General features: G+C 29.5%; 1 protein-coding gene across 5 annotated transcripts; it reads left to right on the top strand.

Annotated features, from left to right (window-relative positions):
• Positions 1–1,136: 1,136 nt before the first annotated feature.
• On the top strand, positions 1,137–233,904 carry LOC107454703 (cAMP-dependent protein kinase catalytic subunit 1). 5 transcript variants are annotated; one of them, XM_087167980.1, is made up of 12 exons: positions 1,146–1,298; positions 169,664–169,740; positions 174,211–174,494; positions 193,004–193,065; positions 201,764–201,892; positions 203,694–203,792; positions 209,519–209,601; positions 211,769–211,895; positions 213,217–213,312; positions 217,749–217,871; positions 220,020–220,184; positions 229,088–233,904. In XM_087167980.1, the coding sequence occupies exons 3-12, from the start codon at positions 174,398–174,400 to the stop codon at positions 229,211–229,213; spliced, it is 1,107 nt and encodes a 368-aa protein (XP_087024106.1). In that variant the 5' UTR covers positions 1,146–1,298; positions 169,664–169,740; positions 174,211–174,397; the 3' UTR covers positions 229,214–233,904. The 5 variants fall into 5 exon arrangements, with proteins under 5 accessions (XP_087024104.1, XP_087024103.1, XP_087024106.1 ...); XM_087167981.1 differs by lacking the exon at positions 169,664–169,740 and adding an exon at positions 169,196–169,252 and having other exon boundaries at positions 1,151–1,298; XM_087167979.1 differs by lacking the exon at positions 169,664–169,740 and adding an exon at positions 137,215–137,288 and having other exon boundaries at positions 1,151–1,298.
• Positions 233,905–239,987: the final 6,083 nt, after the last annotated feature.

Below are 239,987 nucleotides of genomic sequence, written 5' to 3'. Positions count from 1 at the left end.
AGTAAACGCATATCTTATTATAAATCATTTTAATGTTTCCACTACAATTTTTTCGGATAAAATGGTATTGCTTTATTTCTGAGAAGGTATACTCTCCTCGCCCATATGTAGTTTTGTTGTAAATAATTTTTGTGTTTGAATTTACATAAGTTTTCATGAAAAAACATTTATATAAATTTTCATTCACATTCAAATAAAGAACTTTTCTTAATGATACATTTTCCCCAAGTTTCTTGTTCTTACTTTTATTCTTTTTATTCTTCTTTCAAATAAAACATAGGAGATAGGTTTTACCTTAAAATATGGTAGCTAGTGTATTTTTATTAGGAAAAGTAAAACTAAAGTTGACTGAAACAGTCTCAATAGAAGACAACTGTTAGAGAAGAGAATCATTAAAATTTTTTGAAAATGACTAAACAATCGAACAGTTTTGAAATTTCAGTTTGATTTCTTTTTCCCTTATGCTAAAAATAAAAATAAAGCATTAAAGAAGTACATTTCAAAAAATAAGGATTTAAAAATGAATATTTTACTTTTATTAAAATAAATCATCATTTATCATTATAACATTAAATAAACTCAAATAAAATAAATAAAAGGAAATTAAAAAGATAAAAACTAAATTTAAATTTAAAAAATTTAACACCAAATAATAAGTATTATTAAAATAGTATGTTTCAAAAGCTCATTAAAACTACAGTCGTGACCATTCTCTGTTGGATTTTTTTTTCATACGATCGAAATTTTTGATTCGTTATTTTAATGAACTCATTCCATTTTCAGTTTTATAGTTAGACTTTTCTCTCCTTACTTTAGTTTTTCTAAAAACAGCAGCTAGCGGAAAACCACCGACATAAACAAAATATTCCAACTCATTACTTTTTTTTTCTTCTTTATCTCCCGAAATCCGCATCTTTCCGGTTGTAATTTTACTTTATTTTTCTCTCCCCAAGAATAAAATACCACATTTTAACTTAGAAGCACCAAGCATGCCAAAACAAAATCATGGAAACAAAGCTTCGCAACTCTAGAATAAATATAACGGCATCTTTCCAAGCAAGGAACAAGAGAAAGGAAAAAAGCATTTAAAATCTGATTAACCAAGAGGAGGCTTTTGGCGAGTTTCCTGGCGGAATTTTGGCGATTCTATCTGTGATGTCGGGAGATGGTGTCGGGAACACCTTTCCCAGTGCAACAATTGTCAGAATAAGGTACTCCTTGACAGTGTTGTGAGGAAAGTTGGCTTTTCTGTGCAGCGCCAGGATTACCTGAGATTCTACGGCTACAAATTTATCCAGGTAGGAAACTATGCATTTTTTAATGCACGTAGAAAACAAAATACTCATCATTAAACTATTTTCTGTTTTTACATAAACATAACTATTTATCTTATATTTTCAGTCCAATTATAAGCAACGATGGCAGATTCTTAAGATAAAAATGGTTTTAAATTTAAGCAATTTTTTTTTCTTAAAACATTTTAAAGAATGGATATCTGGATTAAATTAAACTTCCTTTAAATAAATAAACTACAGAATATTTACAATTATATTTAGTTTCAAATTTGGTTTAGCTTGTTAATTTGCAAAAATGAGAAAAAACTTTAGATTTTGCTTAGAGTGATTTCAATTTGCTTTGTTAATTACTTATAATTATTTACACGGATTCAATTGAATTATTCTTCAAAAAATAGCTTAACAAAAAAAAAAATTAATTTCTAACTATAAGTGGTGCGATTTTATAGGAATTATTTCTAATTTCTAACTATAAGTGGTGGGATTTTATAGGAATTATTTCTAATTTCTAACTATAAGTGGTGCGATTTTATAGGAATTATTTCTAATTTCTAACTATAAGTGGTGGGATTTTATAGGAATTATTTCTAATTTCTAACTATAAGTGGTGGGAAAAATTGGGAGAGTGCTTCTCCCCTATGCACTTTTCCTTATCTAATTACATAGAAAAGCAAATTTTTATTTGCATAGAAATCTACAGGTTAAAATACGAAGTTTTACCTACACAACCGTCAGTGGGTTAAACTAAATGTTCCAAGTATTTATCCCCAAAGCAATTTCCTTTATTGCAGTTAAGATTAATCATTAATGACAAAAATATACTTCTATCAAAATAAGGTTTGATAATTAATTTGTAATTTGTTGTAATTTGATAATTATTTTATTACCAAAATAATTTTTTAGATTAGAGGTTCCAGCAATGGAAAAATAATATTATTTTACTATTATAATATTTCTTCAATACATTTATCACTATTCTATAATGACATTGCTAAGAGCTCGCATTTTTAACTCGAGCATTTTTAACTAGTTTCGACTAGTTAACTAGTTAACGACTTTTTAACTAGTTGCATTTTTAACTAGTTTCGAAGCTAAATCCATCAAAGTTTTTTTATATGCTTCTTTTCTCATTTTAATCTGTGAAGAAATCGGCTTATGTCATAGAAAAGAATGCAGATTCATATAGAAGTGGAAAGTTAAAAGGCAATGATAATAAGAGTATTTTTCTCAAAAGATATTTTTATTTTTGCAAAATTACTTACACGAACTTAAGTTGTTTATTTATAATAATTTTATATTTCTCATTGCGTTGTAGGATAACGGAACTTTGGAATTAATCGCAAATTAAATAAATGAAAATCATGAAATAGTTTTGGAAATAAACGATATATTTAAAATTTTTTTTTTGTGCAGTGATCAACCTTAAATGGGATCTAAGGGTCACTATATATCACTGTTTACTAAACATATCGAATAAAGTAGCTGACTAGAGTCGCGGTGGCTCAGGGAATAGAGCGTTCGCCTCCCAATGATGTGATCTGGGTTCGAACCTTAGCAGTGGCTGGTTGATACGAATTTTGCTGTCGGCTCGAACAGACCACAGTACTGGCATAAAACATCTTCAGTGGTAGACGGATCATGGGTTATACTCTCTTTGATTCTCCATGTAACGCAAATGTGGGTTAGTTCCATCAAAAATGTCCTCCATAAAGGCAAAATTCTCCTGATACTTGATCTAGGAGTTCCCTTGTCTTTTGAATTGGATTCAAAATCCTAATGCTAGGTAATTGGTAGTCGTAAACTCAAAAGATTGGATGAGCTGTTCAGCTTCTATAATAAAATTTAAAAAAAAAAGTAGTTGGCTAATTTCAACGGGAGTGATTCAGGCGTTCTTATGTAGAGCATTAACAATGAAGGCTTAGATACAACAGCACTTTGCCTCTCAAAGAGGTATCCCAGGTTTGTAGTCAGGCGATGACTGGTCAATTTGTATATTGCGAAATGCTCGCACTGACTACAGCGTTAACGTTAAATAACACCGATTATGGGTTAGAATCTCCCTACCATTGGCTAACCCTGAGAGATTTCCGTAATTTTTCTCCCAATGTGCCACAAATCCGGATTAGTTTCACTTAAAAGTCTTTCTCGAGTGCAAATTTGTCTCAATGTTTAGTTATTAGTTACCTTGTCTCTGGCATTGGACTGAAAATCGCAAAAGAACGGATCCGATAAGGATCCGTTCTTTTCAACGCTGATGATTGAAAAAGAAAATAGTCTGCAAAACCGAGATAACTTAGGGGATGTAGTAATAGCTTCCCAATTGGGCGTATCAGGTTTGAATCTCAGTGATTACTGAACTATTCGTATACTGCCCCGGGCTCATTAAATCAAAGTGCTGACATGCTACATCAGGGTGCGTAGCCAAATCTTTCAATTAAAACAAGAACCTTTTAAGTACTTAAAAACTCAAAAAATATTTATAAGCACTGTATATATTAGCAAAATTCAAAATAATTTTCAAAGACTTTATAGAATCATGACAAAATAATTAGTTTCTGATAAGGAACGCTTTTCTTGTTTATATTGTAGTGATCGAGACATTGTAAAATGATCGAGAGATTTTTCGGTTCGATATCAGAAGGTGGAAAATGAACCCTGAAATTAAGAATATCTTGCAAAATGCAACAGAGTTGAACACGAGAGTGCAATAATCTCACCGAACCCAGTTCAGTATTATATACAGTGTTCAGCACATGCGAACTCGCAAGTATTTTATCAAACATTTTAAATAATTGGCGTTTTTATGCGCTATGAACCAACGGTAAGCCGAAATAGATTGTGGTTGAATAAAGTGTGAATAACGTTGAATATAATAATGTAAAAACCACGCGTTTGCATAATACGTGGCGAAAATCGACATGGTTAACGAAAAAAAATCTCATTTTCGAAAAGTGAAAATTAAGCACTTTTTAAAAACGCCCCATGAAAAAAGCGCATTTAAGGGTTTTTAAAAACGAAACTCGAAAATAAGCACTTTTAATCACTTTTTAAAAACGCTAGGCACCATGTACATTTAACAATTGTAGATAGTGGGTTTAAGCTTTTTTTTAAACGGGCTTGTTAGGTTAAGTGAAATTTCAAGGTTTTCTCTTTCATGTACCGAGAATGTCAGCTTAATAAACAAATCTTGCACAAAGCATGGTTGCCAGTTGTTCGAGGAATTCCCTTGTATTTCGGATTGAGTTCAAAATCGCATAGTTACGGATCTGATGGTTAATTCTACCCTTTTAATTACTGACCTGATAATATTTTTTCCAGATTGATATACTGTACTTTTTTTTCATATAAATGATAATTTGAGTCCTACAATATGGAGTTTCTTGTAAATACAGAACACCTTCTACAATAAAGTACACGCCAGATTGCTATTAAAATAAAATGCTTTTCAAAGCTTTAGATTCAAACACCACATATTTTACTTCAATGTTTCTTATACCGAATACTATCACACCAATTATCAGAGACATAGCTTGTGCAAGCAATTACATATATAGGTGCTTGAAGAAGTAATACAGCATGTGATTCAGCATTGAGATGAGTTTTCTATCTTTCAATCTTACCTATTATCATAATTTTAATACTTCTGCCTACAATGCTAAGATACGCCGAATTCATACTTACAGTAGTTTGTGTGATTTAATAGCTGACAAGCAGTTTTTAAATTATTACTAAAATTCACTACTTAAACTTATTGACAATATTGCGAATGCCTCTTGAAAATAGTTATACTTATAATAAGGTATATAAAATGAGGGGGGGGGAATTTGGTTAATATAATGTTTAAAACTAGTTAATGTGTCAGGATAGGAAGAGGGGTTGAAGAATTAGAATATCTAAACACAGTTGTGCTGTGCGTCCAGCTTGGTTACTATTGAAACTTGCAGTACGATTTGTTTGTTGAAATGAAAAGTTCGATTATAATATTTATTTCTGCAAAACTTGTTTCACTTTGTTTCAACTTTTCATTGTCTACATGAGATCAGAATTTTCATTCAGAAATTTGTAAACATGTTAAAATATATCACTCTCTTGATAGTTTAGTTCTTTGTTGCCAACCCAAAAAAGAAAATGTTTTTTTTTAAACAATCTATGCACTGTCGTTCACATAACAAAAAAATTATGGTAGTATTTTTTCAAATTTAGAAAATTCCAAAAACTTTTAAGCTGAAGTGCTAAAAATATAATGTTTGTTAATAAATTTTTAAATCTGTTTTCCCACAAAAGATGACACGAGACGCGGTTTAGTCTCAATGCGATTTATAGCTTTTAACCTTGTGTTCTTTTTAATTAGAACTGTGAATGAAAAACAAGCCTAAAACCTATAACAAGCCTATATAAAACTGACATTTCAAAAAATTTCAGAATAAGTGAGTTACGAAATTATATTGGTTTTATAATCATTCTGTAATGATAACCAATGAGTTATAAATTTAATCCAGCGAAGTGATGTTTCAAATTCTAAGAAAACTTTGACAAAAACTATATAGTTCCTATATATATCTGTCAAAAATTAAGTTGGTAAAATTCGACACATTTGGAATTTTACAACTGATTCAATTTTTTAAACTATTCAAAAGTTAATCTGCAGTTTATATTATCAATAAATCATTTTTCCTAACATTTTTTATTTATGAAAGACACTAAATACAAAGCAAAACATAGTTGAATTATAATAATGCCCTTTAATAAAGTAAAAAAAATATCTAATTCTTACAACCAATATTGTATACAATATGAAATTATATTGGAAGCAACATTAACAGCTTTAAAGAAAATAATGACTTGCAGATTTTTTAATATGTTTAACTCCATAAAAATCATTCGATTTTGTTAAATTTTACAAATTTAGAGAACCGTAAGTAAAAAGAGGAAATTCAATTAGGAATTTCACAACGCTTAGCTTCTTTTTAAGACTTTCATCGAAGAAAAGAAACTAAGAACCAATATTAAAATATATTTAGTTTAAAGATTTTTCAATCATCACCAATTTTAGAATTACCCTAATGTGCATAAAAAAGTTAGTATTGTGAGAAAACAGGCTTTAATTTATCTAAAAATGAAAATATTTTTTATATTAGTTTATAAAATGTTTTATTATAAGTTTATATGCTTTATGGAAATAAATTAAATAAAAAACTGAAAGCACAGCTTCATTTATCATCAGGACATCCTTAAGTGTGTCAAGGTTGGGCTTATCCTGTAAAGATTTAATTCTATGATCTGTCAGAAATGATTGATTTCATTTTATTATAATTTTATTCTTTTTAATTTATTCTTTCATAATTTTTTGAGAAAAATTTGATAATAAAATGTGGGCATTAAAAAAATTTCGAAAATACCAGCTGAATCTTTTCATACATATTTTTATTGTTATCATAACTTGATGATATAAATAACTTATTATAATTCTTTAGTTAATTTGTTAGTAAGCACGACTATAATTTCTAACATTAATTTTATTCGCACTGAAAAAACGCATTGTGATAATTATAAGAATATGGTAAAATTTACCATGTTCCTAATTCTACGAGAACACCAAAAAGCACGATAATTTTTACCGAAGTGCATTGGTGATGACTTCAGTAAAATTAGCAATAAAATATAGTTTTATTACCATGCTGTTTGGTAGTAAATGTGGTAAAATTTGATCATTTTATCATGAAACCTTACAGCATGACGGGAGAGCAATTTATTCAGTTAAATTTGCTTTTTAGTTTCTCATTTTTACAAAATGTGTGGCAATAAGAACTATAATCTATAGAACCTGAATTTCCAGCAAATCTTTATCATACCAAATTGAAATTATTAAATGAATGGAAATGAATGAAATGATGGAAACATTACTAATACATGGGTTAAATACCGTATATGTTGGTTTTGTTATCAGGATTATGTTTTGTTTACCAGACTTGTCATTACCATAAAAGTGAGGTAATTGTACCAGAATTTTTTCTCCGTGCCTTTAATAAAAGTAATACAAGTACAAAATGATTTAAATATTACAATAAAGAATCAATGATTGGAAATTAGTGTAGTTACTAGCTTTTAAAATTTTTAAATTTTGTTTAGCTTATATTTTTAGGATCTGTCTTTCAATTGAGATTTTGTTATTATTTCTTTTTTTGCAGCATTACTGATATTAGGGTTATAAAACGGTTCCTTTTATACCATAAAGAAAGGAATTTTGTTTGTTTGTTTTAATTTTAAAATTGACTTATTATCTAAACTACTTTCATTCGTCTTCAGACTTAAGGACTGTTTCAGATGATTTATAATTTATTTTTTAGCACTATTTCGGCTAAAAAAGTACTTTGAATCAAAATTCGAATATCACGTATTAAGACACAATTCCAATTGTTTGCAGATCAGAATCGGAAAACGCTATTTATAGTAAAACTAGTTCACCATTTCTTTTTAAACAATGCCGTGTTATAATATTTATAATATTACTTTATTTTTGAACATATATAGTTTTACATAACCAATTTAACTTTTAACCTTATTTCTCTTTTGCAATTAATTTTTAAATTAAATACAAAACATCTTCTTTTGTAGTTGTTAAACGTTCCTTGTAATAAAATATTAAAATAACGTTTCTAAACGTTAATGGAATAAAAACAAGAGTGTCATGAAAAGGTTTCTATCATAAAGAATAGATAACTTTTCGCTTATATTCGAATATCTTATATATGGGTCATTCTCACAAAAACAGTCATTTTCATGTCCCCAGTATATTTTATGTTTGTTTTACAGCTTACGAAAAAAAAATTTCTGGGAAAGTGTCCTTCGGAATGCAAGCTAACAAAAGAATAAAAATAAAATTATCAATTTTTATTTTTTATTTATTTTAGGTAATTAAAATATACCAATATGTCATTCCCTCACTTGTCCTCACTGCTGATTTAAAAAAAGAAAAAAATTGTTTCTGAAATAAAATTTTTTTTTTTACAAATTCGTGTTTTTTATTTCAGAATACTGAAATATAGAATTCAGAAAATCAATTTTATATTTAATTTCTGATAAAAATATTAACGCAGCACGATTTTAAACTTTGTCCCCAGTGTTTCGCGTCATTCCCTCACAATAATGTTCTTATCACCTGCAATCTTCTTAGAATAAAAATATTTTAATAAAAACTTCAGAAGTTAACAACTGGCATCATAGAACAAAATTGCAGTATGTTTCCATCTTCAACTTAAAGAAGCTTTGCTGTGGAATAAATTTGAATGAATCAAACCAGGTAAAATTTTTTACATTTGTCATTCCCTCATGTCACTTTTTAGAGTAAAATAAAATACAACTTCTTCGAGAAAGTGGATAATTATATGTTGCTTTCTTGTATGAATATAATTGTATGTGATTGACTTCAGAAATTAATTAGGCCTAACTGTTATTTTTAAATTTTATTGAATTCGTCATTCCCTCACTATTGTATAAAGTGAGGGAATGACGCTGAAGTGAGGGAATGATTCAAGATGAGTATATTATAAAATTTTTTTTTGTTCAATCGTGCCAGCCAATTTTATTTCCCAAACCTGTAAAAACTATTAAATATATAAGACTAAATTATAATAAATATTAGATATACTTAGTATGTTATCATTTTCAAACTTTAGGTAGATGTAACTTAGATAAAAACATGTATTAAAATAAAATATCATTCCCTCACTTTTTAAATAGTGAAAATAATTAATTTACTTAATAATTAATTTGAAAAATAAATTAAAAAATTAATAAATTAATTTATTAAATTAATTTATTTATGAAATTAATTAATTAATTATTAATTATTATAAATTAATTAATTATAAATTAATTATTTAAAAAATTAATTAATTTAAATATTAAGTATAATTTATAGGATATATACTTTCTTTATAATGCCATTGCATATTTCTATTAATATAAAAAGTTTCAGAGCTTTTTATTCACTTTACTTTTTTGGGATTTTATGAACTGAAAAATGACAGTTTTCGTGAGAATGACCCATATATGTTACGTTTAAAGTAATAAATCCAGTTGTTAATAATACTAACCGGTCAATATTAATAATAAGCGCTTCTTTTGGTCAAAGTGAGAAATATCGCAAATTATTCACTTTAACAGTTTATTTCTAATAATAACCAATGAAGTTTGGTCAATGTGATTAAACGGCTTACATAGCATTGGGACACGGGTGTGCCTCTTTGTTTATGCATTACGGTTAAAGTTATAAATCCGGTTATTATTAATACTAACCGGTTAAAATTAATAATAACCGCTTCTTTTGGTTAAAGTAAGAAATACAAGGGGAAGATTTCCGTATCGTTATCTGTGGCGGAATAATCACTTAGTTTTGGCAACTTCCGGGCAGTTGCCGCTGAGAAAATAAAAAATATTTTATAAAAACATCGCAAAAAGGGACCAACTCCACAGGTATATTTCCTAGCGACCCCCGGGCAACATAACCGACTACTCACATTGACTGTAACATATACAGTATTTATATAAGATATATATATATATATATATATATATATATATATATATATATATATATATATATATATATATATATATATATATATATATATATATATATATATATATATATATATTATATATATATATATGTATATATATATATATATATATATATATATATATATATATATATATATATATATATATATATATATATATATATATATATATATATATATATATATATATATATATATATATATATATATATATATATATATATATATATATATATATATATATATATATATATAAAAGACTATTTTTCTTATCTTTTGTTATTATGTTATCATTGAATATTCAATGTGCAAGAAAAGGAAAAATTTAAAAATGGAATACGAATGTTTACTACGAATGTTAACGAACTACGAATGTTATACGAACCAGGAATGTATTTTATCCTATTGTTTGACTTTATCACACTGAGAGCCTGCTTTATGTAATTTGAGGAACCCACCTGAAATCAGATCAATGTGTGCTAACTAGTTTGACAAAAAAAGGTGGTTGACCATATTAATAAAATCAAATACGAAAAAGTGGTATGAAACCGGGCAGCTGAGATTCTAAGGACTGTTGAAGCTAAACTGTTTGATCTTGAAACTGTCAGATTTAATCAAAATATTCATTGTTTTGTATTGAAAAAAATATCATTCTTGAAAAGTCATAGATGTACTACCTTGTTTATAGATAACTTTTTAAAGTCAAATCTTACTCTACTGGTGGGGTAAAATCGTGTAAACTTATCAACTCAATGGAAAATTTAAAAATTATTAGAATTTCAAGGCAAAAGTAGCTGTTTTTTTTAATTTTATTTGATAATTTAAGAAAAATATGCATGTAATTTGCATGTGATGTAGTTATCATCTTTCTCCTCTGCACTGCATAGACTCACATCAAGGGGGTGTACCCGGATTTACCGTTATCGATTACTTAGATGTTATCGAAACGATACACTGCAAACATGTGAAATACAAATATTGAATCCACTCTCAGATGTGCAATAATAGTTTGCATTTACACATTGTTTTGAGTTTTCACTGAGCAATTTTAAATCATGAAATAGTGAAAATTCTAATCGAAGTAACTGGTTCAATACCCGGTCTTACCTCACTTTACCTTTCATAAAACCATTAAGTACTATATGATAAATAAAAGACTTCCCAACAACTAAGTAGCATAGAATAAGTAAAAATAAAAACTTGCTAATAATGATTACTTGCAAGATTTTATTTTTAAAAAACAGTATTCGCTTATTTTTTGCTAAGATTTCGTATATTAGTTTGCATTTGTATATTAGTATGCAGTTTGTATATCAGTTTCAATTAGAATTTTGTATTTATATATTTTTTTTTTGCAAATAAATACTAGACTGGTAATACAGTCTATCAACTGTCATCTTCACAATATTTCAAAACAATGGTTCAATATATAAAAATTTTATTCCAATATTTCGCTTAAAAATCTTATATTTATACAAAACGCTGGATAAATAAGGTACATTCTATATTGCAAAATTCATATCATAATTAGAAAAACGCAAATGATGAAAATATTACGTGACAAATTTTAACATTCCTCTTTTTTTTTTTTTTTTTTAAGGATAAGTCTACACACATTCAAACATCCACATTTTTTTTAACAATTTGTCTTAATAAGAATATTTTATTTTATAAATTTTTTCATAATGTGAACAGCCGATCAAATTTTGAGTTTACGAGTTGAGTTTACGGGTCGTCGGACTACCGAAGCGGGGGTGCCATCCCTTCCGCAGAGGATCAAAATTGTGATGGCATGCCTTCGGATCATCCTCCGGGATGTTTCCCAGACTGTCGCCAATAGCCCATTGTGCAGCTCTAGTGCGACGTAAAGTAACAACAACGAGTTGAGTTTGAGTGAGAAATGTTTAACTCCATAGCCTTGTAATTTTAAACCCAAGCAAGAAGACACGGGAAGTCCTGGGTAAAGTATTCAGAGCTTTCGGAGAGATATAATTTACCTTCGTGAAGGACTTTTTGATTTAAGTAACCCACATTTGCACTGCAGTCGGTGTGAGCCGGATGTGAAATTCGTATCGATCAGCCATTACTGGAGTTCGAACCCGCGACACCACATTGGGCGAGCGAGTGCTCTCAAAACTTCTTTTGAACTAAAATTTCGCAAGTTCAAAATTTGTAAATAACAATTACATTAAATTAATGATTAATTTATGCATTAATTATAATAAAAATATTTTAGATAATATTATTTTTAGTGGGTGCAAATTCATAATTTAATTTAATTTTTATAATAGTAAGAATATTAAATAAAATGCGTTTTTAATAGTTTAGTATTTAATTTATAAAACAGAATAAAAAAACGCTGAATGTAATTTTTAAAATTAATGTTTTAAAGCTTTAAATTTGCAATTAATTTTTATATGAGTAAAAAATATTAAATTTATTATATTTAATTATTTTAATTTGAAAAATAAAATTTGAAAATGCCTAATTTTACATTAGAAAAGTTTATGTTTGTGAAGCTATGGTTCGGTGAAGTTTCGTGAACGCGAAGTTATAGACAACTTGGCCGTGAATTTTTTTTTTACCCGAAATGTCAAAACTTTGCGGAGAACTAAATTACACAAGAGTTAAGAGAATCATTGATGAGAAATCAAAATCAATTAATTCAATCGCGTTTTCTGCGCTTTGTAAATATCGCAGCAGATATTTCTTCTGAGATGCTTTAAGTTTAATAAAAGAATTTAAGTAACATTTAAACAAATTATTTAACTTTAACAATTTTAATCAACAAACATTACTTCCTTGCAATCTAGAAAGAGATTTTTTTTGCAGTCAGGGAAAAAGTTTCTTTTATCCCATTTGTGTCTAAATCGCAATTTCTAATAATACTTTTCAAATTAATATTAAATGTCGTAAACTTAATGGACGAATAAGTCAATGGAATCCTGTTGAAAACTTTGTCGAAAAATTGCTGAAACAATGAGCAACAATGTACAATTAAAAAAATAAATAATAAGTAAACTATTAACGTCTGAAATTATTAGCGATTTCAAAGGGAATGAAGTATTCTTACAAAGATAATCACTAAAATACCTACTAAATTTGGAGAAAAAAATTTATTAACTGATGTTTAGACAATTTAACATAGTTCTGCTGCTCATTGCGTAAAAAGTTCTCTCGAGTTTTATTTGATTTAAAAAAACGCCATCATTATTAATTAAAAGCTTAATGTTAGTAACTTAAAAGCTTAAAATTTGAAAGCAAGAATAGTTAAAAATAAGTCAGGTTAAATTTGTGTCGGAAAAAATATTTAATTTGTTGTTATAATGCATTTTTCAAGTCTTTCCTAGAAAAGAGAGCAACTGTCACTAATGGGTTGAACACTTACAATTCCGTTGAATTATTCAAATAACAATTCTGATTAAATTTACGAATTATGAAAGAAAATAAATTACTAAAAACTGGCATTATACACTACTGGAATTTTCATTTTAAAATAATCGTAAAATAATCGGCAGTAGTCTGTCCATCCAAAGAACCGTAAAACTTACGGTAAAGAATATTTTTTACCTTTGCGGTTTTAAAACTGTTTATAACCGGCATGGTTAAAAACCATGCATACAAAATTATATTCTTTAATAATTTACAACTAGCATGAAAATACTGGATTTTTTTTTGTGTTAAGCAGCTTTATGGCGCTGCCATCTGTGCATGAATGAGAGTATGGTACTCTAATAGTCTAGGGTCACAAATTATTGAGTGCAGGACACAGAATACTCTTCATGTGTTAAAAGGAATGGAGGAAATATTGTGGTGTCAACGCTGGGACTTGAATCCCCAGTTTGTCTGTCATGAGATTGACAGATTAGCCCACTCGGCTATGATTTGTACCCAGCTGCTAGGAACTAAGCTGTTTCATTAGGTAGGTCTAGTTGGGGCAAGAAAATTCTAGTGCTTTAACCGTATTAGTAAAAGCAGTTAATAATTTGTTTTTTGCACACTTAACAGTTTGAATACCATCTTATTTATGGTTATTTGACTGTTTTATTTGAATATGGTAAAATATCAATTAAGTAAATTGTTAGTTAACCATTTTTGAAGCATTTCTAACCGTGTATAGGTAATAGCAATCAAAATTAAGCAATATGATTACTCGCTCGAAACCAATGATGAAAAGAATTATTTTTGTATTGTTAAAACCAAATATTTCTATTTAATGTAATTTTTCTCTGTCCGACATGTGCAGAAAATTTGTGCATTGTACCATGCAATTAATACAGTATACATTTGACAAAAATTAAAATAAATATAAAAATGTAATCGAACGTAACTTGTCGTACAGTGCAGAAATCCTAGTTTGAATGAACGACAGTAGTATTTGAATTAAATTTATGGAAGAAATTTATTCAAAAACGCAAGAAACAATTGATTAGATTTTGATTCAAAATATAAATAATTTGTGCCGAAAATTTGTGCAACCTTTATAAAATGTTGAGTGATAGTCTTTGCTCTGAGAAAAAAAGTATAGTCAAAATTACCAGAATATGGTAAAGTAGGTAAAGTTTACAGTGTTTCGCTGTCTTTATTGGAACACCAAAAAACACGATAATTTTCATCGAAGCGCTTTGGTAAGATTAACAATAAAATATGATTTATAATGTGTGATAAATTTTAAGAAAGTGATAAATTTTGGTAATTTTATCACGATACCGTAGAACGTGGCATAAAAACTATTTATTTGGTTAAATTTACACCGCTGTTTTTTTTTATTATTAAATCTGTGGTAAAACGAACTATAATATTGAAAACCAGAGTTTCCGGTAAGCCTCAACCATATCAACGGAAAAATTACCAAATGAATGGTTTAAATGTCGTATATTTTTATTTTTATTACCAATAATATGTTTCTTTTTACTAGAAATATCATTATCATACATTACAGTAATTTTTCTAGAATTTCTTTTTTCGTAAGAAATGTCTAAGCTTCAGATTTGTCGCTACTTTTATAAATTGATTAAACGCACATTTTTCTTAGATTTATAAACCTAAGAAAGAGGAGAGATACAATTTAACGAATAGCATTTTATTTTTCCATTATTATAGCAACCGTTAATCTTTTTATTAACTAAAGCATCATTTCTTGTAATAGCATAACTTAATACTTAGGGGATAGAGCGTTCGCCTCCCAATGAGATGAATCGGGTTCGAATCCCAGCCATGGCTGGTTGATACGAATTCCACATTCGGCTCGAACCGACCACAGTGCAGACGAAAAATATCCACAGTGATAGACTGGTTATGGGCTAGAGTCTCCTTGCCGTTAGGCTAACCGCCGGAGGTTTTCTTGGTTTTCCTCTCCATGTAACGCATAAGCGGGATAGTTGCATCAAAAAGTTTTCCACCAAGGCGAATTTCTCCCAATACTTGATCCAAGAGTTCCCTTGTCTTTTGTATTGGGTTCAAAATTACAAGGCTACTGCGTTGAAAATTGGTAGTTTAAAATCAAATTTGGGTTGGCTGTTCAGCGACTATTATTAAATAAAATGATTTGTGATATAGAGATTGAATGTTTGAGCGATTGAATGAATGGAGAAAGGGAGAAAATGGAGTAAAAAAAATAATGTTCGAATCTTCAATTAGCTGGTCATTAAAAGAGGGAAATAATTTGTAAATAAGGCGAATGATAACAAAAAATAAAAATTATTGTTAATAAATTTATGGTTTATGGCTGGGCAGTCAAAAATATCATATATTTTCTTGAAAGTTTTCCTGTTTTAATTTTAGTTTTATCTATTTACTTATTTTTTAATAATGATCCAAAATTAATTAAAAAATATAGTATTATACTTCGAATTTTTCACACCTTATACACAGTAAAGAAATTCTTGATCAAATTATGGTAAAAAGAATCGGCACTCAGAGTCCCGGTACTTTTTACCGTAAAATCCTTTTTTACCGAAATGTATTACGGAACCAAAAAATATGACATACCGAAATTTTTACAGAAATAAGTAACTAAAAATCACTGTACCACTCTCATTTAATAAATATTGCTGAAAAAATCACGATCTCGTATAATATTTTTCGGTAAAAGCGAATTTTGCGGCAAAATGGATTTTGCGGATGAGGCATCCAAAATGCCGGTACTTTATATAGTAATTTGATCTGGAATTTTTTAAAGTGTAGGCTTAATACTGTTGAATTATTCATTGTATTTTTTTCATGTTCAAAATGCTATTTATTTTGCTTCGTGAGTTAATATATTTCCATAAAAAAATGATCCATAATGTTGCGACTAGAAATGCATTAAAAAGACTTGGTGAGAAGTTTACGTTTATAAATTAGTTTCTTGTTGAAAATTATTAGCTTATTCAATTTCGAAAGTTTCAGCTTTAATGAATGGGACATCTATTGATAGATTCATAGCACTAACAACTTTCTATAAATAAAATAAAATGAAATAAATTTTTCTTGATTTAAACTAAAATACCCCAGATTAACAAATACTAATATTTATTCCTGTTTGCAACCAAAATTAGTTTACATAAATTTCCCTGCTAATACTTAGTTTTCAGCAAAGTTTATAGTGTTTTTAGTCTATCCACTGTTTCCATTAAATAAAAATAAATATGTTGCCTTAAATTTAAGATCAATTTAATCAATAGTTAATTTTGCCATCCATCTATTTTATTAAAAACTTTAATAAAACTTAGTGTTAATTTGATGACGAAATAATTTATACAATGGACAGGGTATGTTTGTCATTGCAAAATTTAGATTAATAAGAGGAACGACTGGACGGACGATAAATGATAATTATGATGTGACATGCAATTCGTTAAAGGATTGGCAGTTTATAATAGTGAAATTGTCAAGTGGATGCAGATTTTAAATGCGACTCAATTTGACCATTGCAAGTCACATTTTAAACCGAGAACTTTTCTGGTTTTGTGAATTTCTTGATTTGATAAATTCTTATTGTATTTTACTACTTGAGACAGAATAAATTTTATGAAATGTAACGAAATTCAAGATGCCTTTAAGTAGTTTTTCTGAGAAGATAATTTGCTGTCACTATAACGGTTGAAATATTGTAAAAAGTAATGTTGAATGTGCAAATAAACCGCAATGGAGGTTAAATGTTTTATTAAATTTTGATGTAGGATGGTTTTGATGTAATAATCATTTAATTTGAATACTTTAATGTAAATTTTATATAATTTAAGTTGGGAATATGATTTTTAAGAATTAAAACATTTTCAAACTCTTTCTTTTTTTAAAAAAAAATCTTTCGATTTTCGACCAAGGGAAATATTTATTTAACGCATTTTTTCTTGTCAATTATTTGAACTTCTTGATTTTGAAAGGGTAGCAAAACTAACTTTATTGTAAAATCTAAATACTAAGAAGTTTTCTTCTATACTTAAAAGCATTAAAAATGTTATAACTCCAGAAAAGTACTTTAAACGTAAAGAACATTTTAGTTTTAATTTTTAACGTTGCTGAACAACGGTTTGATAATACGCTGGAAATGGAGAAAGTGATTAAAGATTTGTGTATGACAAGTTGAAATGTTTAGAGCTCGAATCACGTGGGAACAATAAAAAGTTTTTTGCTATGCAGAAACCGAAATTAAAATATCAAGGATATTTTATCTGTTGTTGTACAGCAAGGAAGTCGATGGATGGTGAGCAATATCATAGATTTTAAGAATGCTATTGCATTTGCAAGTGCTGATTACAAAAATAAGTGTATAACATGTTTTATTGCATCTAAGGCTATAAAACAAAATGTTATTTCCTTTACTTCTAATAACTAAAAGTTGTACATTTATAGACTAAGACTCACAGTAATATCACAGTAATTTGTGCAAATGTTACGACAGACGATAAAGAGGAAGAAAATAAGGACGATTATTACAAGAATTTAGATTTAACTTGGACCATTTTAACCTCTAGGTTAAAGGGGTTTTATTGGCAAAATTAGAAACTGAAACCATATAGTTCATATATTAAGAGATAATGAGCTATGCCACCGGTATTTTGTATATGAGTACAGTAAATATTTCTGTTTGAAATTACGTACTGTTTACCGTAAAATTCATTTTTCCTGAAAAATTTTACGGAACAAAAAAATCTGATATACCGTAATTTTTCCAGTAATAATGACCATAAAATCACTGACTTTCTCTAATTAAATAAATAAAAATTACGGTAAAATATTTTACAATTAAAATGGATTTTACGGATGATGCACCCGAAATGCTGGTACTTAATACCGTAATTTGATCCGGAATTTTTACAGTGAGGTCATACTTACTGATATGGACTCTGACAATATGAACAGAGTATAGTATATGAAAAAACTAGCTAATCCTAAAAAAATGATAAACATTTGAGAACTTGAATGAGAGGTTTGAGATCAAAGAAGATAAAATGAGAAGTGATGATGTTGACCTTTAAAAATACGGTGAGAAACAACATGAATGGGTGGTTTGAGATGGAGTGCAAAAAATATTAACTGGAAGAAATATACCCATGGATAAATTCTCCCATCTGAAGACTAGACTTAGGAAGAGTACAGAATGAAAAATAAAGAGGCAAATAAATGCCTTATCGCAAATAAAATTACGTTGAAATGTAACATATTAAAATTTATTGAAAAACAATATTGAAAAGACGGAACTACAGATATTTTAAAGAATAAGACGTTAAGAAATGGTTTTAAATGAGAAGCTAATTTTTGTAGACCAAATGAAAATGACTTAATTAAAGGAGAGGAAGGCATTTTGAAAAGATAGAAAGAGTATTTTTATGAATATTTTGAATAAGTAGAAGATGTGGGACAATTTGAGGCAGTGGAAAATGATACTTAAGAACAAGTAGAATGCTCTAGAAAAGAAAATTTTTTAGAAGTCATTAAAAAAAAGCAGGTCTCTTTGCTAGCAGAATTGTATATTTACATCAATGAAATGTTACTTGCAATTGTCAATGTGCATCAGGGGATATGATGCAGAAGAGTTACCGAAGGATCAATTTACTGCTCTTGTCTGTCCAATTTATAAAAAAGGATTCAATATTACTCATTTGTAATCATTATAGATATTTCCTTCTTGGATATTGTAGATGAGGTTTTCCTAAATTGTTCATCAGAAACTGTATGATGCCATGGTGGTTCGAACGGTTTAAAAATCCTTTAATTGTCGATTAGATTTTTGCCCTTAATTTGCATCCTAGACTTGAGATGTTATTTAAACTAGCCCTGATAAACTTTGTTACAAAGATTAAAATATAAATGGTAATTAAAGTTTTAACTGAAAGTCTGAAGACAGAAAGACCCACTGTCAAGCTATTTAACATTTGCTTAGAATAGTTGATGAGGAAAATGAAGATAAACCCAACATTTAATAAAACCCTATGGCTTTTGGTTTCTGGAGATGACCCATTTCAAAAAAAGTGGTTTGGCTTCCGGTGATGGCATAATCCTGCTGTTGCGGAATCAGGCTACGCCTAGTCAGTACTTTTCAGATCTGTCACACTCCTGAAATAAGATATGTTTATCCGTTAGTATTTCAAAAACTAAATAAAGATAAATTCTAGAAAAAAGTATAATTTAAAAAAATGTGAAGAATATTAAAGGTAGGGGAGGGATCTATGAGAACAATTATTTACACTGTAAAAAATTCCTGATCAAATTTTGGTATAAAGAACCAACACTTTGGGTGCAACATCCGTAAAAACCATTTTTACCGTAAAAGATTATACCACAAATTTTACAGCAATATTCAATCTAGTGACTTTACGGTTATTATTACTGTAAGTTGAAATTTGAATTATTACTTCAAACCCGAACAAAATTAACTTTTGGAAAAAGCTACTCATACGCATTAAAACTATGAGCATTCTATGATCAGATGTATATGAAGAGCACTCTTTCCATTTAGATCTATGTTAAAATTGAGAAAATGGTCTGTCGAATGACTGGTGCTACCATCTAAACGTGGGGTTCTGAGCTGAGACGTACTTTCACCTTTGCGAAGCTCTCTTGTCAAACGAAAATGTCTTTTACTGTAAAACACAACTTGTAAATGTTATAGCAAAGTTTTTTTTCCTAACAATTTGGTAGCTTTACAGTATTCTGCTTAGTATAGACGAATATTAAAACTTTTAAAATATTAAAATTAGTACTTTAAGATTTATAATTAAATTATATCAGTTTGTTTTAATGAAAGGAGAATTAATGAAAACAAAATTACTATTTACAATTTCTAAAACATATATTAGCATTGAAAAGAGGTAAGCAGTCGAAATAAAATTGGCAAAATAATAATTTTCAAATTAATATTTTTCTTCTGAACTATCTATTAAATGCAACTGCAAAACAAATATGTTTGGTCATTTTGAGTCTTTTTACATTTTGTTCAGTTTCTTGCATTTCTTCTAGTTTCTTCCGGTTTTTTCTACTATTCTGGGGGAAATAGGTTTCTTCCGGACAAAATGCTAACATAGATTATAGCAAATTGCAATCCAACTACTAAAACTCATAAGTTAATGACATGGAACTATAAGAAATCATTTAAAGCTTCTTTTGGCGTCTTCTGGGTGTAAAAGTTTAATTATCATTATGCATTGTTTTTGAATTATTTTAAAATATAATGAAACCACATATCCGTCACTCTTATTTAAAATTGTCTTTATTTCATTGCGTATTGTTTTAACTACAATGAACTTAATCGAAGCATTTTCACATTTTGTCCTAAAGATGTGAAACTGTGAAAAATACTTTTTGCCGTAAAATCCACTTTTACCGGAACATGTCATGGGACAAAAAAAAAAGAAGATAATACCGTAATTTTTGCAGTATAAATTACTGTGAAATCATTGAATTTCTATAATTAAATAAATATCAGAATAAAAATTACGGTATCTTATTTTACAGTAAAAATGGATTTTACGGTAAAATGAATTTTATGGATGATGCACCCAAATTACTGGTGCTTTAGTATTTATTTTATAATTTGAGAGTGACTTAAATTATAACATTCTGAAGTGCATTAAAATTTAAAAAAAAACGTGTTATTTTTACAAATGAGAACAATTTGGGACAAACAAAAAGAAACTGTCATATGAAGTTAAATTTATTTCTAGTTGAGAACTTACGATGAAAAACAATAGAAATAAGATTATTAGATATTTGAATCAGTCCAGATACTTTATCTCGCTACATTTTCTTAATTTGAATATTTTCCAATTTATTTCTTTAATTTATTCTATCTAGTAATTTATCCCTTGAGAATGGTTCCATTTTATTGTCTGTGATTAAGACGCAAATGATAAATCGTATGAAACTTTAAAATGCATTTAATTTCGTGTTAAAGATGGAATTTTCCTTTTTATTTGTAGCTGATCCTTATGATTTGTTTCATATAAATAATCTTAATTTGCTGATTTAAAACTTTATTTTTAAAATTCTTTTTCGATAAAAAGACAGTATAATTTTTCTTGCAAATACATGTAGCAAGTTAAAAACATAACAAATAAAGTATCGTTTTTTCTTAAAAAACATTCATTGCCTGATGTTAAAGGAAAAAAGTCTTTAAAAAATTTAATGATATCGTTCTTCTTGCAGCGATTAAAATGCAATATTCTTTTCAAGTATGCTAACAAAAAAAACTATTTTATATTACAGATGCTTTTTTACGATAAATGCAAATGATACAAAATAGGATATAAACCTGATGCCCGTCAGCTGATATTATAATTTATTGCTGTCTTGCTTTAAAAAAAAGTTCGAATTTCGCAATTTTTATATTTATTTGCTAGTAGTCGGAATAAGCGAAAATATGATATTATTGTGTTTTAAAATGATTTAACTGTTTTCTTTCTATTATCCTTTATTTTACTTTTCTTTCTTCCTTTCTTTATTTTTATTTATTTTAGCTTCATTATAATTATTTTTTATTTTACTAATTTCAATTAATTACAGAAATATTAAAGAAAATGAATTGAAAAAATTGTTATTTAAATCACGGATTTTAATCATTTGATTTAAATCAATGAAACCATTCAGTTAAAATTTTTTTTAATAAACTATTGTTATTAGTTGCTGTTGTCCAGTCGTTTTTTGAGCAATTTTTAATGAAATGTTTTGGATACATCAGGCAAAAAAACTTTGTCTTAATCAACCAATCGAAAACATTTCCGAATTCTAATAACTAAATTCTAAGAATACCTTTGTTTATTCATGCCTTTTAAATTTCACTTTGGTTCTTTCTGCATATAAAAAGTATTACCTTTATAGCTGAATTTTTAAAATTTGTAAGGCATTTTATACGGTTGATTTTTCATTAATGACTGATTTTTTAACCAAGAAATATTTTAAAAAGTCTGAAAAAATTATATGAGATTTCATATGTTTAAGATTGTTGTTATAAGTTTATTTTTATCAATTCTCAATATTAAAAAATTGCTTTAATTAAGTTAGCTAAAAATTTTAATCATGTATTTTTATCTTTACTCAAGTATTTTTTCTGGTTTCATTTAAGCAGTTATTTATAACATGTGAAATAAATGTTTTTATTTAGAAGGAAAAAAACTAGTTTAATTCATCCAAATTATCTTTAAACTAATGCACTGCAATTAATACCCTTTCATTAAGAAACTGCAAACTGTTAGGAAAGGAGCTTTTTTCTCTCCTTACTCTTTGAGAAAGAAAAAAAACTTCTCTCGATTCGTAATCCTAGCAGTGATTATTTATACATCAACGAAGAAAGAATATATCCTAGAATCTGTCCTGGATGAACTCAAGATCTGACCTCAGGGGAAATAGGTATTTCTTAAAAGGTTCATTTCGGAGGAAAAGAACAACCTGCCAACCTCTTATCGATCTTATATGCCCGCTCATACGTTCATTTTATTTTTTATTTTCCCTTTCCCCCCCCCTTCCATCTACTTGTTGCTGCAAATATCTTTGGAGGTGAAATATTATGAGCTACCAGTTGGCCATTATGCTTTTCCCGAAGAAGGATAATATTTCCTTTCCTTCGGGTGGCATCAGTTGGGAAAATATTTACGAAATTGTTTACTTTCAGTCATTACTCACAGTGGCATATAAGAAATAATAGATCAAAGTAAAATGTTGTAAAATGAGGAAAAAATTCAAAATGAAACAAATAGCCTCTAAGAGTGTGGTTTGAGATGGATATGCGTGGAAAAAATTAGTGAGCGAGTTCCAAAATCGTGGATCATTTCTGGCAAGTAAATGATGTGAGGAATAAAAGCTATTGGTTTTATGTTGTTGTTAATTTACGTCGCACTAGAGCTGCACAATGGGCTATTGGCGACGGTCTGGGAAACATCCCGGAGGATGATCCGAAGACATGCTATCACAATTTTGATCCTCTGCGGAGGGGATGGCACCCCGCTTCAGTGGCCCGACGACCTGCGCGCGAAGTCGAGCACTTTACGGTAGCACAGTTTAACGAGGACCAAAAACGCACACCCTCGGTCCCTACGCAGACTGATCCAAGTGGTCACCCACCCGCACACTGACCGTAGCTAGTGATGCTTGACTTCAGTGATCTGCTGGGAACCGTGTCTTAACGACCAGTTCACTGCGGGACTACTATTGGTTTTATCCCTCCTGAACATTATTGTAAAAGTGTAAGCATCAACAATGATAATTGTGAATCAACTTTTTAATCAATAGCAAGTAAAACATGAACACCACCACCCACACACAATGCCGCACCCATGCCCCTAATTTCAAAAATATATACAATTTACTAATAGATTATTAAGTATTGCTTTGCTCAAAATTCTTCTTTTTTCCTGTTTTTAGTTTTATGTCATGTAATTGCGTCAATAAATTAGATAGATGATAGTACGCATATTTTTGAATATGTTGTGTTATTGAAATACTGAGAAATGAAACCATAGTTGTCCATTATTAAATATATAAAACTAAGGCGAATATTAATGAATAAAATAAAATGAATGCTGAATTACTTACATTTAAGTCCTTTTCCTTTTAATTAATTTTCATATAGAGATAGTTTGATATAGAGTTTAGACAACATAGAGATCACAAATAAGCTGTAAAAATTCCAGATCAAATTAAGGTAAAATGTACCTAGACTCGGAGTGCCGCCACTTTTAATCATGAAATCCATTTTTACCAGAACATGTTACGGAGAAAATATATTTACATATATTTTACAGTAATAATTACAGCAAAATCACTGAGTTCTTAATAAAATAAATATTACAGTAAAATAATTGCTGTATAATATTTTACGATAAAAATGGTTTTTATGGTAAAATGGTTTTTACAGATGATGCACCCATTAGTACTGGTACCTTTTTTTGCACCGTAATTTGATCCGAAATTGTTTGCAGTGTATGTGGAAATTTAATTTTTAATAATTAACTGCTTTTTACATAGTAATATATATTTAGCATTATAAATGCCGATATAAAACAGTTATTCTAATATTTGTTTTATAGAGTTAAATTCGGTATACTAGTTTCTATAAAGTCAAATTCAGTTGGTTGCATAAATTATGACTAATTTTTATCTTCAAATTTTTTAATAATGACATATGATAATTTTTCCTCTGACCTTTAACCAATAAAATCTTATGATCCATTAAAGTAAAAAAAATAACAAGCTGACATAAATCATAGTATTTCAAATTATTAAAATGCAGTAACATGTTATATCATTATTGTTACATTGTGATTGAAACGGGTACTTTCGAATATAATTGTGATGTACTTGGGGTGTAAGGAATACACTGTTATAAATACTTGAGCTAGTTGCAGCATAACATCCTTCAAATAGCTAAAGTCTTAATATGATGCCACTTAAAACCCTATTATCCTCAAAATTAATCCTCCTTGAACTTAATCTCATGATACAATGGTTCATTTTAAACGAAAACTTATCTTAATTTAATACCTCATTATGATTGCATCAAATTTATACGATATTATGGTTCTATCTTAGACGAATTTTTCTGACAGCGTACAGAATAAAGATTTTATTAGAAAAAAGAGAACTTGACATTTAAAGCAACCTTCTCTAAAGGTCATATTTTCCCCGCAAAAGGGTACTTATTTCTGGAAATGACATGCTGCAATAAAAGCTTCAAAATTGTTTCAAATTGAAGGATAATTTGAAACTTTGTCCAAATGGAAATAAGGTTTTAAATATCACTGATATCGAATCATGTGCTTTATTGAGTGTCAAAAATTCTTCGCAAAGCAGAAATGTCGCTGAGGGTCAGACACTATCAGTTTACTCATTAAAGTTAACAGTTCGAATAGAAATCATACAAATTAAACTGAAAAGCTGTCCTTTATAAAGTTAACGTCATGAAGCGACTAATATAAGCTATTTTAACTTGAAGTGTAACCAATGAGTTGGAATTTTTACCACCTTTTTTTTAAATTTCATTTTTGTGTCTGTCGTTTTGTACACTTTAAAAATTGTAGCATAATACCTACCCGAATTTGGTGCTGAATTCCTCTAAAAATTGTGTGTTATTTCAAGTTAATACTGAATCGAGCCAATACATACATCGAACAATGTACTTAAATATAAACTCCAAAAACTGAGAACGCTTGCACAAAAATCAGGTGCATTTACTACATTCATGAATCATTTTCGTCAATTTTGCAGTACGTTAAAGCCAGATAATCGATATTTCTTGTTAACAATCGAGAAAAGAAGGTGAACGTTTGCTTTTGCCTCTCACGAGTAAATATTATGAAAAGGCATGTATGCCTTCAGTTTCATAATAAAGATAATTATGTTCTTATTAAAAAAATTACATGGTTTTGTCTTATTGTATTAAATATTTTTATTATATTTAATTTCCATCAGCTTCGGTTTCGTTAAGACAAGTTCGAATTTAAAATTATATTCTCTCGGCGTTGTGTGTACGTTTGATAAACAATCTAATTTCATTTTAAAAAAATAGTGTAAATATGTGTTCTATTAATGATTCTTACTCTATTTTTTTCGTAAAAATAACTTTACTGACTCTTATGTGTATCACAGCTTACTGTAATTATAAATTTCAGTGTTAGTGAACGGTTTCAGCTTCTTTTTATCAATTAGTGTAAAAGAACATTCTTGGTGCAGTGAAACATCCAGATCCAACACTGTAAAAACTGTGGAGTAATATTTCTCCAGATAATATTTTGAATAACCACCAAAAATTGTGCAAACCACTTTAATTGTGTAGACCACTCTAAAAAAAAAAATCCAACTTGAGTGTAACCCAATTTGAGCTTTGATATACCTTTTAAATGTTGTGTTTTAAATCTAAACACTTAAAATTGAATGATCTCACATCCAATATTGTCACTCCTTTACACCCTACGAGAAATATTTTCTCTTCCGAAAACACCAAGGTTGACACTTGATGAGCTTTAAAAATCAAGAAACGCCAAGTAGAGTGGCGCGAGTAGTTTATTTACAATCTGGAACAAACTGGAAAGAGTTTATTGTAATTTTCAACGCTGACATTCAACAATAGAAATAATAATTCATTGCTTCATATGTATGCAGGGCTAAAGAGAATAGAAGGGCTAGTTCACTCCGCTCTTAGAGCTGAAGCTACGATTTCCCTCCTCATGACGTCACTGTGTCCACAGATCTCGGAGATCGCAAGCAAAGATATTATGATAACTTTGCATCTTTCTCTTTGTAAAAATAAGTTAGACTTTTTCTGGTTATTAGCCTTCAAACTTTACGTAATTAACACATTATTTCCGTTCATAAACATAGTTCAAAAAAACTTTCTTGGTTATTATATTAAAAAAATACCATTTTAAACTTATAAAAATGTTTTGCTAGTTGGTGAAAATGACACGATAAATACTTTATTTTAAAAAGTTCAGTTTTAACTTTAACTATTAAGAAAAATGAAGGCATATATCGACACTTTTTTTATCTACATATTCTTTCATAAAAATAAGTTAAGTTAAATTTAGAATCCCTGATTTTAAAATATGTCGTTAATAGCAATTTGTTCATACTTAATCATTAGGAAACATCAACCTTAAACGCTAATTACTGAAACAAAATAATAATTTAGGTTCATAATGACATTAGAATTTTTACAATTGTTTATAGACATTTAAATTTACGATGATATAATTTATAGATATTTAAATTGAAGAGAATATAATTTTTAAAAAAAATCATAAATATTTAAAATAACTACATTAAAAAATATGTTATGAAATTAGGAGAATTTCAACTATATACTATATATTTTACTTATACTTTTTACTTACATTTTAATTTTCTTTGACGTTATCTATTTTTTAATTCTTTTCGCCTGCCTTTCTTTATGAAGTAACGAGGCGGTTTATATTTAGATAATGAATTTTTATAAAAGTTCTTTACGACAGAATAAACGTATTGCTGTTTTATATTAACTGTGTCATTTCGGAATCCATTCTTTCCATAGTTGTTCATTTACTTTAGGGAACATGCGAAAAATTATACTTTTTCCTTTTGTTTTTATATCAGAATTTTTGCAAGTTGCAATCGCGCAAACTGGCATTTCGATAATAGTTTTAAATTCTTGTAAATTCACTGCAGAAACTGAGGAAAGTCATTACAGAAAATAACAAATGTCTTAGAATATCTCGCAAAAAGAAATGATCCAATATTAGTTAGAGCTAGTAAGATCAAACGCTCAGTTCTTGAAGTAAAAGTGCGAGCTTTGCGCCAAAGTGTCGTCACTAGAGTGACGTCGGAGGATCGGCGCGGCGAGAGATACTTCAAAGGAGTGAACCAGCCCTTCTATTCTCTTTAGCCCTGATATGTATGTATGTTCTTAGTTGTGTAATAAGGATTGTTATATTTAAATTTTTTAATCCCTGAGAGCTACTTTAGTTTACTGATTTTATATTGTATAGTTTTTGTTAAGCCTAGTTAGAATTCGTCTTAAGATTCTCGATACTACACGTTTGTCCGATTTGCAAATTAATTTCTTTTTCAGGAATTAGTGAAGGCATGCATTCTAAATTAATGATTTGTACATGATATTGTAGTATAAAAATAACTTGACTGAATATTATGTTTTGCATCCTATCTTCTAGTAATTACAAATTCTAATGTTATTGCATAAAAAAATGGTGGTTGCTACCTTACAACAAGCTGTGTAAAGGTAGGGAAACACTAGATTAAAGAGTCCTATGTGATGTTTCCTGGGGGTTTCGCGTTCGGCTGACCACCTAACCGGATCATCTGCTTCAGCACCCCAGAGCCCAAGGTCAAGAAAACTGAGATGGGTACAGTAGGCCTTGGCCCTCTATGGGCTGTCACGCCACTGAGTTTAGTTTAGTTTAGTTTATATGATGTTTCCCTACACCATTTTAATGTAAAATAGTTGCCACTATTTTTGGCGTTGAGTTACACTGAAGTTTTTAAAGTGAAAAATATTTTTTCAATAAAAATTTTGATTGCCTTCTGACTAGCTAAAATATTTAAATTTTATGCAAAGCTCTATACTCTATAAAATTATAAGTTTCCTCGTTCATGACAAATACATGCAGAATTTATTCCCAATTAAAACTTGTATAAACTTTTAAAACTTTTTTTTCCACAATTAATCTTACATGAAAAAAAATAGAAAAAAGTAATAAAAAATATCAAGCTTTAGTACTTACGTAGATTAAAAAAGATGGAATCTCCTTCTTTTTGTCCTATGTGAAACTAAGGCGTAAGAAAAATAAGTTATATCACAATAAAATTTCTATAACCACCTGAAATTCCTCCCTTTTTTCGAAAGTGATGGACTGTATGCTCTTTGTTTAAGGTATGACAAAAATGAAAAAAAATTATCTATTTATTCTCCTAACAGTTTTAAAACTTTTTTATTGTGCAGTATCTACTGAAAGATTGAGATTGTAAAAAAAAGGTTGAAAGACTGAGAATTCAGAGAAGGAAATTGGGTAATTTCGTTATCAAAACACCAGAAGGCTTGTTTGTAATTTGCACCATTCATAGCAATTAAAGAAACTTTCTAAGTTATTGATCTAGAAAACTTAACAAAGAAAATATGAGTTGAGAAAAGACCTACTGTACTTTAAACAAAGGGAATAGTTTATTCTAGGTAATTAATTTAAGTGTTCAATGTTATTTAGTGTTTTAAAACTCTCCAAAGACGAGCCATTCTCGACTACAAAGTTTAGAGCTACTAAGAAATTTCACTTAACTTATGTACGGAAAATAAAATATATAGTTTTAAGCTTTGTTTCAAATGGCATGCCGTTGAAACAAACGCTTGATATGCCGTTGAGGAAGTAAACTGTATTTTTCTTAGAAAATTGTGTTTCCTAAAAAGTTTTTGTTTTATTTTAATAGGTAGTGTTGTTTTTCTAAAGTAACTGAAATTCAAATTGCATTTACATACAGCTGTTGAAGCTTTGCGTGTTGTGTAAAACGCAGTTTTCAGTTCTAAACGAATAAGAAACTCTTCTGATTTGATCGCTATAACGACAATATAATAATATAAAGACATTTTTGGTACAGGGGATCAAAGATTTTTCCTTTAAAAATTGTTTTGTTAGTTTTAAGATAAAAAAAATGCACCATGCATTTTTTACTGCATTTATTTGTTCTTATAATGTTGAAGCCCTGAAAAAAAGGGTCCAGAATATAATATATTACAAAAAGTTCTAAAATGTTAGAGAGATTTTATGCAATGAAAAAGTTACACTGTAAATATTCGGGTGTACTATTTCTTCGAATTAGATGACGAACAACCGAAAGAAATTTGTGAAGGAATACATTTTTCCAGTTAAAACCAATTCGAGCATTCATTTACATTTAAAAGTTGTTGAATCTAAAATATTTTTAATAGGAAATATTTCAACCAAGTCACACGCAATCACAACATTCGTTAAATATTTTTGTTCTCCAAAACTCCAATGTTGGCAACCTTTCTACATCGTCTGTAATTGTTTATAACGAGTCGATGAATGTTTGTGGTTCTCTTCAATGCTGCTTTTTCTCAACAGAAACTAAAATTCGTCGTTAAAATATATATGTATTTATATGTATGTTCATAAATGTATAATAAAGATATTTATATTTTAATTTTTAAGGCTTTGTAAATTGCATGAAATAATTTTAAAATTTATAATTTCACACAGTTTCTGATAGGTTAAGCCTGGTTCGAATTCTTTATATTTCCGCTGTGCTACGCGTATTCCCAAAACTAATTTTATTTTAATTAGTGTCTGTATGCAACCTAAATTAATGATTCTTACTTTATTGTCTCATTAAAATAATTTTACTGTCTTTCATGTGTATCTTATCTTACTATAATTATATATATTGTTTGTCAATACCAAATATGGTGGAAGCTATTTTACAAGTTGTATAAATGAACATTCATGGTGTTTCGCTACGCCAGGTAAAGTAGTTGCCTTCATTTTTAGTTATAAAATACACTGACATCTTTACAATGAAACTGGACTCTGGAGAGACTCTTGCGAACTACATAGACTCTTGCGAACTGCATACAGTAACATCGTCATTTAAAAGAAATATATTCAAGGACATTGAAAAAAAATGTAGGATTTTTGCAATCATAATGAAAACTAATTTTTAAACGTACTTAAATGTTTCATAGATTGAAATGCAGTGAAAAATTCCAAACTTCCTCCACTCATTAAAATTACGGCAAAACAATATGGCCTCCACAGATAAGACTTAGAGAAAAATTTCTGTTGAGTGATTACTTTTACGTATCGAAACGCATTAAAATAAATACTAAACTTCATACATTTTTTAAAATATTTTTGCGTTTCTATCATAACATCTTCGTTTGTCTAAATGATAATTTCAGATGTCTAAATAGGTATGAGTCCATATTAATACCATCATATTCACTATAAAAAATTCCGAATCAAGTTACAGTAAAAAGTACCGACACTCAGGATGCCTGTACTTTTGACATCAAAATCCATTTTTACTGGGACATGTTACAGAAAAAAATCTAATATACCGTAATTTTTACAGTAATAATTACCCTAAATTCACTGAATCACTCTAAATAAATAAGTATTACTGTAAAAATTTCGGTATATTTTTACAGTAATAATTACCGTGAATTCACTGAATCGCTCTAATTAAATAAGTATTACTGTAAAAATTTCGGTATAATATTTTACGGTGAAATAGATTTTACGGATGATGCATCCAAAGTGCAATTACACCGTAATTTGATTCGGAATGTTTTACAGTGTAAGTATACTTCCGTATAGGCCTAAATTTCAACAAAACCAAAAATGACACCTATCCGAGTCTCTTGATTCTTAAACACCTGGTTCATAATTATTAACACGAAGTGCAGAAAGACATCTGCTACTATTATCGTTTAAAACATTTACGATAAAAAATAGCCATTGTAAATTTCTACACGCTTCCTTCTAACTAATTGTCGTAGTTATCAAAAAAATTAGAGGTATCTTTGCGCAGGATATAAAATTGCGTAGAAACAATGTAAATAATTAATTGTGGTTTTCTGTATTATATTCTTATGTCATCAGAATTTCATCATTATTTATAAAAACATGTCACGACATGATGAGCTTTTTAACAAAACAGTTTTCTTTTCTTCCGAGCTTGTTTATTTCAGCTGATTGAGCCGTTTTTCTTTTATTTTAAACGTTAGTAACATGCTACTATTGCTGCCAATGTACTGTACATATACTGTCAATTATTGCAACAGAAAATAATTGACAACTATTTTATGTTAGAATAATTGACAGCTTACAATTTTCAAGACATGTATTAAAATTTCTTCAAAAGTGGTTCAGAATTTTTTCTTTTATTGCAAAGGCACCATTAGTTAAAGGCAATGACAGTTCTTTTTTTCAACAAAAGTTGGTCGAAACGGTTTTTTCTTGATAAAACATTTTGATATGTTATTGACTCGTATAAATCTTTCATTTTTATTTTTACATTCAAAATTAGATAATAACTTTAGATAAAATTGGGTAACAAACATTTTGTCGCATATCTATCTTATTACATAAAACGCTAATACGTACGTATGTATGTATCAATAAAACCGATGATATTTCTTTTCTCGCGCTGGCAACAGTTTTCATTTTTAATTGATTGGATTCGGCGCGCAAGAGCACGTAGTGAGCAACCAGATAACAATAACCAGAGTGAGCATTATCAGGTCGTTCAATTCAGATTCAGGCACTAAAAACATGACAATATTTAATTTAAACTCAATTAGGAATTAATTAATTAATTGAAGTGAGAATGCTTTAAAAGGCCGCTGTTGAATTGATATTTTTCTACTGGGAGCTACGTCTAAAAAACGTTTAAGTGTTTGTATTGAATGCATTGAATTTTTTTATATTTCGCGTTTATTTATGCATTGAATTTTCACGCTTTAAAATGCAGAATATTAGTGAAGCAATATTTAATAATTTATTTTGCTTATATGTTTCTTATTCAGCTAATGTTTTGATTTTTTCACCATGTACAATCTAAATAGCTAATATACTTTTTTAAAAGCCAATAAGAACATTGGTAGAATTCATCTACATAAGTACAATACTATGTCTTTGATGATAAAATACTATGTCTTTGATGATAATATATTATGTCTTTGTGCTAGAACATTGTGTTCATTGGCGAGCGAGCGCAGCGAGCCATGGTTCATGGCGTGAACCACATAGGATAGCGTAGCAATTCTCGGGGGTTGGCGAGCGTTAGCGAGCAGGGGGCGGAGCCTCCTAGTTTATATAAATACTTGATCTTTCTTAGTTCAGATGTGGGGATTTGAATTCTGAAATTAGTTTTGCTCCTAAAGCTACAGTTTTTTTTCTTTCTAAAATCACAATTTAAGTCGATTTACTGCTAAAAGGCACAACTTTGTAAACGTTATTATAAAACGGGATTGCGTAAATGTTGCAACATACTTCTAATGAACAACAACATACTAAAAATGCACATCATCACAATTAGAATTGTTTTGAAACCCATGACCGTAAATGTGGCGCTTCCCTATTAGGAACTGTTCATGAACTGAACTCTTCACAAGAAGAAACATTTCAGAATAGAGAAGCGACCCTAGCGACTTATTATGATATTGCCGGACTCGAGTTCCTATGCAATTTTAATCCTGGTGATATGCAATAACTCCCTAGGAAGTTCGTCGCAACATTTATGAGACAGCTTTTTTTTTTCTTTTTTTTTTATAAAATACCGTTTTTAAACTTGTACGTTTTTGCAAAAGAATAGACTAAAAATATCATTTCAGAAAACTGTTGCCTGGTGAGAGAAATTGATTGCTGATTTTTAGTCAGCGATTCGAAACTACCTATAATCTCTTAAAATATCTCATGCAACTAAAAAATCCTAGCTCAATTATTAATTTATGCTTATAATTAATATATTTTTACACACTCACAAAAAGAAAGCATTGTGATTGCCTTTCTATGCCCATAAAGTTTGCGAAATGTAAAGCTTTAATTTTGAATTTTAAAAAATTTTCTTACGTTAATTTGAAAATTGAATTTCTTAAGCAATTATTTTAAAAGAATTTCTAATTTCATTTTCTATTATGGAAAAGTACGTTTTTAAAAGGTTAAAATATTTTTATTCTCTGATACATTGCCACTGTTTTTCCACTACAATCCGATAAGAAAAATAACGAAAAACACCTGTTCTTCTAAAAATAATATCAGAATAATTTAAGAACTTGTAACGTAAGTTACAATTCTTCCGTAAAATGAGAATTCTATCTTAGATCTCAATAAGATGTAATGGAATGCGTTTGGAACACCTGCTTTTATCGTCGCCTTTTTTTACTCTGTCTTTCAACTCTTAATTAAGAATTCTGCCCAAGAATGTTTGGGATGAAGAACACTTACTATAAAACTAAACACACTTTATTTACTTAAATGCCACAAAAATTTCTTCTATCTATTTTTAAAACATTTCTGCCTTTTTCGTTTCGTTTTATTTTAGGTCTTCTTTCAAATTTTTGCCATTTTTAAGAAACATGTTAACGTTTTCTTACATATTTTTAATTTCAACTATTAAGTGTCAGTTTCGCTTGCAAATTAGTCTATAGATTTGCAAAAATTCATCCTCCAAAAAGAAAATGAGCCTTTTTTTAGATTTTAAATGAACATAAAATAAAAATTGCGTTAGTTGTAGTACCAAATAAAACCTTAATTTATTCAAAAGCGTCTCTAATTAGCATTTTATTTTTAGACTACATAGTTCTTAAATTACAAGCTGCTGTTTAAAAATAAAACTTGAGTATTAAAGCACTAAAGAGGAGTTTTGTTTTTAATATGTATTTTATTAACATTAAAATATTCCCTTGAGAATTTTTAGTAATTCCAGTCTAATTTATAATAAAAAAATGTATACATTTTATAATTGGTGTATTATTCAAAAATTATGTCTTTCTTTTTACACATGAAGTTAATATAGATAAAAAAAGAAGTATTCTGGAATAACTTTTAATTTATCGGTTGCATTTTCACGATAAAATAAAATGCCAATGCTTTAAGAGATGCATTTTAAGTATGTTTATTAGTTATTGTTAAATGTTAAATAAATTATGGAATTTCATAAGAAACATATTTTTGAATATTATATTTCTAACTAGGATTCCTGATTTTCAAGGTACGGCGGTGGTACTGTCATAGCCAGAAACAAATTAATGAAATTACCCTACACCAAAAAAATTTTGGGAAATTTACCGTACTATAACGAAATTTCAAGTAAAAGAAGCAACATAATTCTGGTAATAAAAACAAAAATATATGGCATTTAAACCATTTATTCCGTTCATATGGTAACAGTTTATCGAAATACTATCTAGTTTTTAAAATGATAGTTCTTATTTTCACACATTTGTTGAAAAATACAAAACTGAAAAGTAAATTTAATCGAATAAATAGTTTTTATGACATGTTCTAAGGTATCATGAAAAAATTACTAAATTTTACCACATTTACCTAATTTTAACCATATTATAAAATCACATTTTATTGCTAATTTCATCAAAATCATTACCAAAGTGCTTATGGAAAAATTGTCGAGTTTTTTGGTGATCCCAAGGACACGGCAAGTTTTACCACATTCTGGTAAGTTTGATCATTTTTCTTGGTGTATTTTGTGATCTTAATTGCTTTGCTACAAGATTAACTGTCAAGAAACTCTATTTTCTTATATACGTTTTGTGAATTTCTTTTTATTTTCTGGAGCTAATTATGCAAGAAAAAAAAATTTCATGCTCTTACGAGTGATTTTATTTCATTTCATGCAATTTACGGTAGAAAAAGCTTTGTAAATCTCACATTTATATGAGCACATAGGGAATTGTTTTCGCATGTTCACTGTTAAATGTTGTCCTCAGATGTTACAAGGCGCTTTCGAAAAGTAAAGATACAATGCTGCATTCTCACTTCACTTGAAAAATTTAAATTGATCAAGTGTGCATCACAAATTACTTACTGTACATGCCTTTTTTCCGATATAGTTGCTGCCATTGTCAAAGCATTTTTTAAATCTGAGTACAGACTTTTTTATTTCATAGAAATTTGCCGCTGGTTGTTCTAACCACATTTCAACTTCAGCTATGATTTTATCAACGCTGTGAAAGTTTTGCCTTGCAAGTTGTTTTTTTCAGGAAAAGAAATAAGTGAAAGTGGCTGGGTGTAAGGCCCGGGCTGTATGGAGGGTGATCTACAATTTTCCATTTGATTTGAAGCGCTTTGTAAGGACGAGTATTGCCATGCAACAAGCAAACTGTGCTTGTCATCTGTGCTTTATTTAAATTGTTTGTCCTTGTATACCATTTTCATTACTTTTTGTAAATGTAACCTTTACATGAAGAAAACGCACTTTACATCCAATGGGATTCTGAATTGACGCAGGCATCATAAGGTCGTACAGCTCAAACAAGACTCATCATAAAAATAACGAATAACTTCAAGGGAAAAGTCCAAAGTTACAGTCCGTGTTGCCAACGGCCTCACAGAAACCTTTTATTTGCCGCTATCAGTGAACATCCATATAGCAGAAGTTCCTAAATTTGCGACACAATTACGAGAGTCAAATTCTCTCAAGGCAAGGTATAATTGTACATATTGAATAATTGCATATTTGTTCATGATATAAATGTACAAAAATTATTATGCAAGGTATCACGTAAAGACCACCTTTATATGCATTTTTAGAATTTTTATCAAAAATAAAAAATAAAACTAAAAACTATACACATTGTTCTCAATTTAATAACCTTGGAACTAACTAGTATTATGAACTTATTAATTTAAGTATTATGAAAATATTATGAACCAAAAACAAAACAAAAAACGCTATCGAAGTCTGACAATTCACAGTACACGAAGGCGAATGTAATAAACAACAAAACCGGTTTAATTGAGAAAGGGAACATGGAGAAGTAAGATGATTATTAGAAACATCATCAAGTTCCAACCTTTAATTAAAACTGTTTTGATGTTGATAACAATCACTCTTCTCTTCTTTAACTTTCAAAATTCTAAAAGAGTTTTTATAAGTTTATTAATTTGCAATCCCTAATGTGCATAATTTTTTTTGATTTTATATTTGATTAGAATTCTAAAAATATATACTAAGCGTGGTCTTTACGGAACACGTTGTATGCTTCTTACACTATTGAACTACGTGACACTATGGAACTAACTGCTTACACCACGTATAACACATTGGAACTAGAACTATGGAATTAGGTAGTAAGGATGGTAATAGTTAATTTTTAATTAATCTCGTGCATAAAATCCCTTCAAGTACTTGATTTGTAGTCTGCAAAAGATTCCAGCATGAAGTGCCGTCACTTTGCGTGCATAGTTCGTAAATAGATTTTTACCAGTTAATGGATGATTTTGGGTTTAATTGGATGGCCAGATTGCTGCCGGTTATTTTACCGTAATTTTAGAATGACGAAGGCAATGTGCTAAACAAAATTCATAGTTGCTATATAAAATTCATAGTTGCATAGTTGCTATATGATTAAACCTAATTGTCATTATGAATTTCATTAATACGGTTTAATATAATTCTAAATTTTTCTTCTCGAGAGAATTGAGTCCACTAAATGCAGTTATACTGTATCTCGTACAATAAAATGTTTTAAAAATTTAGCTAATGATGAATATTACAAGTAAAAATACGTTTCACTTATATGCATTTAAAAAAATTGTTCATAATCATTATTTAAAAATAATCTATTTTAAGACTCCCTTTATTTTCTCCTAATAAGGTTTGAATTTAATTCTATCAAAGTATGAAATAAGATATTCACTGGAGTTATTATATTTCTCTGTACAGATTATTCAAATAAACATTACACAATTATTTTACTTCTCCCAATTAGATTTGTATTACGAAACTAAGCCCTTTACACCAATTTATTCAAACGCTAGTGATCATGTAATCATTACGACAATGTAACTTTAATACCTTCAAAATCAAAAATGGAAAGTTATATTTAGTTTTCTTTTAGAATATGCTTCATGCATTATATTCGAGATAGATAAATGTCAAATAAAAATGTATATTTTCATCTTTTTGTTTCTTACAATTTAATGATACTCTTTTCAAGTAAGGGTTTGATATTTTAAAGTTTTCTGGGGATCATTATTTTCCTTTTACGCTTTCAACGCCATCAACTAAGTATAGTTTTAGTTTTTTCAGGTTTTAGCAATAATTATTTTTAAGCTTCATCTTCAAATTTTGAGCGTGTTGGAAAATAGTATTATAATTCGACAGGTCTTTATTTTCGCATTATGCTCGAAAGTATTTCTTAAATGTAAGAAATAATTACTGACTTAATACAGTTCTTTAAATTATAAATGAAGAAAAAAAATACCTTTCGAATTAAAACTTCGTTTTTTTATTTCTTAAATTGATTAATGCCATTGGTTTGTTTAAATATATTATTTCTGTTAAAATAAATTTTCTTTATCTTTTAACAAAATATATGCATGCTGTCCCAAGATTATTGGGACAAGCTTTAAGGGGATATAGAGGACATCATGGGGAAGTATTATGATATAAACAAAGTACATAAAACAAAGAGGCACAAGACTGAGATCATTTGAAATATTTATTGGTTAAAGATTTTAGTGGTAGAAAATTTAACAAAAGATTTTCAAAGTTTTCATCGTTGTTAGCGATGCATGTGTTACATCGTCAGGCACTGGGCTGCCGGACTCGTTCAAATACACCTGGATTTTGTTGGATTTTTACAGCACAGACGATCATTGCAATCCACAAATGTTACGTATACAGCACTTGTTAGCACACCCCAAAGAAAGAAATACGTACTGCTTAAATCAGGAGAACATGATGGTCACGGAACCTGTCTAAAACTCCCAATCCATCTTGTAAGCAACACCACTTAGCGGCGAACGAAGACGTTTCTGATTATAAGTAGCTCTACAAATTTGAATCCTCGTGCTATCCCCTACTTCCCCTTAAAGTTTGTCCCAATAATCCTAGGACACCCTCTCTTGAATACTAAAATTGTTATGAACTACTAAAAATCAAAATATTAATAAGATATTAAAAGCTAAAAAATACTCCTAATTGTTTTGTACAAAATCAATTAAAGTTAATTGGAATTTAATAGCAAAAATAAACACTAAATTTTATTTAATAGGAAAATTGTTTACGTTATATTTCCTTGTTTGGCTCATTGTTACTAAATGATTCCGAACAACAAAAAAATTGGTGTTTAATATTAAAAACTGTCTTGATTTTTTTAATAACTTTAATTTAATAAAGGCCTTTTTATGTTTAATTAAAAGGTGCGAGAGTTCCCGTGGGCAAAGTACAAACCAATTTTTTTTCGCAAACTTGCAATCGATGTCACAGCAAAAATTAGAATCCGATGGATTGAATTAATATACTGAGAAAGGAAGGAAAATTCATCATTTAGAAAAAAAAAATTTCATGCTTATTTCCTTAATTGGAATCTAAATTTATAAAACTAATCAACTAGATTTTATTTGGGTATAGAAAAGAAAACTGGTTTTGAATTTGATTCTCTTTAAACCATATTGAGTTTATATTTTGAAACAGTAAGGCAAGTCATAAATGTGATATTTTCTATTACAAAATTTAATTAGCTGAAATCTTTTGAACGTAAGAAAAATTATATTCTATAAGTATGTTTTATTTTAGTGTATTATTACAATATTTTTAGAGCAGTTTCTATGCGCAAATTCGTGTTCAATGCTTACTGAGAAAAAAAAATTACTGTGTTCCTGGCTTTAAGGGTACATCAAAAATCCGGGTAATTTGTTTCAAAACGCTTTGATAATGATTTTGGCAAAATTAACAATCAAATATTATTTTATATTAAATTTAAAAAGATGTTATTTTATTACGAAGACATAAAAATTATTTATTCGATTCAATTTATTTTTCAATTTTGTATTTTTTATTATCTGTGCTTATAAGAACTATTATTTTAGAAGATAGATTTTTTTTTCCATGAAAATCATTATCGTATGAACGGAAAGATTACAAAATGATTGATTTAAATAGCGAATCTTTTACTTTTTATAACCAAAATTATGATTTTTTTACTAGACATGTGATTACTACACAGCGCGGAAATTTTACTGGATTTTTTTTCTTGGTGTTCTTTTTCTTGAATATTTTCTACTTAACTATAACCAAAATCATTCTTTACTTCAAATAACTTTTAAGAAAGTTTATAACTAGTTAAAAATATTTATAAAAAGTGTTATAATTTCCCCTCACCATTTTACCATGCTGAAAAAAATGATAGTTATAGCATTATCAAATTGTAAACAGATGGCTTCTTTCTTAAATGTCTTCTATTCGTGTGGCATTAAATGTTGTAAGAAATTATGCGTCTTATATGCTATTGTTTGTTCTCTTCATCCGCATGGACTATTCTTGTATGTTAAATTTAAACTGTGATTTACTTTTTTTGTGTTAAGAATCTGAATGCTTTTTCTTAATTTGTTTTGTTTAAAATATTAAATGTTTGTTTGTTATTCAAATATGTTATGTTATGGTAGTCTCAAGCAGGAGGAACATTGTAAAAAAATACCGTAAAATCCATTTTTACGGAATGTTCCGATATACCATAATTTTATCAGTAATAATTACCGTAAAGTTACTGAATCTGTCAAACTAAATAAACATTACTGTAAAAATCACGGAATAGTATTTTATGGATGATGTACCCAGAGTGTCGGTATTTTATGCGAGATTTGATCCGGAAATTTTTTATATAGTATGTTCAGACAGACAACCGGATGTTTTACGTTGGGACAGTTTGCAGTTTGTGCTGTAATTGACTCATACAATATAATAAGTTGTTTTTATTGTAAAAAATCATCACAGAGGAAACGTTTGTGTATTTAAATACTTTAGATTATAAATCTAAGAATAGTTATAGAAGTTAAAGCATTAAAATCGAAAAATGTTCTAAGGCAAAACATTGTCCATTGCATCATTGTTACGATAATACTCTTAATTTCTTCCAGTTGAGCACGAAAATACTTGTTTCAAGAACGATCCCTTTAGGTGAACCCTTGAATCAGGGCAATTTTCTTTTTATACTATTGAGACTGAATTTTAGACAATATACTGTTAAAACACGAACTAGAACTGAATAAAACACAACTCTATTTTTTTAAAAAAACTGCCAATACCAGCGTTAAAAAACTTAACAACTTTTGATTATTTTAAGCATAACAGTGCTAACAAAAAAGAACATCATATCAATGAATAAAAACAGAAAAACATCAGTGGTGTAACTAGATCACCCATCGTCGCTTATAGTCGTTTTCAAATAAATGATCTAGTTCATCGCTTTTAACATATACGAAGCTACAACATATGGATGAAATCCTCTTTGCGTATTCCATACGAAAATAATCTCTATAACCGAGAATTAAAAGAGTTATTTACTATTATTTTAGAAAAATAGCACGATATATTAAAATAAAGTAAAAAGTTTTCAAAAACCAGTTTTTGAAAAACTTTTTTTGCCAATGCGAATTTTTGATATTGCTTACTCCCTCACTGATGAATCGAACGGCAATGTTTTTTTGAAGCGAATCGTACCTAAGATAAAATCGCTAATCAACTCTACTTTATGCTTTTTGTATGCAAGTCAAGTAAAGAGTTTCGTAGCTTTTAATTAGAGTAGCTCTTAATTAACGGGTTTTAAACATTAATGCATTGAACACTTAAATCAATTAAGCAGAATAAATTGTTTAGATTATTTAAAATTGCACAGCATGTTTTTTTTTATTTACATTTTGTTTTTGGTAAATGAACTTTAATTTAGAGAACTATTTTAGAGAACCAATAATTTAGAGAACTGCAAAGTTGCTAAGTCTTAAGAAAATCAAGGAAGTTTATATTCCCACGAATTGCGCAGATAGCAAGCAAATTTTCTGTTTACCAAGATAATTTTTTATTGGTACGATAGTATAAATTATAGCTAAATGTATGTCAAGTTGGAATAAAGATTATTTAATATAATTTTTTATTACATTGAATGTAAGGTACTAAAGCTGTTTTTTTTCTTGGCGAAAGATATTTGAAAACATCCTTATGGACACATTGAACCGAATTCGTTTTTTTTCATACATTGTAAAAAAATTCCAAATCAAATTATGGTAAAAAGTATCGGCACTCAGGGTGCCAGTTCCTTTTTACCGTAAAATCGATTTTTACCCCAATTTTTTTTCACGGAATAAAAAATCGGACGTAGCATAATATTTACAGTAATATTTACTGTAAAATCACTAAATCACTGTAACTAAATAAATAATATTGCAAAATTTAAGGTAAAAATAGATTTTACTGTAAGGTAAAAATAGATTTCTAAGGATGGATAAAAACAATAAATTTCATAGTCAAATGTATGATTTTTGTATTGTATGAGAGGTTACTCATGGTAATAAAATGTTGGATCCAATGCTCTATTTTGCATTTCCGAATGTTGTTGCAACATACTTTTCATTGCATTCATAAAATAATTAAGTTTTTAAGTGAAATATAAATTTATATCTGAAGTTAACTGTTAATAGTTTCAAAAGTTTTACTCGAAGTATTAAAGATAAATTATGCCAAAAGGAAAATTTTGTACTTCAAAAATTACTTAAGTTCTTAGACTTAGACAGTCAGAATATAATTCCAGGGTAAAATCTTTTACAAAAATGTTTCTTTTTTAGTAATAAATTGGGATTGATAAAATAAAAGTAATTCAAGACGTATTCATTAAGTTTTACTGAATTTAATTTGAATTCCTCTTCTTTTCCCATAAAAGTTGTTGCTCATTAGAAAGAAAAGATCTTAAAGGCGATATTGTTAATACTGTAAGAAAAAATAAATATCTAAGCAGTCTTCATAAACTGTTTCTAATATTTAAAAAAATTAAAATACATTTTGTATTTTTCATTTGAAACTCATGTTTTTCGCTTTAATGAGATGCAGAAATTGTCACCACAATCACTTTTCATTTATTCGGCAAAAAAAAAAAAAGAAAATGCATCGAATAAAAATCAAAAACAGTTCTTAATGAATTTTTCTTTTAATGAGAAAGATTTAGTATCCTTTTTCGGGAAACTTTTATACATAAAAAAAAAAAAAATATAGAAATTTACTCAGATTAAAAAGAACTCCGATCTTAGCAGTAATTAGAGGAAATTATTATCATACACATTTAAATAACTTAAATTTTGCTAATAATATTTTTTATTTCAAAGCTAGCATTCTTTAAAATCAATATGCAGTTATCAATCAATGTAGTCATTTATTTACTATTAATGATGCAATTTAAAGTTTAAGTAAAAGAATAGTAAGTTTCTTTTTCACTCATTCAATATTTGCATTTTCCCGAAAGTTTAAACTTGGAGTTGTTTGCTAATAAATAAATAAAATATAAAATGCTGTTAAAATTTAAACATTCAAGCTGAACCAATTAAATATTTTTAAATTAACATCTATTGGGAGTTTCATCATAATTTTCCGTAATATAAGAATTTCCTAATATAAATTATTTCTCATACATCATACTGAAATCAATCAAGCTGTATTTAAGGATCTCCATTAGTATCTGCTGACTATTTTTGATCAATCTCATCTCTATCAAAAACAGTCTGTAATGGAAAATCATTGATAACCTTAATATAAATTTTTCGTGGTACTCAAATCGAGCATTTATATAGAAGATGAAATTAAAATTAAACTATGGAACGGAGAGACTTCTCTGAATTTCTTTAAATGACTCCCAATCAGAAGAAACTTTTAGAGAATATGTAATTTAAGTACTCAATAACTTTTAAGGGTGACTTTTAAAACAGAGATTACGTTTATAAATTACAGCTATTTTAAAACACAAATTATATAAAACTAACGTATGAATTAAACAAAATAAATACACTAGAATTATTGCTAAATTAGAGTTATTTTTTTGTTTTGTTTTATGATAAGTGAAATGATAAGTTAACGGATTTCAGACATTTTGCGTCCCTAATTTTTAATCTGCAATCAGTCACTCACTCCAAGTTTTTAACTAACATTTTTAGTTTTTTTTTTTCGAAATGTGCAAGTTTAAAAAAGTTATATAAAAAGGGGGATTCTTAAATGTTGGAACAAAATTCTAGGGGAGTTAGGGGACATCATCAGGATTAAAACTGCAATGCAGTCAATACTCAGAAATGCGCCATTCGTGGTACTTCTCTATTGTGAACTGTTTCTTCAAATACTTCTTATGATGAGGGAAGTCTTTGCTTCCTTCATTAGCCGTATAGGGTTGTATAGTGGTTTACATGAATGTTCATTTAGGCCAATATTGAATGAATAAAACAATAACAGTTGAGTTTCCAGGAAATAATGTGCAAATCATTGAATGTAAATTTAGATTTTATTAAGTATAATTTGAATCAGATAGTGGCCACATCTTGAAAATAAGAAATCCCTTAAAGGGATGAAATAATAATACTCTCTATTGAGAGATCATAAAGCCAGAACAACATTTCTGACGGTTATAAAATAAAGACTGGGAGGCCCAAAGGGCTCCCAGCCTCCACAAATTTGAAATTAAAAGTGAAAATATTTATTCTCAACGGACAGAGAAAGTATGGGTAGGAGATCCAAAATTTTGGCGATTTATCATAATATATCATAGCCAAAAACAAAGCCAACTAGCCTATCAACATGGGTTTAAAAGAACAGCTTGGCGATCACGAGTCGCCAACAAATTTATGTGAATTATTATAACCATGCAACCGAAACATTTAGCCGTTGGATTATTAGAATAAAAAGTTATAAATAGATTTTTGTTTTCGATTAGAGGCGACAGTGAATTTATATGTCTGCATAATAATGAAATAAAAAGAAAGTATCCGTTACATTGATCTGGAAGAGAAGAAATAAATATTTTATGTTCGCTTAAAAAGATTAAGTTTTTGATTTATTTTAAAAGTAATTCTTCCATTAATAAAAATAAGTTTAAGTAATGAAGGATATTTTAAAAGATATAAAATAAATATGTGTATGCCAATTCTGGCATCACACTTCTGAACAGGTCTTAATAGGGAAAGCGCCCCTAGCCGCGAATGATGACGTTTCTGTTCATAGATTCGTATGCACTTTTAATCCTGATGATGTGTTTTATCTTCACTAGAAGTTTTTCGCAACATTTACGCGATCCTCCTGTTATTATAACCCTTTAAACTTGTACATTTCGAAAAAATTAGACTGGAAATGTCATTTAAAAAAATCTGTATCTCTAGGATCAGAACTAATTTCAGATGATTTGAAATCCCCACATCCGAATCAGGCTAGATCAAATATTTGTAAAAATGCAACAAAACATTTGTTCTCTGGAGCTATTGAACAAAACAGTATTTCCCATTAAATTCACTATTTAAGGATTAATTAGACTAAGGAATGTAGAGAAAAAATAAATAATTATAAAATATTTGGATGTACCTCTTTATGCTGTAAATTTATGTACTTTCCTTTTTTCTATAACTTAACAACGTGTTTGTTATTCAAGCCACAAATAATAGCTTTATTAGTGGAATGAATAAGATATCCTCCACAAAAGAATCTAAAAAAACGTCGTTCTATTGCTCTGAAGCTGACGTTTTAGATTTTGTTCTATTCTGAGTAACAAAATCTCTTTTAAAAGCAACTGCAGTTATTGGCAATGTTAGAAGAACAGCAATTAATTTCTTAAATATAGAATACAATAAAAAATATATCGTCACTTTCCCTACTCTCATTTATTATTTTTTTTCCTGGTATTATCTTTATCCAACAGCAGGAAAAAACTATCATTAAAAAAATTGACAAAGGTATTGCCATTCGCGGGAAAGTTTTTAAGGAATGAAACTCAAATCCGACGCTTCTATATGCGTGTAGGGAAACTCTGCTCTCAATTAATCATCAAAATTAATCTCAGAATTCCCACTCAATTGATCAAAAATAATTCGTTTTTCAATAATTAATATTTTGCCCTAAATTATAATCATAATAATAAATCATACCACCGAACAGATTAAGGTAATTTCTATTGAATAAATTAAATGGTCTGTAAAAATTTGTGAAAGATAGAATTCAAGCGAATAAAAAATAAAGGGTTATCAGAAAAAAATATAGAAATGAATAAGTAAATATTTGACATAATGTATTTTATCTAGCAATATACACAATTCCAAAGCTGATAAACTAGATTTTTTTAAATACCAGTGCTATTTTTTGTCAAATCTAAGTTGGTTCGATATAATAAGTAAGTCATATAAGTTGGTGCGATATTGAGCTAATAGTGGAGCATTCTCAAAAATATAAATTTTAAAATTTAGCAAAACAAAATGTATGTTTGTGTACACTTTGACGAATTCCGAATCTAATTACGGTAAAAAGTACCGGCACTCAGGGTACCAGTAATATTGACCGTAAAATTCCTTTTCACTGAAAAGTTTTACGAAACAGAAAATCCGATGAACCCTAATTTTTACTGTAATATTTAGTGTAAAATCAATAAATCCCTGTAATTTAATAAATAATATTATGAAAATTACGGTATAAAAGTTTACGTTTAAAAGGAATTTTACGATAAAATGGTTTTTACGGATGCTGCACACAGAGGATCAGTAATTTTTATAGTAAATTAATCCGAAATATATTACAGTAAATAATCAAAATAAGATTTTATCCAATATTTCAAAATTATCATTGACGCTTACATTTGACATATAACTGGAACAAATCTTCTTTTACAATGGTAATAGTAAGTAATTTATGTTAAAAAAACATCTCTAAATGAAAACTGTACATGTGACCATAAGAAAACATGCTTAAACTATTTAAAAATAATGATTTTCAAATAAGTTTGCCACAAAAATAGCTTTCTGCTTTTTAATTTTCTGGAATGTTTACAAATTTTTTTTTTTAACTCAAAAAGAGTGTTAGGGAAAACGATACGGCACATTTTGCAATTTACGATAAAGTATTTCAATTTAGACTAAAAACATCATTACATAGCAGGAAGTCCGTGTTAAAGCTATTGAACTTCTGCTATGTTGTTTATTAATGACACTTTTTTGTGCCAGGCCGGAGAGAGCAGTATGTACTACGTAATTTAGCGGTCTTTTTTTTTTTCTGGAGAAAATTAGTATACAATGGAACCAAGGGCGCCGGCAGGGGGGTGCAAAGAGGCGCACTTGCACCCCTTGGCTTTTTTTTTAAACAATTAAAGAGATACAGAAAAACAATTTCGCTATAAAAGATTTTTATTAACAATATTTTTATTCGAAAACAAATAATTAAGTAATTATTGATATATAACAATTAAAAAATTGTTCAACCAAACAAGAATTTTAATCTTAACTGTCCAAAAAGGATTTTTTTCTGGGCAGATATCTAAGCTATATTTTTAAATTTCATTTAATGAAATATAAATGACATTATATTTTCTATTAGCTATTTAGTTTAACAAAGGTGTATAACACAAACTGACTTCTCACAACTGTAAGACTTCATCAGCACAATAAATACCAATGCTAAGGGTGCGCAAACACTTTAGTATACGAAACTACTGATTGTATTTATTTGTGTTTCAAAGTCAGTAGCCATCAATACAGTTTCTCGTGGCAAAATTTGCAAGTACAAGAAATTCGCACTTTTCTTTAAATATCTTGTAACAATGAAGATATGTATCGTGAAAAAAATTAATAAATGAAAGTATATGTAATAACAAAACAAAATGTAATAACAAAACATGTTTAATCTTTTTTTGTATGGGGGGTTAGTTTGTTAGAGCGTTGCATCCCCTTTTATATTATTCAGCTGGCGCCCTTGAATGGAACTTATATATTCGCACCAATCATAACCATATACCCTGCTTTTAAAAAAGGACACACTGTGATTGGTGCAATTGTTAAAAAAAAACCTATTTGATGATATGGTATTTTAGATATCGGTGACATATTCTATAAAAAATTATACGCTAATGAATAAAATGACATTACTATCTATGCTTAGAAAAGTACTATACATATATACATATTACGTATATGATATAAGTATTATGTATACATATATCCAATAATACATGAAACATAATGCATAATATATGATATAATCTCTATTTTTGCTGACATAATCGTGTGAGCTGATATATAGATTAAGCGAACATAAAAACCATGTACAACTAAATTTCGCAAGTATTATTTTGAGCATGATTAACAATAATGAGATTCTATTAAATGCTCTAAAAGAACAATTTTCCTTAGTTTATTCTAAACGTTGCATTTTGTAATATAAAAGGTAATGCTTTTTTTATATTTTATACTAATGGTAGTAAAACATTTTTTGATAAAAGTTAATATTCTTTTTATATCTAATATCAGATATAAAAATTAATTAATTTTATAACTCAAGTTCTTCAAATTAAAAAAAAGTGCTTGCAGTAGTCAATTTTAAATTGAATGTCCCAACAAAATTAAGTTGTTTTGAAATTAGTTTACTGAAATTAGTAATCGTAAATACTGCTTGAAGTATTTTTCTTATAAGATTTATTAATTTTATATTAAGAAATTTAATGAAGTTAAATCACAACACCTTTAAGCATAGGAATTTCCTTTGTCGAAAATACCACTCATAGCCAGTCTTCATTTAATTTACCTTTTCTGAATTGTAATCAGGAATTATATTTCAATTCTCCCCATTCCTTTATGAGAAGAGCGTAGGCGTTAATGGAGGATATTTACACCATTTATTATTCTTGGATCTTCTGCTTCCATTTAGCTTTTCGTCTTTCTTTTAATATACGTCAACATTAATCATAGCGAATTATTTTTTACCAAGAATATTAATTTTCCAATTAGTGCAATTTTTCAAAAAGGGTGGGTCTTTCTATTTATTCCAGTATTAGCTCGAAGATTTGCTCAAAGGAGCTATTTAAGGTTTATTTATAATAAGTAATTTTTCGACGATTTAAACTATTCGAATTTTTTTATTTGAAATTAATTAGTTTTAAAAGTTGTATTTGATGTAATTCTTAGAAATATAACATCATGAAATCAAGTGTTCGGTTTTAAAACTTTATTTCCAAAATTTTAATTGCATACTTAATGATTTAATTAGGATGAAATTAAAAGAATCATATAGACTTTTATTAGAAAACTAAAGGTTGAATTTAACCCAGCAATTGTTTCCCATGTTTAAATTAGGTTAAGGGAAAAATTTGACAGTAATCATTTAGTATCTTTAGAAATGGCTGCCAGTGCATTTCTTCACTAAAAATATTTTTAAGTAATTGGATTGTACGTATTTTCCTGTTAAGAAATTAAATACTCATGTAATTTAAGACATATCATATGATTTAAGATATGCTTTAAGATATGCTTTAAGAAATTATTACAAAGTTTAACAGAAAATATTGATGATATATGTTAATATTTTGAAAGGGTATGCGATTTGTTGCAAAACGTAGTACGAAAAATTTAGAAATTTGCACCGTGATTAAGTTTCTAATTTTGATATTAGTCAGTCGTAAATATTCCTTGAAATATAAGATATCATGGGGCACGTTTAATATGTTTTTATTACATGAATATTTCTTTGTTGCAAATTTATATATATCACTTTTAATATAACTAGCTAAAGCAACAATTTCCATTGTATGACCATGAAATTTCAATGAAAAGAAGAATTAAAATTTGCAGTAGGCAAGCAGCTTTCTAAAAATATTAATTGATGCTTGTTAAATTTTGTACTATAATAAACGTCGATTGGTTACACTTACATTTAAATGTGCACTGCGCAAAAAAATAATAATCAGTACACCCTCAATAACTTTTGATCTATTGATCGGATTTTCATGTTCTAGAACTCCATATTAATGGTTCATGGGGAGGACTTCAAATATTCTAATTTGAGAAGAATATTCCTTAAGTTACGAAATCAGATAAAAAAGTGTACTTTCTCTGAAACATATTATTTCTTGACGGATTCGGCTTTTTAACTCTCAAAATATAGGGAATGGACTAGTATTGTAGGAAAAATGGTCCCAATTCTTTGGTCAGAAAAGCGATCAAAAGTTTGGACCCCTTAATGCGAATTTTATTTTATGCGTATTTCGACATATATCGAGAAAGTTTTAAGCGAATTAAAAAAATTTTACACATAATAAAAAAAATTAATTTATCTAAAGATAATTTGAGGCGAAAAACAACTAATAGTTAATAATTACTATTTTGTATTATATTATTTAACAATGGTCGGAAAAAATTTGAATTGTAAGATATATACTTTTTGACATCATTTTAAAGAATGTAATTTTACATGACAAAATATAAGATTTGATAGGTAGAATAGTTCTTTAAAAAAATCTAAATTTAAATCTACAATTTTTTTGCACTTGTCTGCTTAAAACTTTCATAACTTTTAAACTATTAGTGAACTGAAATCTACTTATAAATTACTTAAAAAATTAATTGAAATCTATACCTCATTTGCCTGGATAGCAACGTTAAAGGCATAAATACGTAAACAATATTATCAGATATATATCATTTGCTAAATAGTAACGTATGTTTTTGGCCCCGTTTGTTCCCTCCTCGTGAGAAAATTCTAAAAAACCATATTTCTTAAAAAAAATAATTTTAAACTTTCTATAAGTATTTCTGTATTCAGTTACAAAAAATACGGGTCTCAGAATTCAGGGTGATACTAAAGTTGAATCAGTAACCATAGCCGGATTTTTTTTTTGCTATACTGAAGGCTTCTTTTATTCCAGAAAACTTCATTCCAATTTAGTTTTTGGGAAAACAGATAATGGTCTTAAAAGTTGAGCAAAATTTACCATTTTTTTGCTACTTTAAGGTCAATTTTAAGGTCACATAAAATGTACTCCACACACAATGGTGATTTTTTTGGGTTCTACTCATTCGTATGTATTCGCAGAACAGTGGTGTTTCACTTTTGGCATAATTAGATTTTGAAGATTAAAGTCTTAGTAGTTCACTTAGTAGTTTCAAGTCAGTAGAATCACATGTAAATGGAAGTGCATTTTCCAAAATTCCAAATGATTTTCAGTTTTAGCTCCCAAAACGACTCGAAAAATTTTTTCCAAAAAATAAAAAATAATGTCCAATAGTTTTTCATAGAGAACATACCCTGAAAACTTCAACAAAATCAACTATTTTGAGTATCCAACCCCATGACTTTCAAAAACCTGGCTCTTAATTGACATATTTAAGATTGATCTCCTGAACCTATAAGGTTGAGTTCGCGAAAATCACTTCATTAGGTCAAAAGCTGATCAGGAACTTTCAGCTGCTAACTTTACAGTGCTTGTATTAATACATCAACAGCTTACTTAAAAAATGAATATGCATTAACTAATAACTTTCATGATCAGCTCTTTTCATCAGAGTAAAGTAAAATAAAAATAACGAAGTAATGATGCTAAATACAATTTACAAAAAATGCAAAAATAATGTTTGATTACTTGGATCTTAAAATAATTTAAACTGCCTTAGATTTTTAAATTATTTTAGATCTATCTAACAAATTGATTTACTCTTATTTGCTAATGATAGGCTCCTGCATTTGAATTTGATATAATTTTACCTGTAGTCGATAGCTCGAACTTTTTCTAATGGTATGAAAAACTTTTTTTAAAATTGTTTATTTGTATAAAATTTATTATTAATATATAATATAGAAAGTCAGTCGAAGCTCTTCTCTCAATATTGCAGCTCGTCCTTACAATAATTTTAACTTCTACGAACCCCACTATACACATTCCATTAGGAAGAAAAAGCATTTATATTTTACTTCCCATGCATCAATCAATAATGCATTCATAATATAGTGTAGATACCTTTTTCTTTATTTGTGATAAAATCACTATTAGTAAGTTATTTCATTCAGGAAAAAGTTAGTTACGCAATTAAATCTGCCTAGTGACAGAATAAATGAATGGCGGTCATGAACCTTCTTTCAGAAAATGGTATTCTTTTCGCATTGAAAAAGTAATGACTTTGACAATATCGCTCCTTTTATAGCTTTCAATCTCCCACGTGACTTGATGAATAAACCAAGCAGCCATTGATTTCGAGTTAACTGATTATCTGCCAAAAATATTAAATGAAAGTTCGCCTGCGTTGTCTAAAAGAAATAACTTTGCAATTGATGCTTTTCATTTTTTTTAATCCAGTGTTTACTTTAAAACAGTTATTTATAGAATAAATAAAAAGTCTTGAAAAAAACTATATTGTCATTAATTAAAAGACACACAAAAACAGAATTTATGGAACGCCGTGTCTGAGTATTGACTTATACTTTCGTAATGATAAAAGCACTCTGATTATTATTTAACTTGATTTTTGTCCTCGAGCAGATAATGTGTAATATTATTTGAGTAAATTAAACAAAAAATTTTTAATATCATCATTCGTAGTTTTCAAATGTCTAATTACGTAGATTAATTTATTTTTCTTTTCCTTCTTTTTTCAACTTTTTCCTGTTTTTCCCAACCTACTGAATTAATTTTTTTTCCTCTAGAAGGCTCATTTTTACTAGGTTAAAATTTGTGAATTTTATATAAAAATAATAACTTAATTAATGAACTTGAAAACATTATTGAAAACTTGTAATTAGAAATTTAAAAACAAAAAATTTGATGTCATTTACTAGATCAATTAAACATCTACAAATATAAAATCTGTAGTAAAATCTATATAACGAAATCAGAATGATTCTATGTATATGTAGGTATGCGTATGTACCTTGTACAAATCCACAATTCTAAACCAAACCGCACCAAATATGACACGACGCAGACATGATGGACCTAACTTTCGATTTTAAAACTCTCTACGACAGCCAGTTAGCACAATACGTCACAAAGAAATAGTTTTTCATACGATTTGACATTTATTTTATTTGAGCAGTGGGGGCTCAGAGGATAAAGCGCTCACCTTCCTTTGAGGTAAACCGGGTTCGAATCCCAGCAATGGCCGATCGATACAAATTCCGCACCCGACTTGCATAGACCGCAGTGCTGACTTAAAATATCTACAGTGGTAGACGGATCATACGTTAGAGTCCCCTTGCCGTCAGTCTAACCGTGAGAGGCTTTTGTAGTTTTCCTCTGCATGTCTCGCAAATGCGGGTTAGTTTCATTAAAAGCCCTCCACTAAGACAAATTTCTCCCAATACTTGATCCAGGAGTTCTGTTATCTTCTGGATAGAGTTCAAAATTACAAGGAAGGAGTTGAACATTAGCCGTCGTAAACCCAAAATTGGTTCAGCTGTTCAGCTATGGTTATAAAAAATTGTATTATGTGAGTTATTTGCCAATTTGCAGCTCTGATTAATCAAAAATATGTCTTATGGCACGTTTTTAAGAAATATTTATCTTTGGTTTCCTATGTTTGGTTATCCCAAGTAAAATCAGCGTAAATTTCATGATGCATGGTGATGATATCAACGAATTCGCTATTTAATAGGTATATGAAACCACGTATATGTTATATTAATTACGCGTTAATTAAAGCATGTTCCGGTAAACTTAAATATTGGAAACTCAACAAGAAGTAATAAAAAAATTTTTAATTATCTATTAGGTCATGGGAAAATTTTGATTATCACATTTTAAATGATGCTATATGCTAAGTTAATATTTCTTTTATTTGTCTTCCTGGGGGACTTTTTGATGCAACTAACTCTCATTCGCGCTACATGGAGAGGAAAACCACGAAAACTTTCACAGTTAGACTGACGACAAGGGGACTTAAGCCCATGATCCGAAGTCATAGATGTGGAGTTGTAACAGCTGCCCCAACGATATTGTCCTCTTCGAGGCTGACTTACAACCGCTCAGTTTTCGAAGAAAATCAATGCTTGTCAAATATTATAACAAACTACTCAGTTTTGGTACTGGTAACCGAACGTCAGCTTTCCTTCACAGTTGGAGAAATAACCAAAGGCTCAAGAGAAACAGCCCTTTCAGTCTAGTGATCGGTGATAATTTGACTTCTGAAAATGTTGAGCCGCACTATCTGAACTCTTGTGTTGATCCAAGCGAGGGACTCCAGAGAGTGTATTTCCACCCATTTCTTTCTGTACATGTCAGCAAATCTTCTGACGCACCTGAGTATCTGAGACAAATTGCTCTTGAATTGATCAACAGCATTCCGAGCGAGGCAACTCTTATTTATACAGATGGCAGTAGGAATGCCGATTCTTGTTCTGGCAGTGGTGTCTTCGTCAGATCCAATCACAGCTCTTACCATATCAAGCTGAGAAATCTTGATCACTGCTGTGTCTTTCGCAGCGAGCTGATCGCTATAGATGCAGGATTGGGCGCTGTGCTTACTTTTCCTGGATCAAATGACATCTGGATCTTGAGCGATAGTAGTAGTGCAATCCAGCACCTTTCGGATTGGCATGGGGTGGGTGACAGTGATGGAGTTTCAATTTTAAACAAGCTGAAGACCCTTTCTTTCTCCCATAATATACACTTGCAATGGATCCCATCTCATGTCGATGTTGAGGGTAATGAGATTGCAGACTCCTTGGCTAAGAGCAGAACTGATCTGCCCCTGCATTCTTCGGCATCTCTGACTTTCTCGGAGCTCCACTCCCGTTTTAACAGGCTTCGTGATCCCGTGGCCCCTCCTGTTCATCATTGGTATCAGTGCAACCACCCAGGTGGCAGCTTGACACTTCAGTGCAGCAGGCGGGATCAGACGGTTATATCAAGATTTCGAAGCGGTCACCTAAGAACTATGTTGTTCAGTAATGGTTCAAGAGTTTTCCCTGTTTGCACTAAGTGTAACGACCAACAAGCTACTCCTGAACATATACTTCAATGCCTAAATATCTCTACAGTGGACCTCTTTTCAGATCCACTTTTTGTTACAGACTTGCTCAGAGTCTCTGGAGTCATGGACTTGGTTTAGCTCCGCTAACCGTGTGGGCCAGCAACAACAACAACATGCCCATGATCCGTCTACTACTGAGGATATATTGCGTCAGCACTATGGTTGGTGCAAGCCGGGTGTGGAATTCGTATCGACCAGGCCACGTCGGGATTTGAACCCGGTTTACTTCATCGAGAGCAAACGCTCTATCCTCTGCTATATATCTCTATCTCTATCTATCTATCTATCTATCTATCTATCTATCTATCTATCTATCTATCTATCTATATATATATATATATATATATATATATATATATATATATATATATATATATATATATATATATATATATATATATATATATATATATATATATATATATATATATATATATATATATATATATATATATATATATAAACCTATATCTAATAAATTCAACATAAATAATTTACGAAAACACGTTTTTTGAAAATAGCATTATGCATTTTATCGATTTCCAGTTCAATATTTTTTTTTTTAGAATGCCAAATTATTGATTTAAAAAATGATTAAGAAATGACAAAAATGAACGAAATAACATTGATTTAAGAAATAACAAAAATGAAAAATAATGTTTTTAAAAAATTCCTTTTCAAAGAAAATTTTTAAGCTGGAGAAGATTTAATGAAGAAGGTTTAATTAATTGTATAAGCCATCCATTATATGCCGTCCATGATATGGCATCCATTTGAAGGAAATACCTTTTCTTTAACATTTTTCCAACGAAGTCTTACAATAAAACATTTTCCTACATTTTCATTTTTATTTTAAAATCTCTAAGGAACTACGAAGTGTTCACTGAAAAGTGTGAAATTCGAATAAAGATTAAAGTGTAAGCTTTATTTTTGTTTCACAATTAGTTTTAGCTATTGATTGAAATCTATTGAGAAAGACATAAAATGTTGGTTATGTTCGAGAGCAATTTGGGAAATTAAAGAGTTATTGCTCGATTTAGATGTTTATTTATGAATAAAAAGTCATTCTTCTCACATACAGTTATTCATGCTTTTTAAATATTTGATAGCCGACCGGCTTGTGTAGAGGGCAGGGAACTGTCCTTGCACCAGAAAGGTCCTGGATTCGAATCCCGGGCAAGGCATGGATGTTTCTTTCTCTCTCTCTCTCTGTGTTTAATGTCCTTTCTCCTTTGTGTGTGAATGTGACCCGCCCTATAAACGGGTTATGGTTGTGTGAATGGCGTGGCAGAAGTCGAATTCCTGGTCATAGATGGCGCCACTGAAAAACAGGAACAATCGCTCCCCCACTGCCTAAACAGGCATACGACAAAAAAATAATATTTGATATTTCAACTATTGTAATTAGGTATTACGTAGAAAACATATGTTATTTTAAACAAATTGCAATTTTATTGAAATCAGGTGATTCCAAAAATTTTTTTATTTTAATATACCTGTACACATTACGTGACCTGAGAGCAGCATGCAATTTGTGATATCTTTTCCTGCGATGCTTCATGTGAAGACCATTCCTTATAAAGGAACCAGGCAATGTTTAATATTTGACATTTCTGATTTTTTTGAAACTTTCAGGATATGTTCTTTATGTAAAGCTATTAAATCTATATTATTTGTGTGAAAATTTTTTTTTGAGTTTTTTGAAGGTCAAAACTGCAGATCCTTTAAATGTTTAAGAAAAACATATCAATCAAAAAATGGTAATACTTTTTGTGAATCGAGTGAATCAAATCCTGACTGTTATTACATATTATACTACGTTCACACTGACTATTGAGACATAATTACTTTCAGTAGGCTGTTGCATCGAAGGTCAAAGGTCGTACAAAACCTTCGATAAAGGGCTATTTTATTATAATTTGACTGTCAAATCTGGAAGTATCAACAGTGAACAGCAAGGTTATGTATTTCTGTGCCTACATGTCAATCAGTAGTACCTAAAAAATAAACATATATGTGGTATATGTTTAGTGCAATATTAAAATTGACCTTAAGTGCAAGAAACTGAAATTTTTAATGGAAACACTCATTTCAACTGCGTTCGCTAAAACCAGACTAGTATGAAATTTGTAGGTAAAGAAGCCTTAAATATAGAGAAGCAAAATTAATCCACAGATTTATGGTTACTAAATAATTTTTCTTAGAATATGGCCCTAAAGTTTGAAACTTGTACCTGAGTAATGAAACGCGGAAAGAGTTAAGGGAATGTTATAAATTGCTTTAAAAATATGATTAGAAATTATTGAGGAGGAGGGGAAAAGGGGAGCAACTTACACTTAGCTCTGTAAGTGTAAGTTGTGTGTAAGTGTTGTGTGTGTTAAGTGTAAGTGTTGTGTTAAGTGTAAGCGTCACTCTAGACGAGTGACGCATTGTTTCGATCTATTCCTTCACGTTGAATAAAATAAAACATCACGTATATCGGTACATCTAAAAAAAAACAGAAGTTATAAGAGCTTTTATGGATAAATTGTACAGTAACTACGAACTGACGAACTAAGTTTTAAATCCTACGGATTTCTTAGGATTTTCTACTGAGATAAAACCAAGTCAAATGAAATCAAAATGAATTCATTATTAACAGTTTTGAAATATTTTATACCTTATTTTGAACATATCTGCTTTGACATAACAAATTCATTTACTTGTCTTGTACCAGAGCTAATTGTAAGACAGAAAATAAAAATCGGTTAATTTATGTAGCTATGTTTATCATATGTACCTTTTATCTTCTTTTGTGTAATGGGGGCAACTAGTTTTACAACTTCACTTGGTTCCTTTTTCATTATTCTCTTGTTTACATCTAACTAATGCCGAGCACTGGTCTAGCGGTTACTGTACGAGACTACGGGCCAGTGGTTATGGGTTCGAATCCCACCGTAGGCATGAATGTAACTTTCTCTCTCTGTTCTATGTCCTTTCTTCTGTGTGATTGAGTGAATGTAACCCAAACGGGTTTGTGGTCACATGACGTGTGTGACGCTACTCTACCGCCATGGCTTCCTCCAATAAGAGAGTAGCAACTGTGGCACTTCTGAGGCCGGTGGGAAATAGACTCAAGTGACCACCATTAAAAAATTCTAACTTACTGGTGTTGGTCATGATATGTCCGTTGAAGGGCTTTGAAAATGGTCATGATGTGTTGCTTTTGAAAAGATATTCAAAATTGTAGCTTCTTGCTATTTTTAGGTCACTTTTAAGATCACACTAAATGTATACAACACATATGCTTATTTTAAAGGTACTTTTCACTGAATAGAAACACATAACATCACAGAAATATTTACCTTTGGGGTTCATTGTTGGCACCAGTAGATTTTGCTGGCCAAATTTTAAGACAATGGTCCTTTTTCGAGGATGTTTGAATGACCTTTGACCTTCGATGCAAAGTTCGACTAAAAGTGTTTGTCTTAATTGCTAGTGGTAACTTAGTAGAACATAAAATAATAGTCAATGTCGTGATTAATTCGTTTTATAAAAAGTATTACTATTTGTAAATCGATGTGTTCTTCTTTATATTAGAGAGAATCTTTAGTTTTGACACTCTAAAATACGAGATTTTTTTTTAAACAGAAATAAAAAAAACGCGTGTCTAAGAAAGTTCCATCATCCTGAAAATTTCAAAAAAATCAAAAATGGCAAGTATTCAAGCCTACCATGTCTTTTTTTAATAAACTGGCCTCTTAAACATATGTCCCCTCATGATGAGCCGAATTAGACGAATTTTCTTTTTCTTCACTTTTTTTTCATAATTGCTATGAGAAAATCAAAACAATTCATGTCAGGGATTTTAAAAGGAAAAAGAAAAGAATAAAGAGAAAAAACAAGATAATAAAGAAGAAAAAAAAGAAGAAAAAAGGAAGAAAAAAAAGAAAATTCGTTTTACGTGTCTGTAACTTTAAAGTTCAAGACTAAGTTTCATACAAAATAATCAAATTCTTAAATGTACGATATGAAATCGAAATAAATTTTGATATTAAATTTCTAACGCTTTACTCATTAACGCATATTTAATTAATTTAATTTCTCAATTCGACATGAATTGAGTTTTACTCATTTCAGTATAATTAATTATTAATCAATTATTATTAATTTGAATTAAAATGCGCAATTTAATAAAAAAAAACTGTTTTTTATTAATATTGGTTTATTCTACACGTAACTAAAAATCTAATTACATAATTTAAAAAATTTAAAAATGTTGTTAATGACCAAAAAATTTCTTTTTGTCTAACCTTTAATGTAGCAGAAATTTAGTCTTGCGCAGTATTTAATTAATAATTCTGTTTATATCTTATTAATAAATATTAAAAATTTTCTTATATTTAATTAATATCTCTACTCCTTTTAAATTAAAATTAGTAGTAGAATAAGAATTACCTCTACGGGTTATGTAATTCCTCCAAAATCTTTCTTCATTATTATGGAATGGGATTTAAAAGCAAAAATTAAATTAAATGAGAACGTGCTCTGATTGTTAAGTAGTGGAATTACATATTGAATTAAAAACACATAATGTTAGCTTTAATAGTATTCTGGAATACTATTAAGTCTAAGTAAGTTTTGTTAAAAGATTTCTGAGCATTAACTATATCTAACAAAGTGTTTTTTTTAATGAATTACTCTTGAATAATACGTTTTTTCTTTACTTTGTCATTCTAGATAATATTTTTTTAGAAAATTCATTTGGATTTCACGCTTTAAGAGTTTGAAGTTTTTTAATGAAATAGAGAACAGCTTATAGATCTTTAAAAAAAACTGTTTCCCTTTTCAACCCCTTAAGTATTCATTTCCATTTTTTTCCCTTGAAAATGAAAGTGAACTCTATTTTCAAAGTTTTTCAGGCGTGGATTTATTTTCTTTCTTACTCTATATTTTTTCCTGTTTTTCTTTTTTTTTCTTTCTCATCTTGATTGTTGCCAACTTTAACATTCTTTCAGCTGACTCGACAAAAGTTTCAATTTTTCGGTATTTTTTTTAAAGAAGGAAAGAAAAAAAATACATTGAATCTTTTTTTAGTTTTAAACTCGTTTTTCGTTCCATTACACCTGCGGCATCAAAATAAAGGTTATATATTAATTTAAAATTTATGACTAAATCAGAAAGTTTCATAGGCCTACATGTTTCATCTAGAACCATCAAAATTTTTTGATTAAGACAGTTTATGATTATTTTTTAAAGCCTATAACAGTTCGTTAAAAAATATGATATGATTTAACTGATATATATGATATGATGAAAATATGATATGATATATATGATATGATGAAAATATGATATGATATATATGATATGATGAAAATATGATATGATATATATGATATAATGAAAATATGATATGATATATATGATATGATGAAAATATGATATGATTTAACTGATATGATTTAATGTATAATCATTTATTTATTTATTTCTGAAATTGTGCATCACCATAACAATTAGTAAAATAATAATTTTTTATATAAAGTAAACTCAGTGGCGCGACAGCTCTTAGAGGGCCAAGGCCTACTGTGCTCATTTCAGTTTTCTTAACCTTAGGCTCTGGGGTGCAGGAGCAGATGTTCCGGTCAGGTGGTCAGCCGAACGCGGAACCCCCAGTGTTTAGTTCCCAAGCATGCTTGGTACTCATTTATCAACCCATTGAAGGGATGAAAGGCTCAGTCAACCTTGTCCCGCCCGAGGACTTTATATAGTGAATATAATTTTAATAAGAAAAAAGGAAACTAAATCAATGATTTCAAGAGTTAACTTTCTAGTGTATTAGTAGTCAATAAATTGTAAATAAAACGTTTAAAAATTGCTAGAACCTTATTTCTTGTATTAAAGGAAGCAACAAACACAATTTTAACGTCAGATAAACTTTATTTGTGCACAAAAATGCGACTAGAGCATCGGTCCAAAGGGACCGGGGTTCAATCCTCGAATCAGTTAAGATCTACCGAGTACATGCGATATCCGTTCTCATAAAATCTGTAGAACCAAAAGTCCTGTGGTCAGTCGTTGAGCAGTATCATAAGTACAGAGGTCAGAAGAAATTCTCCCTCCCCTTCAGATCCGTGACAAAATTTTGGAACTGGTCTTTCAAATGAGTTATGCTGCCATTCATCCGGGGGCTCTGAGCTTAGCCTCACTTTCGCGCTTTGGACAAACGAAAGACGCTTCTTCTCTATATAAAAAAAAATCGTAAGAGCCACTGATGTTTTTGGGTGTTCAACTTACCATTGCCTTTTGTTTTGCTGCACAAAAACTATAAGAATTAGAAACTTGCAATCTCAAAAAAATGCAGGGAGTCCCAAAACGACCGCATAAACTCTACACTGCTTGATTCCTCGTTGGGAGTACATAAAAACTGCCCGAAGAAGTGGTCCTGTACGATCCATAGTTTACGAGAAAAATACGAAAAACAAAGTCTGACGTCACTGCCGATGCAAGGAAAAAAAAACACTTTATTGGACATATCCACGGCTTGCTCAAGCCTGCCTTGACATGCGCGGCGGACTTTTTTTGCACCGGCAGTGACGTCAGACTTTGTATTTTGTATTTTTCTCGTGAACTATGGATCGTACAGGAACGCTTCTTTGGGCAGTTCTTATGTACTTCCAACGAGGAATCAAGCAGTGTAGAGTTATGCTGCCGTTTTGGGACACCCTGTATAAAAAAATTTACAAGAAGAACAATGGAATAAAAAATTAACATTCAATAATTAGTTCGAGAAATATTAGCTGTTAAACTTGTTGGACTTCACAAAATTCTTTGTGAAATTTCAATTTGTTCGGAATTAATTGTATTATCTAGTGGTTTTTCTCGTACTTTTTTTGCTCTACTTTACACTTTGTTTTGCTGTAAAAAATCTAGAAAATTTAAAAACTTGAAATTCATAAATTATGTAAAACAAATACAGGGTGCAAACATTAAGATTCAGCAACTAGTTTGAGAACTATTAACTGCTAAATTTGTCAGAAAAAATAACATGTTTGGCTTACAGCCTAGTAAAAGGCAATAACGGAATTAGAAGAATATATTTAGAAGAATATAATTGGAAGTGCTGAAAGAACAATTTTTATTAGTGAACTTCACGAAAATTTTGTTTCGAAATTCTAATTTTGTTAAAATAATAAAAAGTGAGGTCAACAGTTCCATACTTAAATTGTTATAAATTTTGTCATTGAGAAAAATTTTCTCATTTATTTCCTCTCATTGAGTCCCACAATCTCTGTTACCTAGATTAATGTTTTTTTTTCAAATACTTATGATTATTTTTTAAATCTAAGAAATCGTCCATTTCGTTTCGATTAACACAATATTCTTACATCAAGCTACAATAATTGCGTATTTCGAAAATAAAATGTTCTATTTTTAGTCGAAAATATTGGTGTTTAAGAATATATAACAATGTTGAATGAGAAGCGAGTCGAATTTAAAAAATGTTGCACGTGAAAAATTGCAAAATATTTTTATTTATAAGTTAAAAAAACGTTTTTAATTATTTTAAACTAATAATATTTTACATGCAAAATAGTTCATATTTTAAACGGTGAAACTTTTTTCAATTTAAAAAGTTAGATAGGGTTAGCAGAAAAGCAATGTAGTTTAAGTAAACAAACACATTAAAACAACTTGCATTCTTACCTGCTCTTAGATTTTAAAAAACATTTCTTTTCAAAGTTTTTATGATTCTTTTACATTTTAAAAGTAAGGAGTATTTATTATGATTTTTTCTGTTTGGTAGATTTCTCTCAGATCTATTAAAATATAAATATATTTTCGTTTTTACTTGGTAGAAAAGACTGCTTAAAATCACCTATAGCAGTACATTTTGTAAGTTAGCAGTAAATAATTAGAAAAAGCATATTTGAGATTTATTTAAAAGAGCGCCTTCCGAATCAAGATGTTATCAAAAATTAATTTAAACTTAATTTTACATTGCAATAGTTGAAGTGATGTATTAATGTTAATTGAAACATTACTAACTGTTCAACAACAGTTTAAATATTCCAAAGACTCGAATTAAACATTTTTGTTTGCAAGTAATGCAGTGTAAATTAAATATATTTTCTTATGCTCAATGCTTTCTTTGATACTTAATATTTCTTTTTATTACAGGTAAGAAGTTTGTGTCTTGCTATTATCCTTCAAAAACAATTGTTGAATGTGGTATATATATTTGTTTTACTTGTTTTAAATTCTGTACAAATGTGTATTTAATCTGCACATTACTTTAATGTATTTATTGTGATGATTGATTCCCTTTTGAGGAACCATAAAACACTTATTTCCAAAGTATCAGAGTTAAAATTGCTTAGTATTAGTGCAGTTTTAATTATCACTAAATATATCAATTTAATAACTAAAATAGACTTTGGAGCATGGCTATCTGACTTTTAATTTAAAGTTTGAAATATTTACAAGTCCTTTTATTTTCAATTCATTAAAATATTAATACACTATCTCTGAAACTACCGGAAAAAATATTTTCTCAAACTAAGGAAAACCTTTAGTAGAATTCTTATCAAAAGTGCACCAATTACCATAATGCCAGTAGAATATATTACCAAAATTAATTAAGCGTCATTTCCGTATGGTGATTTAATACGGTTCCTCTAAATGAATTTTTTATTAACCTTTTTGTACGTAAATTTTGTTTCTTAGTACATAGGTTTTTAATACATATTACCAACATTAAATAAGCATCATTGTCATCAATAATAGTATGACGATTTTTTACCGTTCTTTTAGACAAATAAATATTATTACTCCATTACTTTTGCTCTTTAGTACATAGTTTATTTCTTTTATTTAAATATGCATATATTATTTAAATAATTAAACATCATTAGCACCAATAATAGTATGGCGATTTTTACGTTTCTCCTAAATGAATCAGTATCACTTTCTCATTAATTTTGCCAATAAATACATAAATATTTGGTTAATTTCAATAACTGTTCATTTCAAAAAATTATTTCTTAGAAAAACTCTCTAAAAAATTAAAAATAAATAAAGAATCACGAGGTAAACTAAATGTAAAAGTAGAAATTTGTTGGCAAAGTCTACGCGTGCTACCACGTTGTTGTTGCTTGTTGAAAACTGATATACCGAATGAAAAACAATTAACTACTAAAGTAAATGCAATAAACACTTTTTTTAAATCAAATATAGCTATAAGTAAGCAAACATCACTGTTGTTCTCTTTAAAATATGTTAAAAGTGGATTAATCTATATTTAAATTTAAAGCAATGGCTAACCTTTAACCGAAAAGAAAATTCCATTTCGTTTTTCCCTCATCCGGCTCGAACGGTTTGTCGTAGAATGTTGAAATGTAGACATTGACCTTTCTCATGCTTCGAACTATCTATATGCCAAATTTCACCGATTTCGGTTGGATGTATTTTGAGTCTGTTACGTACTGCCATATATTCATTTTTATATATATAATAGATAAATAATTAATTTAAACTTTATTATATCGCTTCTGAGGTTATATTACAACTCAGTTTATTTATCTGAATTACATACACGTATTATACTATAAAAAAAAATATCCTAATTATTGTTAGGACGCTATAATAACTATCCTAACAAACGCCATTACGTTATCAAAGAAATAACTATTTTACTTACCATTCTTCAAGGAATTGATCATGTTTTTAGCCAAAAGATCAACTTTTAGTCATGCTGAAAAGTTTGGGATGTTTTTTAGAATAAAAATTTTTTAAAATACTTTTTTTTTCCTGGAGCTATTTGACAACGTTTACGCTCAATTTTTGTTTTCGGCTTCGTAAAATTATATACTTTAAATAAAATGATGTAAAGAACTGTATATCTTACGATTTAAAACACTCGTTTAACCAAACAATTGGGATTATATTACCCAGATTACGGCTACCTCCTTTTTTTGGGGGGGGGGGTCAGTATAATTACATATAAATGTTTATTTAGAGAAAGTAAGTTTTAGAGTGTGATTTCGTTACTTAGAATATCATCCGCAGTAATTAATTAGCCTATCAGAGTTCACCTTCTCGAACCATTAAGATTGAGTTCTTGAACAGGAAGATCCGATTACTAGATCAAAAGTTATTCAGGGTGGTCCGTTTCTTTGTTTTTTTGCACACTGTACCAACGCTGGTTTGACTATTTAATACAATTTATAATTCTGAGAAAGAATTAAATACATGAACAGTCACAAATTATCAGGCTTATGTTTGTAATAACTTGCAAGAATAAGCATATGTATTATAAATTTGCAATTAAGTGCATTTTTCATGACTTTAAATTTAAATTTTTGTACAAAAATAATCAAATCTACATCGTTTGATTTGGGGAAAATCCTAACGTGTTTCTCTGTCAAAGAAATACAAGTGATGAGGTCTTAATTAAATTAATTTGTCCTTCACATGACCCAAACAAAAGAAGTCAAGACATGATTTGTCCAGTCCACCAAAGCTGTCTCTCACCTGAAGTTGGCATTTTGTACCCTGAAAAGTTATGTAAATCTGATTCGTCTTTTTATATCCTGCATCTCTTTCAAATTCGTGGTGGTGATATTTCATCCTGTATATATAGCGTCATACATAATATTTAGTAGTTTCAAAAGTGAATTTTTTGTAAAAAAAGCGTCATAACATTAGAATCTTAAAAAAAAGTTTTGCGGTTGCCTTATATTAATATTCTTTTTGTTAGAAATTTTTATTTCAATGATAAAAATTTGGATATAGGGATTTGGATCCACAGTAGAACCGCCATTTGCATACTAATAAGAGAACATCTTTTCCATGTTTTATAGGTAAAAAAGAAAACAAAAGGTTTAAGTTCAAAAAGTTCTAAAAGTTTATCGAAGTTTAAAAGAGGAGAAAAGTTTATCAATTTCAAACGAATACTGGTAACCGAGTAGACCAGTGATTCTCAACCTTTTTTTAGTGGCGGCTTTTTAGCCTTTAGTCAACCTTTTTTTAGTAGTTTTTTGGTCACATTTTTAACGATTTCGAAATTTGACAGCACACAATGAAAAAAATTTGTTTAAAAGTTCTTTACTTACTTATAATACACTGTGTTAAATAATTTGCAATAATAATTTTGAATGTGAAATAAAATAATATGTACTATAAAAGCACGTTTATTAAGGGATTGATTATTTCGTTCGACTAATTTTTTATTAGTTAGTAACAGTTATTTATTTTTTTGGTAGTTATTAATTGTTAGCTTGTTTTCTATAATTATTAACTGTTGTTTTTTTCACATTATTTTTCTGTAATTTCTCATTAACTAGTTCTTTTGCTAATTATTAGTTGTTAGCTTATTTTTTAGTTAGTTATCCTTTGTTAATTTGCTTTTGAAACTATAAATTCCATAGCTTACTTTAATGATTAGCTTTTATTTCCAATTGAAATTAATATTTTATTGCTATATGAAAGTTATATGATATTTGAAAGTAATTCCAATATTTGGCGGCACATTTTAAGAATTTGGCGGCACACAAAAGTGCCACGGCCCAGTGGTTGTGAATCACTGGAGTAGACATTTAAGTGAACAATAGTTAAAGATCTCCGTGTAAAAACAATAAAATGGTGAACTAAATAATTTTTTTGAAGGTTAGATTTTTTAAAAAAATGCTGGTAATCGAGTAGTTAGATGAAAGCTACTAAAAATTAGATATGTTTACGAAAACAATGTAAACGGCAACTATTTATTTGCATGAAGCTTGATTTTAGTGCGGATATCAGCAACCGGGAAAGTAGTTGATAACTATCCATCTTAAATTACTTATAGACTCTTCAATCTTATTCTGATTTTGTTTCCAGAAACATTGTTCACATTTTCTCATTGGAAAATACTCAAGTTATCTATCACAACATTGCTCTCAGTAAGCAACAGACTTACACTGCAAATAGCGATTGTACTTTCTGATAGAGGTTCAAAAAATAAGAAAGGAAAATATAAATCTTAAAGAGTTTTTTTTTCTTTCTTTCACCCATTCCAGCTGAGTAGATTCAACTATGTAACTAAAAATATCGCAAAGCAAGGGTTGTGAGCAAGCCACAAAAGAAAAATGCGCTCAGCATTAATTGACTGCTGCAGTAACTTGCATTTAAAAAACAAAAGTCTTAGCAATGTGACTGTTCCACAAGTCGCTTCGTCTATTTTTGTATCGTCGGTGGCTAAGATGAAAGAAGAATGAGACAAACTACTTGTTTGTCTCTTTGCTTTCTGCACGTACCATGAACTTCGCGAAACCGAAAAGAAAATCTCTTGGCACCTCTAAATCTTGACTCTGAAATACAACAAGAGCCAAATGGTCCAGCCACCCCTTTGTCTCCAAGGATACTCTGACAGGTTATCTGTCTTATGAATAATGTTGCCTTCCTTATAAAAGAATTCTGTAATTGTTTTTCAACAAAAAGAATATACTTTCTGTAATTGTTTTTCAACAGAAACATATACTCTGAAGTGATCATTAAAAAAGCAAAGAAATAATTGTTTATTTTGATGCAGTGAGCTAAAAATAAGAATTTGATCAAAAATACCCCAAAAATATTTTAGTTAATTAAAAACTTCGTGCATAAAAATTACTTTGAATATAGATTTAATGTTATTCGCGAGTAAAATATATCCTGTTTCATTTCGTAAGCACTTTCTCTAAACGCTTATTTTCACAAGCGCTTTAATTCAAAAAACGTCATTTTTCATAAACGCTTTCTATCCATAAGCGTTTTTTTTTTTAACATAAATGCTTTTATTCCATAAACGGTTTTTTCTCGCTAATAAAAGTAAGGTCAAAGCAACAAGAATATGGAAAAATTTACCGTATTTTTTTGCTGTGAGAAAACACCAAAGAGATTGGTACTTTTCACAGAATCGCTTTGGTAATGATTTTGGAAAAATTAACCATCAAATTTAGTTTTTTAGTATGTGATAAAATTTGGTAATATGTGATAATTTTGGTAAATGTGGTGAATTTTGTTAATTTTATCACGGTACTTTAGAGCATAGCATAAAAATCATTTATTCCGTAAAATTTATTTTTCAGTATATCTATTTTTTACTAAGTATGTGTTTATAAGTACTATAATTTTGAAATTCAGAATTTCCGTCTGAAAGCGTTACCATATGAACACAAAATTATCAATTACAAAGTTTATACTCCGTTTATTTAGATTTTATTAAACATAATTATGTTTTTCTTTACAGAAATGTCATTACTATACAGTACGGTAATTTTAACAGAGGCTTTTTTTTCTTTTTTTTTTTGTTGATCGTTAGGACTCGGTTCCCAGTAGATCACCGAAGTCAAGCATCACTGGGTCATATAATCTGCGTTCATATAATTAAGTACCGTTGCATTATAATTAAGTACTTAATTATAATGCACAGAAAGTTTGTAGACTTTTTATGGATATAATATTTAATTTCAGCTTATATTTTGTTTAAAAAAATACCGAAATTAAATCGTATAGTAATTTTTAATCGCATTTCGAAACTTCAATGGTCAAATCGTAGTTTTTCAAAACTATTTGGTATATCAATATTCAATATTGCGAAATCAACTTACAAATTAGGTTGAAAATTCTCTCCGACCACTTTTGATGCTGTTTAAGAAATTCGTAAAATTTAAGAATGTAAACAAAATTTGAATGATATTCCAAGAAAAAAAGAAGCTTTACAATTGCATCTACTGAACACTTGGCCAAATTTTGAAACTAATTAAAATTAAAAATATTTATTACATTTCATTTTTAACTTTGCGACCACTAATAAATTCTGAAACTATGGAAGGTAAAACTTTAAAAAGTTGTAAATCTAAAAAATTGTTTATGCCAAATTTACAAGGAAAAATAATTTTAGTTAGTTTATGATGTATATTATTAGTAAAAGGTGACGCTGAACATTGCTAGCTCACAAATTTTTCTTATGCATTTGCTAACTGCATTTGTCATGGCATTAAATAGGAATTGCATCTTCACAAACCTCTTAATTTAACTCTAAATTTGTATTTAATCTCTTAATGCTTTTTTCTCAATTCCTTAAGAACCGTCCCCCCCCCCCCAAAAAAAAAACTCTTCTAATGAATCGTTGATAAATATTGTTGCTTCTAAAACAGACTCCAAATTTATAATACATTTTAAGTAATGAGATATAAATACATTCAACCACCAGTGGAGGTCAAGTTTGCCATAATTTATAAAAATTTGAAATCTTTCTCTGAAAGTTTTATCTTTTATTTAAAATATTAATTACTTAACATCCGCTTCATTAGCTTTGACTCGATTTCTGGTAAACAGCCAAATAATGAATTTCTCCTAATGATTAGTGGCGACCCCTCTCATTAATTAGACTTTAATCTGGGAGGTATTGTCTTAAAGCTTTTCCATAACTGATTTCTTTCCATTACTATTATTATTATTTTAATAAAATGTTGTTTGTTTAAATATTACTTATTAACGGTAATCGTTATTCTGAAAATAAATTCCAGCTACGTAATAAATATTAATTGATGAGATAATATTAGGAGGACCGGAAAGTAATGTCGCTTCGGCGCATTAAACATTCGTTAATCTTGAAAACCGAATCATTTTTTTTCGATACATTTCGATTCAATTTCGACCCGGCATTGAATGGTTGATGCTAGCGAGGGTGAATACATTATTGATTAAAAATAAAATCTTGATAACAAATATCAAATGCACCGAAACGACATTACTTTCTGGTCCCCCACATACTTGAATTTAAAATTATTTAGTTTGAAACTGTTATCCTAACTGTGTTTAGTAGACAATATATTTTAGCTTCTATAGTGTGGAAAATTCCGGATAAAATTATGGTATAAAGTGCCGGCACTTTGGGTGTGTCATCCATAAAATCCATTTTATCGTAAAATCCATTTTTACAGTAAAATATTATACCGTAATTTTCCCAGTAATATTTATATAATTAGAGTGATTCAGTGTTTGTACGGTAAATATTGCAGTACAGTAAATGTTACTGTAAACTTTACTGTATATCAGATTTTTGGTTTTGTAAGATATGTTCCGGAAAAAATGATTTTACTGTAAAAAGGCACCGGTGCCCTGAGTGCCGGTACTTTTTACCATAATTCGATTCGAAACCTTTTTACAGTGTAATAGGTTAAACGTTTTCTTTGCTCAGGAACAAAAATAATTGAAATAAAAAGATTTTAAGGTGATATTTTAATTTCATCTTTAAAAATCCTTTCAACCAAAATGTTTTATCGCTAAATAGAGATCTCATTGAAAATTTTTATTGAATAATAAAATCTTATTTTCTACACAGAGATAGATAAAACCACCAGTATATCATTGTTATCAAATTAATTATATTTAATTTTTCTTTGTATATTACTTGCAAAAATATTAAACTACGAAAAATCACACCTTGTATATATATATTATACTTTTTTTAGACAAGCAAGAAGAGTTAAAAATATACAATATGCTACATATTTTAGTTTCACTTATAAGATTTGTTTAGAGTAGTAAAATATTTCAGTCTTTTGTATGTTTACTGTCAGAGAATTTATTCGCGAGTACAGCAAAATGCTTTATGTTTACTGAATAATAACCTCAAACCTGCTTAATTGATTGCAATATTTGAAATCAGCCTGGACTGATATTCAGATGAAAATAGATATCTAAATGATAAAAATTAATGCCTGGTAAGAACTTCGTGCAAAGTTAATATGCCTCCGGTGGTTGACTGATTATGTTCTCTTATCCACTCTATTATCAGGGAATATTAAAATAATTGACATTGGGCAGTATGGAACTAACAAACGTAATGTTTGATACTGATGATAAATGGTAATAATTCAACGAAATGTGTTTCCAGTTTACATTGAAGGGACGATATTTAATGAATTTTAATGATATTTTAAATAATTTACAGAAATGTTAAGCAACTATATTGTGCTGAAGACAAACTTGTGAAGTTTTAAATTTAAAGTTGCGCAATTTTCTGTTTTTTTCTTTAAAATTTCAATTTAATTAAACTTAATTAAAAAATAGATTCTGAATAAAAAACCAGTATTTGTGTGAAATTATCTATCTAAAGACACGTACTTAAAGTACTGATAAACTAGTGATTTTTCTACCATTTTAAAATATGGAAGTCAAAATTAAAATAATTTGAATCTCAAGTAATTAAATCAGATGGTTTCGTTATTTTAAGATTTTCTTTTAATAATTCATCTGTTTGTGTGGTAACATGATATAAAATCGTACTATTTTTTATTATTACGTTTCGATTTCATTGTATTTAGAATAAAAATATGCATAAGTACAAAACTTTATTAGCTGCACATAAAAATATCTATAGCATATGTACTATTTATTATATCATATTTGTTTTGATTTCATTTAATTCATAGCAAAAAACACAAGCAGCAATACTTCCCTTGCTGAGATAGAATGGTAAATACTTGAAAAGGTATAAGACACACTTCGTAATGTTTTAACCTTAATATATAAGATTTATCTATAAGACCTATCAATAAGATTTGTCTGTAAGACCCATCTATAGGACCTATCTATAAAACCTATCAATTTCGTTCCTTTGATTCAGTGAAAATAAATATATGGTAAAAATACCTCACTTGCTTAATAGCATATCAGGTGCACAATTATTAGTACAAAACTGTATTTTTTATAGTAAAAACGTTAATAACTTCTGAATTCTTAGTTCTATAGAGTTGAAATCGGTTTCATTCGATTCAGTGTGAAAAAAAGAAGAAAAAAGGTTTAAAAAAAAAGCTGCATCGGAATCGGAAAAGGAAAGAAAACAGTATTTCGGAGCATTCCATTCATTCACTTATAGAGGAATGTTTGAGTATTCCGCTCCTTTTTATCCTCTTTAATTACCCATTGTAGCAACCATTAACGCAAAGTGCCTCAATATCTTACCATGAACTATAACATACCATGACTTAACAAGAATAAATTTTTTATTAGTTTTTTTTATCGCAATATGCACAATATTTTTGCTAAGCTACCTCACTATCTGTTATATAACACGACAAACGCGTTAGAATAATTAGGTTGAATGAGAATTTAATAATCCACCATTTTTTTTATTGTCTCTCTCTCTACATTATTGTGCTTTTAAATTAAAAGTTACATTTGTTGCTAAAAATTTAATATAACTAGCATAGCTTTAATCATTAATTTTTTTTTTTTCAATTTCTTAATTAAAGATTAGTAAAGGTAGCAGATAAATAACGTAATTTTTCTCCAAAGGGATATAGAAATCTAAAATCTTAGAAACATTTAAAAAAACTTATATTTGTCAGAATTTTGAAACAATTTTAATTAAAATGATAATGATAATAATAATACATTTATTTTAACTAAATGGGTAAAATGGGTAATCAAATGGGTAATCTTTTAACCAGATGAGAAAATTTTCGAAACTAGAATATAAATATTATAAAAATTTTCTTCATGGTTGTTTCATGATGATTTCTTCATGAATTTTGTTTAATATATTTATAGATATACTACTTTTAAAAGTGTAGACAGCTTTATTTCAGTAAAGAATAGAGGACGGAAAATTGTCTGTAACAAAAAACTGTTAACTAGTGTCCCTAAAAATACATGTTGAGATGTTTTAATATTGAAAATTTGAAAGAAAAAAAAAAACGCTGAATGACCGCTTTAATATGATTTTACCATTATTTAACAAAAAATTAATCTAAAAGTAATATATTTATCTTAAAAAGGTTCCATGATTTTTTTTAAACTTGTAAAATTTAATTATAATTTCTTACTGTTGAAGTTTGTTTTTTTAAATTCATTAAATTTAGTTTTCAATAACAATTGGAGACCTCGTGTAATAGGTTTAGTGAAATAAGTGAAAATATAAATTGTTACGATAAATTTTGCAATATAGTGTTATATAAAAATATCTGCTTTATGCTGTCCAAACTTAGAGATCTGTCTGTATTATAAGTTTTGAATATCAGAGCTCAAGCTCAGTGAAAATTACTTTACTTAGTTTTAGTTGTCATAAATTACGAATAGGAATAACTAATTTTTGCACAAAAGAATAAAACTTTTTTGTAGCTTAAAATAATACTAAATTTTTTGTTGCATCTCTACAAATACTTGATTTTTACATAATTCAGGAGGGGAGATTTTAATTTTGAATTTAGTTTTTCTACTAAATCTACAGAGTTTTTTAAAAATGGCATTTTAGTCTTATTTTTTTTTTGTCTAAATGTGCAAGTTTAAGAAAGATAAATTTAACAGGGCGTCGCTTAAATGCTGCAACACGCTTTTAAGGGAGTTATTTTTTATTTTACAACCATCGTTGAACAGCCGACTCAATTTTTGGGTTTACGACTACCAATGTTTAACTCCGTAGCTCTGTAATTTTGAACCCAATTTAGAAGGCAAGGGAACTCCTGAATCAAGTATTGGGAGAAATTTGTCTTTGTGGAGGACTTTTTGATGAAACTAACCCGAATTTGCCTTACGGGGAGAAAACCCACTTTAGGATTAAAACTGTGTAAGTCTCTAATATTACTTTTCAGAAGCACGCGAAAAAACAGTTCATAGCATGACGATATTTCCGGTCATTGTTTTCTACGCAGTTTTAATTATGATGATGTGTCCTAACTCCCCTAGAAGTTTGTTGCTACATTTATGCTGTTCCTTTCTATATATAACGTTTCTGAACAAAAAATAAGCTGAAAATGTCATTTAAAAAATTGTAGCTTGAAGGGAGAAACTGATTGCAGATTTTAAATCAGCGATTTGAAAGTATCTAAGAACTATTAAAAAAATCTCATGAAACAGAAGACATAAAAAAATGTTCCGCTGTGTATTTTTTTAACAAAATTCATAAAACATTCTATGCTATATTATAAAGAATTAATTCATAATCAACCTTATAAAAGCAATATGAATAGCTTTGTTGCAGTAGCTGATTCTAAATGATTTAGCCAACAGGCTAGAGTCCGTATACGTTTGAATCCGTATACGTTTAAAAAATTCAAAACATGATATGAATAGTTTCTGATATCTCGAAAGAAAGCAAAGTTGAGAATATGGTTCCAGTTTTTGAAGACTGATGCGCTTTTAATATTATTTATGAACATTCCCAGAATTTGAATTATTACTTTTTACATTATTTTACGAACACGGAGAATACAAAATCCGGTAAAATTAACCTACTGTATAGTAATGATAATTCTGGTAAGACAAATGTATAATTCTGGTTTATAAAACCAAAATATACTTTATTTGAATTATTTATTTGGTATTTTTTCCGTCCATATGGCAACTGTTAGACGAAAATTCTTATTTTAAAAATTGTTTTTTTTGCCTCACACTAAGTAAAAAATAAACACTGAAAAGTAAAATTTACCGAATAAATGGTTTTTATGCTATGCCCTAAAATATCATGATAAAGATCCCAAATTTTATCACATTTACAAACATTTTATCACCTACTATAAAATCACAATAGCAAAGCACTTGGGTAAAATTACCGAGCTTTTTGATGTCTCAATATAGCCAAAAACACGGTGAAATTTACCATATTCCTGTAGTTTCTAACATATTTTTTTTCTCAGAGAATTTTTAAGCCTTCAGGAAACATAAAATTTGATTTCGAAGAAGTTCGGTGTGTATCTCTCCTTAAGTTCCCGCATAAACAACGGCTGCAATTTTCTTAAAATTATTAAGATTTACAAAGTAGTAGTTTGAATTTTTCTTTCCTATGAAAATGCCCTTTTCCTGAATCTCATAATTCTACAAATTTAAAAAAATTCCATCATTAAATATTTATTAGTCTATTTCTTAAAAAAAGATTTTCAATTAAGTGGGAATTCAATAGTATTCTTTTCATTGATAATTTATTCATTCTAAGTCATAAAACTAACTTTATTGCAGCAATTTTTAATATATTTACTTTAACAGTTCTGATTCAATAAAAGAAAAGAAAACATCGTCTAGCACTTTCAACCAACGCATTAAAACCCCTCCCAGTCGTAATTTATTCATCTAAATAAAGAAACAAATAAACAGTAACGAACTCAAATATGAGAGAAATGAAGGAGTTGATCTGCAAATAAACACAAAATATTTTGATAGCGTAACTATTTTTCCGAAGTGAGAATTGGAAAAATGAGAAGTCAAGAGCTTTGATATATTTAGAGGAAACACGCATAGAAATTGGAGAGAGAAAAAAAAAAGCACTTTACAGTAAATGAAGTTGGCGCGATTCCATTAACTGGCGTCTATTGGAAAAATGTTTCTTTTCATTTGACTGTTCTTCGATTTAACAGCTTTTCAGAAAGACCAGGAACATTAATGACAAATGTTTCAGCGGTAATTTAAGCATTAAGATAGCTCCAAAATGTTTATATTTAGCCATGTTTTTTTTCTTATTCAGAAAAGACAACGTATTAGAAGTTAAAAATCTTCGAATGTAATGTGTGTTGTATTCGAATATACAGTGCGCAAAATAAAAATGGATCACCCTAAATAACTTTTGACCTAATGATCAGATTTTCATGTTTTAGGACTCAATGTTAAAGGTATAAGGGGGCGACCTCAAATTAAAATAATAGTTAATTAGTGCAGACGACATTTAACGTAAGAAATAAGACACGAAAACATATTTTCTCTGAATAAAAATACCTTTTTTTTTTAATAAATTCGGATTTCTGACTTCCAAAATATAGGGGGTAGCCGCAACCTGGGAAATATAGTCTTATTAGTTTGCTCAATTAAAACGGAAAGTTATTCCGATTTAATTGAGAAAACTATTAAACTTCAACTTTGTGTGTTTACTAACTGAATACTCATTCTTCGTAGGAGGTAAAAGAAAAGTTAATGATCAATAAATCAGTATTCATATATCGATACAATTAATTAAGCTAAAACAATTCGATTTCATTAATTTTTTTGTCACCCTTTTAATTGCATTTTTAAGGCGTGCAATTTCTTGCATCATTTTCAAGGATATAATTTCACAAGGCAAAATACAAAATTTGAACAAAATCGGTTGAATAGTTTCTGAGAAATTAAATTTTAAAGATTTCGGATATTTGAAATCCGATTTCTCAGGAACTAATCGACTGTTTTTGACCGAATTTTGTATTTTGTCATGTAAAACTATGTTCTTCAAAATAATGTAAAAAAACTGTATACCTTACAATTTAAAATTTTTTAGATCATAATTAAATAAAATGATAAATATTTAATAAAAGTTATTTTTTGCATGGAATTATCTTTGAATAAATAAATTTGATAATTGTATGCAAAAAAGAAAAAAATTGATCGGATTTGTATGAATTGCATACATATAAGCGTTCTACTTCATTTATATGGACTACTTTATCAAAGTAACGTTGTGCGCATGTTTTAAGTAGATGATTATTGTCGTATTCAGTGCAGCAAAACTGTGTGAAATTCATTAAATATTTCTATAATGAGCGTTTTATTATCATACCGTTTCTAGTCTAACTTTGATAGATATCATTTCAGTCTTCATTAAAACTATTTTAACGCATAACAATCATTCAATTATTTCAGATTCTTCCTCAACACTGTTGAATACACATATCAAATCATTAAATTGCTTTAGGCTGCTCTCCTATTTACGCGAGCTTCTTCACATCCGCTGATCCGATTCCTGTTATCAGTCAGTAGACTAGTACAGTAAAATTTAGATGCCGATTTATTTGACCTATTATTCCAATCTGCTTTGAAACTTCTCTACCCACAAAATTTCTTTTAAAAAGGGCTTTGGAAAACTCTTCTACAACTGATAAATGCTCGATAATTTGCATAGTATAATAATTCAATAATTTGTTAGTTTTAACCCCTTAACGATTGGTTAATTTTCAAGAAAACGGTCATGAAAGTGCCTATTTTTTGACTTTTGTATTTGTATTACGTATTTGATTATTGCTGACATCTAGTTTAAAATAAACTATCTACAATTACCTTAAGAATATCCTGGTACTGCCATCTGGTGTGTAAAATGAGAAATGAAATTTTTCCGGGAAAAAGAAATTAATTAGTTTTCTTCTTATTGGCGCGTTACTTCTGAACACTTATGCCCGTCAATATCACGGGAGCTAGAAATAGAGAGCGAAACCTCACCCCGTCATTTTCACGGGAGCGAGAAGGAAGATAAAAATGAGGAAATTTAAAGAAATATATAAATGTTTAGAAAAATGTCGTGTTTGTGAAAATATTAAACCATGTTATATTTCTGAGTATTTTATTTTTTGTTTGATATTTACTGTCCCCAGAGAGAAGTTGGCTTGCCTTTTTAAATATATCTCGAAACATAAAGACAAAAAACAAATAAAGAAGGAAGTAAGTATGTTTTCTTAAATTTGAGATATTTTTCAGACTGAAACCATTTTAAAAACAAAACTTTAAAAAAAATTGTTAACACTTTATTACAATCAATCGTTACCCATTGGTCAAATGCTTTTTTTTTCTGGTTTGACTCCGACAGTTTTTACAACCCATGATTTGAAATGTTTGACACAACATTTCAAATCATGGGTTGCAAAACCTGTCTCAATCGTAGGATGTCGCTTGTCGTTGGATGGGTTTCCAAAGCCTGGCTATATACACGTACGTCACAAAATACTTTTCCTTCTTCAGTATTCATATTTATATTAAAATCACCGTCAGGACAGTAATTATACGCTAATAATAAAAATAATATAAAAATACTTTAAACTATTATTATGTAAATACATTAAGCGTGACTGCTGGTGGAAAGAAAAAGAAGAAAAAAAGAATTCTAAAAAATTTATCAAACAGCAACGGTTGCCATAGAAATGCATGGAATGACGACGCCTACGCTCTGAACACAGTTAAAAAGTGTGATGACGTCCAAATAAAGTGCACACGCCATCAAACTCAAAACAAGACCCATTTTGTTAATGGGTAAAAAGGAGACCGTTTAGCCGAAAATATCATAACTTACTTCCTATAGGTTTAATATAAACGTTTATACACATTTTATATAAATTAAAATTTAGTAAGCTTTATTAAAATTTATCTTTATTCTCATTTTGTTATAGAAGTGTAAAACGTACGTTTATTTTACATTTTAATATTCATTTTAACTTTCCCACTATCTTGAAAGTCTATTTTGTGCTTTGTTGTGTACAATAATTAATTATTGAAATTATATCATTAATATTTCCTAATTACTTCTTGTGAATCGTGCTAGTTGGCTTGTAGTAAATAAAAATTCAAACACTAGATCTTATCTTTAAAAATGTTATCGATTGCTTTTTCAACAAAAGTAAGTAAATATCATTTTAATTTCATACATTCAAAAATAATAGCTTGAAACACCAAGTCTTTAACAATAAGACAATAATATCCCAAATAACTTTATTAAGGGTTAAAAAGTTTATGAAGTGTTGAGAATTTGACATTTGTCTGGTTTAGTGACATACATAAATTGAACAGTCACAACTATTTTCATAATTGGTTTTCCATGAAATTGATTTCTATGTCCTAACCTTCCTCGATTTTGACATTAACAAACCTTTTGAAGTTCTTCCTATTGAAAACTAGTCAGTGAATATCTCGTTTTCAGACAGATTGTTCGAAAAATATTACCGCCATGATTGTCACGCTTATATCTTTTTTGAGGGAATGGTTTTCTCTTACTATTTCTCTTGGGGATAAGTGAGACGCAAAGTATTCCATCGGAGCAAAAATAATGTCTTCTTCTTTCTGTCATGTCAATTGTTCTTCGTTGTTAGAACAAGGTGACGCTTACTGCTCTTTTTGCCCTTATAGTTTCTTACTGTACCCTTTTTCCGCGCCAACGATTGATTCAGGAAAGTATATATGTACTTTTGTAGTTATTTCGAAGATCTTTTGTTAACAGCTGCTGCAATGATTGTCTTCACTATCATATGCACCAAGAAAATGTATGGTATTTTGTTGCTTTAAAGAAGTGTTTTTTTATAAAATAATTTAAATACTTAAATTCTTTTTTACATATTTTGAAATATTGTTAATAAATTAGAGATAATTTTTCGATCCACTTAAAGAGATAGTTAACAATAAAAATAGCAATTAACAAAAAGAATATTGTTTATATAGGAATTCAACTAAATTTATTTATAGTATAACATTAAAGGTTTTTTAATTGAATTTTAACTCAATTTTTGTGTAAAGGATTGAGTTTTCAATTGTATCAGAATAAAACTTCATCCGAATAATTTTGCTCGGTTCTAGTTATTATCTAGCACACAGACTTGTTTTTCTTTTTCAATTCTCATTTAATTTCTGCTTACAATAAAAACTTGTTAAATGGTTTTCACTAAAAAAAAAAGTTTATAAAACAATGATAAAATAAGTTAATTCCCAATATTGCTGTACAGTTTTAAATTATTATTCTGTACATGGAGGAAAAAAGTCTGGTAAAATAGCAGCACTTATATAGAGATAACATTTCTGGTAAAAAAGGAAAAGAAAAAAGAAGAAGAAAAAACACAATTCTGGTAATAAAACCCAAATATACGGCACTTGAATCATTCATTTCGTAATTTCTCCGCTCGTATGATAACGGTTAACCGGAAATTATGGTTTTCGAAATTATAGTTTTTATCATCACACCTTTTGTAAAATCATAAAGCTGAAAAGCAATTTTAGCTGAATAAATGATATTGAAATCATGATCTAATGTATCATGATTAAATTACGTAAAGTTCTTCAGGACAGTCAGTCCTTTTACAATTTATTTTAATGCCAAAAAGAAAAGTAATAGACTATATTTCTATGGTTTATTTTAAAAAACGGTTTTTTTTAAAATTACGGGTAGGTAAGGGAGTTAGGTGACTGTTGATTGTTCATTGTCCTACTATATTTCTCAATTGGAGGGGAAATAGGCCTATATAATGCTTTCAAGAGTTTTAACGTTACTATACACGGAGTCATAAAGTTGGTGTCTATTGTATGCATCTGTTATGGGGTGGTGAAATTTATTTATTTATTTTCTTTTCATATGCGGGCATTTTTGTAAATACAAAGAATAGCTTAGAAACACTTTCAATTTCGAAAACAGACAGTAAATGTAGACAACAAGATTATAGTGTAAAAACCAGATTCGATCCCACTACATCCACGCTGCAGAGCGGCTAGCAGAACAGCGATATCGTACTAAGGCCCCTACCATTCATTCCAAGAAAAGCAGCATCACTGAAGCTTCTGCTGCAGAAGGGTATAGTCTTACGACCAAGCGTTTTGAAACGTTGAGGTAACGGGTTCAATATCGTTATGTTGTTAGTCGCATTTTTGTACTTTGTTACATGCCATTCTTAGTATAAAGTACACGAGTCTGGATATACATCAAATCCAATTTTTTTAACTTTATTTTTACACATCGAGGAATACAGTGAATTCAAACCCATTACGTCCAATTTATATATCGTACGATGGAAATGCGATACTGCTTGGCCAGGATGGTCCCAGTAAAACAAATGTTTAGAAATCAACAATACTATTCGAAGAATTTGTTTATTTATTGTTACACGTTCATATGTAGGGTCTTGTGCTCATTACAAAGTATGATTTATTAGCCCTTGTCAAGTTGAAGAATAGATAGCACATGATAAAGTGAGATGTTGCAAAGATGCAGCCATTGTAACGTGCAGATAGCGAGTTTGAGTCTCCCCGTATCCCTGGATATATGTTGTAATATCTGTCTCTGTTTTGTACTATCCTTATTTCTACTTGAATAGGACTTATAATTTAAACTTTGTAATGAGCACACTTGCTGACATGTGTATGTAGAACCATAAATAAATAAAAAATAAATAAAAAATAAAAGAAATACAAAAAATAAATAAATATAAATAAATTGAAACTTCCAGGTTTGTGGACGGATTCGAACCCTCTACCTCTAAGCTACCATTTAAAGATGCTGGTACAGCCCTGGTGCGTAACATTTAAGGAGATTGTTTACTGTTGAACACCAACATTAAGCACCGCTTGCAGCACTTTGAAGCCTGCAGAGGGTGCGTTGTATTGGTCTTCGTTAAACAGTTCTATCATAAAATGCTCAATTTTGAGTGTAGGTCATCGGAATACCAACGTAGGGAGCCATCTTCTCCGCAAAGGATCAAAATTGTGATAGCATGTCTTAGGATCATCTTCAGCGATGTTTCCCAGACAGTGGTCAAGAGCCCACTGTGCAGCTCTAGTGTGACGTAAATAAAATACTACTACTACAACAGCATAACTTTGAAGCTATTGATTTAGTTTAGCCTTAGTTAGGCATTTATATCTTAACAAATACACATTTTTTCGTAGTTTTAAAGGCTGATAAATGTTATCTTATAGCTTACATAAAAGCAAAAACAACTAGCTAACAAAAAACAAAGTTGACAAGTGTTCACTAAATAAAATAACGGTTATCAAACTAAACATTTTTGAGTCATCTCAAAGTATACTTGTACTTTACAACTACTGACTTTTTGGTTAAAATTGCCAATTTTTTTTTAAAATTTATAATAAAAGTAATATATCAAGTTATTATTTTTTTCACCTTTCAAATAATGCTAATTTTTGAGCAGAAATGATTTGAAATCTAATATCTGTAGTAAATAGAATCCAATTTAGGAACGAGATTTTCTGAAATAATCAAATAAATTAAAAGTAATGACTACTTTTCTTTTTAATTTCATATATTCTCGTTCTTTGAATAATAAAACGCTATTTTCCATTTATTTAGGAAAATTACTCGAGGCAAAAGAAAGTGAAACGGAAATAATAATAATTTATGATTTCTTCTAAATTATAGCTACTTTTGTTGTTTATCTCAGCTAGAAAGTATTTAAAAACTGGTAAAGATATGCAGACGCTTATAATTTATACTCCATTATGCAAATACATATATATGTATATATTAAATGGAGAAAAATTTAGCTCAAAATTTTCAAAATTATTCTGTTTAGGATGTTTTTATTTATATCAGTTTGTATAATGAGGTGCATTAATTCAAAGCAGTTTTTTCCAGCTCTATTTAAAAAAAGAGAAAAAAGTATTAATTGGGATACAATAAATAAATAAATATAAAAATAGCTACAGGATATAAATTTAAATTTGTAATTAGAGTTTAATGAAATTACCTATTCATACTTTGGCGTGGTTCTTATTTGAAAGAGCATGTCACTGTGATTTTATCAACAAAAAATATATTAATCGAATCGTTAATAAAGCTTTTATTTTATATTTTTAGTCGATTACAAGCATTTAGATCTAAATTTCAAAAAGTTAATAAAAGGATACACGTGAAGCGCATTTTGCAGATAAAATGAAGTTCTTTTTAAACAAGTTTGAAAACGGCAAACTCAATATAACCGAGTAAATTTTTATTCGTAAATTTTTATCCGACTTATTTTTTGTTGCTCTAAGAACTTTTCGATATTTTTAATCGCTGAATATTGAACAAAAAATTCCCAAATGTCAGTTGGATATCTGCTCTCCAATAATTTTGTATTACGTTTGGCATTAAAATAACCAAACACAATAAGTGTAATATAATAAACCCCACGTATAACGAAAAAAACTCAAGTCACATTCAAAGTTTTAACAATACATAAAAATCTAATAATGATGCCGCAGTTTTCCATTGTTATCGGTACATTTTTCACATGGAAGGATTCCAATTGCTTTTTTAGTATAACGTAATTCTATATTATTTTATTACGCTACATTTTAAGATAATTTGTTTTAATCGGTGACTAAACTTTTTAAACGCTTTACAATTATTACTTCGTGGGGAAAATTACATTGATGTGCTATTATAAATTATCATTAATCCCTTCCTTCTCGCTCCCGTGACGGGGTGAGGTTTCGCCCTCTATTTCTCGCTCCCGTGATATTACCGGGCTGAAGCGTTCAGTAGTAACGCGTCAATAAGAATAAAACTAATTCATTTCTTTTGCCCGGAAAACATTTTATTTCTCATTTTACACAACACACCAGATGGCAGTACCAGGATATTTTTAAAGTAATTGTAGATAGTTAGTTTAATTTAAGCTAGATGTCAGCACTAATCAAATACGTGTATTTGTGATACGTGGAAAAAAAATAGACACTTTTATGACCGTTTTCCTGAAAATTAACTGATCGCTAAGGGGTTAAAAAACTAAATGAGAATGATCAGCTTCATGCACAATGTGATGCATGCACAAATTGTATTAAATACATCACTCTGTTTAGTAAGAAAAAATATTAAATTACGGTTGTGAACTCTTCAACATTTTTGTACATATATTATACATTTTTCATACATCAACATATTTTTATACATTAACATATTTACAGCATTAATGTTATTTAAAGAAAATTATTACTTAGCAAAATGATTTATGTTCACTGATAGATCTTTATAGAATCATTATAGGAAATCGAGATCTTTCTTACTATTCACCAATCAAATTTGATTCAAAATAAATATTTAATTTAAACAAATGAATATTGAGCGTGAGAAGTGGCGTCACAAGCTTAAGCAAAGAATTATTTATAGTACATATATTTTAAACAAATAGTTTCAGCTTTCATAGAAAAAGTGTTTGTAAGAAGCAACAATTATTGAGAAGCAATCGTCGGCATCGGTGAGCAGCAGCAAGCAGGGAGATGGGACCCTATCTAACAAAAATTGAAGGAGTCACCGAGTTGTTTTGAAATTGAAAGAGTGGCTAATTGTGATTATTGAAAGAGTTGTTTTGCGAAAAGGTCATTAAAATTGTGCTAATGGATGCAGATGGAGCCATGATTGCTCAGGAGATAGAGCTTTCGCCTTCCAATGAGATGAACAGGGTTCGAATTCCAGCGATGACTGGCCGATACAAATTCCGCATCCGACTTGCACCGACCACAGTGTTGACGCAAAATATCCCCAGTAGTAGACGGACCATGGGCTTAAGTTTCCTTGACGTCAGTCTAACTGAGGGAGGTTTTCGAAGTTTTCTTCTCCATGTAACGCTAATGAGAGTTAATTGCATCAAAAAATCCTGCATGAAGGCAAATCAAAGAAAGATTAACTATGCATGTGGCTTAATTTAAAATGGGATATTCGGAATTATCACATATTTTCAATGACTTAATTCACCATTCATCCTAAAATACAAACAATCCCTACCGGAAGCCATGAGGCCCTTTTCAGACGTCACAGCTTTGACGTGACTATTTCTATTTTGACGTTCCGGGTTTGTTTGTATATACTTGGAATACTCAGTTGTCCTAAATTTAATTTTTGTGTCGTGTTTTTGTGAAGAAAAAAATGTGTTCTTTATAGTGTAAAATATCACACGAAGATATGCAAGAATTCATTTCACAAACTGAAACGGCTATGTCTAAATATGCATAGTGAGTCGTGGTGGTTCATAGGGATCGAGCCTTTGCCTTCAGTGAGGTGAACCGGGTACGAATCCCAGCGATGGCTGGTCGATACGAATTCCGCATACAGCTAGCACCGACCATAGTGATGACTTAAAATATCCTCAGTGATAAACGGATCATTGGTTAGAGTCCCCTAGCCGTCAGGCTAACCATGGGAGGTTTTCGGGGTTTTTCTCACCATGTGACGCAAGAGTGGGTTAGTCCTCCACGACTTTCATCAAAAGTTCTCCCAATACTTGATCCAGGAGCTCCCTGGTCTTCTGGATTGGGTTTAAAATTACAAGGCTAAGGAGTTAAACATTAGCTGTCTTAAACCCAAGATTGGGTCGGCTGTTAAACGACGGTTATGAAATAAAATAGAATGGATAGTGGATACAAATCAGGGAAAAATGCACTGTATCTTTATTTCTGTGAATTTAAATATGTATTTTTATGAATTTTTTCGACTATGAAAATTTTCAAAAAAACCAATGTATGTAAAACCAAAATGATATATTTTTATTTATTAACTTTTGAAAACTCACACTGATGTGAAGTTACTGATGTGAAGTTACAGAATTGAGTTCACTAATCATAATAAAAACAAATAATTTTAGTTTTAATTTATCGACACACTGCAGATGAAAAACTCATGTACAGTGGGCAAATATTTTTTTAAAAAAATTCATTAGAATTCATTTAAAATTTCATCAATTCATTCAAAAACATATTAAAACTATCTCCTTTTTAAAAAAAAGACATTGAAAGACATATTAAAAATATCCAATATTTTTTTTAAATAAAAAATAAACGACAGATTAAATAAGTTTCTAGCAAGTCTGTCAAAAATATTGTAAGACCTGTGTAAGGAAAAACATAATAAGCCTATAAATTACTTTTCATCTCGCAAGCTGTGACTTTTCATAAAAAAATGAATCATATTAAATATATCACAGCAATCAATTTAGAATTTCATCGAAAAATGGCAAACGAAACAAATTTTAACAAAATTAAATGATGGAATATCAAAAATATTTTACGATGTCGTAATAAAAGCACCAAGAGGAGTTTAAATTGGAATCTTTTTAGAGTATATTTGTGTAAAAATAATAAACATAAATTAAAAATAACTATTAATAATTCAAAATAAAATATAAAAATATGTTTATTAAAAGTTTATAAAAATAATAATACTTTTTTAAAAATAATAGACATGATTGAAATAACTATTATTCTACAAGAAGTTTTGTACTTTTAATCAAAATTCTTTTCTTTTCTTTTTCTTTCAGTACTAAGTGAATATAATCTTAGGAAGCTAATTATGTATTGAATAATATTTAGTTTAAATTAATTGTAAATCCAAAAATACTTTCAAAAAGTGTAATATTTCGATTTTAGTAATTGAATTTTTTTTCGGGTAGGTTCAATTAATTCCCCATATTTTTTTTAATGTTTTTTACTAAAAAAAAGTGTTTTAATTAGTCTTCAAATATGCAGTTCTCACTTAGTCTAACACTATATTGTTTTAACTGTGATTACAATGCAAGAACAAAACTGTAAAGTCATTTAAATTTTTATACGTTTTAATGTTAACTTCGCACTAAGAATTTTTAAATTTTAATGTCAAATATTTTGATAAAAGAAACCATTCCCGAACATAATTCCTGTCTCTCTGAAAGTAATTTAAACGATAAAAATTCAGACAATTTGAACTATTGGTTCACAGTATTATTCGAAAAAACGGCTCATTTGAATACAATGGATTGCATATTCTGTTTCGAATTTTGCAAAAGCTTATTTCAGTATGTTTGAATATTAGAGGAAAAAGAGATTTTGATCTCTTTGTGTGCAGTATAGCTGATGTTTAGTAATGTTATTTTTAGTAAGCCTAATTCCATGACAGAATTGTATGAATAAATTTTTTGTAGTCTGGATTCCATGTGTTGGCTTGTGTTCTTATCTATACGAACAATTTTGTCGAAATATTAGAGTTAAAAACTTTGGCATTTTTATAATCTTTTCTATAAAGCTTACCCAAAATAGTTCATTATTTTTAAAAATTAAAAAATACAATGTGTTGCTTTATTAATTTTTTCCTGTTTTCTGTAATTTTAAAAAAGATTTTTTTGATTATTAAAATATCAATATTTAGTTAAATTCTCTAAATAAACATAAACTCTAGCAGAAACATTCAATATTGATAGAAAAAGTATGGTCAAAGCTACCAGAATATGGTAAAATTTAGCGTGTTTTTGGCTCTATGGGAACACTATAGAGCACGATTTTTACCGAATCGCTTTGGCAGGAACTATTTGGTAAAATTAACAATTAAATATCGTTTTCGTTACCCAGCTAATAGGTAAGAAATGTGGTAAAATTTGGTAATTTTAATTCAAAGTAGATAGTTTTAACAGTACTAGTATAATTCAAGATAATTTGAACTGTTAAGTTTAATAATCTCGATTTTATTTAGTAAACACTTGTTGTCTTTGCTTCTCGTCAGTAAATTATTTTTTCCCTATATAAGTTATAAATGAACATCTACCAACTCTTAAAAGTAAAAAAAATGCGCATTTGTAAATGTATAAATGCCTAGGCAAGGCTAAATTAAACTGGTAACTCAATTGTTAAGCACCAGGCCTATCTCAACATCCTCAAATGGAAACTTAGAGGCAATAACTAAAGTGGGAAACAGCTCGGTGCTGTGTGATGTACCAGAAGAGTAATTTACAGGATGAGCGACTTACTCATATATAGCAGAGGTACTAACATCCAACGCATGCGCATAAAAAGAAAAGTGACAGCCAGGAGGTACGTCACTTGTTAACCGGTTGTTAAATGACTCTATATGTGTGGTTGCTTTCGCTGTCTCCCGTTAACCGGTTCTTTTTTTTCTATCTCAAAATATTTTATGTGATTTATTTAACATGAATGATAAAAACGTATTCTCAAAGAAATATCTTAATTAATAGTACAGTACTGCAAAAATGTGGAACAAACAATGAATAAAAAGAGAAAACTTTTCATCTTCTCCCCGACCAAAACTCTGTTGTTGTACCCTTTTTTCCTTTATACACAGGGTTTCCTTTATACACCAAGCCTTAGGGAACCGGTTTACATTACATCTATGGAAGATTTCCTTTTTCCCCTATGCATATTATTTGAGTAGGGGTATCGAGTTCAGATCCTACTGCAAATCTAGAGGCATATATCTTATATTTATTTATTGTTAGACATACATACGCACAATTGTATGCTCATTACAAATACTAACAAAAAAAGCAGTTAGAACTAGATAGAGAAAGACGTACAAACATATATCCTGGGACAAGTAAGATTCGAACATGCTACTTAAACGTTACGATAGATATATCTTTTTAATGTTCTTTTCTAACTTGTACTACATGTTCTTAATTGTCCCGCAGTGGACTGATTGTTAGACACGGCTCCCAGCAGATCACCGAAGTCAAGCATCACTGGCTGCGGTCAGTGTGCGGGAGGGTGATCACTTGGATCAGTCTGCTTAGGGACCAAGGGTGCGTGGTATTGGTCCGCGTTAAACTGTTCTACTGTAAAGTGCTCGATTTCGCGTGCAGGTCGTCGGACTACCAAAGTGGGGGTGCCATCCCTTCAGCAGAGGATCAAAATTGTGATGGCATGTCTTCGGATCATCCTCCGGGATGTTTCCCAGACCGTCGCCAATAGCCCATTGTGCAGCTCTAGTGCGACTACAACTACAACAACATGTTCTAAACTTGATAAGGACTTATAATAGATCGTACTTTCTTATATGCGCGCATGTATGTGTATCAATAAATAAATACCTACCATAATTTTTTTTCAATATTTTTAAAGCAGTCTCGCTTTTTTTCTAAGCTATATTTGAACAGGGGTTAACACGTTCCAATCAAATCAAAACCATGTGTAATAGTAAATTAATATATGTGGTTGCAGATACTTATACAGGGTCATGTGCTTAATGCAAAGAATAGCTTGTTTCTTGACAAGGCGCAAAGCAGATAATTCAAAAAATGAAAAAAACACCATAAAGAAATTTTATTTTATAACTGGTGTTGAAAGGCCGAGCCAATTCTGAGTTTACGACTATCGATGTCTGCTTCAACGATTCTGTAGATTTGTAATTTTAAACCCCACCCAGAAGACAGAGGAGCTTTTAAATCAAGCATTGGTACAAAGACTTTTTTAATGGAACTAACCCGCATTTGTGTTACATAGAGAAGAAAACCATTAAAACCTCTCACTGTTAGAACGATGGCAAGGGGATTCTAACCAATGACTGTCTACCATTGAGGACATTTTACGTCAGCACTGTGATCGGGAAACCGTAAACATAGCCGTTCTGGTAAACCGAACAGTAAAGTTACCAAATGAATGGTTTAAATACCGTATATTTTGGTTTAATGACAAAAATTATGGTTTCTTTTACGAGAAATATCTTTACCATATAAGTAAAGCCATTTTGCTAAAACATTTTTCTGCGTGAAATGTTAATATTTCAAAATCATGATTCTATTCATTTTTAACATAAATAATTAATTTAATGCTCATACGCTACTGTGTAGGAACTAAAGTATAGAATGTCAATATTCTATAAGTTTAAAATTCATTTTAATTTACCTTATGTTCTCTAAAATTAAATACGCAACTGTAAAATGGAATTTTTGATTATACTATTCTTATACATTCAGAACAATGTCAATTGGTATTTTTTTAAAAAGGATAAGCTCAGGGACCCCGAAACTAGGCCGAAAACTAATCCTCTTAGGCTATTAGAGGTTTGTAACACATTTTTAAATTTTATTTCTTTAGAAAAAAAAAACATGCATTATTTTTGAATTTTTTATGCAAGTATATTGCTTTTAAAATGTATAGCAGTGTACAAAAGTATTTTCAGAAAACATAATTTTTTAAACGAATATTCGTGAGATACACTGAGGAAAAAAATGTAGGTATAATTACCCCACAGCATGGCAATGACATTTTTGGTATATATATATATATATATATATATATATATATATATATATATATATATATATATATATATATATATATATATATATATATATATATATATATATATATATATATATATATATATATATATATATATATATATATATATATATATATATATTTTAATTTACTTTAAAACGCAATATAAAACCATATTTTATTGTTAATTTGACCAAAATCAGTACCAAAGCGTTTTTGGGTAAAATTTATCATTTCTTTGGCTTTTTCATACAGCCAGAAACCCAGAAAATATATTATTTTAGTTTTGACTATACTTTCTTTTTTCAGTGAAAAATCAAATTTTTTCACCATTTTTAAGAAAATAAAAAGTCTTAATTTTAAAATATTTTAAAAAGTCTTTAGCTTTTGTAAAGAATTTTGTGTTTGAAAGTATAACTGACCGTTCTAGACCTTAACTAAAAATAATTTACATGCACAGTTATTTTACTATGAATAATTTACTTGTGCCATTATTTAAGCTTTTTCTCATCTGCTATATAATACGTAGTAGTAATTAAGTATTGTTTAAAAGTTAAAGTTTAACATACCGTAATTAAATTTTTAAGAAAAAATAGTTTTTGTTCTTAAAAAATGATGCTAGCAAAAATGCTAGCAAAAGTACAAAATAATTTTATTTTTATAATTTATAATTAAAGTTATTATTTTGAATAATAAATTTACGAGTCGACGAGTTGCTACATCCGTTATCCTAACTATATATAAAATTTGCGGGCTTAGATTGATTAAAAAAATTACTTCGTGAGTGAATTGTATTGGTATAATTAAAAAAAAGAGCCTATAATATATTGGACATGGTGAAGTGTAATATGTGGTTACAATAAATCCATTTGATTTAAACATCCATAAATCTATATGCTAATTCAGAATTGTGCATTAATATGTAAATTATTTTAGATAACATACATTAAAATTAAAATATTTACAAATAACTTTAACTTTAGAATATGAAAAATATTATTTACTTAATATTTCAAACCAAAATACAAGTCACATTTTTCTAATCATAGCTTGATACATTATGAATTTAACTACAAATAAAGCAAAATGTTGAAGGTTGAATGTAAAAACAGTAAAATTCGCTGTCGCATTGTGATTCCATTTAGAACGGAAAGTTTTATATCGTCAACATAATATGAAAATGCGCAGAATTTAATTTAAAGGAACTTATGAATAAAGTATTTGTCAATAAGCCTTAATAAAATATTTTTTTCAATGGAATGGTTAGTATTCTCTTTCATTTATTAAAATCATTTTCTATTTAAATTCCTTGATTAAATTTCGTAAAAGAGAATTTAAAATAGAATTTGAGATGCATTAATTTTTTCAATCTATTCCTAATCTTCCCATTTCTGCATGGCAATCAATTTAATAAATCGTGATATAAATGAATTAAATCAGTATGAAATATAAAAGTCTTTAACAAATCGTTTTACATTATTTCTTAGCCTAAATTATCTTTTCTAATTTGTTATTCGATACGAAACCAGCTCACATATTTAATAATTTGCATCCTCTTTGAAGATAAATTGAAGAATGTATAATTATCCTTTCAAGTTTCCCCCATAAACAATCGTGAGAACTTGAAAAATCCAACCAATTTTGTGAATCAATTGAAATTAATAATATTTCCTTTCTTTCATATGACCTGAGAAATGATAGGGAATATTTGCGAAACTTTTCCATAACATAACAATAGTGAAGCGCATAAATTTTGTGTGAAGGTGATGTGATGTCCACCCACCATCATAATGGAATGATTTAATAAATACGACTCTGAAGCCTTGAACCTGTTATAATAAACGTAACCTACCTGAGAGATCTCTTTTATCCCACTTCTCGACAACGACGTCCATATATATATGTATGTATATATATATATATATATATATATATATATATATATATATATATATATATATATATATATATATATATATATATATATATATATATATCAAAATATTCAAAATGAAGATAAAACAAAGGAAAGTTACAGATTAATGAAAAAAAGGGGAAAAAAGAAATCAATAATAAAAATAACAAAAACTGGGGGGAGGAAATCCAAAAAAGAGTGTGTTGTGTTCTATTTTATTTGTTGTAATTTTTGTAAAAATTTTTCGAGTGATCCTCACACTATAATATTGATATATTTTGCTTTGGCTATATTGATACAATATTAGAAAGCACTCTTTTTTGCGGATATAATCGTGTGGGTTGATGAAAAGATTATATCTTTTATTTTATATATATATATATATGTATATATAATATAAGAAGAGAGTGAAATAATAACAAATAGCCAATCACAGAACACTTGCAGTTAGCATAGCAACGAAATCCACTCCATAGCAACGAAAAAAGCAGCCAATTAAAATTGAGAACGCAATATTGTGAAAAGGTAATAATTTTTAATAATGCTGCTTGTTAAAATCTTACAACAAAACTTACCATCTACAGCTGAGTGGATCCAGTTTTTCCTCATTCATTTCAATATTCCTTTGGCTGTCTTCAGCATAAAATTAACAAAAGTCGTAAGGGCATAGTTTTCCTTTAAATATTTTTGTATCCCTAATTTAAAGTTATTTTCCAGTACTGCTATTATTAGCGAAAATATTAAATTATGGTTGTGAGCTCATCAAATTTGTTTGAACAACATAATGTTATAAGAATATAAATGTTATTTCAAAAAATCACTATTGTTCACCAAGAGATCTAATTGTTTATAATACTAATAGATAGTAATTTTTGAACTTGGGAAGTAGAGGCACAAGCGTAAGCAAACAGAATTCCTTTTAGTATACATATATGTTAAGTGAACAATTTTAACTTATTTTTACTAATTTTAATATATATATATATATATATATATATATATATATATATATATATATATATATATATATATATATATATATATATATACAACATATATAATACGCTTACTTATTATTTAATTACAACTTTAAGACTCTTAAGTTTAAAAATGCTTGTATTAGAAGGATGAAACAACTTCACATCATTTCCGAAGCTGTCGAAACTATCGTCTTTGACACCACTTCTGACAACTCCATCTCCAGTTTATCTTATTTGACAAACCAAGCAATATTGAAATACTCAATGAACACTTTAAAACCTATTTAAAGGTATTTTGTAATTTCCCACTCCTTGCTGGATGGAGCTTTGAAGGTTTCCTGGAAAAGTTACTTTCGCCGGTGATTCGTCTATTGGGAATCGATAAGCAGCGACAAAATAAAATGGAACATTTAGCATGTGAGATTTAGAGTGAGAGAGACTACATCTTTCCCGTCGTTATGGCAACTTCAGAATAAGGCTTCTCTTGAAGTAGAGTAGGATTATCGCGGGATTTTACTACGACCTAAACATATAGGGTAAAGAATAAATTAGTAGAAGAATTTCAAAAATATGATTTTCTTCCTTTTTTTCAATTTCAGTTACAAAAAAGAGATTATTAAAGAGTTTATAAAACACAAAGAGGTTTTTTTGAACAGCAAATAATTTTCTACCTATTTAAAAACAGTTTTGTATCATCTAATATACATAATTCTCTTACGTGGCTCCCAAATTTCGGCTGTATTTCTTTTCCACCGGTGGCAACGTTTGCTTTATTTTGTTTACGTACTGTTTCTCTTACACGGTGAATCGACCAATGATTGCCGCTAAAAATGTCACGTGCCAAATCTAGCTGAGGTGGTTCAACATATAGCGCTTTTAAAATTGGAAACTGAAAAAAACAGAGAGCATCAGATGCGGCAATCTCATACTATTAAGCTAGGTAGATGTGAGCAGTCTTTGTCGATAGATCTCTATTTTAGTATTTTGTCAAAAGCGCTTTTTTTCACGAATTTATTTGACGATTTTCGATTTATATCACGAATTATACTATAGCACATTTCTAATAGGTTTAACGAATTACATGTCACTTATATGAATTCAAATTTATTTTAATGACTTAGTATTTACTAAAAGGATGTAATTTTTTTTTTAAAAAAAAGTTTTTATATGGATTTGAATGATTGTTTTGAATTCTTAGAATTTTGTGCATTTGCAATGCACCTAAGTTAGTAGCGAGCGAAGCAAACCATATAAGATTGCGTAGCAATTTTCGGGGGTTGGCGAGCGTTAGCGAGCAGGGGGCGCAGCCCACTAGTATAAAGAAATGTTTAAAAATTACACATAATAAACACTCATTTCCTTAAATACATTAATATCTTTAAGAGCTTTTTTATCCCCACCAACTTGGATTTTAGGTTAAATTTTAAATTTGTGTTTTTCTGATATTTTTTGTACTTAACAAACTTTAGATCATACAGTATTATTTGACAGCATATTTCGAAAAATGTAAAAGGGTCGCTTTATTAGATTATCAGAAATAGCGATTGATAATTTTTCTATGAATTTTCTCTCGAAACTTTAAAGCTACTAAGTGATGCGTTTTGTGGTTTTGAGTAAGTATTAACAAACTGCACGTTTCTTAGTTGTTAGATTTTTTAAAAATATAATTTTATTCCAGTTTAAATTGATGAAAACCGATCCGTATGAAGCTGAAACTTTGTTTTAACGTTAATTGCATAAAAGCGATACTTTTTAAAAAGCTAAATGCAGGCAATTGTGTACTATTTAACTGCCTATCAAAAACTGTTGATTGCAGAATTTTATTCCCACAATTTTGTCCCCAAAATATGTGAGGCACACATAGGTACACAAAGTACCATTAGGCAAAATTACAAGAAAAGGATGTAATCAAGCTGCTGTAGCCTTGGTAATACTTAACATTAATAAATCTTAGCATTACTTAAGAAAATGTGTTACTTTATGAAGTGTTACTATTTTACGCCCTCTTTAGAAAAGGGAGTAAATGAAATGATTGAGTGAATGAAAAGACGTGAGTGACATCACAGATCTATGTCTTGAGGGTGGAAAGTTCATGCGGCTGAGTTGTGTTTCGTCAAGCCGAATCTAGTCCCCAGAATGTGGCTTAGCTACTGTTTGGCATTTGCGAGAAGAGCTCCTAATCTTTCAGAAAACAACCTCACAGAAAGCTCTCAACTCGTGATTGTAAGACTGTAGTTAATATTGTGTCGCCATCTAGCGTTAGAAATAATAAGCTCATGCATCAGTCATCCAATGAATCGTTAATGGGTAGTTATTACTCCCCCCATTAAGTGGGATCATTTTTTTTTAGTGATCACCACTTTTTTTTAATTAAAAAGAAACAATACGTGACCTGAAGCGTGAATAATAAGTTTGAATTTGAATTTGCTGGCCTTCAATAAATTAGCAACGTGTAACATTGATTGGCTGGGACTGAAGGAATAGTTTAGTCTGAATGAATAGTTTACCTGGAAATTTGGACCTTAACGCCGATACAAATTTGGACCTTGACGCTTTTACCTGGAACGCCGAATTGGCGATTTTCAAAAAAGCTTAATACGTTATTTGTCTGTTTTAAAGCCCAGATAATTCTTCACGGCAAGATTATAAACATAGATTAAAAACATTGCATTGGTTCAAGTGTACTATGGTTTTTAACTATGGTTTTAACTACTTAAACTATGGTTTTTGATTTCCTTGGAGACAGAGCTTTGAAAAACAGCATTAACGTTTTACTAGCATCGTGAACAATGGTTAACTGGTCTACAAATAGACCAGTCAAGCATTATATTGGTTCTTTGGATATTTGTTATAGAAAAAAGATTTTGAGTTTTATTTAGTTGTTTCTTGTTTTAGCATTCCTTTGCCTTTTATGTGACTTTTACAATTTACATTTGTACGAGTTACTTTTATTTATATTTAAATATAATTTAATTTTAAGCTAGAAATGTTTATAAGAAACATAATAAATCCTTTTATGGCATCACCTAAAATTTCATTGAAACTCTTTTAAATATGTGACTATGTTCAAACATAATTTTTTTTAATATTTGCCTAGTTATTAATAGATTAATTTCTGGAGTAAAAATGTGCATCCGCATCTTCAACATCTTTTTTATCCAATGCATAATTTAATTTTCCTTTTGTGGCTTTAGAATTCTTTCAAAATATTTGCTGCCAAACACAATTTCTCCCTACAAATTGGATTACTGTAAAGTGTTAAAAGGCTGCATACATCGAAAAAAAATTCTCATTTTAGTCTTAATTCAAACAGTCTAGAATAATTATTTATAAAATTGAGGTTTTTAACGTTTTTTGAATTAAAAAAATTAAGAAACATCATGTTTAGTTTTGGGCTTTTTTCCTTTACCTGAAATTATTTTTTTGAAGCTTAGTTTTTTTGTTACTGCAATTAATTTCTGTACAATTACTTTCATTTTTTTAATATTAATTTACTCTCAATTTGATTACAGTTTTTATGAAATACTAAAAATGATAGAATTAAAAATAATTATGAGAGAAAATTGTTTTCATACTGTTCACAGACTGACGTTCTATTTCTATTTCTTAAGAATTTAAATTACCAGCTGACAAATAGTGAATTGTTGAAAAAAAATTTTTTAAATAGTTTCCAATCCAGGAATTTCAACTAACTTGAAATAACGCAAACTTAGGAATTCAATAAAAATATTCCATTTTACAATCAAAATTATGATTCTAAATATATTTTTCTTAAGTATAACATTTTCAAAAAGAAAATGTATCAACATATATCGTAAGATAAAATGGTTAAAGTCGTTATTCATGAGATCAAAACCTATAGCTTTTAACTAATTTCTGAAAAACATATAAATTTTTTATTCTCCGTTTAAGTAGTTATGAACTATGTTTAACGGACAAAAGAATATTAACAACAAAAATTATTGAAACAAATTGCTTATTCGCACAAAAGTTACATTTAACTACACGCTATAAAATTGCCCTTCTTTATACTATTTAATCCATTTTTCCTGCTCTGGTAAGGGATACAATTTTGCTGACTCACTAAGATTGCTTTCTGATTAATAGCATACCTTTATTTATTAAGCTAGGATTTTTTACCCCTGATCATTCCCCTCACCAACCCACAAAATTGATTCGCCTTCATCATTGTTTATTTCTTTTTAAATGTCAATAGTTTCCACCAAAACGCAATATATTTAAAATATTTCAGCTGCATGTAGGAATAATTTTTGTAAATCGTAACGAAATAGACGATTACCTAGATTTGAAACATAATCATCTGTACTTGAAAAAAAAACTTATCTAAGAAATACAGGTTGTAAGATTTAGTAAGAAGAAATACATGAGAAGTCATTTCACTTGTTGAACAGACTTACTAAAATCGGGGACTATTTTTATCACCATTTGTTAAGATTTTTTTTATATAAAAAATTTCACTATGACTGTTAAGATTTATGTCTGGAAACATGTCATTTCTCTCCTTGTCTCTCTTTCTTTGTGTCTCTCTCTCTGTGTTACTTTTGATTGACTTCTACTTAAGCGTGAGTTTATAAAATAGAAATAAAGATCTCTTGATGGAGAACAGCATTTCTACAACAAGGGATAAATAGTCAATATTTAAGTCAAAAGAGCTGAAAAAATCACTAGAAAGTACTTAATTTTGCACTAACTTTCGAACAAATGGGAATTTTTTTTTAACAAACAAACAAACAAAACTTTATTGGGAACAAAAACAAACACATAAATACAAAGAATTCAAGCCAAGAGGAAAATCCTGTCCAAGCGACAAGGAAAGGTAATACAATAATTTTAAAATAGAAAATTTAAAAAATAATACATGAAACCATATAAAAAAATAACAAAGGTAACATATAAAATTCATTTGGATTGGCACAAGACTGGTATAAAAAATCAAATGCTTCCATTAAAGTGAAAAATTGAGATCTAAACTATCAATGTTCATCACAAATTGAAATAAAGCACGCATAAAAAAAGAATATATTTGGATATTTTGCAACTGAAATGGTAATTTATTATATAATTTAGGTGCTAAGTAAAAAAACTGTTTTCGTGAAATTTCTTTTGCAAAGTGGGGAATCTCATATATTTCAGTTGGTCTCCTTTCAGACACATTAGTTTTTAATTTGCATATTAATTTATTGTTGTGTAAATAAAGTAAAATACGAAGAAATACGTTGTTTCAAACAAAGAAGAAGAAAAACATCTCTTGTTAAAATTATAATACAAAATGGTCCGAACAGCAGATCGCAAACTCTGTCGTTGCATTTCAACCGGCTGTAGATTGATCTACATGTTTTTTTACTAGAAGTTTTAACAGTTAATAGTTCTTGAAAAAACAATCGAATCATAATTTTTTTTATCTCATCGAATTCCTGATACATTTTTACACACCTTAGTAATTTCAAGTTTCTAAGTCTTATGGATTTTGAGCGCAAGCAAAATGTAACGTAAAGTAAAAAAGAAAAGTGAGAAATTGAAATAACTTTCGAACAAATTAAAATTTAGAAGAAAAAAATATTTGTTAACTTCATAAAAAAGTGTGACTCTAAAAGCATTCCAAATTTCAGCACTGTAGTTGCATTCTTTCGGTCTTTAGAACAAACGGTATGGTAATTTTTCCAAAAACTTTAACAGTTAATAATTTTTGAGCAAATTATCGAATATTATTTATTTTATTTCATCGCAATCCCTGTACCTTTTTCTACTCACATTCGTCATTTTAAGTTTCTGAGTTCTATAGTTTTTGTGCAATAGAACAAAGGAATATTGCTAAGTTGAATGCCCGAATTGGCGTCGATTAATACTTTTTAAAAAAAGCAAAAACTAGCTGTATTCTTCGACCAGCTTGTTTTCTCTCGCAAACTCAGCGCATTGAGGTTCCCTAACAACATGGTCTAGCATTTTAGTAAAAGAACATTTCAATAATAGTTTAACGAAAAACTTCAAGGGCAACTATACTGAGTACTTAGCTTTAATTTATAACATTCCCAAGTCAAATTTTTTTTTTTTTTATGGTTTTCCATTGATGGACCAACATAATTGTCATGGTAACCATCAATAATTCCACCATGAACCATTATATTTTCAATGGTAACCAACATAAGTATCCATCACCCCAAAGTAGGAATTCGGAGTGATTTATGATGGTCCAACATAAGAATAGCAACTTGTTTTGATGGTTTGTGCATGTTGAACCATTATAAATTTCTGTCATAGTTTCTTAGAAATCAAATGTTGGAACGATCGTGAACCAACATCATCCCAATGTAGGAATTTGGTCTGATTTTTGATGGATCAACACAACAAAACCAAATAGTTTGATGGTATATTTCTGAGAACCAACAAGAATTCCCATTAAACCATTATGGAAATGCATAGTTGGAACCATCATGGACTGTTGATCCACGAAAATCAAGCTTCTTTTGATGGTTAACCATCATAGTCTTAAAGTTGAATTTTCTATTATGGAATGATGGTAGTTTGTTGGCATATCACAAACCATAAACGCAAAATGGCAAATGTCGGATGATGGCGACCATCAAATGATGTTGAACCATCATGAATCTCACTGAAACTAATATAAATCATCAAAATGTTTTGATTGGACCTTAAAAAATTTTTACTTCGATTGAGCGACCCACTCCACAAGACTTGGAAAAAGTTTTTGACCATGAGCTGGATATTCAATTCTATTTCCAGAACACATGCGGCAAAATATTTATACAAGCTGTAGAAATAATGGATCCTACGGTAGAGGATACCAAGTACTTCTAAAATGCAATTTAAATGAAAAACTATCTAATTTATTGGTTTTTTGAGAAAAATCAGGACACAGGAATTTATAAACAATAGCACTCTTTGAGTAAGTGCTAAATTAAACTATTATGAAAGGATACAATTGTCAATTTTAATTTTGAATTCAATGTCAAAATAACTTCTGATGTTTATACAAATCTATTTGATACTTTTCAACTCGTATTTGCTTAATACTTCACAAATTTATGTAAATTTGTTTTCTAATTTTGTTTATATTGGTCAATTTTACACAAAATTTTCATTAAACGTATTTTTCATATTTTTTTTATTATTTTGTTCAAGTTAAGGCTAAAATAAGTGAAAAAATCTTATATTTAGCATTTTAATAACTTATGATTTTGAAATATAGCTCGAAACACCGTTGTTTTTTTGCGTTATAAGTAAAATCTTCCAAACAATTTTTTTTTCGAATGTGTCCTCATTTGTCGTTATTTGAGAGAAACAGTTATTCCTCATTAAAATTTCTTAAAGTTATTAAATCAATTATTAATATCTTTTTTAATATGAATGAAAAAAAAATTTCAAATTACGTTTTTCGGATTTTATATTTTAATACAAATATCCCTATAATCTAATAAAATTTCCAATAATCTAACAGATTTTTTGGCAACTATTAGATTGTTTTCTATAATTAAAAAATACTAAAATATATTTTCGCTTGCAATTAGAGCTTCAGAAAAAATACATGAAAGGGACACCGGTGTTCTATCTGATATTGGTGTCCTAAAGGGTTAAAGAATCAATAAAAGAATATAATTAAATTCATAATGTAATATCGTCCACTTGCGTAAATCACTTTGTGCATTTCATTAAGATATTTTTTTTAAGACTTTATAAGTCAACAGCTATTTTTACAAGGTTATTAGATTAATTTAAAATAGTGGTTGTAAATTAACGTTTTTGCAATTTCAAATTTTTAAAACTCCCTTTATTATTTAAAGTTCTGAGTAGAAAGACATCGCCATCCAGGACTTACTCAGTGTTTGAATAAGTAAAAAAAAGTAATCGCGATATTCCTCGTTTAATTGTTAAATTTGGGTTTTGGGGCATATTTTTTTCTGCGTCCATTTTCTTAAACATGCATTTTGAACTGTGTCCGTTTTCTTAAACACTCATTTTGAGATTTGTCCATTTTCGTAAACATGCATTTTGAGCTTTGTCCATTTTCTTAAACAAGCATTTCGAACTGTGTCCGTTTTCTTAAGCAGTCATTTTGAGATTTGTCCATTTTCGTAAACTTGCATTTTGAGCTTTGTCTATTTTCTTAAACACGTATTTTGCGCTTTGTCCAACTTCGTAAACATGCATTCAGAACTGTGTCCATTTTCGTCAACGAGCATTTCGAACTACACTATACATCATGGACATTTGATTTCTTATCTTACTTATTTGAACTCAAAAATATCTTACGACGAAAAAGAATATTGACAATAAATATACAGGGTTATTCATAATTCCCTCCGCCTGTAAACGCCATTTTTCTTTACTACAACTGACTCCAGTGGTCATGTTACTGCCATCTACCGGCAACTGCTTAAATTAAAACTTGAATACTTTCGGAATAATTTCATACGTTCTTTTTTGTCATATTCGTCTTCGTTTTTTTACTATAACGCTTTGAAACCCCGGAGGGAATTATGAATAACCCTGTATATATTTTTCATTCATAATTATATTCATATCATAATTATTCATATCATTCATTCATGATTATATCTTTATAATCAATATAAATATTGACAATAAATATACAATTATGAACGCAAACCTTTATATTTTATGGATACAAAATGAATGATAATTCCTAAACTTTTTAGCTGAGGAAAAACAATACTTAATATCGCTGTAAAAATTAATCTATGTTTTTATTTCCTGTATAATAAATATTGTTAGACAATAAAAGCTAATAAACACAAACGGAAATGTTTGTGAGAGTATTACAAATATTTCTGCTTGTATGTTACATCATTAAATACATAATGTAAGCTCTATTATAAATAGAAAGAACACAGAAAGGAAAAAAAATACTTCCTTTAAATAGAAACATTCATGTCAAGAATTTTGTATTTTGATCTGTTGCCACTACAACAAAACAAATGCCGTGAAGGTCTCGCCGCAAAACTCTAACTTAGAATAGACACGAAACTGGTTAAAAGAGTTTTTCTTTGTTTGTTTATTTTTTTACTTTCTCCGTTTAAAAATTCGTCGCGAATATCTTTCGAAAAGTGTAGCGAAAAATGAGGAGCCTAATATTTCTTAACACAATAGGATTTAAAATGTTAATGTTTCGAAAGTCGTGCTTTAAATTTATCGTTGTAAGGATAATTGAAATTTGTTCTTTTAAAAAAGAGATTATGTAGAAGGTTACTATCATAGAACCGGGCTGTCTCATTGGGTCACTTTCATTATTTTTCAGTTATTAGTAGCAGGCGCTACCTTTTGACAATATAGTATGCATAATGATATTCAAAAATCGCAATTTTAAACATTAGTTAATTAACCTTCAAACAAAGTTTATGCACAAGACTTTTCTTATAATTTTTTAATGTAAACTAACTATATCAGTAAGAAGCTAATGGTCTACTAATTGTTACTGATAATATTTAAAATAGTGTTGAATCAGCGTTTAATGGCGGTTATATATGTACTTCGTTAAAACCGAATTGTCGAATCTATTTCATAACAAGCACAGAATTATATCAATTCTATTAGTTAGCGAATTTTTCGAGTTTTCGAATGTAATCCCGTTGTATCTGATTTATTGGAAACTTATCAGTGGATCTATAATTAGATAAAAATCTAATTTATTGCTTACATATATTTTTTGAAGTCTGAGTTGGTTTCTGATCAGCAGTTTTGATTTACGAATCATGCTCGTATTATTTTTAAACATATTACTGATTTACATGCTTTGGATTATACTATTTTTCATATGATAATTTATTTTTAAAAAAAATGGCTACCGGCACATTCAATGAAACTCTCCGGCTCAATTAAATCGACTCATTTTTCTTCATTGGGCTTATGACAAAAAAAAGTAAATTATTTCTTCCGTATTTATTTCACAAACGGAAACGGCTATGTCTAAATATTCATAGTGAGCCGTGGTGGCTCAGGGGATAGAGCGCTCGCCTTCAATGAGGTGAACCGGGTATGAATCCCAGCCATTGTTGGTCGATACGAATTCTTGCACAGACCACAGTGATGACTTAAAATATACTCAGTGGTAGACGGATCATGGTTTAGAGTCCCCTTTCCGTCAGGGTAACCGTGGGAGGTTTTCGTGGTTTTGCACTCCATGTAACGAAAATGCTGGTTAGTTCCATCCATGAAGGCAAATTTCTCCCCAATACTTGATACAGGAGTTCCCTTGTCTTCTGAATTGGGTTCAAAGTTACAAGGGTACGCATTACATTAGCAGTCGTAAACCCAAAATTGGGTCTGCTGTTCAACGACGGTTATAAAATAAAAATAAAATATGCATAATATAGGAGGTAATAATTGCATTGACATGTACAGAAAAATGTACAGAAAAATAAAATTTTAACATTTGACGCCAGGATTGAATAACCCATTCCTTAATAGCAATATTACCTTATTAAATTATCATTTATTGGACCTAAGGAATTTCTTAGTAACATTGTATATGGAGAAAAAATCTAGTAAAAAATCGTACTGTATGGCAATGACATTTCTGTAAAAAAATAATTCTGGTTAATAAAACTAAAATATGCCACATTTTAACCATTCATTTTGATAACTTTTTATTCATATGTAACGGTTAACCGGAATTTTTAGTTTTCAAAATTATAGCTCTTATTACCACATGTTTAATAAAAATATTAAATTATAAAGAGAATTTAACCTAATAAATGTTTTTTTATGCCATGATCTAAAGCATCATGTTTAAAAAAAATTTCTTTAAATTTATCAAACTTCATTTATCATTATAAAATAATATTTTATAGTCACTTTTAACGAAATCATTTCGCAATCACTTCTCTGTTAGAATTATGGAGCTTTTAGGTGTTCCCACAGAGCCAGAAACAAGCTAAATTTAACCATATTCTGGTAGTTTTGATCATACTTATTTATAAGAAATCGCAACACAGCTTTAAATTTTGAACTTAGTTAAATTCTAATATTGCAAAAATTAACCGCAACCTTTATAAAGTGACAAGTTGAATCATATTATAAAACAAATTAACCTTTCATAAAATTTAGTTCGATTTGCACGATATTATTTAATGCACAGTTTTCATGTTTAACTTTGAAACCAATTTTTCTATGACGGTATATTCGGAAACACGTTTAAATCCTCCTATATCATTTAAAAATACTGAGTGAAAATTTATTTTTTCCAACCTTATTTGTAAAGTTTCACTTATAACTAACAGCACTTAAGTTTGTTTTTATTATTTTGATCGACGATTTTTAAACTGACGATTATTAAAATTGCGATAACGCATCGAGAAGTTTTAACTGTCGCTATTTTCAAATAATACTGAAAAATTACTTCGATAAACAACTTGACTACTATAAACATGATAGTTTTAACATGAAATTTAACAGTGACTAAAAAGTTTTTTTACTCCTTCTTCCTTTTTCCTTCCACTGAGAATCTAAGTTTCGACAATGCGTTTAAAAAATGAAGAATAAAAGTACTTATACTTAAAGCAAAGATATTTCTAAGAAAAAAATGCTGTTTTTTAAGAAAAGTAACAAAGATAAAAAACGTAATTATGACCCAGAAAAAAATTTAATGTACTTTAAGTAGATTAAGAGCCAAGTTGAAAAACTGAAGTAGAAAAGTTTTATTAAACAGAGTGATTGTATAACTAAGTATAACTTTTTATGACTCAAATTGTGAATGATTTTATTTTATATACCAGAAGTGTTTTTCTTAAATGAAAATAAATTGGTGTTAAGGATGATATGCTATTTGTCTTACTTGGGTTCATTTCGTCTAAAATTCCCCATAATCCATAGTAATTAAACCCAGAAAAGATAACCTACTGAACCCATAAATATAACCTAGTTCACTCAACATCTTTCTGTTGTTAGTGCTATTTCTTTTGACACTTGGACAAGTCAATCACGTCAGCCACTGGTCTTAAGTCAGGAAGGTGTGCCTTTCGTTTGACACGAGATAACCATAAGGGTTAAAGTAAGTCTTTGCTCAGAACCTCAAAGATAGATGGCCTCTTTCATCTTTCATTCAGACAGATATCTCTCATGCGTGAGGCCATTTCTTCAATGTAGACATAGATTTTAAGGGGAAGGACATTTTTTCTATATCTTTGTACCCATGCAACAGCTCAACGTCTGATCACAGGAGATTCAATTCCACAGATTTTACGAGCACGTATATAGCATGTATTCAGTAGATTTTAGCGGAATCGATGATTGAATCTTTCCGGACAGAAGTCCGATTTTCTAATCACTGAAATATCACGACACCACATCTTTCTAATAATGCGTATCTGGTACGAAACTAAAATAACATTCGTAAAAAACATTTGATAAGAAAAAAAATTTGAAATTCTAGCTGACTTGTATTTATGTACAATTTATTCCAGGAAAATCCTTTGATACGGAAACTAAAAAAAATATTTAATGCAATATTTTGTTATGTAGTTAGAGGTAGCAAATACTGCGAAGTTCTTCATAATAAAATAATATTGATTTCTTTTATTTAATTGATAAATCTTTTTGCATTCATTTCTTTAACTATTCCGAAAATCATTAAACTACACAGAGAAATAATTCTGGCGAAAGTACCGTACTGTATGGTAATGACATTTCTGGTATTAAAAAAAAAACACAATTCCTGTTAATAAAACCAAATTATGCGGTATTTAAGCCATTCATTTAATAAATTTTCAGTTCATATTTTAACGGTTTACCGCAAATTTTGGTTTTCAAAATTATAGTTTTTTTATTAGCACACATTCTATAAAATATACGAAACTGAAAAGTAAATCTAACTGAATAAATCGTTTTTATACCATGCTTTAAGGTATCATGAAAAACTTTTCCCAAGTTACTGCATTTACCAAATTTTATCAGATATTTCAAACCCATATTTTATTGCTAATTTTATTAAAATCCTTACTATTGTGCTTTGGTAAAAATTACTAAGCTTTATGATGTTACCATAGACCCAGAAACACGATAAATCTTACCATAATCTGGTAGATTTGATTATATTTTTTTTCTATGCTTTTGTTTAAGTTTTTTAAACTATTCACAAAATCAGGAAAACTATTTTTTAAAAAAGTAGCCAGGAACTGCAAGAAATCGGTTCCTGTAAAGGGAAAACCTCAAATATCTCGTCCTTTTATAAACTATTTTCAACTGCATTCATGAAATACTGACTAACATTTAAAACTGAAAGAACATTTCTAGATGCAACTTCAAATTACAAAAATTTATTTATTTATTTAGGAAAAGACTTAAGACACTTTATTCCGTAGGAGTTTAACCAGCGGGCTGTAAAAGAGCAAATAAATTCAGCCTAGTCCAATTATGGTTGTCTTATTTTATGCGAATTTAAAGTAAATAGAGTTTTAGAGTTGCCTAGTTGAATATTTTCTATCTCCAAGTTTTATTTGCAAAGTAAGCTCAGAACTAATGCTGAAGCTCTTTAAAAATGAGGCAATTTAAACGTATGTTTGTCTATGGCAATGACAAATGAAACTTGCAGGAGAAACTAATACGTGTGTTCCATGCGTAAATAGAAATTTGCTTCAAGTATTTTAAACACACCCCCTATTTAACCCTATTTAAAGACATTATAGTACTTAGTTTAGAGTTATATGCATATCGAAAATATAAAATTCAGCACAAATCATCCCGGAGGATTTTCTGTGATGTACAATAGGACAACTTGTATTTAAAATATTTAAAAATTCAATGTTTGGTTCTTTTTTCTTCTTTCATTCCTCTCTTTCAGTTTCGCTTTCGTCAAGAAACGGTTTTGTTATTTTCTGAAGTTGCAAATTTGAAATATGTGTTATTGGATATTGTAAAAAGTTAAGATCAAAAGTTACCAGTCTTTACTATCCACTGAAATCACGAGCCGGCCAGGTGGCCGAGTGGTTAACGTGCCTAACTGCGAAGCCAATGGCTGCGGGTTCGAATCCCGCTCTGGGCAAGGATGTTTCTCTCTCTCTCTCTCTCTCTCTCTGTTGTCTTCTGATGTGTGAATGTATGAATGTGGCCCACCCTATGAACGGGTATTTGTGGCAGTGTGGCGTGGGTAATGTTGCTCGCCTCCGTGACTTTGGTTCACGGGTGCCCACTGAGTAACGATAAATGAGCAACACTCCCAGCATCTTATAAGGCGAAGAACGAAAGTTCAGTGCCTGCAGTTATTTTTTTTTTAAAAAAAGAAGGAAAAATAAAACTTAAATCACGTCTCGCTTTTCTTTCCTAAGTTGGGAGTAAAAATGAGTTCCACATACATCAGTACAATAAAATCAGTTATCCGTTTCACCTGGAAGTAAGTAAAGGATTCATGCAATAATTTTTTGTGGGGTTTAAGAACAACAATTTTAAAAAATGGAGTGATGGGGTAATTGGGGGATCAACGCTGCGCACGAATCGCCTTTACTTATAAAACAAGCTGGCATCCTTTGTTCAGAAGCTGCGTGCGCTTTAAACCCCATCGAAGATAGAACCTAGTACTCTAATGAAAACAATTAAAAAAATTTTTTTCAAAGAGCAAGATACGTTACGTCTATACAGAAATAAGGAATCACATAATATATACGCTCTTCGAGGACACTTCTGTCACGCAATAGCCTGCGACATCGTAAGACAGTGGTATTGGGATCGCGTTTCGGTGGAGGTTTCTAATTTGCTCGCCGAAGCTTGAAACGTCGTAGCTTGTTTTTTTTTCTTTCAAATTTCCCAATTAATTTCTATTTTTTATGCACCCAATCCTTGTTTTTTTTTTAATTTATTTGTTTACCCATAGTTAGCATGGCCAGTCTTCATCGTCTTGACGATGCCACAAGGTAGCGGGTAGTTTGCAGACTCGAGACGGGCCAATTGCAAATTATCTATTTGTAGAGATCTCACCATTTCGAGAGTTGTAATGCCCACTTACTAGGAACAGTTCACAGGAAAAAGAACAGCGGTTCCCCACTAAAAATGTAAATGAATAAAATAAAGCGACGGCAAAATTTTATTATAGTATTTAATTTTCAAAGTTGAACTCGATAGAAACATCATTAATTGTTTCGAATTGATAGAATATTTGAATAGGTTTATTAGTTTTTAAGAGTACAGTACATTGTTTAAAGTTCCGAATCAAATTGCGGTAAAGTATTGACATTTTAGGTGCGTCATCCGTAAAATCCCTTCATATGGTAAAATATCCTACCATATTTTTTACAATAATATGTATCTAATTAAAGTGATTCAGTGATTTTACGGTAATAATTACTGTAAAAGTTACGGTATATCAGATTATTTTTTGTTTCCGGTAGTTATGCTGTAGTGTGGCCGGTATTGTTTCCAGTGGCTGAGTGGTAACCCTTCCTCTCAGCGGGGCTAGGTTGACTCTGTCTTTTATCCCTTCAGTGGGTCGGTAAAATGAGTACCAAGCATGCTTGGGAACTAAGCACTAAGGGGTTTAACGTTCGGCTGACGACCCAACCAAAACATCTGCTCCTGCACCCCGATGCTCATGGTCAAGAAAACTGGGATGGGCACAGTAGGCCTTGGCCATCATTGGGCTGTCGCGCCACTGATGGTAAAAGTATTTATTTTACGGTAAAAAGTATGGCATCCTGAGTGCTGGTACTTTTTTCCGTAATTTGGTCCCGAAATTTTACAGTGTGGCAAAACAAAATGAGAAACATCTTAATAACTTATGGCTCAGTGATCTGATCATCACGTATTAAAATTTCAATTTTTATGTTTCAAGGGGCTAACCTTAAATAAACCAATAAATTAGTACAGGCAATATTTTAAGTTACGAAATCAGACACAAAAGCGTACTTTTCCTTCAAAAAAACTTAAATTTGCTACAATGGATTTGCAATTATGTTCCTCAAAATATAGAGAGGTATGCTGTCCAGAAAATACAGTGACGATAGTTTAGTCGAGATAGCGATCGAAAATTTAATAGTCGGAGGAATAATGTCACTAATGATTTGTTGACTTTAAGGATGTATTAAACCACCGGACTCCTTGATCTATTTAAAGCAATAAGTGGGGCGGGGTAGCCTGGTTGGTAAGTCATAGGGCCCATGTTCAAGAGGTCGTGAGTTCAATCCCACCCGCCCGTGTAGTAAATGGTGACTGATGCACGCTAAATCTATTGGGTCACAAAGTCCTCCAAATCTCTATAACAGACAAATACGTCTGGAGGTACGGAATTGGAGATTGATCATTCGCTGGTGCAGGTCAAAATTATGATTTGTGAAGGAATGGGTCCGCTCTTTAAACCGGACTGTTACTTGCGTGAGGCTGAAGTCGTACTCTCGGCTATAAATGGCACCACTGAAAAACAAGAAACGCATCCTCTGTTTCAAATTTGCTTGGTTTCACCAAGCAGGCTTACTGAAAAATTTATCAAATTGCATTAGAAACAGCAACTACAACAACAAGAAGTACGCAAAATCTCTGAAAATAACACTAACCATCAAATCCTTGAATTTCTATTGAGTTTGAATTTGTTTAGCATTAACAAAAGTGTTGGTGAACTTTCCGAAAGCTATTCATCCCCGTGATTCTTTGCTTTAAAATAATGCATTTTCTCAGATCTTCCTAATTTATGAAAATAGCTTGAAGTCAGACAAAGACTCGTAATGCGATTTTAATTCCACGGCGAATACATACCGTGAATCTTCATTTAAAGATGGGAGAGAGAATAATGTAGGCACAACAAATGATAAGGCTTTATCGACTGGATGTTTTCGAATGAGCCACCTGAGGGTATGGTCGATATCAATATGAACATTTTTAAAAGAAAAATATTTTTCAAAAGTATGTGGTAGAATTACTTTCTATTGCATTTCTTTAAAAAGAAGGAAAAGAATGAAGAGAAATTACAACTGGAAGTATTTTTAATATATTTATTTTGGAATACTTAAACACTATTATTTTTAAAAATAGTTTTATAATTACTTGATTAAAAACTTCATTCTCTATAAAAATTTGCAAATCGGAAATAACAGTCGTCATGTTTGAAGCTCTCAAAAACAGGTACCCTTTTTCGAAGAAGCAGAAATGATTTGAAATTAAAAGCGTTAAGTTTCCAACTAAAAATGGAGAAATAAAGGTAAGAAACCATACTAGAAAAAACCACCGTAGCCGAGAGAGAAAAAAGATGAAAGACAGAACATGAAAAACCATAGTGGTAGAGAGGGGCGAATCAGGGTAAAATACATTTCTACATGCATGTGCAAGAGAAGTTGTTTCATTGTGGTAAATTTTTTTATATGAGTTGTCAGATTATATGAATGCAGTTAACCTTTACTTAAATCGTATGAACTACTAGATACGTTTTGTGCTTAATCTAATAACGTAAAGCCACCAGGAAGAGCAACAAATAATAATAAATAAGGAACATTGGTATTATTTTAACGTTATTATTTTTATTGATATTTGTCTTTCAGTTTTGTGCACGATTTTGTAGTGTTTTCACTACTGATTTATTGATTTGTTTTTCCCACCGTACAATGAACGGGTATTCTGCTAGTATTAAATAAAACATAACTAGAACATAAAGCGCTATTTTTTTTAAGATTAAAATAGAGATTTATCAAAATAGCATATTTTAAGCTATGGTTGGGCAAACTACGGCCCGCGTGCCTACTCTGGCCTGTCGGAAGGCTTTATCTGGAGAGCGGATAGAATTTTAACTTGCCGATCAGTGACGAATATAAGCAATATACATTTTACATCCATTATTTTGTCTACTTTGCTTAAAGCTATTTTTGGTCTTTCTCTTTTAGCAAAGTACTGATAACGTTTTTACTTTCTCTATTGGTGGAATTGAGGGAAATAGTTAGCACAGACAGCTTCAATTGGTAAAATGCTCATAGCAGAAGTTCTTTATAGAATAGCCGCAGATTAGCTCCAACAAGCGTTTGTCTTTCTGGAGGATCAGACGCATGAAATCTAACATAGGTGAACTGTGCTTCACATGTGGCAGACAGCGCATTTTAAGCTCCAACGAGTGGATTTTTCTGCCGGTGCGAGTTCTAACAGTATTTATTGAGTCTGGAAAGATTACACACTATTGTTGTTTCTAAACATGCCAAAGTTTGAGTTTTGCAAATCATTACCGAAAGCTAGTTTCCAAAATTTAATATCTCATGCCCGGAAAATCAATGCTATGTCTGCTTCATCTTATATATGTGAACAAGTGTTTTCAACTATGAACCTTAGAAAAAATCCTTTCAGAATTAGACTAACAGACTAGCATTTAGCCTCGTTTCTTAAAATAAGCACATCTCACTTTCAACCACAATAAAAGAAACTTTTGAAAATGAAATTGTAATTTCATTCATCTCATTAAATATTTAAATCAAAACTTGTACATCATTTTTTTAGAAGTCTTTACTCGGCCCGCCAAACTTTTTTTTCTTGATTTTTTGCCCTCGACCAAAAAAGTTTGCCCATCCCTGTTCTAAGCGATGCTTGAAATACACTGGAAACACTATAATGGTGAATATAAGTTCAAGTTGAGTTGAAAAATGGCACACATATACTGTTTTGTCATGATTGCATTTCACTCCTAGATTCCTTTAATTTGATGCTTTTGTAATAAACGAGTTATCAGAATAGCATATTCTGAGCAATGCTTGAAAAACATAAGAAAAACTATAATGCTGAATAAAAAATATCACACTGATTCTGTTTCATCATGATTGCATTTCACTTGCAGATTCTTTTAAAGTAATGCTTTTGTGATAAAGGAGTTATAAAAAAAAGCAGCGTAATTTTGAATTTTCATAAATTTTCTTTTGAACTTCAAAAGGATTTCAGCATTTCATCGACGTTTACAACCTTTCCCATAATGTTTTTTTTATTTCCTTATTTCCTGATAACCAAATCTTTCATAAGAAATTTCTATATAAATTTTTGTACATAAGTTTTTCCTATACAGAAGCATAACGTATGACTTTATTTTTTCCTGATTTGCTTTTTTTTATTCATTTATTTATTTAAGAAAAAAACATAGAAATTTTGTTCCATTTGAAAATGGAATTCATTTATTTATCAAAGAAAAAGTAGGACGCAGATTGGGAATTATTAAAAAATTAACTGTCGAAAGAAAAACGCAATTTAAGAAAATGCCATTTATAAAAAAAAGTGCACTTTATTAATGGGTTAAATTAATAACACTAAACACAAATTTTAAAAAATTTTAAAAAGTAAAACCTTTTTGTAAAATATTTAAATTTATTCTAAAACAAGATATTATTTTTTTTATTAGGGATTAAGTAAAAGTTTCATTGAGTAGACGTACTCTTCACATGCTGTAAATAGTGTAAATAGTCACCATAGAAACTATAAGTGCTTTCTTTGGTTTTGTGTGAATAGCTATATTTAAATTGATTTATATTTCTTTTTTGAATAGATTTTTTATGTAAGCGATGCAAATAGTTGATTGCACCTGAGTAATAACGCAGATAAACAAGCTATTGATATCTGGCATTATGTTTTCCCTTTCTAATTAAGTTTATAATTCTGATTTCAAATCTTAAAATCGTTTTGCTCTATCACGTTAGGATTTTACGGTACTGTCAAAAGTTAATTTTCATTGAACACCGTTTAGTTTGTATTGAACACCATTAGTAATACTGTTTCAAATTTTGGTAATTTAATTAAAATACTTTTTAAATTTCATTAATTTTAAAGGAATATCGTTTAAATTATTAATTTTAATTATATTTTGTACATCAACAACGCAGCTTTGCCACAGACACTAAGGAAATTTGAATTTTTTTACAATGAGTGAGACAGATGAGAACCACAGACAAACAACTTTTGAGAAAAAAAGCTATTGAAGAGAAAGCAAGGAAAATAAGTATTGGACGAAAGCATCGGAAAAAAGCATAATATATCATCATAATAAATATTTACTTGGTTTAAATTCGGGCTTAATTCGCTAAACGGCTCAATCAAGTTGTAGGTAAATTCATTTAAGTGTTAAATTATTAAAGTGTGTCACTCATACTGTCGGTACTTTTAACCTTAAGATCCATTTTTACCATAAAATTTGACGCAACAAAAAATCTGACTCTGGAATTTTTTACAATATTATCTTGATAAAGAATGCTAAATTAATGAAGAAAAGTTTTTGAAAATTTCTTGCCCCCTTCCCCCTCTATTGGGATATTAGAAAATTTTATTAACTTCTCACCGAAGTTACAAAAAGTAAACTTTTGCTTGTTCCTTCAAGGTAAAAAGGCATATACATGTATATATATGGGTGATTCTCACGAAACATGACAGTTCACTGTCCCTTGCTCCAAGATCTAATACTATAATACTAAAAGAACTTTTTTTAAAACAAAAAATTCATAAATAGCATTGCTGTTAGCATTTTAAAATGACTTTGCACTAGCATTGATTGTTTTGTAGACTTAAAAAATTTAATTGAATATCAAAATGTCATTTTCCTGTCATGTCCCAAACAATATTTCCAATAATAACTAGCTTCAAAACTTCCCATACATTTTTCAATATCTAATTTTTTTTATCTTATCCTAAGAAAGCATTTCTAGAATATATGCAGAGGGTATTGTTTACTGAAACTTCATTTAAAATAATTTTTTCTGTCAATAATTTGTTTGTCCCATGAAAATCTGTCATTTTACTGACTACTTTTATTTAGTGATTTATAACCAAAATAGATAGCGCCAGGAATCAATATCTTATGCTAATAGATTGATTAGATACGCTCCTATCTGAACATGTCTTGTTGCATGAATAAAGAACCAATTTTCTGGCTCAAAATCTATTTCAAAAAATTTTTCAAGGTGAGTAGGTTTTTATGCTGTCATTTTCCTGGCTTCTTGAAATCATTAATAACAAAAACTACATCGATTTATCTGAGTTATTTTAAGAAATACTGTTGTTTTCTGCAGAATATGAACGTCTTCGGCCAAAATATTAAATTAATGCAAAGTTATATGCTATAAAATGGCGAATTTGTCATTATCCTGGCTGTCATTTTCCTGGCTTATGAATGCCAGGACATTGATGTACTACCAGAAATTCTTTTTAACTGCTAATACTGTAAAGAGGGAAAGCAAATATTAACCTAATACAAAGTTTATGTATGATTGTAATATGCTTGGATGTAATCAAAGTTACTTATTTATTTAATGATTGATTATTATACACAATTTTATTCTGTACAAAACAACAAAATTTTTTTTGTTTCTTTCTACAGTGGATAAAAAGAATTAATTTAAGCAATTCATGGTCCATCTAACATAAAGGCTTAAGTTGAGTTACTTACTATTAACTTAAAAGGACTGTTTTTTAAACTTCTAAGGTAATATGTCATTTTCCTGGCATTCAAGATTTGGTGAATTTCTATATTATTTATTTTCTCTAGCAAAGTTCAATAAACTACACACACACACACACACACACACACACATATATATATATATATATATATATATATATATATATATATATATATATATATATATATATATATATATATATATATATATATATATATATATATATATATATATATATATATATATTTATTTATTTATTGCTTTTATTTCAATATTTCTTTGAAACTTAAAGAAACAAGGTTTCAATTTTCAGTTTATGATTTATTCTGTGAAGAATTTTTTTATTTGTTAATAATTTTACATACATAACAAATAGTTTATTTCGTGTCCTCTAACCGTGTATTAAACACAAGAAGAAATGTCTTTATTTTTAAACTTACTAGCGTAAAGTTTCACAGCCCGTAATGATGCCCTCTAGAAAAGTTCAATTTCTGTTCGATGAATAAATTTAACTTTCAAATATTTACCCCAATATGCATATTACACAAAAGACCTTTTCTTACCATCTGCCTCTTAATGATGTATCAACAAGGATTGGCCGTGTTTGTACAAATATTGACAATGTTTAAGACATCACATCTTAACTCTAAATAATCAAAGGAAAAAGTATAAAAATTATTTGAAGAATACCTAGAGTATTAAATTATAAAAATATGCAATAACAAACTAGAAAGTTTTGAAATAAAAATTCTAAAAGAAATTAGGTTTGTTTAATGATAGAAGTAATAACTAAAATACAATAAGTTTCAATGATGTTTTAAAGTTAAATACATATATATGGAATATATTATTTATCTAAAAAGTGCGATTATCGATGAAGGTTCCAGAGTCAACTGGAATGCTATAGAAACAATGGGAAACCGCTAGGTGGTAATTCCATTTGCACTTTAAATGTGTAACACATATATGGATTATATTATTTATCTAAATATTGCAAATATCGATAAATATTCAAGAGTCAAGTGGAACGAAACAGGATCAAGTGGAACAACAGTAAAAAAATCTGCAAAAGAAATATCGTAAAATTTACGGTTTTAAACTGGAATGCACCAGATATTAATATTTTACGTTATCACTTGGTCGGTGTGAGCCGGGAGCAGAATTTGTATCAACCAGCCACTACTGAGATTCGAACCTAGGTGATCTCATTGGAAGGTGAACGTTCTATTCCCTGAGCCACTTCGACTCTTTTATTTTACTATGAAAAATCTGAAACTGCCTTTACCTTAAAAATTTTCTATATTATAATCATACTTAAGTGTAAAACTCTTAAACCAATAATGGCCAACTTTTTAGCCATTCGTAACTTAATATGCCTAAAAATTATATCTAAAGAAAGATAATAACCAGGTCGAGTATCAAATCGACATTGGGTTTTATTTATGCGATGTGCGAAACCATAAAATAAATGCTGAAAAGTGAGAGCAAGCGCGGAAAATTTTCGTGACTAAATTTGAGAAAAGGTAAAGTTATCGTAGTTTAAGCAAATCTATATGGCAAAAATTACTAACGGCTTAAATTCGTTTATGAATAGGATGAAATACAGTAAAAAGCCGCTTTGTTGACAAAGCAGCTTTAAACTGTCAAATAGGAGGAGAAAGTCCTAAAAGAAATGGTTATTCTTTGCAGAGTAATATTTATCGAAACAGCGCTAATATCGATAAAGATTCTAGGTTGAAGTAAAACGCAAAAGAAATAGTAAGAAACTACTTAGTGGTAACTCCATATGCACTTTAAATAAGTAATGATTTTTTTTAATCCAATAAATGAGACTAATGAATAAAACAGCGAGTTATAAAGTAAAAGTACAAAACTGTGGGCCAGGCACGATTTTTATCTTCTCCAATTGCATTTAAACTGCGCAATGCTGCTCTCTTCATGAAAGCAGTGAGTGTTCGTTTTTTTTACCAAAGCTAGGGGAATTTCAATTCCAAAATTTTCTTACACATCCTATAACCATAAGTCATATTTTATTGATAATTTTAACGAAATAATTCCAAAAGTGGTTCGGTTAAATTTATGGATCTTTTTGGCGTCTCCATAGAGACAGAAAGACAGTCAATTTTATCATATTCTTGTAGTTTTGACCATATTTTTTTCCCTCAGTGTTGTAATCCTCCTTTAACTAAACGACTTATTCAAGCTTTAAAAAAAATTTAAATTTCTGTAGAAAACAATTCATACATGATAAACTAGAAAAACATGCATTATTCATTTAAATCTTCTTAATTAAATCGCTTTAAATATCATGCAAAACAAATACCTTACATCTTTTTTGTAGTATTTACATGTTTCTTATTAAACATTCAGTAAAGCTAAATTTAGTTTTTTTCAAAGGAGTTTTAAAAAATAAAGTATAAATAATATATGCTATTGTTTGCTTAACAAGTAAGTTGGCTGTCTTCTGAAGACAAAGTATTAATATATCTAATCTAAGAGAATTTCTATTTCCCCAATGAAACTTAGTTTTTATTATAGCAGGAATTGAGACAATTCTCAGTTGGCTTGCTATGCAACGCATTAGTATTTTTTATTTATTACAGCGCACTATTAAAAATGTTTTTTCAAGATTTTTAATCTTAGAATAAGGATAATCTCTGCTTTTGTGTTTGATTGCCATTTTAAAGTATACATTAATTTAAAATGATCTTTCATAAATGAAAAGAAAATTACTTGAACTTAGTTTATCGGAAGGTGCTATTAAAAATTTTTAGAAAAGTTCGACCGAAAACCATGATACGTAAGAAATACTCTTTATTGATAACAAATTCCAAGGAATTATTTTTCAATACTTATTAGTTATTTATTTTTAAAAGCTTTAGGTTTTGGCTCTTTCAATCACTAACAAAGTTTATTGCGTTAGAAAAGAGCTGGGTTTCAATTTTACTTTTAAATTTCTTATCTAGATCAAAAACAATTTCAAATCATGCAATTATTTCAACTTATGTTGATCATTAATATATTCGTAAAATAGTTTAAAATAAAATTAACTTTATTTATTTCATAAAGCATTGATTAACTGTGCTGCTCTCATTTAAAAAATTTAAAGAGGTAATCCTTGAATGACCTATTTAATTTTAGGTATGATAAACTGCTAAAAACACAGTACTCGTTGTTCTAATGTAGATTAAAAAGTTTTTACAATCTTAGTACAATGTAAAGATTTTTTTTCACTTTCTGTAACTTCAATATAATGCCAAAGTTTAGCAATGTGTGCATCCGATATTTCTGAAAGGTGTCATGTTTTGATCAACACGTGGCCTAATTCAATCAGAAATGAAAACCTAATGACGAACAGAAGTAGACTATTCAAGAAAGTTATATAATACAACAGTTCCCAAATGGTGTTCTGCGGAACACTGGGGTTCCGTGGAAGAGCCACAGGAGTTCTGAGAGTTTAATTTTTTAATCAGTAATGATTTTTGAAACAATAAATCATAACTTCTCTGATGGTTTGCCTATTTTTAAATAAAATACCAGTAAGAAAAGGAAATGGAGAAATTTATAAAAAAATTACAGAAGTATTACCCATTGAACTCTTCTATTCGAAGTAAAATAACCAAATTCAAGAGTAACGAATTGTGTTTCTCTGATAACTATTCTCAACATTATAAGAGTTCTTTTTAGAGAACTGTAATTTAGCTTATTTCATTCATTATCAGCTAATGCATACACCAAAAACAAATTCAGAACTAGCATAGATACCTTTCCAGGCCAGCGAATTCAACTGTTTAGCATAAAACCTATTATTTTAAGAGTTTTATAGATAAAACGATCATTCAAAAAATTTATTCTTCACATTAACAAGGATGCCAACTGCTCCGTTTTCTACAAAAGTTTTAACCAATTGGTAGCTAATGAAATAGTAAAACTGGAGGAATAAGTATAGTTGCGCTCACTCTTCAAAAGTGTCACCTCGAAATAACTCCAATAAAGTTGAATTTCATATGATACTTTGAATTTTTGATATATAGTGGTGGAAAAATTACTTAATGAAAAATACTAACCTTAAAAAAAAAAAAAAAAAAAAAAATTAGTTACCACTAGAAACTATTTTTCTCTAAATCGGAGCAGGCTGGCATGTCTACATTAAATAAGATTAAAATGATTAGTAGTCTTTTTTCCGGCTAATATTTAACGCTGCTGTACATTTGGGATTCCACCAAAAGATGCTCTATCATTTAAGGTTCCGTAGCCGCAAAAAAATGGGAACCATTGATATGGATGGTGTTTTTCAACACAAGGGTGCACTGCAAGCTCTTTACTGACTATACTTCCAGTTTATTGTTTCGATCTATTTTGACTCCATTTGCCTCACAATGTGGTCATTGTGTTTTGAGCCTCTATTGAATAGTTATTTCTTGTATACGCGAGTTTATTACCAAACTTATTATTTGTGTTTAAAAAGAACCGTTGTAAGAATCATCATTTGAAGACCTGTGGTTTCAAGACGTAAGAATCGCTATTCGAAAAAAAAAAGAATCTTTATAAAATACTTCCTTTCTTGTCAACAATAAACCAACTTCGAAATTTAAATCTAAATTATGTTTGCAACGTGAAACGGATCTGGCTGCTCGAACACTACGCTAACGCTAACGTATGATGGTGCACGGCTTGCAACAAGAAAAAACAGTTATAAACAAGTAAAAAAAAAAAGGTCAAATGGAGACTGCAACAAAAAAAAAAGCAAGATCTTTTTAAATCTAGTAACTATGCAGCATTTTTTAACAATACATCAATGAATAACTAAAACAATTTTTCACTTTTAACTCACCAGAATTACTTAATAACATTAATATATTATGAAATACAGCAGATTTGAGCTCAGAAATTATATAGTTTATTTCTTTTATTAAAAACAAATTTTTCTGTTTCTAAATATCGCCTTCCAAAATAAGCTGTAGTAAGAAGTTGAATACCTTCTAATCGGAAGTCGAGCAGGTCAAGAGCTCAAGATTGTTGTTGTTTACATTTATATGGAGAACACCGTCCATAAAAAGACGGTAGGAACGTGGACTGCAGAACCTAACCAGACTTCTAGTGAGAAATTAAGGAATGCTTACCTCCTTAACTCCTGAAAGCAAAAAGAAAAGGGATAGATACCCTGAATGACAAGGCGAAGATAGATTGGCGTAGACTTTAAGAAGTTTTGACTGTCAGGATTAAAACATGTCAGATACCGGATTAATGATAATGGCGTGTAGACATCGCGAAGTTAAAGAATATTCTCTAGCGAAGAGCTAGTAATTTAAGTAAAGTAAGTTAGTAGTTAAGAAAATCATGGCTGATGAGTCAAATGATCGTGGTATTTAATTATTTCCCCTTTGGATTATCGTGCTCTGTGGTTTATGTCAGCAAAAAACATTGTTCAAATTTTGCCATAAATTTATGATAGTTCAACTAACATAAATGTAAGATGTAATTTCATAATGGTGTTTTAAAAATCTTCTCAATTTTTCAAAACGTAATGTATTAAAAACTTTAGAACATGAATTATTTATTACATTATGTAATTATATAGATCAAACTATATTAGAATTTAGATAGAACTAGATAGAACTTTATTAGAATTTAGAATATTACTTAATTATTTAGATAGATAGATATGTATGTATGTATTTAATTCCACCATTCTTTAGGTATGTTTCATCGATTACTTGAATTTAAATTTACTCCACAATTCTGTAAGAATTCTCGTTGAATGAGTACGTGCTTCTTAAGGTGAAAACACGTACCTTCTATGTCAATAAATATTCAAATATTCTGCAAAATATCCTACAATTCAGGGCGCATTTGGGGAGAATTTTCTTAAGAGAATTCCTTCTCACACTTTCCTGGAAAGTAGCTATGAAATATTCAGTTTCTACCTAAAATCTGTTCAAAAGGCACATTTCTGCTACTATATTTGAAGATGTATTACCTTGAGACTAAAAGTAGTGTAAACTTCAATTCAAATTACGTCAGTATCATGGCGATCTACTGGGTGAATACTATTTGAATAAATAAATAATTTATGCTCATAAACTAATTTCAAACTCTCATCATTTCTGATTTCTTCTTATTCCTTTCCCGTAGTGGACTGATCGTAAGGTTCCTAGCAAAACACTTAAGTTAAACATCACTAGCTGCAGTCAGTAAGCGGGTGGGTGACCACTTGGATCAGTCTGCGTAGGGACCAAGAGTGTGCGGTATTGGTCTTCTTTATCGTATAGTTCCTCTTATTGGTCCTCTTTACCGTAAAGTTCTCGACTTCGCGCGCAGATAGTTGGGATACCTAAGTGTGGGTGCCATCCCCTTTGAAAAGGATTGAATTTAAATGTTTTTTTAAATAACGCCTTATATTAATTATAATTTTAAGTGATCAAGTTCAATTTGTTTTTGCCTTGCGCACATTCATTTCTCCGAGCAAATCCAAGGTTACGAACTTATCAGATCAGTTAACTTCAGTAAGAATATTCAATATAACTCCAGTATAATATTCAGTATTTTTTTCACACTAATCCTCGATTACCCTTTAATTTCATAATCTAACAACTGAGTTATAGAAATATATATTTAAACGTTTTTCAAAGTATTGCAAGTTCATGACATCGTTTTTATCTCTTCTCTTCTCCCATTATATGATTTGTTTTATTTTGAAATTTTGTATACTTTTTACTTGATTTATTTATACTAACGAATCTGATCTCCTTGTTTTGGAGAATATATATGGGCACTAAGTATGATTTCCAAAATATAATTTGTAAAAAAAAGTTTTTCAGTCAATACTTCGCCTGTCATACGAAAATATGTTATTTATCTAGCCACTAATTAATATTTGCGTCATTTGGTATTTATGTTATTTAATCATTTTTAGTTGAATCTAAACTAGGTAGGGATAGGTAGGGTTAGATAAAAAAAATAAACCATGTAAATCTAGTGGAAGTTCCTGATCGTAAATAAACCACTAGAGCTATAGTTATGTATGTTATGACTCCATAACTTGTACTTTTTTTTTCAGTTCTCTTCTATTAAAAATTCAAATAAGTACCTAAATTGAATAAAGTTATGTTCTAGTGCTCAAAATTATTTTACTAAATTTTAAATAAATAAATACAATTTATTAAATAATATAAATAAACTTTCATAATTAATAAATAAAATTTATTAAATAATATAAATAAAATTTTATAATTAATAAATAAAATTAATGTAAATAAAATGAATATAAATAAAATGAATATAAATAAAATGAATATAAATAAAATTTTATATTGTTTTACTTTAATTCCATGTATACTTACGAAAGTTAAGAAAAATTACGAAATGATGCTTGGCACTATTTCGATAAGTTTAATAAATTTCAAGTTTCTAAACAAACTGTATGAATTTTTTTCCGTTAAACCATTAAAAAACGAATTCTCGGTAAAGGATTGAAGGGGAAAAAATACTTAATTACGAAAAAAATAATTAAATATCTTAAGGAAAAAATATTAATGGAACTTTAATGCTAAAATTGAAATTAAGTTCCGAAATAACTTTTCCTTACATATACATAAATTTTATCTTTCTTTCTCACAATGCGTCTTCAAAACTATCACAAAAGATAAATTCCCTTCAGAATTTAGAAATTCTTTAGAAATATTCAAGAAATAATAATGTTCATTATATTATTTATTACTTTACTGTTGAGAAATAATTAATTTGCTTTTTCTTTTTTAATTTATGCAAGCAAAATATATTTATATAATTTAAGCATTAATTATTTTCCTACTATTTATTTATATATTATTTTTTTTTTGTTGATTAATTAAAAAAGTGTAACTTTGAAACCACGTGCATCTATAGAAATGAACGGAAATCTTTGCAATCCATGCTTAGTTTAATAGACGCTTTAATTTCTTTTTATGGTTAGTGCAAATTTAAAATTTTTGTCATTAAAGTTATGTGAAATTGTCCTTTATGTTAATGATTTGGAAAATGATAAGTTTGCCAGATTACAAAATATGAAAATAGAAGTATAAATAAAGGTTAGAAGCATTAATAGAGGAATGTTTTCCAGCGCATTCTTACTGCAGTACTGAAGTGCATATCAATTTTTAGTTATTTGCTACTAGAAAATTTAAAATTCATAATATATAAGGCTGATATTTAATTATACAATTTTAATGATTTTAGAAAATTAACATTCATTTAAAAAAAAAACCTGATTTTCCCGGTTTGCATAGATTTTCAACACCGGATATGCCTGAATTGGATTTACACATGATAAAATTATAAATTTAGTAAACAAGAAGTTTTTAGTAAAGTTATTATTAATAATAATGATATACAATTAACTCAATGATTTTATACAGAAATTAATTCCATTAGTTGGATATCCATTGTTTTCAGCACATTTTAAAATAGTTTATCTATTTGGTTTTTTGGGTAACTGAACATTACTACATAATTTTTCAATTCTATTCATTAGACTAAAAATGGTTTTTTAGTAAATGTCTTTTGAAACATTAGATTCCTAGTAATTAGTTTATTTATATTAAAATTAAAGTCATTTCTTCTATCGCATAAATCAACAATACAGATATATTCTTCTTTTTAATACCGAAATCCAAAAAATTGAAATTAATATTATCATCATAATTACGAAGTAAGATTAATTCCTCGGGAAAATTTCAAATATTATTTACAAAATTAAATATTATTTAACAAAATTGTATAATCTTGAAACTACCAATAATTAAATCATCAATAAATCTAAACGCAAATTTGACATTAAGAGTATAATTGTTTTCATAATAGTGTAAAAATAAGTTTGCTAAAATAATGAAAAATTAGATCCTTGTGGTATTCCATCAATTTGAATAAAAATATGTTTTCTAATGTAAAGATAATTAGTTAAAAAAACTAATATTAATTAGAATTTCCTAATAATCAAAATTGCAATTAAGGATATTTTTAAAATCATAGTAATAACTCAAAAGAACATCTTTTAGTTTGGAAAAGGGAACGCTATTGAAGAGATCCTGGAAATCAAAAGTCGCAGTAGAATTAATTTCATTTTGTTATATAAATTCTAAAATTGGTTGATTATTAGTGATAATCCAAGAAAGACCTTCCTTAATAATATTGTTAATTATTTTATTTAAGTAGTTAGAGAAAATGGTGCTAGGTTTAGTTATTTAATTACTAGAGTTACTTGTGATTCTTCTAAATTTAATTAGAAATTTTTGTGAAATTTAGGACTGATAATTAAGTAAAGGAATTGTTTATTGCTAATTTCAAGAGATTTATTATATTTAAAGCTTTTATTCTTGTTATAACCTTTTAATGGAAACAATTTTTTAAAATTTTCAGATATATTATGAAATTTAATCATATCGAAAATAGGGTTTTGAAAATTAGTAGCGAAATATAAATTATCTAATTTTTTCTTATTAATAGTAAATTAATATTTTATTTGGGCAAAATATTATAAAAATAAAGAATAATACAATGTAATAATATAAATATAAAATATTATATTATAATAAATTATTGTTATCAATTATGTATACATCTACATATTAAATATAAAATTAATTAAATTATAAATTATTTTTACCAAACAAGGTTTATCCTTTAAAGATGTTTTCTGATAACAAGGGTGCTAAAGCAAAATATAATAATACAACACCGGAAGGAACACACGCAAAATAAAACCGATTTTATTTGGTTATATCTTGGCCAAGGGTTATATCATAGTGCTGAAATCAAAGTCGAGCAAGCACGTTGTTATACTTCCCCATTTCTCTTCCTCCAAAACATCAAACACCCTCTGTCACGTGTTCTTCCGGCGATTTTTGTGGAGAAAGGAGGGCGTCGGGTGTAAGTTGAGATGAGTTCTCTTTCTGGAAGCTTCGTGTTTTGTACTTATGAAGTCAATGGAGGAAATTTAAAAGCTTCAGGAGTGTTAAGATAAACGGAACAGTAAAATATTGGATCATTTTTCGACAAGACTTTGTTAAATTAAAAATTGTTTTAGGATTCCAATTTTCAAATATATATTAACTGTACAAAATTGTTTACATTCTTACAATATTAAGAGAATTATAGTTTTCGTATGGTTTTGAAAACGGCTAAAAGGAATGTTAAGATAACTACTTAAGATTGTTTTTAAGTTTTAAAAATGGCTTGTGTGAAATTTTAAAATGTTTCGCATAATTTACACAAACAAAATAAATGTCAACATTTATAATTTAATGTTAAAAGTCTTAAGTTTTGTCCATTAAATTTCAAAATTTTAAAATCTTCAATAATAATTATTTTTTATTTAATTAATTATTAATCAAATATCTTTGTTAATGCAATTATATAATCTTTGTAAACATATTTGTTTATTGTATAGTTATTAAAACTTGTTTTAATAAAAATGTCAATTAATATTGTTTTATATATTTTTTCTAAAGGAAACTACAATTAAATTTTTTTATTTTGATTAATTTGCTCATTTTTATTGCTCTTCTAATACACAATTATAAAATATGTATCACATTTCTCTTAGCGCTTTCAAGTTTTGGAGAACCACGTTGGCCAAGGAGATAGACCATTTGCCTCGCACTGAGGTAATTCAGGTTAAATTCCCAGCTGTGGTTGGTTGATACGAATACTAATCCTGGTACGCACTGACCACAGTGCTGATATATATACGTCACGGCGAAAGACCTAAATCTGTGTTTGTTGACTTTCACCGGTGAATGTCGACAAACACCAAATACGTCGGTGAAAGATCGAATATTTCATTATATTCTTGTACATTCGGACCCTCACCGGTGTATGTCGACAATCACATATATACTTTGGTGAATGTTCGAAATATTTATTACATTCGATTTGATATGAATTTATTCGTGGATATAATTACATTTATTCGATATTTTAACCCTACACTGATGTTTTTTTAAGGTTAAGTGCCACTGCCCGGTATGAACTTGCCCGGTATACCCTACACAGTTTTTTTTAAGGTTAAGTGCCACTGCCCGGTATACATTTTGCCGGTATACCCTACACTGATGTTTTTTTAAGGTTAAGTGCCACTGCCCGGTATACATTTGCCCGATACTCCAAACACTGATGTTTCTTCTAATCTATCGTCAGTAAGTATTAAAACATAGAATAAATATAAATATATCAAATAAATATAATAATATTAACGAATAAATTAATTTGAAATTGGATATAACAAATATTTCGGGCATTCACCAAAGCGACTACCGTAAACCGGGGCGAGTCTACCCATCCAGGGGCGAGTCTACCCATTTTAGTTTTATTCAATTTTCACTATTTTAAATTGCAAATAAAAAAATTTTTACCGACGGAGGACTTAGTTCAGACTCTAAGGAAGATGGCGCTGTAGTAGTTTGATCCGTTTTTATTTATTTGGTGTCTTTTTAACTGACCTGTTCAAACGTCTTTTGAGAGATTTGTATTGAAAATCAGCAAACTTTTAGTTGGTGCTCCGTAAGTATATTATTATTATTACTATTTTCACTTTGGTTAAGTGATAAACTTATCTAAGACTAAGATTACATTAATGTTATATGAAAAAAAGCAAAAAGAATGTAAGTTTTGCTGTTGTAAACAAAAAGCCAGAATTCGCGGGGCGAGTCTACCCATTCGTATTTAGTTTTAACAAAGCATATTAATATAATTTAGAACTTTGTTTATATTAAAATTAAGTCATTTTAAATGAATTTGAGTATATTATTTTAATTCTGCATTGATAAATTTATCATTAATAAGAAAATTTTTAGGTTAAATATAAATGTAAATATAAAATATGTTAATTTTACCTATTTTTTCAATTTTTATATTACAAAATTAACTTTTTTTATTTAATGCAAGTTAAATAAATTATTATTTATAAATTATTATTACCTCCCAAAAGAATGGGAAAAGGATTTTTCATGATTCCCAATGTTTGAATTTCGATTTTGTTAATAATCTTTAATTATTATTATTTATTAATTATTTAATTGTAAATTTATATTAATTTTAATTTATTTTTATCAACAATAATCAGAAAAAAATGTTATTTTATAATGTTAATGATTATAAAAACAAAACTGTGATCAAAATGTGATAATCGATCAAATACTCAATTTGTGTTATTTTATGAATAAAAAAAAAGGAATATATAATAAAGTTATGAATTTTACTTCATAAATATCCTATATAGTAACTAAAATAACAATTTAATAGTAAAATTTGATTATTTACAATGTTAACAATCATTTTAGTAGAATGGGTAGACTCGCCCCATATGAGAGATTTGTCAGCAGTTCTATAAAAATATACAGTAACAGCGTAACTGTTAATATTTTCTAAAATCAATTTCACAGCTTTAAAGAGGGATAAATAGCGATTCCGAAACACCTATTAAAAGCCCTTTTTCTTTAATATTTACAAAAGTTTGACCACTTGAAAGTTGACAAACTGAAAAAATGGGTAGACTCGCCCCGGTTTACGGTATGCGATTGTTGACACTCACCGGTGAGAGTCAGAAATAAGGGTATTTAGCAAATATTTCGGACATACACCAAGCGACTACGTGAATGTCAACAATCACATAGTCGCTTTGGGGAATGTCGGCATTCTCCAGATTTCGGTGATTCACCGTAACATACATATATATATATATATATATATATATATATATATATATATATATATATATATATATATATATATATATATATATATATATATATATATATATATATATATATATATATATATATATATATATATATATATATATATATATATATATATATATATATATATATATATATATATATATATATATATATATATATATATATATATATATATATAAACATTTACTGAAAAGAATTTAAGACATGTCAAAAAATTACGAAAAAAATGCTGAAACACATCGAAAAAGAATATGCTTTCCTCTTTTTATTTTAACTTCATACCTTTAATTGCAATTAAAAAAAGTCTAGCTATTTCAATTGAAAAAGACCTGATGATTCTATGAAAGAACTAATAATTAAGTGTTACGAATCTTTGCCCTATTTACCGATTCGCTTTGCATTAATCTTTCTTAAACCCTCTTTTCGCTAAGCAGACGTATCTTATGAACTAAATTAACTCACAGGACTGCTAAAGTAAAAAAATATTGAAAAATTTACTATTTTGAAGCATTTTTGAGAATTAAAAAATGATCGCAAATAAATGAAGCAGGAAAGAAATAAAAATGTTGCCTACTATATTTTAGCTTCAAAATTAAAATATATGTATATATATTTATATTTAATAATGAATAATGATACATAATCATTATTTAATATTTTTAGATTTCAGAATGAATAAGTTGAAATGATAGGGATTCTTATTCTGTTTAAAGGAAAAGACGAACATGCTGAAAGTTCATTTATATTGAAAATAAAACAATTTTGAGTTCCAAAATGCAATAAATCAACTTGTCTATAAAACGCCATCTTTTAACAAGTTTTCTTGTACAACCAAATGCAGCAGAGTAAACCACCATATTTTAAGATTCTTGATTTTAAAATTCTCTCATCATTTTTCTTTCATTGAGACAACAAGTAGAAATGAAAGGTAGAAAATTTCGCTCTCCAGTCACGTGGTTTCATTCCAGGGGGAGGGGAGTCACTCTACTTAGGCTATGCTGAAATTCTATGTTTTACATAATTTAATCAAGTAAAAACAAAACAAAACACACATAATGTAAAAATGTATAAAATGACAAAACAATCCTTCTAGAAACTATTGACGTATAAAAATATTGTTTTTATATGTCAATATCTATATATATATTTAAAACCTGTACATTCAAAAAGTTTATATTACCAGGTTTGTAAATTTATTGTTTTATATCTATCAAGGAACCTGGTAGTTTGATGTCTTTAAAGTTCACAAATTCATTAATAACATTATTCCTTCGACTTTCACAATTTTGACAGCTGTCTTGACTAAACTATCATCACTATATTTCCTGAATTCTATTCCACTCCATATTTTAAGGGACAGAAATCCAAATTGCAAATATATGTTTTTTAAGGAACAGTAACGAAAAATATCAACCAATAAAGCGAAATTTCACGAATGCTCGATAGTTTTCTGCAGTAAGATGTATTTTGAATTTTATAACTGCAACCTTTTCGATGTCGTCATACTTTCTTAGGACAGATTATCATCAGGACAGATTTTCTTAGGACAGATTTCTTAGGACAGATTATCTCAGTCTTTTTAAATGATTTTCGACGGTTTCAGATGGCTTCACTCTAAATCTCAGAAAATTTACAGTTGAAGGCTTATGAAGGATTTTTTTATATCAAAAAGTGTTCTCAAAACTTAAGTGTGATGACGCAAAGTAGGAGAATTTGTTTTTTAAGCATTTGCTCTAAAAAACTACAGTTCTTTATAAACTGTCCGAACTTAAGAAGTAGTTTCCAAGTAGTATTTACATTTCTCCTATTTCTCCGCTTGTCCCCATTTTCGTACTCCAACATCGGTTTTGTCTTTACCTCGAACAAATAGTAAGGCTGGACTGAAAATTTTCTGGGCACTTTTCATGAATGAATCGTTGATTCGTTTTGAACTTATTGTTTTTGAAGGTCTCTTTACTCCTTTCTAAGGTTTTAAAATTTGATAAATGCAATTTCTCATTTACATTTTAAGCATCCTTGCCCTTCTCCTCCCAAAAAGATCACAATTTTTACGATTGTCAGCCTACATAAATACTTTTGTTTCCAATTTTACTTGGTGCTTGCTGTCGAATTAATTATGTAAACTAGTTCCTTAAATAACTAACTTCTCACAACAATTAGATGGGGTAGTTACACATGCTATATTCTTGTGGTATTGTTCTTGCTTTCCAGTGGCGTCATCTATGACCAAGAATTTGACTTCAGCCACACCCATACGTTACACCCTACGTCACACCCATACGTTAATTATGGCTTTATAGGGCGAATCCATTCATTCGTCCACAGATCGTAATTTTGACCTGAACCTGAGTACGATAAGTCTCCGATTCAGTACCCTCAGAGGTATCTATTTGAAATGGGGCATGGAGGACTTTGAGACCCGACCAATTTAACATGCACCAGTCACCATTTACTATACGCGAAGTCTTCGACCGGCTGGATTCGAACTCCCGTTCTCACAAACGTGAGTCCAGTACCCTGCCAACCAGGCTACCTCGGCCAACTGAAAGACATATTTAATAAATTTAGTTAATAAATTTAAAATAACTCCATTTTTTTTTATTTATAATTAATTTTAATCTTGCTGATTGTTTTACGTAATTCGATTAAGCAAAACGCTTACTGAGTTTTTCGTCCCATTCAAATAAAGATTCACTGTATTCGATATCTTTGACATGAAGCTGTTGCTTGAAGCAAAGTTACAGTTATCAAAATACCCCTTAATCAAGTGATTTTTCTCTATTACTTATCTCTTCCGAGAGCCCGTAAAAAACATCTTTCCACTGCATCTATATTAAAAATACACAGTTTTGATGCTGTTTAAACAAGCGCCAAACATAGTAATTGTACCTATATTTGAATCTTTCGTACCTTTTAAAATTCCAACAATTGCCATAATACCAAAAGTGCCTATCCCCAAAATTAAGCATTATTGGAGTTAATAATAGTAAGCGTTAGTTTTTGCTCTTTTCCTAAACGAATTAATGCCATTTTTCTACTAATTTTCTCCATTACTACATAGCTTACTATTTTCATTTTAATTAGTACCTATTACAAAAGTTAAATGATCATCATTAGTGTCAATAATACTTCGAAGACTTTTTACGTTTCCCCTAAACGCATAAATATATTTTCATTAATTTTGCTATTCAGTACATAGCTTATTTTTTTTATTTCAATTGGACCTTAAAAACCAAATTTACTTAAGTCTCGCTGGAGTAATTAATGGTATAGCGATTTTTCACGTTTCTCCTAAATAACTCGGTATCAGTTCTCCATTAGTTTTGATTTTAATTACATAAATTATTTTATAGTCAATTACCATTTTTTATATCAATTACCAATTTTTTATCAATTGATTTACTAAAACTGATCATACATCTACCCCCCCCTCCCGAAAAAATTTAAAAACTGCTTAGATTTAAAAAAAAACATACCATAATGAACATACACGTTATTTCTTAAAACTATACCATTAAAAAAATTATATTTATATATCACTAAAAAACTAATAATAATTTCGAAACATTTTCATAAATTTCTTATTTGTAACCCAGCTAAAATAAGAAAAACACCCCTAAAAATACTTTTATTTCCCTTAAGCCTTTTTTTTTTTTTTGCAAACTTAAGTTAAGAACAAAAATAAATAAATAAAAAAAGGTGCCACATGGTGACTCAATTTATCTTAAAATGCCTTATTTGCAACCACACCAAACTCTCGAAATTCTCTTTTTTTTCTGCAGCTTTTCAAGTGAGAGACATGCAGTGGCACTTTTTTTTTTCTCTCTCGATTTTCAAACGCTAGAATCGAATGTCGATGGAATCATCTACAAGACATGGAATGGTTGCGGAAAACGTGCAGAGCATCTCTTAAGACAAATTGACAAACAATTTTCAAAGAAGTAGTAGAAAAGGAGATGGGGGGGGGGTGCGCGATGATCGCACACCGACTGGTGATGATGCGAGGATGTGACTATAAATAGCATTTCTAGCCAAGCTATCGATTTAGTATGAAAGCTCCACCAGCAATACCGGTGACAGCCGACATTTTTGTTCATTCTCGAATTGGATAAATGTATTGTACAAAAATAGTAAATAGATAGTTAAATAATAAAAAATTAAATGTTGGTTTTGCAAAAATGTGTGTGAAACATACAATTAGTCACAGTTTAGTTAAGAAAGTGAAAAAAATGCTTAAAATCAAGCATTCTAGACGTTTTTGGTCATTCCAGCGAAGGAAAAAAATGAGCATGTTTTCTTCAATTTACTTATAAATGTGGTACAAAATAAATTGTTTAAATCCAAGCATAATAAGTTTTAGGCTATTAAGTATTTGCTTAGATTCATTTTGTTAGGTTGTCTTAAATCGAAATTTAAGCAGAGTTTATAAACACTGCGTTAAGTATTTGTTTAGATGCATTTTGTTAGGTTGTCTTCAGTAATAGTTGAAGTAGTGTTAAATAATAAGTTATACTAACTGCTGATACTAGACAGGATTTTCTGTTTTGGGATTTGAAGAAGAGCCTCAGAGCTCAAATAAATCTTGTTAGGCTAAATTAAGCCTTACCTATTGAAACGCAGTGCCATAAGCGAAAGCAGAGAGCACGCCGCACTTTACTATACTCAATACTCAATACTAGACAGGATTATATGTTTACCTTGAATTTTTTTAACTTAATTGTTGAATGAGCTCAAGTTTCAATTTCTGTAATGCTCATAACTTTTGAGAGATACCCTATACAACTAGTGATTTATAAAAATTAATACTTCCAATTTTAATGCAAAGCAAAACGTCTTCAGGACAGGTTCTTTTTTTCCTTTAAAGTACAAGTTTAAAACAACATTATCTGTTATTTTTAAATTAGAAAGGAAAACGAAAACCATTTTTTGATTATACAGCCTGCAGATAGATATAAGTTGGAGTTTTGAATATGCTAACTGTAAACTAGCCATTGTGAAAGACTTCTTTTATAGAACCAACCCGAATTTGCGTGTCTACCACTGAGGATATTTTACGTCACTATTGCGGTGCGAACCGGGTGCAGAATTCGTATCGACTATGCAACGCTGGGATTCATGCCTGAGCCACCTCATCTGGGTCACACTCTATCACCTGAGATTTCACGGCTCTGGCATGAAAATAAATAATTTTGGTGTATCATATAAAATGTCAACTTAGTAAAAATATTTAATACATCATAATAATCTTCGCTAAAAAAAATAGTGATAGCCTTAAAGTGAAAGACGCAACAAAATCAATTTGAAACAAAAATATTGAAATCTAAAAATCAATTTCAAAGAATTTAATACTTGTTCTAAAAATAGAACATTTGCAAATAATTGAGCCAATTTATTCAGCTGTACCAGGGTCCAACTCTTACAAATCATTTGAGAAAAAAATGAAGTAGTTTCTTCTAGTGAAGAAAGAAGACATCTCTAATATCCTTTCTAGCAAGTATTACTTTCTTCATATAATTTCTTTCTTTTTTCCCCTTTTTTTTCTGTTGCTGGAATTATATTCCCGAATGTGCGCATTTTATTTAACACCTCATTCTGCGTGGGTTGTTCCCGGAACAATATTCATCGCCTGTCTATTTGTTTTTACCCTTGAAAATTTAAAAAAATTGTTTATCTTCTCCGGTAAAGTACAACCATTTTTCATTTGAGTTTATTTTTTTCATTTGGTTTTTATTACACTCCTTCGTAGTTTTTTGTACCGTTCGCAAAACATGGGAAATTACTTCGCTGAACAACTGTTATTCACAATTTTTTTTATTCGTTTTTTCCCGTTTATTTCATTAGAATGAACTCTAGTTCGGAAGTAAAAAAAGAAAGAACGCAAAAAATGCTGGAAATTTTAGAGAGTGCCCTTTTTGTGAAGATATCTTACACTTTGAGAGTTTTATTGCTTTCAAACGAGTTTTAAGAAGTAGTTTTTTATGAAGTTTTTGGAAAATCATTCTTTCTTTCTTTAGGAATGCATAATTTTTTATTTTTTCCCACCATGTTTCATACATAATTTGATAATTTTTAACAATATTCATTTCTCTTAAGTTTGTTTCAATACTTTCTTTTCATTGAAGTTCTTTTTTAAATTAAGTAATGCTTAAAAAGCAGATTAAAAATATATACTTTGGATTTCTAATTATTATTCAACTCTTAATTTTTTTTGTGCTCATATTCCATGTAATATTTTTTTTAATATTCCTGTGAAATTTTTATGGAATATAATTTTTTTGCAGACATATGTATAGTCAATTATTCAAGAAAATTCCGTTTTTGTAAGTAAGGCTTCACTTCCATCATCAAGTTTTTACTTGCAAATAAATTTTGTTTTCAACTTTCACTATCTAGCTCAAACTTTCTCTGAATTTCATTGTAATGAAAACAATATTTCCTAAAATATATACTTCTGAAAAGGAAACGCAAAGTAAGTTTCTTTACTTGTATAAATATGTAGTTGATTCTAATTTTGATTGCAATGTTATTTGAATAGTTTAAACAAAAATATAACATTTTTGCACATATGATTTTACAATAAAGTAATCCATTCTAAGCTAACCAATCCCACTTCTAAAATCTGCATTTCAAGCAAAAATATAACCATTTAGTAAATATACTTTTAGGCCAAATTAATTCCTACAAACTCTTCTAAGAATCTGTAATTAAAACAAATATATAGCCACTTAATAAAGATATTTCAAAGCTAAAGTTATGCCCTCAAGCCCTTCTGAAAACTACACTAAGCTACTGAAAGCTACAATTGTGATCAAAACTATCAGGATATGATAATTTTACTGTATGGCATGCCAAAAATTACGGTAATTTTTACCATATGTCAATGGTAATGAATTTTGCAAAATTAATAATGAAATATGATTTTATTCGTCAAATAATATTTGGATGAGTTGGTAATTTTACCAAAAGAGAAGGTAATTTTAACAATATCAGTAAAACTTAAAATAACGTAAAAATGTTTCATTTGATATCTTCTACTTTATTAAAATTAGAAGTAAATAGTAAAATGAATGATATTTCTGAAGAACATTTCAGTAATTTTGTCTTGATAATTTTGAACAGGGCATGAAAACCATTATTCGATAAAATGCTTTTGTCAGTTTTATATTTTTACGAAATGTGTTTCAATGAGAACTATAATTTTTAAAACTAGGATTTCCGGTATACCGTTATCATAACGTACAGAGTAATTACCTAACGAATGGTTTAAATACCATATATTATGGTTATATAACCATTTAACAAATATAATTTCAAGCCATCTGTCCAAATTCCTTTAAAATCTATCATTCAAACAAAAATATTGCTATTTAGAATATATAGTTCAAAATAAAGAAATAAACTCTACTATTCTATAAATTTTATCAATACTTTTGGAAGTACCTATGGGGAAGTTTAACATAATTTAAATCTCTTTTAAAATCTATTATTCTAACTAAAGTATTCCTAATTAGAAAATGTAATTCAAAGTAAAGAAATAAACTTAAAATCTACTATTCTATAAATTTTATCAATACGTTTGGAATTATCTATCGGCTAGTTAGATAATTTTCTGTGATATACATTATACTCTAACTGCTCTCTAATTTCCCTTTTCTCACTACTTCAACTATTAATTTTTGTCAAAAACATTGAAAATACGTTATTTTAAGGCAAGATTCACGTAGTTGCTTCTTGTAAAACTTCTCTCATCCTTTTCTCTTATGAAATATTTTTTTTTGTACAACTGAATGATATCTTTTTAGCAAAGTTGCCCCCAAATGAAACTTTTCGATCAAAATTTTGATTTCTTCTACCATACAATGCAAAACACATATGATGTTAGGTGAATTATCTAGACCAAACACATGAGAGATATTAATATCACAAATTCGAAATTGCCTATTAAAGGTCATTCAATATAATTTGAATAACATTAAATCCGAAATTTCGATTAACTAACTTGTAAATGTTCTTAGGGGATCAGAAAGGGATGGTCTCTAATAAAGGGACAATAGTCTTCTATGTTCTCTAAATCCTGGTTTAATTTTGCTGTTTTCAGAAAAGTAAAGCATGTATAAATAATGGTAAGATGCACAAATTAAATATGAGAGTTTAGAGTTATTTAGACAACTTACAATCTGTTACTACACTACTGTTTGTAACACAAATTGAAAAAATGATTCTAAAACCACACCTCATGAATTGTTTGTTCAAAATAATAATTAGGTGTAATATATTAAATACTAAAGCAGACGTGTATTTTTAAGGAATTGATGAAATTTCTTTTCTCGAGTAAGGAACGTAAAGTTGGCGCAAACTAAGTTGGTCAGAAATGAAAGGTTAAAAGCGAAACTGTTTTAAAAACAAACTGATCTAAATTTCTGATTAATTATGTTTATTAATTTTCACAAGTAAGATAATAAATATATTTTAGCTTTAATGATGCTTAATAACTAATGCATGAGAAAGATGCGCTTCCCTAACGCAGATTGACCAGAAATACGTTGCACATCGGTTCAACCTAAATTTTGTTTTACATTATATGAGTTTAAGCTAGAATAACGCTATTATATCGTCAAGCACTGAAATTTATAACTATGAATAAAGTAAAATTGGTGAATTATTTACTCATAAGTAATTTTTAGGAAGCGCTAAAATGTACAGTGCGCAAAATAAAAAACGGTCATCTCTAAATAACTCTTGATCTAATGGTTGGATCTTCACGTTCTAAGAATCAATCAAAAGGGATCGAGAGAGTGACCTCGAATATGCTAATTAATTAGGGCAGACAATATTTTAAGTTATGAAATCAGACACAAAACCGCACTTTCTTTCTGAATACACATGCCTTATATTCAGCGGATTCGGATTTCTACACCTCAAAATATAGGAGATAGCCTCAATCTTGAAAAGATTGTCCCAACGTTTGGTCAGGAGAACGGTTTAAAGCATGACGTCTTAGTTTTAATCTTACTTTTCGCGTATGTTCGTTACATCTCAAAATTTATTTGAGTGAATCGAAAAAAATTTACGCACAGATATAAAATTTATTCATCCAAAAATAATTCAATGCAAACTATAACTTTTCTCAAATATTTATTGTTTTTTTTTTTAATTATTCTAATTAATAATCGTTAAATGGTAAGGCACACGATTTTTTTTGCAACATTTTAAAAAATTCAATTTTAAATGGCGAAATTGAGTGAGAAATAAAATTTTGAAAAAGTCTTATTTTTAAAACTTAATTTTTTAGGAACCAATCTCTTTCAAAGCTCAGTTAATTTTACCCAAGTGCTTAAGTAATGATTTTTTTAAATAAATAAAATGTTAATAAATTAATAAAATATGGTCTTATAATGTGTGATAAAATTTGATTAATGTTTTAATTTAATCATGATACCTTAGCATTAAAACAATTTATTCGGTTTAAGTTTACCTTTTCGGTCTTTATTTTTATTTTTTACTAAATGTGTGGTAATAAGAACTAAAATTTCGAAAATCAGAATTTTTGGTCAATCCTGATCATAAGAACTGAAAAATTACCTAATGAATTGTTTAAATGCCATATGTTTTAGTTCTTTTAACCAGAATTATGTTGTTGTTTTTTACCAGAAATGTCATTACCATACAATACGATAACTTTACCAGAATTTTTTTCTCCTTATTTATTCCATACTTCTAATGTTAATTAATCTAAAAAAATATTTTTATAGCAAACGAGGTATAAAGCAAAAGTCTTTATACTTTATTTTTAAACATATATTTTACTCAACAAATTCACTCAGAAGACAACAAAGAAACACGACGAAGCAGCAGCACAAAACAAATAAAATCTTACAAGACAGGTAGGATTTTGCCAGAGGAAAACCTCTTATATCGTTCATGCCTTTGTTTGTTGGAATAAAAGAATTTTTTTCTCTCTAACATAAATACAAAAAAGGACTGAACTTTTCAGTGAAAAACGTGGAATGAACTCCTTTTCTTTGTAAATAGAAGCTTTACCAATAGGTAGTCCTGTTACTATGACAACATGACTTTGCTTTCAACCACAAAGGATTGAGCTTTTAAAATGACATAAATAATAAAGATCTTAGACATTTTGTAACAAGAAATACTCCAGGATTAAACAAAAACTAAGTTATTTTTGTAAACCATTATGCTTTAAATACACATAGAATGTGGGTCAAATCTGAAAACATTTGGAACAAAAACTCTATTTTCAAAATATTGCTTCCAAAATGTTTGAAACATTGCTTTCAATAATTTTCTTATTATAGAATGGAAGGTAATTTCTTTAGCATTTAGAATTAAATAAGCGTTTAAGAATATAATGAAATTTAGAATAATTATAGTTCCTTAAATTATTGAAACAAGGAAGACAAATACACACACTCATATATGACTCAATTCGTAGCTTCCATATATAGTCCATTCAATGTAAATGAACCAATGGCTGTTGTCTCTAAAGCAATGCTACTGTTTACTCATAAAATCTAGAACTTTTTTTTTATCTACATACTCCAAATAGATCTAAGATATGACGTCTCTTCATTTTCCTGCTCACAGGAAATCTTTCAAAGATCAATCAGCTACATATGAACCAATAGAAATACTTTTCTTTTGGAATAGGAATACCATCCAGTGGAAATGTAAACAACTTGTTGCCATTCACAACCATAAAACTATGACAATTGATTGATTTATTCCACACAATGATGTGGTTCAGCATCTAGTTTGTAAAGTGCTCCCCCCCCCCAAAAAAAAATAATAACAATAAATGGACCACCCTGAAAAACTTTTTGTAATTATCGTATTGTCACGTTCCAGGAAAAATGCGACTTCTTTAAAAGTCCATTTCTCAGGAACTATTCGACCAATTTCGCTCAATTTTTGTATTTAGAAAAAGAAAAAAAATTTTATTTAGAAAAAAATTTTATTTAGAAGAAGTACGTTTTTGTGTTTGATTTCGTAACTTAAATATCGTCTGCACTAATTAAGTAGCATCTTTGAAGTCATCCCCTCAAACCATTACGATTGAGTTCCAGAACGTGAAGATCTGAGTTATTCAGGGCTGTCAGTTTATTTATTTTATTTTTATTTATTTATTTTTTGCTCACTGCACTTCTCTGTTGGCTTTTTCAGATAATTCATTATGAAATAACATGTTTTTACGCTAACTTTATGAGCATACAGTAAAATGTTTTTTATTTCTTTTCTTTTTTTTTTTTTTTTTAATATTTGTTTGATATACTGTTATGTGAGGCATAACTTTTATAAAAATGTAAGAAATACATTTATTATGAAAAAAATTTATTAATTTATATTTTTAGTTTTTTAAGTATATAATATTTCTTTCCTAGGTACGTGCTTTCAATTTATCCATGCTAAGTATAACTTTTTAAGTTGGAAAAATCCAATTTCTGCAATGAAAAAGGTAACTATTATTTTAGCTAATTTTAGTCAATGTCGTCTTTAGTTTGATTTTGTTTACAATTTATTATATTTTTAAGTTATCAAACTTGTACATACTCAGGAAAAAAGTATGGTCGAAAGTTCCAAAATAAAGTAAAATTTACCGTGCTTTTGGCTGTAAGCCAAAAGCTCTCGGTTATTTTTACTTAACCGCTTTGGTAATGATTTTAGTAAAATCAACAAAAAATATGGTTTTATGTGATAAAAATTGATAAATGTGGTTAAATTTCGCAATTTTATCACTATACCTTTATGGATGATTAAATTTACTTTTCAATTTTGTATTTTTTACAAAATGTATGGTAATTACAACTATAACTTTGAAAACCAGAATCTCTTGATAACCGCTATCATATGAACAGAAAAATTTCTTATTAAATGGTTTAAATACCGCATATTTGAATTTTATTAACCAGATGTATCATTACTATACTGTATGGTTATTTTATCAGAATTTTTACAATTTAATTTATTAGTTATATTTAAAAAAAAGTTAAAATATTTTTTCTTTCCCATGGCATTTATTTTTTTCTGAATGCCTCTTGAAATTTCAGCAACTTTTGCCAAAACACAAACATAATTGAAAAAAGAATAGCTTTAAGACCTTATTAAAGTACTCTTTTAATATCATTTTCAACAAAAAAAACGAATATTAAAATCCATTATTTAAGCCATTTTTGCATATCTTTTCTCTTCTCATAATACTGTTTAAAAAAATTTTGTGTGCGTGTCTGTTGAATTGCGATTTTCGTTTTGTAATCTTATGAGAAATCATTAGAGTTGTTTTAAATATTTCAAGATGCTTTAAGTATTGGTATTTAATTTGATTTTTTTTCTTTCAAAAAATACTCTTGGCGAAAGAGCAATACTTAAATTCAATTAAGAGTTACTGAAATATCTTTGCTTCATGCTCGCCGTAATATGAAGTATTTAAAGTAAAGATACACAATGCCCTAAAGGCTGGAAGATTTTATACGATCATAAAAAATGGGATACTTCTCCTTTTTTAATTATCTAAAAAGGATTTTCATAAGAAAAAAAAAATTCTTATTATTACTAATGCATAAAAAAGTTAATAATGATTTTTGTAAGGATTTTGAGTTTATTTTGTGGAATTTAACTTCCCACGCAAATTTTTAAATAACTTTATTTTTTTAAATATGCTCGTGAAAGTTAATTTAACTATTATTTATTTACTTTTTTCAGAATAATTTAGGAATGAATCATCAAATAATATGATTGAGTCAAGTAAAGAGCAGTCCCAAGTACAAGGTGTCGCTTAATCACCGCCCTTATTACATATTTTAAGAATCCATGTCAACAAAAAAGATTTGTTAACTATATTTTTAGACCACGTCAGAAAGCCTAAAAATGACTTTATTGGGTCATTTGTGCTGGCTATAATTCCAAACTCTAGTCAACTATCGAGGGCCGAAAATCTAGTCAAAAAGAAATTCCTTTGCAATACTTATATCAAAATCGTTTGCTGAGATGAAGATCGTCTTTGATTTCCAAATAAAAAAAATGTCGAATTTAAAAAGAAGCATAAGCACCAAAAATAACCCTTTTTACCAGAATTTGTGAGCATTAAATAGATTTTTTAAAAACAAATTTTATGCGTAATTTTTTGAAGGAATTCAAAGATTTCTAATTAAACAAAAATAGCAATTATTTCCTAATGGTGGAAACCAAATTTCCTTGACAAATAATTTAGATTTTGCCCTAGTTTAGACTAATATAAATTTAAAATATTTCGTCTATTTATATGGATTAACTGCTTTGTACAAAATAATTTTGTGTAAGCCTTTTTGAAAGCAGTGCTATGTGCAAAATATAAGAAGAAAAAAAACTGACATCAATACAAATACCAAAGTTAGAAGTACAAATGGAAAGAAAACGTTTTTGGTACAATTGTGCAGAGAAAATGTCCTAGACCACCCCCCCCCCTCCCAAAAAAAATATGATCATACCATTATGTGATTTTCAAAAAAATAGGTGAATTCTCAAAAAATTTTGTACTATTGACTATTAGTCCTGCCTCCTTGGTCTTATTGAGTTCGACGATAGATAATACGTAATGTCCACGACTTTTTTTTGTCTACATAATACTACCAGACATGTATGTATGCATAAATACACAACTGCAGTTTTTATTCAAAATCGCGGCTAAATCTCACCTCGGGGAAGAAACAAAAACCACAATTTTCAAAATAATTTACAGATTTTCCTTAAATATTTTTGTGTTCAACTATTTAAACACTAACCTGGTTGAATAATTTCGAAATAAAAACTCAATTTTTTAATGAGTCAAAATAACGGGAAAAAAGCAAAAAATAAAGGCCCAAAAAGAGACATCTGCCTATTTTCGGTTTGTAAGATTTTATTCATGCTTCTTTCATGTTGTTTTTATTTTATTGCAATACAGTTAACTCTTCTCTTTTTTATTGAACTATATATTTTTTTGCATTGTTTGAATTGAATTTGATAAAAGTATATCTTTTTTAGTGGGATATTTTTGAAAAAAAGCAGACAAATTTTCATTACTGTAATTTGTGTCTAAAAAATCATGCTAAAAAGGTTTGAGATAAATAATAATATTTTAAGACTTACTGAAATTTTAGGAATTTCCTTCTCATTTAATTATGAAAATCCTATGAAACAGCAGGTTATCGTTAATGTTGTCTATAGAAAGATATATTTCGAGTTTGAGTTGGCAGATTTTAATTAAAATTTATCAGATTGTACGTCAACATCTCTTTTCACAAATAATTAAGCTTAAGTCTATGATCTATTAAATAAATCCTGTTATCTCATATTATTTAGCCACGAAAGTATGCTTATAAATTCCATCAACTGTAGAAATTTCAATTCAGTGTTATCGAATGCTCAATTTTATTATTTTATAAGATTAAAGAATTTATAAGAATATGTACTTTTCCATTCATCTTTTTATTCTATTTATTTTCTTCATTTCATTTATTTATTGCTTCCTTTGAATTTATAATATTTTTTCACAGAATCTCAGTTTAGCACAAAAAAATTAAATTGTTTACTAAAGATTAAATCCTTAGAAAAGAAGTCTATTAATTGGGTACTTGCACTTCGAGAAGAAGATCACAGATACCCACACATGTGACCTATGATGTAAGCGCCATCTGATCGTTTATAAGCAAATTGGAGTGTCAAAGTTGAGATAAGTTTCTTCACATAAGATAGAATGTTAAATAACGTTAAGTTAATTAAATGCAGCTCCGTATCGCACGTCGAATTTGTTAATTAAATTTTTTTCTCGCCTACGTCTTTACTTGAATTAGATTTATTATTTGTTTATGTATTTTATTGTAATCCTGAAATATTGCTGTTCCGTGTACCTGGTAACTTCGATGCATAATCAGTTTGTTTATGTTTTACATGGCTTCGTGCCTGTCTTTGTGTTGAGTAGGAAATATATTGCGAAAGAAACGTTGTGTAAGAATCAGTGTGAAAACATAGAATGCGTCACTTCAGAGAACAGATACTTGACGGGCTTAAGTTACTCGAAATGGAATGGAAAGAACAGCTGCTAACCTAAACAAATGCCACGTTTCAACAACCAATCAGAATCTAGATACCCATCCTACATCACTTGCAGGTATCCCATTCGAATTGCGCTGAATCTTTCTACGCAATGATGTCAAACATTGGCAAATAATGGTTCTTAAAATATAAAATTATAGTTTGCCACTATAATTTTAGAAATTTTTTTATAGATTATATAATTATAGAAATAACTAAGCTGACTTCACTTCACTTACCCGTCTACTGGCAACCCATCACTGATCCATCAATTAATAGATAGCAACTATTAGGAATAAGTTTCTATTGGGATGGGAATACGTATCGTCCAATAACAAAAGTGCAAACAGCTAGTTGCCATTCACAACCACAAAATTAATTAATTTTATCCAAGGATTTAGTTCAACTTCTGTCTTGGACTTCTTTATATCATTCGGATTTGTTACAATCTAAATATGATGCTAATTTTAATCATATCATATATTTTTTTTAACTTCCTTACAAAATTTTATCTCAAAATGCAATTTTAATTAACTTTGAACTGGTTCAATCTTATTCTTTTTACCCATTGGCAAAATGGGTGTTGTTTTGGGTTTGATGGCATGCGCACCTTATTTGGAAGTCATCACACTTTTCAACTGTGTTCGAAAGTAATAGTAAACAGTGAGCATGCGTCGTCATTGCATGCGTTACTATGGCGACTTCTGCTGTTAGATAATTTTTTAGAATTCTTTTTTCACTTTTAATTTTGTCATGCATTAAGTTAGTGAGTTTATTTTTGAGATATGGGACTACAGAGATCCCATAAATACTTCTTGAGTAGCGAATAAAAGAGAAATTCATCATTTGAATGATGTTTTTGTTTTTATTATTTTAATTAAGAATCAGAAATTCTAACCTATAGTTCAAATTGGATCCTTTTCAATACTAATTCAGATGAATATCACGAATAAAGAGGGGGGATTAGAAAACAAACATTTTACAAATGGTTAACCTGTGATCGCCATTTTAAAATTGATTTTGAAAATTAAAGAAATTTCAATGATGAACTGTTTCTCTTGGATCTAAATAGCTGCAAATAAGCGTAAATTACTTTTAACGCAGGTAGAAACTGAGACGCGCTTGAAAAACTTCACATTTAACGCAGAAAAAGACACCAGTGTTTCATGCAGTATTTTTTTTTATAATGATCTTTTAAACGTGTTTCTGTAAAGATAAATAATTTAATATCAAAGGTTATTAAAATGAAGAAAAATAGCTACATATTGAAAAGTAAAATTAATAGAAATGTGATACTAATAATTCATTTAGAAAAAACATAAAAAAATCGCCATGCTGTTATCGAAGACAATAATGCTGTTAATTGATAAAGTTGATAAGTATATATTAAAAAAAATAAACTATAGACAAAAAGCCAAAGTTAATAGCTGCGTTAAGCTTATTCATATTGGGAAACCGTAAAAAATCTTATTGCTAATGTTTACGCATAGGACGCTTAATTAATTTTAGTAAAACGTACAACTGGTATTATCGAAATTTTTACAGCTTTAACAAGGAATTCTACTATAGATTTTCGGTAGTTTTTGAAAATATTTTCTTCCAGTATTTATTATAAATTAGAATTAAAGAAAAATTTTCTCTAATTTTAAATAATTTTAACTTTATAATAAAGGTTAGATAGAGAAATAGTCGTGCTCTGAATTCCTTATGAAGATTTTATAAGTATTCTTTTTTTGAAATTTTGACTTTAATTAGCTACCACACCACTAACAAATGTATGTCACACAAAACTGAAATGTTAAAGGATATGAATTAGGTAATAAATATACTAATATAGGTATCTAGTTGGTATAGGTATTATATTGGAGTATTTGGCAATTATTAAAATTGCACCAATACTTTGTAGTTTTAATATGGATGCTGTGGAAAAATGTGTCTTACAGCCTCTCGAAAGGGATAAGTACCGGGGAAAATTACTTAATACCCGTAAATTATGACTAATCCTGAGTTGGCCTCAAGCAGTAGCATCATATGAAGTGATACTGAATGCAGCTAATCTTTATTATGATGGGATGTGAGCTACAAAAAACTTGTTTTGCTCAATCTGAATTAATCTGCAACTAAAAACAATAAAAAGATGGAAAGAAAAGGAATTATTTTAGCTCTATTAATTGCGTCGCTATGTGTCTTTCAGTTCTTTGCATGATTTCGAAGGATTGTTGATTTATTAATTATTTTCTTTAGACTCATTTATTGTGTTTGCGATAGTCGTAGTTGAAGACGAGCTCTCAAAAAAGTTCAGAGTCGTAGTTAAGCATTTTATTACCGACTCTACAGGTGTGATTTAAGGGGGGACCCCACCCTGAGATGGTAAAATATTAACGTTTTTCTTGAATTTTCTTTAAGTAATAGAGACGATGCGGAGACTCCTTGTTCTTTTTATGTTATTTAGCTACAATTTAAATCTATTTTAAAAAATTTTCTTTTACAAAATAATAAAAAATAAGTTGGTGGTAGCTCAGTGTGTGGCTGGTCATCAAAAAGTAGCACCTCACTATCCTCATGGACTTAGAAGTCCTGAAACATAGGAAAACGATTTTTTTTTCGATTTTCTGAAACATAAAGACATTATCTAAAAAGTAGCATGGCGGTTTTTTGACATTCACAGAATTACCGGCAACTTAAAACAAAAGTTAAGTTTTTCATTAAAAAAATATTCATTAAAATACTAATATAAAATCGAAATGTAAAAATATAAACAAAATCCTGCGCTACTTTCTAAAGAATATATTTTTACGTAATTTAGAATAAGGAGCAGCTTATTTCGTTGTATATATCACAAGAAAAACGTTAGACCAGATCAAAAAACAGCGTTTTGAGAAAAACGAATTTAAAGTTTTGACTTATGGTAGGGGAAAACGTTTAATTTCATAAATATATAATGGTCGATAAATGAAATGCCTACTATAAGTTTCTATATGCAGTCAACAAAATGGATGAGACACAAAAAGAATGTCGACCCTCCTAATCCGGCCGAACGGGCCTTTCTACCTGCTTAACGACGACTCTCTATTATCCGGTATAACTTCCAAACGAAGTTAGGTACCGAGAAATCGTTTTAGACAGTCATTAGGAAAGGTACAGAGATTCGAAAAATTCAATAAATTTTTTTTCGAATTTTTGAAATATTCAGGTTGGGGTCCCCCCCTTAGGTAGTTCAGAGTAGATTTTTTTCGTTTAATCTTATTAATATGGTAATTAATATTTCCTTATAGATATTCTTTTATTATTATCAAAATTAGGAATAAATAAATTGGTTCCTTGATAATAGTTTCGTACATTTTATTCGCCAATGGTCTATTAAGACATAGAAGAATGTGCCTCATTATTCTTAAAATTAAAACTTTATATCAATTTTTCGAAAAAAGTAAATTAAATAACTTCTGACTAGAATCTTTAACAAAGAAGCAAGGCCACATTAATTGCATTCTTTGTGTCGCTCACTCTGTACCATCAATTATGTCTCCTGGGAGATGACCCCATTATGCGCTTTAACCTTACCCGCCTACGGTTATTTCAACTGCAAACGATATTTTTAGTTATTCCGAAATTGCCATTTATGTCACACTGCTTCTAAAAATAAATTAATCGCTAGCTGTTAAGTCGATGAAATCAAGGTGATAAAATAAATGCTATATCTGACATCATTATCACATAATGGCGTGGTTATTGTAATTTCAGACATTTTCTTTTACTCCATTGAAAGAAAAGTTATTAAACTTTATGTTCAGCCATTACTTAATCGCATAAACGACTGACGGTGATTTACTTTGATTTTATTTTGTATGGAAAACAATATAGTGAATATACGTTCTTTAATGTGGGCTTGCGTTTATAAAGACATTATATGAAGCTTTTTTAGAATATACAGATAATGAATATTGTATAATGAACTACAATAGTTTTTTTTTCAAGAAGTCAATAAAACAAACTAAGAATATATATATATATATATATATATATATATATATATATATATATATATATATATATATATATATATATATATATATATATATATATATATATATATATATATATATCCGGCAAATCCGTGGCTAAAATTATTTGCAAAACAGGCAATTTATGTTTCTCTTTTATGTTTTTTATTTTTTCTTAAATAAACATCTATTTTCTAAAACTATTTATGGTAAACTTTTTTAAATCATCCAGTATAATATTACCTTGCGCACATCCATTTCGGGCCCATCCTTGGTAACTAACAAATCAATGCATAGAATGACAAATCACTTCAGCAATGCAGTAAGAACGGCACTTTAACACCCTCTAGTCACACTCAATTTGCGCTTTTGTTTTCATATTTTGTAATCCGGCAATCTTGTTGCGAAAACATTTTTAAATCATCCTTGAAAAATTTCCCGTTCATGTAAGTACATCGGATTTTGCTACTCCCTTTATAGTTTATGTTTTATGCTGTTTTTTCTTTTCTTTTCTTTTGTTTTATTTTCTGTTTTTACGTGTTATTTTTACTTATTGTGTTCTATTTTATTTGTAGTAATTTCCTAAGATTTTTTTTGAGTGCTCCTCACACTATTGTATTAATATATTTTGCTTTGGCTATATTGATAGAATATCAGAAAGCACTCTTTTTTGCGGATATAATCGTGTGGGCTGATGAAAAGAAATTTCATTGTCTTCTTTTCTTTTTTTTTCTCTTTGTTTTTATCTGTTGTTTGTTATTTTTTTAATTATTATTTCCCCCTCTCCCTTTTTCATATGTCAATAATTTTTCTTTGTTTTATCTTCATTTTGAACTTATATATATATATATATATATATATATATATATATATATATATATATATATATATATATATATATATATATATAGAATGTCCCTTATCACGTTCTTCATTAAACTTCACTTCAAGTTATACAAAATGAAACTTTCTTTGCATTTCCTATTAATTAAATAGCAATGTTTTCAACTCTTTTTCTTAATGCTTTTGTTGATTTGTTTCATAATATGCATTCAGGTATGCATCCGAAAAAAATTAAACTGTCGAATTTTTTTAGGAAAAATTATAGAAAAGGTCACATTTACTAAGAAGTTCCAACATGCTAAGTTTAAATCAAAGTTTTTAAAAATTTGAAATTTATCACTCACGTGAGTAAAATTTCACATTTTAACAAGAAGATAAACACACACTTATATTTAAATAAATATCACTAACGATTTATAAGTGCAAAAGTGTTAGGTGGTTAGTGTTAGTCATTTTAAATGAATATATTCATAAATTTATTCGAATGAAAGGTAAAACATACATTGCGAACAGCAAACAACGTATATCAAGAGAATTTATTGAAAGTAGTAAACAACGTACACAAAGATCTGAAATGGTCTAAATTGTATTTATACATCAAAACTCAAAGTTAACTGCGAGCGCATCTCAAAGTTTCTTGGAAAATCTCCAACGCCAAATACCAAGAAAAAGTATTGTTTCTTATCCACTTTCTTCTCGTTTCTTTTTGCTGTGGAATTTTATATAAATATATGAGTTTGCTGATAGAGTTCTAAGATAGTTCAAAACATACCTTCATGTCGCAAACATAGGAAGAAAGTTGCGGTTATCATAGAAATGGCGACATGTCCCTATTCAAGTGACGTAACCAGGGTTTTAGTTGGGTCTAATCACATATTCTTGTTCTTGAATAATTTTCATTTAGTAAATGACGGTTTTTAAAATTGGAAAAAAATATTTCCGCGTCTTTTAAATGCTAATTAGTTTTTTAATTGACCAATTGTTTGGCTTAAAAATAAATTACATTTTAATGCTCGTTTCCTGCAAACATCATCTGAAGACATAAACTTAAAATTTAAGCGGGCATATTCTCCATAATTATGTGCCTACATTAGTGCTTGAAAATCTCACTTTTATCTTTCCAGTAAGACATCACCTAGACCCAAGATGAAGTTATTTGTGTTACTCATTAATCTGTGTTTAAACTAAGGACAAATTTCTCCTTCTTTTTTCAGCCTAATTGTTATTATATCTCATTTTCCGAAAGGGTCTGATGACAAGTAATTAACTTGGTGGTTGCAACCGTCAATTTATGGATAGCGTCATCGTCTTACAGCAACTTGTCGTTTTCTGTGTTGACAAAATGCCAAATCACTTTTACCTTTTAAATACTGTTACAGAGGTTAGTAATAAGCTGTTGATGTAGCTTTGCATTGTAAGCAAAGATTATAAGTAGGAGAGTTTTAAATAAAACATTGGTGGTTCATTATTGTTTAGTTAACACACTGTTTTTATCTATTTTCTACTGTTATTTTTCATTACCAACTGTTATTTTTCATTAACTACTGTTATTGCCATCTAATAATATTGCAATCGTTTTACTTTAATACAATTACTAAGTCACAACAATTAAACAATTACTCTTACTTTCTACACGGCTTAGGAAATTATTTGAATTTGTGAAAAAAGTACAAATATTACATACTATAATATTTTGCTTTAAAAGCACGAATTAACATGAGATTCGAAAAAAAATGCTTTGTTACAAGTCTGTTTGTTTTATTTTTTAAATATTAGTCTATTTATATTTATTATCGCTTACAAATTACAAATTTTTAATGAATGCGTATAGTCTATTTAGCATTTTTTGATAAATGCATTTTTTTACAACATTTTTAAATACATTACTAGTATTTTACAGCATTTTTAAATAACACGTTATTAAGTTGTTAAATAAATTATGTGTGATAAATTATTTATGTTTAAAGGAATGCGAAGGGGAAAAAAATAAAATCCAGATAGTTAAAATTGGATTATACATTTTAATTTACTGATATTGTTTCTTAAATATTGCAAGTAAAATTTATCACAAATCGAAATTTCTGATACTTTCGGGCATAAACAAGCACAAAACAAAAGTAATATAATAAAAAATAAATTGTTTCCCTTTTTTCAGACCTAAAACAAAAATTGTAAGGAACTTGACATTCTTGATAAATTTTTATCGACACCAAAAATTTCTTACCTCTGTCGAAAGTTTATTAATTCCAAATAGAAAATTCCTCACATGTTCCATATTATTAACTACCTTCACCTGATTACGCGGCTCTGTTAGATTTTCAAACAAAAAAACATATTTTACCAAAAAAAAATTTTTTTTTCAATTTAAAATTGCATAACCTCTTAGAAAATCATTTCTCCTTAATACAATCTAATCTCATGAAATTTTCCCATAAATAATTAAATTATATTTTATCGAAACACTTTATAAAATTTATTTAACAAATTCATTTATTACAAGAAAAATTATATTCATGTATCATTATTCATTTATTATAAGAAAACTATCTATTCAATTTTATTTTGTACTCACTACTTTGTTTAAAAATGAATTAACAAATAAAATGGCTGCAACGATGGAGGCAACTTCTTAGTTTGAGAAAGATTTTAGACAGAAATAGAACTGTGAGCGATTGATATTGTCGTCTACCACTCCGTAGATATCATAATTAGCTGTTTCTTAAAAGTGTTTGTTTTCTTAATTACTGCAATTGTTTAATTTTAGATATTACTAATTATATATTTAAACAATTACGTAAACTAAATTCAAATATTTTTATTATGTACTAGCTACTCTGTTTAAAATAATTTACGAATAAAATGGCAGAAATAAAACTTCTTAGAGTGAGAAAAATCTTTGACAGAAATAGAATTGAGAGAGATTTAGATTGTCTTCTACCACTTACTAGATATCATAATTAATGTAATTGATATCATAATTCTCGTAAGTGCCTGCTTTCTTAATAAAAAGTTCTTTGTGCGTGCCACATTAATAACTGTAATTATTTAATTATATTTAATACTTATAATATATTTAAATAACTATATAAAATCAGAACTTATATTTTCAATTAATGCTCACTATTCTGCTTAAAAATATTTTCAAATAAAATAGTCACAGCAATAGAGACAACTTCTTAGGTTGAGCAAAATCTTTGACAGAAATAGAACGGAGAGGGATTTAAATTGTCTTCCACCACTTACTAGATATCATAATTAATGATTTTTTAAAAGTGCCTGTTTTAATTGTCGCACTCATTTATTCAGCTGAAACTCTAACGGACGGTTAACAAATCTTACCTTTATCTTCAACCAATCAAATATATCTGCAAGACAAAGGTATAAATGTTTCTGTAGAAATCGATAAAAAAAAGTTTGGTATATCGCCAAACTCTTTTGGAAAGTTGCCGGAAAATAAAGAGTAACCCCTAAGATTTGAGTTGAGATGTTTCCTTAAAGCCTTTGTCATCTGAAATACTTCGGGATTCTAAGTTCGTTTGTAAAGTGTCATTCGAGCAGCTACCTAGAAAATAGCATTTATTCCGGAATGTTTGGATGATTTATTTCTTTATAAAAGTCGAAAATAATATCTACGACTTCAATTTTATATCTCTTCTTTAAAAACTTAACATTAGTGAGAGAAAAATACGACCCAAAGTATTCCTTCTTTAATGCCAAAACATAATTTAAAAAACACATACATAAAATATCGCGGATTTGTTATAAGATATAAGATGTCAATAGGCTACCACCTATTCCACGTTTACCAACCGGGGGAAAAATGGTCCTTCTAGTGGGCTGCTTCATTGCCAAATTTGACCAACGAAATGTATTTTCCTGTTTCGTTTTTTCCATGCGACATTATCTTGTTTTTCTCTAAAAAAAATTGGTCCGGAGCAGTAGAGGCTCAGAGGACAGAGCGCTTGCCTCTCAATAAGGTGATGCGCTTTCGAAATCCAGCAATGACTGATCAATACGAATTCCTCACCCGGCTAGCACCAGCCACAGTACTGACATAAAATATCCTCAGTGATCATGAGTTAGAGTACTCTTGCGGCCAGGCTAACTATTGTGAGTTTCGTAGTTTTCTTCTCCATGTGACGCAAGTGTGGATTAATTTAATCAAAAAGTTCTCAGCGAAGGCGAAGTTCTCCCAATATGTGATCCAGAAGCACTTTTGTCTTCTAGATTGAGTTCAAAACTACATATCTTCCGAGTTGAACATTGGCAGTCGTAAACTCAAAATTGGGTCAGCTGTTCAACGATGGTCATAAACTAAATAAATAAATAAAAATCGGTTCTGTTCCATGCCTCCCTTCAAGAGCAAGAACTTTTTTAACTAAATTTGATCCAATTAAGTTTTCAAAGTCCTTTTGCTTAATCGTTGATGGCATATTTTCAGAGAGTTGTCAAATAATTTTCATTAAATCAAAGGAAAATGTCTCTTTCATAATAAAAATTCCTTTGAATCAGTAATTACAAAAATTGAGTTTTGAATCATTCAACTTCTATTTCAAAATTTATATTTAATAGCAAATATATTTCAAATATATTAATATATTTATATTTCAAAAATCAGTAAGAAAATAGTTTTACGGAAGCTATGTTAATAAAGATAATTAATATAAATTAATTGAAGATAAAAAATATTATAAACTGATTAAATAAGAAAAATATTAATTGTCTTATTATGAGCAGATTTAGGAAAGATTTTCTCTTTAAAACTTCACACATTTGGTATCTAAAATTATTTGTCAATGCATCTCTACATACTATAGTAGTAACTTAATCATGGTATCTAAAAATTATAAAAAAGCATTACTCTATGAAATAAAAAAATTACAATATCATATTAATTTATTTTACAGTTTAAAGAAAAAATTTTAAAAAATTTGTTTGTTGAGAAAAAAAACAAAAAGTATTAAAACAAATTTACTTAATATTTTCAACCGTGAAAGAAATTTTTAGTAATCTTCAAAAAATTAATCAAAAAGAATTTGAAAATTTTATTTTTCATAAAACTTTCTCCAAAATAATATTTTATTCGTATATGCATAAATACTCTCATTATTTCTTGCCTAGAGGGTTATTAAAATTTGAATTATTCCTTTTACCGTGGTAGGAGAGTTTAAAAATACCATTTAGGTGGGAAAAAACTTAAAATTAATTAATTATCAAAATCTTTTCTCAAAAGTATTCAGATATGCAATACACATTTAATTTTTCATAAGTTGTCAAAAAAAAAAGGTTACGTTATTAAAAAAATTATTCGGTGAATAAGGAGCAAACCATCTGCATACAATTAATTAAGATTAAAAACTCAAACTGTTTTTAAATTAATTCAGCTATTTGAAATTATTGTGCATCATTAATTTTAAAAGTTTGTTGAAATACAGCAAAAAAATGTACTATATTCTTAATTCTGCACGCATTTTTTGATAATCATACTTAGTAAAATAAAAAAAAATTTAAGAAAAAGCCGATTTGTAAAAAAAAATCAAATATAAAAAGATAATGAAACGTACTGTTTGTTATGATAATACTTCTCAGCGAAAATGAATCATTTAGTCTTATTATGTAGATTCAAATAACAGTGAATTATGAAAAATAATCTAAAGTTAGATTGCTAATTTAGAAATCAAAATATTATAATCATATCGTTAATGGAAGTGACAAAATTGTTTAAAGATTTGTACTCGGTTTCAGCAAAATTTCAATTTTAAAGCATATAACGCAATTTCAACTAAATAAATTGGATTTTTTTTTAAATTTTCAAATAGATTTTTTAAAATTTTATAAGATAATTTAACAGAAAGCACATAACTAAGTGAACTAAAGTTAACGATTATCATTTGTAACTATTTCACTATTATCAGCCGCTATTTCATAATTATATAACAAAATAGTAACTTGCAAAATAGTATATAAAATAGTGACTTTTGAGGTCACTATTTTATAATAATTATTGCTTACCAAACGATACCCATAAGAAATACCTCTTTTAGCTATGCTTTAAATTTTCCAACTGAATAAGCGTTTTTATTGACTCGACTTATGTTTAAAATATTTTTTTTGAAAATACAAATTAGTGATAGCCAAGATTTATCGCAATCATAACTCAAATTATCGTAAATAGATATCGGTGGTAAAAATAATTTTTCAATTAATTTTGGTGAACATATTTTGCTGTCAAGCATTACAAAGTCATTTATTAATAATCTACTGACGTAAAAAATATCCTCAGTGGTAGACAGATCATGGGTTAGAGTCCGCTTGCTGTCAGGCAAACCGTGGGAGATTTTCATGATTTTCCCCTCCAAGTAACGCAAATATGACGTGACTAAATCAAAAAGTCCTCCGTGAAGAAAAATGTATATCAATACTTGATATAGGAGTTCTTTTGTCTTCTAGATCAGGCTCAAAATTACAAGGCTACTGAGTTGAACATTGGTAGTCGCTAATCTAAATTGGGTCAGCTGTTCAATGACGGTTATAAAATATAAAATAAAATAATATGATTTTCTAATTAAAATTTCTTAGTGGCACTCAAAAAATAATAAAAACTAGAGAGAGTTATGTAATTAATGCGAAAACATTTTTTTAAATGTTGACTTTTAAATGTTGAATGCTACAATGTTTATATATTCATGAACAATAAGTAATAGCAATAAGAACAATAAGAGCTCTTCATTTTTTATTAATCAAAAATTTAAATTTATCACGAAATTAATAATCATAATAATATATGCTTGCAGCACAAAGTTCGTGCGAAATCTAGATTAGTTATTAATACAAATTTAAAGTTAAAATGTAACAAAATGCATGCGTGAGAAGTAGTTGAAAAAGCTTTCTTACTTTATCACTTATTTTAATTTTTCTTACTTACATTACCTCTTACTTTATTAGTTACATTATCTTCTAATTTATCTCGTGTCTCTTTTTTATTCTTTTAGTGCACTGCGAAACTACCGGAATATGGTAAAATTTACCGTGTTTCAGGCCCTATGGAAACACCAAAAAACTCATAATTTTTTCCTAAGAGTTTTGGAAATATTTTTGGCAAAATTAGCGATAAAATATGGCTTTATAAGTTGCGATAAAATTCGGTAAATGTGGTGAAACTAAGCAATTTATCATGACTTCTTAGAACATGGCATAAAAACCATCTACTTACTTTTCAGTTTAGTATTTTTTACTAAATTAAAGCATTAAAACTTATCATCTTGCTAGTTCGATTTGAATTAAAAAACTATGCTCCCAATAACTTTAGAAATAATTCTAAAATCCCTATGATTTAAATATATTTTTCTTCAACTAATTTAAATGTAAGCTTCCAAAAAAGATTTGTAGTTTATAATATTTTAATGAAAAAATACGGATGAGGCTGGCGTTCGAGAATTGTGAATTTTAGTTCCGAATAAATAATTTAAAAGGTTTATCTGAGTTGCATAGCGAAAAAAGTTTTTTTTTAGGATTATTCCTTTTTATTTTATTTGAACTGTGCCTTGCTTTATATTTGCTTATTTTTTCCTATGTTTTTTCTTAAAAAAATTTCTTTCCTTCTATTTATGTTTTATTTGTATGTTTATACTAAGTTTATCAGAAAATAAAATTCTAAAATGCAAAATTGAAAACCCAAATCCTTTGAGTTTAGCTCAATTTCAATGATATTATAATAAGTTTTTCCAAAGAAAAAAAACTAAATTTGCGTGGGTCGTGATATACTTTTTAAGCTTATAAAATTTTTATTTCGTGCTCTTTAAAGAGATAACTAGATGAATAGCAGGTAGCATATTTAATGCTTTCTATTCGCATTCATTTCTAAAACATAAACCAAAAGTGAGAAAGATTAAAATCCGTATTTCAATTCTTGCAACTTTTAGAAATTTAATATATTAATGTATTCATTAGGTATAAGGTTAGTTTAATTTAGGTTAATTTCCTTGAGCGCATAATTACAAAATAACTTTTATGGAATAGAATTTGCATTAAAAGAAATCTGATAATTTATTTAATAAAAGCGTTTGAAAAATCATATATTAAAATCTTAAGAATAACGCGTGGAGAGAGAAATTCTGATAAAATTAATGTACTGCAGAGTAATAACAATTCTGGTTCTTTAAGAAAAATTATTTGTTAAAGCAGAAGTACACCACATTTAAATCACCAATTTGTTAATTTTTTTTGTTCATGTAGTAACGGCTTACCGAAAATCTCATTTTCAAAATTTTAATTCTTATTATTCCACATTTAATAAAAAATACAAAACTCAGATAAATTAAATCAAATAAATAAATTATATGTCATCTCTCTAGTCTTAGGTAGCATGATGTAATTGCCAAATTTTACCACATTTCTCAAACTTTATCGTATAGTATAAAACCATATACATTGCAAATTTTTCCAAAATCATTGCCAAATTGCTTCGGTAAAAATTACCGACCTTTTGGGTGTTCCCGTACAGCCAGAAATACTGTAAATTTTACTATATTCTGCTAGTTTTGACCATACTTCATATTACAACCATTTTTTTCTCAGTGCAATTTTTATGTTACTTAATTCTTATTCTTACTTAATTCTTACAAATAATTCTTTATAAATCAGTGATAGCATGCCTACGTAAGAAAATCTAAAAATGTATTCAAAATTAAATTAAGTTCTTTGTCGATTTTCTCTTAAAACTCGCATGTTTCTCTTAAAATTTAAATGCCTCTTTCAAATCTTGCTTGATACTTTCCAAATTTGCACATTTCTTCCAAAATTCTTGAAATATTGGAACTATAGAAGCTTCATTTTACAATTTAACTTTGCACGCATGAGACTAAACTATCTTAAATTTAATACTAATTACACATATGGGTTAGATAGAGTTGAGCTAATTATACATTTTTTGGAACATAAATATTTTTTGGTGATCATCTTAAGTTTCCGTTTTATCTCTCCCCCATGTTCAGTGTGCAAAAAAATAAACAGACAGCCCTGAATAACTTTTCAACTAATGATCGGATCTTCACGTTCTAGACTCAATCTTCATAGTTTGAGGGGGTGACCTCAAATATGCTAATTAGTTAGTGTAGACGATATTTCAAGTTACAAAATCAGACAAAAAAACGTATTTTCTCTGAATAAACATATCTTTAATTCGACGGATTCGGATTTCTGATCCCCAAAATATAGAAGGTAGCCGTCAGTCTGGGAAATATGGTCCCAATTGTTTGTCCAAAAGAGCATTCCAAAGCTTGCCCCCTTAATGTTAATTTAATTTTTTTTTTTTTAGTATTTAGTCACTTTTTGAGTACGTTTTAACAAAAATTGAAACTTTTGCTCACAATTTGCTCACAGTTCCATTCCAAAAAATGACTTTTAGTAAATATTTATTACTTTATATAATAATAAGCAAAAAATTTTGAATAGTAAGGTATAACATTTTTTACATCGCTTTAACGAATGCAATTTTATATGGCAAAATACAAAGTTTGAACAAAATCGGTCGAATAGTTCCTGAAAAATTTAATTTTACACATATTTCTTTTTTAAGTTCGATTTCTCATGAACTATTTGACATATTTCTCTCAAATTTTGTACTTTGACATATGAAATCAAATTCTCCATAATGATGTAAAAACTGTATATCTTACAAGATATAAATGTTTTCATCTTATATTAAATAAAACAATAAAAAAATAGTAAATTTTTACTGACATTTATTTTTTGGCCGGAATTACTTTTGGATAAACGAATTTTAAAGTTGTGTGCAAAAATTTTCAGTTCATTTAAAAAGTTCTCGAAATATGGCAAAATACGCAAAAAATTAAAATTAACATTAAAATGTCCATACTTTGGATCGCTCTCCTGATCAATACGGGTACCATACTTCCCAGACTGCGGCTATCGCCTATGTTTTGAGGGTCAAAAATCAAAATGCGTCGAAAAAAAGAAACGTTTATTCAGAAAAAGTACGCTTCCGTGTTTGATTTTGTAACTTTGAACATCATCTGCGCTAATTAATTAGCATGTTTGAGATCATCCCAGTAAAGCATTAAGATTAAGTCCTAGAAGGTGAAGATCTGATCATTATATCAAAAGTTATTCAGGGTGTTCCGTTTATTTTTTTATGCACAGTACATTGAAAAAAACGTAAGCACCAGGGCCGCTGTTTCGGGTGATCAACTTTACGTTATATATTGCTATGCTGTGCAGAACTTAAAAACGTAAAATACTATGATGGTGAAATAACTTTTGAAAAATTATCAGAAAAGATGATAAAAAAGTTGGTGATCAGATAATCAATTTTACAGTCGACCGGCCTGTGTAAGGGGAAGGGAGCTGTCCTTGTATCAGAAAGGTTCTGGGTTCGAATCCCGGGCAAGGCATGGATGTTTCTTTCACTCTATCTGTGTTCTATGTCCTTTCTCCTTTGTGTGTGAATGTGACCCGCCCTATAAACGGGTTGTGGTAGTGTGACGTGGGCGACGCTGCTCCACCGCCGTGGCTTCGCCACAGGTGCCCACTGGGTAACGGAAAGAGAGTTAGCAGTTCTGGCAATTTCTGTGGCCAATGGACAATAGTTCCAAGAGCCCGCCATTAAAAAAAAGAATCAATTTTACGTTACATTTTGTTTTGCTGTGCAAAAGCTATAACACTTAAAAACATAAACTATGGTATTATGAAGTTATGTATTCAAAATTACCTAAAATTTGTTTAAAAAAATATGAAAAACTTTAAAGAATATGAACATTCATAACAGATTTCATTCATTTATATCATCAATTTATTATGTATACAAATAAAATTATTTAATATTAAAATGCGACCGAAATTGTCATAGTTTTTTTTTCTTCCAATGCCCACCTGGAGAATGACCTAGGTCATACAGGCATCTGAAGGGCAGATTTGTTGGCCACTTTTTCAGGAGCACCCTATTAGGAGGGCCAACGTTGTCCCACAGTAAGGACAGATAGTACAGAGAAGGAAAGAACATCCATGCCTTGCTCGGGATTCGAACCCAGAACCTTTCTAATGCAAGGGCAGTTCCCTAACCCCTACACAGGCCGGTCGGTGAACTTGTCATAGTAAATTAGTACAAAGGGTAGAAAAAATGAAATTTAGATTAGAAACTTAAGTGCTGACATAGTGATTGTGAAAATATCACATATTGATATATAGCTTTATTTTTAATGGGACGAATAATTTTGCCTGCATAAAACTTAGTGTGTAGAATGGTGTCTTTTTATTATTATTATCTTTGTGTAACGCAAAGTTTCAATGAGAAAAACCTCCGCGAAAACATTTTTATCAAAAACTTAATTCGAGATTTAATTACATTTGGAGTTTTGTGACGACTTAACATTACTGGAATATAACAGTAGAGACTTAAAGTTTTCCCTGGGACGATTAATTGCCAGTTATAGATTTAAATAAATTAAATAATATTGGATTGCAATCGAAACATCAATTGTTGGATTATAATGGTTGGGAACACAAAGACGGGAGTTGGTGATTGAAGCGAGCTGTGATTGAAACCTTTAAAAAAAAAAGGGACGAGTATTAAGAGTAAGATTTTTTGGTCAAACCAAGCTGCTGAAAAAAACTACTTCCGGTGATAATTTGATCAAAGCATGGAGTTTATTGCAAACTTAAGAGGTGCTTTCGTGATCTTTCTCTTTATATAATTAAATTGAGTGTTCGAAAGAAGAATTTGTTCATTTGCAAAATAATTATTTTTTAGTTTGGATTAACAACAACAAAAAATATTGATTAATAGACGAGAAATGAATATCTAAAGGATAAAAATTTTATAAAATATATAGAATGGAATAAAAATTTTTTTTAATATTTCAGTTTCTCAACGAGATGATTGCAAAATCATGAGAGCTAAAAAGCGAAACGAGCAAAAAATGGTATCTCTTAGTAGATTAAAAAAGAAACTTTCAAATTTCTCTTAAGAAGAGATTTAGATTCGATAATCTGCTATACTGCCGTGCAATTGAAAAACCAATGTAAGTTCTACTCTATAGATTTCGAGAAAAGCGGCTTGACAACTATTTTCTTTCCCTTGCTAATGCTAAAGTAATAATATTTCAGAAAACTAACAAAAATATATTTTCGAATTAATATTATATGCAATATAATACACAAAAAATGCCAAATATACAAAAATTTCAATTATGAATCCTTCGTTGCTTGTATTGATTTTTTTATTGCATAGCAGTGTGCAGAATGGAGCAAAAAGATTTGAAACTTTTAATTTTGTTTTTCTTTTGGTGATTCTTGTCACTATTTTATTTTGAATATAAAAAATTTTGCAAGGAAACTAAACTACTGAACATACACCAAAGAGCCATTACATTATGACCACCCTGCTAATAGCATGTAGGATCACCTTTAGCCCTCAAAACGGCTAGCACCCTTCGTGGCATTGATTCCACAAGGTGCTGATAGGTAGTCTGAGGTATCGCTCACCAACTGGTCCTGCAATTCCCTCACATTGCGAGGGAGCAGCCTGGCAGCACGAATTTGGTTTTCCAAGTAGGACCACAAATGCTCTATTGGATTAAGATCAGGTGAATTTGGGGGCCAAGACCTGACTTGAAAGTCACTGGAATGTTCCTCGACGATTCGACCCTTATGACATGGTTCATTATCCTGTTGGTAAACACCATCCCCCGCAGGAAAAACTGTTTCCATGAATGGGTGAACCTGGTCTGCAACTATGTTCAAGTAGCTTACAGACGTCAGGGATTGTTCTATGAGGATTATGGGTCCTATAGTGCCCCATGAAAACATTGTTCCTGGGCGAGAAACCATGAAAACCTGGGCGAGCCCATTGTTGTAGATGGAGGGTGGTCATAATGTAATGGCTCTTCGGTGTAATTACTCAATTCAAATCAACATCTTTTGTTTAAAAATATATTTCATTTCAAACATTTTCTTTGAGTGATGTCCAACCAAAAAAAGACTTGAAACTTTAAGCAGAGTAGATATTCATGACGTCTGAAAATTGGTTGAAACGACGAGAAAGATCAAAGCTAGAATTTTCGCATGAAAGATCGTCTAAAACTTAACGAGAGGGCGTGGGGAAGACCAAGAAAATTATTGTAAATGAAAGAATAATTATTGTAGCTCTGAACAATTAACAAAATTTCCCTCCTTACCACTATGGAAACACTGTGCCCTGACGGCATTTAATTCCAATAAAACAATAATAATCTTCATGCTTCAAGTTAAACCATAAAATGGTTGAATGATAAAGGGACTAAATATTTTGAAGTTGCCTGTTTCATTCTTTGATCTCAGTTCCATACACAAATTGCGGAGAATAATGAAAAATTAGCTTGAAAAAGCAGGAAAGAAGACAATTAAAGAATTGAAGGAACATTTGGAAAAAATATGGGCTGCGATAACTTTTGACACTCTCAAGTCTTGCGTAAAATCTGTGACAAGACGGCCTTTAAATGATTATTGATGCTAAAGGCGAAAGAATTTGATATTGATTTATCTGTATTATGTTGTATGAATATAAAACATATTCCACATTTTGTAACGTTTAATTGTAACTACTAAACGTCAATTTAAGTTACAGTAGCACAATGAGAAAATTAGTATGGTCAAAACTACATGAATATGGTAACATTTATCGTACTTCTGCCTCTAAGGGAGCACCGAAAATCACGGTGGTTTTTACCGTAGCGCTTTGATAATGATTTTGGTAAAACTAACAGTAAAATATTGTTTTAGATTATTGTGCTTAAATTTGGTAAATATGGTAGAATTTAGTATTTTTTTTTTTTTTGCATGATAGCTTAAAACATGGCATCAAAACCATTTATTCGGTTTTGTATTTGTTACTAAATGTGTGGTAAGTGCTGTAAATTTGAAAGCAAGAATTTTCGATAAACCGTTCGTTACCATATGAACGGAAAAACTACCAAATGAATGGCTTAAATATCATATATTTCTATTACCAGAATTATGGGTTTTTTTCTACATGGTCTTAAATTTTTTTACTTTGTCTTACAGTGCTGTAATTCTATCAGAATTTTTTCCCTATGTGTTCGAATAAAATTCCCGATTAAAGGAAAGTTGCAAGGTTGCTGTAAAATATTTAATTTTTAATACATTCTTTCTATTTGAATAAAATAAACAATAATGTCGGAGTTGTGATCCATACAAGAAAAGTTGGAAGCGCCCAAACATACATATCGCTATGATTACCAATCTTGTTGTTATATCCTCGTATAAAAAGCTTTCCTTTAATAAAATCTTTTACAAGGCTATGGTTCGTAGCTACTCTTAAAAATAAAATCTACGTCCTAAAAATAATTTGTATAAGATAAGCTTTTTTATAAAAAGATAAATATTATTTTGCATATTCTTCTAGCGTTGATTAAATTCAAAACAACTTATTGAAAAAGAAATGAAACTCTTGAATTTTTAAGGAAATACGCATTTTGATCTTGAATTAGTTTTCAATCAGGAAACTTCGGAAACGCAAACTAGATTCAGCTTGCAAGTTTAAAATAAATTGGAAATCAGATTTTTCTTTTATAAAACCTCCTCACTTTCAAATTTTTTCAATGAGAATTTTTCTTCGCTAGCAAGGTGTAGCATAATTTGTTTTTCAATTGTTAAAAAAAATATAAAGTTTTCTTTTCAAAAGAAAGATTATTTTCGCTTCAAGAAAACATTCTCGAACCTGACTCAAAATTGAATTATAAATTTTGTAGTCCCTAAAAATGATCTTATTTGAAATAGAATATGCATTAAGCTATTCTGATTTTATGGAGTTATATAAACATTGATCAGTGACTCTGTTTCAAACAATTTTATTTTTAGAAGATGTCTGCGACTAGCATAGATATTCGGAGATTATTTAAAAAGTTAAATGTCATTTTATAGAGTTCCACTTAAATATATATTAATGCACATCGTCACAACTACACTGGTGGACGAAATTAAGAGATGGAAGGCATTTTCGCACATTCATTCGCACATGCAAGATACCCGTACACCGCTCCATGTGTTTGACAATGGTTCCGTGAATGCCCAGAGGTACAGGCAGGAGGTCCTAGAGCCCTATGTGCGTCTTTTCAGGGGCGCTGTCGGCCCTGAGTTCATTTTTATGGACGACAATGCGCGACCAAATAGGGCTCTCATGGTTGATGAGTATCTGGAAAGCGAGGATATTCAACGAATGGATTGGCCAGCCAAATCCCCTGACCTGAATCCTATTGAACATGCTTGGGATGCTCTTGGGAAAGCTATTGCGATGCGCCAACCTCCCCCCAGAACCATTCTGGAGTTAAAAATTGCTCTGGTGGAAGAATGGGAGGGTCTTCCACAAGTCCTCCTTAACTCCCTTATTAACAGCATGCATACTCGTTGTGCATGCTGTCTGTCTGTCAGGGGTTACCATACACCATACTAGAGGCAACACACGCTGTACAAGCCTCACTTTTATTGTCATCTTTTATCCTTAAGTTGGATCTCTAAGTTGTCAGCTTTTATCCTTATCCTTATAAATCCTACATTGGATTTATTGGCAATAGGTCTTGCCAGTGAATGGCGCTTTCATTTTTGTTTTGCATACTTTATTATCATGGAATAAGCTATATCCATACCAAATTTCATTTATTTATATTCAGTATTTTTTGAGATATTTGGGAAAATGTCTTCCATCTCTTAATTTTGTCTACCAGTGTATATTTCATGAAAAATTTCTTTGTTGGGCAAAAGGAATAAAACAACTAAATAAGAAGTAAACTAAAAATAAAAATTAAATGACATCTATTATGCATTTTCCGAAAAATTAAGGGGAAAAAATTGCATTATTATGTAGTTATTTTGATTGAACTTATGACCGATTTCTGTTCTTGATATGCTGTTTTATGCTGATGTAAAATATCTCATACGGTTTTAAACCTTTTATTTATCGAATCGGCATTGAAAATTTGAATATAACTTTCGTTGTAAACTAATGTTCCCTATTGAATAACATTGTTAAAAACTAATTTGTGAAATTGCTTTCGGGTTTATTAGTTAACGAGTTATAAGGGTTAGAGTGCCTTTTTGTTCCGTATTCTGTGTTTTTCATTACATTCCTTCAAAATTACGATGATGAAAAAGATCGAGAGATTAATATTTCAGTAATTAAAAATAAATAAAAGAATTTCAATGCTTATGTCTTATGGACCGCACACACCCATCGCCTATGTTACAGAAAAAGTTGCGATTTCCCATTTTAGAAATTATTATAAGCGGAAATCGATAAGAATATGCAATATTTATCGCTTATGTACTTATCGTGTATTTATTTATTCAAAAAACATCCCTAATGATTCTATAACAAAACATGAATTACTATGAATATAATTCTACAAATTTAGAACAAACTTGGGGAGCAAAACACCAGAAATTTATTCTTCGATATCATTTATGCAACTACTTCATCACTGTGAGAATATAATTTAGAAATTCGCATTGATTACAAACGAAAATAAAATAATTATTCCAGTAAAAGTAAATGATGCTCCAACTTCGAATTCAGTCTTCAAAACTAGCTTCGATTGGTGCATAAGTATATAAATCAACATTTAACCTTGTTTATTACATGAGGGCAATTACAAGCGTCACTGTCACGGGTTTCGAGTAGAAATTTAATTGGAACTAGAACCTTCGTGCCGTATGAACAGCCATCTTGAAATTTGATCGAACGTTTCGTTATTTGAATACAATTTCGCAATTCAAATCTTTGACCATTAGATGTCCTCCCTATCTTACATTCGTGCTCAAGGACTGTGGCTAACTCGAAGAAGGGTTCATCAGCTCCGGGGTCCTTCAGTCTATCCTGAAAGGAATGGAAATGAATTTCTAAATCTGGACTTACGACTTTGAATAAGTCCCATATGTGTGGATGATTGTTTAATTCACAGGAGCTTTGTATTTCCTGTCGACAATAAACATTCCTGCACGTCAATTAAGTATGCAAGTATTTTACGAGATTACAGAATATTAAATTGCGATGGGATAAAATTAAATTGAACATTTTAAAAAAAAGTTCTAGTTTTGAAAAAAATAAATTTTAAAAATTTAACTTGTTGGATAGTCACTAGGGATCTATCAACTCCTATCCGCCATTTCTCGTCAACTCCCAGACCAGCTTTCGCTGTTCCTTTCGAAACGTTTCGCTTGCAATAAACGATATATATATATATATATATATATATATATATATATATATATATATATATATATATATATATATATATATATATATATATATATATATATATATATATATATATATATATATATATATACAATTTATAGATATAGATAGACGATTATAGACAATATATACTATTTTATCATCTCATGCAAACGAAAATAGAACAGTATATTTTGTTATTTCTGTTTTATTTATTTCATGGAATATATTTTTAAACAGATGATTTGCAGAAAACAATTACTTTGAAAGTTCTGTTGGTCTACAACTTTAATCGGAGGATGACATTTTCCGATAGCATTGCTTTTTTTTTATACTGTCGTCTTGACTTTTAGAAAAGTAATTAAACCAGATTTTTTTTTATTGGTTGATTACAAATTGATTACAAATTTACAAGTTGATTACAAATCAACTTTGTATGACTTGTATGATTTGCAGTCAACTTGAAAAAAATTTCTTAGTTTATTTACACAGAGAAATACACCGAAGAGCCATTGCATTATGACCATCCTGCTAATAACATGTAGGACCACCTTCAGCCCTTAAAACTGCTAGCACCCGCCGTGGCATTGATTCCACAAAGCTTGATGACTTGATGAGTTTATCGCTTTTATTTTTTTTATTACTTTTAATAGGATATCTGAAAGCGAAGTAGTGTAGGTATATGGATCCTGATTGATTGTTGAAACGTAGCACTTGACTACGTTAGCAACTGCTCTTTACATTCTATTTCGAGTAAGCCAAAGCCCGTCCAGTATCAATTCTCTTATTTAAGTGACACATTCTGTATCTTTTCGCAAAGTCTTCAATTCTTTTACTATACATTTCTTACTTAACACAAAGACACAGCATGAAGCCATTTTCGTTTTGAAATGATTTGTGATCGGATCTGATAATTTTGCAAGCAGAAAAACAGTATTATAAAGAAAAATAACTATGTAAGAGTTTAGAATTTTTATATATGTATATAGTGAGAAGGACTAGCGTAAAAAGTTTTAATGAATTTCCTATAAAACCTAACTAATCCTCATTTTGAATATATACATTATTTCCTTTTATTAAAATATGAACACTTTTCATCATTTCGAATAATACAAATAGCTAAAATAACGTATATATTTCAGTATTATTTTATTGAGAAAATCAATGTTTCCTTTTAAAAATTGCATGGTAAAAACCTAATGATAAATAGAAGGAGAGAGTATGTAAAAGGATCCCATTTGTACGACAGTGAGAAAAAGAAGAGACTGATAAGGTTTTGAGCCTGATCACGTGATTTATCGTGGTACAATTCGTTTTCAGTCCTTAAAAAATTTAAAATACAACAAAGTTCACAAAGCATATGCTTTCATAAGGCTTGTAAGCAGCACAATATTTTAATCCCTTTAGCCCTTTTGAAGGCCGTGGTAAGTATACTTACCACCACGTTTTACCACTTTTAATTTAGGTTTCCATTTTTCAATGACTTCTGCTTTCTTGAAGTGAGTTTGAATAAAATTGGTAACCATTTGTCACTTTTAAAAAACGTATAAAAGTTATAAAATACATAATTCCTTTTGAAGTTTGTAGCATTTAAGGAATTTATTTTATAAATAAAGAAAAATAAAAGTCAGTAAGCTCCTAATAGGTCATGTTAAATATATTTACCACCAAAAAAATGTCATTTTTATGAACTAAATGAGTTTTTTTTTTATATATCAATTACTGTTCTTAAAACAATTTCAATTCCAAAAATACTTTAATTTACCTTTACTAGAAATAAAGGGCCCATTAAAGGGTTAAATATCTTGTAGCAAAATTTCGAATTTCGGACAATAATTTTTTTTATGAAAAACAATGAAAAAAATTGCACATTTTATTATTACATCATAAACATTTAATATCCAATACAAACCTCTAAGATTTTATGTTCTTCATAAATATTCTATTTCAGTATTCTATGACACTTTCTAAGAGTAACGGAATGCAATAGATCAAAGGGCCAAGTATTGCCTTGTTATTAAGTTTATGCTTCGAGAATGCCAGATGAAATGGAAATTATTCCGTATCTTTACGTACTTCCACAGTAGGGTGATGAAATTTACTTATCTCCGCTCGAATTAGAGATCAACACCATCTAGCTTAATTGCATTCAAAATCGATTTCAGCCCTGGGGCATAATTGAATTGATATAACATGGTAATTTACTTTCTTTGCTAATCAACGTTTTAGAGATGGAATCCATCGACATCGGAAACATTCACTGAATTACTTTATTTTCAATGAATTAAAAGAAAATTGTTAATTTTAAGAAAATTGTTTCGTTTAAATGAAGTGTTTAGAACTCATCATAAACTGCAACGCAAATAAGTTTTTTGAACTAGTAAAGATAAATTGCGTCATTAAAAATTGATATGAGTTAAAGTCTTTTATCATTGTGATTTTCAGATATTTGTATTGTATATAGAGAAAAGGGAAGGACTTGTACGGATTGTTTTTTGTAAATAATCATTATTTTATTAAACTTATCTTGCATGTTTTTTTTCTTTATCAAAAATTGAATGTTTATCTTCATTTTGAAGGATGGATAAGCTAATTTGTATATATAAAGAGATTTTCAATAATCCTTTTTTTAAGAAAAAGTTGTTTTTGTTGTTAAAAAAAAGTTGCTTTATGTCATGGGGTTACTAGGAACACTTCAGCAATTAAACTTACACAGTTAACTTATATAATTAAAATAAATATACACTCTCAGAAATATAACTCTCGTTTTTGAAAATTCAGCAATCCTTCAGCTGTATATCGTTAGTTTTGAAAATCATTTCGTCACGAAATCACGTGATTTGTGACGAAGCGTGAGCTTACAAATATATGACAAAAATTTATCCACAACTCGGAACCCCATCGTAGTGCATTGTGGGAGATTGCTAATTTGAATGATTGAACTAGAATGATGACTAGACGATCGAAAATAAAGTTTCGAAATAAGCCAACCTGCCTGTATTGGTTTGGTCGAAGAGTTTACCTCATACCGGGATAACTGGAAACACTTCTGCCTCGGACAAATATGTATATAATGTATCAGGATTCTTAGGAAACTTTCATAATGGTAACGAAAATAAAAATAAAAAGTATGATCATTTAATCAATTTTTGATTATTACTATTTGATATTTTATATAAAAAAGATTTCTGCATGAAAAATCTGCTTTACTAAACCTCTAAAAGTATCATGGGTACGAGGATCTGGAAAATTTCCTTCCCCTTCAGAACTATGTCTAAATTGAGGAAGTGACCTCATGAATGAGTGATGCTGCCATCTATCGGTGGGGTTCAGAACAAAAACGCACCTTCCTGTCTTAATTCGCTAAATGCTATTGGCTGATGAGTTAACAACAAACATTTCGATACACGAGGAAATATTTAAAACATATAAGTCATGTTTTAAGTCCTAAATCATGTTTCTCAGAAATAGGTTTTGCGATTCTTTGCATTCTAGGCATTCCGGGATTATTCTTTTGTCAGCCCAGTGAGGCTAGTGCCAACTCTCCTCTTGTGGAGGAGGTTTGGGTGTCAAACACTAAGTCGAATTTTTATGTCTATTCTTTCCAGGACAAATAGATTTCGTTCTTTTCCTATTATATTTGGAATTGTTTATTTTCCAAAAGATTTTTATTAATTTAACAATTTCATTTGTCAAAAGTTAACAATTTCAAGTTGGAAATCTGCAGAAGTTAACATTTTTTTTTATGTTTTCTCCTCTAAATGCACACTTTTGTATAGTATTCAACATTCAACTTTACTAAATCTAATAAATGATAGAACATACGAATCAGCCATCTTTTGCTTCTCAGTAATAATTTTTCTAATTGATGAATGAGATGAATGCTTAAAAAACACATTTCTTTGCCCGTAGTTTTTTTACACTCTGATATTGCGAAACAATGAAGAATAAAAAAGTGACGAGTCATCAGACGACATCTTTATTTTGGAAATATAAAGTTTAAAGAAAAGGTAGTCCGAAATAAAGTTTTCTTGTGATAACTATTTCTTTTTCCATTCTAAGGTTGTTTAATCACGTCAAATTGCTGTAAATAAACATCAAATATCGTGAATGCTTTTAAAGAATTTTTTTCCTAGCATTTATTTCCAAAAGGTGAATATTTTCATTAAATCTATGATGCCTTACATTTTTGTAACTCACTTTTTTCCCCATATCTCATACCGTTTTTGAGATAGAAATGTTAACTTCACAGTTTCACACCACTTATCTCTGTAAAAGATTTCATTTTGTAGATTATAGCCCTTTTCTTATACCTAGATACCACTTTTATAACTATAGCTTCAATTGCTCTGAATTTGAGAGATTGGATACAGGCTTAAATGGAAACCTTGTAAATGAAGATTTTGGAGGAATATAGTTATAAACTGCAGTTTGACAGATTAAGATAAAAAAAAATTATTAGCATTTTCTTCCAAGCACAAATTCTTAGAATTTCTACTAGATAACAACAGAATAAACATTACCTTCAGTATGCACCGAAGAGCCATTACATTATGACAACCTCCATCTATAACAATGGGCTCGCCCAGGTTTTCATGGTTTCTCGCCCAGGAACAATGTTTTCATGGGGCACAATAGGACCCATAATCCTCATAGAACAATCCCTGACGTCTGTAAGCTACTTGAACATAGTTGCAGACCAGGTTCACCCATTCATGGCAACAGTTTTTCCTGCTGGGAATGGTGTTTACCAACAGGATAATGCACCATGTCATAAGGGTCGACCATGGATTGGTTCGAGGAACATTCCAGTGACTTTCAAGTCATGCCTTGGCCCCCAAACTCACCTGACTTTAATCCAATAGAGCATTTGTGGTCCTACTTGGAAAACCAAATTCGTGCTGCCAATGTGAGGGAATTGCAGGACCAGTTGGTGAGTGCTTGGTACCAGATACCTCAAACTACCTATCATCACCTTGGGGAATCAATGCCACGGCGGGTGCTGCAGTTTTGAGGGCTAAAGGTGGTCCTACATGTTATTAGCTGGGTGGTCATAATGTAATAGCTCTTCGGTGTAAATATTACTTGTATTTCTTAACGTTAGAACTTACATTATTAGTTTACATATCTAATATAAACATAAAAGCTTTAAAGAAAAACTCACTTGAATAGTAATTTATATTTCAATAAATCGTAACGTAAAACTGTTTCGTAGTATAAATGATTTATCCCTTAAAATATTGTTAAAAAAACTTGCATTTAAGAGATATCTTTCTATAATAATATAAAATTATTTTTTTTCTCTACAACAGGATAAAAGCTAGTAATTTCGAAAATCCTGTTAAAAAATATATTTATAGCATATAACCATAAAACTTTTCAATTTGAAGGACTTTATTAATTAAGTACTAAACTTAATGGAAAAAATTTTATTTATAAATAAAAAGTGGAAAAAAAATATGAAAAGAAGATTAGATTCTTTATAGAAAAAGAAAGTTTTCCTAATAGCAAGGTTAAAAGGAAAACATGAGTATAGATTTTAAAGAAGAAAAAAAAAGATAGAAGCTTACGTAGTTATTTTCAGTATTTAATCATTACTTTAAAAGAAAAACTTTCATAACGAATTTGTTTGAAGATAAGAAAATATTTTTCAATAAATTTTTGTTTTGAACGATTTCTGCTGCATACGAATAAGAAACATTTTGCATTTTAATAAACAATTAGGGGTGGTGGTTCAATAAGCAATAGAATTTGAAAATAAACTTTCTTTTTAAAAAAATTGTCAAATCAGTCCTAGGTTTTAAATGTTTCAAACTCAACCTTTTACTTAAAAAAATATTCGTAAAAATTGTTAGAAAATAATATTTTTTGTTTTCTTAATTCCAAAAAATAAAACAGTATTTGATCGAATTTTGCTACAAGTTATAAAATTATTTAAAGAGATGTAAAAACCTGCATACCTTACAAATGAATATTTTTGTATTCATAGAATGAATATTTAAAAAACTTTTTAAGCAATAATTACCACTGAACTCATGTTTAAAATGTATTCAATTGCTTGTAATCAGAGTATGTGATTACTGTTGCAATCATTATAACAAATAATTAAATGATTATTTTATATAAGTAATTAATTTTTTCATGTAATCGTGATTGCAAATTGTCAAGTAGACATTAGTGCAAGTTATCATGAACCATGTTCATAATTACATTGAATACTTTCAGGTAGAGAAATTTACAAAGTTAATCTACTGCACCATCTTCAAAAATTCAATATTTTCTGTGAGTACAACCAATTTAGGTAAATATTATTACTGTAAACATTCAGCTCAATTTGACATATATTTAACGCAACTTACAAACATTAAATGAAATAAAGCTATGTAAATAAAATTATGTTGTTTTAAATCTAATTTGGATTTTATACAATCATACTAGAGCTTTATCCAAAAAACTTTTTTGAAATACTAATCCCAATAAAAAAATCAGAAAGAAAGGTGCGTTGCAAAAAAATAAAAGAATAACCAGAAAATTGAACATTAAGTTTCTTTAAACGGTACCAAATTTTGATAACAAGAATAAGAAAAAGAAGAAAAAAAGGAAAACTATTTCTTATTTTTCATATATAAAGATATAGAAATCTTTCTTTTTTATTTTATTTTTAACTTTAACGAATTTTTGATTACTCCATAGGTGAAAAGTCTGCAAATATTGTGATAATCTGCAGAGCCCGCTACTTTGCCAGAGGCTTTCCGCTTAAAAACTCACCAGTAAGATTTAATTCAATATAATTTATATTTAAAGAAATATAAATAAAGTTTAATCAAATACGAAACTGATGCATCACAACAATAACATTTAACATGGGTAATGACATAATAACCGTAACAAGGGCTAGTGACTGCATGATTATTAATAATAACTACTTGCAATTAAAATTTCTATATTAATGAATGTTAGCAATTGTAAATAATACGCTGAGAACAGAATTAGGTCAAAACTACCAGAATGAGGTAAACTTTACAACGTTCCTGGCTCCATGGGCACACCAAAAAGCTCGGCAGTTTTTACCGAAGTGCTTTGGTAGTGATTACAGTAAAATTAAGTATAAAATGTAGCTTTATAACACGTGATAAAATTTGGAAGGAGAGCCTGTCATAAAACCATTTATTTGATTTCATTTACTTTCCAGTTTTGAAATTTTTTATGAATGTGTGGACAAAAAATGAACAAAAAAAATACCAAATAAATGAATTAATTGCCTTTTTTTGTTCGTATTACCAAAGTTTTTTTTTTATCGAGTTTTTTTATAAATGTGTGGACAAAAAATGAATAAAAAATTACCAAATAAATGGATTAATTGCCTTTTTTTCCTCGTATTACCAAAGTTTTTTTTATCGAGTTTTTTTATAAATGTGTGGACAAAAAATGAATAAAAAATTACCAAATAAATGGATTAATTGCCTTTTTCTGTTCGTATTACCAAAGTTTTTTTATCGAGTTTTTTTATAAATGTGTGGACAAAAAATGAATAAAAAATTACCAAATAAATGGATTAATTGCCTTTTTTTCCTCGTATTACCAATGTTTTTTTTATCGAGTTTTTTTATAAATATGTGGACAAAAAATGAACAAAAAATTACCAAATAAATGAATTAATTGTCTTTTTTTGTTCGTATTACCAAAGTTTTTTTTATCGAGTTTTTTTATAAATGTGTGGACAAAAAATGAACAAAAAATTACCAAATAAATGGATTAATTGCCTTTTTTTGCTCGTATTACCAATGTTTCTTTTATCGAGTTTTTTTATAAATGTGTGGACAAAAAATGAACAAAAAAATACCAAATAAATGAATTAATTGCCTTTTTTTTGTTCGTATTACCAAATTTTTTTTATCGAGTTTTTTTATAAATGTGTGGACAAAAAATGAACAAAAAATTACCAAATAAATGGATTAATTGCCTTTTTTTTGCTCGTATTACCAATGTTTTTTTTATCGAGTTTTTTTATAAATGTGTGGACAAAAAATGAACAAAAAAATACCAAATAAATGAATTAATTGCCTTTTTTTTGTTCGTATTACCAAATTTTTTTTTATCGAGTTTTTTTATAAATGTGTGGACAAAAAATGAACAAAAAATTACCAAATAAATGGATTATTTGCCTTTTTTTGCTCGTATTGCCAATGTTTTTTTTATCGAGTTTTTTTATAAATGTGTGGACAAAAAATGAACAAAAAATTACCAAAAAAATGGATTAATTGCCTTTTTTTGCTCGTATTACTAAAGTTTTTTTTATCGAGTTTTTTTATAAATGTGTGGACAAAAAATGAACAACAAAAATACCAAATAAATGAATTAATTGTCTTTTTTTGTTCGTATTACCAAAGTTTTTTTTATCGAGTTTTTTTATAAATGTGTGGACAAAAAATGAACAAAAAATTACCAAATAAATGGATTAATTGCCTTTTTTTGCTCGTATTACCAATGTTTTTTTATCGAGTTTTTTTATAAATTGTTCGTATTACTAAAGTTCTTTTTATCGGAAATGTCATTACTATAATTTATCAAATATTACGGTAATTTTATCAGATTTTTTTCCGTGTATAACAATGCACAATGTAAGAAGCTTTGGATCATATCACGGTGAAAAATACCGTCACTTAAGGTGGCAGAATTTTTTACCGAAAATTCTATTTTTGCCGGAACATGTTCGAATACTATAATTTTTAAACAGTAATAATTACTATAGAATCACTGAATTACTTTAAATAAATACTGTGAAAATTACGCCATAATATATTACGGTAAAAAAAGATTTTACGTATGGTACACCCAAAGGGCCAGTACTTTATACTGTTATTTAATGCGGATTTTTTTTGCAATGTAATCATGACTGTAATTATAATTAAAACTATGATTTGCTCGAATTCGATTATTTGTGATCGTTACTTGTAATAAAATAAAATTTTTGTTCACTAACATTTTTATCGTTATCTTATTATTTTCTTTGATAAATATAACACCTTTTTTAATAGTTTAACATATAGAGTTTCCAACGATTTCTGCAACGAAAAAAAAAGTTTGCAATAACTGTATTTTCAATATCCAATAGCTCTAACTTCCAGGGGATAGAACTCTGACTTCCCTATGAGGTGACCCAGCTTCGAATACCAGCGATGACTGATCAATACGTATTAGACAGGTCATGGGTTAGAGTCCCCTTGCTGTCAGGCTAACCGAAAGAGGTTTCCGTGGTTTTTCTCTCCATGTAACGCAAATGCGGGTTAGTTCCACCAAAAAGTCCTCTAGGAATGCAAATTTCTCGTAATGCTTGATGCAGGAGTTCCTTTGCCTTCTGGATTGGGTTCAAATTTACAATGCTGCGAAGTTGAAAATTGGTAGTCGTAACCTCAAAATTGATTCAGCTGTTCGACGACGGTTATGAAATAAAATAAAATACATGCGAAATCAATTTAGAAAAACGGGAACAAATTTTGCAAAAAAAAAAAAAACTCACGGAAAAACTAAAACACTTTCAACAGGTTGACCAAAAGCTTTTGCACGCTAGTGTATTTTTTTTTTTTTTTTTAGTAATTTTACATTCTTGGAAATTTTAAAAACTTGATAATCTTAAATTTTAAATTTTACCAAAGTAATCGTATAACAGAGGAGAGTCGGGTAGCCCCGCCCTCTTAAGGAGTATTGCTTATATTTTCGTATAATATTGTGTAGTAATTAATATTTTTGTATGTTTCTATTGTTTTATCATCTAATTAAATAATGCAAAAAGAATAAACCAAAAAAAGAATAGTTTAACTTAAAAAAATAGAAATTTAAAGAAACATGTTTTTCAGCTCTTTTCAAAATGTGTCGGGTAGCCCCACCCAGTTACAAAAATTATGTTTTTTGACTGTTTTTTCAGGTGTAAATGAAAATGACTAATGTATTGACAATAGATAAACCTCATCTATCATTTTTATCACAAAATTATCTATATTATATAAAACGCTAATACGTATGTATCAATAAAACCGATGATATTTCTTTTCTCGCGTTGGCAACAGTTTTCATTTTTAATTGATAGGCTTCGGCGCGCAAGAGCACGTAGTGAGCATCATATGGCTAATCTATATTATATAAAACGCTAATACGTTTTAATTGATAGGCTTCGGCGCGCAAGAGCACGTAGTGAGCATCATATGTCTAATCGGGTGAATTCTCACCGAATTATTAAAAAAATTCTCACAAAATTATCTTCATCGAAGCCGATGCTTTACATCCAGCGTTCAGTACTATTTCATATTCTTTTACAACACATGGTTTTAGCCCTCTGGTGGGAAAGACTTTGAAACAAAACTTACAACAGTTACTTTTCTCAACAACTGAAATTTAGAATAGTGTGATTAAGAAAAATATGTGAACTGTTTGCAATTTCAAATTAATATTGAAATGCACAAATTTAGAATTTCCTACAGTGAAACGTTTTCGGAACTTCAGTGTTCAAAAAAGTATACAAAAGTAGACGTTAAGAACGTATCCAATGAGCGAGCATAGGATTGCCTCGCAATCAGAAATGAACTGCGGAAGCAGTTCCGGGGGTTGGCGAGCAGGGGGCGAAACCTCCTTGTTTTATTTGTTACATATTTATATACTTATAGTGAATTCTATCATTTAATAACAACAATATTTGTTGTTAAAAATGCATATAACATTCAAATTTGAAGCAGTAAAATAATAATCTTTGCAACCGTACATTTATCGACGAAATGAAATTGGCGGTGATACCCGACATTCATGCGAGCGGGGCTACCCGAAATCCAATTTTTTTGTAAATTTGTAATTACTCGAACAGTTTTTCACATATAAACTTCTTTCTTTGTGCAAATTAAACTTAAAACTACATACTTAAATGCTGCATGTATAGAAAAAAATTATTTTTTTTAGTATTAAAATGAAGTTTAATCGAAACATTTAACCAATTTTTCTTAATTTCATGACTACTGTATTCAAACTGAAAACTATTGTTTAGCATGTTACCAGCTGTATAAATACTTGAAACTTTGAAAATAATATTTTTTTAATATAGCAATTAATGCCCCATGGCCCATTGACTTGAAAAAATATTCTATACATATGAAATTGACAGTGGGCGGGGGTACCCGACACTCCCCTACATTTTACTTCTTTTCTTCTTTTTTTTTTACATTAAACACATGATTTTATTTTTTTTCTTTCAGGTTGCTACTCATCAGATTTACTGTCCTCCTACAGCAGTATGGGAAAAGAGGGTTAAATAAAGTCGATGCTCGCTCTTACTTGGAAAAAGTCGAGTGAGTTGTCAGAGACGTGACTGCTTTTTGGGCAGATTTTCACCCAACTATTCGCCTGAAAGAAAGTCCTTTTTGCATTTTAAACAAGGTCACCATGCCTCTTACGTCCAAAAAAGATAAAGAAAAAGAGAAAGAGAAAGAAAAGGATAAAGAGAAAGAGAAAGAAACGAAAGAAGAGAAACCTTTAGATTGTAAGTTGGCATATTTCCATTCAAAACAGTGTATAGAATTATATATGCTACTGTAAATGTTCTGAACAAGAGAATTTATACAATCGCTGATTATTAAACATACTAAACAGTATTTAGTATTTCCAGTAATTTAGAATAATTGAAAATTGCGAACTTGTATGCGGAACTAACTTGTATACGAATACTCAAATTAACTTGTATGCGAATTACTCGCATAGGGAAATGTTATAAGTATGTTTAGAGATTAACACAAAAGAAAACATTTCTCCTTTTTATAGTATATATATATATATATATATATATATATATATATATATATATATATATATATATATATATATGTACCGGGTAATTCTAAAAAGATGGTGAAAATTATAGGAAGTGATAGTATACACCTAGACAAACAATTTTTATCAAAGAATGCATGGTCGAAAACAAAACCCAAAACCGCTAGAAGGCGTCAAAGTTTATGTTCTTATATGAGGCAAAAACACACAAAGAACGATGAAGTTAAGTTACAAAAGCAAATTTAATGGCATTTGATTACAATAAGTGTTCAAAACAGTGGCCGGCAGCGGCTATGCTGGTACAACGGCGAAGAAAGATAGGCGAACTTTCCCTGCAGCGGCCGAAAGCTTGGCGACAAATAACGTAGCGCAGTAACTCGCAATAGGAATGGAGCTTTCTCGTTTGCATGAAAAAACTTTCCAAATGCGCTAGCACCTTTGCGTTTTGTTTTCGACCATGCATTCTTTGATAAAAATTGTTTGTCTGGGTGTGTACTATCACTTCCTAAAATTTTTCCCATCTTTTTAGAATCACCCTATATATATATATATATATATATATATATATATATATATATATATATATATATATATATATATATATATATATATATATATATATATATATATATATATATATATATATATATATATATATATATATATATATATATATATATATATATATATATATATATATATAATCAGGGTTGAACAGCCAACCCATTTTTTTCTTTGATTTATGATTATCTATGTTCAGGCCTGTAACCCTGTAATTTCGAAAGCAAGGCAGAAGATAAGGGAAACTTCTAAATCAAGTAGGGACAATCTAGCCTTCATGGATTACTTTTAAGTGGAAGCTTCCCTTATTTCCGTCACATGGAGGTAAATACCACGAAAACCTTCCATGGTTACCCCAATGGCAAGGGGAGACTAACCCATATTCCGTCTACCACTGAGGATATTTTGCGTCATTACAGTGACCGCTGAGCAGAATTCATATCGACCAGCAAACCTAGATCAGAACCTAGAGGAGAACGCTCGACCTTCTTCAAAGAGACACCAGATTCAACACTTAAATTTTGTCACCTTCTGCGAATTTTTCTCCCAGCGCTCCACTAATTAGTTGTTGTAATTAAGATCAATTTGTCTAAAAGATCTATAGTATTACACCAAGTTTTTAAGAGAATCAGTAGAGTTTTGCTCGCAATTATAAAGTCCATTTATGTAAAGATATTTCCATGTTGAAAATAATATTTCATATTTAGTTACTATTTTAATTATTTTATTTAATAATGGTGGAATCATTTTTGAATTGTAAGGTTTACAAACTCTTAATGTCATTTTAAACTGTAAAATTTTAAAGGACAGTATACAAAATTTAAGCATATTTTAAATTTTTACTGAATGGGAGCTTAAAAATACGAGTCTTTTGAAATTTTATCATTCAGAAACTATTCGATTTATTTTGTTGAAATTTTACTTTTTTTCTCTTAAAATTACGTAGTTTAAAGTGGTGTAAAAGCTTGTATAAATTGTAATTCAAAAATTATCGACCATTTATTAAATAAAATAATAAATAAATTATTATTTTTGACATGGAATTTTCTTTAGATTAACATATTGCGTGTCAAAATTTTTCGGTTCGCTCAAAAACGACTAAAAATAATATGCAAAAGAATTCTATTAACATTAAGGGACTCAAACTTTTGACTTGTGTCCGAACGAAACTATAGGTACCATATTTTTCAAATTGCAGTGAACTCCCATACCCAAGTCAAAATTCTTGATGGTTCCATCAAAAAATTTTGTAGATTTCATTGCGATTCATGATGGTCCAACATTATTTGATGATCACCACCATCCAACATTTTCCATCATGCGTTCATGGTTTTTGATATACCAACAAACTTCCATTATTCCATGATTCTACTTTATGATGGTTAAATTTATGATAAGAACTGGCTCAATATGTTGAAACGTGATTTGTTCTAACTAGGAAGAAGATGTATTCTAACATGAAGTGCAACTCACAAATTAGGTTGCTATTTTTATGTGCTCTGCCTTTTAGACTAAGAAATAATATACATGAAAATTCTTGTCTATTTTGTTTTGAATTTTTAGTTACAATTTTTTTGAAAGTATCAGTTTAAGCAACAACAAAAATAAAAAAAAGCGTAGAAAATTCACCTAAAGTGCCATAACGAATAAAAATTTGACAAAAATCCTGTTAAAAGACTTAAAAACGTTGTAATAAAATCTATAATAAAGAAAAATTTCAAGCGATTTATCGTTATACTCATACTTCTAAATCAACTCGTAAAATAATATCGTAAAAATGTCTGTAAAAATGCAGAATTATGCAAGAGCTACTGGAAATTACTACTCAGAAGATAAAATTTTTATTCTAGTTATAAAATTTACTCTTTAAATTTTAGCTTTTTAAAACGCAAAGATTATAGTTTCTAAATAAGGTGAAAAAGTTTTAATTGGAATAAATTAAATACAGCCAACATAATATTTATCGTTTGCAGCCAAATAGAACTTATCGTTTGCGGACGAATAGAACTTGATAATTCATATGAATTTGTTTGCTTAAAAAATGAAATATTCTATATCTTTTGAAATACAAATTTAAATGTTACATAATTAGGCAGTGTACATTTAGAATTCAAAAGTGCTAAATTAGGCGACAAACATTGAACGAAATTAGTTAAACTTAGTTTGAAAACTCGGCAGACAGAAGTTAATACACTAATTGCGTAGATTAATAAGAAAAAAAATATTCAATAGAGTGATATTAGAAGTAATTATTTACCTTCTTTTCGTTTACCGTTATTTATTAATAATACCCATTACTTAAAAGCAAGCTTAAAAATTTCATGTTTTGATAGGTAAACATAAAATTAAAAAAAATCCTCTGATTTAATTAATTCTGAAATACTGCGACCATCATTTCACTATACAAATTAATTAAACTTCAGAGTGTAGACGTGTTCTAACACGACCACGGAATTGCTTGGTCGCATGAATATTTTAATAACTTTTGAAGAACTTATTTATGACTCGTCTTTCCAGTTAATTAATAAAACTCTCTTCTCTTAATATATTTATTTCTAATAATAAACTGATTTATAAATATGAAGTCATTTTCCTAAAAGGGATTTTAATTTTCATAGAAGTTCCCTGTTATTTATAACTCGCTCTTTCTCTGAAATTTATTTTACATGCCGTTCGGAGGTACGGATACAAATTCTAAACCTTTTAATTAAAAGCTCCTTTCTACAAACATGGTAATTAAATGAGTTTGTTAAATACTAATGCATTTCCAAAAATGTTAAGAATCAAAGAAATGTGTTTTGACATTTAGTACATATTTTTGACGTTTTATGAAAAATTTGCTTTTCTAAAGAATATTTATGTTAATGTGAATTTTAGTTTAATGTTTTCCGTTGTTTTATTCATTTCATTTAAATCTGATTGAGTTCAGTTAGCGAAAGATTTACACAATTGAAAAACAAACAAAAGAAACTGAATCATACTTGTTAAAGTATTTTGAATTATATTTTTAAGTTAAACAATGCTTTCAAAAACTGTATAGTTCATAAATCTAGCATATAAGGAAGTTTTTTTTTTAATCAGTCAATGGTAAATTTCATTTCCTCAAAAATAACTAAGGATACAAGAAATCGACATGTTTCAAACACTCAAAATAAAGTCGCTCATTCTCAAGACCTATCGTACTCATGGTGGGTCGATGGAATCATAATAATGGAAGAACTTCCAGTCTTTTATGTGTCTTTAAATTTCTCAAGAAATATTTAGAGCATCATTTTGTAATTTTAGAGGTGTTTAGGTAATGCAATTTCGCATACTTCTCAATGAAATTTAAAACTTTAAGAAGTTTCAGAAGCCGCTATTAAATTAAGTATTTTTAAACAACCTATGCTAAAAAATATTGCAAAAAGCTTGTGACTTGTATCGATCATTTTGGTTGTTATTTGCAATGATTGCATAAAATTTCGTTAACTAAGCTTCAATATTCATTGATATACGGACATTTTATAAGAAACTAATCTTTTTGTTTTAAGTTTTTTCCTATAACTTAAAAAAATTCATTAAAATTTTTTTTTTAAATTTAGAAGCGATTTTTAATTAATAAAAGAATTATTATTTTTAAATTTGAAAAAATTCGTTAAAAATTGAGCTAGATAGGATGATTTAAATTAGTTCTTTCATACTACGCATGCGCGGAAATGTTTTTTAAAAAAATCATTATTTTCTAGTGAATCGTATTTGTAACTAATTAAAAAAGTCAGATTTGAATAGACTTAAAATTTAAATAGTTTCTATCAATTTTCTAAGTAGTTTTTGTACATTTTAAAAAGAGAGCTATAAATGAAAGGGGCTTTCCCCAAATTTTATTTTGCATCATAAGACGAAATTTTATAAGGAATGATAATACCTTACAATAATCGTCCGTACACCAGCGTGATGTCATAAGAAAAAAAAGCTTTTGAAATAAAACATACTTTTATGAGGGATGATCCCTAACAAGGTCATTTTTAATTAGTCATGTTTAATATTATAAAATAAAATTTGTGAAAAATCCCTTATAATTCAAAGCTTCCTTAGTTAAAATAAAAATACAAAAACTTAGAAAATTGCTAAAATCTTTTTAAATTTTTAAGAAATACAAATCGGACATTTTTCATCTGTTATAAAGTAAAATTCACGACAAAATTATGAAAAAAATTACAATTTTTACGTACAAAGGCAGTATAAGAGAACTACTTTAAATGCTCATATCTAGGGGAATTTTTAACGATTTTTTTTTTCAAATTTTAATGTAATAATTTTGTTATCAATTGAAAATATTTTCAAAAATTTTGATGATATTTTTAAAAATTACAGCAAAAAAAAAGCGTAAGACAAAAAAAAGAAAGCTTTTTATAAAAATGTTCATATCTTTATAAATATTTAATCTAAGTTTTGAAATTTCATACAAGCTTTAAAAACAACAGCCAAAGCAAGCAATGTGTTACGTCACTCTCATAAGATGACGTCATTCATTTAAAGTGTAAATATTAACTAAAACGATTTTTTAGCCTGTGTATATATGAAAAGTGTGAGTGGCAACAGAAAGAATGTTATGCTAGATGTGTTCTACGAAAATAAAATGGTTGCTTTTGTAAATATGTGTACGCTGGTATTTCTTGTAAATTTAAGTTATTTCATCGCTGGATAGATCCGGTAGATTTATCGGAAGCACGAAACATTGTGGTGACCCGGATTTTAAAGGTTAGTTTTCTTTTGCAATATTAATTGGCGACTGCAATTATGGATTCTCTTATCGCCAAACGAACTCCTGTTCGTGGAACATTTACAAAACGTTATAATCAGTTATTGGCGATGTGTAAGGAAAATAAAAGTACTCGTGAAGATATTGAAATTAAATTTTCCTCTTTTGAACGTATTGCAAACGATTTGGCATTATTAGATGAAGAAATATATAAATTGTTAGTTGACGCCAAATCAGAAAACTTATCTGAAGAATACGATAAAATTGAAGAGTACAAGGAAAAAACCGATGCAATTCGTATTAAAGTTAAAATATATTTGGAAAAATTTCTCACATTTCCCGAAACCGCTTTGTCTGTGGCGGCTGAAAAGACAAAATTAAAGCTTCCCAAAATAGAATTAGTTAAATTTAGTGGGGAAGTCAAGGATTGGTTAAGTTTTTGGAGCCAATTTAGTCGAATCCATGATGATGAAGGTATGAGTGATGAGGACAAATTCCAATATCTCATTCAATGCATGGTTGTCGGAAGTAGAGCAAGGGAAATCGTGGACAGTTATCCGCCGTCTGCTGATAATTATGCCAAAGTGGTAGAAAGTTTAAAAACGAGATTTGGGCGGGAAGAACTTCTCGTCGAATATTACGTAAGAGAATTATTAAATTTAGTGGTGAAAAATGTAATGAACACAAAAGCAAAGATGAACATAATGCAACTTTACGATAAATTGGAGTCATATCTGCGTTCACTGGAGTCTATTGGCGTAACAAAAGAGAAATACGCAGCAATGTTGTTTCCGCTTGTGGAATCATGTATTCCAGAGGATTTATTAAGAGTGTGGCTGAGAAATCCTGTAATTACTAAGGAAAATGATTCAAGTGATTCCTATGGCAATAAATTATCGCAGTTATTAACATTTTTGAGAGCCGAAGTCGAAGGCGAAGAACGTATTTCTATGGCAAAAATTGGTTTTAAAAATAATGACTCTTCGCATCGTAAAAGAGACAAAGATTTCGAAATATCAACTCCTGCTTTTACTGCAAATGATTTGCTCTCTGAGAATAAGCCAATAGCACCACATTTTAAACGCAACTGCATTTTTTGCGGGAAGCAACATAATTCAGAAAATTGTTTTAAAGGAAAGAATTTATCATTAGATGAGAAACAGGAAATAATAAAGAAACAAAAGGCCTGTTTTTTATGTCTGAAGGTGGGACATCGCTCGAAACACTGCAGGGCTAATATTCGATGTATTGTTTGTAACAAAAGACATTGGCCTGTAATGTGCCCAGACTTGAGCCAAATAAATCAGACACCGGCTGTGGGCACATCAGCTGAAGAAAATACTACTTTGTCGAATCAAAGCCAACCTGAAGTCTTATTGCAAACCCTTATGGTAGTTATTGAAGCTAATGGACGACGGAAAACTGTTAGAGCACTATGTGATACAGGATCTCAACGGTCGTACATCCTGAAATCAACAATAAATGAAATGGGATGGAAGACCAACAAATATGAAACTTTAACACACGTAGTCTTTGGTGGAGCTAGTTCCAGAAAAGAACATAAAAAATACACATTGTGGATAAGAAATATGAAGAAAAATAACAAGTTCGAAATTCAAGTTTTAGACCAACAGGTAATATGTGGATGTATTCCAAGTTTGAAAAATGGTTCTTGGTTAGCTGAATTACGAAGTAAAGGAATCCATATCTCTGATGTAGGTAAAGATTCTCAACAAATCGAACTTTTGATAGGAGCGGATTATATTGGAAAACTATACACTGGTCAAACCATGCAATTAAAGTGCGGACTGGTAGCGATGGAAACGTACCTTGGTTGGACTGTAATGGGAAAAACAAACCATACTTGTAGTTCCACTGGGCTTATCTCAGCATCACTTTTCATTCAAAATACTTCGGTTACTGACTTATGGGAATTGGAAACAATTGGTATGTCTGATCCTTGCGAGACAATTACTTCAGAAGAATACGATGCTCTTGCAACGGAACACTTTTCTAGAAATGTCAAAATAAACCCAGATGGTCGATATGAAATTAGTCTTCCTTGGGTGAAAGATGTAAACGATATGCTCAGTAACAGAGATATTGCGGGCAGAAGATTGAAAACGATGACAACTAAACTTATCAAGGATAACCGTTTGGATAGTTATAATGCAGTTTTTGGAGAATGGATAAAAGAAGGTTTCATCGAAGAATCAAACGAAGGTACCGGCCATTATCTTCCTCATAGAGGAGTTTTCAAGTCCAATTCCACCACGAATGTCAGACCAGTTTTTGACGCTTCTTGTAAAACAAGAGATAACTTATCGTTAAATGACTACCTGATGAAAGGACCAAATTTGTTAAAAAATGATCCCTACCTTACTAATAAAATTTCGAGAAAAGAAAATTGGAGTTGTATCAGATATAAAGAAGGCTTTTCTCCAAATATCCGTAAATGAAGACGATAGAAAATATTTAAAATTTCTGTGGTGGGAGGAAAAGGAAGCGAAAACAGTTAAAGTTTTTCAGCACGCCAGAGTTGCCTTTGGTTTAAATTGCAGTCCCTTTTTGCTGGGAGCTGTTATTCAACATCATTTGAACAAGTATGAATCCTCCAATTTCCAAGATGTGGCTATGAAGTTGAAAAAATCCTTCTACGTTGACAACTGTGTCACGTCTGTAGATTCTGAACAAGAGTTAAAAGAGTTCATTCAATGTTCGACAGACTTAATGGCTGCAGCGAAATTCGAACTGCGAGGTTGGGAGTTTACAGAGAAAGAAAACTTAACTGAAAAATTTGAACCGTCACCTGTGTTGGGTCTTCTGTGGGACAGATCAGAAGACGTATTGTTTTGTGACACTCGAACTATTATAGATCCTCCAGAAATTATCACCAGAAGAGTAATATTATCTTTTGCTAATCGAGTGTTTGATCCAATCGGATTTACTTGTCCAATTATGTTATATCCGAAGATTTTATTACAAACAAGTTGGCAATCAAAATTAGGTTGGGATTCAAAAGTTTCTGAGGATATAAAAAAGAAATTACTCAAATGGTTGGAAGATCTGAATATACTGCATACAGTGGAAATTCCCCGTCACGCTATTTTGAGAAATAGTAGCTTAAGTCTTCATGTATTTTGCGACGCTAGTGGTCAGTCATATGCAGCTGTTGTTTTCATAAGATGTGAGACACCATATCAAACAACAGTACAATTTATACTTGCTAAATCAAGAATAGCACCTTTAAAAAGAATATCTATTCCCAGACTTGAACTTCTAAGCTGTTGCATTGGTACTCGTCTAGCAGATTTCGTTAAGAAAAGCTTGGAAATCGAAAATGTCAAGATTCATTATTGGTCCAATTCTACAACTGCTTTACAATGGATCCAGAAAGATGAGCCATGGAGTGTGTTTGTCAGAAATAGAGTTAAAGAAATCCGTGCTCTTTCATCAGGAAATTGGCGACACGTTCCCGGTCACTCTAATCCAGCCGATCTACCATCACGCGGCTGCTCGGTAACAAAATTATTGAGTTCAAGGTGGTGGGAAGGTCCTTCCTGGTTGAAATTACCTGAAAACACATGGCCTCTATCAGAATATAAAATTGATGAAGACGTTATCAACAAGGAAAAGGAAAAAAGAACAACCATACTCGTAAGTAAAAATTTGCTTGGAACAAACCAGTTTTTTTTTCTTATTTTTCAAGCTACACAAAAAATGTCAGAATGGTTGGATGGATTCTAAGATTCCTTGAAAATTGCAAACTGTCTGAAAAAGATAGGCAAAAAGGTGGACTAACTCTGGCTGAAATAGGAAATGCAGAAATCAAACTTATAAAAGTTATACAAAATGAAGCCTTTACAGCAGATTATATAAAAAGCTTAAAATCATTGAATGTCTTCAAAGATGAAAAAGGTATATATAGAATTAAAACAAAATTGACAGAGAGAAATGATACCGAGAATTTTAGATTACCTATTTTGCTTCCAGAAAAACTTGTATTGGTTGATATGCTAATCAAAGAGAAGCATTTGAAATGTTTACATGCTGGACTGCAAATTTTACTGTCCAATTTAAGAGAAAATTATTGGATTATTAATGGACGTCGAGCAGTTCGTCGCATCCTCGAGACCTGTGTTAGATGCAAACGATATAATGCACGGAGTATAAAAACTGTTCCCGTAGGTTTACCTGAAGACAGAGTTAAAGAAGCTTCTGTTTTTGAAGTGGTCGGGATAGATCTTGCCGGACCTCTTCATTTAAAGGAAGGTGTGAAAAGTTGGATTGTCATCTACACATGTGCCGTTTATCGATCAATACATCTCGAACTTGTGCTGTCACTTTCAACTAAGGCGTTCCTTTTAAGTTTACGAAGATTCATTGCTCGCCGAGGAAGACCTTACATCATCTATTGTGACAACGGGAGTAATTTTATAGGAGCTGAGAATCTACTTCAGTCCTTAGATTGGAAGTCAATTGAAGCTGAAACATCCGTATACAAAATAGAATGGAAATTTAATCCACCATCTGCTCCCTGGTGGGGAGACTTTTGGGAGATTATGGTGAAATTGGTAAAAAATATTCTTCGAAAAATTTTGGGGAAAGCATGCCTTTCATACGAAGAAATGATTAGTGTTCTGTGTGACTGCGAGTCCGTTATCAATTCAAGACCTCTCACATACCTCTCAGAAGATCTGGATGACTTAATACCTCTTTCTCCGTCCATGTTTTTACAAGAGATCTCGACGGTGGGAGTACCTGATTTAGATCAGCTGGATACAATAGATCTTAAAAAACGCTATAGGTATCAACAGACGTTAAGAGAACAGTTGAGAAAAAGATTTCGCCACGAATACCTAGCGACACTCCTTCAACCGCGCAAGAAGAATAACTATTATGATCTAAAGGTTGGCGAGATTGTGTTAATCGAAGATGACTTAAAGAAAAGATTACACTGGCCGATGGCTAAAGTTATTGCCGTCTATCCGGGAAAAGATAAAAGGATACGCGTGGCTCGACTTAAAACAGCACATACCGAGTTCTTGAGGCCAGTGCAGCGGATTTATCCGCTGGAAATACGTTCGACACCAAATGAAGGTTCAACTCCAATCGCAAGCGGAACTTCAAATGAAGGTGACAAGCATAAAAATTTCCAAAGTACCTTACGAAACATCGTTACCACAAGAAGTGGCCGAACTGTTGAGATTCCATCAAGATATTTGAACACATAATTTTAAATTTATATTAGATTTTTTGTTATTTTGATTATTGAAATACACATAATCAAAAGGTGGGAGTGTTACGTCACTCTCATAAGATGACGTCATTCATTTAAAGTGTAAATATTAACTAAAACGATTTTTTAGCCTGTGTATATATGAAAAGTGTGAGTGGCAACAGAAAGAATGTTGTGCTAGATGTGTTCGACGAAAATAAAATGGTTGCTTTTGTAAATATGTGTACGCAGGTATTTCTTGTAAATTTAAGTTATTTCATCGCTGGATAGATCGGGTAGATTTATCGGAAGCACGAAACACAATGCAAGTTACAAGTTCATAACTATATTTTTTGGCATAGGGTGCTCAAAAATACTGGTTTTTGTTAGTAATTTATTGCCAGTCTCTACCGTCTCTGAAAGCTTTAAAATTGATTGATGCGTATAAGAAATCGTATGATTTAAACACCTCTAAACTTAATAAAATACAAAAGCACTTCTTGTTATATATATAAATATACATAATTTAATGATTCAGTGACAAACTTGGCAAAATATACTAATTTGTTTTAGTTCATAAAATATTTCAAAACATTTTAATGTATTTTCAGTTTAATTTTCTATAATTTACATATTGTGCTTCTTCTGAAGCGCTACCTGTCGGAAATATTCTGTATTAAAATCAAAAACTGGGTATAAAATTCATGCGCTATGACATAAATTTGCTGCAAGAATTTTTTTAACCTTTACAGTTTTCTTGTTATAAATTTTTGATAACTGTTAGTTTGCTTTAGGAAACAGTAAGGACAAAAATAAGAAGTGAGAAAAATCTCTGAAACTATTTCTTTTAAAGTCAAGGAGAGAATAGTTCTTCAAAACTGGTCAATATGTATTAATACAAAAATGCTATATTTATGATGGAAGGAAATATTTTTGACGCCGGCTCTTTGGATTTAATGCTTCACTTTTATTTGAAAAGAAAAAAGTAAAAATACATATTTATAAATATTTCAAATCAAAAATTCTAAGTTAAAAAAACATATTTTAACCTTTCTTTATTTATTTTAACGAAGAACAAGCTAGTTTCTAAATTGAATTCTGGATTCGAAGTGGCTTATAATCCGTTGCATCGGAAAATGTGATGATTTAATTTCTGCCGTCGTGTATCAACGAATAACGGATACTAAAGAAAAATATTGCAGCTCCATTTGAAGTTTTCTGATTTTCTCCAGTTTTTTTCTCCCACTTTTTAACTAGAAAAATGTCTTTACGTGAAACAAAATTAAAAATTTTACTGAAAACCTTTATCATTTTATTTTTTTCACTTTAAGAAATATAACCTTAATTTAAAAAAATGAGATTTTTGCGCAAAATAAAAAAACTATTTTTAGATCAGTCTAATTACGATTTTTTTCACAAAAGAGGGTGGATCCTAGAATAGCCCACCTCTTGGCGACTTCTTTAAATCTCGCCATACATGTTTTTGAAATCTCGCTTCGCTTTATTTAAAAAGAACTGGGCACCTGGGCCGCGCAGCGGCCCCTATCCCATACATCGTGACATATATACACTATCTAGCCATTAATGACTGGACACCCCTTGAACGGCAGGTGGAATCGTCCTGGCGGAATAAATACGGAACCTGTGGTGGGGGAAAGACCATTCGTAAGCAGGCGACGGCCATACGAGCATTAATAGTGAAAATGAGTGGACGGCGAGAGCTGAATGAGGCGGAAAGGTGCATGATCAAAGGCTTCCACCGATTTGGTCATTCTATACGTGCCATCTCCGACAAGTTTCAGATACCACGGTCAACAGTTGATGACGTCGTGTTGAAATGGGAACGAGAGGGAGTGATAAAACCGCAGTCCCGACCCGCCAAGCCCAAAATAATGCCCGACAGGGATCGATCATCTCTTTGACGTGTAGTGAAGGCAAACCGACAAATTTCGTTGGACACTGTCGCTACCAACTTCCGGGCTGCATCTGGCAGTATTGCCAGTACACGTACCATTCGTCAGGAGCTGATTGCACAAGAATTTCATGGACGAGCAGCAGCACATAAGCCAAACATCTCTCCATCAAACGCCAGCCACCGATTTCAGTGGTGCAGAGCACGTCGCCAGTGGATAGTACAACAATGGAAAAGCGTTATGTGGAGTGATGAGTCACGCTACATGTTGTGGCTTTCTGATGGACGGGGGTGGACCTGGCGAATGCCCGGAGAACGGTACCTACCGGAGTGCATTGTCCCCACTGTGAAGCTCGGCGGTGGAGAAATTATGGTGTGGTCCTGTTTCTCATGGTTTGGCCTTGGACCCTTGGTGTTAGTGCGTGGAACCCTGAACGCAGAAGGGTATAGAGACATCCTGGACAATTCGGCGCTTCCCACAATGTGGCATTAGTTCGGTAATGGCCCGTTTGCGTTTCAACACGATAACGCAGCTATTCATAAAGCACATGCCATCACGGACTGGTTTGATGAAATGGGGGTGCAAGAGCTTGACTGTCCATCCCAAAGTCCCGACATCAATCCGATTGAGCCTCTCTGGGATGAGCTGGAGAGCCGGTTAAGGACCAGACCACAACGTCCCAAAACCACCACTAAACTCTTCGCCATGTTACAGGAGGAATGGCGGGCAATATCTGCCGCCGTGTACCAACACCTAGTGGATAGCCTTCCTAGAAGGGTTAAATCTGTGATTCGGGAGCTTGGCGGCCCTACGCTCTACTGACTTGATACTAGCACCTCATGCATTCGAAATGAGGGGTGTCCGGTCATTAATGGCCAGATAGTGTACATTGTGTTTAAAAACATTTTGAAATTTTGCTACATTGTGGTTTTTGAAATCTCGCCAAACTAGGTTTCCGGGAGATATTTCGAGAAGATTATTTTCCGATCACACCACCAAAATCCTTAAACCTGATTGGTTATTTGATAAGCCGTATCAATGGGTGTATGTTGTGCCATCTTCTCTAATTTGAACTTCCCACTTTCTGATTACTCGCCTTAGGTTAATAAGCCACTCCTTGCATTGAACACGTAATCCTGCCTATGTAAAAAAAGAAAATAAGTACTTAATTGCAATATAAAAAATATTTACTGCATTTATAGAGTTTCCACTTTTATTGTGATGTTTAATGGAATACCTGTAAGTGACATAGTGCGGGCATCTCGATCCTGATTGGTTGTTGAAGCGTTGTATTTGTTTACGTTAGCAAGTGTTCTTTTCATTCTATTTTGAGTAAGCCAAGCCCGTCAAGCATCAGTTCTCATAAGTGATACATTCTATATTCTTGCACAAAGATTTTGTCACGAAGATTTCAATTCTTTCACCAGATATTTCTTACTTAACACAAAGACAGGCACGAATCCATGTAGAAGATAAACAAATTAATTATTCATTGAAGTTGCCAAGTACACAAAACAAAAATATGTCGTGGTTACAATAAAAATAATTTAAGTTAAGAAAAGATCTACATTTCAATAAATTCGATGTGTGATACGGCCCTGTATTTCACTAACTTCATGTTAATTAACATTCTAACTTATGAGGAGAAATTTAGCTCACCTTTAAATCGCCATTTTCTTATAAAAGATCAGCTGAAGGCTGGGATAGCCTGGTTGGTAGGGCACTGGGCTCATGTCCAAGAGTTCGTGGGTTCGATCCCCGCCGACTGAAGACTCCACATGTAGTAAATGGTGACTGATGCACGTTAAATCTGTCGAGTCGCAAAGTCCTCCGTGCTACCATAACAAATCGAAACCTCTGGGGGTACTGATCCAGGAGTTTCCTTGTCTTCTGGATTGGTTCAAAAATGCAAGGCTACGGGGTTGAACATTAGTAGTCGTAAACCCATAATTGGATCGGTTGTTCAACGATGGATGTAAAATAAAAATAATAAAACGATCAGCTGGCAATGACGTCGTAAGTCACCTGTGTGGGTATCCATGATCTTCTTAAAAAGCAAGTATTCAATTCAAAATCGGTCTCCAATAACATTTCTCGAAACCTAACGTTTTTGATTATGACTTTACATTACATGACTTACTTTATACATTACATGATTTGCTTTATACATTACTTGACTGATAAGAATGAAAATAGCTTATGCTTCAATTTAATGTTAGATGGATATAGGTTATATCAACTAACCCTTATCCCTTAATTAAAGGCGAATTGATGTTATAAGTTTAGAAAAAAGGTGCAAATTAGAGTTTAAAAGTTGCTTTGTCATTTTTTTTGTCTGATTTGCCATTTTGCCTTGTATACCGTGCCTAGACAATGTGTGAAATATGTAATCATTTAGTACTTTGCCGGTCAATTTTCGCGATTGTATACAATGCCTACACTTTGTATATAATACCAAATTACTAACTTTGTTGAAAATATATACATATGGAAACTCACTTAAAAATAAATGTTCCAACAATTATTTTTAAAATATTCGCTAACTTGAAATAGTTGGACGAGACTTTCTTATTTTGTGTTCTTAGCTTTTCACACTTTTTTTTTATTTACTGAAAGATATCCTTAACTAAATCTACACAGGGATGAAAATTCTTGCAAAATTACCTAACTACCATCAACACCGATTAACGTTGCGGGGAAATGGCACATTTTGGAAATGGCACAACCCCTCCAACGGCAGTTTGATATACTCGTGAAATTTATTTATCTGTGCTAAAAGCATAAAGGATCACAATGACAAAACAAATTTAAAAAGATAAATACAGTGTTAGGTAACAAATGAACTGAAATGAAATGAGACTCATTTTATTTACAGATAATGAACCTAAAGATAATCAAACATAATGAGCTAGTTTAATTCGTTCCTTGAGTTTTTTAAATACTACACGTGTGTTACACATTTTTACGAACTCACTCTAATATTATACGACTGAGTTATTGGTTAGAAAAATATAGAAAATTATATTTTACATGTCAATATATTTTGATTTTGAAAACTGAGATTTTTGTTGTTTTGTTTATCTTCTAAAACGTAATGCTGAATACCTTATGGGGAATTCGCAAACGGATCAACTAAAAGGCCAAGATAAAGAAGAGCAAGGTATATTTAATTATTCGTACATACGACTTCAATTTTAGGGGAAAAAGTATTTTCTGTCTATAATAAAGTAGTAAAAATAACCATTAAATATCATTTTATTTTGGTTCTTTATTTGTAATACTATCTGATGATCAAAAACAGATAAAGCATGATTTGGAGATTAGTTCATTTTCAAAAGAGAAAATAATGCAAAAAAAACACTATTTGTATTGTATGGAAAAATAAGTTCTCCTGGGTAGACTATATTTGAGGGTGCCCCTTGATTTTTGCCAAGTTGTGATCGTGGTTGATCGCCAAGCTGGGCGATGTTGAAACCCAATCATGATTCTGATTTGTTTAGACTTTAGCGTTATTTTAAAATGTTCAACAGTATATGTAATTTCAGAGGTCTGGTAGTTCTACGTAGGATACTGGCAGGTAAGGTTACTTTTGCTTCTGGTCAATAAGATCGTAGGTATGTGGGCAGTCATAAAAAGGAACTTTAGAAAAAAATGTCTTTGCCAGTCCGGTACCACAGACGCCATTTTCAATTCGTATTTCGCCGAATTTATGTGGCGATGGAGGTACACAGATTCTATTCATGATAAATTTAGACAGTATCTAACTGCTATTAGAGAATTCTGTACACCTAAACCTGAGGAAATTCAAGCTTACTGAAGAAGTGAGTTGTTTTTTTTTCCTTTTCCTTTCCAAGGCCGGGATAACCTTATTGGTAGGGGATTGGGCCTATGTCCTAGAGTTCGTGAGTACGATCCCCGCAGGCCGAAGTTTCCCAGTGTAGTAAATGGTAACTGGTGCATGTTAAATCAGTCGGGTAACAAAGTTCTCCATGTTCCCTTAACAAATCATACCTCTGGGTGTACTGAATTGGAGATTGATCATTCTCTGGTTCAGGTCAAAATTACGATCTATGGAAGAATGAATGAGGCATTCCTATAAATGGGCTGTGACGTGTGTGTGGTTGAAGTCGTATTCTTGGCCCTAGACCGTGTCATTGAAAAACAAGAAACGCACCCTCTGCTTTAAATTCGTTTGAACTCACCAAGCAGGCTTACTGGCATCGGCAAGTACCATTAGAGACAATAACAACACAGTACATGTAGACTAAATAAATGCTCTAAATTCAAACTGCAAGAGAGTAAAAAATAAATTATTATTTTATCAAAATTATTATTAGGATAATTATCTAATCCATAATTAATTTTATTGAATAATCAATTCTGTTCTCCAGTCAAGAACTCCATCTTAACCCTTTGACACTGATGGGACACAGGTGTCCCTTTTTTGTAATATTTTCTGATGCTCTAATTATAAGCAAAACTATATTTTGATACTTTTTTAATTATAAAATACAGTTTAATAGTTACTTAAGAAATCTGCTAGATTATCGAAATTGTATAAGCATAAAATGCAAAATACAAAGAAAAGTTTTTTGAATTTTATTCATTCATACTCAAATATTTATCAATAATTAATTTTGTAAATTAAAGAAAATTCAAAGACTAATAACTGTTTCTCTTAGATCAAAATAACTGCAAATTAGTACAAATTTGAAAATTTTTTGTTTGGGAGATTTTACCTTTAACGCAGAAAAAGACATCAGTTTTTCATACTGTATTTTTAACCAAAAATTATTAAAATCCTAAATGTAATATTTTTCACCCATTTTGACCGAAACTAATACAAAATAATGAAAAAAGTACGAAAAAAGAAAATTTTTTGTGAAAGGGTTAACTTAAAAAATTAAAATGATGAAAAACCAGGTGTTGATGAAAACTCCTGCCTATTAGACTTAAAAAAAATTACTCAAAAATAAGCATTTTATAGTACTTATCTCCGGAAAAATTTACTTTAGTAATTAGTTTTAAGTTTAGTTTTTTTTTCAGTTTTAGTCAAAAGCAGTTAATAAAAAGTTTTTCTCACAGTTAACAGTTTGAATTCCATTTTATTTGTGGTTATATAACTGTTTTGTTTGAATTATGATAAAATAACAATTAAATTAATTGTTATTTAACCATTTTTTTCCGAGAAATTTCTAGCAATTTTCTTCAATGCACAATGAAGATGAATGCGCTGAAGATGATGCTCCAGTCCAGCATTCAAACTTGCATGCTACTTAAAAAACTGTAATACTTCCTTGTATCGCTATACTCAACTTTCCAGTTAGTGTACTTAAATGGTGCTTCTTATATTTTATTATCATCGAAACAAAATTTTTATTTTATTCCTTTTAATACATAATATTCAAACTGGTGTACCCGGTTAATGTCATATTAAAACTTTAAGCATGCAATTTTGAGCAGAAAATGTATAACTAAATATTCTAAATTCTTTCTAAAATGCAGTGAAGAGACAAATATCTAAGCTCTCACATAATTGTCGAACGTAAACTGCAAAATTTACCAAAATAAGTATCCAATCATCCAATTGCTGACATGTTTAATCATATTCTTCTATTTGGAAATTATTCTTTTGAAAACTTTTAATGAAAAATATCAATGAATAAAATATATATTTGACTAACAATTAGTAGTTTTATGTTAACTATATGTCATGAGCTCTAAATAAAATGCTTCAACAAATATTTAACAAAACTTTAATGAGTTTTCTATTTTTTTTATATTTGCAGTTAAACAGTATTTAGAACAAGCTAAAAAGGATTTTGAAAACAGATGGAATAATCCCACAACGGTAAGTTAAATTTTTATACAATTATTTTGAGTTTACATTATAAAGATAGCTATTTATTTGTCTTTGTAAATAATTTTGTATATAAGGAATCAAATGCGTTTATTTACTATATAGTTTAAAGAAATATTGTGTAAAAGAACTAAACTGTTTTTGAGTAGTGTGTATGAAGAATAATATTTGACATGATTCAACGTATAGTGAGAAAAATAAAAAATGAACCACCCTTAATAACTTTTAATCTAATGATCGGATCTTCACGTTCTGGGATTCAATCTTAATGACTCGAGGAGATGACTTCGAATATGCTAAATAATTAGTGAAGACGATAATTTATGTTACGAAATCAGACACAGAAACGTGCTTCCTCTGAATAAACACAAATTTTTTTCAATGAATTTTGATTTCTAACCCCCAAAATATGGGAGGTAGCCGTAATCAGAGTGGGAAATATGGTCCCATTAGTTTGGTTTGGACAGCGGACCAAAATCTGACCTCCTTAATATTAATTTTACTTCTTTCGTATTTCGCCGTTGCTCGAGGAGTTTTTGAAAAATTTTTTACACCTTTATATAATTCGTTAATCCAAAGATATGCAAAAATAATTTTTAATAATTATTTATTAGTTTTTATTATTTTATACAATAATAGTGGAAAAAAATTGAATGACAAGGTATACAAATTTTTACACCACTTTAAAAAGTGTAATTTTAAATGGCAAAATGCAAAATTTTAGCGAAATTGGTCGAATAGTTCCTGAGAAGTTGAATTTTAAAAATACAATTCTTTTCAAAATTTGATTTTTTCAGTAATTATTTGGCCGACCGATTTCAGTCTTTGTTTTTCGCCATTTAAAATTACATTTTTTGAAATGATGTGAAAAAACAACTGTACATCTTACAATTCAAACATTTTTTGACTATCATTAAATAAAATAATAAACATTTACGAAAAGTTTTATTTTGCATATAATTATCTTTGGATTTTATAATTGTGTACAAAATCTTTTTCAATTAGCTTAAAAAGTTCTCGAGATATGGCGGAATACACAAAAAGTAAAATTGACATTAAAGGGCCCAAATTTTAGACCAAATTCTCCTGATCAAAATATTGGGACCATATTTCCCAGATTGCGGCTTTCCCCCCCCCCTGTATTTTGGGGCTCAGAAATCTAAATTCGACAAGAAAAAGGTATGTTTATTCAGAGAAATTATGTTTTTGTGTCTGATTCTTTAACTCAAAATATCGTCTGCACTAACTAATTAGCATATTTGCGTTCACCCCCTCAAAACATTAAGATTGCGTCCTAAAACGTGCAGATCCGATCATTGGACCAAAAGTTATAAAGAGTCGTCCATTTTTTATATTGTGCACTGTACATATTTTTTCCTGCTTAATTTGCTTTTGTTTTAGTACCATTATCCAAAACATTGAAATTTATATGATAAGTTGTAAAAAGAAGTAATATATTGTATTTGTAAAAAAAAATGCTCAATTAAATTTTTGCTCATATTCTACTAAAGTAAGATATTTTTATTAGGAAAAATAAAAAATATCCGCATCCATATACTAAGATAAATTTTCTAATATCAAATTAATGTAGTTTTTTATGCAAAATTATTATAATCCTCTGCGATCTTAAGCTTTTAATTTAAAGTCTAGAATTGTAGACGGTGTTATGAAATAATTACAAGTCCCATTTTTTATGACTTTTTATCCTAAAACATTTAAAAAAAAACACAAAAGCAAAACTAATTAGTTTATTAGTGGGAAACGAAGGTATGCTACAGGGTAATTGCATTTTTTATTAAATGTTACGTTATACTAATTATTGTTATAATAATTATTGATAATTGGTCACTATGATTAATTTTTTTAAATCACTTTATTTTAATTTGTTGCGTTTGCGACTGAACTGTTAGTAATTTATTACAAAGCAATTAATTTTGTAACAATTCCAAAGATTACTATTTAGTTCTTTAATTTTACAAGTACCAAATTTCCCATTTTTTTTTCTAAATCTTAAAGTGTTCAACTACATATAAATCAAATCACCTATGCCTGCTCTTCAAATAACAATTCGCAAGTTAAAATAGCGGACCTTTATGCAAAATAAAAAATTGCATAACTGTTGATCTACTGAATGAGCTATCGCATACTAAGATGTTATCTTACTGGTTCAAGTCTTTCCTTAAATAGGCTAATACATTTATGAAGACGATGTTTCAAATTAAAAACTCAAGCACTTAAACGTACTTTGTTTCAATTGCCTTTTTTGGATCCTCAAATTATAGGGGTGTCTACAACCTGAAAAATATGGTGGTAATAGTTGAGCATTCAAAAGTTTTGATCCCATAATTATTGTGCATTTTACCAAATTTCTGAATATAGTTAAGTGAATTGAAAAAGCTTTGCGCACAACTGCAAAATATAGTTAATTAAGGTTGCTTAATAATTTTTATTTAGTTTATTAAAGGTCGAAACATTTTTAAATTGTAATGTATACAGATATTTACTTCATTTTCGTAACAAAAAGCAAACTTTTTCAATATATATATTTAGGCATGCGTGCTTGTGTGAGTATACATATACATATATTATATACACATACATATAGTATATATATATACATATACATATATTGCGGGAAAAGAATGAATAGAAATCCTATAGCAAGGAAAAGTAACTTTTAAAAAAAGCGTTTAAGTCTCAAAATGAAGTCTATTTGACATAATTTTTTATTATTTTCAATATTTCTTATTATTGAATGAATGCAACTTCACTACAGAATATAAATTCTGTGGTGAAGTTGCCGGTGATCATTTCCGGTGATAATTTTTTTGACAAATTCCAAAAATAAAAAATTTTTCGTATCAATACCAGCACCTATCTAAAGTACTTTTTTTAATATACATCAATAATAAAATGTTTTTAAGCTGAAAACTTTTAATCAAAAAACACGAAAAATACTCACCAAATTATATGCATGGAAGATACATGTTTTTTATTCTAACGCGCTTCAGAAAATCTAATTTAAAAAGTAAACCATACTTAAAAAAAATAAAGAAATAAAATACACAACTATACACGAAGAGAATTGATGCTAAATGAGAATGGCTTTTTAAGTAAAATAAATAACACCAAATAACCCTCTTTACTTACAATTAAATAATCCACTTGCATAACTCTCCACAAAAAGAGAGAAACAAAAAAAAAAGAATAAGCAAATATTTATCTATATGAACTTATGATCTTCTAGACTTCAATTACGATCTTTTAAAGGGAAATGACTGTAATGAAGAAAAGGGTCACTTACGTCAAAGAGTAAAAATAAATATAATTTTACTTTCATTGTAAAAAAGTTAAGATGTCACTCTAAGTAGAAGATACTTCATTATTTTCGGAACGTGTTTTGACAGGTTAATATCTTACAAGACAAGAATTATGTAATTAAACATTTATTTAATATTTAAATATTAATATTCTTAACTATGTTTTTCTCATAACTCTTTTCTATCAATATCTTTAAAGTTACATTTTTTTCTCTTTTGTGGTATGTTAATATAATATTTCTTATTGGAAAATGTCATTATTAAAAATAATTAATTAATACAAACTGAATTGTAATTAAAATCATCAGACATTTATTTAATATTTAAATATTAATATTTTAACAATGTTTTTCTAATAACTCTTTTCTATGAATATCTTTAAAGTTACATTTTTTTCCATTTCGTGGTATGTTAATATAACATTTCGTATAGGAAAATGTCATAGTTAAAAATAATTAATAAATACAAACCAAATATGCAATAAAAACCATCTTTCAGAGAGCAAAGAAAGATTTTCCTATAAAATCTTTAAAGAAATTAAATAAAAAGTTTGGGGATTATTTGTTTTTATTATTTTTATTCGAAAATTGACGAATTTTAAAATGCTTTCTTTAAAAATATTATAAGAAATTCTCGCACAGCAGTTTAAGATACATTTTATGTAAAATACCTGGAAAATTAAATGAGACTATATCAAGTTTATTTTCATAAGTTACACACAATATTTCCTTTCTTACTTTTTCTAGAACTGTAGAAATCTTGTTGTTTTTTATTATTTATTTTTTTAATCCATTTCTCTTGTCGCTAATAGTTCTCCTTCCCGCTATTAAGTCTTATTTAGATTAGAAGTACACAGTCCAGTCACATTAATGTGACCACCTGTCAAAAGACAGAATAACCACCTTTGGCTGAGCGGACCGCTACGAAACTTGCAGGAAGAAAGTCAATTAGGTTTCTGAAAGTGTTCACTGGGATGTTGAGCCATGCCGACTCCAGTGCCGTGGCCAGCTGCGCTAGATTACGCGATTGAGGATCTATGGCTCGAACAACCCGATCGAGGTGGTCCCACAGATTCTCGATTGGGTTCAAATCCGGTGCGTTTGCTGGCCAGGGGAGTACGGTAAATTCATCCTGGTGCTCTTCGAACCACGCACATGCACTGCGAGCTGTATGACATCTCTCATTGTCCTGGTGGTAAATGCCATCATTCTGAGGAAAAATCATTTGCATGTAGGGATGGACATGGTCCTCAAGGACAGATATGTACTTATACTGATCCATCGTGCCTTCTACAATGAGTGCACCCAGTGAATGCCAGGAAAACATTCCCCAAACCATAACGCTCCCTCTTCCAGCCAGCAGCCTTCCGGCAATTGTTGCAGGGTGTTTGCTTTCAGACGTTTTACGCCGTATACGTCAATGTCCATCTGTCCTATGGAGCATAAAATGTGATTCCTCGGAAAAAGTTACCCGTTGCCACTCTGTGGACGTCTAGTTGCGGTACTGGCGTGCAAATTCCAGCCTTTGTCACCGATGAACAGCAGTCAGCATAGGTGCATTAACCAGGCTTCTGCTGCGGAGGCCCATACGCAGCAACGTTCGCTGAACAGTTGTTGAGGATACACTTTTGGTAGCCCCCTGGTTCATCTGGACGGTCAGTTGCTCAACAGTTGCACGTCTATTCGTCTGAACGCATTTCCGCAGCCTTCGCTTGCCTCTGCCATCTTTGGCCCGTGGTGCACCACATGCGCCACGCCGTTTGTTTTGTATAGTGTCATTTTGCCATGCACGGTATACTTTTATCATGGCGGCACGCGAACAGTTCACAAAATCAGTCGTTTCCGAAATGCTTCCACCCTTGGCCCGAAAGCCAATAATTATGCCCTTTTGGACATCGGATAAATCGCTACATTTCTGCATTTCGCCAACGACTGAAATGCTTTTCGATGCCCTAGGACATCCAATATATACACTACACTGTAATGTGCTGCCACATGCACTCTGTGAGTGTTTTTTTCACGTTGACGCCGAAAGTAGGTGGTGGTCACATTAATGTGACTGGACTGTGTAAATGTCATTGATTAGAAGCAAAAGAGAAAGATTAACAAAATTAGAGCCATGTTTTCATCGCGTCGATCGCTTGCGCGATATATATTCACATAAAAAAAACTTCTAAACAGTTATAGTAACTATCTCTTCATTTTAAACAACAAACTTTTAAAATGAAATCGAATTTTAAAAAACAATACTACGGATACTTTTTAGAGATAGGAGTATGTAAGCTTCGAGTGGTATTTCCGTCCTCCGCTAGAATCCACCCTCGTGTTAATAATGTTGAAGTATCAGCAGCCTACAACTCAACTCTACAATAGTTGTATATTTTGATTAGATATGTTGTAATTCGAATTTTCATTAGGTTTCCAAAATTATTGTAAATATCGTAATTAAACCGTTTTTCATTTATAAAATTCCATTGTATTTATTTCGAATCTTTTAACAATTGACTTGTTTTCATCGTCTAATGCATACAACTGGAAAACAATGGAAGAAAGGTTGAAGATAGATTAAAAACAGGAATCGAATTTCTGGAATGGATTTAACAGTATAATAAATACGCCTCTTAAGACAAATTTATTTTATCCAATCCATTAGTTTGAAAGTAAGAGAAGCCTTTCCAATTCAGTCTGAAACGTTTATTCACAAGGAATTTCGCATACAATCAACAAAAATAATAACGCTACCCCTTTTATCTCCTATAAGCTCCTTAAACCGATTGGCAGCATTTAAGCTAATTAAACAACAAAACAGAATATTGTATCTGGATGGTTCGACTGTGAGATAAATAATGCTTAATTTGGTATTCAATAAATAAGCAGCTCAAATGTTAGAGTGTAAATCATTAAAGGAATGTAAAGTACAAATACGAAATGTAATTGAGTATAAGAAACGTATTTAACCTTAATGTTTGTTAATAATTGTTGGTTACAGATTAATGTTTTCCTAAACTTGTAAACATTTTGATAATCTGAAAGATTATCAAAATGTCATTCAGTATATAAGAATGCTTAAAAACAATTACTGGATCTCGCATAAAATTATATAGTAAAAGTGTTTGTCCTCTTGATTGTCATAAAAAAAAATCTTTTTTGAAGCAAAATAATAGGTCTACACCGTATTTTCTGTATTATTTTTAAATCTGCAAAGTATAGTCTAAACATTATTCTTACCTTCTATTTTTAAAAAACAAATAAATTTAAACTAATAATCATTTAAACTCTGAGGATCGAAAACAGATATTTGATAACAAATCTGGAAATGAAAATAAAAATAAAAAAAATGCTCATACTGAAGTTAAATTCAGTATAACTATAACAGATCTTTTAGGACAATAACAGCTTTTTTCTTAATTATTCTTTCCAGTAGAAAATAAAGAGAACGCGTATTGGTTTTCCCTTCCCCCAACCAAAAAAATTAATGACTTTATTACGACTTAATAAATCGCCAAATTTGGTGAGACATTAAGTGTCAAATTCCTGTTTTGTAAGGATTCTAAAAAAACTATCAAGTACTATGATTATTTCTCTGCATAATGATATTGTTTTCCAATCTCAATTACGATAAAAATCAATGTAACAAAACAGATACAGTGATTCGGAGAAAGAAGAGCATAAAAAATGCCTTAAAAAATGGAAAAATAAAAATAAAAAACAACCAGTAAAGCTATCTTTATGATAGTGTCTACATTTAACAAAATGGTATATAAAGGATCATTGCGGCTCAGGGGAAAGAGTGCTCGCGTTCCAATAAGGTCACCTGAGTTCGAGTCCCAGTGATGGCTGGTCAAAACGAGTTCCGCACGCGGTTCACATCGATCATGGTTCAGACGTAAAAGATCCTAAGTGGTTGACGGATCATAGGTTGAAGTCCCCTTCCCGTCACTAAGCGTGAAAAGGTTTTCCTCACCGTGTAACGCAAATGGAAAGTTAGTTCCATCAAAAAGTCCCCCACGAAGACAAATTTCTCACAATACTTGATCCAGAAAATCCTTTGTGTTCTAAATTCGGTTCAAAAGTATAAGGCTATGGAGTTGAACATTAGCAGTCATAAGCCAAAATTGGATCAGCTGTTCCATGACGGTTATAAAATTATAAAATCAATAATGTCTCCAGTTTGTCCTTTATTTTCGTCCTCCTTTGTTCGAATTGGACGCTACAATGGGTGACACGTCTTTGTATTTGATCAAAAGCTGCATTACTCAGATTAGCCAGACTGCAGAGAGCCTCGTCTTTTCTCAAGCAGTCCTATTGAGTAAAATGCAAAACATAAATTTCACAAGGTCTTGATTGACAAGAACTCCCCCTCAAGCGTCCAAAACAAACTATGAGCATCCAACCATACTCTGTCATCAACACCTTATCGAATTTAGTTCGAATTTATTAAAAAGACTGAAGGGATTATTTTTTCGCAATTTTGAATCGCCAGGAATAATCCTTTGGTTGCATCCCTTGTAAAAAGTTTAAAGAGATTTTGAGGTTCATCTGAGGTGTTAAGGTTGATTTGAGGTTTATTTAAAGTTGACTTCAAAAACAACCACGAAAAATCAACTTCCCGAGATTCATAATCAAGGTGTATAAGATTGTTTTATTCACACTTGAGGTTGTTTTGAGTTTGACAGAAATCTGCTTTACAGCAACCAGCTTAGAGAGGTTGTTTTTGAGAGGTAAATATTATTTTTTGTACACTTCAAGCAAATAAATATGCTTGAGGAGTGAATAATTTCACCCAATTTCAAATAAAAGCATAGCTGAGCTATACATGAGGTTGATTTTATGAGGTGCAAATGCTGTTGAAATTGAGGTTCATTGTAGAGGATATTTTTGATGCAAAACATAAATTCATTTAATACCTTAATGGTATTCTTTCACTCCTGTCAACCTCAAAACAACCTCAAAAACACCCTATTTTTTTGTAAGGGTATTTACGACTTTCTTCTGTTGGCATGCGCATGTTTAAAAAATATTTACTTTTTCGACCACCATTTTGCCATATATTAAGTAAAGTAGGTATCACGGGGTGTGCGTCCATCTATCTCATATGCCTATCTTACCATGACTCCAACTAAATAAATATTACCTTATGCGATTCATTTTTAGCAATTTCGCTGACAAATGACAATATTTATTGAAGAAATCTAAATAATAAGTCAAAAATATAGATTCAATAAAAGAAAAGTGAATTATTTTCTTTGTCAAGTTTTTTCCTTTTTTACATTTATTTTTCTTAATTTTTTATAATTTTTTAATAATTGATTAAAAAATTTTTGATTTGTTTAGTATAATTTTGTTTTTTATGATATATTTTGTTTTTAGAATACAGCAAAGCTAAAAGATTTTGAAAGAATTCAAACTCTTGGCACTGGTTCATTTGGAAGAGTCATGCTTGTACAGCATAATGATACAAAAAAGTACTACGCCATGAAAATTCTCGACAAGCTAAAGGCAAGTTTATTTTTGAATTATCCAACATCAATTAATGTCAGTTAAATTTTGATACCTGTTTTGTCATTGTTTTTTTGTAATTTTCTTTAACATCAAACAGAATTAAATCGTTGGATTAAGTATTTATTACATCTATGAAACAATTTTGATAGGTTAAATCGTTTTATTATCACTTTTGGAAAATGTTCTCATTCAAAATATGTTACATGCGTTTAATTAAAAAATAGCCTATAGAGTTAGATTTTTAAAAAAAAGTTTAAGGCATTAATTATTTTTAGAATATTACTCTATTATTTATAATATATATTTTAACCAAATTTTGTTTAAATCCATTCTATGATTTGAATTTTGTCCGATAGAATCGAAAACTATATCTGTGAAAGCAAATTTGTGCTAATACATAAAAGAGTGCAACAGAGCTCGGCCTCCGAAGGACGTAAAAAAAGGGGGTCACAATAGAGAGCTTGGAACATCAACCTCAATCCTATTGTGACAACCTCTGCCATTCTCTTTATCAAAGCTAGATTTCTTAAGAATTATGGCAAATAGCTAAAAGTTCAGTCATTCAAACTAATATATATACATTGAGTAATAAAGACACAATAAAAAAAGCGTATAAATGGAAAAAAATTACTCACGCGCTAAAAAATTTTGTTTTTGAATTGTTGTAATCACCAAAACGTTACCCTTCACTCACTACTTACAATAAAGTACAATAGCTAACGATGTATCAGCTCTATGTGAACATCTGTGAAGATACAAACTATGTGACAAACAACCTGTGTCACTATCAGCCCCATGCTTTCCTATTATCTAACCAGGTAATAAATCTTAATTTTACAGGATGCTGGTGGCTAACCGATCGGGGAAAAAGATTTAGTTTTCACCGGTACTCGGTGAAAAGTTAGGACCCGGTACATCTCTAGTTAAAATAAATAGATCATACATTAAAAATGAAAAACGAATACTACAATCATATAATTCCATTTTTTTTTCACATTCAATACTCACAACAAAATACTGTAGCAAACGATACATGAACGACATCTGTGAAAATACAAACCATGAAACAAACTACCTGTGTCACTATCAGTCTCAAGTTTCCCCATTACCTACCCATGTAATAAATCCAAATTTTAGAGGATATCGATTGAGGAAAGAGATTTAATTTTCACCGGTACTCGGTGAAAAGTTTGGGACTCGGTACATCTCTAATTAAAACAAGTAGATCATACAATGAAAAGGAAAAAAGAATACTACAAGCCATAGAATGATCAATCTTGTGCACCATTTCACTAATAAAAGGATTTTACTATTAAAACAATTCTTAAGATAGTTTTAGTACTAATCGTAATTTGATGTAAAAATTATTTTTCAAAAAATATAATTTTATTTAATTAATTAACCATTTAATTCATTATAATGATTTAAAAAATATTTCCTCTTAATAGTTATTTGTTTTCATACAAAATTATAAATTTTATAACTAGGTTATTTCATAGGATGTAGGTTTCTAAAAATTGCCATTAAAAGATGCATTTTTTTAAGAGCAGAAAAAAAATTTATGATGCCATTTCCCAAAACTATACATACAATTTCTTGCTAAGAGACAGGAAAAATATTTTATATATTTAACATTTAAGAGCCCTTGGACAGTTTAAAAATTAAATACAATGATTTTAAATATCACTTATAAGCTATATAATATTAATGAAATTATAAATAAAATAAACAAACTTGGTAGTTAATGCATAAGAAAAAAAATAAATATAATTATTATAATTACCTTTTTTCCCTACAGGTTGTAAAATTAAAGCAAGTGGATCATACATTGAATGAAAAAAGAATACTACAAGCCATAGAATTCCCTTTTATGGTCAATCTTGTGTACCATTTCAAAGTAAGGCTAATTGGAATTAAATTAGAAGCATTTTACTTTTTTTCTGAAAAGTAATAATTTTAAATAAATTTCTTTGTTTCTTCATTTTTCCAAAAAAAGGGAAGTTGTCATAATACGTTATTTGTTATAACCCAATTTTACTCCAAAACTGTTCTAGCTTTTTCTTTTTTTTTTTTTTTTTTGTCCTCACTTCAGTTTTGCATAGCATTTTTTAATCTATTAGTGTTTGATTTGATCATATTATTTTAATACTATATCTCAGAATAATTTATCATAATTTTATTGTTTTGATTTAAGAAATAGGTATGACTTACCAAGTTTCTAACAATAGCTAAACAATAGCTTATAGTAATCAGATCTGCTTGCAATAATCAAGTGATATAAAGTTTTGTTTGTCATAATAAAATTGTTTTAGAAATATTTTGATAAAATCAAAATGTTTTACAAATCAACAGCTGCTTAACATAGTCACATTGTCTTGAATGCAATATATATATTTGCTATTATTATTTGTTCTAAAAGCTCTGCAATATTTGACTTAGTCATATTATTTTAATATATAATTCGATTTTACTTCATTGCAAGCACAAATATATTCAAGTTTGTTCGTAGTTAATTTAAAAAATTATGTGCTAAAATATCTTGTGATCACAGTTTGTACAAATTCGTCATAAAACTAAAAATTTATCTTTGTTTCCAAGCAATACTCTCAGAAAAATCTCTCATAAATAATTAGCTAAATAAATCAATTTTGGCATTTTTGACAATAATTTTTTCGCAAAGCTACGAAATTTTTGACAAAACGTGATCTCTAAAATATTTCACGATATTAATTACTTACTCATTCGTGTGTTATCTTTGCATTTTCCAAGAGATCTCTGAAAAATTTTACCTGATGCAGCACCGTTTGTGCTATATGATAGAATGATGCAGAATTTAGTGCACTCGCATTTCAAGCAGATTTCCCGGGTTAAAATCGAGTTAACCGGGTTAACAGTATTATATGGTTAATTTTACCAAAGTTGCTACTAATACGCCTGGGTACACATTAATTGTTACTAATGCGCTTGGGTACAAATTTTTAGTGTACCTACAGGACTAGAAGCATGGTAAATTTTACTATATTCTTATTTTCAGTGTAAATCAAAAGTTATTAAGTCTCTCTGCCCTTTTAACTTTCCGCTGTACATCTGGAAATTTAAATGATTAGTATAAATGAGAAGACAAAATCATTTAAAATAATTAAACCTAGACCTAGATAGGCACCTAGACATTTGAAATATAAATGTGTCCATGAATATGTCCATCACCTATTTTCTATACCAACTTTCTTTTAAAAAATTGCACAACAACTGATGATTTTTCTACATTTTTATCACGGATAACCAAGTAAGTTTGTGAAATCGAACCATTGATCAAATAAAATTTGAAACTGGACAGACTGCGAATTAACCGCAGAATTTGGCTAACATTTGTAATTATCTCCAATTATATTATACTTTATGCAAATACATTTGGCTGTAATAATGACTTCAAACATTGCAATCAAAAGAAAATTGAAAAAGCGAAAGAAAAGTTTTTTTTACTTCTTTTATATTTTAAATAAAACTATATTATTGAAAATAAGATTGCAAAACCAATTTACTCTTATTTTATCTTTACTTTTTTTAAGAAAAGTATTTATAAAGCATTATATGATTTAATTATTTAGAAAAAGCAATACAAATCAAGCAAAATTAAGTAAATCACTTATTTGGAATACACTTTAGAAAAAGATGGAAAATGCTTTTCTATTTCGACAAAAAAGGAATAGTAATTAACTCTCTTGTTGAAATGAAATCAGAAATTAGGAAAGATTTTGTTAATGAAAGAAAAGTGTTTAATTGGTTTTAATGGGAGTTTTCTCTTAAAAAAATTAAAAATACAAAATATTTTTAGGAGGAGAAAGCAAACCTCATTATAGGTAATAAAAAAATTTTAAGAAAGTACCTTTTTGTTAAATATTTGCCAGTTTTAAATGAATTGATTCATCGTTTATTTATCTATCAACAGTTAATTTATCTATAAAAAATTCAATCTTAGAGAAATGTTCTTCATTACTTTTTACTTTAAAACCAATTAGATTTCAAACTAGATCAGAAAAAAATTATTATTTCGGTTTAAGTTAAAAAAATATGTAGTTGAATATATTTTTTCATGAATTTGCCTTTGCTATGAAAATTATATTTGATTTAATATTTTTCATGCTTTTTCTGAACCATCGATAGAGAAGAAAACACTTTTTTGCTTCTTCTTAATTGAACTTTATATTCTAAATATAGTGTACGGATTTCAATGCAAGTTATCATTGAGAAAAAATAATCACAAATCAAATAACTGAAAAATAACTGAAATGTAAACTTAGAGTTTTTAAAGATCATATTTATGAAGACTGCAATACAATATCTAAATTAAATGAATAATTACAAGAAACTTGAGTGGAAAGATATACTTGATAATTTAAAAACTTTATTTGCTTCAAAAACTTAGGAAGGTTGTAAAATGCGACATGTTTCGAGAACACAAAAATAGGCTCCCTATCTCAAGACTCGCCAAAACATGAATGCGCAATGAAAGAAGTGGAAAATAAATTATCGAACACATATAGTTATGTATAATTAAATATTAATTAAATAATATATGAAGCAAAATAATATATTATATATAATAAAAAAATAAATTTACTTTCGTTGTTTCGTTAGCAACTTTACATTTTCTTTTCAAGTTTCTTTTGCTTCCCAAATTCTCCGTCCAGCGTGTCTTGACATAGGGTGCCTATTTTTGAGCGCTCGAAACATGTTGACTTTTACCACCTTAATAGGTATTTAAAACAGTTGAAGTTTTTATATTAATGTGTATCTAATATCTACTTGTCTTACAATACCATTTAAAATTAATAGATGGATCATACCTTAGCCAATTACCGGAATATAAATCGCATGACATGTTACAGAATAAAAAAAAATGTCGCGGATATGTGAAACTGTCATTAGCAGGAAATCAACAAAAACTACCAATTTTATTTACCTGTGAATTATATGATAATTTTTATTGATTATCTCTGCTATTGGCAACTTCTTATTGCTATGATTTTATAAAGAAGTTTTTACGTGATAGGGTGACGTTCTTTAATCGAAATTTTAATCATTTTCCGACTAGCTTGAGCAGTCAAACCTCTTCTGGACGTCTTCTCAAGATGACAATTCAAAATACAATCGTTTCCTGATCGTCACAGCCGGAATTTATTACGATATTATAGACAAAGGGAATATATGGCAAACAAAATTCTGATTAGCTAGACTGGAAAGTTTGAATTTTAATCGGTGCTCTGTACTAGATGACAATACAAGTTTTAATCGTTTTTTGACCCCAACAAGCAATTTTTATCTCAGAATTTTTCGCCAAATGAAATTTCGACAATACTCCGAAATTAGTAAATTTAAAAAACAAAATAAATAGAAAGAAAATAAACAAAAGAAAAAAAACACTAAACAAAAGAAAAAGAAAAAAATAATAAAACAGTGTAAAAAAAATAATGAAACAAAAAAAAATTCAAATGTGGCACTGACGAAAAATAAAATTTTTTTCTATTTCTTAGAGCACTTACTTTTTAATTTTTATTTTACTTCATTTGTTATTTTTACATTCTGTGATATTATCTTTTGCTATTTTTACATTGTTTGTTTTGTTTTAGTGACAAATAATAAAAACCTGAGACTAAAAAATTATTTTTGCATTTATTATTATTATTTATATTTCGTTAAACAAATCTGCAATCATAATTTTGCTATTTTCACATTGTTTGTTTTGGTGGTAAATAATAAAAACTTGAGACTAAAGTATTATCTTCGCATTTTTTATTATTATTTATATTTTGTTAAGCAAATCTGTAATCATACATCGTAAATATCATCATCAGTTCACACTTCTGTGAACACATTTTCAGTTACATGGTGTTTTACAGACATTACCAAAGAGGTATTTAATGTTTTTCACATAAATAAATCTATATGCTCTTTATTTAACATAAAATTTTATTTAGTCATTAAACCTATTTAAAATGCACAAAAGCAGTATTGCTTGATCTTTCAAAAAAAATAATAATATACAATGCCGTCTGCCGATTAAAATATGAGAAATATACTACTCGGTATTTTAAATCCTCTGTTAATTTTTTCTGACTTAACTGTTCGTATGCATTTTTATAAGGAATTATTTCGATTTTGTCTGTTTTTAGATATTTTTGATTAAAAAAATATTTGTTTTAAAATTTTCAACACCATCCATATCGGCTTTTATCAGTCATTTAACTCCAAATTCGGAGAGATACTACATCATAGTTTTTACGGAATAATTTAATAAAACGATTCTTTCTTTTTTTTTATCCTTTTGAAAAGTAATGTGCTGTTACACACTCAGGAATAAAACTCACACTTTTGACGATTAAGCTATCTTTGAGCTGTATTTTGTTAATTTTGAGCATCATTTCGTCACGAAATCACGTGATTTGTGACAAAACGTGAACTCTCAAGTATATGACGAAAATGTTTCCTCAACTCGATGTCTCATCGTAGAGTATTGGGGGAGATAATGAACTAGATTCACGAAACTAGAAGGAAGACTATCCAACTAAAAACAAAGTGGTGATGGAAGCGGAACGAATAGTATTGTGATTAAGGAGTTGGCCTCGTATCAGGAAGATCGTTGGTTCGAATCCCGCTTCGGTCATGAGTGGATTTTACCTCTATGGTCATCTTGTGGTGTTTAGGTGACATAGATCGACCTTTATGTTGCCCGTGACAAAGCAATTGATTGAAGAGTTAGATACTCAAAGCAGTACGAGATTTTTGTGAAAAAATAAAATGGCGAAATATTTTTTTTTAAATTTTGACAAAATTCGTTTCCTCGAGTTGCAGTTGTAGTTCATTTACGTCGCACTAGAGCTGCGCAATGGGCTTTTGGCGACGGTCTGGAAAACATCCCTGAGACATGCCATCACAATTTTGATCCTCTGCGGAGGGGATGGCACCCCTGCTTCGGTAGCCCGACGACCTGCACGTGAAGTCGAGCACTTTACGGTAGAACGAGTAACGAGGTAACGAGGACCAATATCGCACACCCTCGGTCCTACGCAGACTAATCCAAGTGGTCACCCACCCGCACACTGACCGCAGCCAGTGATGCTTGACTTCGGTGATCTGCTGGGAACCGTGTCTTAACGATCAGTCCACTGCAGGACTCGTTTCGTCAAAGATATGCCGATAGTTATTTTGTCATTTTGACGAAGATTTTGCTCGGAGCATAAATAAGGAAGCAAAAAAGTTTAAGATGAAGAAAGTTTAGTGGTTTTTGAAAATTCATTGTTTACTGAGTAAATATTTCACTATCATCAAACGCTTATTTAAAAAAATTAAAATATTAAAAAAAAATTAAATCAAAATTTTACTTTAAATCCAAGATAATAAGGAAAGAGACTTCTTTATGCACGAAAACTAAACTTTTTTCTTTACTTCAAAAAGAATAATTGCGAAATTCCTATAAACTAATTATGTTATTTTATTTATATAAACTTTTTAAATATTTAGCTTTTTTTAATGTTGATTCTATGTTGAGGTTTAATTATTTCATCTTAAGGTTTTTGGTTTAATTATGATTTATTAATTAATTCTCTATTTTTTCTATCTCAGGATAACTCCAACTTGTATATGGTGTTGGAATATGTTTCTGGTGGTGAGATGTTTTCTCATTTGCGACGGACGGGTCGATTTAGGTAAGGAACAATATAAGTTGAATGCATCTGCAAAACTCATGCTGTTTATTAATTTCAAAAACAAATTAACAGTACAAATTTTAAAATATTTTTATTCCACAAGCTTACATTAAAATAGATTATTGTGTTTCTAAATCTCATGTATTTTTTTATTCATAATTCGCGATCACTTTTTTTTTAAAGTTTTACTTAACACATTTCTTAAGGTCTGTGTTTTTAAGAGGAATCGGTAGGGTATACACCAATAATGCTAAAACTGACCTTTTGCGATATACATTTTTCTCTGCATCTAAATGAGATATTAATTTTTTTGCAAGAATATTTACACAGTGAGAACTGATAATACACATCTTTGGCAGAATGTTTTTTAAATTGTGAAATGAGAACTTTTTGTTTTTTTAAAAAGTTTCATCATTTTTGAGCAAATATCCTTCATCACTCAAAAAGTTTTCCTGTTAACGCTAAAACAAATGTTTTATCACAATCATTGTATCACAGCATACACCTGATGTAATCTCAAATATCTTCAAAAAATTTCAAATAGATATAAGTTGTTTTTTACAGAAAAGGTACATCAAAAAAGATCAGTTTTAGCATTATTAATATATGCCCTACCAACTCCCCTTAATATTATCGATCTTTAAACCCCACACCGAAACAATTTCTGGTTGCGCCACTATGTATTAGGCTACTCTTTTTGCACTAAACATCCAACTACGGCGCATTATACTGTTTTGCTGACCCATCTTTATGCTCTCGTGCAAATGAGTTAATCAGTTACATGCACTATGCAGTCTGAATAGCAACATTACTGAATAATTCTGAATGCTAGTGCTACTATCACCGTGGTGCACTTTTCACGTCGGCAACCTTTATAATTAATATAGCTTCCATTGTACGTCGGTCACTATATTTAAAAAATAAATACGAAAAATAATCGGGTTAAACTTTTTTAATTATTCAAAAACTATATGAACACAATTAAACCAATCTTTTTTTCAAGAGAAACTGCACTAGTTTGAAGTTTTTAAGTATACGGAATAAAGATTGAACTAGATTATTCAGTATGAAAAACGGTTAAAGTATTAAAATCAGTATTAAAATTGAGAAGGCTTATTAAATTTTACATCTATATAAAATGTATCATAATTCGTTAATATGACATATGTTTCTTAATTATATAAAATTCAACTTGCAATTTTAGGTAAATATTAACGAATATACATACTTTTGAATTGTGTAGAAAAAGGTTAAAACCTATATTTTGAATGCTTGTACTGATAATACCTTTTAATGAGTTGCGATGAAATGCATAGCCTTGAAATAAATCTTTATAGTAAAAATAAACATTGTACATTAGAAACATGATAAGAAATCTTTATAGTAAACATTCATAACTTCGTTACAGATTTTGTCTCGCGTTGAGAATTGCATAGTAGCGTCGTGTCTTTGAAATCTGTGCTTAAATCCTTTTGAAGAGGAAAACTAACATGATTTCCAACTTGTTCTGATTTATTAGGGCGTTTTTAATTGAATATTCAGAGTGGTAGTAAATTTTATGATTTAATAAATTTAGTTTACAATGATTTTGCCCACCACAGCATACAATCAACTTTAACATTTATATAGAACTTATTAATTGCGCAGAGAAGTATTTAAATGCGGACCGAATTAAACAAATTAAGTTTACCTTAATTTTTTTTTCACTTGGTACCGTTTAAATATTCTTTGAAACTAAAAGATCCGGGTTAACAGCTATGAAATAGTTTGGGAGTGTGGTGTTAAAATGTTCAATTTTTAAAGAATCTGGACATTGTTTAGCGAAATAAATTTTAAAAGTAATATTCGAATACATTTCTGTTTAGTCTTCAAGCTCTGATTTATTGGTTTTATAACTACTTAAAAGACTGCAGCACGGCACTGTTTCTTCGTCGTAACACCTGAAATCTTTTGAAACATTTCGAAATTGTTATGAGGAATTTGAATAGCGTAACTTCCAACACACATTTCAAAACAATTATAGGAACGAAAAAAAGTTTCTGAGATTTTTTCGAAACGTTTTTGTATGTTACATTGAATTTATGTTTTAGAGCTCATCTTTATATTTGCTTCTATACTGGTTTAATCATCAAAGGGTCTTACCAACTGTTTAATTGTCTCATTTTAGTGAACCAAGTACAAGATTTTACGCTTCACAAATTGTGCTGTCATTTGAATATCTACATTCTTTAGACCTAGTATACAGAGATTTAAAACCTGAGAATCTTCTCATAGATGAAGAAGGCTATGTTAAAGTAAGTATTGGTATTTAGATCTGTTAAAGTTAATATTGGTATTTAATGGTAACCTAATGTGCTATGTACGTTTTGCGAATTATTTCATTTCAAGGAGTCGTGGTTTTCAAATTATGCAAATGTTTCTTTTCCTTATAAATTCTGCAGAGATAACTAACAGAGGAAAATTTTCATTTTGTTAAAATATAATTTTTTCACCACTTTTTAAATTGAAATACATTTTTCATTCACTTTTATATTTAAAAGTTCAGTCGTTAATGGGTTAAAATCTTGTTTTTTTAGGGGACCTACCACAAAATAACGACTCAATTTTAAAAACAAAGTGTTAAATGATAAAGGGATTTCAAAGAATCAATCCATATAAAAATATATAAATTTAAAAAAACTGCATAATAATGGGGCTTTTTTTATTTAATTGTTGGTAAAAGCTTTGTAACATGATATAATATTACAAATGATATCTTGTTCTTCACAAAACATTAATTCCAGAGTAAAACTCTAGAGATTCTAGAAAAATTAATATATTTCAATTTTGAATTATACTTTATTTAGGTATAAATGAATGATGATTTTTCTGCCTATAAATTTATACTTTTTGATCCTGGAGATTAATTATGTTGAATAATCTTTGTAACCTTAATTATCTTGAGTAATCATGTATTGTTGTTCAATAAAATTACTGTAACTATTATGCAATTCCTTCCAGAATGACTAATCCCTAAATGCTTTTAAATTTGAAATTCGTATGATACCGAAATGCCAAACGCTTTTTATCTCTGAATTATGCTTAAGAATACTAGACAATTATATTTCTAACTTATCACTAAGAATAAATAATTACTCTCATACATTGAAATCCGAATGCTACCGAAAAGTCAGCAGTTTTTACCCGAGTATTGCCTAAAAATACTAGACTGCTATTTTTTCAATACCTGGTCAGTAAACACAGCCACATGTCGATCCGACAGGAACTTCAAAAGAAGTAGATTTGAAATCCGTGTGCTACCGAAAAGCCCGCAGTTTTTGCCTATGTATATTGCTTAAGAATACTAGATATTTTTTTAATGGTAATCAGGAAGTGGCAGCTACTTAGTTCAATTAATTGTCAATTGTGCCATAATAATCTTCGAAAGGTAATTTTTTTTTAATTCATTGGAATTTTGCTTCCCTTTTTAGATTTTAATAGGTTTCTTCAAAATCGAAAAATTTGCATCGCCAATAATTGTTTTTACTGCGATTGTATCAAAAAGAACCTATGTTTATATGTTTATACATATGGAGAGATGTCATATGTTAACATAAGTGAGTTTTTTTCCGTCAGGTAACAGATTTTGGATTTGCAAAAAAGGTTAGAGGAAGAACATGGACGCTGTGTGGCACTCCAGAGTATTTAGCCCCGGAAGTCATCCTGAGCAAGGTAATGTACTAATTTTATTTTTTTACTCTACTTGCTTTATGCATTTTTTAAAAGCACGGAAAAGACGGGAGGTACTCTTATGAACCATTTCTATGTAACCCTACTTATACAGTTTTCATTCAAGTGAGCTGAACTTTTATGTCTTATCTGCAGCTGAATTCTCAAATGCTCTCTTGGGTCTAACAACAACAAGTAAGAGTTAGCATTTTTGGTCACCGTTTGTGGTAGTTACTAATTTGAATGGTTCCTCTAGGATATAATGAAAATAACTTTTTAATCTACTCCTGATGTGCAGTGCCTCAAAAATAACTTACCACACTGAATAACTTTTGGTCTAATGATCGGGTTTCACGTTTTAGAACTCAATCTTAATGGTTCTAGGGGGGTAACCTAAAATACGCTCAAATATACTAATTAATTACTGCAAATGACATTTTAAGTTACGAAATCAGACTGAAAAACTCACTTTCTCTCTGAATAAACTTTTTTTTGATGGATTTGAATTTCTGACCCCAAAAATATAGGGAGTAATCTCAATCTCGGAAATATGGTCCCGATAATTTTTACAAGAGAGAGCTCCAAAATTTGGACTCCTTAATGAAAGTTTTACTTTTTGCGTCTTCCTCCACATCTCGAGAACTTTTTAACCAAATTGAGAAATTTTTACACTCAATTATAAAGTTCGTTTATCCAAAGATAATTCCATGCCAAAAATAACTTTTATTATTTTATTTAAGAATGGTCGAAGAAGTTTTGAATTACAGACAATTTTTTGCATCATTCTAAAGAATGTAATTTTACATGGCGTTCATTTGAAAGAAAACTGTCATATAATTTCTGAAAAACCAAATTTTAAAAATATTACTTTTTTAAAATTCGATTTCTTAAGAACTATTCGATATATATATATATATATATATATATATATATATATATATATATGTTTGAGGGAGTTTAAGCTAATTTGAATCTAAATAAATAGTTAATAAAGACATTGCGAGAGAGTATTTTTTGCCAAATTTGTTAAATCATTATTTTATTTTAAATTGAATAAAATAAATGAAGATGTAAACTTTTACTGTTAAAATGTAAATAAATTGCTTCAAATTTATGTGCAATCTTGTTTTTTTGCTACCACCTGAAAAACTTTATTCTTATTAAATGCTACCTAGAAATCAAAATAACCTAGACTTCCAATTTATTCCATACAAATATAAACTGCGTATCCTCCCAGTTTTATTTCAAAATCTACGTTTTTCTGAAGAATAAATTTCACCTTATTGGGAACATGAGACATAATTCTAAATTGTTAAAAAACAACCTGGAATTTGAAATTTCAGTTTCGACAAAAAAAGGACAAAAAATAAATCATTTCTTGGAATTTAATTGTAAAGGTTGTAAATGAATGTAGAGATTTTTTCAACGTTTTTATCAGGCTTTCAATATGCAAATCATCCGTGAAATTTATTTTGGACTTTTAAATGAGAAACATTTTTCCTCTGAAACGTTCTTTTTTAAGCGAGACTGGGAACTTCGATTCAAAATAACAATAAAAGTTGTTACACTCAAAATTAAATTTCACTTGAATGTAGAAACTCGGCGAAAGAAAACTACATTTTTAAAAAAGAAAAAGTAAAGAGCATATCTAGAGAATATCATATCTTATTTTGAAAAAGATGCGAACAAGAAACTTTTTTTAAATATTTCTTTAAAATTTATATTGAATATTTATTTGAAAAGAAAAACATTTACCATTCGATCAATATTTCAGGTGAATTTAAGTATTGCAACTGCTATTTTAAAAAATTTTTATAACTTTATCTTAATTTCATCAAATTACAAAAGTGCGTACTTTTAATGCAGTATTTTTGAGATTCAGTGGCAGTGAGACTTGTTTCGGAAGGAAGTATTGTAAAATAAGATACACTGTAAAAATTCCGAGTCAAATTACGGTATGAAGTACGGGCACTTTCTGGGCATTATCCGTAAAATGCATTTTGTCCTAAAATCCATGTTTACCATAAAGTATTATACCGTACTTTTTACAGTAATATTCATTTAATTATTGTGATCCAGTGATTTTACGATAATTATCACTGTATAAATTGCAGATTTTAAGATTATCAGATTTTTTTGTTCCGTTTAAAATGTATCTCACGGTATAAAGTACCAGCATCTTGAGTACCGGCACTTTTTACCGGAATTTGATTCGGAATTTTTTGCAGTATATTATAAAAATAAATCGAATTCAAATGAAAAATATATATTTTAAGAATTTATTTCGCTTCTTAAGATTTAGAGTCTTTCCGTTTTGATATCTATTCCACTATTTTGATCCCATTTGAAATTAGTTGCCATTACATTTGACGCATAAAAAGCGTAGTACAAGCTTTTTAAGAATGATTAATATTTCAAAAGTGCATTTTTACACGATTTACAGAAATACTAGCGTTAGTAAAATCCCATGATTTTAGGGATGCATTTTAAAAAACTTAACAAAACATAATAGGATTCTAATTCTATATTTAAAACATTCCCTGTTAAGATTATGATACTTATTTTTATATCCATATTTCACTACCTATTCTTCAACATCTAAATAAATCCGATCAATAACTTTCAAATTAAACCTAACAAAACCAGAGGAAATGACATTTGTAAATTTTTTTAAACCTCTTAACCTTTCTCTTTCAACTGCAACATAAACCTTCGTGCAGAGTCTTAATTAAAACCACTTAATTAAAGATTCTTTCAAAGAAGCTGAAGTTTTATATTCTAATGAGAAGAATCATTTCTTTCACTTTGATCGGCTCATACTCTTTTGAAATTAACTTCATAATGCGAAACTAATTAGAATGGTGATTAATTTAGAGAAAATGGCAAATTGTTTCATCTTGAAATGCACCCGACCAGGTGGTAATTAATTACTGCTACAGAAGGACTGGTATTTTAAGTAGCCTTGTCCCTCTATAACTTGTTTTTGCTTCAAACAATTATTTGAAGACTCAATTTTAACAAAATTACTTAAAACCATATTATACTGCAAAATTTATTTTTGAACTCCATTCGTTGGAATATTTTGCATAATTTGTAGAAAAAGGCGCTGAATGTGTCACTACGAGCCTTTCTAGAAGAGATTTTCATTATTTGTGAACAAAATGTAGTAAAAAATTATGCTATAACAACTTTTTAATTTTCTTTTTACGTAATCTGATTAGACCCTGAAGACAAGCAGTGCTTTTGGTTTCAAAACTAGTTTAGACAATTTTGAAAAAAATATATATGTATTACAAGAGAGAATAAAATGACTCTCCTTCAACTATTTTAATTTTTTAGAGATTTAAAAGTGGAAGGAGACAATTTCGCACCTGAATTAATCTATCTAATCTTGACCTGACGTTACGCCAGGTGAAGTATGAGGCCACAAGTGGCATTCTATCTCTGCCGGTCAAGTGTCGCTTCCTTTGCACTTCCCCAACTAAGCCATCCTAGGATATTCCTTTCCTTTATTATCATTTGTCCGTAGATTAGTTTCAAAAAGCCTCTTTTCCATCTTTCATCCAGTGCCCATGTCATGGCTGTTCTAGTTGGGCATTCTGGGGACATTCTTAGTCGGTGTCTAATCCAGGAACAGCTTCACTTTTTCATTTCTATTATAATGGGTAGGCCGGAATAGCCTGGTTGAACTCGTGTTCGCAAGAGCAGAACAGAAGAATCTAGCCGGCCGAAGAATCCCTGTGTATTAAATGGTGACTGGTGCACGTTAAATTTGTCGAAGTCACAAAGTTCTCCAAGTTCCATTAACAAATTAATACCTCTTGGGGTACTGATCTTCTGAATTAGGTTCATTAATCATAAGGCTACGGAGTTGAAAGTTGGTGGCCGTAAACTCAAAATTCGGGTTGGCTGTTCAACGACGGTTGTAAAAAATATTATATGGGACTTTGTTTTTGTTTTATAATACAGTTTGCTGTTTGTGATTTTATTTGGCCAGTCTATTTTTAAAATTCGTTTCAAGTATTTAGGCTGAAAAGTATCGAGTTCACTCTCGCCTTGGTCTCAAAGGGAAAGTTCAGTTGTTTGAAACTTATCTCTTTTTGCCTTGTAAGCAATCCCTCAAAACAACTAATCTTACTGAACAATCACACGAAATCTACTTTTTCGAGCAATTTACTTGCTTTTATCAATGGCGAAGTGTCACATCAGTATTTTCACTCACGAACTTAACAAATTAAGTATCAGGATAGTAAAAACAGTTTATCCTGAGAACATATTTATCTCATATTCTGCAAGCAGTATGCCACATTAAACACGCCATGCACAACTTTTAGGGTGACATATTGGTTACAACATTTTATTAGCAAGTATATTACTCAATCCTCCTACCACTTCTGGTTATAAAACAATCAATTTACCACATAATACTTTATTTTTAGGGATACAACAAAGCTGTTGATTGGTGGGCTTTTGGTGTGTTAGTTTATGAAATGGCGGCAGGTTATCCGCCGTTTTATGCCGATCAGCCAATACAAATATATGAACGTATTGTTTCTGGAAAAGTAAGTGAATATCTTATTAAATTAATATTTTATCTTTGTGTAAGTGTAATTAGGCAGAAATTGTTTAAAATATTTCTGCCGTTTATTCTCCAATTTTTAAGTATATCTTGAGAATTTTCAAGAAGTCAACGGGAAGAAATATATTAAATACATTTCCTGCTCTTTTTATTTATTTTTATAGTGAGTAATTGTATTATTCATCTTGTAAGCATGTCAACGCATTTGTAAGCATTAACATACTATTACATAAATTCTGTTAAACGAAAACAATAACTTCTGTTCTGTGCTTTTTTACAAGAAGAAACTTATGTCGATCATTTACACTGTTGGAAGTGTATCGTAAATAATTAAATTATTCCCATTAACACTAACATGAGATTACTATCACTATTAAATTTTAACTAAATCCGGAAAAATGACCTTCTAAAAAAATCCCTCTCTCCTCCCTCTCTCTCTCCTCCCTCTCTCTCTCTCTCCTCCCTCTCTCTCTCTCCTCCCTCTCTCTCTCTCTCCTCCCTCTCTCTCTCCTCCCTCTCTCTCTCTCCTCCCTCTCTCTCTCCTCCCTCTCTCTCTCCTCCCTCTCTCTCTCCCCTCCCTCTCTCTCTCTACTCTCTCTCTCTCTCTACTCCCTCCCTCTCTCTACTCCCTCTCTCTCTACTCCCTCTCTCTCCTCCCTCTCTCTCCTCCCTCTCTCTCCTCCCTCTCTCTCCTCCCTCTCTCTCCTCCCTCTCTCTCCTCCCTCTCTCTCCTCCCTCTCTCTCCTCCCTCTCTCTCCTCCCTCTCTCTCCTCCCTCTCTCTCCTCCCTCTCTCTCTCTCCTCCCTCTCTCTCCTCCCTCTCTCTCTCTCCTCCCTCTCAATTTCTCTTTCTCACTCTGCCTCACTTTGTAATTTTAGTAGCTTTTTAGCAATGATTTTTCAGAACTTTAGTTTCATTAATGAATTTCCCATTTAATTAATTATTCTTTTTCAACGCTTTGCTTCCTGCCATTGAATACTTGTTGCTGGAAAATTTGTAACATTTGCTACAAATACAACTTCCCTGCCCATTTCACAATCGCATGACAATGCTTCAGATATAAATGATAAACTGAAACGGAAATATATACTTATTAAAATGTAAAAAAATAACTTAATTAGTTTCGAAAGTTTGTGCGTTTAAAATAATTTGGAACACGAGTAGTTGGAAACGGTGCTGAAACCTTTGTTTTGAGCACTCGAAGCGTGTCGAAATTTTCCAACTTAATAAATCTTGCAGTTCATGAAATTTTTTTACATTATCAATGTTAAACTATTCTATGAATAGTTTAACATTGAAATTCGAACACTTTTAAAATGCAGTAAACTTAATATCATTATTAGTTTATTGAGAAGGTAGTAACAAACGAAGATACAAAAATCATGTGCAAATTTTCTATGTTAATTCCATTTGAATGGACATTAATTAAGTTTTTTGATTACGGAGTGAAACGCTATCCACGTTTATTGGTATGCATCGAAATGATTTATGAAAGAAAGATACACATTTATGAAAGAAATACACTAACACCCCATGTAAAAATTAAAATGTGTAATAAATAAATATTCTCTGAAAAATGAAAAAACCTAAATAGAAAACGCGCTTTTCTAAGAATTAAGAAAGGTATTTGTAATGGTAACTTTCATTATGCTAGAAAAAAATTAAAACACTTTTTATCAATCAATATTATGATCAAAATTACATTATTCACTATTCCAGGTATTTTTTGTGAGAAAACATTAAAATAATGTATTAAACTAAAAAAATATATATAGAAAATAAAAGGAAACAAAATTCCAAAAAAATTATGAACTAACCTTTTTTTTAATTTTCATTATAAGCTAATTAAAAAGGTATAAATAAAATTTATCAAAATTTGGAGCCCAAGTCACAAACCATTTTCTCCCTCTTTAATAATATTTTTGATTCTGCCTTCATATTTCTTTTTATAAAAAGAAGAGCTAAAAATGAATTTGTTAACTTCATTTTTCATTACAAGACATTTTAATTTTACTATTATTGTTTAGGTTAACTTCATTTTTCCTTACAAGACATTTTAATTTTAATATTATTGTTTAGGTTAACTTCATTTTTCATTACAAGACATTTTAATTTTACTATTATTGTTTAGGTTCGATATCCTTCCCATTTCTCGGCCGAGTTGAAAGATTTGTTGAAGAACCTTTTACAAGTAGATTTAACGAAGCGGTACGGCAATCTCAAGAATGGAGTAGCTGACATTAAAAATCACAAATGGTTTGCTACAACCGATTGGATTGCCACTTTTCAGAGAAAAGTAAGTCCTTTTGTTAAAATAAAAACTTTTTATAACTTGTTTTCAAATAAAAGGGGGTGTCAGTCTTATAAAGTTTTGTATACATTATGCAGGGTGTCTCGTAATAACTGCCATTGATATATGTATTTTAGAGACATTTTCATGAATGTATTTAAAATATCTATACACGTTGAGGACTGCAGTTTAATATTTAAGAGAGAAAGGGACAAAATCTGCGGAATCACAAGTGAGGAAGGCGTAATGAAAAAGATTTGACTGACTGATAAACACTGGAATTGTAGTTGTGACAAGTTGTGTTTACGACGAATTATGCTCGCGACAAAGTGTGCTTAATACGAATCGTCATTGCGTAGAGTTGTTCCCACAGCGAATTGGCTCAGCGACGAGTTGTGTCAATGAAGGATTGTCGTCGCGACGAATTGTGCCCATGATGATGTGACGAATTGTTCTCACGGCCGATGACCGACAACAATTTTTGTGCGAGGAATTGTTGCTACGTCGAATTGTGCGCAACGAATTGGTCCGCTAATATCTAATATCCGAAACCGGTCCGCCGTGTCTTAAAACGTACGTACGCCTCATTTGGTACATATCGGTTCATAATTCAGATTTGTATGAATAAGATATATAGGTACGCACATACCTTATAAGCATTCTGCTTTATTTATATAAAATTTAAATCGCTTTTTTTTATGTTTGTTTCATTAAAGTTATTACTATTTAATAATGTTTAATTTAATTCAATAATAAACATATTTAAGTCAAAGTCATTGTTATGATGCGCATCATAAATTTTCGCAAAATTTTTAAAAAAATGAATGATTATATTTATAGAGAAAATTTGAAAACTATCTCTATAAAATTTAAATTCTGAGTTTAAATTTTTCGTTTGAAAAAATTTTAAGATCAATTTTCGGCTTTTATATAATTAGGAGATTTAAAGCAGTTGCAGATTTTTCAAAACATTACATTCTGTTTTGTTAATCATAAATTATATTTTAAAATACGAAACATTTTTGAAAATTTTATACATTTTTTTAATTATTAAACATGTTATAATTTAATTAAATTTTATTTAAGTAAATAATTAAATTCATAGTAATCAATTTAAATTATTATTTTTTTAATCTTATTATTTATTTAATCTTATTTATTTAAATTTCGTTTATTTAATTAAGTTTTACTCATTGTACATTCTTTTAATATGATACAAATTTAATGAAAAATACAAAAACAAAACAAAGACAAGCCACTACTAATAAATGATGAAACAATTGTTCAATTCAAAAGGAAAATCTATTAAAAGAAATAAGGAAAACTTTATTCTTTAAAAAGGCTCCCAATAAAATAAAATGAAAATAATGATGCTATTTGATATCCACCCACTAAATATTGTTTTATTTTCTGATGTTTCAAATACATAATTTGTGCTTTTGCCGAATAAAGAAAGACACAATTTCCGATCCGAAAAAGTTTTTCAAGCAATATAACTAGTTTCTGTAATATGAACCTCTTATGACGAACAAAAAGTATACTTCGGAAAAAAATTTAATTCAAAATATCAATTTCAATTCAGTAACTCAAACGTAAAATTACGAGATTAAAAAAAAACCCGGAATTATAATTCTCAAATGTGTATTTTCTTTATTCATTAAACCAGATGTCCAGTGAATTGATTCACTAGATCAGGCCTTTCAAATTTATTTACCGTGAGTAAGCAATTTCGGAATTAATATAGTTTTTTTTTTCAAACATCCGGTGTATGAAATGCGGGGTTTCGAAATAGACTCAATTAATGGCTCGAAAAAAGACTAAAAATGTTATTTAAAAAAATAACTTTAGCTTGAAGCGATACAAAAAAAACTGTTCCCTAGTGCAATTCATAATTTTTAATAATTGTTCTAATTTATAATATTCAGACTCCATAACATAAATCTACATTTCTCAATATAGCAGGCATAACATTATGCAGACTCAACATAAATCTACATTTCTCTATTGAGCAGGATATAAATATACATATCCTGCTCAATGTAATAAAAAAAGTGCCCAATGAATTTTTTTTTCATTTTCAATTCGTTTTCGGTTGAATAATTATTTTTTTAAAGCCCAGATGAACCACCTTGAAGGACTACGGATCTAAATTAAGATCTCCACCCTTAACTTGGAGACAGCTGCAATACAAAAAATTATAGTATTTCATAATTCTCATTTCTCTTTCTTAATTACTATCTTATGATGTATCTCTCAGGATCCAAATTCATATTCATTTAGTTTTACTTAACTTAGAAACACAATTCAAAACACCACTAAATCCTGGAAATACGGTACAGAATGTTCCGTTAAGCACCCTCTCCCCATTTACATTATAACCTTTGTCTGACCGGTAGGGCACTGGGCCGATGTTCGAGAGTTCGTGAGTTCGAACCCCGCCGGCCGAAGACTCCCCGTGTGGTAAAGTGACTGACGCACGTTAAATCTGTCGAGTCACGAAAGTCCTCCATGTTCCCATAACAAATCAATACCTCTGGGGGTACTGGATTGGAGATCGATCGTTCTCTGATTCAGGTCAAAATTACGATCTGTGGATGAATGAATGGATGTATGGCCCGCCCTATAAACGGGTGAGACGTATGGTGTGGCAGAAGTCGAATTCTTGGCCATAGATGGCCCCACTGGAAAACAAGAACAATCGTACCCCCTCTGCCTAAACAAGCATACGTCAACAACAAGAATTAAAGTACAAAAGTATCTACACACGAAGAGTTTAAAATCATCATCTAAGAGAAGGAAAACAAGAAAAGCTAATTAAAATCTAGAGAAAGATTAAACGAATCAAAACCAATCTGTCTAATAGAATAAATTTTTTTTAAAAAAAGTTCATTAATATCTCGAAAAAGCTTAAAAGAATCAAACCTAGTCCGTTTGTTGACTAAAAGATGTTTATAATAACCGTAGTACATCTAGAAAAACATCTCCATAAGATTAATAGGATTAAATAATATTCAAACTATTTTTCTTGGATTGTTATCCATAAAATACATAACAGTAAAAAAGTTTCTTCTTTTTCTAAAAGAATATTTTATTTCTAAAGTTTTAATAGTCGAAGCGTCTCTTAAACTACTGTAATCACATATATTAAAAAGATTAATATTCTGATGTGTTTGATTTTTACTATAATCTAAAACCAAACTGAACTAAACTCAGTGGCGCGACAGCCCATAGAGGGCCAAGGCCTACTGTGCCCATCTCAGTTTTCTTGACCTTGGGCTCTGGGATGCAGTTCCGGTCAGGTGGTCAGCCTTATTTGTTTTTTATCACGCCCGTTAAAAAATATAAATAAGTTATATGAGCGTAAGTATAGACCTAAATTTTGCAATAACTAATTAATCTCCTAAGTTCTTAAATTTTCAAATGTCTTTTAATTGAAAAGTAATCCGTAATGACGGTACTCCAAACGGAGTTTGTCTCTATATTAAACTTTTAAGAGTTTCATTGTCTTCTGAGAGGGGCTCAAAATTACAAGGTTCAAAAGTGAATGTCATCGCCCTTGATGTTTATAATTTGCTTGTTTACGGTGATAGAAAAAAATTTCTAGTCAGAAGCATTTCCTTAAACAATATTAAGATTATTTAAAATATGTAGAGTCGTTGCAACTTTATATTTTGCAGGTCGATGCTCCTTTCCTTCCTGAGGTACGTGGCGAAGGCGATGCTTCCAACTTCGACAAATACCCTGAGGAAGAACTCAAAATCGCGAGTACTATGAAATTTGAAATCGAGTTAATAGAGTTCTGAGATAATACGAAAAAGACACATCTCTGTGTTTAGAACATTACAAAGTTAAAATCTAAAGAAGATACTGAACGGATTTATTTTAATTTTTTTTTATCATATGGTTGTTTTTGTCAATTTTCTTTTATGTAGCCACAAAATAAAGTCTATCAGCAATTCGAAGTTCTTTTAAGTTAAAATAAACTCATATTTATCTTAAAAATCTATTCGACAAATCATAAGAGATCAGAAATGCGGACATTTTGGTACTTAATTATCTAGTAAAAATATGGTGCATATATTTTGATCACTTACAACAAATATTTTTAAAGAATGCGAAGATGTAACCGCCTGTGAGAAGATGAAAACAAATTTAGGGACAGCAGGACAGCTTTATGAAATCCATAACTACATTTCTGACATAGTCGATCAAGCTGAATATTTGCACGCTTTGATGGAAGCTGTGATATAAGGGTAAAAAGTTTAAAAAGACAAGCTCTATTATGAACAAACCAAATTGAATTGTCGTTAATCAAGCTCAATTATGAGCCTAGCTTAAACCTGACCTCAAAACCTTGATGCAAAACATTGTTTACTACGTTCATAAAAATACGAGAGCTGCGTTCTAGTACAGTTATAGTTGAGGAACAATATACAACACGGAATTTTAATAAATTTTTATCTTGAAATCGGTTTGTTTCATATAGTAAATTCATTGCCAAAGAAGCACTTATTAGGTCTGCAGATTCTATTTTCTTAACGCTTTTCCATAAGCGCTTTTTTTTAAGTTACAAGTCTTTCTTTTTTCTCCTTTTATGATTAAATAAAGAAAAAAATTCAGAATTTTGAAGGAAAAAAAGAGTAAATCTGCACTAACCTCCTTAATATTGAGAGAGAATTCTAGATTTGAAATTGCTTTGCTAAACCTAAGAAAAAGAGCTAAAAAAACAATTAAAAAAACGTGCTTTTGCAAGCCTTAAAAGAAATCTAGTTTATCTTTGAGTTAAGTGAGTTCTTAACTACTTAAAATTTTTTTAAATGAAATTTCCCAAGATTTCATCAAATTCTATTTCTTTGAAATTTAAAGCTAAACTTTTTTTATTTGTGCTGTTTTCTCAACAGTGCTCTCTGAAGCAATTATAAAGAGGTTTTTGGAAATTGCAAGCTAGCTAGTAAATAAATGCAGGTAACAGAAACTATGTCGAAACTATCCTCAAAAACTGAAGCAATATGTAGACTGCAGCCATTAAAACCTTAAAGAAACTTTAGTCTAAAATTATGAATTCGAAGTCACTTTTCATTGTTTTCGATATTGTCCTAACATATGCCAGGAGGGTGTAGATGTTTGAGTACTACCCCGAGAATATTTTCAAAGGGCAGAAAGAAACATAATGGAAATTTGTGCACCCGTTTTCTACGTATTAGCACAAACGCAGAAAAACTTTACATTATTTTTAATAACAATTAACGGATATATTATAAGCAAGTTACAAAAAACTAATTTTAAAGTAAAATGTTTTTCTTTTATAATACTGTTTAAGGTCATTCTTGCTTAATTTCATGATACGATACTGGTACAGAAGCATGGTTTAATTAATAAAGCTATTAAAGTTGTGGTTACGGTTTAAAGTAACGATTTTGTTATTCAACCACTAGAATAAATCGTAATATCTTATTTTTGTCTAAATTTTTTTCAATTGGATCATAATCTGTTTATATTTTTAAATCGACTCATAATCTAACCTTATAGGTTAAATTACTGTCTTATTTTTTTTATTGCAATTTCGAGAAATTTCAGCAACTACAATTTAGAAACCGTTCGAAATTCGTTTGTTAAAATATCCATTCACAGCAAACAGTAATATTCCTTCTGAAACATTACTAACTTTTCAAAGAAAAAAGCATGTTTTACCAGATACCAAAACATTTTCTTCTCTGGAAAGGTTCTCGATCTGTTATTAAGAAAATAAAGACCTTTACAGAATACAAAAATCTCATTAAAATAAAAACAAAGAAAAATTTCGTATCTATACCATTATTGGTTATTGCTAGTAGAGAAGGATTTTTAATAGAAACAAAAGTGCTTTCGTTTTATATTATCTACTCTGATTTTATTTTTATCACTTAACAGAGTATCCCGAAACTTCATGCACAAACTCTTAAGGGAGGTTGGCACTTCATAAGCATTGTGAATTTTATATTAGCTATTCTGATTTCATTTTTATCACTCAACATAGAGGGTATCCCGAAACTTCATACACAAACTTTTTTTGGGATGGTTGGCAGATCGTAAACATTGTGAATTTTCTATTGGCTATTCTGATTTCATTTTTATCAATTATTACACAGTGTATCCCGAAACTTCATGTCCAATCTGTTTAGGGAGGTAGGCATATCGTAAGGATTGTAAATTGTGCTGGAACTCATGACTGGAAATGTGCTGGAACGCTGCTAGTAACGTTTCTGTTTTATAGTCTGTTCATGACATTTGAAAGGATACTTTCGTTTATCTAAATTATCATTCATGTCATGTACATTTCATGTTTTCTAATAATCAAAAACTGCACTCTGTTAGGCCCTGATTTAGCTTTGTTATCTGAATTAATTGATTTAGCGACAGACAACGCTGTAAAAAATTCCGGATCAAATTACAGTAAAAAGTATCGGCACTCAGAGTACGTGTACTTTTTATCGCAAAATCCATTTTTACGGGAACATGATACGGAACTAAAAATCTGATATACCGTGATTCTTTTTTCAGTAATAATTACAGTAAAATCTCTAAATCGCTGAAATTAAATAAATATTTCTATAAAAATTACTGTGTAATATTTTATAATGAAAATGGATTTTACGGATGATGCAACCGGTACTTCATACGATTATATTATCTGGAATCTTTTTACAATGTAACAGAGCCCGTTAGTTTATTTACCAAATGCATAAAGTAAGTTTTAAAAAAACAGCTATTTCTATTTATTAGAAAACATAAAATTAAGATAATTTTGATAAGTTAATTTACCGATTCAAAACGCACATATAAGCAGTTATAAAGAGTCCCAAGCAGCGTACAAAGTCATATCCAGACATGGACTACTATGCACAAGGTAAAACTCAATCTTAATGATGTGCCTTATCTTCCTTCAAAGGAATACAGTTTAGAACGTTAAAAAATTAATTTCTTTATTATGTAAAAGTATCTTGAATGAAATAAAATCTCTAATAGACAACGCGTGATGACACACCTAGTCAAAACGTAAATATTTGTCTCAACTTTCTTGAAGACCAAAGGAAGCCACCTTTCACAGCTGCTGATATTTTTTGCTCTTCACTCAGAAAGAAAGCAAAACACATTACACAATAAAAAGCGGTTGGACTTTTTTCTATCATCAAAGATGGTGGCAAATATTTCTAACTATGCATGAAACATGTGTCGGCGTTTCCTATTGATCAGGAAATTGTAAGATCTAGTTTTCTCACATTAATTTCCAATTTTTTTTTGGTTGCTATAAGCTTGAAAATAATTAAAGTCATAAAGGTATTATTTTCCTGTAGCATTTATTTTTCATATTCTACTCAGTTATTATTAAGTTTTTGAATTTGATTGTTTACGAAATTAAAAGTTGGCAAAAGTTTACCATCGGTTACCCTTTTAATTTTTGACGATTTGAAAATAAACTAATATATGGGTAAAAAAAACGAGTATATATGTAAATAAACCAAAAGCCAATCACATAAAGGTAAACAAAAGTTGCGGTAACCCAAAGGTTACATCACTGAAAGCAAACACCGCAAACTATATCATGGTAACCCGAAATGGAATTTCAGCAGAACTGAATGAAAATTATTGCCATAGCAAGGAGCCCCTGATTCTACATAAGAGCAGAAAAATTTCAAACCAAAAGAGTTGTTTCTTTATTTAATTAAATTATATTACCATACACGCTACATTTTAAGATAAACTAATTTAAATCGGTATCTAAACGTATTAACTGTTATACAATTATTATTTCATTTTTGTAAATTGCATTAATATGCTATTATAAATTACCATCAAAGAGATTCCTTTAATAATTTAGAACTTAACTAATAGCTTCATACACAATGTGATGCTTGCACGAATTCTATTTAATATATCTGCTATTTGGTGTGCAAAGATATTAAATTACAGTTGGGACTTCATCAAATTTGTTACAACAATACACTTTTAATTTAAATGTTGTTGTTGTTGTCGTCGTGTCCATAGATGAGAGTTGCTCTCTAGATGCCATTAAAGGAGCAGATTTTAAAAGTTAATTTACTTATATTGTTATACACCGAAGAGCCATTACATTATGACCATCCTGCTAATAACATGTAGGATCACCTTTAGCCCTCAAAACTGCTAGCACCCGCAGTGGCATTGATTCCACAAGGTGCTGATAGGTAGTCTGAAGTATCTGGTACCAAGCGCTCACCAACTGGTCCTGCAATTCCCTCACATTGCGAGGGGGTAGCGTGGCTGCACGAATTTGGTTTTCAAAGTAGGACCACAAATGCTCTATTGGATTAAGGTCAGGTGAATTTGGGGGCCAAGACATGACTTGAAAGTCACTGGAATGTTCCTCGAACCAATCCATGATTATTCGACCCTTATGACATGGTGCATTATCCTGTTGATAAACAACATCCCCCGCAGAAAAAACTGTTGCCATGAATGGGTGAACCTGGTCTGCAACTATGTTCAAGTAGCTTACAGACGTCAGGGATTGTTCTATGACTATAATGGGTCCTAATGTGCCCCATGAAAACATTGTTCCTGGGCGAGAAACCATGTAAACCTGGGCGTGCCCATTGTTATAGATGGAGGGTGGTCATAATGTAATGGCTCTTCGGTGTAAGTAAATTAACATTTATAATCCAAATTAATTTTAAGTGTTAATTAACTTATATTGTTATATTGTCAATTATTGCAAAGCAATCACCAAGGATGTTGAGCGAAACCCTAGTACATAGAAAGCAGTACAGTTCATAGTCTCGTCCTGTAACGTGTTATCCATTGCATAGAGCACATCTACTTTTAAAATCACTGATTCTAGATTCTAAGAAAAAAAAATTAAATATAACTATTAATCTTAATTTATTTTTTAGCTTGAAGCTCCATTTGTCCCACCGACCAAAGGACCGGGTGATGCCAGTAATTTTGATGAATATGATGAAGAAGCTTTATTCATCGCATCCACAGAAAAATGTCCTAAAGAATTCGAAGAGTTTTGAAGTAAAGAACCTGTGTGTGTACACTTTGCTACATCAGAACATTTTGCCTGGATTTGCGAAAATACTTTTGAAGAGATTCCAGACAAATATTTCTGTCTTTTAAGAAATTATGATTGCGATGTCCTTGCCCTTTCTCCCATCTATAAAGTTTAGCTGTCGAAGAAAAAAAGAAATTCGATTTTTAAATCATACGAATTTATTGGGGTGGGGGATCTATTCTAAGTCTGTGCGCAGAAAAATATGCTAATCTTTTCTTCTTAAAATTCTAAGATATTTTGTAAATTAGTAACAATTGTCTCAATTTAAGTGAAATTAACTGTTTTCTTTTATTGAAATTTCCATTATTATACATTTTTTGATAATTTCAAAATCCATGGTGCAATTTTATTGTAATTTATTGATCTCGAGCTTTGGTATTTAGTACCAAGAAGAGCTAAAAATGATTCAAAAATCCATTTTTAAAAACGTCAAAAAAAGATATGATTGATGAGAAAATTATCGAAACTCTATCAAGTCATGAATGAATGCTCTTTTTATATAAACTTGTATATTGCCTTCATCTGAAGGCAACTTTAACAGATATCAAAGTCAATCTTTATACAAATAATATCACAGTTAGTGGTAAGCTTTGAAACTGTTGATCAAACTTCATAGTTTGAAGCCAAAATATTTATTATGTAGAACACGAACTTTTCATAATTTTATCAACCCTTTATAAATGTGCATATATATGTTTAAATTATGTATTTAAGTATGTTCACAGGATATTTAGTTGGTGTGCACATGTAAGTAAAAATAATTAATATCTCAATGATATTAATTGTTTATCATCGTTAAATTCTTATATATACATATACATTTAAAAGTATTCCAATATTGATCACAATATAAGTTAATTTTAAAAACCTTCCTTTCTTAATTTAAGAGGAAGACAAAAATTAAAGGAAAATTACAAAAAGAAAAAAATTAACTTTCAACTATTATTTTAATTCATTGTTATTCTAATTTTTATTTAAAAAGTAATACAAAAAAATTTAATACTAGCTCATAATCTTAAAAATGATATTAAAACCTGATTAATTTACTGATGATTAAATGTATTAAATAATTACTTAATCTATTGTTTTGTAATTTGAATGCTTGATTAAATTTAAAACGCTCATTCCTTATTACTATCTAATTTAAAGGACTTTCAATATTTTTTGTCCCTGTAAATGTAATCTTTATTATGAATGGCTAGTTACAGCTTTTTCGTGATCAAAATTAATGTAAGTAATTCCATTAAAGTTTCTGTACTGAACTTAAGTTTGGTAATATTAGTTCTGAGTCTTTTGATTGTGATTGTGTGGATATTAAACCTGGAATACTTTTACATGTTTCTAGTCACAGTATCTTATTTCTCTTCAACAGTTTCTGACATGTTTCATATGAACCTTATTGATGTTGTACTGGATGGCTTTAATCCTTATTGCAGTTTGACTTACCAAAGCACTTTGTGTCATTGTTGTCATGTATTAAACTTCATCGAATTTTCTTGAATAGTTTTCAGTTTCTAACAATTTCAATAAGTATCTTTATCATATGAGAACGTTTTGTGTTCCCATACCTGCAAGTCACTCTGAAAAAAAACAGTACGACTATTGTAAATATACGGAAACCCTTGAAATAATTATGTTTGTTTGTTACCTGATCTAGTGTATCGAGAGCTTTATCCATAAATGTGAGCTTCTTCTTACGAGTTCCTCCAAATTTGCTGAACCTAACCAGCAAAAAAGGGTTGCGGAGATTCTATTTACGAACGGTTACATATCCTGAGTTTCGTAGCCTATAAATATAATATTAAACGTGCTTTACACACAGCATTGTTCCATGATCATCGGCCTGAAAATGTATGTCTAGAATCTTTGTTAAGTATGTCAGAAAAAGTAAAAATTAAGGTCCCAAATAATTTTTTAGGCAAGAGTAAAAATTCAAAAGTTGAAAAAATATGACGGATCATTATCGAGATCAATCAAAACAAAAGAGAAATTTAAAAAAATAACTAGTTTATTTGAGAAAGGCAGCTAAAAGGCGCCTTCAAACGAAAAGCAAGCACCTCGTCAAACAATTTACTAGTTTTTGATCATTTTAATAACTGGATTGCTTTGTCAGATCTCTATAACAATTCGTCACGTTTTGATTATTGTCTTAATTATTCATTTGAAACTCTTACAGTATATTTTTTGCTTTAATTCACAAAGATTCTGAGAATATGCAAAATAACGGTGATTACAGAACACGTTCCACAACAGTGCTCTTTTGAGCTCAGACTGTACGTTTTATATATAATTTTTTTTAAATGCGTATAACTTAATTATAATGAAATGATTTAAGGAAAAAAATAAAACATGAATATATTTATTAATTTTACGATTCTAAAAGCGTAACAAAATTATTCAATCTTTATAATCACCTTATACAAGAGATTGTCAATGAAAAAAATAGATATTAATTTTTATGATTTGGATATTACTTACTTTCAAAGTCCGGGGAAACTTTTGGAATGCATGGAAACTGCAGTACTACTTTTTTATTTGAATTTTATGTAATTTTGAAATTCCCTGAAAAAGAAGTGCATAAGGGGAATAAAAAGATTATATCTGGTGTTAACATGCGAAATAAAATTGAAAAGTTAACCTTAAGGAAATATTAAGTTTAGAACAAGCACACTGAAAACAAGCCTAGAATAGATTTTTCAAGATCAGATAATAATTTAAAATTATTGATATAAATCGATAGTTTTGAATTCTATTATGATTCATTGCTAGGTTCGAAAGATTTCCCAATTGATCAGCTAAATATAGAATAAAGATCAACTCAAAATCAAACATTCTTTGCACTCAGTATCATTTAGAAGCAAGTCTTATTTTACATTTTAGATTTATCGATATTTTGATAATTTTGGTATAATCTAATAAATCTACATTTTAAAGCAACGCTTGGTAAAATTTTCAAGTGATTTTAATTGAGAGTTAAATAAAATTTATTTTAGAACGACAAAACTTTTCATTGGAACTTTTCCGCAACCCTGAAAACATAAACAATGACCAAAATTCATTTAAAATAATCACTGACCAACCTCATAGCAAAGTAAAAAGCACTGCCTGCATTAGCAGATCTAGTTGTTAAATCACCATATGACCAAACTCATTTTGACCAAACGACCAAGAGAAGTTATATATTTCTAAAAACAAACAAAAATATCATGTATCCAAGCAAGCATCATGTATATTTCTAAAAACAAAAAAATATTCATGTATCCAAACAGACTCTCTAAATATATACTTTTGATAGCATGCTTTTGAAATTTAAAAACTTAATTTATATTCCTGATTACAATTAGCTTATTGTCATATTCCTGACGTAAAAAAGGTTTTATATGCATGTATATACCTTAAGTTTATTAATGTTCTGAAATGAGTCAGTTCACTCTTACAATCATATGTGTATTCGGCCAGGTATAAAACGAAATAAATGATTAGCGTCGTGCCTTCGATGTAACAAAGTAATTCAGCCCACTCTTAAAGAAAATTAGATTAATCGTCTTATTAGAGAATATTTTGTAAAAAACATTTATCATAAAATATGCTTTAAAATCTATTTTGTTATTTAAATGAGTTTAATAAACATTTCTCAAAGTACCATGAAATTTGCGAGAAACAAAACTTATTTTGCGACTGTAATTAAAAATGAAAATATTAATGATAAAACGAAAATAGCTTTAAATAATTGTCAAACTTTTTGGACAATTGGCTACGAATGTAATTGAAAAATTATTTCATTTTACCTATATAAATACATCGATAAAAAAGTTAGATTTAAGACAATATACTCGACTGCATAAAAAAATACTTGATTATAATTTAGAAATTATTTGATATTTTAAAATACTTGTTCGTAAACAAATGGCAAGCTCATATAATGTAATTCATTTTTATCATTTTGAAAAATATTATCAACTATTTTAATAAATGTGGTCACTAATAAATAAGAAAAAAGAAAATATATGTATAAAGCAACTTTTTTCCCCAAGATTTTAGATTCCCATCCCAAATTTTATCTAAGTTTTATACAACAGAAAGTTTTAAGATTTTTCACTTTATGTCATCAATAATTTGAAAATGAAAAAATTATTTTTAAAAAATAGAACCCAAAAAACAACACTGATTTATTAAGTAATTAACTCAGATGTCGGTTAATTGTTCACATAATTAAGTTAATAGTAAATGTAATAACGAAAAAGTGACGCAGATGCCACGTTTAAAAAATGTAAATTGAATACAAATAACAATAATTTAATTCAGATAATTTCGAAAATATTTCTTTTTCTTATGTAGTGCATTGAATTGGAACAAAATAGTGTATGTTAATCACAAAAAAATCAAGCTGTAACAGAGAGTTAAAAAATGTATTGGTTTTACCAATTTTGCATACTGATTTGCAATGTCTGTAGGTAGCTCATCTCATTTCTGCCAGTCCATTTTTTTTTGTCCTTAAAAAACAACATTTTTTCTTTTGTTTTAACTGCTCATTTCTTCAGATATGTAATGTGCTCATATGTGTTCGTTCGCAATCTACGAAGAAAAAAAATTTTGATAACTGTTCCCTTTTTCTGAGAGAATTTTCATATCATTAAAATATTATGATGTGTTGTTTGTGTGTTTCTTTTCTTTTCCCTTAAGTATAGCACAACATTCTAAAATATTTTTCAATAGGAAAATATTGAAAAATATTAAAGAACTAAAATAAAAAAAACATTTCATATTCTTCTTCTTTTTAGAATATGGAGAAATTAAGTTTTCAAAAGTCATAATCTTCAGTACCTTATACAAGTGTTTTAATATCATGGAATAATACTTTAAAACCACTTACACATGATGTGCTTCACAGATCAAAGTTGTTTAAGTACTCAAAATACTTTCTTTAAGTACGAAGTGCTTGCTCAAAACGCAACTTTAAAATTTTATCAGTATCACATATCAAATCCTTAAATGAAAAAACTCCACCATGACTCACCTTGACTACCTAGTTTTGCGGAGCGCTAAATGGCTATTTGAGTACCTGTTATTTGCGGCGAATATTTTCTTAACCCTGGGTCAACGTAACTTCAGTAAATGGTAACTTCTAAGCTGCGAACATTTCAAAATACTTATGTTTTGGCAATAAATAAACAAAAACTTTTTGCTCCTTATAATTTTTTTAAAAAATTTTTATAGAACGGTGTTTTATTATCAGTCAAATTATAAAAGTGGTTGAAAACTGTGGTTTTTATCATTTTCTCTGCGATGTCACCCTTATTAATTATCCGATGTAAAATTTTTAGTAATCAAATTATATTAAGACCTAAACTTTAAATAATTTTTTTCTTCCATCTTTTCGTTTAATTTGGAAAACTATAAACAACAACCATATCGAAAGTTTTTGATGCATTAATTCTAAAAGATTTTTGTTTGACAATCGTTAGCTTAGGTAAAATTACTAACATTTTAATGAAATTAAATTTATACCTAAAAAATATGCGTTATAATATAGAATTTATTTTTAAAAAAAATTGAAAAAATTTTTAAACCAAAGATAAGGGGGAAAAGAGTTGGAGTATGGTGTATGTATGATACCAATTCATAAAAGCAACGATTTTTGTACCCTGGAGCAATTATAAAAAATACCTACTTTAAAAAAGCTTAATGTAACATGGTAGGTATGATAGTTAGTACATTTCTATGTCTCCCATGCAATGAAATACAGCCCGTACAACAACTAAGCATGGTGAGTATCAAATTATCTAGCTGATCTTAGGGACGATTTTCCTACTCAACAAGCAATGTTCTCCAAAATTCAATATACATGTAGGAGATAGTTAAAGGCATGCTTTATCGCATTCAAGTCTAGTGAGAATGGTGGCCATTCCATAAGGTGATATTCTCAGACAAAAGGCATTCGCTCAATGAGGACGGGAGTTGTCATTCATCAACACAAATTCTGCTCACATGGCACCCCTAACTAAAGGTACAGTGTGCAAAATAAGACGGGCCACCCGAAACAACTTATAATCTAATGATCGAATTTTCAAGTTCTGGGACTCAAGGATACAGATTTCTGACTCCCAAAATATAGGGGGTATCCTCAATGCAACCTGTGTATCTTTTATTTTATTTTCACAATATAAAAAAACAATATCAAATAACCATATTAGTTAATTCTAAAAAATATTTATCTAAGAACTTAATAAATAATAATAGTTAATTTTCACATTTCTTTTGTATTTATATTTATTTTATGTTTACAAATATTACATAAAAGATTTTAAAAACCGACTGTACGAACGGACGTTCAAAATTTTATAAAATGCGAAAGAAGCATTTTGATTGAATCCACGGAAGAATAAAATATTATTATGAAATAAATAATGTTAGTATTTTAATTTCATGCTCTAATTAATGTATTCTAAATACATACACAAATTACATAACCCATTTACTAAACTCATAATCAACTAAAATAATCAAATTTAAAACATTTGACCATAAAGGAAGTACAACATAATTTTAAATTATTATTTGCATAAACTGTATCTTAGATGCTCTATTCCATAATTATCGGCTTTGAATAACCTGGCGTTCGGTAATGTCACTATTACTCAATATAACGATCAAAGTGATGAAAACCATAAACTTAATTCGGTAAGTGGTGAACTACATTGCCTGAAATTTGCGAAAGCTGCTTACCCTATTGTCAATTAGCCCAAAGGTTGAATGTCAAGAGTGTATTATATAATGCTGTGCTTTGCACAAGAAGAATACTTGCTTCATCTATCTTAGTATATATTTCCTTAATTTTACCACAGCCAGATTCAGTTTGGTTTGTTTTGTGGAAGATAATTATTCCACAGAAGTTTATGTGGAATAATTTTCCTATATATTTATGTAGAAATGTATCAGTGTTTAATTTTAAATATTTTCACATAGCCCTTATCTATCATTCTGGAATGCTTATTCAATATATTTCGCACATTTCGTAAAACATAGAATGCCTTGTATATTCTTTAAGGTTTGTCTAAATGAAAAATAGACACTTGTAAAAATACAGTAGCGTTATCAAAACCACTGTGCAGGGTAATACAAAAAGGTAGGAGGAGGCACCACTGATTAATTAATTTACATGAAAGTATTTAAAGTGAATGTTAAATCGTGATAAAGATTAAGTTCAAAGCAGAACATTGCGTATGGGACAGTAATATGGTTTTTACTATCAAAAAATAGTTAAACCATTCCCCTGAATAGTTGGACTGGCTCAGTCAGTACGGATGACACAAATTGTAATTCTTCGATTACCTCGAATCATTTCATCAGATAATTTAATAAACACATATTTAATAATGACATATTTGATAAGAATCTTCAATCATTTTCTCGCCAGATAATTTAATAAGAACCTTCAAATCATTTCGAAAGACAATTGAGTCATCGAAAGTCAAGATGTTTGCTTACTTTCATTTTGACAGATCCGATATTGATTGCATCAAATCATTTTATCAGATAAATTAATAATCAGATATTTAATAAGAATGTTTAATCATTTTCTCGCCAGATAATTTAATAAGATTCTTTCATCATTTTCTCACCAGATAATTTAATAAGAATCTTTAATCATTTTCTCACCAAATAATTTAATAAGAGTCTACAAATCATTTCAAAAAGCAATTGATTAGTCGAAAGTCACGATGTTTGCTTGCTTTCGTCTTGACAGATCCGATATTGATTGCATCAGATCATTTCATCAGATAAATTAATAATCAGATATTTAATAAGAATCTTTAATCATTTTCTCGCCAGATAATTTAATAAGATTCTTTCATCATTTTCTCACCAGATAATTTAATAAGAATCTTTAATCATTTTCTCACCAAATAATTTAATAAGAGTCTACAAATCATTTCAAAAAGCAATTGATTCGTCGAAAGTCACGATGTTTGCTTGCTTTCGTCTTGACAGATCCGATATTGATTGCATCAAATCATTTCATCAGATAAATTAATAATCAGATATTTAATAAGAATCTTTAATCATTTTCTCGCCAGATAATTTAATAAGATTCTTTCATCATTTTCTCACCAGATAATTTAATAAGAATCTTCAATCATTTTCTCACCAAATAATTTAATAAGAGTCTACAAATCATTTCAAAAAGCAATTGATTCGTCGAAAGTCACGATGTTTGCTTGCCTTCGTCTTGACAGATCCGATATTGATTGCATCAAATCATCTCATCAGAGAATTTAATAACCAAATATTTAATAAGAATCTTTAATCATTTTCTCACCAGATAATTTAATAAGAATCTTTAATCATTTTCTCACCAAATATTTTAATAAGAATCTACAAGTCATTTCAGAAGGCAATTGATTCATCGAAAGTCACGATGTTTGCTTGCTTTCGTCTTGACAGATCCGATATTAGAAGGCCGCGTTTAAAACTCTGTGCATTAAATTTGCAAAAACTTTTTTATTTCGAATTTTTAAGGGCAATACTTTTCACTTACGTTTGCCCGTTTATTTTTTAAAACTCATAACGTCATAAACTTCGTATATAAACGTTTTAAAATTAATATTGCAAATGAAAAGTGAAAAATTGTAAATATAAATTGTAATAGTCCATTGATTGGCTTCTAAATAAAGAAGAGTGACAATTACAATTCTACATGCATTTACTTTGAAACATTTATGCAATTATTTATCGCTTTTATCTGTTTGGATTAAAAAGCGACTAAAGCTGAATTATATGATCATTTCATGAGCTCATCTTGGAACTTCATTTATTTAACCATTGTGGTGCTTCATTCTACTTTCATTTCATAAGTTATTCAAACTTTAATGCAATTATCGCTGCCACTGGTAAAAATAAAATTCAGCATTTTTCGCAGTTACGTTAGTCTTTTACATATAAAAGATGTTTTTATTTTGAATTTTCCCTGATGTTAAGTTAATTATAGTTATAGACTTCGTAATATGCCACAAAAAAAAACTCAGGACATTTTTTGAAACCATATACATAGACCAGATTACATTAAAAAGGGCAAATAATATACTAACGATAAAGCATAATTTGCTCTACTTAAAATCAATAAAGGCAAATTTTATTGCCTGAATTGATAATTTTTATCGATCGATCGATAATTTTCATCGATTTTCTTTTATTATTCAAATTGATCATTTTCAACTTGATTAGAATCGATAATTTTTAAGCCAGGTGAAAGCGAAAAATTAATTATTGTGAAATTATGAAACTCAATCTAAATATATTAGTTACTGAATTTGCTGATTATATAAGCGTAACTCATCACGATAAAGATTTGAAATAAAAATTCCTGAGCTGCTTAAAAAAATTTGAAGAAAGTGTTCCCCTCTGAGATGGCCCTCTCCCCCACCAAGATGCTTGAGCCATGCATGCACTTGAACGGTCTTAAGTTTGAAATATGGAATTTTTTGATTTTTATAAGCATTATTAATTGGAAAAAAAGATACTAGATCGAAAAATCAAATCTTTTGATTCCTAGAATTAATTATTTTAAAATCCACATTTGTAGAAAACAGGATGGTCTGAACACACATAAAATCAGGAATTATCAAATGAAAAATCTAAGAATCGGATCAAATACAAATCATGCATCAAAGACTGCGTAAATTAGTAACATAAGTAACGTAATAAGTAACATAATGACGTAATAAGTAACATAATGATGTAATAAGTAACATAATGACGCCCGGTGGCTGAGTGGTAGCGCTTCGCGCTCCCGTGCCACAGGTCCTGGGTTCGATTCTCGGGCCGGGCAAGGTTCACTCAGCCTTTCATCCCTTCAGTGGGTCGATAAATCAGTACCAAGCATGCTTGGGAACTAAACACTGGGGGTTCCGCGTTCGGCTGACCACCTAAACCGTAACATCTGCTCCTGCACCCTAGAGCTATAGGTCAAGAAAACTGAGATGGGCACAGTAGGCCTTGGTCCTCTATGGGCTGTCGTGCCACTGAGTTTAGTTTAATAACATAATACATTTAATTCAAATTCTTTTAAAAATGCACTATTTGAAGTATTACTTTTGTCATTTGTTGTTACTTAATAATGATTAAGGAAAACCAGCAAATGATACTTACTAAGCTACATCAATATTAGTATATTACTATCAATATCAATGAGCTGAAATATAAATCGAAATTCAATTTCAATACTTTGGTTCGATACTATCGATGGTATTGAAACTTTATATCGGTAGTATACCACTAGATGCCGCTACATCACAAAATCAAATGATACGAGAATCTATGTCCTGCGTAAATATAATAACAGAAAAAAGGGGAAAACGCCACTAGCGCAATTAGGGTCGTAGATCTCGTTTTTAGTTAAAGATGAAGCCGCCGTTAAATTACCAACACTAAAATTATTTTTGGAAAAGCTAAAATCTATTTCTTAAACAAAGGATCACAATCTTTAATAATAATAAAAAAATATTGTACCAAGCACAGGGATTCGTTTCGATTGGAGATGGATAAAACAGGTATTATAACTCCAAAAATTTATTACGAGAATCTTCTAGAAAATACAGCTATTTCTAGCACTCAATTACAGCTCAAAAAACAGTGTAGTACACAACAAACACAGGATTTTAAACTTCAGACGCTTTAATGAACTCAGTTGAGATTCGTAAATCAGAACACCATTGCAGTCAAAAATAGATTAATAA

Source organism: Parasteatoda tepidariorum, chromosome 7, assembly GCF_982258835.1.
Source record: "Parasteatoda tepidariorum strain Cologne lab strain chromosome 7, Ptep-v5.0, whole genome shotgun sequence".
NCBI classification, from domain to species: domain Eukaryota; kingdom Metazoa; phylum Arthropoda; class Arachnida; order Araneae; family Theridiidae; genus Parasteatoda; species Parasteatoda tepidariorum.
This window is presented reverse-complemented; position numbering and strand designations above follow the sequence as displayed.

What these genes read in the sequence shown, in the direction of transcription:
- LOC107454703 (XM_087167977.1), top strand. Translation starts at nt 174,398, where the DNA reads ATGCCTCTTACGTCCAAAAAAGATAAAGAAAAAGAGAAAGAGAAAGAA. An exon ending in AGAAGAGAAACCTTTAGATT is followed by an intron (nt 174,495 to 193,003) that starts GTAAGTTGGCAT and finishes TTATATTTGCAG; the next exon opens with TTAAACAGTATTTAGAACAA. An exon ending in TTGCCACTTTTCAGAGAAAA is followed by an intron (nt 220,185 to 229,087) that starts GTAAGTCCTTTT and finishes TTTATTTTTTAG; the next exon opens with CTTGAAGCTCCATTTGTCCC.